Source organism: Monodon monoceros, unplaced genomic scaffold (assembly GCF_005190385.1).
Source record: "Monodon monoceros isolate NGI ecotype Baffin Bay Population unplaced genomic scaffold, NGI_Narwhal_1 Super_Scaffold_11, whole genome shotgun sequence".
Classification (NCBI taxonomy): Eukaryota; Metazoa; Chordata; class Mammalia; order Artiodactyla; family Monodontidae; genus Monodon; species Monodon monoceros.
This window is the reverse complement of record NW_021703767.1, coordinates 67,745,313-68,033,670: the sequence shown is the minus strand read 5'-3', so window position 1 is coordinate 68,033,670 and position 288,358 is coordinate 67,745,313. Positions and strand designations below refer to the sequence as shown.

The window sequence follows — 288,358 nt, the reverse complement described above, 5'->3', positions numbered from 1 at the left end:
CAGCCATTCATTCAAAAACTCTCAGCACTTCATGTCTCTAGTTCATTTTATGTGTATAAATCTTAGCTCCCAAAGTAATTATGATTTATAGGAGGGAGAGTACATGCAACATACCCATTCTGTAATCCACATCACTTTGTACAATGCAAGTCATAGGGAGGTTGTTCACAAAGCATTTATTGACTAGAAATGACTGTAGTTATGCAGGCCAACTAAATGGACCACATATTTTGCCCAGGTGGTTTAGCTGTCTGATTAGAATTTAGATTTGTTTGCTTCCAAAGTATTTAAAGGTAGTGTCTAGATCCAGAAAAAAAATTAAGTATGACCTAAAAATTCAGTTAGTCCAATGATCTATGGACATCTCTTGGGTTGCTAGCCTTAATCTGTTTAATTCTTGCATTATCATGGAACTTTTCAAACAATTAATATCATCTACTCTCCTGGACTCTAAGGACTTGCAGGGCAGGAATAATGGCCTCATATTAAATGCCTCTTGTTCCCCCATAATGCTGAGTCCAGAGGCTTACTCACAGCTGGTGTTCAGCAAACGTGAGCTGGTTGATGGACCCTCTGTGACCAAAGATGGTTCTGGTATTTCTGGTCTCAACCGTCTTACTCCTATGGGGATGTGCTGAGCCTTCAGCTGTATCTTATTCTGACATTCTCCTATTTGTAGGACCACAACTGTGCTTTTATATTATGTATTAAAATTTCTATGTTCATATGGAAGGAAATTCTATAGATTAGAAGAAGTTTAAGGGATATGTCAACTCCATTGCAATATTTGGGCCTTATTTGGATTCTGATTCAAACCAACAAGCTATAAAAACAAAATAAAATACTTATGAAACAGTTGGAAATGTGAACACTGACATGATAATTGATGAAATAAAGGAATGACTGCCAATTTCTTTTAGGTGTGAAATAGTATTGTACTTAGATTACTTTTGAAAAAGAATCCTAATGTCTAAAACAAATACTGAATTGTTTATGGGTAAAAGGTATATATGGGATCTGCTTCAAAAACAGTATGGGAGAAAGGGAAATAAATAGAGATAGAGATGAAACATACTGGGCATAGGCTGATAACTATGAAGCTGAACGATGGGTACAAGGGATTTCATTATACTATTTGGTTTACTTTTGCATATGTTTCAAATTTTTCTTAATAAGAAGTCAAATTTTTTTCTATATCCAAAAATGTGCTTGAAATTTGCCGTGCTGCAACTAGTCCACACTACTCTTTTACTTTCCTGTACGAAAATACATGAAAGAAACAACCTATCAGACCAAGAAGATACTTGAACATGTTAGGGCTCAGTTGCCAAAATAACGAGTAATGAGAAAGACTGTACCTGAATATTTCCATGATCACTTGGGTGCAACAGAAAGCAAACCTCTTGTAAAGTTGTGGGTTGATTCCTGCTACTGAATTTGAACACTTCTGAGGTGATTAATTCAGCAAAAATGTTTTTAGGAAACCCCAGATTTCCTGTTCCTATTGCTGGAAATGCAATTGAGTTTAAGGACAAACTCTCAGTGATTTCCAAACATTCTCTGATTATGTTTTCCATGATCTGAAAAGCACAAAGCACATTCTTATACATTTTGCCTGGAAATCAGAGTTCGAACAAAAAGAACAAGAATTTAGCAACTCTGTGATCTCTCTCTACTCCTTTTTCCTTTCAACAAAAGGCAGGTTAAGGGCAGTCAGAAGGGGAAAGGAAAACAGAGGAGTAAACAAGGAAAAGTAAAGAAGAATGTGTGAGACCCTCCAAAAAGATTCAAACTCACTCAGCAATGAAGGAAAGAAGCAAAGCAGCTACTGTTCTGTTCCTTCAGTCTCTTCCACTCTTCATGCCCTCACTTTTCCTTCCACACTAAAGAGTGCTATCTTCAATAATTCTTCCCCGAGTCCCAGCAATGGTTGAGAACTGTAATCAATTTCTATTATTAACTGGTCCTTGGGAGAAGTCAGCTACAGCTGAAAGAAATGGCTATGAGAATGTGCTGTTATTACAGAACAGACACAGCCAGGGTTCAAGCTACATTCTACTGAAAGGAGAGTCCAAAGGGCTACTTAATTTCCTGGAGAATTTAAAACCAGGTCCCACCTTGCGTGAAGATGTGCTGTCATTTGTCCAGTCCGGAGCCACCACGTGAAGCACACGGTGGCAGTGCAGATTGCAACCACTGGTTTGGATAACTGTGCCGACCTCAACAGCCACCCCTTGTCCAGCTGTCTTCAGCTCCTCCTGGAGCTTTTGCCCCGCTTTTTCCAAGAGGGCCTTGGAAAGGGGCCCTCTATTGAGCTCAAGATCCGACGAAATGGAGTTGACAACCACATCGGTCTTAAAGACAAAACCAACAATTTGTTTCAAATTGTAAGAAAAAGCATTCATCAAGGATTACTGATTGAGCCCCTGGGCTTGGCACAATGGGGGACAACTAAGATGATTAAGTTTTCAGAGATTGAAATACCACCCCAAAAGAGAGTGTTATTAGATACTTATTTAAATAACACTCTAGGACAAAAGAGAGCTGTCAAAGAGCAATACATAAATGGTATGGGATCACCAAAGGAGTCCAGAGGAAGTGCCTTCAGAGGCTAGTAAAGACACTATGAGCGATGTGGTGTCTGAGAAGTGGGAACAGTTGCAGCAGGCAGAGAGAGATGGGGAAGTCATTCGGGAGGGGCAACAGCATGGACAGAAGCATGGCAGGTTGTGAGCGGCAAGGAGATTAGTTTGACCTGATAGAGAGCTTCTGCAGCAAAATGGTGCCAGCCAGGCTAGAAATGTTACTCTGAGCACAGACTACAGAAGGCCTCAAATGCCAAGCCAACTGGACTTCCCAGCAGCAGTGAAGAGCCATGGGAGCTTTTTCAGCAGGACAGTTAATGTGAGCAGATTAATCAGGCTTGACTAAGACACCAAGAGAAGACAGGAGAGGGACTGTGATCAAGTGATTGTCAAATCTGCCCCACGTGGGTCACTGAGGAGTGATGCAGAGCAGGTCTTGGCTTCAGAGGGCACACACCTATGGGAGTGAAAGGCACGGAAGGAATGTCTTACTACTCAAGAGTTCAAGGTGAATGAGGATTGGAACTCACTCCAATTACTGACCCTTGGCCAAAAGAGATTTTTGTTTATTTGCTTGTTCTTTTCAATGAGAAACAAAATTATTTTTAATATTTTGAAATAGAGCAATGCACATTCCAACCCTAGCTCCATCAGTTGTTAAATGTGGGATTTGGGCAAATTATTTAACCCCTCTAAGTCTCATTCCTTCATCTGTGAAATGAGAATAATAATAGTCCTGGAATCTGCCTCATGGCACTGAATGAGAAGATGCATGTCAAGCACTTAGTAGAGTGCCTGGCTCATAGTAAATAGTCAGTGTTAGCTATTATTCTTGTAATTATGATTTAAGCTTACTGTAAGTAGAGATCTAATTTTTTACAATCTCTTTCCATATTTTAAACCAAATGAAAAATATTTTAAACCAAGTAACAACTTGAACAAAACAGGAGGATGACCCACAGGATAGGAGAAAATATTTGCAAATCATATATCTGTTAAAGGACCTGTATCCAGAATATATAAAGAACTCTTAAAATTCAATAATAAAAAGGTAACTCAATTTAAAAGTGAGCAAAGGATGTGAATAGACTTTTATCCAAATAAATATGCAAATGGCCTTCCCTAAGCATCCCTGCCCCAGGACTGCCCACATTCGCCCAGCTCAGGAAGTTAACACCTGGCACAGCAGGGGGCTTCCAGGACTGTTTGGATTAGTTAGAGCCTGTGTTGAAAAGGTTGCTAAGTACCTTTTTAAAGTATTTTTAAATACTTCAAATGCTAAGTATTTTTAAAAAACATGTCACCCCCTGGCAGAGCTATAAGAATTGTCCCCACATAATACCCAGACCTTCCCCAGGTCACTTTCTACCTTCCTCCCTACATTTTCTTAATGGTGTTGGGAGCTGATGGTCCCTCAAACTCAGAACCCTCTGGTTCAGTTCCGCTGATAAGATTACTGTCTTCCGTCCCCGTGTTATGCTCTAATTTTTCTGTATCTGCTATCAGTGAATGTGACAGGAAATTAACCTTAGATTTGCCAAAATATGACAGGTGTAAGGGCACTGAAAAAGTATAGAGAGCTTCGTAAATGTTAGGTATTATTGTGGATTTTCACACTTACTGGAAACTAGTGATTGGAACGTGCTATCAGCTCCCCCAGGTAATTGGCCAATCTCAATTAGTGAATGCCTTGGTGAAGTAGCCCAATTTTCTAAGGAAACCTGTTTCAAGGCAGGGATGGAGGGCATGGGATTCTCCCCTTGATCCTAATCTCCCTTTAGCAACAGGCTAACTGGAGTCCCAGCATGCTGGTGGGTGTTCTGAAAACAGGGGCACTCACTGTAGCGCTCTGCACATCTCCTTTCACCAACAGGATCCTCAGGCCTTCTGGGGACAACAGACTTGCTCCTTTTCCATGATCTTTTCTCAAGTTGGGCTGGACTGCTGCTGGTAAACTGGGCAGGGAAGCAACATCAGGCAGGGTGTCTTTAAATATAATTTTTGCACTTTCAGCAAAGGCCTCAACAGTCTTCTCAGCTATATCCACAAGGTAAACCTCTTTCAAGCTGCATCCATCCTGTTTACACTGGAACCATTCCTTGATCGCCAAAATAATGGTCTGCACACACTGGGGTAGGGGAAAGCCGAAGGCTCTGGAACTAATAGCAGGGATGGCTATGGATCGGTACTTGTGTTTTACAGCCAAATGGAGACTTCCTTTTACAGCAGTCTTTAACTGCCACACACATTTCTGGGCATCATCACTCTTCCACTGGGGTCCTACTGCGTGGATCACATGGTGGTACGGGAGCTTTCCTGCTTTCGAGATGACGGCACAGGCAGGTAAGATCCTGGCCTTTCTTGTCTTCATTATCCGGTCACAGTCTTCTTGGAGCTCAGGGCCAGCTGCTTTTAAAAGAGCAGCCGCCAAGCCCCCCTTGAGCTTGAGTTCCTCATTGGCCGCATTCACCACCACCTCGACGGGGAACTGTGTCAAGTCTCCTTGCTGCACCGTCAGCGAGACTCCAGGGGCTAAATCTGTCTGAAACAAGCACCTCTGCCCACCATCCTTCTGTAGTTCAATAAAACAACCAAATAACCTTCTGACCTCACTTTTATAATACCGTGCTTTATCCTGGAAGAACTGACTGGCTCCTGGCTTATCAATATGGAAGCTTTTAACGCAGACCAAATCCCGGGCTTGCGTGACAACGTTCATTCCCTCCAGGACTTTGGTCTTTGGGCCAGTTAGTAAAATGCCTTTTTGCTTGTTCTCAGGATTAAACATTACCTGAACATTCATCTTCTTTATCTTTTGCCACAGTAGCTTTTCTGCCCTTAAGTAATCAATAACTAAGGAAGGCTTTACTTCAATCAATTTCTCTATTTTTGTGTGTTTTTCCAGGAAGTCAAAAAGCAAGTCATAGATTTCATTTACTTCTCTCACACAGCCTGTGATGATGACCTGGGCTGTGGTTTCTGAAGTTACCACATGGATTATTACAGTCTTTGAGGAGGAATTGTGTTTCTTATGCAAACTGCAAATGAGCCATTTCCATTTCTTACTGTTAAGAACTTCCCTGTCTTCAATGTCAATGCACTTATAATTTAAGGCACTGACCATTCGCTTTGCAGCTTCTAATAGGACTTCAGAAAAAGCACCAGTTAAGAGAACAGTTGTGCCCTCTAGCTCATAAACTGCAAGAATGTTCTGTGCTATAAAGAGAGACTTAGAGAATTCTGCACAGTCAACCTGTTGCAGAAACTGAAAAACCTCTGGGGGAACCTGAATGTTTCTCTGAGCCATGGTGTATACCTTTTCCTGGATTTCACACTTTACTTTATACACATCTGCAGGGAGTCCTTTGAAGTACATGTGTTGAGAGGCTTCATCATAAAAAATCTCCACCTCTGGGCACTCCGTGTGGAGATACTCCTGTACACCGCTGTGCAACAGAAGTGAATACCTTCCTGGAGAAATGGCCAGTTTTTGCTTCAGACTTTGCTCTTCTCTTCTAATTTCTAGAATGGTGCTTTCTATTAAGTCCTTGATCTGTGGCTCAATGTTTTGTACATCCTCTGATTTCCCCACTAAGGTTGCAATCCCTGTTAGTGCATCAAACTCAATCAAAATCCTATCATCTTCTAAATTGTCTTTTATGATGTCCCATACTGTTGCATCCACTTTAAATGAGGTCACTGTATACTTAGACCGGATACCAGAGAATACTGTAGAAGCATCTTTTTGCCAGGTCTTGATTCTTGGTCTTCCTTGACTGACTAAGGTAGCTGCAGGTCTGATGATCACTTCACTGCCAAGCTGGCACAATGTTAGCTCACAGTGACAACGTCTCATTTCATCATTTATCTTGTCAATCAGGTGATTCTTCTTCTGCAAGAACTTCCATAAGGAAAGATCCAGTGATTCTCTGAATGGTGCTGGAAGCTTGATCAGAGGCTTCTCCTGTCCATACAGGGCTGTGCCCAAAGAAGTATAGTACGGGAACACAGAGAGTGGCATATTATTGAGGTCAAGTTTCTTGGTCATGATGGTGTCTAACACTTAAAGGAAAGAAATTAAGTAATCTCAGTGTAATATGTTTCAGATGAAAAAATAAGCAAACAAGCTTTCCTATTCTAGAGAAAAAAAAATCCTAATGTTTGTAGAACTTTGATGTTACATGCTATTAAAAAGCAGCACTACTCCCAGAGTGATCAAATATAAACTGATATGTATTAACACTGCACAGCGATTCCTTATTTCATGGAATAATTACTTTCCAGCCAAGAACACTCTATGTTGAAATTCTGTTAAATAAATTCTATTTTTCTGTTTTTCTGATAACACTGATATATCACCACCAGGTTAAGAAAGACAGAAGAGGGACTTCTCTGGTGGCGCAGTGGTTGAGAATCCGCCTGCCAATGCAGGGGACACGGGTTTGAGCCCTGGTCCGGGAAGATCCCACAGGCAGCAGAGCAACTAAGCCTGTGCGCTACAACTACTGAGCCTGCGCTCTAGAGCCCGCGAGCCACAACTACTGATCCCTTGTGCAACAACTACTGAAGCCCACGCGCCTAGAGCCCACGCTCCACGACAAGACAAGCCACTGCAATGAGAAGACCGCGCACGGCAACGAAGAGTAGCCCCTGCTCGCTGCAACTAGAGAAAGCCCATGTGCAGCAACAAAGACCTGATGCAGCCAAAAATAAATAAATAAATTTATTTATTTAGACATTTCTCCAAAGAAGATATACAAATTGCCAACAAACGCATGAAAGAATGCTCAACATCATTAATCATTAGAGAAATGCAAATTAAAACTACAATGAGATATCATCTCACACCGGTCAGAATGGCCATCATCAAAAAATCTAGAAACAGTAAACGCTGGAGAGGGTGTGGAGAAAAGGGAACACTCTTGCACTGCTGGTGGGAATGTGAATTGGTACAGCCACTATGGAGAACAATATGGAGGTTCCTTAAGAAACTACAAATAGAACTACCATATGACCCAGCAATCCCACTACTGGGCACATACCCTGAGAAAACCATGATTCAAAAAGAGTCATGTACCAAAATGTTCACTGCAGCTCTATTTACAATAGCCAGGAGATGGAAGCAACCTAAGTGTCCATCATTGGATGAATGGATAAAGAAGATGTGGCACATATATACAATGGAATATTACTCAGCCATAAAAAGAAATGAAACTGAGTTATTTGTAGTGAGGTGGATGGACCCAGAGTCTGTCATACAGAGCGAAGTAAGTCAGAAAGAGAAAGACAAATACCGTATGCTAACACATATATATGGAATCTAAGAAAAAAAAATGTCATGAAGAACCTAGGGGTAAGACGAGAATAAAGACACAGACCTACTAGAGAACGGACTTGAGGATATGGGGAGGGGGAAGGGTAAACTGTGACAAAGTGAGAGAGTGGCATGGACATATATACACTACCAAACGTAAAATAGATAGCTAGTGGGAAGCAGCCGCATAGCACAGGGAGATCAGCTCGGTGCTTTGTGACCACCTAGAAGGGTGGGATAGGGAGTGTGTGAGGGAGGTTCAAGAGGGAGGGGATATGGCGATATATGTATGTATGTGGCTGATTCACTTTGTTGTACAACAGAAACTAACACACCACTGTAAAGCAATTATACTCCAATAAAGATGTTAAAAATAAATAAATAAATAAATAAAATAAAAAATAAAAAAAAAAATAGTGGTGAAATGCAAAAAACAAAAAAAAAAAAAAAAGAGAAGAGTTTGGTCACCAGCAAGGGGATAATGTTTGCTCCAGTGTGAAGAATACTTTCCAGCTCAAAGCAAAGCTAATCTAAGAATCATGTTATTTATTTCTTCTTGTACAGTTGCACAGTTTTAGATTTCATAGATGACTTAGATTCTGTTAATACTTCTGAGAGGAGGAGCATAATAATAATTATAATAGTTTACTACGTGTCAGACAATATTCTAAGTGGTTTACATATATTTAATGCTCACAACAAACCTCTGAGGTAGAGACACGATTATTATCATCCCTTTTTACAACTGATAAAACTGAAGCTAGGAAATGTTAGGTAACTCGAATAGGGTCACACAGACTGTAAAGATCTGAGCTAAGATTCAAGCCAGTGTCTGTCTAACCCCAAAGCCCATGCTCTTGCCCCTGTTCCAAGGGTTCCAAACAAAGAGCATCCTCACAGTCATCAGACAGCCCAGCCCCAGAGACTCTGATTCAATAAGTCCTGTACATCCCTTGTCCCTGCTCTAATCCCCTTCCTGCCACATTTACTATGACAGTCCCTGTGTGTGTGTAGGGGTACTCTTCTCCCCCAAACCCCTCCTCACTTTGTGTTAGTTATTAGACAGCTACAAGGGGTCTAAGCAGGAAGGGAATTAGAATGAACTCCAGTAACAACTTGGATTAAAACAGCATCTTGTGAAAAGATGTTAAAAATAACTTCACCTTGTGCACGATTGGCTCCTAGGCCTGGAGCCAGACCTAATGAAAAAAAAGTGGCCTTCAGAGGCCCAGACTCATGGCTTCAACTTCCCACCATGGCCTGGGACAGATTCTGAGTACCAGTGAGTACCACCATGTGCCAAGCACTCTGCAGGTACAATTTAATTTGATCCTCACAACATTCCTCTGAGGTAAGTAGTAATGTGAGCCCTCTATTACAGATGGAAAACAGAGGCTTTGGTGGGTTAAAGTAACTTCCCCCAAGATCACAAAGTTCGTAAGCACCAAAGCCAGGCATTTGGACTCAGGTCTGACCCAAGAACCATCACAGATATCACCTTAAAGTGGCTTAAGCTCTCCATCCTGTTTTCCTCCTCTGTTAAAAAAAAAACAAAACACTATATAACTGTGCAGGTTCTTAGGAGGATTCAGTGATGAGATACCATGGCAGAAAACACAGCAAAAGATCTCATGTAGGGACTTCCCTGGTGGTCTAGTGGATAGGACACTGCACTCCCAATGCTCCCTGGTCAGGGAACGAGATCCCACATGCATGCCGCAACTAAGAGTTCACATGCCGCTACTCAAGATCCCGAATGACGCAACTAAGACCCAGCACAGCCAAATAAATAAATAAATAAAATATTTTTTTAAAAAAAGATCTCATGTACAACAAGCATTCAATAAGAGTTCCCTTCCTTAAGATTTTGTGAATTGGATTCTGTGAAGTTGAACAAAATAATTTCAGAGTAAATTGCCTAACTTATTCCTCTCAAATGATCTATATAAAGTACAATATTGCTAAATAAATTCTGTTTTTAATTCAGCTTTATCTACAGTTTGCCTCATTATTAACTCATTGTAAGTGGTGAAATATCCTACAAGCAAAATTAATGTTATAGATGTACAGGAGACTGGGGGAAAGTGGAGAAGTTAAGAGCACAGATTATGGGGCCAGACTACCCAGGTTCAAATCCTGGCTCTGTCACTTACTAGCTGTGTAACCTTGGTCAAGTTATTGGACCTTCCTGTGCCTCAGTTTCTTCATTTGTAAAACAGGGATTACAATAATAGCAACGCCCATAAAGCAGTGTCTGAGAATGCACTTGGTAGCACCCTGCAGAGCTGTGCAAGTGTAAGTCATATTTATAAGGAGACAAAGCCAGAGAGAGAAAGGGAAAATCAGTGTATCTCAGACACAGAGAACAGGGAATGAGTGAGTTTTGAGGAGAAGGTGTGGTCAACATAGTCAGATGGTGCAAAGAGGTCAGGGCAAAGAGCAACTTTTGAGGGTGCCCTACGAGTGTGGCTCTAGCATAAAATAAACCTGAATAAAATAGCTCCTATTATTATTCATACACATGTAACATAGATATTCTGAGGACACACCCAACTGCCCCATGCCCTCAAGATGATCGAAAGCCCCATAGTTGTCAACTCCCATCATAAGCTGGGAGGTTAACTTCTAGAGTAACAGTTCTATGTAGCTCTCTCCCTGGGCCCAAGGTAAATTTCCCTGAGAGAGATTTAAAGAACATGCAACAGAAGCTCATCTTTCATCCCTCTGCCCAAGGAACGCTAGGTCTCTCATTCCATTTTAATCCAAACCATACGTTCACCACAATTTCCCCAACTCATAACAGCTGAAAGGAGGTTCCTCCAAGTACCCCTATGGAACAGTTTACTTTAAGTGAGTGGCATTCCACATGATCCTATCTCATCCTCCCTCAGTTGATCCCAAGCACAACGTTCCTTCTTTCCCTAAGAAGTCCGGCTCCCTAATTCCTACTCCTCAGCCTTGACCTCTGAACATCAGTGAAATCTCCAAGCTGACCTTGCACATGCCTCAGAGAACTGGCAATCTATGTCTACGAATCCCTCAGAAACATTTCCCTAAGGTTCAGCTAGGCAAGGTTTTCACAGGGTCATTGCAAAGAACAATCCAGCAGGCGTCCACTGATCATGTGAAACCACCCCTATTAATTTCTGAATGATGACACTGACAAGTGAAGCGGGAAGTGAAGATACTATATAGGAACTGTGTGTTTCTGAGTATTTCTTTACCTAATCTTGTTGAAGTTAACTTGAGAATTTCTACCAAATGTATAGCTAAAACACAGATCACCTCTTTAAATACGGTATCTCAAAGGCTCTAAGAATTATATATTTTTCAGTCTGTCATAAGTACAGACCCATGAGAGAATCTCCTCATATCTTTCAAAAACTTGACATTGCTTCTCTAAAGTTTTGAATCACTGGATTCACTTAGCATGATATACCAGACGTACGGGACTGCTACTTGGATTTCCAAAAATATATATGGAGGGACTTCCCTGGTGGTCCAGTGGTTAAGAATCTGCCTTCCAGTGCAGGGGACATGGGTTCGATCCCTAGTCGGGGAACTAAGATCCCACATGCCACAGGGCAACTAAGCCCACGTGCTGCAACTACTGAGCACACGAGCCACAACTAGAGAGCCTGTGTGCCCCAACTACAGAGCCCACACACTCTGGAGCCCACTCGCCACAACTAGAGAGAAGCCCGCACGCCTCAACTACTGAGCCAGCGCACCACAACAAAGGTCCCGTGTGCCGCAACCAAGACCCGACACAGCCCAAAATAAAATAAATAAATGAATAAATAAATTTTAAAAACAAAAAAATATACAGATAAAAATAAAATACATCAGAATTCAACTGTTAACTGTTAAGATCTATTAAAATGGTTTTAATTATGCTAGGTAAGGTTTACAAAATTAGGCTAATAGGTATTACCTTTTCTGTCAAAAAATTCAATCAGTGCTGAACTCTCGTCAGGAAAACATTCAATGCTGGCCACTCTTCCCCCTCCATTACGAGGATTTTCAAATAAACATTTCAAATCATGGTCATCAACACCAGGTGGCAGGTTTTCAACTCGGATTGTTTTTGTCACTTCCAGAAGTCTTGCAGAAAGCTGAAGGTCTTTCACTGAATGGTGCTTGACACATTCATCAACAAATTTCAGGGCATCTACAAACCATAATCAATTAATCAAGCAATCAAAAATTATGATTATATCTTTATATTATATAGAAGAAACTGAATATTAATTGAGACAAAGGAGGGAGACTAAGCACTCAATCTTTAAATGCAAGATTTTAATTCCCACATGAGAATCTACATGCCTAAAGCTTCCAGCCTCTGAACAGCAATGCACATAGGAATATCTTACCTGGATTGCTGACACTGAGTCGTGTGCCTGCCTCTAGTCACAGCCCCTTCCACCCCTCCTTGACATCACCACCTGAATGCACTCTCTACAATACAAATCTCATTTCACTCCTTCCTCGGCTCCCCATTACCTGCAGGCATGAGTTCAAGCTCCTTGGCTAGGCTTACAATGCCCTTGGCTATCTGACTTCAAACTAATTTCTAAATGTCACCTCTTGTTATTACCGACCATTCATTTTATTTTCCACACTGCCACAAAACCCAGTGATTATTTTGAAAACTACATTCTCCTTTGCCTTTGTATATACAATTTCCTCTGTCTAAAGCGCCCTTCTCCAATTTTTTTACCCTGGTCCTGTTCCTCCTTCCAGACTCAGCCCAATTATCTCTTTCAAATTAATAAATATTGACGGTGAGCCCATGATGTAACAGGCTCCGGGCTAGGATCCGGGGATAGAGGGGATGGATATAACAGCTCCTTGAAAGTTCACGATCCAGGAGGGAGGAAGTCTTGAAAGCAAACAAATGGCCTATTTGGGGATCAAATGAGGTGGGAAGATTAATACTGGGAATCAGACAAGGATTCCCAGAGTAAGTAGTCACTGATCTGAGTTTTGAAGGATGAAGAAGAGTTTACCGGGTATTTAAGGGGAGGAAACATTTCAGGCAGAGGGACCAGCAGGGGTGTGTAGCAACACAGCATATCTGAGACCTGATAGCCTGGTACTGCTGGAGTATAAACTTCAAAGAAAAACCAAGCCACCATTCTTGTGTCCTCTTTCCTCCCATTCCCCACAGCCTGCTGTTCACAGCTGAGGGAAGCAGCTTCTCCTCTTGCATCTTCATTGTTCACTTATGAATGGATTTCCTCCCTGCTCCACACAAGTTCCTCAAGAGCAGGAACCAAAAAATTCATCTATGTACCTACAGCAAGACAAGTACCTGGCACATAGTAGGTATCAACATTTTTGATCAATGAACAAAAGCAAGTCAACTTAGTTTTACCTTTATAAGAAATAATCATAAATTTGAACTAATAATAGCTCCCTTTATTGAGTCCTTATCATGTCTCAGGTACTATGTTAAGAGCTTTTCAAACACCATCTTATTTGATCCTCACAGAAACTGTATTAGGTAAGTATTATTGTCCCCATTTTATACATGAGGAAAGTAAAGCACACAGAGGGTAGTAATGTGGTCAACCTCAGATAATTAGTTAAATGGTGGAACTAGAATTTTGACTTCATGACCTGTGCTGGTTGATTAAGATCAACCATTCCACTGCCATGGTCGTGGAATAGTGAGGGCTTGGAATTGGAAAATTTCCTTGACTTCCAGAGATGGCTCTTCCAATCTCAGAACCTGTCCACAGCCTCCTCACACAGACCTGAAAGAGCACTCACTTCTTGCGTCACATGCACTTACTCATCCCTGCATATGTGACAACCATGAAAGTATTTCTGTAAAATGTTACAAAAAACCCAAATGAACTTTTTAGCCAACCCCACTAAGGAAATATATGGTAAAGGGGTAGGAGAACAGGCTCTATAGAGGTGGGCTGCTTCAGTTCAAATCCAGTTCTTCCAGTTATTAGCATCTCTGTCTCTGATTATCACCTCTGTGTCTCTGTCTCCTCAACTGTAAGATGAGGAATAATAATAATCTCAAAAGGTTGTTGAAAGGAACAAATAAGTTAATACATGGAACAAACTTAGCATAGTACCTGACTTATAGTAACACTGTATGAGTATTTGCTGTTATTATTACTCTCCAAAAAGTCCAGTTTAGTAACACAGATCAATATTTACTCCTCCCAATGAGATAACACATGGGAAAACATTGAGTCCTTTGCTTGGAATCTCTTTAATAACCTGACTTTAGATTTCTGTTTCGGTGTGTTATTTCTGTCTCTCTGTCTGTCTGTCTGTCTCTCTCTCTCACACACACACAAACTCATACAATAAAGTTTGATTTATTAAACATATCAGAGGGACTTCCCTGGTGGTGCAGTGGTTAAGAGTCTGCCTGCCAATGCAGGGGACATGGGTTCGAGCCCTGGCCCGGGAAGATCCCACATGCGGCGGAGCAACTAAGCCCGTACACCACAACTACTGAGCCTGCACTCTAGAGCCTGCGAGCCACAACTACCGAGCCCTGTGCCACAACTACTGAAGCCTGCGTGCCTAGAGCCCATGCTCTGCAACAAGAGAAGCCACCACAATGAGAAGACCATGCACAGCAACAAAGAGCAGCCCCCGCTCGCCGCAGCTAGAGAAATCCTGCGCACAACAACAAAGACCCAACGCAGCCAAAAATAAATAAATAAAATAAACTTATTAAAAAAAAATCAGAATTTGGTTTCAGAATGAATTCGCTTCTCTTTCAAAATAAGAAAGCATCTGTATTAACTTGGAGTCCTCTCTTACTATTAGAAAGAGTGAAGCTTTCAGAAACGTTCCATAATCTAGGTGTCCCAAATCCCAAAGTGTAGTGCAAAGTAGGCTGACAAATGGAGCATCCTTTGATCTTACCAGTATATTTTTGAAAGGTAACTACAGCAACATTAAAATCTTGTATTAATTCCACTTTAAAGTCATCATTGGTCAGGCCACTTATGTTCTCCACTAAGAAGATTAGCATCATATCAGTCACATTTGCCTTCAGATTTTCAAATGCAACCAAAGAGGAAATATTTTCACATTCTTTTGGGGTGTCTTCCTTTTTTTCTGATCTTCTGTTGAGAGAGATATTTGCATCTAGTTCTTCTGATGCATCTGATTTTAGGGAGACAAAAAGGGTACAAGATGTTATATTTATCTACCATGTTCTTAGCAAAGTAAATTACCATAAGCTAATTACACTGCCCTGTTCCCTTCCTGGTCTCTTGGCTAACTCAAATAAAACATATCTTAGGGGACTTCCCTGGTGATCCAGTGATTAAGAATCCCCCTTCCAATGCAGGGGACATGGGTTCGATCCCTGGGCAGGGAAATAAGATCCCACATGCCGCAGGGACCGCAACTAGAGTGAAGACCCAACGCAGCCAAATAAAAAAATGTATTTTTTTAAAAAAACAGATCTTAGAGACTTTTAGCTTAATATAATTAAAATAAAAAATAGTACTTAATTGTCTATTAATATGATGATGATTATTAATTTTTTATTTTATTTTACTCTTTTCTGCCTTGTTTTATTACACTCTTTTTTATTTTATTTTTATTACACTCTTTTCTGCCTTGTTTCTCTAAGGAACTTGCCTTGTTTTTCATAGCACTTGACATATATTTCTATCACAGCACCAAATTACAGTTATTGAACCAAGCTACTCCAAAGCAAGGGACATATTTATTCATCTTTGTATGGATGGCATATGGTATATAGTTGAGGCTCAATAAATGTTTGAATTGGAGAATTACTGCTTAGGTCACTGCAGAAAAGCAAGACTATCCCATGCCCATATTTGGGCATCACCTAACACATTATGCTCTGAAAAGCAATAATTTCCTATCACTGGAGAGAAAAAGGATACTTAGGGTGAATGACTAAGGAATGCACATGGAAGATAAAATGGCCCAGAGAATTATGGGTATACCTCAAACTTACAGAAGAGCAACCACCCAAGCCAGCTTGTTCCGCTTCATCGTTGGCCATAAGTGAGTTACATATACAGTTGACCCTTGAACAACACGGGGAATAGGAGCATCAACCCCCTGCACGGCCAAGTAACTGCGTGTAACTTTGACTTCTCAAAACCTTAACTACTAATAACCCACTGTTGACCGGAAGCCTTACTGATAACATGAACAGTACAGTCGATTAACACATATTTTGTATGTTATATGTACATCTACATATATTTTATGCATTCATGACATAGCTAATGTTTTCTTAATTTGTTCAATATTTCTACGCTATGCAGTTCATCTGTGAGTTTTTTCAAATTTCCAGAAATTTTTCAAATATATTTATTGAAAAAAATCCACGTATAAGCGGAGCCACGCAGTTCAAACCCGTGTTGTTCGAGGGTCAACTGTATACAGAAGGTCAGTCTCACTCTATGATTGTGCAATGAAGCATGATGAGTATGTTATGATCTTTAGACATTCTGTGAGCAACTATTCAACTAGCACCCTTATGTTCAAGGCACTGGTTGTGTGGAGATGGGTGCATACAAAAAATGCTAGAAAAGGAAATTACCAGTTTTCTAATGGATGTATACAAAAATAAATAAATAAGAAATGGAACTGACATTTGTAAATGTTTATCATGGCAGAGTAAAATGCTATGTGCTCACCAAATCCATTTTGTTTTCTTCCTAGGCAACATTTCCCAGACTTCCTACAGTTGAGTTCCTACAGTAGAGTTCATGTGGCTAATGGAATATGGGTGGATCTGGTGAATTCCATTTTCCAGACCTGGCCAATCAAATCTCCTTTATGTGAATCTCCTTCTCCCTTGCAGTGACCTTGGAGGCCACATATCACAGATAACGGTGTCAAAAAGATGGAAGGAGCCTGGATTCCTGAATAATTGTGTGAAGCAGTCTAGACTCCCCCCACCACCCTAGCTGCCGACTACACTGAACTGTGATTTGGGGGGCTTGTTTGTTACAGCAGTTAGATGACCCTGACAAAAACTCCTGTTATGTGCTGGATGTGACACCACACAAACACACACTCATGCCAAATAAAAAATAGCTTAAGGATTCGATAACAACATAAATTAGCATTCAGTGAGACAGGCATGACAAACCGGCACGACTACCGGAGTCGGGGTGAGCTATATGAGTTCGACCCTTGACCCTGCCACTCTTTAGCCATGTGACCTTGGGCACATCTCTTAATTATAAAATGAGATGATTGGACTTAAGTGAATGGAAAGAGCCTTTCCACCAATATAGTTTATAACCCCATGACTATTAGAAGCTTCATCGCAAGAGTGGCTTGGTTGACTGCCAAATAAAGTCAACTTGATTGTGTCAACAATCAAGCCAAGAATCCAAACCAGGGAGATGAAGGAATTGGGCTGGGCTGGAATGGCTTCAGAGAAGAGGAAGAACCTGAGTAGATCTTGAAGACTATCCTAGAATTTAGGTAGAGAAAAGTGGAGTAGAATGTATTGTGAGCAACAGAAGTATAGGCAGAGTGCTGAGACTGCACAAAAACCATTTAGGAAATGGTGGCAATTTGACAAATGAAGCTTAAGGAGCACTTGTGCAGAGGTGTAAGAAATGAGGCCACGTATAAGTGATATCATATGGTATTTGTCTTTCTATGTGGAATCTAAAATACGACACAAATGAACATATCTACAAAACAGAAACAGACTCACAGACATAGAGAACAGATTGGTGGTTGGCAAGGGGGAGGAGGGGTAAGGGAAGGAAGGATTGGGAGTTTGGGATTAGCAGATGCAAACTATTATATATAGGATGGATAAACAACAAGGTCCTACTGTATAGCTACTAGGTTGCTGGCTGTTTCCTACAGCAGATGGGACGAGAAGAGCTGCCGCTGGTCTGGAGAGCTATACCCACATCCTGCACCCAGCGCTCAGAAAGCAACACTAACTGACTTAGCCACACACAGCACCCACTGTCACATCATGTCCTTGCTTCACAATGGCTGGATGGGCACAGGCAGACTCTGAAGGTCAGTTCATCCACCTCCCGGGTACCCCTTTATCCTCCCATCAATTGCAAGGTGTCTCCCAGCCCCCACAGAGAGAGCTGTTCCCATCCTTCTGACCTGAACCCTTAGGGCTCAAGAGGCAACCCTTGCACAGCTGGCTGGGAGGATGGAGATGATGCAGCCCAAAGCATCTCTCAGCTAACAAACCCTGCCTTGTGAAGTCAAGAAGAGAAGGATGACCTCCGCAACACATAGTGTTTAATATTGAAAGCAAAACTGCCTGGTGGATGAAAAGTTACCTGATTCTTTGACACGTTCTTTGGTCTTGGATTCCTGAAACCCAAACAATAAAGTAGCATTAATAAATTACTAATAATCTCTTTACATTAAGAAAGTGTCCCTAGGACCAGACTGGAGATGTAGGGTCTACAGAAATTATAACTAAAAGCGCAGGCAATGATGCTGTTTAATATACAGCACACAAATCACCTGCAAAAACGAGTCACAAATAAAAGAAACCCCAAAGGAGCACCAAGTGTCTGAGGTAAGACCTAAGTCAGAGAAATAATTTAGCTCATGTTCTTTTTCCCATTTAACATCTACTGAGTGTGTACTATTAACAAGCACTAGGCCATGTGCTTTACTAAGGCTGTCTCATTTAATCCTCACAACAACCCAATAATCCAAAGAGGTCAGTACTATTACTATCCCATTTTACACTTGAGGAAATACTTAGTACATTACAGTATAGATCGCTGGCCCCTCTAAACCATGTGAAAATGAAACAAATATAGCAAGTACCTGGGACAAACAGACCCAAGATTTTACATCTCAAACCACCATTATGGTAACCCCCCAATCTTGAATTTTCAAAAGCGTCAAAAATCAAACAAAAAGTGCTTCTTCTCCCATTATTTCATACCTACCCTATCACCACTCTCACTCCCTCCACACCTGTAAGTTGCTTTCCTCACCCCAGTTTGAGTCGTACTTCTCATTCCACTGTATTTCCTCATCGTGGTTCCCATCCCACACACCTTGGGAGAACACCCTACTTCCCTTGTAATCACCCCTTTACTTACCATTGTTGGAATTTTCCCCTCCTGGACTTCATCCGTGGCTCTGGGCAACTGGACAGTTAACTTGAATGTTCCTTTTCCGGGCCATACTAACTCGTGGTTCTCTCTCGCCAGAACTTGCTGCCGAACTGAAATTTTTTTAAAAAGGCAACTGTTAAAGCAATCTTTGTTCACAACATTATTCTGTGATTTCTGTAGGCTTCACCATCAGCAGTGAGCGGCTTGGTCAGTTCCTCAAGAGAGGCTATGTGTGGTGGAAAGGGGGACGTTAGCAAGCAGACACAGATTTGAATTCTATCTTTAAACTTACTTTTTTAACCCTGAGCATGTTCCTTAATAAGCCTTATTTACAAAATCTCAGTCTTCTTGTCTATTAATTAATGAAGACTGTCTTGTGTGGGTGTTACATGGATTAGATTCAAGAAACATTATAAAGAACTTAGGACAGTATGTGATGCCCAGTAGGCACTCAGAAAGGGAGCATTATTTATTCTACAGTGAAAGGAAATAATTAAAGCATCCCTCACTGTGAGCCAGGGATGCTAGGACATGACATTATGAAAGCCATGTTTTAGGAAAGTGACTCAGGTGAACATAAGCAGAATAGCGAGGAGCCTCATTAAAAAGGTATTTCAATCAATTCTTTAACCTGTGATGATAAGATGGGAGAGATTCTTACCAAAAAAAAAAAAAAATTAACACATTTGGCAGCTGGGCTGTAGTGGAAGAAAAAAATGAACAGTGGACATGAGTCCAAAGACCTGGATTCAAATTCCAACTCTGCCACCAACTAGCTGTGTCATTGATAAAATATCTTAACTTCTTGCGTCTCCGTTTCCATACTTGAAGCAGTGTCTGTGAATGAATTTTGTGACACCCATAAGAGCTGTGTAACTGTAAGTTTTGTACAATTATAAGAAGGAGCAGTCAGAGAGAGAAAAGGAAAATCGGTGTATCTGAGAAAAGGAAAATCGGTGTATTGTACAATTATAAGAAGGAGCAGTCAGAGAGAGAAAAGGAAAATCGGCGTATCTGAGACAGTGGAGAATAGGGAATGAGTGAGTTTAGAGGTGGAGGCCTGGCCAACGTAGTCAGGCGGTACAAAGAGGTCAGGGCGAAGGAGAATCCTGGAGAGTGCCCTGCATTCACAGGTGTGGCTCTGCTATGGATGTTGGGCTACTATGTTGTATTCTGATATGGTTGCCTGCTGAGGCTGAAGATACGGGTAGAATCTTTCATCAAAAGGGACTTGAGGCCTTCCCTGGTGGCGCAGTGGTTGGGAGTCCACCTGCTGATGCAGGAGACACGGGTTCGTGCCCCGGTCCGGGAAGATCCCACATGCTGTGGAGCCGCTGGGCCCGTGAGCCATGGCTGAGCCTGCGCGTCCGGAGCCTGTGCTCCGCAGTGGGAGTGGCCACAACAGTGAGAGGCCCGCGTACCGCAAAAAAAAAAAAAAAAAAAAAAAGAGGGACTTGAATAGCTTTCCCACCTCAACCATCCATGAAGAGGATGAGGGAGGTAATGACTTAATTGGATGCCATCTCAAAAACAGGCCTCAAAAACAGTATGAGAAGGAATGCCAGACTCTAATTTCATCCTTTGTGAGCAGGGTGGGTGTTTTTGCATGGACTCCTGATAAGCTGTCCTAAGCTGGAGTGAGGACTAAGGACTGGATAGGACCCCTGAGCCCAGAGAGCAGGCTAAGTTTTATAAGCCAAGCTATCTAGAGTCATGGACCTCTGTGTTACATTCCTTTTATTATTCCCTATACTTTGGTAGAGTCCTGTCCAGGTATCTAAATGTGCCAGCTTGTTCTGAGATTGTGTGTAATATGTATGGGCACAACTATTTTAAGAGAGCAAGTGGTAGCAGTAACAGTAAGTGATCCGCAACAAGGAGAAAGTGAATCTGGGAGGAAGAAGAGCTGAAATGCTGCCATCTAAACACCCTTACCCATGTGGACAGGCTCTCTTCTGCACCAATCTCAGACCGTCCATATTTAATTTAAGGAGAAGCTGACAATAATCAGGAGCAAAATTATGACCAGAAAAGATGATAAATGTACACATCTGAAACAGGATTTAAAATCGTTTTTTATATAAATTTTTTTTTTTTTTTTTTTTTTTTTTGGCTGAGTTGGGTCTTCGTTGCTGCACGCGGGCTTTCTCTAGTTGCAGCAAGCGGGGGCTACTCTTCGTTGCGGTGCACACGTTTCTCATTGCGGTGGCTTCTCTTGTTGCGGAGCATGGGCTCTAGGCGCGCAGGCTTCAGTAGTTGTGGATCACAGGCTCCAGAGCTCAGGCTCCGTAGTTGTGGCGCACGGGCTTAGTTGCTCCGCGGCATGTGGGATCTTCCCGGACCAGGGCTTGAACCCGTGTCCCCTGCATTGGCAGGCGGATTCTTAACCACTGCGCCACCAGGGAAGCCCAGGATTTAAAATCTGACAAGGCAATTTACACTCGACTTTTCGGAAATTCAGCCAATTATACAGAAGTACACAGCTTCCAAGTAGTTTCTGTTTGCTATCCACTCATTTCTACAGAGGAGTGCTTTTGGGCTCATTCTTATTATGTGAATGATAAGAATCAAGTTGTGTTACACTATGGGCCTGCACCTGTTGCGGCCACTTCCTTCCCTGGAGGGCAGAGGGTGTTCCTGTGGAAGAAGACCTTTGCCGGAGGGACAGTGCTGGGGTAGGTAATTTGATGTTAGCAAACTCCTGACCACTTGCTTCTGAGAAAGCCACTCCTCTGGGAGGAAACCAAAACTGAACAGGGACTTTCCACCCCTAAGAACTTTGACCATACAAAGAGCTGCACTAAGCTGTGAGTGTGGCTGGGTGGGTACTACTGCAAGAAGGGCATTAGAGCAGTCTAGAGGTGGGTGAAGGGAGGAAGCGGGCTGGGAGATGGGAAGGAAGAAACCTCGCAGGGAGACTGAAATCACTTCTGCTTTGAGGACTAGAACAGAATGATGTTATCACCACACAATTATATTTTTGCTGTTTGTATTTTTACGAGGTTTGTATTTTCTACAATTATTTCCCTTTTTGTTCATTCAGGGTCATCAACAAACAACAGGGATTCTCAGACTTTAGCGAATCAGTGTCACCTGGGGTGCGGTTAAACATGCAGATTCCCACCCACCCCACACTCAGGGTACCTGAGTCTCTAGGACAGAGCTGGGAATGTGCCTGTTTAACCTGTTGTGATTTGGATGCAGGGGGTCTGTTGCCGCAATGTGAGGACTACTCTTGAGGATAATGGGATTTTAAAGAAGAAAGAAGTGTCCCTAAGGGCCAGGCCCATGGTGATGTTGATAATCGGAATCAAAATGGTAAAATCCTTTGAGGAAAAGTGAAGCCCCGGGGAAATGGCTTACATTGCACAAATGCCCTTTTGAGCATTGCTTGGTGAAATTAACCCTTGGAAAACTTTTTGACATTGTTCTAAGGGCTCTGAGCCAGGCAGGTCTCCTGACCCCTGCCCACCTCGCTTCCTTCACACTGGTCTGTGCACCCCTCTCTTCTCTGGGTTTCATTCTTTCCTTCTTGCACCCCTGCCCTAGAGCATTCCAATTGCTCTGATGGCCTCGTAAGCCTCCTTGCTTCTCCTCTGACCCAAATGCTTCTCCAAATCCACCAACAGGAAGGCAGGGTCAGTGGTTGTCCACATCCTTGCCTTTGAGATCCTGATGGAAAAAGCTGTGCACTGGGAGAACAGCAGGTCATGTGCTTCCCAGTGCAGACCTGGTAGGTGTCTTGAGCAAGCAGATAACTGGTGGGTACTTGTCCTCCCACTTCCCTAATAGCAACAGCATGAGGAGAGGTTAACTCAGCTGCTCAATTGCCTATGGGGAGGGAACTTCCCCCTCAAAGTTCAAAACTCCTAACCCTCAATCAACTCAGAATGCCACCCCTGCTCCCAGCCTGAGGACCACCCTGAAACTGACTGGAGAGGTTCCAGCAGACCATCGACGAAGATACTGTGCACTGATCAACAGTACCTGCCTTTCCCCTCCAATAAACCTCTATATTTACATGCAGACAATGAGATTCTAGGCAGTGCTTCTGCCCCTCTCCCAAGTGATCCCAGAATCACTGGGAATCTCCACCATGCGGAAATCCCTGTGACTCCTCACATTGCTTAGCTCCCTCCATCCTTCCCCATCTAAAAAATAAGAGAAAGCACAGGGGCTCTCCCTCTCCCTCTCTCCCAAGCGGAGCATCCTGTAGAATCAGTTACCAAATCCAGACGGTACGCAAACATGCATCTTCCATCCCCATGCTGACTTTCCTTGTTCAAGGGCTCACTGGTCCTCACTTGGACATTGCATGACACTCTTCAAAGGTCTGATGTCCATGGTCTCTCCCAACAGAAATCACTGTGCTTATGTGCAACTAAATTTATCTCCCAAAAGTATATTTGGACATGGCTCTCCCCTGCCTCCCTGTGGGGGAAAGTTCATACTCCTTAGCGTGTCATGCAAGGTCCTCTTTTATCTCAACCCAATATTCTATTAGCCTTAATTTCCACCCCACTTCTTTTTAAAAAGGAAGTTTAATAAGAGAAGGCCTAAGATTTTTTAAAATACTAGCACCTCCTTTGTAATCTTATAAAATTTCCCAGATCCCACCTGTTCTTTTTAGTGCCAGTCTCCAGACCTCCCTTGTGCACAGAGATAAGGAGAGGGCTCATTCCTCAAACCAAAGCTGCCCAAGGGCGCCCAGCACTTCCCTGGAGACGCCTTTGCTCTCCCGTCCCCAGCACTGCAGCCAGCTCCCATCTGAAGAGCTCTCCCCAGTATCTCGCCTATCAAGAACTGAATTCACCCTCAGGAGTCAGTTTAGATGTGACTTTCCTGGAAACCTTCTCTTCCCTTCAAATTGTGTTCCCATAAACCTCTGGAGTTCCAGAACTGCGGCTTTCATAGGAAGAAGACAAAAATTGCAATGGCATTGCAACTCTGTCCCTAACACACGATGCCACTACACGATGTAGCCTCGTAAAATGAGGTGGGTGCACCAGCTCTCAGGCAGCTCCCTTCAGTCACACGGTGCTAAATGTTTATTTAAACCACCTGGGCTGTCTGCCACCAGCTCCGGGAGCGCCTGGAAGCGCCGCGCACGCAGCGCCCCCGACGCGCCTTGTCTATTCTGCGCGCCCCACGCTCTTTCCTACATCTGCTGCCGGAGCCGGTCCCGCCGCGCGCCCCAGCCCCAGGTTTCCCTGGAAGGAGAGCCCCCGCTGTCCCCTCTCCCCCGCACCCCTTGCCCCCCTCACCGTCGTCGGGGTAGAAGAGCACAAGGAAACGAGGCGGGCTCCCCGGCGCCTGGCGGACCTCACACTCCCCGCCTCCTGATCTCTTCTGGCTCTGGAAGTACATCTGCAACTTGGTGCTCAAGTTCTTCGGGGGATGGGGACCCCAGGACCCTTCGACCAGCAGCGGGAAGGGGCCGGGCGCAGCCATCCTCCCCTCCGCTGGTCTGGCTCCGACTGCAGGCCGCCCCAGATCCCGGTGGTTAAGCCTCTTTCGCTTTCGTTTCCCAGAACACTCCTCCCACCCTTAGTTCCTGCCTTTGGAACTTCCCCAGCTGCCCCAAGTTGGGACTAGAAACCACCGTCCTCCCGACGCCTCCTCCCCAATTCTTCACTTTCATCTCTGGACCACGGCAGAAGGTGGTACCGCCTTTGTGGCCTCCCTGCATCTGTATACGCGGGACCCTAAGCTCAGGGCACTGTCTGCCACTCACCCAAGCCACAGGTGAAAGCAGCAGCTCTGGTCACTAGACCTTGGCGGAAACACGAAGAAAGCTTAATTTTTGGCGCAGGCCGCCATTTTACAAACTCTGATTCTTTAGAATGTCTGGGGCCCATTTTCAGACTTCTTTGGACAGTCACCTAATTATCAGAATTTTACCTTGCTTCCCTCCTGACCTGTTAATATTCTGTGTCTAGAGATGTGGGGGAAACAGTACATTCACAGCTGTGTTTTTATGGAATATTGGCTAGGTGCCACGCACGCTGAATGGATTCAACAAACAGACACCGTCTGTGCCCTCGCTGCGCTCATGAAGCCGTGGGGATGCAGAGCAGTTAGGACACAGTGGAATAAGTGCTTTTGGAAGGAATATGCAGGTGTTCCTGGAACAAATTAGGAGGGGCTCCTAGCCCAGGTGTGGGAGCTCAGGGAGGGTTTATGGGGAGGCAACATGGAACCTGAAGCCAAGGGTGACTGGAGATAACCTTGGCGGGTGGGGAAGAGGGGAGTTCCGTGTGATTTACTTGTATGGGATCCCTTGAGCTGCTGGGCAGTAGCCAGAATAGAGGCAGGAGGCCAGCCAAGTGGCTACTGTAGTGTCGCAGGGGAGAGGTGAGGGTGACTGAGACCAGGGTACTGATCTAGGAGGACAGAGAAGGGGTGGGGTTCCGAATTGATCTTGGACTTGCGGAAGGATGTGGAAAGCGAGAGCAGACACTCAAGCGTGATTCCATGGTCATACATGCATGGCCTGAGCAGCTGGCTAGATAAAAGTGGCATGTACCCGATGGGAGCACTAAAGTGGGAGAGACGCTAGGAATGTGTGTATCCTTGACCATAGTAAGGGAGTGTTTCAAGTGAGAAGGAGGGATCATCATTCAAATACAACCAATACATCAGGTGAGAGAAATGTCTCTTGGACTCAGAGGACCTGGCAAGCGCTGTCTTCTGGTGAGGAGGAAGTAGAGGGCGGTGTACAGAGGTCCGAAAGGAAGGGAAGGGAGGCAGCAAGCGCTGTCAGCTCTTTCCAGAAGTGTGACTGTGAAAGGGAAGAAGTTAGGTAGCAGCTTCTGGGGTTATAGGATCGGGAGGTGTTGTTATTTTTGTTTTTTGGCTTTTAAAATATGTTTAAGCTGGAAGAAGCTTAGAAATGTTTAAATAGTGTTAGAAAAGTAAAAGGAAGGTTGAGGACACAGGTTGTGGGAGAAGGTGGGAGGGGATCCTGGGGGCATTGGCCCAAGGAAGGGACACTTTTCCCACTGCACCAGGAAGGAAGAGCTGGAGTACAGAAGTAGGTGATTTTGAATGACTGCCGATGGGAAGGTCTGTAAGTTCTCTCCTGATAGATTCTGTTTTCTCTTTGAAGAAGGTGATGAGGCCTCTTAGACACTGCCAAAATTAGAGCTGCTTCTCCCTGCAGGGCTGGACCTTATGTATTGTCTCTTAATCACAATGAAACAAAATTTCAGGAAGAAGAGAACCAGAGATGGGCCAAAGAGAAGTTACAGGGCTTTAATTTCTGGTGCATAATAATGCTAAACAATATTCAGCTATTTTCTCCTACCTGCAGCTTTCTTCCTGCAGGTGGCGCTCATCATCCAGTCCAAACCACCCTGGGCCCCTGCAGGGGGAAGTGGGGAAGATACAGAACGGCCAGCCAGGGCTCTCAGCCACAGTGGTGACTGTTTCTCTTCAGGGCATTGTCACCCTTTCCCTTCAAACCACAACTAAAATCAGCACTCTCCTTTAACCAGTTTGGGAGTCCAGAACTGGGCAGTTTATCTTTTTCCTCACACCATCATTTTACAAAAAATAAAATCAGAAATAAACTATAGTAGAAGTTGTGGCAGGCCATTTCTGGATTGCTTTCAAGGATTTATTTAATTATTAACAGTGTATTTTGTCACACATGGTCTGCTCATTATTCCTGGGTTGACTGGGAAGAATCTATCAGAGGATCAGGATGTCAGGTCTTGAAAGCCAAGGGAAAAAGAAAAAATTCTGGAAGGAGCAAATTGTTACCCATCATTAGCCCCTGAAGTACTTTGTCTTGTCTCGTCAGTCGTTTTGACCCTTTTCATTTGTTGAACCCATACCCTCCCCCCTCCCCCAGTGTGCTTATCCTCTCTCAATTCTCTGTCTCCATAGGGTGTTTGCCTCCTGAAACTCATTTCCTTCCAAGGAAGCAAGCATCCTCTCAGGGCCTGGGGGAGAGCAGATTCCAGCAGAGAGGTGGCCATGTTTACATGGCTGTTCCCTGTTTCTCTTTCCACCAAAAAGTCCCGGCTGATCTTAATAGAACAACCCACATCCGCATTTTGGGGCTGAACTTCCCTTTCTCTGCTTCATCTAAGTTTCCCCTTTCAGCTTCTCTACAAACTTCTATAACCTAGCATTAGACTCCTTTCAAGTTCTCCACAAGCCAGCATCAGGCCCCCCATTTCTCCCGCTGAAGTATATATTGGGGAAAGGGTTGGCTTTCCCATCTGTCCTGAATCAGTGAGTTGTGAGCACCTCATGCCGAACTCTCTGCCTCACTTTGCTCCTGCAACTGCTGGCCTGGTCCGCCAAAACAGGATGTGACCTCAGAAGTGAGGCAAGCTCCCCTGCCTGTTACCACTCCAAATTCAGTCCTCAGATGGAGTCACCTGATGGACACGCACCAGTTTGTGGACTTATTCCCTGTGCTCCAATCCCTTTTAGGAGTTTCATCTTCTTCACTCTTCCACAAGGAATGTCTCTGATGCCCCCACTCTCTAGTATGGTAATCCCTAATGGTATATTTTCCCAAATAAGAATCATTTAGGGGCTTCCCTGGTGGCGTAGTGGTTAAGAATCCGCTTGCCAACTCAGGGGACACGGGTTTGACCCCTGGCCCGGGAAGATCCCACATGCTGCAGAGCAACTAAGCCCTTGAGCCACAACTACTGAGCCCACATGCCACAACTACTGAAGCCCGTGTGCCTAAAGCCCATGCTGTGCAACAAGAGAAGCCACGACAGTGAGAAGCCCGCACACCACAACAAAGAGTAGCCCCCGTTCGCCTCAACTAGAGAAAGCTCATGCGCAGCAACGAAGACCCAACAGAGCCCAAAATAAAAACAAATAAATAAATGAATTTATTTTTTAAAAAATAAGGGGTGTTTCCAAGTGAAAAAAGGTCATTTAGGTTCATTAATACTATAGTTGGCTGGGAAGTGGAGGGAGACTTCTGCAGAAGAGTCCAGAGCCGACTTGATCTTTCCAAGTTCATGTGATGGGAAGAGTAAAGCAGAGTAAAGGTCCTTCTTGGCCATTCAGTAGGTACTGAATCAGACAGACATGCACGTGTCTCAAGACAGGCATTAACTATCAGAGAGAGTACAACCTAGATCATACTAAAAAAGAAAAGCATACAATATTTTATTCCTACACCATATCATGCATGATCACCAGTGATGTGCTGTTAAATATTGAACAACTTGCTCTCTGGAAAAAAAAAAGTTTACATTTATGTGTATGTTATTATAAATTTTACTGACATAAAGGTTGTATAGCACATAGTTTACAAATAATAAAATGTATAATATTCTTTATTGTAAATTTCAAATAGTTGATTCTCACTGAATGTTTCAAAGATGTTTGCCCAACTCTCATATTTGTAGCCAATCTATGGTTGCAATTGATGAATGAGGGTAGTTCTGATATAAACGTTGGTCGTTGGTCGATACTTTTGTCTACACTAAAAAGGGAGATGAAGGTGAAACAATGAAGACACGTGTCAGAACTTCTGTTATTTGTCAATGACATGGGCTCCTTCTTTGCTGAATGGGATAATAGTTTTCAACTACCAGAAGAATAATTCCTTTACAAGGTTATGGCTACAGACATGACATACTTTTAAATTTAGTCTGCCTTATTAACATATTCTCCATTACTTTCTTAAGTCTTAATCAACAAAACAATAAATTAAGCCCTGATTTGTAGTATTTTTCAATTCCATGGTGTAAATATTCTCACCATGGCTGATTTTAAGCTCCCGGTGTGATAGCACTGAATGCAGAGTTGGGAAGAGATGAACAGTAGCATACCATTGTTTAATACTTCTACCATACAGTAGACATAAATAACTCAAGAGTACAGATAATGGTAAAGTGTAGTGAAATAATTAGAAAGTGATGAATCTTTTAAAAATATAATCCATTTTATTATAAGTTTATACAGTGTAATTCTAAATAATGGTTTTTAATAACTGGCTCACAAAATTTTTGAAAATTGAAGAATCAGTTCTGGTGAGCCAGTATGACTTGTACCTCCAGCACAAAACCGTACTACTCTTTTCACATCAGAGGTAGTATTATCAGATAGGGCAGTTGGTATGCTCTCGCCCCTCCCAACTCCTCCCACACACACCTTAGTACAATTGTTATACTAATATTCTCCTAGTCGAATAGGCTTTAAAGCTGATTGCTTCCTTTCATTCCTATGGACAATTAGTCACCAAGACATTCATTAATCTGTTCATTACTTTTGAGAATTCTACCCTGGAAGAAATAAAAGGGTAATGAAAATCATAAAACAAGGACAAATGTGGTTTAAAATATTAAAGTGTAATAATTAATACAACAAACTTATGAGAAAATTAATAGTACCTCCATTTTACTAAGAGGAAACTGAGGCACAAAAAAGGTTAAATATCTTGCCCCAATGTCACACAACTAGTTAAAGGTTAAGCTGGGATACAAACCCAGGCAACCTTACCCTAGAGCTCAACATTACGATACCCTTGCACAGTGATGTTCTGCTCAGATCCCTTCTACAGGGTAATAAACCCACTCCCCAGCTGCTGGTCATATCAGCTGTTGACAGTTCACAGCAGGCTCTCTCACTCGCCTTACCTTTGCTTCATCTTTCCCATCAACAGTTTCCTCACGGCAGAGAATATTTATGTCTCCTACATTTGAGTCCAGTTCTACCCGCAGGCTAGGTTAACCATATCATACTTATGTGGCCCAAATAGCAAAGCTGTGGTAGTGAGGGTGTAGGGAAATGGGGTCTCTCATGTGGTGGGTGATTTGTTAATTTCCCCTTGTAATTTTGCCACTTTTTGCTTATCTGCTTATGCTTAATTTAAGGCTGTATTGGTTCAAGATTTTTATATCATCCAAGTGAATTGTTTCTTTTTGTCATTAGTGAGTGCTGTTCTTTCTCCTTTATTAATTCTCATTGTCTTAAAATCCATTTTGTCTTATATTAAAACCACTTTAATTTGGTTAGTCCTTGCTAAGTGTTACAGATATCTTGAGTAGGTTGGCCGCTTACTCAAAGGCAATCTCTCCTTCCTTGTTAGGAGCAAAGTGCTGAGGTAAAGGAAGTGCCCCTTCAGACACACACTTGACTCTTGGTTCCCTTCTCATGGAATTGGTTTAGGTACGACCTGTGATCCAGTTCTAGGCAAAGAGATACAAAGGGAGTCTACCATCCATTCCTTATATAGAGACACTTAACAAGAAATCTCTGTTCCCTCCTTTTTTGGGGATGTTATCGGGTGGGATATGCTGATGAGAGATACTGCAGCCAGAAACACTGAGAATGGCCAATTGAAGAGAGAGAAAGAGCCCAGGTCCTTGAGGGCATAATCGAGGTACAGAATCAGCTCTAAAACCACCTACCTCCAGATTTCTTATTGAGTCAGTAAACGTCCTTGTTGTTGAAGCCCCCTTTAGTTTTATATTCAGTTGCCTACAGCTGAAAACATCAGCCAGTCTTGGGGGAGGCAGTTCTCTGCAGGCTCAGATGAACTTCCAGTGAGGGATGAAGCTGTGACCTGTCAGCAGCGGATGTTTCGAGCAACTGAGAGAAACGCTAGTCATTCCTGAAATGAGGATACAAGAGGAGACACCCTTGTATCCTCTTCAAGGTATTAAGAGTTAGGCTAATATGATGGTTAAGGTCTGGGTCAGACAGACTTGGGTTCAAGAGTTATTCTGGATTTTACCAGCTATGTGACCTTGGGCAAATTAATCAAAATCTATAAATCTTGGTTTTCTCAACTTTAAAAAATAAGTTTAATAGTACTCGCCAGGAAAAGTTTTCAGGATTATATAAGACAAAAAGATAAGTATATAAAGAGTATCATATACTGTCTGACTTCACGTATTTCAATTATGCTGTTTTTTTCCTCTACTCTTTCTCTATTTTTGATTGCATTGTTTTCTGCTTTTATCTCTACTGTTGTCTTTCTTTGGTTTGTTTTGGGTTTAACTTGCTCTTCTTTTTCTAGTTTCTTAAGATAGAAATTTGTACCATTGACTTGGGACCTTTCTCTTTTTTTTGTAAGCATTAATGTTATGTTATAATTTTTCCACTAAGTACTGTTTGAGTGGCATCCCATCCTTTGTTTGAGGGGGAAGGTAGGGAGAGGGTGATGAGGAGTGATGAGGTGAAGGCTTCCTTCTGGGGTTCCTTAGAAAATGCAGAGGAGGGAATCCCCCAGTGGTCCACTGGTTGGGAGTCGGCGCTTTCGCCGCAGGGGCCCATGTTCGATCCCTGGTCAGGGAATTAAGATCCCGCAAGCTGCAAGATATGGCCAAAAGAAAGAAAGAAAAGAAGAAGAAGATGCTGCACTGGAAATCTTGGTTACCAGCTCTTGCTCCCAGATCATATCAGTTCTATGGAAATGGCTAATAGTGGATTTTAGCCCTTAAAATCTATACTTTGTCTTCTATATAAACCACAAAGTTTTCATTCACTTAACTTTATGAGTAAATATGACTACTTCTGGCTTTAATTAAGGAAAAATTGTAATTGAGAACTACAATTTACAGGTGTAGACCATCAGAGAGAAAAATATGATTTAATTACATGTACAACAATGACATTGTGTTGGGGGTCCCTATACCACCCCTTGGCTTCAGTAATTCTCTAGGAGGACTCAAAAGATTCAGAGTACAGAAACACTCAACAGTTGCGATTCATTATAGTGAAAGGATACAAAGCAAAGTTAGCAGTGGGGAACAGAGCATGAGGAGACTCTGGAGGAGAGATGGTCTTCTCCCAGTGGGGTCACATAAGACGCACTGAACTCCTCAAGCACTGAACTGTGACCACGCATGTGAAATGTCTACTAGGGGGCCTATTACAGACTCAGTGCCCAAGGTTTTTATTTGGGGCTGATCATGCAGGCAGCCTCTACCTAGCACATAACAAAATTCCCGACTCCTTAAAGGAAAGCAGGTATTCAGCACAAATCCCGCTGTTTGTACAGACAGGCACTCTGTGAGCCACTCTTTTTATCAGTTAGGGAATTGGGAGACCCCTCCCCAAATCAAAGATCAGACGCCAGCCAGGATCAACCTTACAAGCAGGCCTTTCCAAGGATAACTGTGTTAATTAACTCTCTCTGCACAAGCAAGTTCCTGTCAAATCAATTGGATTAAACCACATTCTTCAAAGCAGTAACTTGAAATATAATGTGGTCACCTGGAATTACAAGCTTTTTATAACTAAATAAGCCATAAGGTACAGGAAAAGTGACTTTTAACAATGCACTATCCAAATCTGTTTTTATTAAATCCTGTGTCTTTACTAATTTTACTTTAAAAATTTTCCTCAAGCCCAGTGAGCAGTGGTCAAATCCAAACTCAGCCAAAAAGAGAGTCATAAAAATGCAGTTCACAGCCAGAAACTAAAATATTCAATTCACAGACTGGAGTTGACACAACTTTGCCCACAATTTGGCCACATAGTCAGAAATTTCAGAATAATTCAGAGGTTCATAAAAATCATTCCCCAAACTCCAGGGAGACTATGTCATGTTCTTGAGTCTCCTCTCTTATAGCTCAGTCAGTTCCACTTGAAACTCATTGCTCTGGTGGGAACCCTGAGGTTTGCAGTCCAAAGTCACTCAGAAACAGAATGGATGATCCATACTCAGCCACAGTTTTAATCTCTTTTGAGGTGGTCACAGTGATGCACCACCCAGGGGCCACTTTAAGGAGGGACTTGTTGACTCAGCTGCAGGAAGTGCTATCAGCCAACAGCCTTCAGCTTTCGGCCCATTAGGGATTACAGCAGCGGCAGAGCTACCTTGCCCAGGGTCATGCCCTTCCTGGGGCAGCCCCCATCCAAAGACTGATTCAAGTGGGAATATAAAGACCCAGCCTTCCCAGCCAAACGTGGGACAACTCTGATGGGCCTTTTTTTTTTTTTTTTTTTTTTTTTGGTACGCGGGCCTCTCACTGTTGTGGCCTCTCCCGTTGCGGAGCACAGGCTCCGGACGCGCAGGCTCAGCGGCCGTGGCTCAAGGGCCCAGCCGCTCCGCGGCATGTGGGATCTTCTCGGACCGGGGCACGAACCCATGTCCCCTGCATTGGCAGGAGGACCCTCAACCACTGCGCCACCAGGGAAGCCTTGATGGGCCATTTTAATGCTCAAGCACCCCTTGGGGTCAACTGAGCCTGTCTTCAGGCCCGCATTGCAGCTTGACCTCTTTGCCCAATCCAGCTTTCTCTGTCTCTCTTCTACAGGTGCTGACCCCAAGGGCATTCCTTAGTAAACATCCTGTATGTTACATTTCATGTCAGCAGCTGACCCCTGGAGAAGCCAGCCCATAATGTAATTGGGTAGGACATTTTAAAGCATCTTTTCATTCCACTGAATGAAGGCAGATCAGCAACTGGGAACAAGGGCCATCTGCTCAATCCATGTGTCTTTCCCAGCCCAACCAGAGCACCTTCTGAAGAAATCAGCAGTGTCCTTCCTCCTCGCAGTCTCAAATTCAAGGTATTTGGATGTTATATTATCATCGGTCTGAAAGTACAATCTTGTGAGTTAGTCTACATACAAGAAGGTGCATATCTTACAACCCTTACATTCTAGAGGTCTTTGTTCTATGGAGGAGGTTTGGTAATTTTTTCTGTTTCCATAGGCCAGTCTTATACCTGAATTAAAAGAAATAAAATATCTATCCTACATATCAACTTCTTCCCTAATTGCCGTAATCTGTCAGTGAAATCAAGACATGAATGTAAAGAAATTTCAGTATAAATTACTCTCTTTCTATATCCAGCAATGAGCCTAACTTTTAAAAATTCTTGGCACACAGCAGGAGCTGAGTACATTATTCCAGTTATCTTTTGCTGTTTAACAACCCTCCCCCAAATATAGTGATATAAAACAATGACAATCACTTGTTACTACTATCTCTCCAGATTCTGGGCTCACATAGGCAATCTCCCTCAAGGTCTCTCGTGTGCCTGTGGTCAATCTGTGCGTGAGGCTTGAGTCGTCTCAAAGGCTGTTTTAGCCTCACACGTGTCTGGTGCCAAGATTGGGACAACTCAGACAGCTGGGGGCTGGAGCAGCTGGGGCTCCTCTGGCACCACCATCAATATGTGGGCTCATCACGTAGCCTCTCCAGCATGGCAGCTTCAGGGTAGCTGGACTTCTAACACGGCAGCTCAACTCCTAAGGCATGTCGAGAGGGACAGGGAGGGAAAGAGAAAGAGAGAAGAGAGAGACCAATGCTGTATCACTTTTTATGACTTAGCCCTCAAAAGTTATGCAGTGTCACTTCTCAGCATTCTGTTCATTAGAAGTGAGTCACTAAGGCCAGCTCATATTCAAGGAGAGAGAAATAGACTCCACTTCCTCACAGGAGGAGTATTTATAAGAATTTGCTGACTTTGGCCTCACCCGTTGCGGAGCACAGGCTCCGGACACGCAGGCTCAGCGGCCATGGCCCACAGGCCCAGCCGCTCTGCGGCATGTGGGATCCTCCCGGAGCGGGGCACGAACCCATGTCCCCTGCATCGGCAGGCGGACTCTCAACCACTGCGCCACCAGGGAAGCCCTGCTGACATGTTTTAAAGCTACCACATATGCCAAACCTTCTCCTTTTGAGCAGAAAAGCAGTTGAGCCTCCTTTGTTTCTTTCTTAGCTGGTGTTGCATTCTGACCACGTGATCCTGTTTCTGTGTACATTCCAGAAAACTTACAAGAAAAATGACAAGAGCCAACATTTATTTAGAGCTTATTTTGTGCTGGTAATCTAAGTTCCCAAGTTCTCGATCCTGTTTTGAATTATTCTTCACTTAGTATCCAAATAAAATATCTCAAGTCCCCATCCACTGCACTGCGGGACAGTCCCTCCCCAGTATAGCTCTTTCCAGGAGACTACATTTTCCAGAGAAAGTCCACATTGAAATCTGCTTCTTGGCTCCTGTTTCCACACTGCTCCTGTGCTAGAGACACCATCCCCTCTTTTTCCCCCAAATCATCACTAGCACATTCACCGAAGGTTTGGACTAATTACATCTTAGTGCAGGAATCAACTTCCAGGTCAACGTCACTCATAAATATTTCCAGGAATTCATCAGCCATTTCCTATCAACCATCTCCTCGCTCAGTGTTAACATGGAGAGGTCCTCTCCCACTCTCTAGATCAGCAGTTAAATGTTGGTAGCCACCCAACTGAAGCCTGCCCTGAGACCTGCTTTCGAAATTTGAATTAGATGATAACATTGTAACAGTGTGAGTTTCCATTAAACCTCAGATTTCCAGCTTCTCTCGGGAAAAGGCAGGACAGGTTACCAACGTTCGGTTTACCTCCTCGCATGTCAGCAATCAAGTAAGTGAAGCCAGTATCGTCGGATCCCTGGCTTCTGTTCACTGAAAGTTCCTTTGGCCCACTTCATTCATTACAGTAACCTCCAGCTCCTCTAGACACCTGGGTTTGCAACCCCTTGCCCTAAGATCCACTTCCTCCTCCACCCCTTCCCCATGTTCCCAGGCCCCTACCGCTCCTCTTTAGAACCCACACAAACCCAAAATTCCACTCACTTTATGATACTAAATAACTCAGCGTTTTCATTATCTTGCTCATACACCTGGTCAATTAGACCAGGGGTCAACAACCTTTTTCTATTAAGAGCCAGAGAGTAAATATTTTAGGCTTTGCAGGCCTTATGGTCTCTGCTACAACTATACAGTTCTTCTGTCATGGACCAAAAGCAACCGTTGGGGAAATATTAAAAAACGTATCTTCTGCCAACCCAGAAGACCTCTCCACAAAGTAGAAGAGAAAGAAAATAGTTTTATTATTGATTAAGTATTAAACCAGAGTGTGGTACTCATCACAGGCAATCCACTAAAGGAATTTAGAAGACAGACAGAAATCTCACCTTTATATATAGCCAGGCAGATACAGCCCGTTAACACGCATGGCCTCAAGAAAAATAACTAGTCCTCAAGTGAGAGGCCTTGACAACACCATTTGTTACACACAATTCATCCTAAATTCACCTGGTAATTGGGGTGTCCATCTGTGTTAGCTAATTGCCTTTATCCAAAAGAATAATACAACTTCTCACATCTCTATGACCGGTAGGTAGTTACAACTTGGAGCCAGTTGCTGGTGAAGTTAGGCTCCTACCCTCCCAGGGAAATTGGGAGATGGAGTTCCACATTCCTTGATGACTGCATTTCAAAGAGATGGTTCCTATATCTTTGAGAAAACACTCTTAGGTTGTAAACCTGACCAGAGGCTTTTTTAGCTTTCAAAAAGTTTTATGTACATCTCAAAGGGACAGAGAAAGCATTAACAATTGCAAGTTTTCTAAAGCTGAAATGGAAAGTGGAGGGGAGATTTCTTCCCTTTTCAACACCTGAGCAAGATAATTTTTAATTTTTAAATTCATCTTTGATCTTATACAGCCATAGAATGTATGTAAACAAAGGAGTATGGCTGTGTTTCAGTGAAACTACTGTGGACACAGAAACTTGAATTTCATTTAATTTTCACATGCCATGAAATATTATTCCTCTTTTGATTTTTTTTTTCTGAAACCATTTAACAATGTAAAAACCACTCTTGGCTTGCAAGCCGTGGGGTGGGTTTGTTCTGCGGACCATAGTTTACCAACCCCTGACCTAGACTCTGACAGTGATGGGGATTCCACAAAAGGTGCTTTCCTGAAAACAGTGAACCATGGATTTTGCCACTGCCTTGGAAGCCAGTAGTCAGCTGCTGTCAGTTTTTTGTTTTAATTAGTATTTCTACTAGACTGTACACATTTAGTCCCTGTATTAATTTCCTAGGGCCGCTGTAACAAAGTATCACAAACTGGGTAGCTTAAAAGGAAAGAAATTTATTCTCTCACAGTTCTAGAGCCAGAAGTCTGAAATCAGGGTGTCAGCAGGGTTGGTTCCTACTGCAGGCTCTGAGGAAGAAGGCTTTTCATGACTCTCCCCTAGCTTCTCATGGTTGCCCTCAGTCCTTGGCATCCTCTGGCTGGCAGCCTCACCACTCCATTCTCTGGCTCCATTGTCACATAGTGCCTTCCTGGCAACTGCCTGTGTCCAAACGCCTATCTTCTTGTAAGGACACTAGTCATCAGATTAGGCTTCACCCTGATGCAGTATGAGCCCCTTTCAGCTTGATTACCTATGCAAAGACCCTGTTTCCAAATGTTACAATTATGGGGTTGGGGTTAGGACTTCAACATACCTTTTGGGGACAAAATTCTACCCACTGCCATCCCACTTCTCAGATTACTTTGTGGCATGTGGCTAGGACCTAAGAGTTCCTTTCTGCTCATTTACTAGGAAACGTTCCTTTTTTGCTAACAGAGTCTTAGTTGAACTAAAGGGCAGCAGAATATGCCACCCCAAAATATGACTGTAGGAGTTCAAGGTGTGCCACCCCTAAAATATCCTGCTTTGGTATCTTGATTATTTTGAGCTGTAGGCACATATAAAACAGCGAATGCAGGGAGAGGCTTTCTCTGATTCCCCTTATCTGCCTAAAGACAGATCCTCCAAAAGGAACTCGGTTGTCATAAATCCGCCCACACCCAACCCACACCCCCCAGAAGTTTCATCAGCCAGGGGTGATCAACTCTTTTCGCAGGAGAGGGTACTGGAAGTTAACACCTCACCTAGACACACTTTGTCACAAACTATGATACCATTCATCTATCCTTCTAAGGGCCCTTCATTTTTCCTGAAATTCATTTACTCTCACCTCAGAGATCTACATCCCCCTCCTCTTTCCCTATTAAGATGGTATTTAAGTCTGGATTCTAAACCACCTCGGGTAGTTATTCATTCTCGCTGGGTATCTCCCACATATACATGAGGTATACATGCAATAAACTTCTGTTTGTCTGTCTGTTGTTAATCTGTCTTTTATTACATGGGTCTCAGCCAAGAACTCAGAAGGGTAGAAGGAAAGTTATTTCTCTTCCCCTGGACTAGGGTGAGCCACTCGATCATCATTTACCTGTGACCTTTAGCTGCAGTAAAGTTCACATAACCAAATGGAAACAACACCATCTTTCCATCTATCCAATCAAGAAGGCAGGAAATAACTGTATTTCTATAAGCCAGTTCAATGTCCTGCAAAGAAAATCTTGCTCTCATTAGAGCAATATTAAATTCTTCTGAAATGTAATTTTAGCAACTTTACAGAATAATTCACTCCAAGTCTGTTGATCTTAACCCGACTAGAAACATCCCCTCTATCTGTCCTTTTGCCCCCTTTACCTCTACATATTCATTGTTCTTTTACCATTATAATGGGTGTGTATACACAATTTGGTATTCTTCCTCTTATGTAATGTGATTTAACCAAATGTTTTCTATTTCCTGCATCATATTTATATTTATATTTTTAGTATATCACTAGAGTATATCATTTTGATATATCACAGTTAGCTTCTATATTTTGGCGTTGTTAGGATCTTAGCTTTCTTTCAGTGTTTCAATATCATAAAATAAACATTGTTTGTGTAGACTTTTGGTTTTTATTAAACATTATTTCCTCAGGATAAATTCTATTACTTAGTGGGGGGTTAGGCATATTTATGATTCCTTCAATAAAGTACCATTTTGCCCTTCAGAAAGACTGGCTCCATTTGCATTGCTATCATTAATGCATGATATCTACTTTCCTCAAGATTTGCAGGCTTTGGGTTTTATCACTTTTCAAAAGTTTTTCTAATTGTATTTTTAGGTACAAAATGAAACTTCCCAGTAGGTGAAGTATTACTAACAAGGTTGACTGAATGTTTTAAAAATCATGATTTAAAATCATGTTTCTCTTGTGGGACTATCTTTTAATCATTTGTTTAAGGGACAATTGGTATTTTTGCCCATTTATATGAGCTCTTTATACTTTTCAGTTACTGAACTTTTGTGTTTATGTGCAATTTCTCCATTCTTCTGAATTTTTAAAATCTTAGCTTTACTGATGTACTTTCCATCAAAGCTAAAACTATCTAAGTAATGAACCTGTCCAACTTTTTTCATTTCTATTCCATCAAAAGTCAAAAAGTGATTTCCTCTAGTGCTAGTCTGTTCACATACATGAGAGTGTATTTGTTTTGATTTTTAAGCATTTAACTTTCAATCCATCTGGAATTTTTTGGAGAGTATGGTGGAGGGTGTGGGTCTTTTTAATATTCTCATTATTGATATTCTTATATACCAAGGGTCTCAAATTGGTTACCAACAGATTTCAATGTCGCCTTTCTCGACCCCTGGCCATCTTGGCGGCTGCTCTTGGTTGGGGGTGTCCCGCACCCAAGGCAGGGAGATGGTGGCTGCAAAGAAGAAGAAAAAGTCACTGGAGTCAATCAACTCTGGGCTCCAACTCGTTATGAAAAGTGGAAAGTATGTGCTGGGGTACAAGCTGACTTTGAAAATGATCAGACGAGGCAAAGCGAAACTGGTCATCCTCGCCAACTGCCCAGCCTTGAAGAAATCTGAAATAGAGTATTATGCCATGTTGGCCAAAACTGGTGTTCATCACTACAGTGGTAATAATATTGAATTGGGTAGAGTGTGTGGAAAATACTACAGAGTATACACAATGGCTGTCATTGATCCAGGTGATTCTGATATTATTAAAAGCATGCCCGCACAGACTAGTGAAAGGTAAATCATGCACAATTTTTCTTTAATAAAACTGGCCAGAGCTTGTTTTTAAACAAACAAACAAATAAACAAACAAAAGATTTTAATGTCTGCTAGGAAAAATTCTTCTCATGACTCCTTTTGAACCTAGAATACTCTTTGATGTTCTTGCCCATTTATTTTTCCACATAAAATAAAAATTACGTGAATTCTATGAAGCATTTTATTTCTAGTCAGTGGCTGGTCACCTGAATCCAATAATGTCATGTCCTGTTCTGAGTTGAGGCTGAGTTGCAGCCCTGGTAAGTCTCAGTCTACCTCAGTTTTACTCCTGTCTCTTCAGGATTTTTGGCAGAAATCCCCCTGATGAGTCCAGAATTCTAATCCTTGTCTCACAAGATTTTGGAAGGCTCTGTTCTGCTTGCAGAAGTTTTCTGCTTCTGTTTTTAGAACTCTAGACTCGTGCATCCCCAGAATTTAACAGATGTTCTGAAGGGACCTCCCAAATCTCCTGCCATAGCTCTGCTGATCTGTCTCCCAGCTCTGCTGATCTGGTCTTCCCTGGGTGCGAGCCCTGGGATCATCAGCCTCGGGCCCACGCCCAGAATCAGCAACTAACACCTGGGTGAAGTGGCTGCAGAAGTCAGCCCTCCCTCTCCAAGATTCTCCCTTTCTGGAGTCTCAGCCCCTCCGGTTCTCTCTCGTTGACTCAGCAGCTCTCCTCTGCCTGAAAATAGATGATTTCTCTATTTTGTTTCAATTTTCTGGCTGTTTTAGGTATGAGGGCTGGTCTGTCACAGTCTAATCCAGCTCAGTTGGAAATAAGTTCATTTCATCTTAAACATTTTCATTGTATCTTCTTATATTTTAAAACCAAAAAAGTTTCTAATTGAGATATATATTAAAAAAAAACAACCCACCATGCCACTTCACACCTACCAGGATAACTAAATCAAAAAAGGCAGACAATAATAAGTGTTATCTAGGATGTGGAGAAAGTGCAACACTCATACGTTGCTGATGAGATATTAAATGATACAACCACTTAGTAAAACAGTTTTGCAGTCCCTCAGAAAGTTAGCATTTGCTACATGATCCACAAATTTCACTCCCAAGTAGGTACATATTCAAGAGTGAAACATACGTGCACACAAAAGCTTGTACACATATGCTATAGACAAAATCTTTGTGTCCCTCCAAAATTCATAAAGCCCTAATCTTCAATGTGATGGTATTTGAAGTTGGGGTCAGATGGGAGGTAATTAGGTTTAGATGACATAATGAGGATAGAGCCCCCGATGGGATTAGTGCCCTTATGTGAAGATGAAGAGAACAGATCTCTCTGTCTCTCTCTTTCTCTCTCTCCACTATGTGAGGAAATAGCAAGACGGGGTCATCTACAAATCAGGGAAAGGGCTCTCATGAAGAACCCAATCATGCTGGCATCCTGACCTCAGATTTCCAGCCTCCAGAACTGTAAGAAATTAATGTTGTTTTTTCAACCACTCAGTCCATGGTATTTGTTATAGCAGCCCAAGCTGACTGAGACAACAAATATTCATAGAAGCTTTATTCACAACAGTCAAAAATTAAACAATCCATAATCTCCAAAATATACAAATAGCTCATGCAGCTTAATATCAAAAAAACAAACAACCCAATCAAAAAATGGGTGGAAGACCTAAATAGATATTTCTCCAAAGAAGACATATAGATGGCCAAGAGGCACATGAAAAGATGCTCAACATCACTAATTATTAGAGAAATGCAAATCAAAACTACAATGAGGCATCACCTCACGCCGGTGAGAATGGCCATCATCAAAAAAATCTACAAACAATAAATGCTGGAGAGGGTGTGGAGAAAAGGGAACCCTCTTGCACTGTTGGTGGGAATGTAAATTGATATAGCCACTATGGAGAACAGTATGGAGGTTCCTTAAAAAACTAAAAATAGAATTACCATATGACCCAGCAATCCCACTACTGGGCATATACCCAGAGAAAACCATAATTCAAAAAGACACATGTACCCCAGTGTTCACTGAAGCACTATTTACAATAGCCAGGTCATAGAAGCAACCTAAATGCCCATCGACAGACGAATGGGTAAAGATGTGGTACATATATACAATGGAATATTACTCCACATAAAAAGGAACGAAACTGGGTCATTTGTAGAGACACGGATGGGCCTAGAGAGTGTCATACAGAGTGAAGTAAGTCAGAAAGAGAAAAACAAATATTGTATATTAACTCATATATGTGGAATCTAGAAAAATGGTACAGATGAACCTGTTTACAAGGCAGAAATAGAGACACAGACATAGCGAACAAACGTATGGACACCAAGGGGGGAAAGGGGAGGTGGGATGAACTGGGAGATTGGGATTGACATATATATGTATATATGTATAAAATAGATACACATATGTATAAAATAGATAACTAATGAGAACCTGCTGTATAGCACAGGGAACTCCACTGTACAGTAGAAACTAACACGATATTGTAAAACAACTATACCCCAACAATTGAAAAAATTAAACAATCCAAATGTCCATCATAAATGAATGGATAAATAAAATGTGGTATATCCATACAATAGAGTATTATTTGGCAATAAAAAGTAACAAAGTTCTGATACATTCTACAACATGAATGAACCTTATTTGATCACTGTGGTTCTACTTATATGACACTCTGAAACTATAGGGACCAAAATCTGACCAGTGTTTGCCAGGGGCTCACCTGGAGTGAAGAGGTTGATTACAAAGGGGCTGGTGGGAATCTGGGGGAGTGTTGAAGTTCTTTTATATCTTTGTATCTTGTGGTTGTTACACAATTGTATACACTTCTCAAAAGCCACAGAACTATATACTAAACAGTATGAATCTGCTGTATGTAAATTATACCTTAATTTTTAGAAATACAGGAAAAGTCAATTAGTTAAATAATTAGTTAAAAGATATAGTGAATGAGAAAAGCTCATTTACAACAGCAAGAAAAAAGATAAAATATATAGAAACAAACTTAAGAAATTTCTATGTAAAAAAGCATGAACACTCTTTAAAGACACAAAAGTAGATCTGAACAAACGAAATGGTGAGAACACCTCAACACCATCTCAAGATGTCAGCTCTCTGCAATTTAATATACAAGTTTAATGCAATTCAAATAAAAATCCCAGCGAGCTTTTTTTTTTGACATTGGTCATAAATCAGAAGCCTATCCTAAAGTTCATAAGGAAAGAAAAGTACACAAGAATATGGAGGAGAACATTGAGATGGAAGAGCTCTGTAGGGGGACTAGTCCTGACTTTAACGTATATACAAAGCGTCTCTAAAACGGATGAATAAACAGGTCAATGGAGCAGTCAGTGGAACAGAAGTTCCAGAACAGCCAAACTACACCTAAAACTCTAGTATATGATAAATAAAGGTGGTATCTCAAGTTACCGAGGCAGTGATAATCTTTTTAATAAATGCTGTTTGGATTTAAGTATTACCAGAGATAAAAATATGGATACCCATTCAGAAAAAAAGATAAAATTAGATCCATTTCTCAAAACATACACAGGAATACAGAGGAAACATACACAGGAAGTTTATTAAGGAATAAACTTCAAATGGATCAGAGATCTAAATGTAAGAAATAAAGCATTACGAATAGAAAAAAAAAGCATGGGGAGACTATAACCTACATGTGATGTAGGGGAAAGCTTTTAAAATGTGACTAAAACTCCAGATGCAATAAAATGAAAGAGTAAATTTTACTATATAAAAATAAAAAACGTTTGCCTGGCAAAAAAAAAGCCACAATAAGCAAACTCAAAAGACAAATGACAAAATGAGAGGAAATATTCATAGGATACATCACAAAAAATGACTAATATCCCTAACTTATAAGGAAAGTTTAAAATTTGAGGGGAAAGAGACCAAAAATGCTATGGAAGAGACTACGCACAACTCTCCTCTCCCAGGACAAGCCAGGGTGGTGAGCACCTACCCCAAGACAGGTGTAGAAGGACCGAGGCCTCTGCACGGCTTTGCCCACTGCGAGGCAGAGCGTCGCGCGTGCGCAGGACGCCTGGTGGGACAGCAGGATCTCCCCTTCCTCCCCGCCCCCCTGGAGCCCCTCACTATCCAACCTGAGGAAAAGCGCCAGGAAGAGGACGGGATCCCCGGCTCCTGGCGGAACTAGCTCATGGCCTTCAGTCTTTTTGGGCTGAGGAAGTACAACTTGGAGGTCAGTTCTTCAAAGGGTCGGGGGTCCCAGCACCCCAGGACGCTTAGACCAGAAGCGGCGGGGGCGCAGGCGCAGCCCTCCTCAGCTCTGCTCATCTGCCCGCACTGTCGGGCCCTGCCCCACCCAGCAGGCTGTGCCTTGATCTTCTTTCGCTTTCTTTTCTTTTTTTTTTCCCCGGTACGGAGGCCTCTCACTGTTGTGGCCTCTCCCGTTGCGGAGCACAGGCTCCGGACGCGCAGGCGCAACGGACATGGCTCACGGGCCCAGCCGCTCCGCGGCATGTGGGATCTTCCCTGCCCGGGGCACGAATCCGTGTCCCCTGCATCGGCAGGCGGACTCTCAACCACTGCGCCACCAGGGAAGCCCTCGCTTTCTTTTCTATGAAAATCGCTTATAGCTGTTTTACGATTATGTCACCTTTTTGGGACAGATGTTGCTGTTAGACAAATTCTGGGGTCAAAATCCTGGACTCTATAATTCATTAGTTGTGTAGACTCAGTCAACTGCATCTGTACGATGGCAGAGCTGTAACTACTTCATGATGTTGTCATGAGGTTTAAATGAGATAATGTCTGTAGAGTGCCTCGCATATTTTCTTTTAAAAAATCCATATTAGCTCCCATTTCTGCTGGGCAACCCATTTCTACCCCACCCCACTTTCCCTACACACTCATCCTCAGAAAAATACACTGGATCCTTTGCATGCCCCCTAAGACAGGGATAGAATCAGGTGTCCCTCCGGCCTGACATTATTTAATATCATTCAGCCAACATGTAGTGAAGGCCCTGGCATCGTGTTAAGATTATAAAGATGATTTAGACACGGATCCCTTCTCTCTGGGGTAAGTGTATTAGTAAGGGGAAAGAAAAGCAAAAAGAAAGAATACACATTTACTTGCTGTATCTTGAAAGGTCCTGGCAGGATGTAGATGGTATACTCAAAATGGGTAAGTGGATTTTGATATCGCATCTGCATTAATAGAGATATGTATAATATATTAGGAAACCAGAGAAAAGGTGGTTCATAATTTGGAGACAAATTAGAAAGAAAGTTTCTATACTAGTGGCATTTGAGTAAGAACTTGAGAGATGAAGAGGAGATTTGTAAGAGGAGAATGAGGTGCTAGGCCATGAGAGGGAGAGAGAGCAAGAGAGAGTGAGAGCACACCCTTGTGCGCAGAGCAAAGGCCAGAAGAATAAAAGTATAGACTGTGGTTTGGAAGAGTTGGTAGTCTGGTGTGAGTGGACCATTAGTGGCTTGGAGGGGAGGAAGGGACATGAGGTAAGCAAAGTAGAATGAAAAATACTTGACGGCCATGCTGTGGAGTTTGAACTTTATTTTCTAGGTCAGTGTCCTCAAAATGTGGTTCCCAGACCAGCAGTATTAGCATCATCTGGGACCTTGTTAGGAATAAAGATTTGGGGGCACAACCTCACATCTACTGGGTCAGAAACTCTGGGGGTGGGTCCTAGCAATCTGTGTTTTACTGAGCCCTCCAGGTGATCTGACACGAGATCAAGTTTGAGAAGCACTGCTCTAGACATCAGGGAGTCACTAAAGGCACTTCATCAGAGGAGTGATGCAATTGGAGCTGTTTTTTCAAAAAATAGTTTGAGGTGGGAGGAAGAAGGGGGAAGGGGACAGAGTCTTTAGGGGGCATTCCAGTGATTCTGGTGAGGGAACAAGGAAGATGCCAACTGGACAGTGAGCTTTGAAATGTGGGAGAGGCAGGACTGGTGACAATAGATTTGTGGGGTATGGGTGTGGACAAAGAATGTCACCTGCCATTTCAGTGAAGAAAGGATGTTTTGGCTCTGAAGCCATCAAACACTGCAGCTGTCTTCCCCCACCCCTGACCCCCACAGTGCACCCCAAGGGGAATTCAGGGTGGAGAAAAAGAGGATACTGGCTCTAGATAGTGAAGACGCATAGTTTAGTGCTTTTCTATGTATATGCCTTATTGAAATTATTCCTTTGATATGCATCTTAACTTGCAAAGCAGTGGCACAGGATGGGGTAAGGGGTGAGAACCCAAGGTATTGCATAGCATTTTATCTTAGTTTGTTTGTTCTCACCTTCACTGACCTGATGTGCACCTCCCCAACAAATTGTTAGCGTCTTACTCTTTGCCTAGGGCTCTGTGTTTTAGAGGCTGCAAGTCTCAATTAATAGAAAAGGAAATAGTACCCAACTCCCATATGGAAATCAAGGCAAAAACAGTACTAAACCAAAAGATAAGTGTAAGGAAGTCCAACAAAAGTTTGGTTTTTCTCCTAATGGCTGCTTTGATGCTATCCGTGATGTTATGATTTATAATAAGAATATATGTTTGGTCTTCATCCCCATTTCTGGCACTGAGCTCCTAAAACCCTTGAAATTTCCGCAGTGCCGAGAGTGAAAAGGGTTCTTTTGTTATGTTAATGAGGTGACTTTTGGGAAGCACCTAAGGTTGGGGGCTGGTTGCCAGAGAAACCAACCGTGATTAGAGGGTTGGAACTTTCAGTCCAGGGAGAGGAGAGGGACTGGAGATTGAGTCCAATCACCAATGACCAACGACTTAATCAGTCATGTCTATGTATTTAAGCCTACATAAAAATCCAAAAGGACGGGGTTTGAAGAGCTTCTGGATTTCAATTCACTTGGAGATTTGGGGAGAGTGGCTGTTGTCCAACTGAAGTTCGTGTGCCAGATGCACAGTGAGGCCAAACAAACTGAAATGTTGGAGTTTGGAATGGAGAAAGGTTTATTGCAGGGCCAAGAAAGGAGAATGGACGGCTCACGCTCAAAAGACCCAAATTCCCTGATGGTTTTTGGGGAAGAGTTTTTATAGGCAAAATTGGGTTGGGGAGAGAGCTGCAGGGTGTGTGACCTCCCTCTGATGGTTTGGTGGGGAGGTAACTGGGTGGTGTTCCTGGAATCTCGATCATCAGCTGTCTGGTTCCAACCAGTCTGAAGGCCACATGCTTGTTTTCAGCCTGAAGTTACCATCCTCCACCTGGGTGGGGACCTTAGTTCCTGTAGAAGAACTCAGAGATGATAAAAGAAATTTTCACATGTTGAGGTAAAGGGAAGTCATTCTGGTTTATGCATGAGTTAACTTGAATTTTATGCTAACTAGAATAGCCAGTTTGTGGCCTATCAAACATACACTGTACATTTGCTTTAATTATTAAAGAAAAGGGTGCATTGACCAGAAGTAAAGAATGTCCATGTTAAAAATAAAGATTAAATGCCTCCCTTCCTGGGATGCCAATGCTGGTACTCCTTTGATGATGAGAATACCTTCCCAGGTGTGAAGGCCATACTACTTGCTGTGTACGTCCTGATGTTTTTTGGGGTTTTTTTGTTTTTGTTTTTGAAACCTTGAAGGAATGTATCCCTGACTTGTTTGATGTTCTTTGTTCTGACAAGACATAAAACTGTGCTGAAAACCATGCTTCTCCAGAGCAGGTCTCAAGAGTTATCTGAGAGGCTGTCTTCTGGGCTATAGCCCTCAGTTTGGCTCAGATAAAACTCTTTTCTATTCCTATTATAAATTGTTTACTGATTATTTTTGTGGACAGAGATATGTATCAGATTGTTATGTATGCCCCTTGAGGAGGAACCAGGAGCCTGCCCATTGCTGCATTATTGCTTCTTGACTGCCTTTCCTTTGTTTCTGCATTCCCTCACTCCTCTAATTAGTAACTGTTTGAATCTGCCCTTTGGAACTCAGGGAAGGTCTAGGAGGCCGAAACCTTTTTCCTACAAACAAGAAATGGGGGACACGGAAATGCTTTCATACCCAGAAGAGCCCCACAGGGTTCTGCTCGGTTTCATGGCGCACCTGGAAAAGGCATGGAAGCTCCATGCCCTTTCCCCATATGCATCTCTTCCATCTGACTGTTCCTGAGTTATATCATTTTATAGTAAACCAGTAATCTAGTGAGTAACCTGGTTTCCTGAGTTCTGTGAGCTGCTCTAGCAAATTACTTGAACCCAAGGAGGGGGTCATGGGAACCTCTGATTTTATAGCCATTGGGTCAGAAGCACAAGAACAATCTGGACTTGCAATTGGCACCTGAACTGGAGGGCAGTCTTGTGGGGCTGAGCCCTTACCTCTGGAATCTGATGCTATCCCCAGGTAGAAAGTGTCAGAATTGAGTTGAATTGTAGGACACTCAGCTGGTGTTGGATTGCTTTGATGTATGGGGGAAAATCCCACACATTGAAATTGGATGCAGAAACTTACTATCTTTAGGGAGACATCAAATATCTCAATATTACTTGTAATTCTCTTTTTTTTTTTGGAGAAAAAGGTGCCCTAATTTGCTGGGGCCTAGTGAGCCATTTCAGTAATCCAGCACTAATGCTAGAAAGGTGAAACAAAAACTCTTGCAGCAAGGAGGGGCAAGTGTAGTTTGATGGGTTATAATGTAGAAGGAGAGAAGTGATGAAACCTGCAGCCTACCTTTACCTTTGTAGTAACCTATGTGTTAAGGAGGAAAAATACTAAGAAATGTGATTTTTACAGCTGAACGTGGCAGCAGTGAAGTCAACAGTAAAGTTCTATCGTGATACTATTTAGCAAAAGCTACACACAAAATCAAGCAAAGACATCTGCCCACACGGTATGTTGTACACTGTATGTATTGTAGGAAACACCCAGAATCTAAACCTAAGGAAGAAGAAGTGGGAAGGAGCGCAGTCTGTTCCTAAAATGGATATAACTTTATTTATAGCAGATATCGATGATAATACCTTCCACAGAGCAAAAGCAGTAATCCGAAGGCTCACCAACCACACCATGAAACTTGCGTACACGTTGCAATCAAGGATCCAGACCTTAGCAGGGACCAAACTTTTGCTTTTTTGAAGCAAATTTAGCTAAAATATCCATAGATAAAAAACAGTCATAACTCTAAGACTTTAATGAATCACCAAAAACTAAATGTCTAATCTGATTTTTTTTAAAAAGACATATCATTTACCTTAAACTCCCTCAACTCTCTGGACAAAGAAAAAGATTCTGGGTTTTTAAGTTCTTCAAACAGGAATTCCTCAGAGGATATCTGCTTTGAGCACTGTGCAGGAATCCATTTCTGAGAGAAGCTCAGAATAATGGGGAGTCCTCAGCCTCCTCCATGGAGGAAAAGACCCCTGTAGGAGACAGTACAGCTCTAGGGCACAGAAGCCTTGGAGCCAGACTAACTCCTTCGAATCCCAGAACTTCTGCTTATTAATTATGTGATCTTTGTCAAGGTACTTATCCTCTCTCTGCATGTTTTCTCAGTTATGAAACGGGGATGCCAATAGTATCAATCACACAGATATAAAGCTCTCATAAAGGGGACAAAATAAGTATACAATATTAACTATTACTGTCTGACCAAAAAAACTGTGTGTACACGTATCTTTAGGAAAAGAAAATGACATCTCTTTCATCATTTTTGGAGAGAGGCTGGGACATGGATAACGAGATAGTTTGCTATTAAAACTTTCTTCTGACTTGAGGAACCATTTAAAAGTAAATTTTGACATGTCTGTATTCTTTATGGTAGGCACGACTCTAGCCTTTTCTCTGTCCAGACAATTTTAGGGAGACATATTTTAAGGGAGAAAGCATGACGTGGTAGGACTTAGCAAAAGGGAGGAAAAGGGTTTTTTCTCATTTTTCTCATGAGAGTCTATGGAGATTCCTGTGATTTATCTGTTAAAACTGCAAGCGGGGTATACATAAAAGTACAATAGGGCTTCCCTGGTGGCACAGTGGTTGAGAGTCCGCCTGCCGATGCAGGGGACACGGGTTTGTGCCCCGGTCCGGGAAGATCCCACATGCTGTGGAGCCGCTGGGCCCATGAGCCATGGCCGCTGAGTCTTGCGCGTCCGGAGCCTGTGCTCCGCAACGGGAGAGGCCACAACAGTGAGAGGCCCGCGTACCGCAAAAAAAAAAAAAAGAAAAAGTACAGTTATATCCAGAGGGAAAAATGTTCAGAGATGGGTAGCATTACTAGGGCAGGGGAAGTGCACACCATATGGCAGGTTATAGGAATCAGCAGGGAGCAAGGACAAAGTTAGAGGCCGGTCAGAGTTCAGAGGTCATGAGTTCTGTAGTAAGAAACTCCGTTTCCCAAATAAGTGGTGAGGACTCCAGAGCTGTCTTCCTTACTCCTGCCTCTGCCAAAGATTTAGGGAACATGTTTCTCTGCAGGGTTACTAGCAACTTGAGTCAGGCAGCAAACATTTATTAAGCACCAACTGTTCACCAGGCTCTGTGTTGTCAAAAATAATAGCCTTATTCCCTTTATTACCAAGGTTGCTCAGTCTCTGTCCTGGCCACTCCTCTGGCCATGGTGCAGGGAGGTTAACGTAGGTCTCTAATTTTCCATAACCAAAGCCCTCCTCCCACCTGACCACCCTTCACATTAAGGTTTTACTTTTAGGGTAGGGATCAAAGAGCAAACAGACAAAACTGAGGGACTACCCGAGAGATGGCAATAAAAGGAGAATCCACTGACAGCTGGTACTTCAGCTGAACAACACAGAAGATGATTTCAGATCCACAGCACTCCACCCCTCTAGCCTCCACAAAGATGACACGAGAATGAGGCACACTACCTCTGCAGCAAGATTACACAGATCTTCCAGAAAATGTAACACTCCAGAAATGACAGACCAGCAGATTCTTACTCTTACACAAAGCACTTCTTTTTTCTTTTTTTCTGGCTGTGCAGCCAGGATTTTAGTTCCCGAACCGCAGGATCGAACCTGTGCCCCCTGCAGTGGAAGTGCTCGGAGTCCTAACCCCTGTACCGCCGGGGAATTCCCCACAAACCACTTCTTGAGATGAAACAATTTTAACGGTGTTTTTACATAAGGATTTAGATTAGAATTTACTCTGCTTCTTCAACTGTGCCTTTTGCAAGCTTGGCTCAACTTATCCTTCCAATACTCTTCTTACTCAATTCCTTTATCCTTCAGCTCCTGTTTGACGCGTTTCAGATAGCCAGGATCAGGGTAGCCATACCTGCAGAAGAAAAAGGCCCTTAGCTTCATCACAGATGGTTTTAAAGAATCTGTACAGTAGGTCCCTGGCATTAGCATTCAGTGTTGCAAGTATTCACAAGCAATCCTGAAGGCTGATTTGTAAGTGTGCTGCTGTGAGTCATTTCGCTAGTGAGCAGGCCTAGCTGTCTGCCCAGGATCTGCATTCCAACAAGACTTTAATTTTCAGCTCATGGTAAGCAATGACTCTTATAAAGTTATAATATACTATATTTTTAGGGATGGTAATCATTTTGCTACAGGAAGATTTTCAAATTTGGGAAATTAAGTCTTAAGATGTATTCCCTCTTGAATATTAAGGGTCTGAGGTATTCTATCTGAATTTCATAAACAGCAATTGGAATGCCCATAATACAACTTCCATCCCCATTAAGTAAGACTTTTTCTAGAGTTCTGTTAGCCAAGTGAATTTAGGATCTCTATGGACTCATGGGAGGGGAGGGTAGAAGAAAGGGTGATCTTAAAAGAAGACGAAGTAAATAACATTCCTAGGATCTACCCTTCAAATAGACATGAAACCCCAAATTAAATCACCTTAGATACCATTCATCTTGGATTCTGAAGATCTGCTGCCCACTGATGCAAAATTTATTAACTGTATGACACTTTGTGGTTGGGAGGGTAGAAGGTCATACGAAGCAATCTTTCTGTCTTTGAGATTATCACCCCAGATGAGCATCTGTCAAAACACTGCATCCAATCCCACTGCTAGAAACTGTCTCCTTGCAGTCACATCCTCAAATTGCCATGTTTTACGACCTCTAAATTCTGTTTAGCAGCCATTCTGTTTCAAAAGCTTCTCACCTTTCTGGTCCCCCAGACCTGGACGTTTTGTGGTGGATATCATTCCACGTAATGACATCTGAGACTCCTGATACTCGAGAGTCTCCCACTGTGAAAATCAGTTTTTGGTCAAAGGCCCTACGAAGCAGATGCAAAACCTCTTTTCCTTCCTCGTTATCAGGCAAGTATGCAGTTCGACATATTCCAGAAAATCTCTTTCCTGGGTTTGGGTGCTCTTTCTATATGAAGGCAAGAAAATGTCACATGAAAACATTGTGTCAGAATTTTACTAGATGTGTAGATGTGTTCATATGCATATAGAACAAACAAAAATCAACAAAAGTATTCAAGGTTTGCTCACGTTCCCCATATAATTCATATTTCTCCTCTTTCCCCAAGTTCATGCTGGGAACACTATCCACCTTCCTGACTTCCCCCACTCCAGCGCACAATCACCACCCACCCTTTCTCTGCCTTAATAGACACAAAAGATACCTAAATTATAAGTAAACATTGTTACCGTTATCAGCATTTAAAATCCTTGCATATGACCATGGAGGTAACTACCTGGGAAATCCACTGTCTAATTGGTAACAGAACAGTCCCTGTTGCTCTGGTAATCCCAGCACACCGGAAAGAAACCCATGGACCTCAGAAACACTTACTGTTTGTATGCCTCCTTCAATTCTGTAAGTAATCACAATGGTGCCATAGGATTCATAACCTGGAAGTGAGTCTCTTTTGAAAATGACATTCATGTTTCCATCTGGCTGATTCCCTCTCTGGACACCATAGGAAGTCTGGCACATAGGACAGACTGGCTTATATGACAAGGCTTTGTTGATACAAGGGCTGCAGAAATCATGCTTGCACTTTGGGAGCACTTGTCTGTTACTAATGGTGTTCAAACAGATGGTACATATGTCCTTTTCCTTGTCCACTTCTGACACCTCAGAACTGGTAGAGCGCTGCAATGTTGGTGAAGCTGTTTTTGAATCATTACTATCAGTGTCCATGGGTGTTTCATTCCATTTCTCTCTAGCTAATGGAGACATTCTCCCTCTGTTTAAGACATACTGTTTTGCCTTTGTAAGGTGATTTGGCAACCCAATCAAAGTCACTGACTCTTGATTTAGCACAAAGTCTATATCTGGATGCCTTTTTCGAAAGTCATCAGAGAACTTGGTCCCATGTAAGTGCTTTCTCTCCTTGCCCAAAAGTTTCAGCAAAAGAACTTCTCTCATAATCTGCCCTGAGACATGTTGATAGGCATCAATGAAACCTGAATAAGCATGCACAGATAGATCTAACTCCTTGGTTTTAGGTTCAAATAGAATGCAGGTTTTCTGACTTGTTCCCAAAACCTTACTTTGAGTGTCGTACTTCTTTTCTATCTGTGATATCTCCTGGAGTAACTCTGCTTCTAAAAGTTTATAGTGAGCAGTGTCAACCTCAATTCCACTCATCATGTGCTTGGGAGTCGATATTTTCACAGGTGCCGTGACAAGACTTTCAGAGATTTCTGAGGCAAGAAAATGTTTGGCAGCTGAAATGTCATATGCGGTCCCAAGGAGAGTTAATTCTCCTCCTTTCTCCTTTATAAGGAGCTTTGTAAACTGGTGATTTAATTCCTGTTTGATTTTGTGTGCCTGCTTACTGTCTGCCAGAGTAACACATTCCTGCTTCAGAGTCTCCACACTCTTCTGAAATTCTCTGACAAAAGACTCGCGAGCTGCTCTGAGGTTACCTGATTGACTTGAGGTGAAGTCTAAATAGACCACATTCGGAGAACTCTTCTGAGTTTTAATTTTTGTACCAAACGTTTTCTCTATTGAGTATATTTTATCAGGGCAGGTGTATGTGAAGTATTCAAAGAAAGCCAAGGGAACTTCAAAACGGTTGCTTTTTTCTTCCGACCTGGTTTTTGGTTCAGAGGGAGAAACACAGCTGTTCCCGTCCTGCTGATGGAGTGGCTCCCTCTCTGTTGTCAAAGGGGAAGATTCTCGTTTCTGCTCCTTTTCTAGGAGTTGTTCACTCAAGAAGCCATGTATTTTTTCAATATCTCTGAAGTCACCACACACTTTCTCAATTCCTTCATGGCCCTTCACTCGCTCGACACTGGGGCAGAGAATGGCAATGTGTTCCCTCTGCTCTTTAGAGAACAGGTGACAGTTCAGTTCAGCTGTGACAGTAAGAAAGATCTGAAATTTTAAAAGGGAACAAATAAAATCTATTAGACATCCAGGTCTACGTTCCTCTCAGGAGAATGTCTAGAGACTAGAGAAATAACCACTGTGACTTCTTTCCAATCCTTTTTGCAAAGCATGCAATGTATTACAACCCAGAGGCACCCAGCCCTGTCTGTACATTAGAATGGCCTGGGGAGAAAAAAAAAAAAAAACACCCAAGGCCCAAGCACATCTCCAGAGATTCTGATGTAAATGTAGAGCCCAGGCACTAACATTTTTAAAAGTTCCATGGACAGGAAGTCCGGATTCTAGAGCTGCCACTCTTGCTTTGACCTTGGGGAGTAGGGCAGAGGGAAGGCACTTCGTTCGACTTTCTGGGTAAATTGCTGTGTCTCTCACTGAAGAGTGTGAGCCTGGGAGGGAGCCATAAATCTGAGGATGATGTTTTTTCCTATTATTGTTTTTTCTCTTCTGCCCTCGTCCTTCTTTCTTTTTTTCTCTTTTTAAAAAACAAAACGAACCCCCTAACTGCATGCAATGTTGCTGGGCCCTCTAAACCCTGGCCTTTAGAGGCTCAAGTATAAGACAAACACCAGATTAGGTGAAAAAGGACAGAGGCAAATTGAATGTAATATAAAAGCAAGATTTCTAATGTTTTGTTCTCCCTCGAGGTCTTTGCACAAGCTATTTCCTCTGCATATAACATCCTTCCTCTAGATCTTCAAAATGTTTCCTGAATCCAGCCACTTCTCACACCTCCATCAGGACCACCAGAGTCCAAGCCATTGTCACCTTGCGCCTGGTTCACTGCAACCCCTCCTAACTGGACTCTGACCTTCCACTTCAGCCTCTTCCTAGATTCTGTTCTCCACACAGCAGCCAGAGTGATCCTGCAGAAATGTGAATCAGATCACTCTCTTCCCCTGCTTAAAACCATCTAAGGAATCTCCTAACATTTAAGTTAAAATCCAAAGTCCTAACCTTCATCCCTCAAAGACCTGACTTCTAGGTACCTCTCCAAGTTCCTCTCTCACTCTCTATCTTGCTCTCTGCCCTCCAGCCACGCTAGTCTCTCTCTTTGAAGCTCTTGGGCTCAGGATGTGAGCTCCTGTCTGGATGTGTGTGGGGAGGGGGGGAGGGGGGGTGTCAGCTTTACACTTGTTTTTTTCCCTCTGCCTAGAAACTTCTTCCCCTAGAAATCCACTTAACTAGCTCCCTTACTTCATTTGTGTCTCTACTCAGAGGTCACGTCATTTGAGAGGTTTTCCCTGACATCCTATTTAAAATAGTAGTTCTGTTACTATCATTTATCCTGCTTTATTCTTCTTCCTAGCAAATATTTATCACTGGCAGATATTTTATTCCATATCTATATGTTTACTATTATTGTCTGGTTCCCTCACTAGAATGTAAGGTCCCTGAGGGCAGGGTCTGCTGTGCTCCTGGCTGATCTCCAGCTCCTGTGACAGTGCCTGGCACACAGTAGGCAGTTGATTTGTCCAATGACTCTGCATGGCTGGCCCCTGCTCATCATTCAAGTCTCAGGCCAAATGTCACCTCCTCAGAGACTCTGACTTTTGGTCGGAAATAACACAGATTCCTTCTCCTTCCTTGCCCTGGCCCTGTCAAGCTCTAAGGCGAAACCCCATTATATTTTCTCCTTAGCACGTATCACTCTCTGAAATGGTTTTATTTATTTTGGTTTCTTGCTTATTGTCTTTCTGTGTACCTCTCCCCAGCAGGGACCTGTCTGTTGTGTTCACCTCTGTGTCCCAATGTCTACAACAGTGCCAGGCTCATAATAAATCCTCAGCAAATGGTCCTTGGACTGGAGAGTTAGCTGCAGGAACATACCTAGCTCCTTCAATACTCACCTTCTGGACACAGGAATCCACAGCGCTAGAAATGTCCTTTTCATTTGGATGCTTCTCACCAGGTCTTGCCCCTTTTCGTGACTGTGTCAAAGAAGACATCCTGGTGTCCTCTACTGCATTGTCATTGGGTTCCAGGAATATAGCCACAGGTTTGTTGTCAACCACAATTTGGTGCTTTCCTTTCTTCAACACTCCCTCTTTACCTTCAGTGGAGACATTAAATATATACATACACATAGAAATGGGAGCAATTTCAAATAATCCTCTTACTCATGCATCTGTACCTTGCCCCAACAACCCTCCCAGTAAGGGCTGCTCCCTGCATATCCTGGAATGGTGGGTTGGTGATAAGGTGAGGGAGCTATTCAAAACTCTAAAGTAGGCAGCTTAAGTTCTACTGTAGAAAGGAAAGCTTAATGATAATGGAATATCGTCCACTCATTAAAAGTCATGTTCCTGAAACTGTTGCCAGTTCCCCATTTCCCTGACACTCATTATGAGTTAAGTGAAAACAGCAGGAATCAGAAGTGTAGACTCAGTTTTAGAACTACTATGTGTTTGCTGACATTCAGAGGAAAAGGCTGGGAGGAAATATATCAAAATGTTCACATTGTTTCTCTCCAGGTGGTTTTCTTTATTCTTTTCTCCCTTTTCCATAGTGAGCATATATAACTTTTCGAATTCACAAAAACAAATCAGTGGAATAATTATGTAAAACATAAAAGTGAAATTCCTAAGTGACAAGGGCTGACAGGCGTCTGGGGGTGGCAAGCGTGTTCTGAGAGCTGAGACATAGGAGTCACGGCGAGGAGACTGCGAAGTATCAACTTTAAGGCACAGTCGGCCCAGGTCAGAGACTGGGCACTTGTGAGCTCTGTCCTACTCTCTGGGTTTGCGCCTCTTGCCAGCAGGACCCCCAGGTTCCTGTCCCCCACCAGACTTTCTCCCGCCCTCTCTCCTAGGTCAGCTTGAACTGGGTCTGCATGGAGCCCCCCACCCCTCCCCTCTTCCCAAGGACGGTGGTTGCCTCCCAGCCCGGGCCCGCAGCTCACTCGCCCTATGCACGAACTGCACCCGGAAGGTGTCCGCGTTGGGGTCGTTGCGGTCCTGGGCCTGCACGGTGCACTCCCCGCCGCCCGACTCCCGGCTCTGGAAGTACTTTTCCAGCTTCCATGGTAGGCGGGTGCCGGGATGCGACACCCGTACGAGCAGCGGGGACGGCGGGCAGAGGTTCGAAGCCATGGCTCTCCGCATGGGGATGACGCCGCGACTCGCGACGCCGCTGTGCCGGGCACTGGCAGGGGTGCGTGGGGCCCCGCCGCCCTGGAGCGCAAAGTTTCAGTTTCGCTTTCCCGGAGATATCTCTCGGTTCCCGGCAGAGCCGCACCCGCTCCTCTCTTCGCTGTCCTCCCTGCCGCAGACTGCTGGGTGAGTAGGTCCCGTCCCCTGCTCCCGGGGCGGTGGGGCGCCGAGGCGCCCGGGTCTCCTCTCCTGCGGACTCGGGCGGGGAACGGGCCGGGGAGAAGCGGTCGAGAGACGCGCCCAGGGCCAAGCCTCCCCTGGTGAGGATGGAGGCTGGGCAGATGCTCAAGTCAAAGAAAGTTTCTCCTGAGTTTTTGATTCCTTTTAACTCTTACTGTTGTTACTATTATTTGCAGCTGAAATGTAATTCATATTCTGAATTCAGGTTAAACTTACCTACATTTTTTAAAAATTTGAATTTGTTCACCTGCGTTGTGACACATCACATGTTACCTTCTCTAACGCTATGCTTTAGACTGGCTCTTGGGGCTTTTCTGCTCTCATTTCTCGATTCGGCCAATACTGAACAACTGCATGCTGTGCCCTGTGTACTAGGGAATAAAGGTGAAAGGGGAGGCACCTGACCTCACCTGCTGGTAAGGTGAGGTAGACTTGTGACTAAAAAACAAAATCTCTTGAAGGCCTTGATAGGAAGTTTGAAAAAGAATCTTAAAAGAGAGAAGGAGAGGGAGGGATGGGGAGCATCAAAAGCACAGAGACCACTGTATCTGAAGCACAGAGGGGACACTGAGGCCTTGGGAAGCCGTGATGAGTAAGGGAGATGACAGAGGAAGGGTCTAGACCAGTGCTGTCCAATAGAAATATAATGTGAGCTACATATTAATTTTAAAATTTTTGGTAGCTATAATTTTTAAATTACAAACAGATGAAATTAATTTTAATTTTATGTTATTTAGCTCACTATATCCTAAATTAACCATTTAGGCATGTAATCAATGTTAAAAACTTATTAATGACATATTTTACATTCTTTTTTGTCATCCTGAGTCGTTGCAATCCAGTGTTTATCTCACATTTACATCACCTTTCCGTTGTGATTAGCCACATTTCAAGTGCTCAAGAGCTACGTGTGGCTAATGACCCACACTGGACAGCACAGTTCTAGACAGTGAAAAGTCTTCAAGATCGGTTAACGAGATATGGAAGGCTCGTAGGCAGGGCAAGCAGGAGAGTGACATGTCAGATGTGCATTTTAGAAAGCTGGTGTTGACAATCATGTGAAGGACACATTTCCATGCAGGGATGAATGGAGGTGGAGAGGCCAGAGGTAAGGTTTTTTTGCACGTGGCTGGTAAGACTGGAAATGGGTGAGTCTTTATGAAGAGCAATTTGGCAGTGCTATCAGAATTATGACTGCATATACATCCCTATTCTGCAGTTCCACTTCTAGGAATTTGTCCCGTTTATTGATTAGCACCTCTGTGAAGTGACCTATGTACTAAGTTGTTCTTTACAGCCTTTTTTATAATAGTAAAAGATTAGAGGGCTTCCCTGGTGGCGCAGTGGTTGGGAGTCCACCTGCTGATGCCGGGGACGCGGGCTCGTGCCCCGGTCCGGGAGGATCCCACGTGCCGCGGAGCGGCTGGGCCCCCGTGAGCCATGGCCGCTGAGCCTGCGCGTCCGAAGCCTGTGCTCCGCGACGGGAGGGGCTGCGGCAGTGAGAGGCCCGCGTACCGCAAAAAAAAAAAAAAAAAAGATTAGAAACTCCTTGTGTCCATAAAAGAGGGTACTAGCAGCTGAATAACTTATAGTGCCTCTATGCAATGGAATGCAATGAGCAGTAGAAAGAAGGAAGACCCTCTCTATGTGCCAACATGGAAAGAGCTCTAGAATACATTAAATGGAAAAGGGAAGATGCAGAACAGTGTGTATAACATGCTACCTTTTGAGGATGGGCACAGGCTCTGAAGAGCACTCTGGCCAAGGTGAAGTCCCAGAGCTTCCTCCCCATGAGGGCAAAGACCCAGAGGTGAAGGAGAGTTTGGAGAACATCGAGTAGTGCATTTCGCAGCACTGTAGTTCCGCCGGAGCATTGGGTGTGTAAAGGGGAGGCTGGGAAACTGATATGGCAAAGAGACCCTTGAATGCCAGGCTGAAGAGCTTGATCTTTACCATAGGTGATGGAGTCTGCTGAAGGTTTTGAGCAGAGAGTGCTTTTCAAATAAATGCCTTCTTTGTGAGGAAAAAAAGATGCTTTTGTGTAAAAATGCTTCTGGAAGGACACAGGAGAAGCTAATAACAGTGATTGCCTCTGGGAAGGGAATTTAGTGAGGGGAGTAGGAGGGAGCCTTTTATACTTTCAAAATTTGAACAATTCAAACAATAAAACATAAAATTAAGTACATTTAAATGTTTAAAAAGAATGTATTGCCATAGCTCAGGCAAGGGGCCCTGAGGCCCTGAAGTGAAGTGGTAACAATGGGCAAGGAGGGTAGGGCCGTATCTGAAAGTGATTTAGGTGGACAAGACCCAGTGATGAGTTGAATATGGGACAGAAGAGAAGATTCTAGATTTCTGACTTGAGTGGATAAATGGTGTATCATTTACCAAGTTGTGGCATCTAGGAGATAAAGCATGGATTTTGGAGGGGGTTGGGTGAGGGTAGGTAGCGGTGCGGGGAGTGGAAATGAGGAGACTATGGGTCCAGTTTTGCAGAAGCTGAGTTTGAGGGGACTATGGGACGTTCGTGTAGTCTTGAAAAGTGAGGCTTAGGAGAGCCATAGCCTAGAGATACAGATGTGGGAGTCATATTTGCAGCTGGTGAGTTGAAGTCGTGAGAGTGGATGAGATCACCCTTTGAGGGTGTACAGAATGAGCTGAGATGTGCCTCTTGACAAAATCCTGGGACAGTTGACTGAGGCTGAATCCAGGGGAAAGGTCTGTAAAGGCAAAGTGAGAGGTAACAAAAGAACCAAGGGAAGATGGTATAGGAGAAGCCAAAAAGCAGAGGTTCAGGAATCAGAGAATGAAATGAAGAATGAAACTATAGAGAGAGGTCAAATAAAGATTAGGACAGAAGAGAGTCCACTGGGGTTAGCCACGTGGAAGACACTGCGAGCAGTTTCAGAGGAGGCTGGGGATGACCTGGGAGTCAGACTGCAGTGGGCTGAGCAGACAGGTGGATGGAGAGTCAGCTCCTTCATGCTGCCCATGAAGAGAAAGGAACATAGTAGGAACCAGTGATGGAAAGCTGGGAAGGCTTTTGTTGCTATTGTTGTTAAAATAAAAGAAGAGATTGAATGTTTTGGACAATACGCTCCTTGTTTTTAATTTCTTTGGGGTTAAAAGAGTGTCATCCGCCACTGTCAAGTCTATCCCAGAGCCCTTGAAGCCTGGTCTGAACGAGAGTATACCCAGAGAAAACCATAATTCAAAACAACACATGCACCCTATGTTCATATCAGCACTATTCACAATAGCCAGGACATGGAAGCAACCTAAATGTCCACCAACAGAGGAATGGAAAAGAAGATATGGTACCTATATACATTGGAATATTACTCAGCCATAAAAAGGAACAAAATTGGGCCATTTGTAGAGACGTGGATGGATCCAGAGAGTGTCATACAGAATGAATTAAGTCAGAAAGAGAAAAGCAAATATCGTATCGTAAAGCATATATGTGGAATCTAGAAAAATGGTACAGATGATCTTATTTGCAAAGCAGAAATAGAGACATAGACATAGAGAACAAATGTATGGATACCAAGGGGGAAAGGGGTGGGGAGGAAGGGCTTGGGAGACTGGGATTGACACATATACATTATTGATACCATGTATAAAATAGACGGTTTCTGGGAACATACTGTATAGCACAGGGAACCCTACCTAATATACTGTGGTAACCTAAATGGGAGGGAAGTACAAAAGGGAGGGGATATCTGTATGTGTGTGGCTGATTCATTCCGTTGTGCAGTGGAGGCTAACACAACATTGTAAAGCAACCATACTCCAATAAAAATTAATAATGAGAAAAAAAGAAAACAAGTGCAACATCATCTAAAGAAAAACCCACTGGAAGCCCACAGTGGGAGCAGATGCGGCAGTTTTCCTTCTTTTGTGAAAACAGCAGTGCCCTCTGGAGGCAAAAATGCGTCTTCTCCCTGCATTTTTGGATTATACTTGGACTTGCAGCTTTTCCTGACATGTAAGAATAATCCTCCTGCCAATGCAGGTCACACGGGTTCGAGCCCTGGTCCAGAAAGATCCCACATGCTGCGGAGCAACTAAGCCCGTGAGCCACAACTACTGAGCCTGCACTCTAGAGCCCATGAGCCACAACTACTGACCCCAGATGCCTAGAGCCCGTGCTCCGCAACAAGAGAAGCCACTGCATTGAGAAGCCCGCGCACCACAACGAAGAGTAGCCACTGCTGACCACAACGAAGAGTAGCCACTGCTGGCCGCAACTAGAGAGCCTGTGCGCAGCAATGAAGAACCAACAAAGCCAAAAATAAAATAAATAAATATTACCAAAAAAAAGAAAGAAAGAAAGAAAGAATGATGGTGCTCTGATGCTGTAGAGAGTCGCACAAAATTTTCCTATTGTAGAGGCATCAGAAATAATTTCAGAGGCCTAGAGGCAACTATGTGGAAACAAGTGTGGGCAACGGTGTCTTTAAGCATTTTTATTATTATTCTCCTCAAAATTCACAGTCTTTAATTCCTACCTGTTAGAAGGAAAAATTATTAAAATATGTTTTCCCACGGTCTCTGATTTTTATCCAGACAATCCCCTTTCTAATTCGATCAGAGATATTTATCACAAACTCAGTAACGTATGTCCTCCACAGGCGTAAGCACAGTTCCCTCTCTTTGGACACCCTCCAGGGGTCTTCACTCACCCATAGGCTGGTTTTTCCTCATTGCTCTTTGCATGCTGTGCTTAGTTTTACCATTTGGTATCATCATCCTCTTCTAAATATGTGAAAGCCTGCTTCGTCCTTTAAGGCCTGGCTCTAGCCTCACCTTCCTCATAAAGCTTTCCCTGCTGTAGCCCATACAGTTCTTTCCCTTCTTTGAATCTCTCTGTAAAGGATAGAGGGTAAACAGTAACAACAGCAGCAAAAGCAATGTGTGCATCTTCACCAAGTGAAATTAAAAATCACTCAAGGTCAGAAATCTTGTTTAGTCTTCCTGTTGTGTATTCTCACCAAATTCCCTAAGATGCTCATCATATTACATCCTTCTATTCATTCCTAGAAGGGGGCCACCACATTTGGGAAAGACAAAACAGAGTAAACATTGAAAGACCCCAGAGACCTGGAGGATGGACTTTTCCAAGGTAAAAAGCATAAATGTATATAAGTAATAAACTTTGATCAGCACGTGAATAGTTCTTCCTGTAACAGCAAAAAATCTGGGGTCTTCAGTTATAACTGGTATACTTATTTGGTTTTACTCTCCCAGTAAAAGTTTTCTCCTTGCCCCATGCGAGAGATGGGGACTCAAGAATATGCTAGTATAATCAACAGAGTCAACATGAGGATGGGTGATTTTTAAAAAAATGTCGCCTCAGTATCATTTTTATTCTCTCTACTCATTCAGCAATTCTGCTTTTGCAGCACGCGGGGAGGAGGAGGATGGAGGAGGAATACAAATAAGGGACTAGGGAAAAGGCACCTCATTTGTTTATCCTGAAAATTCCACATTCAGGCTTGTATCATGAAGTAAGCAATTGCAAGTGGTAGATGGGGAGGTGTAGCTAATGAGGATCATGTCCCCGTGTTGTTCTGTCTAGAGAAACCCCACAAACCTTTGGAGATTGGATCCTGTCTGAGAGTTTTGGGTCATTTTGGCCTGTGACCTTTGAGCCTTTTCAAGTGGTAATCTCCAGCCCTTCATCCCATCCAGAATTAAAAGTGCATTGGCCTCTAGGGAAGCGGGGTAGAGTCAGTGTTGGCTGGAACATTTAGTATTTCAGGTATTTCAGGCACACTGATTAAACAAACAAACGTGTTCCCCTTCCCCCTCAAACCCAGTGTTCTTAGGAAGGTTTCTGTTGCTTTGTGTTTATGAAACGGTATTTGTTATCAGTAATCTGTAAATCATTCGGTCTCAATTTTTTTTAAACCACTCTCACTTTTCACAGGGTGTTGGAGCAGCAGCTTACAATGAGAAATCAGGTAGGATCACCTCACTCCCACTCTTGTCTCAGAAAATCTTTGCTCATATCTTTCCTCAGTGGAGGAAGGGGAATACAGAGGAGATTATCTCCCCCCACAGATGCTCAGGTGCGTGACTGCAGGACCTTGTGGGGACCGGGCATATGCCTCAGAAGGGGGACTGCTTCGGAAGCAGTGTGGCACCAACAGATGTGTTCCCTTAGGGCTCCCGTTGATCTTATCCTTTGCCCACAAGATGTGAGACCCTTCTGACCACAGCCCTAGAACTGAAACTGTTGATAAGAGGTGACCCACTGATTGTCTCCTTGCTCAACAAGGCTTGTAAGAGCCAAAACGGGGGCTTCCCTGGTGGCGCAGTGGTTGAGAGTCCACCTGCCGATGCAGGGGACACGGGTTCCTGCCCCGGTCCGGGAAGATCCCACGTGCCGCAGAGCGGCTAGGCCCGTGAGCCATGGCCGCTGAGCCTGCGCGTCCGGAGCCTGTGCTCCGCAACGGGAGAGGCCACGGCAGTGAGAGGCCCACGTACTGCAAAAAAAATAAATAAATAAAGAGCCAAAACGGAACCTGCCTAAACTTGGGTGGCCCACTTGAGATTTTCAACCAAAGCACAAGCCGGTTGGCTCGGACTGCTCATGGGCTGCTGCTTTTAGGTGATGGTAATTGAGGTCACCAGAGGTCTTTCTAGGTGGCTCAGATTAGAAATGGGAATTGAAGTAAAAAGTAATTACTACACTATAATCTGTTTTAGGGCACACATTTTTTTCACATCTCTGAAGTAAGGCTACTCTCTACCCACTGATAAGTTTAGTTGGCATCGTTTTTCCTTTCTCGGTGGCATATAGTGATGATGCTTTAGACCCCATGAAATACACTGGCACAGGCTGGGTTCTCCAGGACGCGGAAACTGAGATGGAGTTAGGAATGCAGAAGGTAAAAGGAAAAGAGAAGAAACTGGATTGGGCAGGTGGAACCATCAGACTGTAATGTAAACCTGGCGAAGCTCTGCCAGTCCGGGCTTCCCTGGTGGTGCGGTGGTTGAGAATCCGCCTGCCAACCCGGGGGACACGGGTTCGAACCCTGGTCCGCAAAGATCCCACGTGCCGCGGAGCAGCTAAGCCTGTGCGCCACAACTACTGAGCCTGCGCTCTAGAGCCCGCGAGCCACAACTACTGAAGCCCGTGCGCCTAGAGCCCATGCTCTGCAACAAAAGAAGCCACTGCAGTGAGAAGCCTGCGTACCACAACGAAGCGTAACCCCTGCTCACCGCAACTAGAGAAAAGCCCACATGCAGCAACTAAGACCCAATGCAGCCAAAAATTAATTAATTTATTTATTAATTTAAAAAAAAAAAGCTCTGCCAGTCTGAGGTTGCTCATTGGCGGAGTCCCACATTGGACATCAATGGCCTTGTTCAGCCATTGATGGGAGCCACCCTGAGAATAGCGTGACCTGGGTTGGAAGGCTGAGATGGGCCCTGAGGGGCTAACAACTGGAGGCTGTCAGCTAACCATACTGCCCCCTTCACCGAAGGGGGATCTGAGCAGCACATCATCTTGCTGCCACATGCAGTAAATAATTTTTAGCCAATCAGTTTTTGGTTTTTTTTGGCAGTATGCGGGCCTCTCACTGTTGTGGCTTCTCTCGTTGTGGAGCACAGGCTCCGGACGCGCAGGCTCAGCGGCCATGGCTCACGGGCCCAGCCGCATCACGGCATGTGGGATCTTCCTGGACCGGGTCGCGAACCTGTGTCCCCTGCATTGGCAGGCGGACTCTCAACCACTGTGCCACCAGGGAAGCGCAGCCAATCAGTTTTAATTCCACCAAAATCGCGCTACAAAACTAGAGTATGGTGGAGAATTGTTTACTGTCATATTGTCAGTGCTCCGCCCATGTGCTGGACTATGTCCCCAGGAGCATCCTCGACCAATGACTGATAAAAACTGGACAAATATCCCAGCTCCTTTACCCCTCTGGTGATATAATTCTGAGACACATGGTCTAAACTGTCCCCCTGTGGAGTTAAAGCTTCATTTGCTTTGTAACACCCCCTTTATTCATTTCTTTCCTTTCCCTGTCTCACTTTCCCACTCTCCTCTTCCCATCCCACACCCCTGGTGTTTTCTGGGATAACCTCCCAAATAAACTTACACTCAAACCTCCGCCTCAGAATCAGCTCCTAGGAGAACCCAAGCCAAGACACGGACAAAGGCTAATGAGTTATGAATAAAGCCTCCACATATTTTTGACTCATAAGTAAGTCCTTTCTAATACTTGTGCCTTAAGCATGGGTCTTCCCACACTTGCCATTTTTATGTAGATTTTTAAAATCTATGAGCCCTGATACGCACAATTTTAAACCACCATCATTGTATCATAGTAGCTACCACTTATTGAATATTTACCGTATGCCAGGCACACGACTAAGCACTTTATGGTGACTTACCATTGAAAACTCTTGGGTATCTTTGGTCTAATGACAGGTCTAGGTGAGAGGGAGAATCAGGAAGGGGCCTAGAGGAAGCTTGTCTTTCCTCTTGCACAGAAGAAGCTCAGTCTCCTGGTGTGAAGTAGAATTACATCCTTTTCAAAGGGACGCTTGCTCATTTCTTTATTTTTTATCTTCTCTCCTTTTCCAGAGATTGATAATCTCAGAGAAAACTACAGTCGGCAAATTTCCATTAATCACAATGACTTCAAAATTTTAAAAGATAATGAGAGTCAGCTGTGGGAAGTCCTCCAGAAAAAATTTAGCTGTATCTTTACCCTAGTTTCTCCAGCCCAGGAAGGTAACAGTGAGTCTCTACAAGTCTTCAGAAAAATGCTGGTGCCCAGGCTAGAGTTATCTGTCTGGAAGGATGACCTCACCAGACATGTTGTTGACGTTGTGGTGAATGCAGCCAATGAAGACCTCATTCATGGGGGAGGCCTGGCCCAGGCCCTTGTGAAAGCTGGCGGCCTTGAAATCCAAGAGGAGAGCAGAAGATATGTTTCCTCATATGGCAAAATTCCAACTGGTGACATAGCTATCACAGGAGCAGGGAAGCTTCCCTGCAAACTCATTATCCATGCTGTTGGGCCTCAGTGGGGGTTAATGGATAGACAGGAATGTATCGATAAACTGCAAAGAGCCATTATAAATATTTTGAATTTTGTCAATATTAATGGGTGCACTGAGACAGTAGCTATTCCAGCCCTGAGCTCTGGGATTTTCCAGTTCCCTCTGGATTTGTGTACACTGGTCATTGTGGAAACTATCAAGTATTATTTCCAAAACATGCAACTAGCCAGTAATTTGAAAGAAATTCACCTGGTAAGCAATGAGGACCCTACTGTTGCTGCCTTTAAAACTGTTTCAGAAGTCATCCTAGGGAGGAACGAGCTGGGGTCCCGGGTGAGTCAAGAAGCCACCCACCTTTTCAATACTATGGTTGTGAACAACCTGACTCTCCAGATTGTCCAGGGCCACATTGAAATGCAGGAAGTAAGTCTTTGTTTTATTCTCTTGCACTCCCAAAGGGTATCCCTGAACTGTTTATTACCTATCAAGTATGTTTTGAGCATATACTATTTCAAACACGGTTTAGAAAGCATCTTGTTAAGTAAGGTTAAGAGTATGGATTTCATAGCCAGACCATTTGGATTTCAATACTAGCTTTGCCACTTACTAACTGGGTGACCTGAACCAAATTACTTTACCGTTTGATCCTCAGTTTCCTCATCCGTAAAATAAGGATAATAATAGCACTTATATCTTAGAGTTGGAATCAATACACATAAGCTGCTTAGAATAAAACTTGGCATGTGGTAAGTATTTATAATTATTATTGCCATTATTCTTAGACACCATGAGGAAATAGAACAATCTTTGATTCTGAGGAACTTAAAATCTATTTTATTCTTTTTATGTAAAAATATTCTCTATTTGAAAAATCTCGTTAGGGAGACAAACCATTGAACATTTCTAAAGCAACCTAGCAATAATAAACAAAAAAGTTTTAATACAAAGTGAATTCATATTTAAGAGTATATACATTTGTGACAAGAGTGGAGTGTAGTAGATCAAGAAGGATTACTTCAGAAGATGTGAGTTTTAAATCTGATCTCAAGTTATGATAGTTATGAATTGGCAGGAGAAGAGGCCTGGGTGGTTAGAATGATGGATCAGAGAGATACAGTGGAATTGACAGATCAAAAGTAGTAGGCTGGACCAGTCAGGAGACCTAAGCGGAGCTGTAAATCGTATTCTGAGTATATGGCTCTGTGCCAGGAGCTGTGGAGGATACAAAGTGTAACTTCGCGTTTAGCCAGGGATCATAGGGCACAAAGGTGAGGACCCTGACAGGGAGGGGAGAGAGTCAGGGTAACAGTGAACCTAGGTATTTCTGAATTAGTGCAGCTTCTCTGCCAGGCAGGGAGTACCTCGAAGGTGGAAATCGTGGCTTGTTCATCTCTGTAGCCGTGGGGCTGGTCTCTGGGCATGCAACTGGGTGTTCAACAAATTACTGATGAATAACTGAAGGGGGCAGCAGGGAGCAAGGGTTGCAACAGAGGAAGAGAGAGAAAGAATATAAGGCTATATTCTCTATTTTTCCCCTGGATCTGACTCTCCTATGGCCACAATCAAATAGACTTAATCACAAGTGAAAATATGCCATTTATTGCCTGCAAGACAATTAGAAAGAAGACTGCGGGGACCCCGTGAGATGAAATATTTATTTGATAAATCATTAATATGCCAATTTAAAATTAAAGTGGAAACATCCTGGTTGAGTAACTTATCCCTTTAACTAAAATTTTACTGTATTTAATTATTGCCAACACAAGGAACTTTAAAATTTGTAAAGGATGCCAATGCCCCCGACTTGCAAATTCTGATTTCACTTTCAAAGTGACACATTCATTAACATCCATGAGAAGTACCGAAGTTACCCCCAAAGGGAGCCAAAGCCATCGGGATGAATTAGGGGGATCTGGGGACCCCACCAAGAAGGAGGCCTATTTCCCACCAAAGACTTTTTTGTCCCATTTGTGCTTTCTTTCACCATGTACTACTTACCTTAAAAAACACAAACTATAAGGGATAGAAATTGCCTGAGAAATTTTATTTCCACTCTGTAAGACAAAATGAAAATTCCCATAGAAACAGCAAAAAGTGATGACAGTGGGGCAGAGAATGGAACCACTTATTGATAAAGCTTAAAACAAATCATAGAGAATGCTGTGAATCTGGGATATTGGGGGTATAAGCCAGCAAGGGGCTGACAGATGTTTGCAATAAAACTTGTATCATCTACATACTTTACCTAATTTCTGACTAGGACAGACAGATTCATGGCAGTCAAATGATCACGCTTTGGAAATTTTATATCCATTATTAAGTGATATTTCTGTGGATTTAGGATCTTCAAATGTATTTTTCAAAGCTCTTCAGGGAAATAAAGATTTAAATTAATCATTCAAGAAAAAGTCATTTAACACTGAATCTTGTTCATTTTTTCCCCTTTTCAGACGAATGTAATTGTTAATTCTGTATATACACATTGTGGTCTTAGAGCTACATCTGTGTCAAAATCAATTCTACAAGCAGCAGGAGATGAAATAGAAAGGGAATTTAGCCAAAATATGACTAAAACACCACTAGATTCCCAGTTGGTACTGGTCACAAAAGGATTTAAATTGCCCTGCAAATACGTATACCATGTGTTGTGGCCTTCAGGATATTCTGAACAAAAACTGGTAAGGTCAAAATAAATTTATCTTTCTGTATCTCCAGAGTCTATGTAGTCTGTTGATTTCCATCCTGTCATTACATTCATGAAATGTTATTGTCAAGTGGAATAATCCCCATTCTCTAGTACTCCTGTGAATACCTGAATACTAAACAGTTATTGCTGTCACAAGTTATCTTAAGAAGTTTAATTTAAAATATCACCTAACCCATGTCTAAATTTTAAGTGGACCTACCGCAAATAGACACAGAAACATCAGGGCTCCCTCAGTCTGCACACTTGTTCACCTCACCACACCCAGTGACCCTGTAGGCCTTTTACTAGTGGGCCTGGGATTCAGCCTCTCCATATCTCCTGCCATCTGTTAAATTCCAGGAGTACCCGGATCTCCCTTCCAATACCATTCCAGTCAAATCTATCGCCTGTGGTGTCTGTGCCTGTGGTGGAGCTTAGCTTTCTGCCTGACTCTACAACTGAGGGACGTAAATTACATGCATTAAAGAATAGGGGGAACCTACTGACAAGTGGAGAGAGGGAAACTTAATCCCCTTTTCTACCTTTGTCTATCTTTGTTTTGTCTCCATTTCTGGTCTTCTCTTGTTTAGAGAGCCCTCAAATCCCAAATTGGTCCGCCAGTCACTCTCTACCCCTCAGTTTTTACTACACTAGTAAAACCTTCCTACATTAGTATAACTAATGTATATTAGTATAATTAGTATATGTAATTAGTATAATATATATTAGTATAACGTAGGAAGGTTATTAGATAACCTTCCTACATCAGTATTCAGTTTGAATGTTGAAACATTGATGGAAGTGTAAATCTGCCAAAAATAAATTATGTAACAGATCTTAATGACATTAAATAAATGTTGCTTACTTACTTTAACCTTTACCTCCTTTTATTAAAGCTCTTTATGTTGACCCAGAAGTGGCAGGTAAGTGGGGATAAACTGAAGGTTGGCTCTCTAACCTGGGGAGAAGGCTACATAAACTGAGGGAAATCACGATGCTCAGACGTCCTGAATGGCACAAAATGGACCACTTTCTCAGCCCTTTCATTTCTCATCATCTAACCTTATAGCTATAATGGGTCCCCTATGGAGTGGTACCTTTCCTGTTCTCTGAGGAGGGATGGACATGGCCCTGAGGAATAGTGGAGGCTGGCATTGTAAAATACGGGCAGGATTAAGGGGTAAGTGAAGTCTTATTTTTGACTCAAGGCTGATGTTGAATTTGTGTTTTTCCTGCAGACATTGGAAACTGCAATGAAGAAATGCTTGGAAAAATGCCTTGAGCTAAATATAACTTCCATTTCCTTTCCTGCCCTTGGGACTGGAATCTCTGAAGCAGCAGAGATTATGTTTAATGAAGTTTTAATGTTTGCCAGACACCATTTGCAACAATTAACTGTAAAGTTTGTGATCTTCCCAAAAGAACAGCAGTTATATAAGGTAAGTTAATGTCTTAGAAATGTACTTCAGTTCGTTTGTTCATTCATTCACTCAACAACATCTGTTTAGTATCTCCAGAGTAAGGCACGGGGCCTGTTAAGTGCTGTACAGCACGGTGATGGTCTAACTTGGTGAAATTTAATTTTTATAAATTGCTCACTTCTGACCTAGTAAAGAATGTCATTGTACAAGCCATGTTAACCTCACTACCTAGCTTCTGTCTTGTCCTTTGTTGGCGTTTATTCTTCCCTCTGCTCCTTAAAGGTAAGCAACCTCCTAGTTTTATGGGGTCCTCTACTCCTACCCCTTCTCTTTCCCACCTCCCAGGCTGTCTCTGTGTGGGTGGTTGCCATTTTCTCTCTCCCTACAAGGAAACAGACTTGTTCTATCTTGTTATTTTCTGGAACAAGTGTAAAGGTTCTTATTCCTCTTGCTGCCTCACTAGACACAGGGAGGTTTGTAGTGTTTACTGATTTCCATGGCTGATGTCAAGCTATCCATGTTACATCACTGAAGAAGGAATTGGAAAGAGGTGTTCACAGTGGGGTCTCATGAGCCAGTGTAAGCCAGCTGCAGTACGCCACTGTCTCATCCACAGCTGACCTGAAAGATTGGTGAATTACCCAATGTAGTAGCTTACCTTCTTGACAAAATTAAACATCCTGTCATTCGAATGAAGTTCACCAGTCCCCCCCCCCGCCCCCAGCAGAGGACTGTTACTGGGCCCAGATAGGTGCCCTGAGTACATCTCTGGACTGTCCATAAAGCACCACATCCCTGTAAGAGGAATTAACCACAACTAGAAAAGAAGGCTCTCATTCTCTTCAACATACAAACAAAAATGTAAATGGCGGTTCAACAATACAGAAAAGATCAACCACAGTCTGAGGGCTCCCCCAGGGGCTAATAATAACAGTAGTTGCCATGAGTTGCATCAGCCAGGTACTGTGCCAAGAAGAAGCTGTCTCTCTTCATTCTCCCCTCAGTCCCATGATGAAGCCACTATTGTCATCTCCATTTTACAAATGGGACCAGAGGTTAATATGTACACACCAATCCAGTGGCTGAGCCAAGATACCAACCTGTGTCAGTTGGTCTGACCCCAAAGCCTGTGTTCTGAACCACTAAGCAAAAACACAGAAAAAATTACTTGAAAGATGATACAGCTTTCAGTTTTGTAACTCAAAGGAGAAGATTATCTTACAAAGTAATTTATGTTATACCCCGAACATTGACCATTCCTTCAGGCTTTTTTCAACGTTAACACTACATTATATCCATGTGGAAGTATGACGTGCACATACACATATGTGTACACCTCTGGTCTTCTGCTAAGCACATCTTTTCTTCCTAAATAAGTCTTTCAATGAGGGGTGTATGTTCAGAAAGATCAGAGGGCAACTTACACAGTTCTTCACAGGGGGCATTACCTTGGCAAGGTCCCTACATTCCAGAAAATGGATTTGTTAGGCATCTAGAGTGGACCTGACTCAGGAAGACCAACCCATACTGAGCTTACAATAAAGTGATATTTATGTTCACACACTCATGGATTTCCAGTTCATGGATGACAATGAGTAAATAACTCCCCAGCTGACTGAAATACTGTGTTCACTCGTATTTCATGATGATAAGGATCCTGGGTGCCACTGAGTATCTGTAAAAGGCCATGAACAGTCATTCATTTGGTTATTTAACAAATATGTATTGCATATTTACCTTGTGCCAGACATCACGTCTCAGAAAAAGGAACTCCTTACTAGGAACACTCCTCACATTCCTCACATGAGGTGTTAGTCATTCGTGGACAGAGCTGGAAAAACTGCCAAATTCTTGTCATTTGGATCTACTTTTCCAAACTACTTGCAGACTGTCTGCTTGTTATCCACACCCTCTATGTTATTCATACTGATTAAGTTACAGTTTTCTTTCACATTCAGTTCAAAAGCCTTGCCTAAATGATTTCTAACCCTGCGACACACACTGACTTTTAAGTGACTTTGTAAGAGAACTGATTTTTATCCATGTTGTGTTTGTCAGCTGTTATTAGTCTGTTTATCAGCAGGTAATGTTATGTCATTTGTTTTGGAGGGCAGGGAAGTCCCTCCCTGTTATGACCTCTCCAGGTACTGAATAAGCATGGTAAGATTGAGGGCTTTTTTGCTCTGTAAATAGCAGCTGCAAATATAATTTAGGAAGAAAAAGCACTACAGATTAAGAAACTTCATTATTAGAGTTCAGATGCAATGAAAAATGTAGTCTTTACTACATTATTTACCATCTTTTTCAATGAAGAATTACTGCCCCTTGCATCAACTTTAAACAAGGAAGACCCTGGGCATGGTGGTTCCAAACCCTAGGAGAGATGAGTTTTTTCAAATAGATACTATGTTAAAGGATCTACCTGGCAATATACGTAAATCTTTGTGTGTAGACTGTCACATACTAATAATTATAACAATAGCTAACATATTGAATATTTATAATATGCTGGGTACAATTATAAGCACTTTACAGGAATTGATCATTTATTTAATCTACAAACAAAGCATGGTGTGCGTATCACTGTTTAAAATGAATTTGTTTTATTGATTACAAGAGCATCTTCCTCTGTCTTCTTCAGTGACATATCCACAGCTTTAGTTCAGTGCCTAATGTGCAATTAGCAGGGCATTAATATCTATGAATGAATGAATGAATGAATAAATGATATTTTGCCGTGGGATGTACATTCTCCTTCGTATGCCAGATTTTAAGGTGTTTTTGTTTGTTTTTTCTTTTCCATTTTTCCTATACTTGTTTCCCCTACATGTTCTAATAGAGTACAGTGCTGCACTTGCTGTTCCTGAGGACTTTCCTAAAGGCTGCTTTAGATTTGTGGCAGTGGAAATGGGGGATGAAAGAGTGGATGAGGTCAAGTATGTGAGTGTAGGTAGAGAGAGGGATTTTGATGACAGTGGCTAAAAGCCCCACTTAGGACTCTCTGCTCTGTTTTGCTTCTCGTAGGTTTTCAGCACTGAAATGGAAAAGAATAAGTTGAAGCTGCAGGGTCTCAACAATTACCCTGGTGGTGAGTAAGAAACTCACGGATCTAGAAATAGAGTCTACCATCATAGGCTCATTTTATTCTTGATCACCCGAACTAATGGAGGGGAGAAGATGAATAAATAAGCCAAACATGTTTCATTGTGCTCCTGCCTGGATACCAATGTGCTCTATACCTGACCATGATTCTATTTTTGCTCAGTCTAGTTTCATGATATGAACAGAGAGGAGCTAAGTTGAAGTAGGTAATCCACAGTGTGGGTAACTCATTCACAAATAGATGTCTATATATTTTTTTCATAAGCTTACTAAGCCAGTTACGCTTTCTGATTTGAATGGAGTGCCATCTAAATGGGGTTACTTATTAGTTATCATAGAAAATACATCTCAGTAATACCAGATAATAATAAGTGGATTAAACCAATGCTACCCAAACCTGAGTAATCATTGGGATTGTGATGGAAACTTTAAAACAAACAAACAAAAATATGTATGGCCCAACTCTACAGATTCTGATTCAGGAACTTTGGGTCTGGGCCAAGCATGTATATTTTTCAATGCTTCCTGGTCAGTTTTGCTGCAGAACCAGGTCTGGGGATCACTGGACTAAACCAACCCTGGCAGTTGTTGGAGAAGGATTAACTTTGTCTTATAACTCCATTCCTGTAGAGGAGTTTGAGTGGACTGAGATGGAACTGTGTCATGACAACTAGGATGTGTACTTCTGAAATAGTCTTTTAATCCACAGTGTTCTATAGATGTTAGGAACACCAGACATTCAACCAGCAATAGAAACTATTAGGATATTTTCTATTAGGGTCGAAATGATTTGCTTATACCCTTTATTAGAAGAGTTCACTTTTGGGCATTCAGTGTCCAGCAGTGTTGGAAATGAAGAAGAGGGAACTTGAAGAGCTCTGGCCTGTGACTGCACCTCTTATGAGCCTATTTATCTATCTGTAAAATGGTGATAATGACAGAGTGTCGTGAGGATAACTGGAGATTATGTAAAAATGTTCTGTAAATTATGAAGCATTAAACAAATGCCAGGGGATAAATAATGAATGAGAGGATGGACAGACTCCCAAGGTGGCCTAGAAGAGGGAGAGATGCCCTTTGACTGGAAGGGAGCAAGAATGGCTTCATGGACAAGATGGTTCTGAGTTGGGCTTTGAGGATGGCAAGATTTTCAATGGCCAGAGTTGGTGGGGGTAGTGAAGAAAACTCACAGTGAAGAGTTGTGAAGAGTTGGTGAAGAGTTGGTGAAGAGTTTCTTCACCAAAGTGAAGAAAACTCACAGAAGCAAACAAATGCACTGCATGTTTGGGAAACCACAGTGACTCTAGGGAAGTTAGATAAGAGGAGTTTTAGGAGAGGATAATATGCAAGAGGAACATACAAATGTCCCTACATCATTAATCTGAAAAATGGGGCCAGGCATTGCCATTTACTTCAGTAATTTTTGAGGACATCGATAAAGGAATTATAGTACAGGACAGTAACAGACATTAATAATGATTAATGATGATGATCTCAGATTATTAAGGAAAAGTTAAACTATTTAGGACGGCAGGGAAGTATGTTTCTATTATAAGTATTTAACTAATAAATAGTTAAAGTGAATTATGTTTTGGTGCTAGAAGAGACTCCTTGAGTGATTTCAATAATTTAGTTACCTAGAAGAACAACTCTTCTTTCCTAATAATGATGGATAAATGAAATATCACCATGCATTGTTTTTATTTTCTCCTAAAAATAATATAAGCTCCCAGGCAGAACAAGCGTTGTTTTAAAAAGTATGTCATCAATATAAGAATCTCTGTCACCTCTTACTGTTGTCTAAAACTTTGGCTTTTATTGTTACCAGAGGGAGGCCATTCTCCCTCTCCTACTTTTAGGTATGTCCTGGTACTTTTTCATAGCTCCTGGTACCACCCAACTGCTGTATCAGGGGAAAAGATGCTAATGACCACTACTGTCCTGAGATCACTCACTGGGAAGCAGAATTGTATGAGCACTGGAGTCAGGTTGCCCACACACCTACCAGCTCCCTGGCCACCACTTACAAGTCCTATAACTATGGGCATGTTACTTAGTAACTATCTGAATCAGTTTCCTCATTTGTAATATGGGTCCTACTAATAGTACGTATTTCATAGGATTGTGAGAATTGAATAAAATAATACATGTAAAGCACTTAGAATAATGCCTAGAAATATTAAGTGTTCAACTTACTTTTTCCCCTCAAAATATGTTTCTGAGATTTATCCGTATAGTTAAAGTTTACTCCTTTTCATTGCTATAATATTCCATTGTTTAGCAGCACTGAACTCCAAATGTTGGTTGTGGAGGTGCAAGATGTCCTGTCATATACAGATAAGATATAAAAAGGAATCCCAGGTAGTGGAATTATGGGTATTTCTTTGTTTCATTATACTATGATAATTTCCAATTTTTCAAAAATTGGCTTTATCTATGGCTTTCAGAGATATTTGATTTTAAACCTGGTGGTAACAAGAGTTTACGGAAAATCCCATTCAGCAAGCAATAATAGTTGGTTAGCATCCAGGATGAGATTACAAGGTGAACTCCTCTGTAAATTGACAAATGCAACACAGCAGGGGCAAGACATGATAAGCTAAACTCTGTGTCCCCAAGGAGACATTTATATATACATTTAGATTTTCTTTGTACCCAGCAAAGCTCTCAGAGATAGGTACTTAATTGAGGCTGCTACTGCTAAGGACGCTCAGGGCAAACAGTGGCTATGGTGTTTTGTTCTGTACTGGTTTAAAACCCACCTGCCTTCTGTGGTTGCTTATGATAGTGTTTTCAGTCCCCCAGGGGACCAGAGAGAAGAGAGAAAATAGATTTCCTGTCCTCAATCTGGTGGGATCCACTCAGGAAAAGATAGATGAGGCCCAAGCATGGATCCAGAGGATACTGACCCTCCAGGACTACCACATCATTGAGGATATGCATATCCTCTACCTCGGGAAAAAGGAACATGACTATTTGTCTGAGCTTCAGAAAACCTCACAGGTTTCTATCTCAGAGATTATCAGCCCGGGAAAAGCACATTTAGAGATTAAAGGAGCCCAGGCTGACCTCTTTAAGGCAGTTATGAACATTGAACTTATGCTGTGTGAAGTTCAAGAGGAAATAGCAAGAAAAAAGGAGCGCATCCTTTGGAGCTTGTCAGGTGAGTAACTTTCAATTAAGTTGGAAAGTCAGCCCTTCCAACTTTTGGGCGTGAGCGTGCATGTGTGTAAGTGAGTGAGAGATAGAATGGAAGAGGAGAGAGAGCAAACCATGCTGGGTCTGTTAGGCCATAACTTTTATAACCGTTTTTTGGCTCTTTCCACCAGCAGGGTTAATTATTAGTAAATGAACACACACACACACACACACACGATTGGGTTTACTGATGATGACATGGATTGCCTAAGAGGCAATTATGAGGAAAGCCCAGGATAACCCAAGACCAGGCTCTAGGGAAAAAAAGTACATCCCTAATTCTGCAGATGGAGCATTCAAATGCAGACACATTCCACTTAATTCATTTCTTTAATTGAGTTTTATTGCAATTATTTATTGCTGACAGCGTTAGGAGCCCTAAAATTACTTTGAGCCTTCCCACCAGAGTAAATTTCATTGGTACTGTGAGGTCCACTCAAGTATCACTCATTCAATGGGGCAAAATCCATCGGGATGACTGTGGGAATTTGGGTCTGGAGAGATCCTTTTAACTTAGCCCTAGAGCTAATTGGGAGATCATACCATTGAAAATACTGTCTTGGGAAATGGAGGCTTATTTCTTTCATTTATTCAACTAATGTGTATTGCATCCGTGTTATGTGAAGCATTGTGCTAGGTGCTTGGGATACAGTGATAAGATGAACATTGTTCCCACTCAAAATCTAACTGGGGGGCTTCCCTGGTGGCGCAGTGGCTGAGAGTCCACCTGCCGATGCAGGGGACGTGGGTTCGTGCCCCAGTCCGGGAAGATCCCACATGCCGCGGAGCGGCTGGGCCCTTGAGCCATGGCCGCTGAGCCTGCGCGTCCGGAGCCTGTGTTCCGCAACGGGAGAGGCCACAACAGTGAGAGGCCCGCATACCGTGAAAAAAAAAAAAAAAAAATCTAACTGGGGAAACTGAGAGATAAGCAGGTTAGTTATGAACAGGAAGGTGAGAGTGCTCTGGAAACAACTAGGTGAGGCACCTAACCCAGACTTGGGAGGTAAGGGGAAAGCTTCTCAGGGGATGTGTCACAAATGGAGAAGTGAAGAATAGGTAGGAGTTAGTAAGGCAAAGAAAGAAACTTTCAAGAAATCAGACCATAGCTGGGCCTAGGTTATGCAAGACTTTATGAATCACATGAAAGTATTCAGAGTTTTTCTTGAAACAAATGGAGAGCCTTGAATGACTTTAAGCAAAGACAAGGTCAGACTTGTATTTTAGAAAGATCACTGGTTGTAACATGGAGAGTGACTTTAGTGCAAAAATTCAGATGTAAAACTTCAGAGAACATCTTATTTTCACCATGTATTTGTAAAAATAGTTCAGGCAGATATGGTCGAAGTGAGTGGGAGTTTGCAATAAATGTTGTATCCATAGTCCACAGAAAACCCAATGTCAAAAAACATGGACAAAAATAATACTCAAGAATGAGACCCAAGATTATGATTTCTACTTAGCTCTTAAAACATAGTGAATGTGGGTCTTTAAACTGACATTGACACTTCTCAAGAGAACAAGGTAGAAAATAACACTGATGTCCTGTAATGCTTGTGGCATTACTTTAACTGCATTCGTCAAGTTGGCCCATTCTCCTAGCTGTTGGCAATTTAGTCATGTTAAGTCCCTTGCTCTGCTGCAAGGTGGCATCTTTTGGCAGTTGATGACTAAGCATATTATTCTACAGCAGCGTTTCAGAGGTTCATAGAGACTCACCCCCTCTTAATCAGGTTAAGATCTACATTAACAAAATGAATAATTTTTTTTTTTTTTTTTTTGCGGTATGCGGGCCTCTCACTGTTGTGGCCTCTCCCGTCGCGGAGCACAGGCTCCGGATGCGCAGGCTCAGCGGCCATGGTTCACGGGCCTAGCCGCTCCGCGGCATGTGGGATCTTCCCGGACCGGGGCAGGAACCCGTATCCCCAGCATCGGCAGGCAGACTCTCAACCACTGCGCCACTGGGCAAACCCAAAATGGGTAATTTTGAAATGAGTTATTACTACAGGGAGCATCAGCTATCCACCAGAACAGTATGTTTTAAATAATAGAAGATAGGCATATGCTCCTCTTTTATGGTTCTCTTTTAATCCTTCCTGGTGAGTGTTTCTGATAGCAGGACTTCGTGGATCTTTGAGTTTCCGGTGCCCAGCTCAGTGCTTGGCATGTAGTAGGAGCTCAGTAAATGTTTGCTGAACTCAAGAGAACTGAACCCTTAAACTATACTTTATAAATGTGAGCTATTGCTCTCCAGATTTAATTTACAGTCTCTTTGAAATGTCTTGGCTTTGGTGTTCCTCTGCTATGGAGTTATGTTCCTCCCGCTTTCCTGCTTTCTGGATTTACAACTTGGCCCTCTATAAGTTTCTCTGAATTTAACATCTGCTTTTTGTGGTTGAATTGAGCCCACTCAATTAGATAATGTGCTAGGGATTAGGTCATTTTAGTATACTTGGTCTTAAGTCAAATGGAAAGTAAACTGAAAGAAAAGAAGCCTTTTTTGGTGTTTTCATATGTCCATCTGTGTATTTAGTCCAGTAAGGAGCTCCTTTGGGCAATAAAAGGTTGTCCCTTGAATGTAAAATAGGGAAGAAGTTAAGGAAGGAAAGAAGGAAGAAAGAGGGAAAAGGAAGGAAGGGAGGAAAGACATGACACCACAAACTATTAATCTCCAAATTTTGTTCTTCTTGGTTGGGTGGCCTATGAATAACATATATACTAAATATTCTGCCTCGCCCCTTACAGAAAGCACTGGTGAAAGCCAGGTTTATAATCTTGGATCTGTACTTATTAGCTTTGTGATATTGAGCAAGTCACTTAACTTCTCTGAGTTTCAATGTCCCTATTTGTAAAACTGTGTTAATTATTTCAGTGGTGGTTTGTAATACCCAAATGAGGTAGAGATACAAAACTGTTTCGAAAACTTTGAGGTATTACATAAATGTCATACCGTTTTCCATCACCCCTTAACATTTTCTTATGCTTATGTTTTTTGTTGATTGGCATCCTGGCTAGAAATACAAACATTTCCTATTAGCAATACAACTATATATCATCATTACAGCATTGATGGGGGGAGTATATATTAATGCTCTTTTTTCTCTTATCCCCTCAGCTTCGTAATCCAAATCATCTGAGGACAAATTTATTTATTTATTTATTCATTCATTCTGTGGGAGATTCTGCCTCCCATGGGATGTAACGTTTTTTCTTGAGCTCAATTATTTTATTTATTTATTTATTTATTTGCCCGCACCCCGCGGCATCTGGAACTTCCTGGACCAGGGATCAAACCTGAGCCCCCTGCAGTGGAAGTGTGGAGTCTTAACCACTGGACCACCAAGGAAGTCCTGAGGACAAATTTATTAACCCCCTATTTTATCCTATGACTTCTCATGGTATTATAGCTGTCCTTGCATGTCCTAAACATATGAGGCATACAAGTTAAACTGCTTATATATTCCTCCAAATTTTTATAATTTGTTTCATTTAATTTCTGTTTATTTATTTATTTACTTATTTGGCCATGGGGCACGGCTTGCAGGATCTTAGTTCCGCGACCAGGGATCGAACGCAGGCCCCGGCAGTGAAAGCACTGAGTCCTAACCACTGGACCGCCAGGGAATTCCCTCATTTAATTTCCTTACAAACCTTTCCCTCTCACGAGCACTGAGACAAAGTTTTATGTTACTCATTTTCAGGGCAGCAGATTGATCAGCAACCAGAAAACCAGAATCCAATGAAGGAAAATACATTTTTGAAATGCCTGAAGCTTTCAACTCGAGAAATTCAGGATCAAAAGAAACAGTTTGAAGACTGTGGTTTGTGGGTTATAAAGGTATACTTAATTAAGGGAGGAATTTGACTTATCTGCTCTCACTTGGTTCTACAGCCAAAAGAAGAACTCCCCTGCTAATGTCTCTAAGCTAGCTGCTCAACGACCTGGAATCCTAGGAATTAGTCTGAAAGGAGGGCAGGGATGGGCAGGTATGAGAGATATAATTGGAATCAAGTGGTAGAAATGATGTCAGGATGTACAGAAGCATAGACCCAAGACTCAGAGATAAGCTATCTGCCTGTCTTGAAGCAAAATAAAAGAAACGCAATAGCATTTATCACACTTATAATTATTTACCTATTTTTAGCTCTCACTAAACTATGAGCTTTAACAGGGCAAAGACTGTGTCTGCAGTTGACCATTTCATTACCAGCAATCACATAGTGATTGCTCAGGGAATTTTTATCGAAGTAGGGACAGGGAATTTTGAAGAGATAGAAGTCAAAATAGGAGAGGGTTGGGGCCAGGAGAGACTCTTAGCAACTTTATATGAAAAGCAAATCACATGCAAAGTAATATGCACATAAGTGCCTTTATTTTTGAAGCAGAGTAGCAGGCAATTTAAGTAGCAGTTCTCCAGTTTCTTTTTCAGTTTTTCATTTCCTTGGGCTGTAGGTGGAGAAGATAGACAATGCACTTCTCATGGCTGCCTTCCAAAGAAGGAAGAAAATGATGGAAGAGAGAACCCATGGGAAACCTGTGAGCCACAGGTTGTTTCAGCAAGTCCCACACCAGTTCTGCAAAATGGTATGCAGAGTCGGCTTTCACAGAACGTACTCCGTGCCCTGCGGTAGGTGTCAGTCCCTCATAATCGGGGTTACTCTATGCGGGAATTGGTGAGCAGACATCAGCAGATGACTCACCACTAACAGCATTTGTTGCTTTGGTAAGGGGCTCATTTACAACTGGGATTTAGTGGTAAAGTTATCTGGAAAGGGTCATATTTAAAATTTTTCCTTCACGTATACTGTGGCTGGTGGCTTTTATGTTGATGAAATTGTTTGCAGTAAGAGCTACAGTTCACACGGTTTTTCCCCTTTCTGTGTCTGTGTCCTATCTGCAGAGAGCACCCTGGAGCTTTTTTTTTTTCTTATCTCAACGAAATTATTATCAACGCTACCAAACAATCTTCCTCCCTTAATTAAAAGAGTATTTTCCTGAATATAATAAAGTTGGTCCTTTCTCTCTCTTTTTTTTTTTTGCGGTACGCGGGCCTCTCACTGTTGTGGCCTCTCCCGTTGCGGAGCACAGGCTCCGGACACGCAGGCTCAGCGGCCATGGCTCAAGGGCCCAGCCGCTCCGCGGCATGTGGGATCTTCCCGGACCGGGGCACGAACCCACATCCCCTGCATCGGCACACGGACTCTCAACCACTGCGCCACCAGGGAAGCTCTGGTCTTTTCTCTTCCATCCTCTTCATTTCCAGTAGCTGCCAGTGAATGAATTAGGCATCACCTTAGTTATGGGGGTTCTACGTGTAGTAGCTTCTATGTCTCAGTTGTACAAAAATATTTCATACTTTACTGCTATATTTTCTCTTCTAAATCTCTCCATAAGAAGCTAAGAAGTTTAGTAATCATCATGGAGGATACTAGCGAGGCAGCTTGATTTTGCCTGGTCCATTAAATATGTCACTTTTGATCTTCACCTTTCAAATACATAGCATGATCCTTCCTGCAGAGCCTACTCCAAGGCTTGATTTCTGGAAAGCAAAGGTTCTGGAAATGATCTCTTTGCCCCAGAGAAAACATAAGCAATACCCAGGGTAAAAATTGGACCTGAACAATTTTTCACCTGGGGGTAAAAATTGATAAATGAATCCCCACCAAGATGTCTTGGAGTGTAACCAGGAAAGTGATGATCAGTATGATCCTTTCACTGGCAAAATCTTAAAAATTCACGACTTCCATTTGCTCCTAAACCCATTGTAGCTGGCATCTCTGCACTCCACCCCTGCCCCTCCTATTTTGACTTAAACTACTCTAAGAACATCACAATCCTCATATTTTTCAAATCCAGCGAGTGCCCTCTTTTCAGTTCTGTGGTAGACACTGCTAATTGCCTACCCAACATCTGTGCACATTATTTCTTCCCCAAGTAGCTAAGACACACACCATCCTCCCAAGGAAGACTGTCACAAAGTCTCATCTTAGCTTATCATCAGCCTCAAGTCCAGACAGTACTTTCTTAAAGCTTAAAGGCAAGGTAATTTTCCTAATACATTCGTTACACAACGATATGAGAGGGAGCAGGAAAACCGCAATAAAAACTCCCAGTTCGAAAGGGGAGAAAGGAAAACACACAAGTCACTGGTCTATACCACTAACCATGTGCTGCTGGACCGGTATAGTATTCTATTCTGGGAGTGGAGTAAGACATTTGTTTTGCACTCTGGGAAAAATCTTCCTTACGTATTGCCGCCCTTGGTCATTTCTAGGTGAACTGCCTACCAGGGGTCTATGGATTGCCCTAGGGATCTAGAATGCTCCCAGGCTATGGATAGCTGGACTTACAGTTTTTTTCAGCCATACGATTCCTTTAAAAACTAAGCAGCATGAGGCCTGTTTGTTTCTGGTCAAGTTTGTGTCTTTTTAACCCAGCCAAATATCTTGTCTCCATCTAGTCTTTAAGCCTCAAAATTCTTCTGGTCTTTTACCTACTGGCCTCTGTGCTCTGCCCACTTCCCTAGCCATTAGCTCAACAGCTACTGCCTTGAGGGAATTCAGGCAATTCAGACTCAGTGGGGAGATAATACTCATAACGTGACCTGTGCCGATGTGTCTGGTGAGAACGTTTAACTGAACGTGACTGAGAAACCCTGGAGACATCAGTTTTGTCACCACTGAGCAACTCATTTTTTTTAACCTAGTTTTCATTTGGAGTGTAAAGGCTCCTGGCTTTTTCACACCTGCATGGTTCCAAATTATGGGACTCTCAGTAAACTTAGATGCCATGTGTTGGTAGAGGGGGCTTCTATTAACAAAGCTTTATTTATTTTTTTCTATCTTTCTTGCATTCTAGCCAGTTCTATTCTGAATTCATCTCTTGCTTGTAAGACTTGGATGAATGCAGCAAGAATGTTCCTGCGTGCTTGCAGTTTCTTTATTGGATTCATTCATTCATTCCATAAGTATTTATTGAAAACCATTCTAAGAGTCAGGCCCTGTGCTAGGTGGGAGGGATACAACGGTGAAACAAAATAGAGTTCCTGCCCTTATAATTTAAATCTAGTGAGTCCATCTGTTGTCCTTTTTTTAAATATTGGTATTTTCTGGAGTTCTGAAGGAACCTTCGCTCTTTTTCCTCTACAATGTCCCCCTGCGTGATTATACCTATTCCCATGACTTCAACTCCTACCTCTATGGTGATGACTTGCAAATTTGTAACTCTAACCCCCTACGTTTCTCCGGACCCGCAGGCCCATATTTCTGTCTTTTGGACATCTCTACCTAGATGTCCCATAGCCACCGCAAACTGAACGCTTTTCTTGGCTATACTTTTCCTTAAGAAAGGGGCTCCCCCCACCCCACCCCCCATACTCCCTAAACTGGCTAATACCCCCATCCATCTACCAGGTCTCCTAGGCTGGAAACTTTATCATCCTCCATTCCTTCCTTTCTCTCACTCTCATATTGAGGCAGTCATGCAGTTCTAGTGATTCTCAATAAAATTTTCAGTCCAGACTTACCTCTCTGTTCCTACTGCTTTAGTTCATCTTCCCCTAAGCCTAGACCATTACCTGGTCCTTTCCTTGCCTCAAAACCATCTGACCTGTCCTTTACTCTGCTACCAGAATTAGCATGCTAAAAAATTACACGCCCGTTTAACATCTACATTTTTAGTTGCCTACAAGGTAAAAAACCCAAACTCCTTAGCAGAGCATTTAGGGCCTTGGACCCATGTTATTTCACCAGCTTATCGCTTACTATATTCCTCAACACACTAGCTGTGAACTTCTTAGACCTTCCTAAATACGTGCTGTATGCTTTCATGCCTCTGTGCCTTTCCATGTGGAATGGCTTCTGTCCTCACCCTTTCTAGTCCTGCGAACTCCTCTTCCTTCTTCAAGATATAGTTCAAATGGCATCTCCTGTTTGACACCTTCTGCAGCTCCTGCAGGCCCAGCAAGTTGCTTCCCTGTGTGCTCCTGTACTTCATTGCTTTGTTACATCTGTAAATCTAACAAGTACAAAAATTTACAGTCCCACACATCTCAGGTGTGGGACTTGTTTTCTTTATGGTTCTATAACTGAACTTTAGCTTTCATGCGCCCATGTCCACAGATATGGAAAACTCCATCCTGACAGTTCAGGATGAACTCAGTCATTTTCAGAGTTTTCTTAGTCCATTTGGGTTGGCTTTTAAAAAATATTTATTTATTGAGCTGCATCAGGTCTTAGTTGCGACATGTGGGATCTTTTAGTTGCAGCATGCGAACTCTTAGTTGTGGCATGTGGGATCTAGTTCCCTGACCAGGGATTGAACCCAGGCCCCCTGCATTGGGAGCACGGAGTCCTAGCTGCTGGACCACCAGGGAAGTCCCCATTTGGTGTTTAAACTCAGTTCCTGCAAGGCTTTGCCCTTTCTTCTCCTAATATCCTTGAGATTGCTCTAGATGGTGGGCAGGCATTGTGGGGAGGGTGGTCTAGCTTATGGCCCCCCATCTGTCCTCTGCCCCCAGTGTCCTCTGGTAGGTAAGCCACCCTGGGCTTTGGTCATTAGCACCTTCCCAGACTTAAATTTCCAATGCCCTTTGCTCTTAAGTAGTGTCTACACAGGCTGCTCTGTTTTTCATGCCGGGGGAAATCGTTTCCCGGCCAGGTCTGTGGGCCTCCTGCAGCACAGGAAACTTTTGAGTGTGCTCATCCTCCAAGCTGAAATGCGGGTTCTTGCGGGGGGCTGTCCTCACCTGTTCTGGACATCTTCCCAGCCATTGCTACTTTCCACTCAAGTGCCAGGCTGGGTGAGGGGCTGCACTCAGCGGGGTCAGGCAATGGTCCCTTCTGCTGTGGAAGTCCCCCCAGTTTCTCTGAGATTTCTATTATTCTGCTCCATCTTGGCTCCCAGGGCTCTTTCAAGGGAGTGAGGCAGTAAAGTGAGCAAGTTCTCAGAGTCCGCAAGAGTTCTAGTCATGTCCTCTCTGATTCTTCTCTTACTACCAGGTAGAAGGAAAAACTTTTATCTTTCTTTTTTAAATTAACTTATTTATTTATTTAGTCTTGGCTGAGTTGGGTCTTTGTTGCTGCGTGCAGGCTTTCTCTAGTTGCAGCGAGCAGGGGCTACTCTTTGTTGTGGCGTGCAGGCTTCTCATTGCGGTGGCTTCTCTTGTTGCGGAGCACTGGCTCTAGGCGTGCGGGCTTCAGTAGTTGTGGCACGTGGGCTCAGTAGTTGTGGCTCGCGGGCTCTGGAGCACAGGCTCAGTAGTTGTGGTGCAGTCTTAGTTGCTCCACAGCATGTGGGATCGTCCCGGACCAGGGCTCGAACCCGTGTCCCCTGCACTGGCAGGCGGATTCTTAACCACTGCGCCACCAGGGAAGCCCAAAACTTTTATCTTGAAGTAAGAAGACTGCTTTAGAATATCTTGTATTATTTCCTCTCTCATATATGGTATAAACTCCATGCTCTAAATTCTTCAGGCTTTTAGCCTTTTGGTTCAAAAAAACCTCCTTTTTCTCTCTCAGAAAACCTAACTCTGAAAGCCAGACTTTTATGACTATATTCTCTGCTTGATTAAAAATAATTTTGTCATTTATGTATACATACATGTATATATCATATATATGTATATTCAATTGAATTTGTTCTAAATTTTATTCTTTTTGCCTCTGAGGTGATAAGTAGCAAGAACTCAATGGGTAGAGGAACGAGGAGCAAGAAGAAACCCCCAAAAAAGAAATCTTTGAATTTTATCTCAAAATATTTTCTTGCCACATAAAATTGTACTGTATTTTATCTGTTTACATGTGGGGAGTTCTCTTTGTGAACATGTCTTAGCCACTTTTGAAGCTCAAGTCCATCATGGTAGCCACTGGCCACATGTGGATATTGAGCACTTAAAATGTGGTTAATCTGAATTGAGATGTGCTGTAAGTGTCAAATACATACTGGATTTTAAAGACCACTGCCAAAGAAAAGAATGTAAAATATCTCAGTAATTTTTATGTTGATTACATGTTGAAATGATAACATTTTAGATATAATAGGTTAAAAAATATACTATTAATTTTACCTTTTTTAATGCAGTGACTAGAAAATTTAAAATTACATATGTGGCTTCCATTACATTTCTTTTTTTTTTTTTTTTTTTTTTTTTGCGGTACGTGGGCCTCTCACTGTTGTGGCCTCTCCCCTTGCGGAGCACAGGCTCCGGACGCGCAGGCTCAGCGGCCGTGGCTCACGGGCCCAGCCACTCCGCGGCATGTGGGATCTTCCCAGACCGGGGCATGAACCCATGTCCCCTGCATCGGCAGGCAGACTTTCAACCACTGCGCCACCAGGGAAGCCCTCCATTACACTTCTATTGTTCAGTGCTGCTCTAGAACCTGAAACAGTGTTTGGTTATGTCCCAAGTAAATGTAAAGAAAGAGAGAGGGAAGAATGGAAGGGAAGGAGGGAGAGAGAATATGGCTTCAAAGAAGTTTTCAGTTTTTTCCCCCTCTAAGTAGGGATAGAGAGGGCATTAAGCAGGGATTATTACCTTGAGGACCAGAGTTTGGTCCTCAGCTTCCTGAGAGTTCTTAATATTCCAGAGAAGAGAAGACAGATGACAAGCATATATATCAGTGTGGAGAATATTCATTTCCAGTGGTTGGAATAGGGCACATCCTCCTTGTATCACAGTATTAAGGATGCCTGATGAATGGAAAACTTCCTGGTGAGCATGGACCTAGATCAAAAGCATGTAGAAATTCTCTGTGGGCTATTTTGCCAGGCTCATGCTCTGGCCCCAGCCTTCATGCTGCTTCTCAGTGGTTCCCTGCACCCCACTGACCTGCTCTGGGACTGGCCCCAAGCCTGATAGCCATTCTCAGTGTCCATGGCCCCACTGATGCCACCCCCAAACCAGGACCTGTCTATGTGTATGGATGCAGAGTTCCCACGTTACAGGCCACTGTGGGCTGGGGTGTAGGGAGGGGAGAACATGGACCAGAGCCCAGACTGTTCTAGGCTCAGTCCAGCCTTAGGAGTCTTTCTGTGACAGGGTTCATTCAGTAACTGCCTCAGGGCTTGGTCTGAATTCAGGCTGAAGGGTTGGGATGTGACGGGGTCAGCCTCCAACTGTGGCTGAGGTTCAGGGAGCTGGACACACCTTTTCTTTCTCTAATATTCAGCCATGCTCTCTAACAGACGGGCAGGGTTTTAGCACCCCGCATTGTGCTCAGGACACTTGCTCATACCCAGTAAAGTGACTTCAAGCCTCAGATCTAGAGAGGTTTCTGTTCCTCGCTGGGGTGTGTCTCAAGGGCCAGAACTAATGGGGCAGGTGAATGATTATATGGAGTGATTTCAGGGACACCAGGGAAGCTGCTAGGACCCTCCAAATGCTCCTTCCATCTGTCTGGTCAATACTGACATCCCTCAGTTAGAGATTCATCTATTTGGATTAGCTTTTGGAACGGAAAAATCCCTAGACTAAGCGCCAGTAGATGAGGAACCAAGTCTCATCTTTGCCTCCTATTTGAGGTTGGTATTACCACACCTATCCCTGCCCCACAGTAGAGAATATCCCTCTAGTAACCAGATGTCTGTGTCCCCAAAATCCAGAGTGTCTCCTCCTGAACAATGTAGCCTGCACACTAACGTTACTTCATATGCTCAGCATTCCCCTTATTTTGACATATTTTTCGTGTAATGCTGTCCATGAATTTGGAAGACACTTTGCCTTTCTTACATGCTTTTTTCACTAGCTCTAAAGAGTTCTAGACATATCCTTATTTGTAGCTTGTAGATGTCAGGCCATGTTCTAATAGAAACAGAACCTTCCCTACATTATGCTGTCTTTATTAGCTGCTCAGCTGGTAAGTTGACTTAAGTCATACTCTCACTGAACCTCAGATTTTTCATGCTATATGGAGATCCTACCCAAATCACGTATTAATTGAAGATAATCAATGTAAAAATGCTTTGTAAATCATAGACTCCTCTATAAACTCTAATGGTATATTAAGATGTAAGCTATCATTATTTTCGTGATATTAGTGTTAATTTGCCCCAAGTGAACAACTTTGGGTGTCTTTGCTACAGACACAGGGACTTGAGAGCAGGAAGTGGTGATTATTTGGAGGACTAAGGAGTGAATACATTTTAGTACCCAAATAGGCAATGTGATTTGTCAGATCATAATAATCTTTAATTTTTTTTCTCTTATCAGACCCAAAATATGGAGCTGGAATATACTTCACCAAGAACCTCAAAAACATAGCACACCAGATCAAGAAAACATCTGCCACAGATAAGCTGATCTATGTGTTTGAGGCTGAAGTACTCACAGGCTCCTTCTGCAAGGGTCATCAGTTAAATATTGTTCCCCCACCATTGCATCCTGGAGCTGTAGATTGCCATGACAGTGTGGTTGACAATGTTTCCAGCCCTGAAACCTTTGTCATTTTTAGTGACACACAGGCTGTGCCCCAGTATTTGTGGACTTGCATCCAAAATCATGTACAGGATTACTCAGGACAAATGATGCTGTCTCCACAGCAGCCTTGGAGGAAACTCTCAAGTGGCAGCTCTGTTGATTAACTTCCACATCATTTTAACAACAGGTATGACCTTCCTTTGGAGGAACTAACCAAATAATGACCATCAGTGACTCAAAGAGTGGTTTGAATATGTCAAATAAACTATCATCTTAGTGCCTTCATCTTTGTCTTCCTCTCTTGGGGTTGGGGTGGGTAGATAACAACTATAACACTCTTAGGACCTCTCCCTCTCCTTCAAGTTGTCCTTTTATCTTCTTTACCATAGGCAATAGCAAAAATGTTTTACATGTAATGAAGAGATTTTCCAGTATACAATCCAATCCTTTTATTTTGTAAAATGATGATAGTGTAACATATTAAGACGGCAAGATGATTTTAGATTTTCCAGAGAATCTTATAAAGTGCTTTATATATCAAAATAAATCACCTTTGTCAAAGTAACTGGCTCTGAAAATTATGTGTAAAATGAACTTATTTGCAGTGGAAGGACACCAGACGGCCAATATTCTACTGCTACCCCTTTTGGATTCAGCTATTTCAAGTAATGCCACTCAGGCACCATGAGGCTAAATTATTAATTCACCAAATATATCTTGGTCACCAGATGTACGTATTTCAGTCACTTTCTCAGTGCTGGGGCTACGATGCTGGACAAGACAAATGTCTTCCTAAATCTTTCAGCCGAAATAATCAGAAAGGCAGCTATGGACAACTTAACAAGTGTGACTCGGTATAACAAAAGAGAAATTACAGATTCTTTGGAAAAATTTAAGGAGGAGAAGGATAAATTAATCTGGGGTTGGGAGGAAGTCCTTTAAAAAAAAAGTGAAATTCAAGTTGAGACCCGAAGAATTTTTAAGATAGGCGAATTAGGAACGCAGCACATTGGGAACACAGTTGGAAGAGTATTCTGTGCAGAGAGCTCTTAAAAAGGCTGAATCTACTGTGACTGTGGCCATATTTGACTTCAGATTTCTGCAATGTAGTGGCCAGCTAATCTCAGCTTGCATCTCTTTCCTATTCTGAAATCAATATCTCTCTATACTTCCAAACTTCCCTGACCTTCACATCCTCAACCTCTTGTCTAGAATACTTCCTTCTCCTCATCTTACCTTAGCCAGCATTCTTCATCTTAAAAGAAGCATGTTTATTGTCTCATATGTTACTGCCCTTGAATATGGGCAAGAGGAGTCCCGCCCTGGACTTCTGGTTTGAGAGGGTCTCACTCTCAACCTTCCTCTGGCCATGCCCATCTCCACAAGGTGAGGAATGCACAAGGTCAAGAGAATGTGTCCATTTGGAACCTGTGCACCTCACTTCTAAGCCACCCACTAGGTACCTGGAACTCTAACTTCCCACCTACACAGCTTCAAGTCTACTTCCAGGACTCTTCCTTGGGTCTCTCTCCCAAGGGTAGACTATGCCACAGTCTGCATCAAGAATGGCCACGGAGTAAGTGTTTTCAGGGATGGAGCTTGGACATGAGGGCTGAGGTGTTCACACGCCTGTGCATGAGGCTGTGGTATAGAGTTGAGGGTGAGAGGACTGATTTGAAAGATCTAGCATATGTTTAATAGAGATGTCAAAAGATAATGGAGGAGAGGCCGTGTTCACAAGGGTAAGAAAAGAAACAACCCATACCAAGAAACATAATGAAACTGTAGGCCACCAAAGAGGTGATCTTAAAAGCAGGCCGAGGGAACAGTCAAGCTATCTACAAAAGAATGACAATTAGACTGACAACATATTTCTTGTTGTAGGCAGTATAATGTCCTCTCTCTTCTCATTGCAAAGATGTCCACACCTTAACCTCCTGATCTGTGAATATATTACCTTACATGGCAAAAGGCATTTTGCAGATGTGATTAAAGGTACCCTTCAGGGTCAGGGGAAGGGATAGTTAGGGAGTTTGGGGTCGACATATACACACTGCTATATTTAAGATGGATAACCAACAAGGACGTACTGTATAGCACAGGGAATTCTGCTCAATGTTATGTGGCAGCTTGGATGGGAGGGGAGTTTGGGGGAGAATGGATACATGTATATGTATGGCTGAGTCACTTTGCTGTGCACCTGAAACTATCACAACATTGTTAATTGGCTATACTTCAATATAAAATAAAAATAAAGTTACCCTTCAGATTAACCAGGATTATCCAGGTCAGCCCAATCTAATCACATAAGAGATGGCAGCATGAGAAAAATTTGATGCCCTGTGCTTGTTCTGAGATGCAAGGACCAGTGAGAAGCTTCTAGGAGCTAAGGATAGCCTCTGACAACCAGTGAAGAAAGTGAGAAATCAGTTCTTTAACTGCATGGAACTGAATTCTACCAACACCTGGAGTGAATAAGGAAATGGACTCAAAAGCTTCCAGAAAGGAGTGAAGCCTGCCAACACTTTGATTTTAGCCCAGTGAGACCTATGCCTGACTTCTGACCTATAGAACTGTGAGACAGTATAGTTGTGCTTTTATAAGTCACTAAAGTTGTGGTAATTCGTTATGGCAGTAATAGAAAACTAATACTGAAGCCTGAAGGCATTTGCATAATATATTCAAAGGGCTGAGAAAAATGAACTGTTAAGCTAGAATTCTGTAATTAGCTAAGCTTTTATTTTGCCTTAATTCTTTTTTTTTCTTTCTTTTTTTTTTTTGCGGTACGCGGGCCTCTCACTGTTGTGGTCTCTCCTGTTGCGGAGCACAGGCTCCAGAGGCGCAGGCTCAGCAGCCATGGCTCACGGGCCCAGCCACTCCGCGGCATGTGGGATCTTCCTGGACTGGGGCATGAACCCGTGTCCCCTGCATTGGCAGGCGGACTCTCAACCACTGTGCCACCAGGGAAGCCCTTGCCTTAATTCTTGAATAAAGACACTCTCAGACCACTGAAGACTGAATTTACCAACAAAAGATAAACTCTTACTTAAGGAATTTAAAATTTAAAGGATATAATTCAGGGAGGAGGGAAAAAACAAAGAAAAATCTAAGCTTCAAGAAGTCATGGTAAACAAAAAAATGGTAAGTGTGTAAATGGTAAACAATCACTGTCTTTATAAACAACTAATAATTTGTGGAATAAAATAAGACTGAAATAAAATACTGAAAAAATGAACCATGTAAAATGTTGGATTAATGAATATAGTTAAATAGTTAAAGGGATTTAAAGTCCTTGTGTCATTCAAGAGATTAGCATTATTAAGGGAAGCCACTAAAAGAAGAGAAGTAAAGTACCTAACTTCTAAATAGTAGACCAAAAATTTAAAAATGAAAAAAAAAAAAAGAATTAAAAAATCCAAAAAAGGCAAATCAGGGAAGACGGAAAAAAAGAATCAGAGGGAAAAAAAGTGAGACAACACAAAATGGAAGAAATAGTTCCAAATACGTAAGTGATCATAATATGTGTAATTTGAACTAAACTTGCTAGTTGAGTCACAGATAGATTGGATTTTAAAAATCCAACTACAGAGCACCTAAATACATACAGCAAATACTAACAGACATAAAGGGAGAAATTGACAGTAGTACAATAACAGTAGGGGACTTTTAACACCCTACTTACATCACTGGACAGATCATCCAGACAGAAAATCAATAAGGAAACATTGGCCTTAATTGACACATTAGACAAAATGGAATTAATAGATATATATAGAACATTCCATCCAAAAGCAGCAGACTATACATTCTTTTCAAGTGTACATGGAACATTCTCCAGGATAGATCATGTGCTAGGCCATGAAACAAGTCTCAGTAAATTTAAGAAGATTGAAATCATACTGAGCACCTTTTCCAACCAAAATGGTATGAGACTAGAAGTCAATTACAAGGAAAAAACTGCCAAGAACACAAACATATCGAGGCTAAATAATAGGCTACTAAACAACCAGTAGGTCACTGAAGAAATCAAAGAGGAAATTTTAAAATGCCTGGAGACAGATGAAAATGAAAACGATCCAAAATCTATGGGACACAGCAAAAGCAGTTCTAAAAGGGAAGTTTATAGTGATACAAGCCTACCTCAGTAAACAAGAAAAATCTCAAACAATCTAAACTTACACCTAAAGGAATTAGAAAAATAAGAACAAACAAATCCCAAAGTTTAACCTTAAGTTAAAGAATGTTATTAGGGATAAATGACTACTCAATAACAAAAGATTCAATTAACTGGGGATAGATATAATGATAGGCATATAATGATGGTAATTGAGGTAATAACATAGCCTCACACTATATAAAGCAAAAACTGACAGAATTACTGGCAAAACTGACAAATCCACTATCTTAGAGATTTAACACAGCTCTCTCAGGACCTAGTAGACACTCAGTTAAAAAAAATAGCAAGACTATAGAGGATTTGAAGAACACAGTTTTAACCTAATGAACATATACAGAACCCTCCACCCAGCAATTAGAGAATATATATTCTTCTCAAGTATACACAGAACAATTATACATATTGACCATATTCTAAGTTCAACAGTTTTAAGATATTTTCTATTGGACTGTGTTCTCTGACCATAATCCATCATGTAATTAACTTAGAAATCAATAAAAAAAACAATAGCTTAAAAATAAATACATTTGGAAATAAGATATACACTTCAAAATAACATCTCATGGGTCATGAAAACTTAACAGAAATTGGAAAATATTTAGAACTGAACGTTAATGAAAATATTACTAATACAATTTTTGACATAAAACTAAAATAGTACTTAAGTTATAGAACCTTAAAGCTTATATTAAGAAAATCTATAGGCATAAATTAATCAGTTAAGTAACCAATTTAAGGTAAGAAAAGAAAATCAGGGGCTTCCCTCATGGCACAGTGGTTAAGAATCCACCTGCCAATGCAGGGGACATGGGTTTGAGCCCTGGTCTGGGAAGACCCCACATGCAGCAGAGCAACTAAGCCTGTGCACCACAACTACTGAGCCTGTGTGCCACAACTACTGAAGCCCATGTGCCTACAGCCTGTGCTCTGCAACAAGAGAAGCCTTGACAATGAGAAGCCTGTGCACTGCAACAAAGAGTAGCCCCCGCTCGCTGCAACTAGAGAAAGCCCACAAGCAGCAACAAAGACCCAACACAGCCAAAAATAAATAAATAAAATAAATAAATTTTTAAAAAATTAAAAAAAAAGAAAATCAAAATAAACTTGAATAAAAACAGAAAATAAATAAAAACATACAACAGAGAAAAGTAATAAAGTCAATAGCAGTTTCTTTGCAAAAATTTAAAAAAATAGACAAAACAATTTAATGCTAATACATTGAAAATTTAGACAAAATATAGATTTTCTTAGAAAAAACAACTTACCAAAATTGACTGAAGAACTAGAAATCCTGAATTTTCTAGTATCTATTAAATAAGTTGAATTAGTAATTAAAATTTTTCCTAACAAGTAAACAAGTAAATACAACAGGCTAAATGATTTAACTAGTGAGTTCTCCCAAATCTTCAAAGAACAGATAATTCCAATCTTCTGGAATTATAAACATAAAATCTTCTAGAGAACAGAAATAGGGAACCCTCCCCAACAAATTTTTCAGAGCTAGTTTAACTTTGATACCAAAAATAGACAACAGTACAAGATAGGAAAAGTACAGACTGCTTCATTTACGTTAATAGATGCACAAATTCTCATCAAAGTATTAATAAATGTAATTCAGCTCTTTATAAATAAATCATGGTCAAGTTGGGTTTATCTCAGAAGTGCAAAGATAGTTTAACTTTAGAAAACCTAAAATGTAACTTACCATAGAAATATAGTAAAGGGTATGCACATTTCAATATATAGAGAGAAATCATTTGGTAAAGAATTCATAAAAGGATATCTACCAAAAACCTAGAGCAAGGATCGTATTTCATGGTAAAACATTAGAGTGATTCCCTACAAAATCAGGAATGAGACACTGGATGCTTCCTATCACCTTCAGCAGTGCATTAGAGCTCCTGTCAAACACATTAAAGAACAAACAAAAAACACTAAAAATGGAGAAACAAAAATGTCATTAAATCACAGAAAATATGATTGTCTGTAGAAAATCCAAGAAAATCTGGAGACAAATTATTAGAATTAATAAAAGCACTCTGCAAGATTCTAAATAGAAATTTATATAAGTCAATTTCATTTCTATGCATGAAAAACAATAAATGTAAAGGCTTTTTTTTTAACCAATATAATAGCAACAGCAAAAAATAAGGTAACTAGAATTAAATTTAACAAAAGATGTACAAAAACTTCCTGAAAAAAATTACAAAACGTCATTGAAAAGTATTAGAGAAGACCTAAATAACTGGAGAGATATACTATATCCTCACTGAGAGGAAGACAATATAATAGCAATGTCTGTTCTCCAAAAATTAATCTTATCAATTCAATATAATTTCAATCAAAATCAGAGATTTTCTTCATAGAAACTGATGGAGTAATTATAAAACATATCAAACAAAAAGGCCCAAGAAGAACCAAAGCAATCTGAAGAAGAAAAACAAAGTGAAAGTGACTTGACCTACAACATATTATGACTTATTATACAATTACAGTAATTAAGATGTGTTATTGGTGTAGGGATAGACAAACAGACCAACTGAATAGAATAGAAAGCTCCAAAACAGACCTGTGCCTATATGGAAACTTGAGAATATATGTATCTCGAATATATATATCAAATATATATGTATTGAATACCCCCCAAAATACATAAATTTATATAATACATTTATATATTTGTATAGTTGCGATATATATCTCTCAAGTTTATATATTATATATACTATATAAATTTTATAAATATATAAAAAATTCTGCAAATTTATGATGCACTTTTTCACATTGCAGGTTTTACGGTGTCAATACTTTTATGATACATTAAAATATTTTCAGTAAATATTTGCAATTAGAAGCTAAGTACCATTTAGAAATCAGAATTTATGTGGTAAAGAATACAATTGATTTCTTATTCAAGTTTCCATGTTCAAGTCTAAACTATTTGTTTCTTGCATTTTTGCTCACTGGTTCTTTTTATTTTCTGAGTATCATGTGACTATAGGCATACTTTTCTCAATATGGAGCCCTGAGTGTGTATATGTATATGAATGACAGAGGTAAAATTGCAGATCACTGGGAAAACAATGGACCAACCTCAGCAAGTGGTCTTGGACAACTGATTAAGGAAATGGAAAACAGCACATTAGGATCATGGCCTAGGGAGGGTTCCCTAGATGCAGAGCCTGAGATGGGGATTCTTGTTCAAGTGACTTATTGGGAGAGTGCTCTCATGAATGTGGGAATAAAAGAAACAGTCTAAGGCAGGGGTGTCTTACAGTGCTGTCTCAGTTGAAGACTAGCTTTAGTCTGATTACATGGGGAGGCTCTAGAGCACACATAGTACCATTAGAGTAAGTTGAACACTGTAGCAATGGTTGGCCTTTTTTTACTCTGATGTCAGTTATTGGCTGAGGTTTGTCCCTGGGGAAAGGAGTGGGAACCTTCTAGCAAGCTGGCTCCTGTTAGCCCTGCAATTCGTCAGAGAAGGGGGCAGCTGAAAGTTATCAGCCAGCACTCACAGCAAGTAGGGGAATGGGTGTACTGGCCAGATGAATGGAATACATTTGACCAGTACAGGTGGGAAAGAGGGACAAACTGTTCTGATTTGCCTGACCTTCTGGGTTTTAGCACTGAAATTCCTACATCCTGGGAAACCTCCCAGGACACACAAAAAAATCCTGATCGGGCTTCCCTGGTGGCGCAGTGGTTGAGAGTCCGCCTGCCGATGCAGGGGACGCGGGTTTGTGCCCCTGTCCGGGAAGATCCCACATGCCACGGAGCGCCTGGGCCCGTGAGCCATGGCCGCTAAGCCTGCGCGTCCGGAGCCTGTGCTCCGCAAGGGGAGAGGCCACAACAGTGAGAGGCCCGCGTATGGCAAAAAACTAAAAAAAATAAAAACATCCTGATCTTTTATGATCGGTGTGGGAAGTTGGGGGAAAAGTACGAAACCATATATCCCCAAAAATAGAGGCTGAAAGCAACACTGCTTATTGTGTCAAATGGATACAGCACAGATTATTCGACTTCTATAGTCTCTGTCGTTGTTTTTTTCCCCCTGATTTACAGTTCACAGTAATGATCATCCATTGTTGCATCATTCTGAGGGATGCGACCAAAGTGTGCAGTTTAAGTGCACTGTAATCATAAACATTAGCAATACATCTTTGGCTTTGCCTATGGACTAACCATTGTGCCTCATACAAGTTAAATTTTTTAACATTATGAGTGTGATGATCATGTTTTATAAGAGAGTGATTATAATACCAGCAACAGCATGATGACATCACTGAAAGAAAGCTCAACGACTGTGTAAGAGTAATTACATATGGAAGGACAATGTAACTGATTATGAAGGTAAATAACAGAAACAGAGCATACTGTGCAATATGCAGAAAAGAGTTTGGGACGTGTATGGCGGAGAAGGGGATGTAAAAGCACATATGGAGACTGAAGTTTACAAGTCCAGGATGAGACAGATAGGTACTTCAAAATCAATCAAAAGTTTGTTTAATTTCTCCCAAAGACACCAACGCTCAGTTGAAAATAGTGGCTGCTGAATTAGCTTGGGCGTATCACATGAATCAATATGCATTATTGTATCGTGCCTTTCATTGCTCTACGGAACGGAGTAAGGTTTTATTTCCTGATTCAGAAAATGTCTCCCCTAGCTCTTAAGGTAATTTTACTTGAAAAATGGAGTTTCAAATTGTCTTCTTGATGTCTAAGATTTTAATGAAACCACAAACACATAAAACAAAGTGTGTTATATCTGTCCAAAGACAAAGTAGACTTGGCTTATTCATTTGCTTTCAGGGCAAATGTTAATTTTGACAAATTCTATTCAGTCTCTAAACTTTTTACCAAAGAGAATGAAACGATCTCATCGGCTAAACATCTTATACAGAACACTGTTTAAAGAGGGGTGTGGTTTGCTTACCTGCGATACAGAAGTTTTCATAATGAAAGTGTCTGGGCATTTCAGCTTCCTCAAAATGTGCGGAAGCATTTAACGACATTTTTGACTATAGAAACGGCAGGAGACAGCTTCCTTAAACATGTACCTACAAGATGGCGATCATTGTTGCCAGCCATAGAAAAGACGTTATAATGTCAGCCTGCCATAAAATCATATTTTCAAAGCGTGGAACAAGAAGAATGTCCTGCTCCAATTTGGCAATACATTGAGGATGAGAACGGAGAGAAGAATTACAGTGAAACAGAAATAAACATGCTGGTTCTCCAAAACTGTCTGATAATCCTTGAAGAGGTCATAAGAAGTCTAGAAAAGGATGAACCATCTGAATCTCAATTATTCAGTGTTATATGCAGGTTGCGACAAAAACTTCAAACAGAAAAAAAAAGACTAATTTTTGGAAATAAGACTTTCAGAACTTTAAAAAAAATGTCCCTAGAAAAAAGTAACCAAATTAAACAGGACTTTCTGAATTTCTTCACTAAAACTGTAAATTTATTTGAAATCTAACTTCAATTTCACAAGTTCAAATTACCTCTATGCTTTAAAACCATTTTTTCTGGGGAAGAGAGGTTTAACTTATGATAACATACAATGTGCTTCAGAATGTTTTAAAAACAATGGGAAAAAAAAAACAACAATGGGCATTTTAGATATAGAAATGGTTAATTTATAGATGCAAAGGACCTGATTGACAAACAGTTGGTTTACCAAAGCAAGTCTGTAGATACAAAATGGGTGGACATTTTGGAGAACCAGAAACAAATTCCTACAAGTTTAAAAACCTGCTGCACTAGTAATTAAAATCCTAACTGTTCTATGCTCAAACACTTTTGTAGAGGGAATGTTTAGCTTGATGTCATCTGTGCCAACAAGAATCAGTGCAATGCAGGCAGAGGAACAGAGCTGCAAGTCAAAACTAATTTTATATTTGGCTGTATTTGGTTTTACCATTACATAAAAGAAAAGATGTCCTAAAGGCTCCAGGCAGTTCAGAGAAATATTGATGAAAAAGGAAACAAAAAGAATAAAAAATATCCCACTCTATCACGGGACAGAAACACATCATTTCTTAAAACTGTAATAGGAGTAATATCTGTTTAACAAGTTCTACTGTATATATACTCTCCTTCATAAAATTCCTACATTTATGTATCTTAATATAGAATATAGAATAATATAGCCTACAAAATTTGGATATGTGATAAAGAGTTTAAGAAAGAGTTAAAATAAGTTGCTGAACCAGAGGACAGGAAGAAACATAAAAATATTATGCTGTATAGCACAGGGAGATCAGCTCGGTGCTTTGTGACCACCTAGAGGGGTGGGATAGGGAGAGTGGGAGGGAGACGCAAGAGGGAGGAGATATGGGGATGTATGTATATGTATAGCTGATTCACTTTGTTATACACAGAAACTAACATTGTAAAGCAATTATACTCCAATAAAGATGTTTAAAATATATATATATATTATGCTATAAAAGGTTGTATTTTCCTCACAAATTATTTTCTTAATTAGTCCTTCTATTAATTATTATTAGTTGCCACTTTTAATGAGTCCTATTGCTATTTTAAGTAATAGCATTTATGCAACAGAAAAAAATACAATGGAATATATCATTGCAAGTAAAAACTTATTTTTCGTGTGTTTATGTTAATATATGTGTCTAATTATTATGTATTTTCACACCCATCCATTTGGCAAAAATAAAAAAGACATTTCCAAATGTTAGCAAGGTTGTTTAGAAAAGAAAACCTTTTCAGCTGCTTGTGGAGCATAAGCTGGCACAACCACTCTGTGAAATAATCTGGCAATATCTAGCATATTACTTTTCCATCGCTGTGGAACAAAATACCAGAAACCTAGTGTCTTAAAACACATTTATTATCTCACAGTTTCTGTGGGCCAGGATTACGGGCACAGCTGAGCTGGTTCCTCTGCTCAGGGTCTCACAAAGCTGCAATCAAGGTGTAAGTCACGTTGTCTTCTCATCTGGAGGCTTCACTGGGGAAGAATCCACTTCCAAGCTGTCTCAGGTTGTTGGCAGAATTCATTTCCTTGTGGTTGTAGGGCTGAGGGCCCTGGCTTGCTTACTGGCTGTCAGCTGGAGGCTGCACCCAGGTGCTAGAAACCATCTGCAGTTCCCTGCCACGTGGCCCTCTCCATAGGCAGTTCTCAACATGAAAGCTCGCTTCTTCAAGGCCAGCAGGAGAGTGTCGAGCTCTGGTCTGCTAAGACAGAGACTTATAATGAAATGTAATCATCCTTGCCATATTCTATTGGCCAGAAGTAAGTCAAAGCTCCCACCCACACTCAAGAGGTAGGGTAACAGCAAGGGGCAAAGATCACGGGGGCCATCTGAGAATTCTGCCTGTCACATCTCGTAAGGTTAAAGATGCAATGTCTTAGGATCTAGCAGTTTCCCTGTACACACAAAGACATGTACAAGAATGTTCACAGCAGTGTTGTTTGTAATAGCAAAACTACTGTTCTATAATTTAAAATTAAAAATAAATTTTAATACAAAAAGATATAGTCAGAGAGACATTAGCTAACAAAACATCATGTATGGTATGATAACATTTTTGTAAAAGTAATGTATATATAGGAATTCTGCTTCAGCAATGGGCTACTGTTGTTGTCTTGAACAAATCCTCCCACCACAGAGAACAGCTGGACAAAATATAAAAAACATTAAGGCACTGAAGAGCTACCACAGCAGTGAGAATCTGTGGATCCAAGATCTGGAAGAAAAGAAAGGGAACCCATGAGAGGTGAGCCTGATGTTTGCTGTTACTTTTCCACTTGAAGTGATTGCTAATTCTGAAAGCAGTGGCTGAAAAACTGAGTAGAGCTTTTGACTGTCTCATGGGGCTGAAGAGGTTGGGTCAAGGAAGAGAGGCCCTCGTAAATACCCCAGACTTTTGGTCCAGACCCTCACGGGATACTCTAACTAGGAGTAAGAGTGAACTAGAAAGAAACTAGTTTTCACAAACACTAAAGTCCAGCTCTGAATAATATCAGCTCCTGATTGGAATAAAGTGATCTGTCCTCAGCTTAGCTGCGGTCACACACACTTGCCTCCAAGTCTCTCACTTAGAACACATTCCCTTTCCCCAGTGCCCTTGCTCAAACTCAGCTCATCCTAGAAAACACACCGTTAGTGGGGAATACTGACGTGGCAGAAAGAGATCCAGGACAAATGAACATCGCATAGCCTAGGATTCAGGCAGTAAGGTCCTCTCTCCCACACTTATGTTACAGAGCTACCCCATTTCTTTCACCTTGCTTCTCCGTGGGTGTTTAGATTGATTTGATAAACCAGGTCGCATGTGAGACTGTATTCTGTGACCTTTGCTTGGCTGGCTTCAGTCTTTCTTCTTTTGAAGCCACTGCTCAAAAACAATTCGATTAAGCTCAAAGAGAATTCCATCAGATTTAACAGTAACAACTATTTGTCCCAAATTTTCGTTTGAGAGCATTTATTGAGTAAAGCAAGCATTTGTGTTTCATTTAATTTCTTAATGATTTTTGATACTGCTTATATACATTATCAGGCAAGGGGGACGGGAGAGAACTAAAAAAGGAAATACCCATACGTTTCTCAAACATGCTGCATGTGAATGCCTTAAACATGAAGCGCGGACTTATAACTCTTTTCTAGTAATCCCTCAGGCTTCATTCATTCCATTATTTACTCAGTAAACGTGTATTAGGTAACAAGCCTGTCAGAGGCTATAGACAGAGGTGAGCAAGGATCGATCCGCCCTGGAAGAGCTTCGAAGACAAGTTTGTAGACATAACTTTGCAATTCAGCCTAAGTAGTACCATTTCATCGCCACTCCAGAATGACTCTCCAACGTTCGCCACTAACTGCGAACCTTGTCAACCAGACCTCCTTCCCGACTCCAGACTCTCCACTGGTTCCCGGCTAACCGCTGGCGCTTCGCGAGGACGGTTGGAAGACTACATCTCCCGGCAGCCTCTGCAGCAGGGTGGTGGAGAGGCGCGCGCAGGCGCGCGGGCCGGCCCCCGCGCGCAGGCGTACTGCGAACGCCGGCTGAGCTGGGTCTCGCTGTGCTGGGTGCGCGGCGGTGTCGGCGAGCGAGGCCTGGTGAGCACCGCCGAGGCGCGAGCTGGGTCTTCGAGGTTGTGTGCGGGAGAGGCACGGCAGGCGAGCGAGCGAGCCAGAGGCTCACCCCAGCAGTGGCACCGGGATCGGCTGCCTTGAGCTTGGTGAGTGCGGGGCCCAGGCGGCCCCCCGGCCCCTCCCCCTCCCGCCGGGGACTCCGGCGGATCCGGTTGTGTGCGGGGGAGGCCCCGCGGTGAGGGCGGGCCGCCGGCAGTGCTCGAGCTCGGGTTCCTGGGCCTGGGCGCTCGCTGCGCGTCCGTGCGTCACGGGCCAGGCAGTCCCAACGGCCGCGCGGCCCGCTGAGAGGACGGTGGGGGTGGGGAGCACTGGTTCGCCATCGGGAACGCCGGTGGAGGCGAGGCGAGGCGGGGCGAGGCGGCTCGGCAGCGGAGCTGGAAGCAGCGTCGGGGACTGCGGGGCGCCGAGGCAGCGGGACGGAGAGGAGCGAGTGCGGAGCCAGCGCCGCGGCCCGGCGCGAGCGAGCTGGGGGCGTGGGTGGGCCGCACGGAGTGCGGCGACTGAGGCAGGAAAGAGCAAGGGGTGGGGGGCGTGTAAAAATCATAATCGAGGCCGGAGGGGACCGTCTCGGGAATTCACAAGTTAGAGCCGGAGCCGGTGGTTTGGAAGCGGGGGGGGGGGGGGGGCGGGCGCGGTGCGGGTGGAGACAGACGGAGGACTGCAGTTTACAGATGTCATAACAACATGGGCCTGAAGCGTCTGACAGGGGTGTGGTAATTATAGGAATGACAGAACTTCGTCTGCACACAGCGTGTGTCAGTGGTGATGCAAGGGAAGCGGCGAGGTATTCGATTAAGCTCAAAATGGGAGGATGAAACTGAAGGATGACTGGAGTCTGGGAAGTCGTCATGAAGGAATGTTTTAGGTTTGAATGGAAGTTATATGTAATGTTCCACTTTTAAGCTCATGATGTCAAAATAGTTAATTTTTTAAGGTTTAAATTCAGAATAAACAGTTGGGAAGTATTTTTTTCTAAAACATACTATTAAATAACGTTTCTACCTTTTTCAAGCCTTTTTTCGTTTAGTGAGCACTGCCTTAAAAACCCCTATTTCTTCGCAGTAGATGAGTGATTCCCCCCCCCCCCCCCCCCCCCCCCCCCCCCGCACGTTGCTTCAAGGCTCATTCTTGACATTGTTTTTTTCTTAACTTGTTCTTGTGTTTGTGATATTTTGAAAGTAATTCACAAGCTAGTCCCCCTCCGTTTTAAAGATTGAAGAGATGAAATTTTAACTTTTCAAAGCAAATGGAGAATGAACTCTATTGTACTTTTACTGAAGCAATTTATTCTTGGAAGGCACTTTTATGTGTAATACCGGATTTTAAGGTGGAGAACATGAGGAAAGGTAAAGGAATTAACATTTATTGAGCTCCTTTCCAGATACTGTGCTAAATACTTTTTGTACAGTAAAACGTTAATGCTTACAGTAACTCTGAAGTATGTTATTTTTTCCTTTTCTGCAGATTAAAGCTTCGAGGGTCAGAGAAGTTAGGTAACTTACCTAAGGTATTCCAGCTCTTGTTAGAACCAGCCTTAGAACCAGAATCACTGCTAATTTAGGAGTTATTTCTCCTCTCCTTGCATACTTCTTGGTTGCGTTTTCTTTATTTGGTCCATTAATTCAGCGAATACTTGGAGTGTTCATAGGCCCTGAGACTGGGGATGTAGATATGATCAAGACACTGTTCTTTTTTTTTTAAACATCTTTATTGGAATATAATTGCTTTACAATGGTGTGTTAGTTTCTGCTGTATAACAAAGTGAATCAGCTATACATATACACATATCCCCACATCTCCTCCCTCTTGCATCTCTCTCCCACCCTCCCTATCCCACCCCTCTAGGTGGTCACAAAGCACAGAGCTGATCTCCCTGTGCTGTGCAGCTGCTTCCCACTAGCGATCGTTTTTACATTTGGTAGTGTATATATGTCCATGCCACTCTCTCACTTCGTCCCAGCTTACCCTTCCCCCCTCCCCGTGTCCTCAAGTCCATTCTCTAAGTCTGCGTCTTTATTCCTGTCCTGCCCCTAGAAGACACTGTTCTTGTGTCATGGAATTTATAGTGTTGCAGGGAAGACTAACAAATAATGAGTAAAAATATTGACTGCATGACATGTTATCAGTCAAAATTGAGCAGAAACTGTACTAAATAGCAAAGGAAGTTCAAATGGAATCAGACAACATAAGCCTTGAGGAGTTTACTGTTGAATTAATGATAAAGTCTTGATGATTTATGATTTAGTGTTTTTAAGTCTTGTCAGATTGTTTCTAGAAGTATGTATGCTTTGTATAAAATCAACTAAGACTTTTGGCCATGGAAGTAAAGGTGACTGACCTAGTGATGATAAAGATAATTCCCTGTTAATCTCTTTGTTTTAAGGTTTCTGTACTTTGCAAGGTATTCTGAATTCAGCCATAATAGTGGAAGAAAACATTGGAAATGGTAAACAATTCAATTAGCTGATTGGGGGCTGACTTGCCTCTATTCTTGCTGCAGTGAGCAGGAGGTGGCCCCAGGATAGTGAGGGACCAGATCGGACCTTCATTAGGAAATTTTAAGTCCTTGCAGTGAAAGAGCAGGGATGAAGACTCGTGGAACGTACAGGTTTTTTTGTTTTTGTTTTGCGGTACGCGGGCCTCTCACTGTTGTGGCCTCTCCCGCTGTGGAGCACAGGCTCCGGACGCACAGGCTCAGCGGCCATGGCTCACGGGCCCAGCCGCTCCGCGGCATGTGGGATCTTCCTGGACCGGGGCACGAACCCGTGTCCCTGGCATCAGCAGGTGGACTCTCAACCACTGCGCCACCAGGGAAGCCCCCATACAGTTGTTTGTTTGTTTGTTTGTTTTTAAAGATGATAACGACCCTACATGACAGACCTTAGTGACAAAATGGTTCTGATCTAGTGTAGTAGACTAATTGGGACAGTTCTTGAAAGCAGGCAATAATCCAAAATGTGGATAATGGGGATAATCTCCTTCACATAACAAGAATAATGCTGCTCTTCGTATACAAAGATAAGTCTGCTTACTCATCATGATTGATTTTTCAGCATGAGGAGGGATATGTGCTGAGTTGTCCATGAGTCTCTGTATTCTGTGACCAGCAAGGCAGCTTGGGGTCAAAATGGGGGTTTTTAGCTAGGGAGCAGAAAGACAAGCAAAAGGTACTAACATCTGTTGATGGCTCAAGCACTGCATCAGGTGTTTTCACTTAATTACCCTTGCAAAACCACTTTGAGAAGGTGGCTACAGGTACAGGATGGTTAGGTAACTTGCCCTACTTCACAGAATAAGTGATGGAGCTGGTATTCAATCACAGGGCTATTTGTACTATGTTCACATCAATCATTAAAGCTTGATTTTTGTCTTGGTTTGCAGTGCAGTCTCCAGCAGAACAAACTAGATGCAGTTTGTTTAACATCATGAAATGACATTGTGAAGATCTAATTTACTAAAAGCTGAAGGGCTATTGGAGTTCCTTGCTTTACTGCCATTAAAAAATACAGTTTTTGAATTAGAATATTCTCTGAAAACAACTGTCCCCTGTCCTAGCTTCTGCACTTTAGAGGCCACCAATTTCCTTCTTTTAGCTGTTTCCTCTTTCATATTTATAAATAACTTCTATTGCTATTTCTTGATACAGCAGTTTTAGACATTATCTATTGACTTTCCTCCACATTTACACACTGCCTCTCCCATCCTTCTAATATAGTTATCACAGGTGTTTATTAAGTCAACGTTCAGTTATAACTATGTAAATGTTTATAGCTGAACCATGTAGTATATTATGATATCATTTCTTCTCTTAACCAATTTTTGTTTTTCCAGGAGTAACACCTTTTTTTCCCACTTCCATTTCCATGAGATTGCTGTCCTGGAACCTTCTGTCCTTTTAATGCAATCTGGACTGGTTACTTTCTAGGTATACTTCACAGCTGTTATCCTGGAACTTTTCTTTATGTCGCCCTTAAAATTCTCTTTGCCCTTCTCCTGCATTGGATCTCCTGTTTCCCATATTTTCTTAACTTACAGAGAAAGCGTACCTGGGAAGCGAAAACTTTCTGAGATCTTGCATGATTGAAAAAAATCTATATTCTACCTTAGCATTTCATCAGTAATCTGGCTGGGTATAAAAACCTAGGCTTAAAAAGTTTGGAAGTCATAGCTCCATTGTTTTCTGCATTTTAATGTTGCTGTTGAAGTCCAAAGGCGTTCTTATTCTTCATTTGTATGTGACCTTCCCTGTCTTCTCCAATCTCCAGAAGCTTTTAGGGTATTATTTTTAACCCCTGAAATTCCATAATGTCCCTAGATTTGATTGTTTGTTTGTTTGTTTGTTTTTTCATTTAAGGGCACTTGATGGACCCTTACAAGCCTGGGATTTGTGTCCTTTAGTTTTGGGAAATTATTTATTATTTATTATTATTATTGGGGCCTTAGGTAAAAAGAGTTTGAGTTAATTATGCTTCCCAGTTCTTGACACTATCATCAAACTATACAAGGTCCTTTAAATTTTTCTTTCATTTCTGAGCCCTACTTCCATTACCCTTTCTAGTAGGCACCCACTGCATTGTGGCTGATACATTCCTTGATTGTATGTGAATCATTGTGAAATATGTAGTGCGTTTTGTGTATTTAGTTTATATATTGTGTTATAGACCTTGTTCTGTTTCTTACTCTTTTTACTCAGCATTGTTTGGAGACCTTTCTGTTTTGTTGTGTGTACATATAGTTGCGTATAATGTAGAATTCCATAATGTGCATCTACCACATTTTACTTTTTATTCCCTAATCACTGACATCTGAGTTGCCTCTCTGGCATCACAAGTACACTGTGGTAAATATACTCTTACTTGTACATCCTTGTGGACCTGTGTGAGAAGTTCTTTGGGATGTATGCCCAGGAGTGGGATTCCTGGGTCATAGAATAGGAGAACTAGTTTATGTGCCTGCTAGCAGTGAGGAGTTTTCTTATTTGCCCACATCTTTGACAGCACTTGGTTTTATCTAACTTCTTAATGTTTGCTAGTCGGGTATAAAGTGGTATCTCATTGTTTTAATTTACATTCTCTGATAATTAATGAATTCGAGCATCTCTTGTATCCATTCAGGTTTTCCCTTTTGTTAATTGTCTGTTTTGTACTTTGTCTATCTTTCCGGTCCCTGTCTTTTTTGTTTGTTTGTTTGTTTGTTTCGGCTGTGCTGTGCTGCGCAGCTTGCAGGATCTCAGTTCCCCGACCCAGGGATTGAACCCAGGCCACAACAGTGAAAGCCTGGAATTCTAACCACTAGGCCACCAGGGAACTCCTCCTGTCTTTTTATTTTGGTTTGCAGGAGTTCCTTGTGGAGGTCTGTTGGTTTTAGGATTGGAAAATATCTTTTATAGGCCTGTCATCTTTCTGTTAGTTTTGTCCATGGTGTCTTTCATTGAATGAATACTCTAAATTTGATGCATTGTTTCTTTGATAATCTTTCTCATTTGATTTTTTTGTCTTTCTTGGAATTGTATTATTTGGGTCTTAGAATTCTTAGGTGGTTCTTTTAATTTTCTTTTCCTTCCTGTTTTCCATCACTTAGTCTTTTTGTTCTGTTTCCTGAGAGATTTCTTTAATGTTATCTTACAGCCCTTCTATTGAATTGTTAATTCCTATCCATATTTTAATTTCTTAGAGCTCATTCTTATGGTATCTTTATATTATTTTATAGACACTATAGTCTTCTTGAGGACAGTATTAATGATGGTGTTTTGTTGTTTTTTTTTTAAAGTTTTGTACCCCTCATTGCTCTGTTTCTTCGAAGTTCCTTTGTTTCCATTGCAGTCTTTCTCTGTAGAGGCTCTCCCTGGATGTCTGGTAAACTTACGGTTGTCCATTCCTATTTAAGAGTGAAGTGCTAAAAACTGAATTGGAAACTATAGGTGTGGCTTGTTAAAGGGTGGACAGGGTAGCTGTGGCCATTTATAGGGGGAGGGGACTCTCATAGTTCTTTTCTCTCGGGCTTGTCAATTTCCTTGAGAAAGAGAGCCTCCAACTAACACAACATTGTAAATCAACTATACTTCAATAAAATTAAAAAAAAAAAAGTAAAAGAGAGCCTCCAGTCTTGCCTGGAGGATACACACCTGGATGCCAAATTCTGAGAACTTGTCTTAGAAAAGAAGCTGGCGTTCTCACTGTTAATTGTGTTCATGTAATCCTGTCTTTTGTATAGCACATCACCTACACTGGAGTCCCTCATTTTAGAGTCTCTCTAGTTTAGTTTCTTCAGAGTAATGCTCTCAACATCCATAGGGGCTTGGGGATGGACTGTTGCCTGGCTGTGCACAATGGAGGAGGAAGTCTGAATGTGATGGCTGTTTTGTAGACTTTCAGCTAACCTGCTAGTTTTTAGTCCTGTTCCTCACTCTACATTCAGAGATGCCTGGGGTGGGGGGGGCGGGGGCTCCTGTCTATGAAGCTTCCTGCTTGTGGGCAGTGTGAATCAGCTTCTTTACAGGTGCTTAGGCTTCAGAGTTCTCCACTTCGCTAGTAAAATATCATTAGACCATCTTTTTAAAAAATTTATTTATTTGGCTACGTCGGGTCTTAGTTGCGGCACATGGGATCTTCGTTGCAGCATGCGGGGATCTTTCCTTGCTGCAAGCGGGCTCCAGAACACACGGGCTCAGTAGTTGTGGCACGCGGGCTTAGTTTCCCGGCGGCATGGGGGATCTTAGTTCCCCAACCAGGGATCGAACCCATGTTCCCTGCATTGCAAGATGGATTTTTAACCACTGGACCACCAGGGAAGTCCCAGGGCCATCTGTTTCAAGGCTTCGAAAAAGTTTTTGACATCTCATCTGTCACCTCTGATTCTCTCCTTTTGTGTTCTATCTTTGTAGTTCATCCTTTTTTTAAAAAAGATAATTTTGGTATGGATTAATCTACCAAATCCATCATTTTATTTCTTTACGTGAACTCTTTATTTCTGGCCTGTTCATTCTTTCCATGGCATTTGAGTGTTGTACGCTCAGTACTTTGTTTAGTATTGAAGATTAAAATTAAATTTCTGAGCTTCGAGTTGTTAATATGTTTTGGGAGGAAAGCACATACATCCTGTAGGTGCTAAATCTTAATTTAAAACATTAAAACCGTTATAAGTGTACATGTAATAGATATATTAGATTCAGTAATGGATATGAATTGGATAAAGGCAAGTTTGCGCTTTTTCTTTCCCCCCCCATGAAGGAGTCCATTATGCCATTTTTGGGGAAAGATTTCTCTCTAAAAATATCCAGCTATAAGGGGGAAGTGGTTTTTCCCTTTCATAAAGACCTGAAGTATTCAATTAGAACTTTGATGAAATAACAGCATGTTGAGTTGATAAAATTCTAGCCAAAAGTAAAGAAATTTAATGTTTTAGTTAGGCTGGGAAGCCTCATTGTAGTAAATATAATACATGCTTCCAGCTTTACTTTTTGAAAGTTTTTCTTATTGTATAAGTAGTATATTGCTTACTGTAGAAAATTTGGAAGATAAAGAAGAATATTAATTTCCACTTAAGATTTTTGTATTCTAAGTTATAAAATGTTTAAAAAAGTATAGAGAATAGTATAAATTGGGGTTTTATTCCTACCACCCCGATTTGTCATGTGTTAATGTTCTGTTTTTCTTAATTCGCAGTATGTTATGATTATGTCCCATAGCCAAGCCCTCGTTTTGGAATTTTTAGGTTTACAGTTTTTCATTGTAAGTCATGCTGCTGTGAATATTCTTCTACATACTGCTGATTTTATTGCCTTTGTGTACATTCCAAAAGTGGAATTACTGAATCTTGGGGTGTGAATTCCCCAAATCTTTGGTAAATATTTTCCTTTAAATGTTTGGATATTGAGAATGTCTCTGGGGAACCTTACATGTTGGGAACCTGTAGATACTGGAAGTGAGGTCAGAATTCAGGGTCAAAGGTTTTTAGTAAACATCTCAGTTGAAGAAGGTCTGAAGCTGGGACATGAAAGAAAGTAGGGATTTCTATTAGGTTAATGGAGTTAGAGCTATGAGATGTAATCAGAGGTGAGCACCTACGAATCATATCTGTAGCATTGACTTCTCACAGAGGAGGGTTATTGCAGGGTTTTTCAAACCTTGCCTCCATTGAACGCAAGAATGTTGTCACTAAAATAAAGGTACTCTAATAATTTTACTGGGAAGAAATGGGTAGGGTATTTTAAATGTCATTTTTCTTTCCTAATTTTTATTAAAATATTTTAAAGGGACCCACTGCTACTTGACTAGAAGTTAACAACAGATGAGTAATTAATATTTACAAATGGGAGAGCATGTACTCTGGGGTGCAGGCTCACACCTCTCCATTCTCTAATGAAAAAATAGGTTCAAAAAATATTCGCAACTGAACTGAAAATTTTTTATACTTAAAATTCATTTATGCTTAAATTCATAAACCTGTAACTTGCTTTTTTTGTAGTCATACTTTCTTGTGGTCTTTGGTTTTTTTAGTATTAAATGCACATCATGTTTTCTAATAAAATTATACTCAATTTATATGATGGAATTAAGTATACTAACATTTTATAGTGTTGAACGAAGAATATTGTGAATGTTAAATATTCACAATGGTTAGGGGCTTACTGACTGCTTGGATTGACTCAGCACACTCAATATATATACCAGTATATATACTTGAATATAATAAAAACATAAAAAGATCTATACTCAGTGCGTTTTGGGAATAGATTGATGAGAAATGAAAAGAGTATCAAAGCCAAGGGAACTTGTAGGACAAAGAAGTTCGGATTTGATCTAAGTAGTGCTAAAAACTCATTTTAGGTCCTTAGGCATTGAAGTTATGTAGTGAAAAAGGTGTTGAGATAAATCTGAGAGCTGTGCGAAGGATGAATTGAAGAGCAAAGAGACTGAGGTTACGGAAGGGTGGTTAGAGCTGTTGCAGTTATCTAGCTGTAGGATGACAGGGACCTGGATCAGACTGGTGGCAGTGTGAATAGATAGGAATAGATAAAATCACTCTGGATGGAATAATAAGCAAAATTTGATAATTTTAACTAAATAGACATGAAGGGGAAATTGGGAGATTTCATTTTGGAAGAGTAGAGTACATTTCTATTTTACCACCAGCTTTGCATCTTGTTTTTAACTTTATTGCTTTTTTGGCTTTATTTCCCTAGAAAACAAGAGGAAAATGGGGCATAATGGCTTTAATTTTAAAGGCTTCTGCTTCCTGAGAGAGTGAAAAGTTATTGACAATAACTTAAGTTTTTCAATTAATCACTTAGGTGATAATATCCTAAAAATATTTGCTTAGGATAAATTAATTTTCCCATACTATTACATGTTTTTTTAAAATCATAAACCTCTATAGATTTTATTTCATTTGTTATCTAAGCTCTCTTCAATCCAACTGAAGCCTACATTTCAGCTGTATTTTGCATTATTTTCCAATAAAACTTTTGCTTTGCTATAGTGATTTTGAGTTGCATGCAGATGCAGATCAGAATTCACTTGGGAGTCTTTAAAAGAAAAAACAACACTAGAGACCTCGTGTTTGCCTCAGACCTATTAATCAAACTCTTTGGAAGGACAGTTGAGGCGTCTTGATTTTCAAAAAGCTCTCCCACTTGGCAAACATAATCTCTTTCCCCTGCTAAGAGGGGAACCCAGTCTCATTTATGAATATCAGAGAAGAAAGCTTCGATTTTTTTAAAAAATATTGACTTTATTTGTTTGAGCAATTTTAGGTTCACAGTAAAATTGAATGGAAACTACTGAATTCCCATCTACTCCCTACGCCTGTACACCCAGTGCCCCCACCATTGACATTTCCACCAGAGTGGTACATTTGTTATAATCCAACCAACACTGACACATCATTATCACCCAAAGCCCATAGTTTACATTTGGGTTCATTCTTGGAGTTGTACATTCATTCTGTGGGTTTTGACAAATGTCTACTGACATGTATCGGCCATTATAGTCCAACAGAATAGTTTCACTGCCTCCAAAATCCTCTGTGCTCTGCTATTCATCCCTTAACCCCCTGGCAACCGCTGATCTTTTAACTCTCCATAGTTTTGCCTCTTCCGAATGTCATAAAATTGGAATCATGTGACAAATACAATATCCACCCCTACCCCCAAAGAGGAGGGTATTTTATTAAATAATCAATCTTATGTGTGGATACTGATTTAGAAATTTTTAAGAAAACTAACAGAATTAAAAAGAATGATACACTGTGACTATTAAAAAAAAGTAAAGCCAGATAAGGACAACATAAGAAAAAAAATACAGGCCATTATCCTTGAGGAACACATATGCAAAAATCTCTACCATGATATATCACCTCACACCAGTCAGAATGGCCATCATCAAAAAATCTACAAACAATAAATGCTGAAGAGGGTGTGGAGAAAAGGGACCCCTCTTGCACTGTTGGTGGGAATGTAAATTGATACAGCCACTATGGAGAACACTATGGAGGTTCCTTAAAAAACTAAAAATAGAACTACCATACGACCCAACAATCCCACTACTAGGCATATACCCTGAGAAAACCATAATTCAAAAAGAGTCATGTACCACAGTGTTCATTGCAGCTATATTTACAATAGCCAGGACTTGGAAGCAGCCTAAGTGTCCATCGACAGATGAATGGATAAAGAAGATGTGGCACATATATACAATGGAATATTACTCAACCATAAAAAAGGAAATTGAGTTATTTGTAGTGAGGTGGATGGACCTAGAGTCTGTCATACAGAGTGAAGTAAGTCAGAAAGAGAAAAACAGGGGCTTCCCTGGTGGTGCAGTGGTTGAGAGTCCGCCTGCCGATGTAGGGGACACGGGTTCGTGCCCCGGTCCGGGAAGATCCCTCATGCCGCAGAGCGGCTGGGCCCGTGAGCCATGGCTGCTGAGCCTGCGCGTCCGGAGCCTGTGCTCCGCAATGGGAGAGGCCACAACAGTGAGAGGCCCGCGTACTGCAAAAAAAAGAAAAAAAAAAAAAGAGAAAAACAAATACCGTATGCTAACACATATATATGGAATCTAAAAAAAAAAAAATGGTCATGAAGAACCTAGGGGCAGGACAGGAATAAAGATACAGACCTACTAGAGAATGGACTTGAGGATACGGGGAGGGGGAAGAATAAGTTGGGACAAAGTGAGAGAGTGGCATGGACATACATACACTACCAAATGTAAAATAGATAGCTAGTGGGAAGCAGCCGCATAGCACAGGGAGATCAGCTCGGTGCTTTGTGACCACCTAGAGGGTTGGGATAGGGAGAGTGGGAGGGAAGGAGACGCAAGAGGGAAGAGATACAGGGATATATGTATATGTATAGCTGATTCACTTTGTTATAAAGTAGAAGCTAACACACCATTGTAAAGCAATTATATTCCAATAAAGATGTTGGAAAAAAAAAAGAGTCATACGCAATGAGGCAAATGGGATTTATCCTTGGGTTACAAGGATGGCTCAACATATTCAAATCAATTAATATGATACACTACATGAACAGAACGAAGGATAAATGTCATGATCATCTCAATAGATGCAGAAAAAGCATCTGACAAAAATTCAACATCCTTCCATGATAAAAACTCTCATCAAATTAGGTGTAGTAGGAATGTATGTTAACATAATAAAGGCCATATCTGAGAAGCCCACAGGTCTTTTATCAAAAAGACAGAAGATAATAAATGCTGACAAAGATATGAAGAAAAGGGATCTCTTGTGTACTGTTGGTGGGAATGTTAATTAGTGCAGCTTACTATGGAAAACAGTATGAACTTTTGTCACATAATTAAAATTAGAACTGCTGTATGATACAGCTCTTCCACTTTTGGCTATATATCCAAAGGAAATCAGTTATCTCGTAGAGAGAGTTGCACTCCCATGTCATTGCAACATTATTCGCGATATAACAAAGACAAGGAAATAATCTAAGTGTCTATAGATGGATGGAAGGGTAAAGAAAATGTGGCATAAATGTAAAATGGAATATTATTCAGCCATAGAAATATGAAAATCCTGCCTTTTTAAAAGTATAAATAGACCTTAAGGTCATTATGGTAGGTGATAAATCAGGCAGAGAAAAATACTGTATGATCTCACTTATATGTGGAACATAAAAGAGTTGAACTCACAGAAGCAAAGAGTAGAATGGTGGTTGCCAGAGACTGAGGGGGTAGGAAAACTGAGATGTGAGAGGGTACATGCTTTCAGTTATAAAATGAGTAAGTTCTGGGGGTCTAACGTGCATCGTGGAGACTATAGCAAATAATACCGTATTATATATTTGAAGTTTTCTAAGAGAATATATTTTAAGTGTTCACACCACAAAAAAGAGAAGACTATGTGATGTCATAGATAATTTAAATAGCTTGATTATGGTAATCATTTCACAATGTATACGTATATCAAATCATCACATTATATACCTTAAATATGTACAGCTTTTATTTGTCCATTGTATTTGAATAAAGCTGGGAAAAACACAACAAAAATGGTGTTGTTACACCTGAACATCCATATGCAAAAGACTGAAACTTGACCCAAACCTCACACCTTAAACAAAAATTAATTCAAAATAGATCATAGATGTACATATAAAATGTTAAGGCCGTAAAACTTTTAGAGGAAAATGTAGGAGAAAATATTGATGACCTGAGATAGAAAAGAGTTTGCAGATGTGACACCAAAAGCATAAAAGATAAATAAAAATAATAAATTGGACTTTATCAAAGTTAAAATATTTAATTTGTGAAAGATACTATGAAGAGAATGAAGAGGAAAGCTATAGGCTGCAAGAATATTTAAAAATCACTTATCTCACAATGTACTTATATTCAGAATATATAAGAGCTCTCAAAACTCACCAATAAGAAAACAATCAAAAAGTAGGCAAGGGCTTCCCTGGTGGCGCAGTGGTTGAGAGTCCGCCTGCTGATGCAGGGGACATGGGTTCGTGCCCCGGTCCGGGAAGATCCCACATGCCGCGGAGCGGCTGGGCCCGTGAGCCATGGCCGCTGAGCCTGCGCGTCCGGAGCCTGTGCTCCACAACGGGAGAGGCCACAGCAGTGAGAGGCCCGCGTACCGCAAAAAAAAAAAAAAGTAGGCAAAAGGATTGAACAAATGTTTAACCAAAGAAAATATATGGGTGACAAATAAGCACATAAAACGATGTTCATCATCATTAGCCGTCAGCGAAATGGAAATTAAAGCCGCAAGATACCATTATACAAGCTGTTAGTAGAATGGCTAAAATAAAAATATCAAATGCTGCTGAGGATGCAGAGAGACTGGAAATCCCATGCATTACTGGTAGAAATGCAAAAGAGTATAGACAATCTGAAAACAATTTGGCAGGTATTTTTAAAAAATCAGTTTAAAACATATATTTGCCATATGGCTCAGGCATGCCACTCCTGCTTAGGCTATGATAATTCATCTTCATACAGCAACCTGGACGTCAGTGTTTATATCTTCTCTACTTATGATCTCCTAAAAAAGGGAGTAACCTAATGTGATCAACAAACTGAGGTCCATCTCTACAATAGAAAACTATTTTGCAATAAAAGGGAATAGATTATTAACATGAGACAACTTGGCATTTTTCTGAGGGAAAGAAGTCAGTCTCAAAAAGTTATATAGTGTATGATTCCATTAGTATGATGATCTCAAAAAGACAAAGCTGTAGTGATGGAAAAAAGACCCATGGTTGCTGGGAGTTAAAGGTTGGGGAGAGTGTGACTACAAAATTATATCACAAGGGAGTTTTCTGAGGTGATGGAACCAAGTTGTATCTTGGTTGTGGTGATGGCTGAACAAATTTATACATGTGTTAAATTTATAGAACTGTATACAAAACAAGTCAATTTTAATGTATGTTAATTAAATAAAATTTAAATTAGTGTAAAAAAAAGATAACTAACAGATAGAATTAAAAAGAATGATACACTGTGACCAAGTGTGTTTATTCCAAGAGTCAAAAATCATTGACTATTAAGAAGTGTATTGGGGCTTCCCTGGTGGCACAGTGGTTGAGAGTCCGCCTGCCGATGCAGGGGACACGGGTTCGTGCCCCGGTCCAGGAAGATCCCACATGCCGCGGAGCGGCTGGGCCCATGAGCCATGGCCACTGAGCCTGCGTGTCTGGAGCCTGTGCTCCGCAACAGGAGAGGCCACAACAGCGAGAGGCCCGCATACCGGAAAAAAAAAGAAGTGTATTAATATATCACCATATTTAATATGTCAAAGGGGATAAACAGTGACCGTTTTAATAACTGCCAAAAGGCATTTGATCTAATTCAACACACATTTCAGGTTTTTAAAACTTCAATAAAATAGATATGGATGGGTGGTACTTAGATGTGATTTAAAAATATATATATATCTCAATACTATGACACGACTGGAGCTATAATAAATTGGTGATAGGAATGCATGATGTTACAGCCACTTTGGAAAACAGTTGGACAATTTCTTGTAAAGTTAAACATGTACTTACTATATGACCCAGCAGTTTCACTCTTAGGTTTTTACCCAAGAAAAATGAAATCATTTATCTAAACAAATGCCATATGTGAATGTTTATAGTAGCTTATTCATAATCACCCAAAACTGCAAACTAGATGTCCATCATCTGGTAAATAGATAAACAAATTGTGGAATACAATGGAATACAATTCAGCAATGAAAGGAATCAATTACTGATAAATGCAACAGTATGGAGGACTCTCAAATTAGTTAATACTGAGTAAAAGAAGCCACACACAGAAAGCTACCTGTTGTATGGCTCCATTTGTTTGACATTCTGGAGAATGCAAAATTATAGGGACCGATTGCCTGGGATTGGGGCAAGTGGATTTACTAGAAAGGGACCTGACAGAATTTTTTGTAGTGAGGAAAATGTCTATCTTAATTGTTGTGATATTTACTTAAATGGCAAATTTTACTCTATGTAAATTATACCCCAGTAAACATGACCCTTTGAAAAATCCCCAGTATAAAGAGTGTCAGCTAAAGTATCAGAAACAGAATTCAGTAGTTGATTTAATTCAGTGGCTGGCTTTAAAAAATTAGCATATAGTAATGAATAATTTTCCTATAAACAAACAGTAGCCAGTTAGAATATAGTGGAAGGAAGCATCACATTTATCATTGTAACAAAAGAGATAAATGGAAATACGTATTTAATTTCTGACCAAGAAGATAGAGTATTGTAAAGATGTTTCCTTAATCTGTGAATTGAATGCTATCTGAATATCAAAGGTTTTCTTTTTCCCCCCTCTTAAGACTGAAAGGATTATCTGGACCAAGGGTTCTCATTTTCTTTTGGTCTCAGAACTTTACATTTATTGAGGACCCTGAAAAACCTTTATGTTATTGTGTATCTGCAAAATTACTGCATTAGAAATAAAAACAATTTTAAAACACAGGAATACACAGCAAACATCCCATTAGGCACCAGACTGATGCCATCACATCACCACGCCTCTGAAAAACTTATGAGTGAAAATGAAAGAAGCATATAACTAAGAGTATTATGAAAATAGTGTTCATTGCAAGCATTTTTTTCGCATATCACATTGTCAAATGTCAAAAATTTTGATTCAGTCGTGGGTTAGTGATGGTGGTGGGGAACTGTTAACACTCATATTCACTGGTACATTGGTGCAATATTTTAGAGGGAACTTTTTGACAATATCAAAATTTTAAGTGAACATATATTTTTTTAAACATCTTTATTGGGGTATAATTGCTTTACAGTGGTGCATTAGTTTCCGCTTTATAACAAAGTGAATCAGAAGTGAACATATTTTTGACCTTGAGGTTCCACTGTTTAGAATTCATTCATGGATACAATTGCAAAATATGTACAAATACATGAAAAAGAATATTGGTTACAGCATTATTTTTGACAGAAAATTGGAGTCAAGCTTAATTGTCAGTTATGTGTAGGGTCTAGTTATTATGCTACAACAATTAATTACTATATTGTTAAAAATGATAAGGCTTTGTAGGCATTGGTATGGAAAGTTGTCAAAAGTTGAAGCAAAGTGCAGAACTGTGTATAGAATTGTTCTGTCAGTATACAGTAATAACCAAAAGGGTGTGTATGTGCTTGTATAACCACTTCTTGAAAGGATATACAGAGAACTTGATGGTGGTTACCTTTAGAAACAATGGGGGAGGTACACTTTCATTTTTCTTTTTATACCCTTCCATACTGTTTGCATTTCCTTTTTTGTTGAAATGTTTTGAAATTCAAAGGCACAAGTGCACTGTATGAATGGTAGGTAGAAATTATTAGAATGCTGGAGTCATTTGTGATTTCTTGGATACTGAAATCTAACCAAACAAGAAAGAAAAAGAAAACCAAGAGGCCTTTGCATTTCTCTTGTTACCTACCTCTTTTAAAGAACAGTTTCTCTAATCAAACATGACTTACTACTGTTCTCATCAGGTGTTCTTTCTAACGTCTGTGCCTTTATTTTGTACTCTTCCCTGTTTCGTGGGTCTTTCTCTTTTAGCCTCAACTGATGATTCCTATCTATCCCTCACAACCTAGCTGAAACACCATCTTCTCTATGAAGCCACCCCTGATCAGTTTTGTCAGACAGGATCTTTTTTTGAACCTTTAGAGCTATTTATAGCCATGTCTTCACTACACAAATATCAGGTATGATCTATATATGGGCCAGACAGTGGAAGTATGCTTTCATATGTTATTTCTCTTTACCTTATAAGGTATTATCTCCATAGTGCAAATAAGGGAAACCAAGATTCACAGAAGTTTAGTACCTTCCCTACATCTTGGTGCTAAGAAGTAAATTTGAAAATTGGGCTTCAAGGCCAGACATCTTCTCTGGACTTGCTTCTTACATCAATTTAATAAAAAGCAAATGAATAATTAATTTTTGTGTGACCATTTCTTTCCTTCTAGACTTTTTGTAGTTTAAAAAATTTTTTGAAATAATTTAAAGCTTACAGAAGAAATGTACAAAGCCCTCCTGTTTACCTTTCATCCACATTCCCCAATTGTTCATTTTACCTTTTGCTCCATTTGCTTTATCATTTCTTCTCTCTGTATATGTGTACTATGTTCCCAACATTGCCTTTCCTTAACTGCTTGCCCTTCCAGCTCCATGTTGAATCTAGGCTTCCAATTATTTAAGTCTGATTGGTTTTGGTCTTATTAAACTTTATCCAGGTCTTGCCCTGTTACTATACTACTATACCTTTAACCTGAAACTTCATTGCAACACTGTTACTGTTATGCTATATTGTGGTATTTCAGAACCAAAATGCTGCCTGCCTCAGGAATCCAACTCTTCTCTGTGTCATTTCTCAGCACCATTAGTTATGATTATCCTTCAGAATTATTTGCAAATTCTCATCTGCATTGCACCAATCTTTCAGTCCAATCTGACAAAATACCACTGGGTATATGTATTAGTCTGCTTGAGCTGCCATTAAAAAGTACCACAGATTGGGTGATTTAAACAACAGAAGTTCATTTTCTCATGGTTCTGGAGGCTTGAAGTCCAAGATCAAGGTTCCAGCAGGGTTGGCTTCCGGTGAGGCCTCTCTTCCTGACCTGCACATGACCACCTTCTGTTTCCTCACATGGCTTTTTCTCTGAGCACATGGTGGTGGGGCGGTGGGGGGCAGTGGGTGTAGATAGAGATCTCTGGTGTCTCTTCCTCTGATAAGGACACCAGTCCTGTGGGATTAGGGCCCCATCCTTATGACCTCATTTAACCTTAATTATCTGTGAGCCTCCTGAACCCTTACCTATGAGAATAATAATTCTTGCCCTGTAGGTTTTTTGTTTGTTTGTTTTTAAGAGATTCAGGTAAAATAGGTGATGTGACACAGCACAGTATAAATCAATGATTCTCAAACCAGGCTTGCATCAAAGTCATCTTCTTAAAAATAACTGTTTCTTTGACTTCCAGTCTGATAGCATAAGAGCCCTGCAGATCTGCTCCCTAGTATAACTGAGGAAAACTATTAAGAAACAGCTATTTAGAGCTTTGGAAATGGTCCTAGGGTATACAGTAAATGCAGAGCTTCCTGTTGGAGCAAAGGTTTTCTTTCCGGGAGAAGCAGGATCAGGATTTCTCATCCTGCCCCCAGCTGCCTGCTGTTATGGCTAAGTTTTGGGAAAATGTGTTGGAGAGGTAGGGGGCTACTGTCCAGTCGCCACTTGTGGAACAGAGGCTCTACCTTGGTAACAGAGTTGCTGAGCATACTAGAGAACAGATCACCTTTTCCCTGTCTTATAAGATGGTAGCTCCATGTCAGGAGAGACAAGCTGAGAAGACCTCAGGTTGCTACCTATCCCCCACAAAATACTCAGTTGCTAAATGTGTTGTCACTCAGAAGAGTGTGCTGTTGTCCACACCTTCATCTTGAGAGCCCTGGTTCAGAGATTTTGCTTGGGGGTAGGGGTGAGAAGCAAGTCATGAAACAGTTCCTAATCTCTTCCTCAAGGCACTGACTTCATTTGCAGTAGAGCTGGAGAAGTTCAAACCTAAGGCTACTTTCAGAAACAGTGGAGATTGTGGTGAAAGGCACTTGAGAGATTTGTAGATTCAAAAAGATCCAGGCTAAACTGCAGGCCATTGAGCTTGCAGCAAGAACTGGGATAAGAGACAGCTGGAAGGAGGCTTCCTGGGGACAGAGTTAATGTCAAACACTGACCTGAAACTGCTCCTTCTAAGGAGCCTGAATTTGATTGGATTCCTCTGCAGAGCAATTTATGCCTGAAGCTGTCGTTTAAATCAGTAGAGCAATCAACTGGCAGTTAGTGGAGGTTAATAGCTGGGAGTAGTCAGGGAAAGTGAGTCCTGAAAGATTACTGTATGGCAAGATGACTGCGGGCATATCCAGGTTATGTCCCCCTGAGGACCAGCATCAGAGGCTTAACAGTGCAGGGGGCTGGGTGTGGGGTGGGATAGTAGACTTCTTTAAAATAAAACAGCAAGTTACTAAACAAACAAGCAAATAAAAATATAAAACCTCATGGGTGGGGGAGTATACCTAGAGTTGCTACAGAGTATTATATAAGATGTTGAGTTCCCAATAAAAAGGTAAAAGATGTGCAAACAAAAACAAAACCCAGGAAAGTATGGCTAATACACTGGAAAAAGCAGACAACAGAAACTGCCTGTGAAAGAGAACAGATGTTGGATTTAACATAGACTTTGAAGTACCCATTATGAATATGTTCAAAGAACCAAAGGAAACCTTCATTAAAGAAGTAAAGGAAGGTATGATGACAACTGATATCAAATAGAGACAATCAAGAGACAGAAATTCTAAAGAAGAACCAAATGGAAATTCTGGAGTTGAAAAGTAACATAACTAATGAAAAATTAGTTATAGGGGCTCAATAGTAGATTTGAACTGGTGGAAGAATGAATTAGCAAACTTGCCAATAGATTGATAGAAATCCAAGGAAGGGAGAGAAAAAAATGAATAAAATTGAAAAGAGCTTCAGAGAAATGTGGGGTAACCTTTTTTTTTTTACATCTTTATTGGAGTATAATTGCTTTACAATGGTGTGTTAGTTTCTGCTTTATAACAGAGTGAATCAGTTATACATATACATGTGTTCCCATATCTCTTATGTCTTGCGTCTCCCTCCCTCCCACCCTCCCTATCCCAGCCCTCCAGGCAGTCACAAAGCACCGAGCTGATCTCCCTGTGCTATGCGGCTGCTTCCCACTAGCTATCTACCTTACGTTTGGTAGTGTATATATGTCCATGCCTCTCTCTCGCTTTGTCACAGCTTAATTAAGTGTACCACAGTATACATGAGAGTACTAGAGGAAGAGGGGAGAAGAAAAGCGGAAAAAGTATTCAAGGAGATAATGGCTGAAAATTTCTCAAATTTATTGAAAAACACTGACCTACGTATACATCAAAAGAGCCCAAAGAACTTCAAGTAGGATTAATGTAAGAAAATCTGCAAATGGACATATCAGTGTGAAAATGTTGAAAATCAAAGACAAGGAGAGAATCTTCAGAGCAGCAAGAGAGAAACAGCCGATTACTTACAGCCGACTTCTCATCAGAAACAATGGAGTCCAGAAGGTGGTAGAATGATATTGGGTTGGCCAAAAAGTTCCTTCTGTTTTTAAGTAAAAATAAAGGACACATTTTTCATTTTTACCAAGAGCTTTATTGAACAACGTATGCACCGTTTTGTCCCACTACCTTCTCCCATTTTTCAGGCAACTTCATAATTCCATCTTCCTAAAACTTTTTACCTTTTTGAGCAAAGAACTGTTCCAGGTGCCTTTTACAGTCTTCCAGGGATTGAAATTTTTTCCATTAAGACAGTTTTGTAAAGACGAAAATAAATGGAAATCCGAAGGTGCAGTGTCTGGTGAATACAGCAGATGAATCAAAACTTCCCAGCCAAGCTGTAACATTTTTTGCCTGGTCATCAAAGAAACATGTGGTCTTGCATTATCCTGATAGAAGATTATGAGTTTTCTGTTAACTAATTCTGGATGCTTTTCATCGAGTGCTGCTTTCAGTTGGTCTAACTGGGAGCAGTACTTGTTGGAATTAATCATTTGGTTTTCTGGAAGAAGCTCATAATAGAGGACTCCCTTCCAGTCCCACCATATACGTAACATCAGCTTCTTTGGATGAAGACTGGCCTTTGGTGTGGTTGTTGGTGGTTCATTTCGCTTGCCCCATGATCTCGTCCATTCCACATTATTGTAAATATCCACTTTTCATCACCTGTCACAATTTGTTTTAAAATAGTATGTTTTCGTTAAGTTTAAGTAGAGAATCACATGCAGAAATACTGTCAAGAAGGTCTTCTTCGCTTAACTTACTGGAACCCAAACATCAAAGCGATTAACAACCAAGCTGGTGCAAGTGATTTTTAACACTTGATTTGGATATTTTGAGTATGTCGGCTGTCTCCCGTGTGGTATAATGTTGATTGTTGTCAATTAGTGTCTTGTTTTGATCTCAACTTCAACTGGTCTACCTGACTGTGGAGCATCATCCAGCGAGAAATCTCCAGCACGAAACTTCACAAACCACTTTTGACACGTTCGATCAGTCACAGCACCTTCTCCATACACTGCACAAATCGTTTTTTCGCGTTTCAGTTGCGTTTTTACCTTTCTTGAAATAATAAAGCATAATATGCTGAAAATGTTGCTTTTTTTCCTCCATCTTCAGTATTAAAATGGCTACACAAAAATTCACCAACTTTGATAAGTTTTTTTTATGCACGCTGATATGACAGCTGTCACAATATAATCTTAACAAAATTGTTTCGAATGAAGTTAAAGACAACTAAGCGCTACTAGAGCCAGCATACGGAAAAAAACAATGAACCTTTTGGCCAGCCCAATATATTCCAAGAACTCAGAGACGAATACTGTTAACCCCAATTTTTTTATATCCAGCAAAGCTGTCCTTTATAAATGAAGGTAAAATACTTTGCAGATAACAAAAACTGAGAGACTTTGTTACTAGCAGACTTGCCTTGCAAGATGGCTAAGGGAAGTTCTTTAGGCTGAAAGCAAGTGACCGCAGATGGTAATTTCAATCCGCATGAACAAAGAGCACCAGTAAAGGTAATGATGTAATTTTAAAAGAGAGTGTATAACCACATATATTTTTCTCCTTTTTTCTTAAAACTGATTTAAAAAGCAGTTGTGTAAAATAATGTATATACAGTAAGTTCCCTACATACGAATGAGTTCTGTTCCAAGAGCATGTTCATAAGTCCAGTTTGTTCGTCGGTCCAACAAAGTTAGCCTAGGTACCCAACTAACAATCAGCTATATAGTACTGTACTGTAATAGGCTTATAATACTTTTCACACAAGTAATACATAAAAAAACAAAAAAAGAAAACATTTTTAATCTTACAGTACAGTACCTTGAAAAGTATCGTAGCACAATACCACAGCTGGCATACAGGGGCTGGCATTGAGTGAACAGGCAAGAAGAGTTACTGACTGGAGGAGGGAGAGGAGATGGGAAATGGTAGAGCTGAAGGATCATCAGCAATAGGGGAAGGAGGGCAAGCTGCAATTTCACTCACACCTGACGTTGATGGCACAAGTTCTGATTCCTTGCTGGATTCAATTCTATCTTCCCTCTTGAAAAAACGACCCAGTGATGTCTGGGTAGCTCTTTTTTTTCTCATCATAGGTGACGTGGTAGCACTGGATTGCATTCTGAACAGCTGCTGCAACCTTCGTGTACTGTTCTACATTTGGGTGATGTGCCTCAAAAACTGCCTCCTCAAATAAAGAAAATGCCCTTGCCGTTTCCTGCATCATGAATCTCTTCAGTTCTTCAGTTACTTTTTCTTCCTCTTGTTGCTCCACTCTCTCAATATTTTTACTTTTGTTTCCATTGTTATTGCTTGGCGCTTCTTAGCGGTACCAGCTACATCACTGCTGCTTTTATGCTTGCTTCTGGACATCCTGGGCTTGAAATAAAGATACCATACTACTGTACTCTATGCAGTACTGTACAGTAAAGTACACAAAAGCACAACCACTTGTAGAGGATGCATACACGTGACAATTTACACCAGACACCCACCTGTGGGGTGGGTCTGAGCATGTATATGTTTAAAAGATTGAGCTATTGAAGTAACAGAGCTCTTTATAGTCAGCTGAGCTCATCTGTTCCCTCCCTCCCTCTTATTTTTGTAGAAGTCATGACTACCCCAGGAAGAGAGAACTTTCGCCTGAAAAGTTACAAAAATAAGTCCCTGAATCCTGATGAGATGCGCAGAAGGAGAGAGGAAGAAGGACTGCAGTTACGTAAGCAGAAAAGAGAAGAGCAGGTAAGTCCTTTACCCTTAATTAATTTCTCTTAAAGAACTTAATGTTTCTTTTTAATCCTGACAGCACTGTCCTGTATTTTAATTTTAACGATGTTTAATATATATGTTTGTGTGGTGTATATCCCCCTCCCAACTATAAAATCAACATGTTTTAGGGGTAGGGGAGTGGAGGTAATGAAAAGCAGAATACAAGAATGAAGAAATCTCTCAGGTTCTCATGTTCCCAACTACTATTTAATATTTTGGGGCTTCCCTGGTGGCACAGTGGTTGAGAGTCCGCCTGCCTACGCAGGGGACACGGGTTCGTGCCCCGGTCTGGGAAGATCCCACATGCCGCGGAGCGGCTGGGCCCGTGAGCCATGGCCTCTGAGCCTGTGCGTCCGGAGCCTGTGCTCCGCGACGGGAGAGGCCACAACAGTGAGAGGCCCGCGTACCGCAAAAAAAAAAAAAAAAAAAAAATTTTGGCCTATTTGTTTTATTTTTCTAGAGCTCCAACTTCTTTAGGATTTTATGTGTTTATTAATGAATTCTCAAGTGACCAACAGAACATTGCTTTTCATTCTGAATTTTAATCTGAAAGTTTATAAACATGTACAAAAATAAAGAATGGATAATGAACCTCATAAACCCACCCTTTGGGTTCAGTAATTATCAACAGTTTGCTGTACTTGCTTTGTGTCTTTCTATCTTTATGTTTCTTTATTAGGTAGTATTTTAAACAAAATTTCAAGGAACAAGTCTTTTCACCCCTGAATTCTGTATTATTCATAAGGACATTTAGGACAAGGATTTTTGATCATTTTTAACCTGAGAATGTCTGCAGGGGAATCTGAGACTCAACTTCTCTTTACCTTTCTCTTAAAATGCTTAGGACAAATGGTCCATCCCTTTTGGCAAGAAAATTTAAAGGCAGAACACTTAGGTGACTTTTTTTGCTAAGGCTTGAGCTTGGAAGGACCATTTGACCCCCACACTATGAAAGCTCCATAAAAGGCAAGTGAATGAGTCAGAATCCTTCATACCTGAGAAATAAGGCAATTTGTTATAAATAGTTTACAGTTATAGTGAGTTATTCAACATACACTGTTCTTTTGGGTAACACTGCACTAGATAATCCAATTATTTGAAGTCCAGGAGTGCATTACAACCTCAGTGTTTTATTTGTTTGGGCTGTAGATGTTTGAATCACTTTATCATTATTACTATTGGCGGGAGGGCAATGAGTTTGTAATATTGTAATAGAGTTTATATTAAATGCAGCAAATTAAGTTACGAGTTCTTAACATTCTGCTATACTGTCTTTGAAAGCAATCACTTATTCATAAAAGGATGAGTTTCTCTTGGTTTCTTGTTGCATCTTTATTCATCTCTGTGTCTTATTCGAAGTGGAACCTTTTCTTTGCATGAGCTTTTATTTAGCTTCTATTTTGGGGGTAAATTTCAGGTATTACAACAGCATTATTTTATATTTACACGTAAATGTGAATACATGTATGTACGCACACAAGCACAAGTATAGGTCTGAATATAACCACTAGCTTATACATTATATTTGGCATAAAGGCATTTGAAGATGTAGTAATGACAGTCTGCCATTAACAGTGTTTATTTTATACTGTTTCTTCTTGGTGACAGGGAATTCATGTTATTAGACTTCATTGTAAAATTTATATAAACAAAAAGTAAGTTTTTCATATTCAGTTGCCTGAAGGCAGATGCTCTGTCAGGTCGCAAGTATGGCCCCACTTACCTGACTAAAAACATTTGTAGTTGAAATACTGTCATCTACATTGTATGAGTCTGAAACTGCTAGGGCTTTAATAGGTTTCTGTGATAAGTTTCTGGAATATTGCTCTATTTAAAATCTTAATTTTGTTGTTTCATATGTGCCATGTTATGTAAGGAGAACTGTAAAGCAAATCAGGCTTCTTAATATCACAGCAGTACTTGTTTCACACCTAATTTGTAAAATAGTAAACGTCAGTAATATACAGATTCATTTAGGTACTGTTTATCTTTCCGCAGTTGCTTAGTCATCTATCTGGAAAAGTCACAGGCTTAGGCCAGCTGTGCAGCTAGATTCGAGGGTAGTACAGGAATTGATGCTGCCAAGTACACAAAAGATAACTGCATCTTTTAGAGCTTTCCTTTCAGCAGACTAGCACTTAATATTTGTTATTTAGGCAGCACTGTATAAATGACCTTTATTTATTTGACACCAGCAGACCAAACTAAAATTTATTTTTTGGCAAAAATTTTACTAGTTGATGTCATTCTGATTGAGCCAGTTTAATAATTTTTTATGTATAAAAAGATGAAATTTGCATTTACTATTAAAATATTTTGAATTAAGCAGAGTCTTGCTAACTCAATGTGTGTAGGTAACATAATGATGCTAAGAAGTTTGTAAAAACCATAGTGATAAAGAATGGAGGCTTGTTTGATGTTTTTAGTTACAAGAAATATTTTGTGAAGTAAGCAAGTTGATAAAACTTGTGGACAGCCAACTTTTCCCACTGAATAACTTGTTTACAATTTCAGTCAACATGTAGTCTGTACATGGTATACAAATCATGATTATTTTGGCCGTTTTTGTCTTTTTTAAAATCTATTTTTTTGAGACAACAAGGATGGACTTTGAAGGCATTATGTGGAGTGAGATAAGCCAGACAGGGAAAGACACATGCTTATATGTGGAATCTAAAAACAAAAAACAGTAATACCCAAACTCATAGAAAAAGAGATCAGACTTGTTATCAGAGGTGGATGATTGGGGGAGGGAGAATTGGAGGAAGGTGGTCCAAAGGTACAAACTTCCAGTTATAAGATAAATAAGTATGAGGGAGGTAATGTACAACATGACTGTAGCTAACACTGGTGTATGATATATAGGAAAGATGAATAATTTTTTTCTTTCTTTCTATTGTATCTATATGAGAAGATGGATGTTAGCTGAACCTGTTGTGGTAGTCACTTCATAATATACGTAAATCACACCATCATGCTGTATACCTTGAACTTACATAGTGATGTATGTCAATTATTTCTTAATTAAACTGGTCAAAGAAGCAGATGAAAACAAACCAACCTACTTTTCTCTGAATAATACATGTACATAGTTGAAAAAATTAAATAGTCCTAAAATACTTGAAACCAAACCAGCAGTGTTCTTGGTCTCATTCCCAAGTAAACCACTTTCAACCTCTCAGCTATTCAACGTGGTTTATACTGCTACATTTCTGAGTAATATGTGTATGTTACTATCTTTATCAATTTAAAGTATTATCTATTGATGTTCTGTTATAGTAGGTGAGGATTTAAGCTCTTAAACCACTCTTTCCCTCACCTGTGTATCTTCCTAGTGTAGAGTTATATTACAATATGTAAGAATTCACTGCTGAGCTGAATAGTATACTGTGGTTACATTTCCTTTCTTTTTTTTTTGTGGTACACGGGCCTCTCACTGCTGTGGCCTCTCCCGTTGCGGAGCACAGGCTCCAGACGCGCAGGCTCAGCGGCCATGGCTCATGGGCCCAGCTGCTCCGCAGCATGTGGGATCTTCCCGGACTGGGGCACGAACCCGTGTCCCCTGCATCGGCAGGCGGACTCAACCACTGCGCCACCAGGGAAGCCCTACATTTCCTTTCTTAATACTTTGTTTTTTCCTGGGGTTAATTGTCTCATTTTTTAACTGCTTGGCTTTCTTCTAATTCCTGGCTGTCTTCTCTGTCCTACAGTTCTTTTAAATTATTTTTGTCTGATTTTCTACTTGGTTAAACTCTCAGATAATTTCAGTTCTATTTCTTTACTCTAGAGACCTTCATCTTATATTTGTTGTCCTCTTGCTCCAGTCGGTATTGTTTATCCTGTGGGCTTGTTGCATAGCTGTAGTCTTAGGTAATTTCTTAACTTCTTTTCTTGTCATCCTTGTGATGTAAATAGTATTGTGTTTTTGATTTTAAATTCCATCATACCATATTAAGGACCCTGCCTGTGAATATAAATTTTGCATTACCAGTAGATGTAATTTTAGTGATTAGGTTTGATTTTTGAGTCATGTAAATGTTTTAAGTAATTGTAAAACAAAACTAAATCAACATGAGGGAGGCTATCCTTAAAAATAAAAGTAATTAAAGGACGCTTACTGTGTATCATGCTTGTTGTGGTTAAACTACATAGAAAGGAGTTATTTAATAAACTTTAAAATATGGCAATATGGTTAATTATCTATACTGGGATATATCGTAAGGACAAAAAAGTATAAACAAATCTTTAACTGCTTTTTGTAATCATATAGGATTGATATTTATTCTGAAACTATATATTCTTATATATAAATAGAGCAAATAAGTATTTATGTATTTAATACTAGGAACCTGGATTCTTTTAGCTTAAAATATGGAAATGTAAAATCAAAGAAGTTATATAAATTTGAATTGGTAATATCACTAGGGATTCATTATATATAGTCCTAGCCACATCAGTCAGACAAGAAAAAGAAATAAAAGGTATCCGGATTGGACGGGAAGAGGTAAAACTGTCGTTATATGCAGATGATATATGATATACTCTATATAGAAAACCCTAAAAACTCCACACAAAAACTTTTAGAACTAATAAATGAATAAATGAATTCGGCAAGGTAGCAGAATACAGGATTAATATACAGAAATCTGTTCATTGCACTAACAACGCAATATCAGAAAGAGAGAGTAAAAAAACAACCTCTTTTAAAATAGTGTCCAAAAAAAACACAAACCTAGGAATAAACCTGACCAAGGAGGTGAAAGACGTACACCTTGAGAACTATAAAACATTGACGAAGGATAATTGACGATTCAATGAAATGGAAAGATATCCCATGCTCTTGGATTGGAAGAATTAGTATAGTTAAAATGGCCATACTACCCAAAGCAATCTACAGATTTAATGAGATCCGTATCAAATTACCCATGACATTTTTCACAGAACTAGAAATTTTAAATTTATATGGAACCATAAAAGACCCAGAATTGCCAAAGCAATCCTGAGGAAAAAAAACAAAGCTGGAGGCATAACCCTCCCAGACTTTACACAGTACTACAAAGCTAATCAAAGCAGTGTGGTATTGGCACAAAAATGGGCATGGATAAATAGAGAATAGAGAGCCCAGAAGTAAACCAACACACCTACGGTAAATTAATCTTCGACAAAGGAGGCAAGAATATACAATGGAGAAAAGAAATTCTGTTCAACAAGTGGTGTTGGGAAAGCTGGACAGCCTCATGTATTGATAAATCAGTGAAGTTAGAACAGTCCCTCACACCATATACAAAAATAAACTCACAATGGCTTAAAGACTTACATATAAGACATGATACCATAAAACTCCTAGAAGAGAACATAGACAAAACATTCTCTGATATAAATCATACCAGTATTTTCTTAGGTCAGTCTCCCAAAGCAAAAGAAAGAAAAGCAGAAATAAATGGGACCTAATCAAACTTATAAGCTTTTGCATGGCAAAGGAAACCATAAACAACAAAAAAAGACAGCCTACATAATGGGAGAAAATATTTGCAAACAACGTGACCAACAAGGGCTTAATTTCCAAAATATACAAACAGCTCATACAGCTCAACATCAAAAAAAAACCCAAAAAAACCCCAATCAAAAAATGGGCAGAACTTAAATATACATTTCTCTGAAGAAGACATACAGATGGCCACATACGCATGCACACACACACACACACACACACACACACACACACGCACAATGGAATATTACTCAGCCATAAAAAGAATGAAATATTGCCATTTGCAGGAACATGGATGGACCTGTAGAAAATCATAGTTAAGTGGAGTAAATCAGACAGAAAAGAAAGACAAATATATGATATTACTTATGTGAAATCTCAAATATAATCCAAATGAATCTATATACAAAAGAGAAATAGACTCAGACATAGAAAACAAACTTACGGTTACCAAAGGGGAAAGGGAGGTAGGGGAGGGATAAATTAGAAGTATCGGGTTCACAAACTACTATACATAAAATAGATAAGCAACAAGAATTTACTGTATAACACAAGGAACAACATTCAGTATCTTGTAATAACCTATAATGAAAAACGATCTATCTTTAAATCACTTCGCTATACACCTGAAAATAATACAATATTGTGAATCAGCTATACCTCAATTAAAAACAAAACAAAACAAAAAACCAGACATCAAGCATTCAATGACAGTAATCTCTAGAGATGGGAAACAAATGAGGTGAGCTCTACAACTTGCCTCAGCTTGCTGCCTGAGAGTTTCCAAGTTTCAACACAGGGAAGGGGAACTAAGGCAGAGCCCATAGATTGCCTGAGTTGAGACAGAGCTGAGTCCTGGGACACCAAAACAAATGGAGTTCATAGCATGGAATACCAGAAAGGACAGACCTTTATACATAGAGAACTGGAGATCTTCAAAGGATTTCCTTGAATATTCAGCATGTACTGATCACATATGTTTGAGGAAACTACCCAAGGCTGGAGAAATACCCAAATGGATTAGAGGGAACAGTGCCTGGCACTTATATAGGGCTAAGAATAGTGCCTGTTCCCCTAGCCAGACTGGAATAATACTTGGGGCATTAGGTATTCAAGAGAGTCTTGCCTCAGTAGTGGAGATTAATTAGCCATAGACTTAGTACTGCTTCAGACCTACCTAGTAAATCATAAAAGCAAGATCCAAGAAGATCAAACTGTTTCCATATTACTTAGCTACATATCAGAACAACGCCCAAGAAAATTTATAGGAATACAAAAATATCCAGTACCCAACTAAGTCAAATTGACAGTGTCTGGCATCCATACAAAGTTACCAGGTGTACAAAGAAGTAGGAGAACATGATCATTAATCAGGACAACAGTCAAGTAACTGTACTATGTTCAAAACGTTAAGTAGAGGCATAGAAGATAGAAAAATGACTCAAATTGAACTTCTAGAGAAAAACTACGATGTCAGAACAAAAATACACAGATAGGACCAGTGGTAGATTGGAAATTGCGGAAGAGAAGATTAATGAACTTCAAGGGTTAAGACTAGAAACTATCCAAAATGAAAAAGAGAGGTAGAAGAATACACGTGTGTGCACGCATGCACATGCGCACGCACACATGGAAGAGCAGACATCAGTGAGTGATGGGACAACTTATAAGAAACCTAATACATGGTTTGGGTCCCTGAAGCAGAGGGGAGAGGGTGGAAGAGAAAAAAATGTTTGAAGAAATAATGGCTAAAAACTTTTCATAATTATTGAAAACTATAAACCCACTGATCCAAGAAACTCAGTGAATTCCAACCACGAAAGACATGAAGAAAACTACATATAGCCAAACTACTTATAACCAGTCATAAAGAGAAAGTCTTAAGAACATCCAGAGAAAACAATCGTGTTATATAAAGAAGAACAAAGATAAAGTTGACATCAGATTTCTCATTGATAGTGTATAATGCAAGCCAGAAGACAGCAGAAAAACATCTTTAAATTACTCAAAGAAAGAAACTGTCAACTTTAAATTCTGTAGCTGGCAAAAATATTTTTCAAAAACTATGGTGAAACAAAGCTGTGTTCAGGCATACAAAAACTGAAAACATTCATCACCACCAGATCTGTACTACAAGCAATGTTGGAGGGTGTCCTTTAGACCAGGGGTCCCCAGCCCCTGGGCTGCAGACCGATACCGGTCCGTGGCCTGTTAGGAACCAGGCCACACAGGAGGTGAGCGGTGGGCGAGTGAGCGAGCGAGCGAGCGAAGCTTCATCTACCACTCCCTACCGCTCCCCGTTGCTTGCATTACCACCTGAACCATTGTCCCCCCGCCCCAGTCCATGGAAAAATTGTCTTCGGTCCCTGGTGCCGAAAAGGTTGGGGACTGCTGCCTTAGACAGAAGTTAAATAATGCCCTGAATTACTTTGAAGTAAATCCCAGACATCAAATTATTTCATTTATAAATACTTCAGTATGTATCTCTGAAAGATAAAGGCTTACCAGAGTAGTACAGGCATACCTTGTTTTATTGCACTTTGCTTTATCATGCTTCACAGATATTGTGTGTGTGTATGTGTTTAATAAATTGAAAGTTTGTGGCAGCCCTGCATCAAGTGTGTTGGCATCATTTTTCTAGCAGTCGCTCAGTTCGTTCCTCTATGTCACATTTTGGTAGTTTTCACGTTTCAAAGTTTTTCATTGTAATTGTATTTGTTATGGTGATCTGTAATCAGTGATGTTGCTTTTTTTTGATATTGGAAAAAGATTATGACTCGCTGAAGGCTCAAGTGATGGTTAACATTTTTTAGCAATAAAATTTTGTTTTGTTTCGGCCGCACTGCGCAGCATGCAGGATCTTTTAGTTCCCCTGACCAGGGACCGAACCCGTGCCCCGTGCATTGGAAGCACAGTCTTAACCACTGGACCGCCAGGGAAGCCCCAGCAATAAAGTATTTTTAAATTAAGATATACATTGTATTTTTTAGGCATAATGTTTTTGGGCACTTCCTATAATATACTGCAGTATAGTGTAAACATAACTTTTACATGCACTGGGAAACCAAAAAATTCATGTGACTCACTTCATTGTGGTGGTCTGGAACTCAACCTGCGATATCTCCAAGTCATGCCTGTATTATTATACCTGAAAAAGTTAACAGTTCCTTAATATCAAGCCTCTAGTCAACACCCATCAGTTTTTCACCTCAAGCTTAGTAACCTTTGATGGTCATTGCCTAGATCCATTACTTTACCAGGAGTTGCAGTGATTATTTTATCATCCCTTCTGCTTTTATTAACTAGCAGGTCACTCTAAAGAGGAGCTTTTCCTCAACAAGTTTTTTGTTTTCCTGAATTACTAATCATATAGGAAAGAGAAATACTTGATTCTCTCCCTTTGTTTTCAAAATAATGAGTTGGTTCCTTAGCATCCTCCAAGGGGAGCAATAAAGGGTGAGTGTGTATTAAGACATTATCAGGGGACTTCCCTGGTGGTCCAGTGATTAAGACGCCACGCTTCCACTGTAGGGGACATGGGTTCAATCCCTGGTCAGGGAACTAAGATCCCGCGTGACATGCCCTTGGCGCACCTAAAAATAAATAAATAATTTAAAAAATTATTAGAAACTCATAGTGTTTAACATAATAGAAGTATTTAAATTTACTTTCGCTATTACTCTTTTCTAACTAAAAAAAAATCTTTGTGGTATACAATATGTCATACGTTATTGACAGTGTCAATATGGCATTGATATATGTCAATGTAGTTGACATACAATAAAGTGCACAATATGATGAGTTTGAACATGTGTATATATCTGTGAAACTATCACCATAATTAAGATAGTGAATATGTTTATCTCCCCAGACTTTTCTGGTACACCTTTATGGTACCTTTTCTCTACCCGTCTCATCCTATCTCCAAGCCACTTCTGATCTGTTTCTGTCACCACTCGTTAGTTTGCATAAATGAAATTATACAATGTGCATTCTTGTTTGTCCGGCTTCTTCTTTTTTAATCTTTATTTTGAATGTTTTATAGAATTTATTTATTTATTTATTTTTGGCAGCATTGGGTCTTTGTTGCTGCACGCGGGCTTTCTCTAGTTGCGGTGAGCGGGGACTGCTCTTCATTGCCATGTGTGGGCTTCTCACTGCAGTGGCTTCTCTTGTTGAGGAGCACAGGCTCTAGGCGCACAGACTTCAGTGGTTGTGGCATGCAGGCTCAGTAGTTGTGGCTCGTGGGCTCTAGAGTGCAGGCTCAGTAGTTGTGGCGCATGGGCTTAGTTGCTCTACGGCATGTGAGATCTTCCCGGACCAGGGCTTGAACCCGTGTCCCCTGCGTTGACGGGTGGATTCTTAACCACTGTGCCACCAGGGAAGTCCAATTTCACTACCTTTTAACGATTTCTGGTGTTTGTCATTCCTTTTCTTTTTTTCTTTCTTTTAAACTTTATTTTTTAGGCTGTGCCTTGCGGCTTTTGGGATCTTAGTTCCCCGGCCAGGGATTGAACCCATGCCCTCAGCAGTGAAAACACAGAGTCCCAACCGCTGGATTGCCAGGGAATTCCTGGGTGTTTGTCATTCTTTTTTTAGATCTGTATTTCATCTGGTATCATTTTCCTTATGTCTGAAGAACATCCTTTAACATTTCCTCACAGAGCTGGTCTGTTAGTGATGAATTCTTTTGCATTGCTGAAAAAAGTATTTTACCTCCATTTTTAACAGTTTCTCTCCCCCCCTTTTTTTTTTTTATGGTACGCAGGCCTCTCACTGTTGTGGCCTCTCCCGTTGCGTAGCACAGGCTCCGGATGCACAGGCTCAGCGGCCGTGGCTCACGGGCCCAGCCACTCTGTGGTATGTGGGATCTTCCCGGACCGGGGCACAAACCCGTGTCCCCTGCATCGGCAGGCGGACTCTCAACCACTGTGCCACCAGGGAAGCCCCTCCCCTTTTTTTTTGGATTTCTTTTTTTTATAATAGTACTATGGTTGATTTACAGTATTATATTAGTTTCAGGTGTACAACATAGTGATTCAATATTTTTATAGATTATACTCCATTTAAAGTTATTATAAAATGATGGCTATGTTTCCCTGTACTGTACAATATATCCTTGTTGCTTATTTATTTTATATATACTATTGATAGTTTGTGTCTCTTAATCCCATACCCCTATCTCATCCCTCTCCCCTTCCATCTGCCTATTGATAAACACTAGTTTGTTCTCTATATCTGTGAGTCTGTTTCTCCTTTGTTATCTACAATTGTTTTATGTTTTAGATTTCACATGTAAGTGATAACACAGAGTATCTGTTGTTGTCTTTTTCTGTCTGACTTATTTCACTAAGCATAGTACTCTCTAGGTCCATCCACGTTGTTGCAAATGGCAGAATTTCATTCTTTTTTCGTTTTTTGAGGAACTTCTGTAGTGGCTATCCCAGCAGTCACTTGTGATACTTTAACTGTGTTTGATCCACACTCTCTGGTTTGCATTGTTTCTAGCAGCAAGTCTGCTGTCAGTCTTACCTTTGGTTTCCCTGCATGCATGTAAGATGTCTTTTTTTCTTTGGCTGCTTTATCTTTTATTTTATCTTTTTATTCCTGATTTTAAACATTGATATAATGTCCTATCATGTTTTCTTCATATTTCTTCCTGGAGTTCTTTGAGATTTTGGATTTGTGGTTTGTATTTTTCACAGATTTGGAAAAGTTTTGACCATTAATTTTCCAAATACATTTCCCTACCCCCATCCTTGGGGCTCCAATGCATGTATGTAGTAGGCCACTTGATGTCCCACAGCTGACTTATGTTTTGTACATATTTTCTCAGCCTTTTTTCCATCCCTTTTATTTTGTGATGTCCTTAAATTCACTAATCTTTTCTTCTACAATATCTAATCTGACCAGAATCACCTCCAGCATACTTTTCATTTGAAAAATTGTACTTTTTATATCTAGGTGTTTGATTTGCCTTTTTTTTTTTCATGTATTCCTATCTCCTTCTCATGGTTATACTTTCTTCTACTTTTGAATACATGGAATATATTTATAACAGCTATTTTAATTCCTTGTCCAGTTCTTCCATCTTTTCCGTTTATAGGTGATTTTGATTGATATGATTGTTTTTTCTTTTCCTCGTGGGTGGTCTTTTCTTACTTCTTTTGCATGCTTATTAGTTATTGATTGAATGCCGAGCATTGTAAATTTTACCTCCTTTGTCGGAGTTTTTTGTATTCTTTTAATATGTGTAATTCTGAATTTATCGTTGGATGTAGTTAAGTTACTTGAAACCAGTTTGCTTTTATGTTTCATTGGGCTGGACCAGAACAGTCTTTAATCTGGGACTAATTTATCTCACTACTGAGTCAATACCCTTCTGAGTATTCTCCTTAGTGCCCCATATATTGGGAGGTCTTTTCAATTAACAGCTAGGTGAAACGTGAATGATTGCTTGACCTGTGTGACCTTCAAAATTGTTCTGCATGCTCCTTGAAGGCAGTTTCTTTTCCAGCTTTGGACCTTTTCATCACACACCTGCGCTTGTAAGTACTAAGCCAGTAAAGACTTAAGGGGAACCTTTCACAGATTTTTGGAGTTCTGTGTTGATCGCTTGTCTTCAGTACTCTGCCTTGTAGATTCTAGTTGTCTCGGCCTCATCAGTTCTGAATGCTGTCTCCTCACTTGAGGGGGCCTCTAGACCCTGTTTAGGTTCACCCTACCTGCGCTGCAGGTTGGAAACTCCATCCAGGCAATTGTAGGACTAACCTTGTTTCTTTTCTTCTGAAGGATCACTGCCTCTGTTGTCTGTTGTCCGATGTCTGAAGCCTGTGATTTTAGGGATTTCGTCTGCTTTTTTTTAGTCATATAGGGTGAGAGGATAAGTTATTATTACTCTGTCATGGCTTAATGAATAAGTGTACTGCCTAGGATGTAACGGAAGGCATCTTAGTGAGTTGCCATTAGTGAGAACTATTCTCCTTTGCCTGCACAAATTAACGGGTGCTTTAAAAGTAGTGTTCAAGCAGAGGTCATTTGTCATCATTGGCTGTGGACAGGTTGGGAAGGTCAGGAAGCCTTGATCCACTGTCCTTTAGGGTTATGAGGGAGGTATTAAGTCATTCTAACAAGATTTTTATCCTATTTCCCCTGAGGTATTGGTAAGACTATCCTATCACCTACTTCAATAGTGAAGAGGGAAATGACCAAGCATGCCTCAGCTCCTTTTTCAACCTTATGTGTTTTTTTATATGTCATGTAGTGTCAGGCCTCTCTTAGTAAGTTTTACCTCATCAAGGGTTGGTGATAGTATGTTGTGATACTTAATTGCATTAGATTATAAGACTGGAGAATTCTGAAATAGTTCCTCATCAGGAAAGGTTGAAGGTGGCACAAACGTTAGAATTTTAAAAATGATTTTCAAAAAGCTCCATCCTTATTGCCTTTTTAAAAGTGGGGTGCCTAGTGTTTGGATGTTGAACTACCTTGTGTTAGAATTATTTTAGTAACAGACTTTTATTTTTCAGTTATTCAAGCGAAGAAATGTTGCTACAGCAGAAGAAGAAACAGAAGAAGAAGTTATGTCAGATGGAGGCTTCCATGAGGCTCAGATTAATAACATGGAGATGGCACCAGTAAGTGGGATAATGAAAGAACCTCTTTTTACTCTTTTTCTGATGAAGATATGAGGTTAGATCTTTTTTGGAGTTTAAAATAAAAAGGTTAGGGGAGTTCCCTGGTGGCCTAGTGATGAGGATTCTGGGCTTTCACTGCAGTGGCCCATGTTCAATCCCTGGCTGGGGAACTGAGAGCCTGCAAGTTGTGTGGTGCAGCCAAACAAAAAAAAAGGTTAGATGGCTACAAAAAGTACTTGGCATTTCAGTTTTAAAAGGAAACTGTATCTGTAAACTCGTGGTTCATAAAATGTTTATTATATTTTGAATAACATGCAGTTAAACAGAATTAACTAATTATGAGATCAATTCAGCTATTAAAACTTAAAAGGATAATTATAAAATTATTCCTTAAAAGTTGATAATAAGCAATACTTTAAAGGAAATCCCAATTTGTTACTCATTCCAAGTACAAAATTGGACATATTCATGTGATTTTAAAAACTGATTCCACATCACAACTATTGGAATTTTCTATTGTAACCCATTTTGTAACTTCCTTGAGGTTGCATAAACAGATAAAAATTATGCTTTATTTATATGGATCACACCTGTCTAGATTTCCAGTTTATTTTGATCAATTGTATATGTTTTAATAGATCATATATATACATGGTTTTCAAAAAAAGAAAAATCTTTTTCTGCTGCCTTAGTCACCCAGTTTCTTTCCCCACTGGCAATCACTGTTAGTAGATTCTTATTATTCCTTTTGAGAAAAACCCCTCTCTTTTTTTTGGCAAATAGTAGCATATTCACAGTATTTTATAGATTTTTTTCTCTTTTTTTACTTCATAGATAACCAGTTTTTATGGACGAGCTTTCTTTTGGAATTAGAGCAGTTTAAATTGCTTTGGAATCTATGTAGACGTTATTGCCAACACTATTATTTTGTGAACTGTTCTAGGCTCTTCAGGAAGTTGAAGAGTTCTCTCTCTCTCTCTTTTTTTTTTTTTAGTGGACGTTAAATGGTTATGAAGTATTTTGTGGACTGTATTACTCAAGGTTCTACAGAGGAAACAGAACCAATTTGGGGGTGGGGGGAGAGGAAGAGAGAGATAGATTGATCCACCAATTGTTTGATTTTAAGGAATTGGCTCATGCAATTATTGGAGCTGTTAAGTCTGAAATCTGTAGGGTAAGCCAGTAGGTTGGAAATTCAGGTAAGAGTTGATATTATAGGTTTGTTTTTGTTTTTTTTTTTTGCCACGCTGGGTCTTTGTTGTGGCACGCAGGTTCTTCTTCGCTGTAGTGTGCGGGCTTCTCGTTGTGGCATGCAGGCTTAGTTGCCCCGCAGCATTTGGGATCTTAGTTCCCCGACCAGGGATTGAATCTGCGTTCCCTGCATTGGAAGGCGGATTCTTAACCATTGGACCACCAGGGAAGTCCCGATATTGTAGTTTTGAGGTTGATTTCCTTCTTCAAGAAACTTCAGTCTTTGCTCTTCAACTGATTGAATGAGGCCTACCCATATTTTGGAGGATAATGTGCTTTACTCGGGTGTACTGATTTAAATGTTAATTACACCTAAAAAGTACTTTCACAGTAACATCTAGATTGGTGTTTGTCCAAACAACTGGGTACCATAACCTAACCAAGTTGACACATAAAATTAACTGTCCCAGTGTATTCCTTGTCATTGTGGCATGCATACCCAACTCCTTAAACCATACTGAGTCTCAGATAAAGACAATGACAAGGTCACACCTCCTTGTAACATGATACAGCTCTCCTGCATGCAGCTGAAAATGCACTAACCTTTTCCCCAGAAGGGGAAAAGTCCTTGGGTGATATTTACTTCTCTCTTGGATATCCTGTAACTTAAATACTCTGATGTGAAGTTAACAATATTTAAATACTATGAATGTAAAGTCAATACATCTTATGTTATATGATAAGGGGATAAGAGAGGGAAGAAAACAGATATATGTGGAAATATAATCATAGCAAAATCATACAGGTACTTTTGCTTATTCAGGAATCAGACTTATAAGTTTCAAAGTAGTTACTTTTCTGACTTGTAAGAGCAGAATGCTTCCTTCTCCCCATGGGTTATTCTTAAGTGTTAGGTATTGCTTACCAACCATCTTGCATGTACAGCTCAGTGCAGCTTTCTTCACAGTTTATCTTGTTGACTGTTACCCTTCATGAAATGATATGAACTTTATTTCATTGTGACAAATGATCCTGAGAAGAAAGTTTAACCACTAATGCTGAGGATGGCTTGTAGTGGGAAATGGGAAAGTGCTAGTAAAGCAAGAAACTAGTGGGAAACTGAAAAGTTTTAATAAGGCAAGAAAATAGAAATTTTAAATAAATTTAAGAGTCAGCTGTTGAATTTGACAGTGGCAAGAATCTGTGATTTATATAAGACTACTCTATACTCATTCAGTAAATATTTGTTGAGCGTCTAAAGTATGCCACCCATCAGGGATGTAGTGGTAAGATAGACAGGGTGTTTTGCTTTCATGGAGGTTACAGTATACTGGGGGAATCTAAGCAATAAACAGATAACTAAGAAGAATAACTGATAACTGAAAAGGGCTGGGCATAGGATTAAAATAAGAGTGATGTGATCACAGAGATAGAGTAGCTGCTTTAGATTTGAAGGTCAGGAAAAGCCTTCTTTTATAATTTAACATTTAATCTGAATGACAAGGAACAGCCAGCCATGTGATGAGCAGGAGAGGAAGAAGAATAAACACCTTGTCTTAGTGTTTACTACTAACATTACTTTCTCACGGTTGTGAGCTTTTTAATGATAGACAAAGATTTTTGGCTTCATCACATTATTAATCATCTCATACATTTATATATGCAAAGATTATCCTACCGTTGTGTAACGCTTGTAGATAAATATAATTAACTCAGTAACTTGGCCACAATTTGTACTATCTTTATTTTCCTTTGAATTTAAGTTAAAATTTTATTATATTTGTATTTTGTTTGTGATTCCAGGGTGGTGTTATTACTTCTGACATGATTGAAATGATATTTTCCAATAGCCCAGAGCAACAGCTTTCAGCAACACAGAAATTCAGAAAACTGCTTTCAAAAGGTGAGTTCTGAATATGTTAAGTATATTTTTCATTTATTTACAAAGTATTACTTTCCCATAATCTGTTTTTCACACTACAGATAACTTGCTTTGGAGTATCTCTATCAACAGAATAAAAGGACACATACAGACATAGGTATATTATGAGCCATGGCTAATTTTTGAATTTCCTTTTTTATTTGTGTGATCTTACCAGGACCAGAAGGCAGCATTATTTTCATTTCTGAGGTATCTTATAAAAGATCTTAAAGTGATAAGAACAGTAGCAATATTTCATGTTAATTCAAATTGAGAAATTCCACTCTTTTTTAAGAAAAACTTAAAATATCACTTGAAAGAGTAGTGATTGTTGATTCTAATGTTAGCAGTTTATCGCTGAAATTTAAGTATGGATTTATTGGTGGACAGGATAACTACCTTTTTGGTGTGTGTGTGTGTATAATTAGGGTAGAATGGGATATGATACTTCTTGTTATCTGGGCAAGTGAGAACTCTGGAACTCTGAGCCATATTAAAATGTTGATAGTAAATCAGCATTAAAACAGTTGACCACCCCCTCCCCCCCATAGTAAGTTATGGTTGTTTGGAGTCATTAGTGGTAAATTAATATATCCCTTGAGGTTAACTGGAAAGAAAACCTACTACCAGAGCAAAAAATAATTGCTTTTTGGATGACAACCTGTTAAAAATAGCTGAAGGCCATTATCATATTACCGTCCCCACCCTTCTAAAAATGTCTTATCTCTTTTCAGCATGCTGAGATGGGTTTCTCAGATAATGTGGTTTTCCAAGGTCTTTCAACACTCTGCTACTTTCCTGCATGTATTCTAGTTTGCCAGCCATTCCTCTTAAAATGTGATAATTAGAATACAGTACTCCAGATGCATTCTTATTACTCTAAGGTGTGGTGGGAGATTGCCTTCCCTGTCCTGAAACTATACATTCCAATAATGTACTCCAGGCTAGCATCATTTATTTTGGTTTATTTTGGTAGTCATGGCATAGTAATGCTTCATTGCATTTTCAGCGATCTATACTCCCTAGTACTTTTCTTTATGAACTATTTTTAGGTTTCCTCTGTGAAGTCATGTGGATTTTTAAAAATTGCTTTAAAAAAAATCTAAAAGCTGAATTTTGCTTTATCCCTGTTGTTTTATTGCCATTTTAGGCTTATTGTTATTCTTTCTATATGTTGTTTCTGTAATCTAGCACGTTAACTACTTCATTTTTATTGTCATCATCAAATTTATTTGTTGTGTTTATATGAATGGTTGATAAAAATGTTGAACCAGGCAAAGAACATGTCATTAGAGCTTGCTGCAAATTAACATTGAACCATTAGTCATCCCTTCCCAGTACAGGCCATTGACTTAGCTAAGAGTCCCTAGTAGTACTGTAATCCAGCTGCCATTTTCCTTGCGTAGCTACATGAATGTCATCAAAAACTTTGTCAAATGTCTTGCTGAAATTACAATGCTAATCGTTTAGGACATTTCTAATCTATTTGCCCAACAAGTTTCTATTGAATGACTTTATTTATAAGATACTCTATTGTCATAAATGAAAATGAGATTAATTTGGCAAGTCATTCTTAGTGAATTTCTGCTGACTCCTACTTATCACTACAACAGTAAAATTAGATCCTGCAAGCACAGAATCTCCTAATCCAGTTTTTTCAGACAATTTATGTTAAATAAAAAAGACTTAAAACCCATACACAGAAAAAGGGTTAGAAGGAAGTATACCAAAATAATAACAGTGGTTGTCTTTTGATGTTTTTCCCCATACTTTCTAAGTTTTCTAAAATAGTAGAGGCAGTAATTTTAAGAATTCTGCCCATCATATTTCCATATTAAGGCTTCCCTTATTATGAAATCTTTTAAGCTACCCTAGTCTCAAAGTGACTGAACTCAGTTTTACATTTTTTTTTTCTGTTTTGGATTTACAATATGAAAGAGATGCTGAAGATGGAGGGAGGGATATTATGAAGTAAGTTTGAGTTTTATAAAGTCCTTGCCTTGAAATCAAAGGATTATTTTTCTTCTTTCCTTTTATTTTTATGGGGAGACAGAACCTAATCCTCCTATTGATGAAGTCATCAGCACACCAGGAGTAGTGGCCAGGTTTGTGGAGTTCCTCAAACGAAAAGAGAATTGTACATTGCAGGTGCGGACCATTTTCATTTCTTGCCTCATATCTTAATTCCCTTTACAAAGTTACATTTTGTATACAGATTTGTTACTTATTTTAATCTATATGAAGGGTTAATTTTTTGATACTGATGTTCCTGACAACCACATTGCAAGCTGCTTTGATAGCTTTGTTAACATCCAGGCCCTTGGTTTTACTCTTCAGAATTCTTGTTACTTTTTATTTTATGATGACTATGGATCATACTTACCTGGTAGGGAATTGTTTGCAGTAGAGGAGCCATTATAAGGACCTAAGTGTGGACTATGTAAAATTTGGTCCTGAAGGATTTTTAGATTGTACTTGTTGGGTTTCTCAGGGCTCTGTAACATGGGCTAGATCAGACACTCACTGATCCCCAAACCTGGTACTAATTAATCCTTCCCCTCCACCCCCGGCCCCACCCCAAAAGAGCTGACAAGGATGTAGCCTTGTTGGGAATGTGTGTGCTTTCTCCTATGTTAATTTACTGTATTAGTACTGTTGTATAGGGGTTCCAAGAGAAAATTCTACAGCTTCTGGATTAGATAATTTTTACAGTAAAAAGAACCAACTATCAACTGACTCTCATCTTGGGAGTTATCTAGAAATTTAAAAATACTATATTGTTCCTGAATAAAGTTGGATCTTAAGTAAACTAGTAATTAAGTAATTCAGTAGCTAGACTTCCTTGGAGTAACCAACTGAATCAATTTCTGAGTTATTCTTTAACAAATACCTGTGATTCCTAAATTCTCACTTGTAGGATCTATTCTGAGTGGCTCAGGCCCTTTAGAAAGATTCTGCAACTATAAAGATTGGTTAGGTCCTACGTAGATTACAAAATGGGGTTATTTTTCCAAGTAAATATTTGCTAATAACAAGTTAATCATAAAGATAACTTTCACCCCCATGTTTACCTTTGCCTTACTCTAAGGGTATAATAAGGACTGGGGCACCTTTATAAGTATAGGTAACAGCTCCTCTCCCCAGGTTCCTTACTGTCCAGAGCATTATTGATAATTCATAAGACTTGATGCTTTGTCTTGATATTTTCTCTCCTTTCCTCCCATCCCATCCTTCTCTCTCTTTTACTCTCTTTGTTGCGGTGATGAGTTCCTTCCAGAGGAAAAACAGGAAGTCCAGAAAAGGTAGAGTACTTCAGTGTCCCATCAGTTTTTCTTCTCCAGTTTGACATTTACTAATCCCCAAGTTCATTTGAATTAAGATTCTGTTTTGTTGGCTGCTTCCTGGATTGTAATTCTGGTCCCCATCTAAGGCCAGGATCACCAGACACCTGGAAAATAATCAGGTTCACCTAGAGAGCAAAGAAAGAGGACTTTTCTCAGAAAAAAAGGAAATCCAGACAACCAATACTGCAGAGAACAGAGCCTGAGCGAGCCCCTTAAGCAACCTGTCAAGTGAACCAGAGGGACCAAATGAAGAGCCTTACTGCAGTTTTATCATTTGAAAAGCTTTGTAGGAAGAGGGAGGTAGGGAAAATTTATCATTTTGTTCATGTGGAAGTATGCTTCTATCCTGTCTCTGACAATGAGAGTAATTCAGAGATATTAAATTTACTTCTGGACTTAGCAGTTTTTAGTAGGTGGTTGCAGAGGTCCAGTTCCTTAATGTGTTAAAGGAAGATGGTATAACTTTCTAGTCCTAAAATGAAAAATGTCAGAGAATTTGGTCTTTCCCCATCCCCACCTTCTCCAGTATTCCCTAAAGAGCACAGTATATTCTCTCAGGCAGTGCCCTCTCCTGGCTAACACTTGTAAATTCTACATCATTTTTGATTTTGTAATCCTAGAGTTTGTATCTTAACACATCTGAAGATGAAAGCCTTCAGAAATCTCTAATTTGCTTCTATCAGAATTCTCAGATTCCACCCTTGTGCAGCCTAACTAATAATTAGGCTGAAAGATTGAGAAATGATTCCTCTGGAAGTGACCACCTCATGATTTTCACCTTAGCGATCCAAAGACTCTAGAGATAACGAACCTGTTTATTATATAAAGGTCATCATCCCCAGCTTTTCTTCTGTGTGCATTTAAGCACAATATGGTGTTCTTTCTCCAGTGTGACTAATGGGTACCCTTGACTACCCCAGAAGCAGGAGGAGCAAATATATTGATGGAGACCTTAGAGCCAGGAGACTTCATTGTTAAATAATTAGACATGCTCTGGGAAGCTTGGAGGGTATTCCTTCCTCTGTCTTCTTGGAGATCGCTAGGATGTGAGTTATCCATGATATTCCTACCTGCTTATTAGAAATTTGAATAGTGTGTCTTTGGAATGGGGTGTTTGCCATTTCTCTTCTAGAAAGAGAGTAATAATACGTAGTCATGATAGCTAAACTCAATAATAAATCACTGGACAAACTTATTCCCTTCATTCCGTACATAAAGAACTGTGAATCCTAGTGAAGGGTTTCTTCACTTTCTTTCTGGCTTTCCTTATCAGTGGGATACTGCAAACCAGGGAGATAAAAATGCCTGCTTTTGGCAGTGCTACCTAGATACTCACTTGCCCTCAAATGAGATGAATATGGTGGAATCTAGGACTTTGGAAGCCGACTCTGCCGTTTAACTAACAGCATTCTCAAACACAGTGACATGTAGGCCTCAGCCATACATGAGAGCCTTGACATGAGATTGGTCTGCCTTATGGTGTATTCCCTGGGCCCACTTGGTTTGTTTTTTTGAGTCCAGGTCCAACATCTTTGTACTGTCCTTTGCAGTGCTGAGATGGTATATTCCCAAACCTTCTTATAGAAGCTTATAAAAATAGCTAGAAATAAGTAAATTGCTTCCTAGTTCCAGTCATTAAACAGATACTCCTCTTAAAGTTGTAAATTTGAATTAAATTGGTTTAGTTTTCCCATTTCTACCTTTCTTGTCCACACTAAAAGCTTAATGTGGTAAACTGCAGTTAAGCCTTCATCTTCCTGTGTTTTTTCCCCATCTTCGTTGATCCCTCTACCTGTCTTAAAAGGTTGCTCAGATGACTCAGGCACTGTTCTCTGCAGAGTTTGGTATCTGGATTTATTTTTCTGATGTGAGCCTCTCTTTTCACTTGCTCTCCAGGTGAGCCTGGCATTTGCTAGGAACCAGAGTGGAACCGGCAAAGTGGCCAGCAACAGAGTCCTGATCCAAATGGAGAAAGGGAACCAGGCGTACTTCAACCTGGAGTGGGAAACTTGATAGGAGGTCAGAAGTACTTCAGTTTTGGATTCTCATTTTCCTTATTTTAAGGAACTGAGCACCAGAAGGTAGAGATTGAGAAAGGAAAAAGAGAACATACCAAAATCTTCAGCGTGCCCTTCAGATTTCAGTTGTAGCCTTATTTAGAAAGTTCTGGGCAGTGAAAAATAATAGTGGAATTACAATTTGTAAGCAATCACAGCTGCATGACAGGTTGTTTCCTTGCATGATGCCATTCTTGGAACACTAAGAATATAGTAGTTTAAAACAACAAAGAGGAGTAAAGATTATAATAGTTTTGGGTACTACTTCAGGTGATACCATTTCTTAAGTTTTTCTCATTTCATCTTGTTGCTGAGTTTTTCTTGAGTTGCATGGTTACTTAAATTACCTTTTCTGGCCATTTCTATTATAACTTTATGCAATTGCTTTTGGTATCAACTCTGGACATTCCCATTTCACAACTCTCTTTCATGTTAAAATCTAGTCTGGGACCTGAGACAGAAATGTTCACCCCACTCAAAAAAATAAAGACTGCGATACCCAGTGAAAGAGAAACTACATAGTTCAAAGTACAGCCAGTTTTTTTAAAACATACTTACATATTAAACACATTTGAAAGTTGCTTCTTCCAACACTTTAATAGGGGTCTATACTCATGAGGAATTCTCAGTCTCTCTTTCTCTCTGCCTCTCTCTCTGTTTCTCTGTTTCTGTCTCTCACTCTCTCTCCTCCCGCCTCCTTCTCATGTCACACATATACACATGGGTATAGAAAATTGCACAAATAGAGCTTGATAAGTTTTTACAAGGTAAACATCACAGTAATCAGTGCCGTGTGTGTGTGTGTGTGTGTGTGTGTGTGTGTGTGTGTGTGTGTGTTTCAATGCCTCATTAATCCATGAATATGATTTGAGTTTTCACTGGCCCTCTGGTTATAGTTATTCATCTACTTCTTTCCCCGGTAATGGCAAAACTACTTTCTGATTTCCATTCTTACCAAGAGAGACCTTGAATCTTGTTTGCATTCAGAGGTTATAATCATTATGTACTTCTTAGTGATAAACATAACTCTGGTACATTCTTCTTTTGTTGAGAAGTCCTAACTTCCGAGTTTCTTCCATTCATGTTCTGGCTGTTATTTACTTATTCTCCATTCTCCTAATCATTGTCACTCTATTCTGTTTTGCTTCTCCATTTTATTCATTTCAGTGGCATCTGGAAATCTCTCTTTTTCTGGGAGACCTTTGGGGCTAAGCCTCATCAGACAAACAGCAGTTTGACTTCTGTTAGCAATTATCATTCTAATTTCTTCTCATTGATAACTCTTTAATATATCCTTTATCTACTCAGTTTATTGTCACCATTTCTTTTGCATCAAAATCTCACTGCAAACCTTTTTCTCTTTGATATAGATTGCTATGTATGCTGATCTTATTCATTCTTCACAGGTTGCTTTTCCTCAAAGTTTTCATTTTTTTGACATGGTCTCAGATGCTGATGACTCTCTGTTGAACTTTGAGCCTTTCTTCTTGTAGGAAAGTTGGCTTTTGTACCCACTTCATAGTTCATTTTCCTAGTAAGCAAAAGAAGCTACATTTTAGGTGAACTGTGTTTTCCTTTTAGCATACCCTAAATAATAACCCTAAATAATCTGTCGTATCATTATTTGAATTTCTTGCCCTAGATACCAAAACTGCAAGCAATTGGAAGACTCTTGTCAGTGTTACAGGTGTGTTTCAGAGAGGAAACTATGGTTGGGGCCATAAGCCTACTAGATTAGGAGGCTGTAATCTAGCTCTCTGACTGGGATTACTCAAATGATTAGTGATCATTGGATCTTTTTCTGATAGTTTCCTCATTCATAAACTAGAAAAGCCAGGCTTCTCTGGGTTGTTGTAAGGAACACCTGAGAGTATGTGAATAATGCTTTGAAAGTGTAAAGTACTGTATAAATGTCAGGTTTCAATTCAGACAGACTGAAAAGGGTTTGTACATTGGTTTGAGTAGTAATTTAATTACAGAGGTGATATGAGTTTTTATTTTATGATACTCAGTGTTTAAAAGTCTCCTGAACTTCTCTTATAGCAAAGAGTTATCAGGCAAAAAAATGTTTAACTGTGGTGCTCCTAGTCTGGCCTCCATGCTGCTGTAATATCAGTGTCCTAACTAGATATCAGACCACTTTATTTCACTTCTGTATATCAAATTTTAGGTTTCTTTGAATATCCCTTCTTTAAGTGTCTTCTGCTATAAATTTACTATCATTCATGTAGCTTTGGACTGGGCTAATCAGATTGTCTTCCCATTTCTTTCATTTTCCTGTACCCCAAGTGATTGATGATTTAGTTTTCCATATGACACCTGCCTTTCAATTGACCCCAAAGCTTAAAGGAGTCACAGCTCCATCTTTTGATGACTTTTTATTGATTTCTCATTCAAGGGGCATGTCACTGAATTTTTTTTCTTCCCCATATGTGCTTCATTAAAGAATATTAAATAGAAGACAGAACAGGAGAAGGAAACAAAACTAAAGTTTAATTAAGAACTCTAAATAGAATTGTAATATAAGTTCATTCTTGGATTTTAAGGGGTCATTCTTGGATTTCATCATATTAGGCTAAAGAGTCAAGTTACTGTAGAGATGTGTAGAATTAATAACGTGCTGTATTTTTTGTTGGCCATAATTTCCTTCATACTGTTTACCAGTTTATCAACCTTTAAGAATGCTCTTTTTAAAAAAGTCTTACCTCTGTGCCTTGGTTTGGAGACTTCTCATTTATTGGAAGCTCTTATGCTCTGAAGTTGCCATTTCTGTTAGTTGTATGCCCGTTAACTCCTTTCGGACTACTTATCATTTCAGTTGTCTTCTACCTTTTTCACTCTGCCTGTATTTTACACATTTTACAGTTTTATTCTTTCGCCATTTCACTCTGCCCATTTTATAGAAATTATTTAATTTTATTTTTATTAGATAATAAACATGGTTTAAGGCCAAAAGGTACATAAAGGCTTTACTGTAAGTGCCTATCCTTCCCATACTTGTTTCCCATTCACCTCGAGCTCTCTATGTAAGTGACAAGTATTTACAGTTTATTGTGACTCCTTCAAGAGATATTCTGTGCAATAAGTAAATTGATGCATATATTCCTTCTTAACCCTTTTGGAAAATACAGTATGGTACCATATTGATGTACATTGTTTTTCTTTTTCCTCCATTTATGTCTTGGGAGATCATTCCATGTCAGTATATGAAGCACCCCCTCATTCTTCTTACGGTCTCATGTCAGCTCTGCCTTGATCTGAAATTTTAGACACCCTGAGTATTCCTCTAGGCTAAGGTTATTTCTTCAGGAATTCTTCATTTAAAATTAATATAGTATTTACCTGATAGATTATGTGTAAATAATGATCTCAGATTCTTTTCTTCATGCACAGAAAACCTTATTGTTATAAGTAAACAAGCTATTAAATTCTAATAAGATAATGAAATTATTTTTATCTTTATAGTTTGAGTCAGCTTGGGTACTGACAAATATTGCTTCAGGAAATTCTCTTCAGACCCGGATTGTGATTCAGGCAGGAGCTGTGCCTATCTTCATAGAGTTGCTCAGCTCAGAGTTTGAAGATGTCCAGGAGCAGGTAAAAATTGAAACAAGTAAAGAGAAGCAGGTCAAAGAATACAATTTTTCCCTTCAGTCTTATATTCAGAATCTCAGTTTTACCGCTTAGATATGACAATCCATGGTTCATCACAGGGAGTGTTCTAGAAATCTAAACTTAACCAAAATAGAAAATTTCATAGTGAATATAGGCAGAATTTCTCCTAGAAACATAAAACCATTTTTCCCTTCCAACCCTGAAATTCTTTTAAGTCCCATAGATACACATTTTAGACCATGTAAGCAGTTACTGAGTTTTTTCTTATAGTAATCTCTCGTGTTGATTGACATAGCAAGTCTTTGCCACTTTTGTGCAGAAAATCACTTAGAAAACATGAAATTTTAATTACCGCAAAGCTTGTCAAATTCATAAATATAAATCATTACTAAATGAATATGACTTTCTTCTACAGCTTTATTGAGGTATAATCAACCTACAGTAAACTGCATATGGTTAAAGTGTATAATATGATAAGTTTTGACATATGTATATATCCATGAAACTGTCATTACAGTCAAGATAATTAATATATCCATCATCCCCAAAAATTGAGTAAAGCTTTCTGCATTTTGGTTGCTCTTAAATTCTTGGCTCACTGTTTTCTTTTGTAAGTAAGCTTAAAATACATTTGTAATCAGCTGAGTAAGCCATTTGGATCTCTGCTATGTTCCAATGGCTGTATGGAATGTTACTTAAGGGTAGGGCCCCCTAAGATTAAGAATATGTATAAGGGGCTTCCCTGGTGGCGCAGTGGTTGAGAGTCCGCCTGCCAATGCAGGGGACGCGGGTTTGTGCCCTGGTCTGGGAGGATCCCACATGCCGCGGAGCGGCTGGGCCCGTGAGCCATGGCTACTGAGCCTGTGCGTCCGGAGCCTGTGCTCTGCAACGGGAGAGGCCACAACAGTGAGAGGCCCGTGTACCACAAAAAAAAAAAAAAAAAAAAAAGAATATGTATAAGAACTGGTACCTCCTTTTAATAAGTTTACTCCCATGAGTATTCACATGTATACTTATATAACAGTATTGATCTTCTTCCACCAATCCCACAACTATTTCATTTGACTCCCTGTTGAGTGAACTTAGGGGTTTTAATAGTTAATGTCCATGTATAATATGTTGATTAACTACTGTATAATTTTGTAAAGAGTTATTGTGATATGTTGGCATCTTTTTTGAAGGAATTATGAGAAAATTAAACTCTACAGCCTGTCATTAATGAATAATTCTTTCACAGGCAGTCTGGGCTCTTGGCAACATTGCTGGAGATAGTACCATGTGCAGGGACTATGTTTTAGACTGCAATATTCTTCCCCCTCTGCTGCAGTAAGTTTCTTTTTCTTTTTTTTTTTTTTTTGTGAGTAATAAAAATACGGGAAGTTCCTCAGAAAACAGTGCATCTTTGGAAATCATTTTGGATTTCCTAGTGTTACTTTTCATTACAGATATTTTCTTACTAACTTGTTCAGATCATTTCCTTGGGCATCCTATCTTATTCAAGTGCCAAAATTTTGAATTCCTTGTGTTAGAATTAATTAAGCTTTATTGTTGTAGAGAAGAGCTGTTTGAAGACATCTGTTTATCAATAGCATTAAGTGGTTAAATATTTATATTATGCCATCAGAGAATTAATGCCCATTATATCATTTACCATTGCATCATTATGCTTATAGGTTATTTTCAAAGCAAAACCGCCTGACCATGACCCGGAATGCAGTATGGGCTTTGTCTAATCTCTGTAGAGGAAAAAGTCCCCCTCCAGAATTTGCAAAGGTAAGGATTATGCTTGTGGGAAATTGGCAGAAAAAGTACAGTTAAAAGAGTCTAAGAGGGCTTCCCTGGTGGCGCAGTGATTGAGAGTCCGCCTGCGGATGCAGGGGACACGGGTTCGTGCCCCGGTCCGGGAAGATCCCACATGCCGCGGAGCTGCTGGGCCCGTGAGCCATGGCTGCTGAGCCTGCACGTCCGGAGCCTGTGCTCCGCAATGGGAAGAGTCTAAGAACCAATATTAATGTGAATAGAAAGAGAATAATTTGTTTCTAGAAAAATAGGTCTTTTTGTTTATTTTTGTTTGAATTTGAAATGAATTTTCACTGCCTTTAAAAAAGCTCTGAATTACTCTTAAAACATGGCATTTTTTGTTTGTAACAAAGTATCTAAAATGCAGAATTTCCTAGCTTTAACACTTAGGAAAATTCCTTTACCTCTCTGATCCACAAAGAGTGTTTTGACAAGGAATCTCACTCTGAGAACTGGTATATATTAAACTTTGCTCTTTGAAACTGTTTTCCTTGGGCTCTGACTACCTCATCAAATAAACTGCAGGGTTATTGACAGCATTCCCAAAGATGGAAATGTCACTTGGCCACTTACTGCTCCATCTTCAGAAGTATTAATCACACCAGAAGTCACCAGGTGTGTGCCTGGTTGCTTTCTGGAGTTTCCCCCCTCATTTCTTGCTTTTATTCTGTTGAATTTCATAATCATATCATCTTCCCTTTATAGGTTTCCCCCTGTCTGAATGTGCTTTCCTGGTTGCTGTTTGTCAGTGACACTGATGTACTGGCTGATGCCTGCTGGGCCCTCTCATATCTATCAGATGGACCCAATGATAAAATTCAAGCAGTCATTGATGCAGGAGTATGTAGGAGACTTGTGGAGCTGCTGATGTAAGATATCTTAAAGTGTGTCTGTTCTTTTGTCTCTCATATTAGTTTTCTAGTTGCTGATACTCAAATATTAATGCATTATACTGATTTATTGTGCTTTAGGCTACTGTCTTTTGTTACTTTTTTATACTCCTGTCAAATCTGTTTGTTTGATTGTTTTGAGGGTTATAAAGAACCCCTCACTCTTCTGCTGTAAGCAGCCCTTTAGCAGAAACATTTGGAAAACTTTGATCTGTGTAATTCTAGCTCATGATTAATGACCTGAGACCAACCACTGGATAGCAGAAGGCACACTGCCACTAAAAATGGTCATTTCTTCATCTTTTTGTCTCATTTAGAGCTTAAGCTAGACTGGTGTCAGACTTTGAATTTTATTTTGCTATATCTCTTTGTGATGCCTTTCATTTATGAAGTGGAAGATTTACTGATGGCATAAATAATTTGAGACTGTATTAATCAAAGTTTTAGAAAATAGTATCAAATAAAAAAATTAAGAGTGATAACATAATGGGGAAATAGTATAATTAAAAGCCATGTGAAATTTATTGGAGTAAGTACAAAGTAGATGCAAGGAAACATTGCCCCAAAGATGACATGTGGAATGAATTAGATAATATAATATATAGAATATAAAACTCTGGGGTTGTAAGACTTACTAGAGAATGGACTTGAGGATATGGGGAGCGGGAAGGGTAAGCTGTGACAAAGCGAGAGAGTGGTGTGGACATATATACACTACCAAACGTAAAATAGATAGCTAGTGGGAAGCAGCCGCATAGCACAGGGAGATCATCTCGGTGCTTTGTGACCACCTAGAGGGGTGGGATAGGGAGAGTGGGAGGGAGGGAGACGCAAGAGGGAAGAGATATGGGAACACATGTATATGTATAACTGATTCACTTTGTTATAAAGCAGAAACTAACACACCATTGTAAAGCAATTATACTCCAATAAAGATGTAAAACTGTACATTAAAAAAAAAAACTCTGGGGTTATAGACTGGGTACAGATCAGCGGCATAATGCTGTTGTGAATTAAAAGCAATATAATGCTGGAGGACTCAGAAGTACATCATTCAGAATCTGGGAGAGTAACCTTTTGTACTCTTTAGTCTCTAGATTACTAAATATTTTAACCATTTCTTTTTAGTCATCGGATCTTAAACGTGGAGAAACTGGTACAGTTTTGAGAAGAGTGATCAATCTCATTGTAAGGGGAGAGAAAATAAGATATTTAGGGCTTCCCTGGTGGCGCAGTGGTTGGGAGTCTGCCTGCCGATGCAGGGGACGCAGGTTCGTGCCCTGGTCTGGGAGGATCCCACATGCCGCAGAGCGGCTGGTCCCGTGGGCCATGGCCGCTGAGCCTGTGCGTCCAGAGCCTATGCTCCGCAACGGGAGAGGCCACAACAGTGAGAGAGAGGCCTGTGTACCGCAAAAAAAAAAAAAAAAAGATATTTAAGGAAAGTTAAAGGATATTAACTTACTTAGCCTAAAATCAAGACTTAATATCTGTCTTCAGATATATAAAAGATTTGTGGAGGGGTTTTTCAGACCAGTAAGTCAGCTGAGGTTTAGTAGAAAGAGTCTACTATTTGAAGTATGAGGCCTGGCTTTCATTTTCAAGTTAGCTCAACTGTTGATATATCTTTATTCCTGTGAAAATTAAGCGATTTGTAAAACCTAAAAGTGCTGTATAAATGTTACTATCTCTTTCCATTATCTCAGCAACCATAGAGACCAAGTAAAGAGGAAATGAAACCTGCATTAATGAATGAGAGGGAAAACTTGGACTCCAGGTGATTGAATACCTGGGAAGGGTTATTAGAACAGATTTGTAGTTTTTATCCAAAAGTACCAAACAAAAGGAAAGACAGCCTTTCTTGGGGACACCAAAAACATTTCCTCATCATGATAGGGTTCCTTTAATAACCACCATAGGTACCTTTCTGCTCCAAGAACCGATCACATGTTAATTTCTTTTGGGTTTCAGCCCTAAGGAAAAGAGATTAAAGATAGAACTGTTGGATATAACACATCTTTTTATGGTTGCAGGCATAATGATTATAAAGTGGTTTCTCCTGCTTTGCGAGCTGTGGGAAACATTGTCACAGGCGATGATATTCAGACACAGGTATGAATAAATGGTATCTCTTTCTTTTTTCTTTCAGAAATAGCAGATTGACCCCTCATGATTATGTTTCTGTTACAGTATTTAACTCACATAGGGAGAAATGATACCTTGTTTCATTAATGTTTGTTAAAAGTGTTGGCTTTGGCAACTACTTTCAATACCTTCACTATCTCTGTCTTGACCTATTGCTTTGTGGCAATTTTGGGTTCCCCTATGGTGTAACTTATCCTTTTGGTTTGGTTTATTTCCCACTACTTCTACTTGAAGGGGTTCTTGTGAACATCAGAAGCCTCTAGTAGCATCCTTTCTGTCATCTTCATCTTATCTTCCCTGATGGCTTCCTCCTTTTTGTACACAGTAAGTTTCCTATGTGAGAAGTATCTTCCCTCCTGGTTCTTAATGTCACCTTCTATTCCATTCAAATTTTATATCAAGATACATCACTCACAGTGGATTGTCCTAGCCATTTTTCTTCTTGATCTCTCAGATGCATTGGCATCATCTTTAAAATTATCTTCCTAGGCTTCTGTGGTGCTGAAGTATTTTGGGTCTTCTGCCTCATTGACCATTTATTTCTCCTTAGCAAGTTCCTTTACCTGTTCTTTTCTGTTTATGGGATTGTCCCCTGGAGGGGATTAGTTTTAGCCTTAGCTCTTTCTTAGCCAGCTCTGACTTTCAGCAAGACATTTAATGTCTTCACTTTTCTGATCTCTAAAATTAGGAGACTGAATTTGTTCTCAGGTGTCTTCCAACTCTTAATATTTAACTTTAAATTTATTCTGTCCGCAAGGGAACTGGTGTACCTGGACCTCTGCTTATTTATGTTCCTGTCTCAGTGAATGGCCCCAACAGTTACCCAAGCCAAAAACCTGGACATTAGTTTGATTATTCCCTTTATGCCACCTTTCTCATCAGTCACGAATGACTGCTATTTCTGCTCATTCCTTGCAGTGCTTAGTTCAGACATTTCTTGTGTCATTCCCATATCACTAGAAGGATGCTTGTAAAATGCAAATTTGATCATGTCATTCTCTTAAAATCTTCTTATGGCCCCCTATTGTCCTTGGACAGTGTTTAAGATCCTTTAAAATATGGCACCTGTATAATGAAATGCTGTGCAACAGAATGAAGAAGCTAATAGGCATGTATATGGAAAGGTTTCTAGGTTCTCTTGTTTAAAAAGAAAAACAAGGGGCAGAATAGTATGTAGGATATATTACTATTTGTGTAAAAAACAGGCAGGGAGGAGAGGAGAAGAAAACAATGTATGTTTTTGATTGTATTTGCATAAAATTTCTCAGGAAGCATACACAGGAAACTAATAACATTGGTTGTCTCTGTGGAGAACCAGGTAGCTGGGGTATAGGAATGGAAAGGAGGCTTTTAACTATATAGTCCTTTTTATTTTCTGAATTTTAAAACCATATTGGTATATTTGCTATTCAGAAAAAGTTTCTGTCTGCCCCCTCCCATGCCATACTCTGTGCTTTTGCCATGTTTGTTCCACTGTATTAGCTATGATCACGCTAACTTCTGAGATTTAACACATGGCTTGCTTCCCTCTGCATGGAACATATGCTTCCATCCCCATCCCTGTTCTGACCAGTCCCTCACACAAATCCTCACTCTGCCACTAATGCCTTTTCATTCTTCAAGTCTTGGTATTAACATTTTCTCCAAGAAGCTGACTCTTAAATTAGGTGCTCCTTGTTTTGTTTCATCCATCATAGCACTTACCACACTGTATTGTAACTGTCTACTAGATTGTAAGCTTGTAGAGGTGGAACTGTGTCATTCTTGTTCATTTTTGTTGCTTCTACAATAGTCCCTGGCACAATATATAGAGACTCAAAAAATATTTACTGAATAAATGAAGTTCTGAACATATACATCTAGTTCCAACCTCTCTCAAGTTTCAGTCCCATGTCTCCAGTACCTGTCTCGCCTTCTCGTCTTGGTTTTTCCCATTTCAGTTAATGGTACAACTGTTCACCCAGTCTTGAAACTTTGCAGTCATATTTGGTGTCTCCATCTCTCACACTTTGTATAGCAAGTCAGCAGGTCTTAACTGATTCTTAGTGTTTCTGGATCCACATCTGATTACCTTAGTTTGGGCCCTGTTTTCTCACATGCAGGGGTTGTTGCTGTACCTATCTTATTCATCCTCCTGCTCTCCCAGGCATTTACCCTTCCTAATAACAGCTTAATCTTTCCTAAAATAACTTTGTTCACATTATTTTCCTCCTGGAAACAATGAGCTTCTTTAATGCCTGTGAGATAAAGAACCATTTCAGCATTTTTTCATTTCTAACCCTTCTGTCTGCTGTGTCCTCCCTCTTCTTTGCTTATGAAATCCTGTCTGTGTTTCAAGGGGTTCCCCCCCCACCCCCTCCCGTGAAGTGTTTTTTTCCTTACTACTCCTCCCCAGGTATTCTTTAACTTCTGACATGCTTATTTTCCACACCACATCTTTGGCATTTAAAAATGCTTTGTGATGTCTTTCACACTGTTATTTGGAAAGACTGTACCTGTTAAACCACAAGTTTTGTTATTTTTTGAGTTAATTTAATAGGCAAAAATGGGCTTCATTGTAATTTGCATTTCTTTTGTTACTTTGTGAGGTAATTTTCTATTAAAAATGTAGTTTCTCTTACCAATTTACATATTAAAGACAGCAACGCTTTTTTCCATTACAAATACTTTTTCACATTGTGTGGTGTGCATTTTCATTTTCATATGAGTTTTTGACATGCAAAAATTTCTATTTGGTGAAATTTTAATTTTTCCCCTATAATTTCTTCTGTTGTTTTTATGCTTGGAAAGTCCTTCACTGTCCCCAAACCAGCTACTAACTAATATTTTCTTCTGCTTTATGGTTTCTTTTTTATATTTACTCTTTAAATAAGTTGCAGATTTATTTTACTGTTTGGGGTTAAGAATTGATTTTTAAAATATTTTCAACTAGTTGTCCCTTATTCTAATACCATCTATTAATAAATAAGACTACCAGTCATTGGAGGACGAAAGGATTAATTTTATTACATACTTATTCTTTATAAATACTTGTATTTATTTCTAGACTAGATATCCTATTCTTTTGTTCAGTGATTGATTCTTGAGCCTGTCACATATTATTTTAATCATTATAACTTTATGATTTTAGTTTGTGGTAGAGTAGATCTCCTTGTTCATGTATATTTGTCATGCATATCATCCTCACCTTTGTAAGCTGTTTGATAGCTGGGGGCATATACTTTTAATCTTTGTATCCTATAAAGCACCTGGTATACTTAACTAAGCATGTATTGATTCCTTGACTTCCAGGTAGAGAATTATCAGAAGACTTAAAAATCTGAGACCACTTTTGAATTTCTGGCCACTTGATACATTTACCCAAAAGACATTTTCATATGCTATAGGCATAGGAAAGTGAATAAGGCATATTGTGCCATATTAAATATGTTTAGCAGTTGTGAGTATATATAGTGAAACTGCTTTGATAATCTTAGAAATGAATTCTTATTAGCAGTGAGTACTTTTATACATATATAAAGTTATTTCTAAAATTTCAAGGAGAGATGTTATTTCTTTGTATTTTCCGAAAATAAAGTCTTTGAGTTAAAGGTTTAGTTCAGTTTGGATTAATACAATAAGTAAAATTTTCAAACTTTTTTCTTTAGGTAATTTTGAATTGCTCAGCTCTGCAGAGTTTATTGCATTTGCTGAGTAGCCCAAAGGAGTCTATCAAAAAGGAAGCATGTTGGACAATATCTAACATCACAGCTGGAAATAGGGCACAGATCCAGGTAATCTCATAGCACCTGTCTTTTGTTCTGTATTTTTATTAGTTAAGGTTTTTTTTCAGTCAGCCTTTAAAGTATGTATAATTTTTCATTATTGCCTTGGAGAACACTAATTTCCAATGTTGTCTTATTAGTCTATTTCTTACTTTTTTTATCCAACATTATAGAGGTTAAATCTTTTGAAACTTACACTTAGGCCTTGGTTTTTTCTCTTTGCCTTTAATATTTGATGATTTGTCAAGATCTGAGAAATAGTATCTTGTATTTTCAAAATGTTTTGATGGACTTTACACTAAACAGATTGGCTTTACTCTTGCCAAATAAAATATTTCTTTTCTGGGCTTCCCTGGTGGTGCAGTGGTTGAGAGTCTGCCTGCTGATGCAGGGGACACAGGTTCGTGTCCCGGTCCGGGAAGATCCCACATGCCGCGGAGCAGCTGGGCCCGTGAGCCATGGCCGCTGAGCCTGCGCATCCGGAGCCTGTGCTCCGCAACAGGAGAGGCCACAACAGTGAGAAGTCCGTGTACTGCAAAAAAAAAAATTTCTAGTGGACCCATGTGTTGGATTGCTTCAATTTTTCATGACTCTTTGGGGACCCAGTTTTCTCTAAATGGTTATCTGCCCTTTACTTTTGTCCTTGTATTAGTGGGAGAGTAATCCAAGTGAAAGGCTAAGCCATAGGCCAAATGGTTCAGAATAAGCCATGAGAAAGGCTGGAATAATGAGTTGGAAAAGATATACCACAGACTTATGGGACTTTGAGCTGAGTGGAATCATAGAGGTCATCTAACCCAACATTCTCAATTAAAGATGAAACTGAGGCTCAGAGAAATAAAATGATTTGCTCAAGGATACCTCTAGTAAATGACAGGACCAAGATGAAGCACCTTTCCACTAAATTTTACTGACTTCCTTCAGTGGTGTAATAGAAAGAGTTCTTGACCAGGAAAGCATGGTTAGTCATCCCCAGGAGGCTGTCAGGGACTGAGATTGATAACTGTGGCATTTTATAGCATGCATCAGGGTGATTTCAGCTGCACTTTATTGTCTGCTACCACCAGGCTCTCATATAGAATTCCTCAGTTTTTTGATAAATGAAATGATATGAACCCATTTTAGGTTCTTGAGCTAAGGAGAAACATGAAGAAAGCAATTTGAGGAAGACTGCTTTAGTATATGAGAGGGATTGAGTAAAAGTACTCTGTCTAAAGGCTATTCTGGTAATCTGTGTGGGAGGTGGTGGCTTGGAATAGAATGGTGGCAGTGCTAAAGGAAAGGAAAAGATGGACTCAGGACGTTCTGAATTGAGAATGTAAAGGAGACTTGGTGACTGATTGAATTTAGAATGAATGAATAAATAAATAAATATAAAAACAGCCTTTGTAAACTAGAGAGGTTTGAAAGGAGACCTGATACAAAGAGCAGATAATATGTTTAAGGTGGTTAGCAGATGTTAAGTCAGCTGTCAGCCACCTTGGGCTGGGGCCCCAGTGAGAAATGTGGACTGGAGAGGTAGAGCACACATGTGAGAGTGGATGCTATGAGAGAAATGAGAATGGCAGAGGAAAAGAAAGAAAATTGAACTTTTATAATTTGTTATGGTGAGTGGAACAAGAGAGAAAAATAAAAGAGAAAAGAACCCAGGTAGAAAACTAGGAGATTACAAGGTCACAAACTCCAGGGAGGATGTTGTTAGTGATACTAAGTATAGCCAAAAGGTTAAGGATAATGAGGAGTTAAACTCCTTCCAGTTTATTTATTTATTTATTTATTTATTGCGGTATGCGGGCCTCTCACTGCTGTGGCCTCTCCTGTTGCGGAGCGCAGGCTCCAGACGCGCAGGCTCAGCGGCCATGGCTCATGGGCCCAGCCGCTCCGCGGCATGTGGGATCTTCCCGGACTGGGTCACGAACCCATGTCCCCTGCATCGGCAGGCGGACTCTCAACCACTGCGCCACCAGGGAAGCCCCTAGTTTATTTTTAACAGGGGAAGGGTGTCATTAGTGAAGCTAGCTGAAAAGTTATTAGTGTCATGAACAGTTTTACAACTCTTGTAATTTCCCTTTCCGTTTAATTTTTTCATTCCAGACTGTGATAGATGCCAACATTTTCCCAGCCCTCATTAGTATATTACAAACTGCTGAGTTTCGGACAAGGAAAGAAGCAGCTTGGGCCATCACAAATGCAACTTCTGGAGGATCAGCTGAACAGATCAAGTAAGTACTAGCCAAGTAGTGTCTTGTAAATTAAAGGAAAATTACTGTCTCCCAATTAAGAATGCTCAACTCTAGCCTCTTGGAAGATTGTTCTCAGTTTCATAATTAGACTCAAGCGTATATTTGATTCCTTATATCACTCCCATTCTCTATTGCTGAAGATAATTCTGGGATGTAAGAGGGAAGGCATAGTTTGAGGTTTGAGGCGATCGAAATACTTATAGGGGTGGCTTGAGCCTGCTCTCAAGCTGCTTGATCAAAAACATCTTGGGTAGTCTAGAAGGTTACTTGTAGAATTCTTAGAGTCTAACTTTAATAGCTGACTCTTGCTATTTCTAGTTTAGATGTCTTAATAGTAGAATTGGACAGACTTGAAAGAGATGTATTGATATGCCTTAAAATAAAGTGCCAAATTCAGTAGAGGCAAGTCTCCTAAAGGACTATGTTATTCAGTAAAGGGAGAGGTCTGTGTATTAGCTTGAGACTTAAATGGCCCCTAGGGCAGCAACTTATCATCTTAATGGCTAGAGTAGGCATAAATATGGATAGGAATCAATTCCTCAAAGGAACATCATATAATCAGATGGTTAATTATGGAAATATACAGTATTTCAGATAGAAAAAAAAAGAAGAATGGAACCTAGACTCTTAGCCTGCCTTAAGATTCTTCGGGGAATTCAAATGAGGAGAGAATATGGTTACCAATGAGTGTTAAAGCATTTAACCCCTTCTATATATGTAGTAATATGGGGGAAACATAGCTACTTCTGATATTGTCGCTTTGTGGGTTAAATGTAGGTGCTCAACCAGTGCTGATTCTTTAGTGCTCTGTTGGGAATTTCAACATGAGAAGGTAAAGTAGTCCTAAGATTTCAGAAACTGATCAGAAAATAAGATTACAGAAAATAAGTATGTACGTGAAATAATACAACTTAAATAGATTAACACATGCAGTAGCTATTTCGGTGAAGTTCATCATGGATAGGTTAGCCAAGGAGGACTTCAAGTGGTCTTCAGAGCATATTTGTAGGGGATTGGGTCTTTTTTAACCTCCAGAGTTCTGTCTGGGGTACTATGATTTTTAAGTATGCCACCACCAGATGGCAGTAATATGAAGTAATATAGAAGTTATTAGAACAGTTGATGGTTGTCTTATGTTCAAATTCAGATTTATAATTATTGTCACTATATTTTATACCAAATATGTTTTCTTAATTGAAATAGTGAAACTGTACAGGTACATATTTTAAAGACATTTTAAAATACTATGGTATCTTTCATCAGAAAGTATTCAGGGGTATTTTGCTCTGTTAGAGAGGAATGGAATGCCTACTATCCCTTTTTACAATTCAGCATAGCTATTTATAATAATAGAGTTAATTATCAGTCTCCTAGCAGTTTTTTATTAACTGGGTAAAGAGTTATCTTGAAAGATTATCATAAAACTGTTACAGTCCAAATTATAGAAAATAAGCTGTCTTTATTACTGATAAAAGATATCTGTGTGGCTTCTGCTTATTGTTGAGAAGACAAGATTTAGATGCAAGAACCAGTTAGAGTAACTTAGGAAGTACTCATAATTTTAGGTTAAATATAATCAAATGCTAATACATACTACAGTTCTTAAAAATGAAGGATAAAGAATGTTGCCTGGAGTTAAAGTTTCATGAAAGAGATGAAACTTGACATTTGGGTAGAGATGTGGCAATTTTGGAGGAGAGAGAATAGCATGAGGGAATATGCACAGTAAATGTTATTGGAAGAGGCAAATCAATCTTGCTATAGGTTATTCTGTGCAGGGATGAAGAATTAAGGAATTGATGGACTTTGAAAACTGGGATGAAGGCCTTAATATTGGGAAGCAGTGAAGTCCCAAGAACATAGTGTTTTGAGGAGAGGAAAGAGAGCAATTAAGATGCCATTGCAGTAGTTTAGTATACTGTGATGGCCAGAATTAAGGTAATAGCTGTAGGGACTTCCCTGGTGGTTAGTGGTTAAGACTCCATGCTTCCACTGCAGAGGGCACGGGTTTGATTCCTGGTCGGGCAACTAAGATCCTGCATGCTGCCAGGTGTGGCAAAAAAAAAGTGTTGTAGCATGAGGTATAGGTCTAGATATGGGAAATAACGATCTGTAGGACTTGGTGGCAGGTTAACAGATTGCAAAGGAAAGGAAAGAGCCAAAGATGACCGGAGAAAAAGCTTGTTCTGTTGATAAAAATTAGGACACAGAAGAAGCAAAATCCTGTTTGAGAGGGATGGCTTTATTTATTTATTTTTGGCTGCGTTGGGTCTTTGTTGCTGCGTGCAGGCTTTCTCTAGTCGTGGTGAGCCGGGGCTACTCTTTGTTGTGGTGCGAGGGCTTCTCATTGTGGTGGCCTCTCTTGTTGTGGAGCATGGGCTCTAGGCGCGTGGGCTTTGGTAGTTGTGGCATGTGGGCTCAGTAGTTGTGGCTTGCGGGCTCTAGAGTGCAGGCTCAGCAGTTGTGGCGCACGGGCTTAGTTGCTCCACAGCATGTGGGATCTTCCCGGACCAGGGCTTGAACCTGTGTCCTCTGCATTGGCAGGCGGATTCTTAACCACTGCGCCACCAGGGAAGTTCCGAGAGAGATGGTTTAAGACACACTGAGTTTGTTTTTCATCAGAAGAAATATTTGAGAAATATAATTCACTTTTCCAGATAGTAAATTCTAGTGGACTAAATTTCCTTACCCAGAAAATTTTCTTAATGGAAGCCTTTTCTGCCACAAAAGCCAGCTAGCGTCAGTGACCAGTGATTGCTTTATCCAAGTGTTTGAAATACACCACCCATTGGAGCCAGTTCCAGACTTTAACCATAGAATTGTGCCAGTTTTCCAGTCATCTTTTCAAGTCTTCAGACTTTCCCGAGGACATACTTCTTACAGTGCTTTTCTCAAAGTAATATGACTTTCCAACTCCTATACAGCCCAGGTCCTCTGGTGACCTGTTTTGCTTTTTGGTGCAAATTACTATCTTTGGAGAAACTTGCATCAGTAGTGAAATACCACTATGGTGGTCTTAAATCTCCAAAGATGAGTGGTTGCATCAGAAAACAGCACCTTGAATTCCTCTGATCTTGTAAGGAGGTATAATTTAAGTGGCTAGAATTGGGAACCCAAAACTCATTTAATGAACTGTGCCATAATAATAATAATACCATATTTTTGCAAATATAAAACCTCACATCTTCAAAACTCTGGATTTACTTATTAGCACTTTTTTTTTTTTTTTTTTTTTGCGGTATGCGGGCCTCTCACTGTTGTGGCCTCTCCCGTTGCGGAGTTCAGGCTCCGGACGCGCAGGCTCAGCGGCCATGGCTCATGGGCCCAGCCGCTCCGCGGCACGTGGGATCTTCCCGGACCGGGGCACGAACCCGTGTCCCCTGCATCGGCAGGCGGACTCTCAACCACTGCACCACCAGGGAAGCCCTTATTAGCACATTTTTGGGTAGAGTTTTTCAATAAGAAAGTTTTAGTATTTATTCATTTAATTATATACTAGTTCTAGAAGCTTTCTAGAACTTAAAATTTGTTTTTAATTCTGAATCAAGTTTTCAGAACACTGGTTTTCATAATAAAAGGTTTCACAACCAGACAGTATTACAAAAGTAAATGAGGTTTTTAAAGGCGATGTAAGGATTATAGGTTACTGAGCCAAGCTTCTAGATGGGAGAGAAAATCATATCAAGCATAGACCAGGATCAAGTTTGCAGACAATTTGGAGATTCTGAACAAATCTCTGAAATCCAGTTGGTGTTCTATAGACTTGCCTGTATAGGCCAGTGAAGTTTAAGTGCAGACATGTAAGTCATCTGTTTAGTTAACTACTCTAAAATTTTGCTGGGGTTTAGTGACAGACTTAAGTCTTTGATTCCCAGACTTTTCCAGTTCAGGAAACTGAGGCACAGAGAGATCAGATAACTTGTCCAAAGTCATCCAGCTTGTATGTAGCACAGCTGGGATGTTGTAGTGGTGGTTATCTCTGGGTACTTTTTATTTTTCTTTATGCTTTTCTATATTTTTCAAATTTGCAGCAACTAACATTTATAATCTAAAGAGGCTTGGTTTTGTTTTTTTTAAGAAAAACTGAGAATTATGTAAATATGTTGAAGGAATGGTTAACAGTTTTTAGTGACTAAAAACTGGTGTAAAGGAAGGGGAAATGGTCAGAAATGGCTTCATGCCTTACCTAGTCTCTTTATGACTGACTTAGTCTATTCCTAGGACATATCATCTAAATTGTCAGTAAATATTTAAATAAAATTACACACAATACTATTAAATTCATTCCTTTGTAAATAATAAAGCTAAATATTACATAAAACTTTTTAAAAAATTAAGCCTTTTTAAAGAACATTTTTAGATTTACAGAAAAATTTAGATAATACAGAGTTCCTGTATACTTCCCTCCCTTCTAAGTTTCTTCTAGTAAAATCTTGCTTTAGTGTGGTTACATTTGTTATAGTTAATGAACCAGTACTGATACATTATTAGCTTAAGTTCGTATTTTATATTAAGGATTATTCTTTGTGTTATACAATTATAGGTTTTGATGAATGTTTCCACCATTGTAGTATTATTCACTGCTCTAAAAATCCCCTCTGCTTCACCTATTCATCACTACTCCCTTACTTCCATCCCTCAAATCCCTGGCAACCACTATGCTATTGCCTTTATAAAAGTTTTCTGTTTTCCAGAATGTCATATAGTATGGAGTCTTTTCAGACTAGCTTCTTTCACTTAGCAATATGCATTTAAGGTTCCTTCACATCTTTTCATGGCTTGATAGCTCATTTTATTTCTTTTTATCACTGAATAATATTCCATTGTCTGAGTGCACTACAGTTTATTCAGTCACCTATTGAAGGACATTTTGGTTGCTTCTAGTTTTTGGCAGTTAGGAATAAAGCTCCTGTAAATAATTCTTGTACAGGTTTTTGTGTGGACATAAATTTTCATCTCAGTTGGGTAAATGTCTAGGAGTGTGATTGCTGGATCATATGGAAAGCTGTTAAAAAAACAAAAACAAAAACCTACCAAGCTGTCTTTCCAAGTGGTTATCGTATTTTGCATTCCCACCAGCAAAAAAAATGAGAGTTGTTTCTCCACATCCTTACCAGTGTTTGGTATTGTCAGTGTTTTGGATTTTAGCCATTTTAATAGATGTGTAGGGGCATCATTGTTTTGATTTGCAGTTCCTGAATGACATATGATGTTGTGTCTTTTCATATGCTTTTTTGCCATCAGTATATCTTTGTTGAGATCTTTTGCCCATTCTTAAATTCTGTTTTTTTATCTTTGAGTTTTAAGAGTTCTTTGTACACAGTAGAATTGGCTTGTTGGGCTTGTGCTGGCTTTAGCACCAAGTGTGTCCTGTTTCAGAGGTGTGGTTACCTATAGAAACAAAAATGAAATTAATCAAAAGTATACTATTTTGAAGAATCACTCACAGTCAAAGTAAGAGAGTATTCCAGTTTCTTCGAGTCTAATAATTGTGGAGGGAAAAAAAATGGTGATGGTGCCAGAGAACTTTTTTTTTTTTTAATTTATTTGTAGCTTTTTTTTTTGACAAGGTGTGGGTTGTATGGTTGAATGGGTGCCTACTTTTATTTATACAGTGAATTTGAGGATTTCCCTCCTACCAATTTCATAAAAGTTTTATGAAATGAAAAGCTTTGTTTGACTAAATTGTTCTTTGTATTAATTTAGGTACCTCGTAGAACTGGGCTGTATCAAGCCACTCTGTGATCTCCTCACAGTCATGGACTCTAAGATTGTACAGGTTGCCCTAAATGGCTTGGAAAATATCCTGAGGCTTGGAGAACAAGAAGCCAAAAGGAATGGCACTGGCATTAATCCTTACTGTGCTTTGATTGAAGAAGCTTATGGTAAGATAGATTGTTTAATAGATGTCCTGAAATTATTTTTTTCCTTTTTCTCCATGCTTTTCTGGCTTGTCCACACCTGTCATTAGCAAACTCATACAAAAAAGTTGTTCTCTTATGAGTAATATTTAGTATGCAGAATTGGAAACGAAGATGCATTGTAGATGTGAAAAGAAGCAAGTACCCTTTTAAGTTGAGCCCTTTTTACACTGGGCTGTTAGGATCTTCCATTCCCTGACTCTGCTTGCCATTGTGGGTACTTTTGTATTCTTACTAGTCCATCTGAGCCTCAAGAGCATCCATATCTACTGTAGACAATGCCCGACTCCACTCCTTTTCTCTTGTAAGATTTTAGAGTTCTGATTTTGAGTTGCATCCCCCAATTCCTGTGTTCCTGAAGTGTTCTTGACTGTAAACTCTTTCTGAGAGTTTCATTAGAAACAGTAGAGTCGCTATCTTCTGTTTGGTTTCCTCATCCTTCCAATCTCAGTTCTAACTGTACTCTTCATCACTGGTTCACCACTCACTGTGCTTTAAAACTTCTAAGTTCCCTAAGCGATTTTAATGCACAGCAGGATTGAAAACCACGGCTCTAGGGTTTGTTTATTCCTAAAATTGGAATTAGGGATCATAGGGCACATTCATCTTCAAATTCATCAGATAATGCAGAATTGTTTTCCAAAATGACTTTAACAGTTTACCATTTTTTAAAGGCCTGATTATAAAAACTATATTCCTGCTTAGTGTAAGAAATTTTGAAATGTATGAAAAGACAAATGTTCCTCTACCCAGATCTTTTGCCATAGGAGAGAACTTTTGTTAATTTTTGGATGTGTGTATATATATATATATATATATATATATATATTAATATGGATACATATATGAGTATGTATTTTTTTCTTCTGAGCAGTGTTAACATTTATTTCCAGTATCGCTGTAGCAGTTAGATTGCTTATGGCTATAGGTAAAAGAAAGCCTAGCTCAGATGTGCTTAAACTTAATAAAGGGAGGAGTATGTGTTGGCTAATTGTTCTGGTTAGACTTCTTAGTTTAAGCAATAGAAATTGATTCTGATTGATTTAAGGATATTACACATGTGTTGAAATGATATTGGATAGCTCAGGGCCTAGGTAGATAGAACCAGAGCAAAGAATAAATTAGGCCACAGACACAGTCCAATAGGAAAACTTCTGTTCCTGGCCTCGGGCACAGGATGCTGTGACTGTTATGGAAACTGCTGCTTCTGGGGACGGGCTGTTTCTTGCACACATGTTTAAGATGTCAGTTTGCAATAGTATTATTCAGATGTAATCCCAGCAATGTTTTCTATGTTGCTGCAAGATGCTTATGAGATATAGCGAATCTTCCTTTTATGTCAAGGAAAGAGACATGGCAAAATATAGTTTTATTAGAATTTCCAACAGATATACAACAGATTTTTTTTTTTTAATTCTTCATTCTAGGTCTGGATAAAATTGAATTCTTACAGAGTCATGAAAACCAAGAGATCTACCAGAAGGCCTTTGATCTCATTGAGCATTACTTCGGGACCGAGGATGAAGACAGCAGCATTGCACCCCAGGTTGACCTTAGCCAGCAGCAGTACATCTTCCAGCAGTGTGAGGCACCTATGGAAGGTTTCCAGCTTTGAAGCAATACTCTGCTTTCATGTCCCCGTGTCAGACCAGGCTACCCAGTCAAGTCCTCTTGTGGAGCCCACAGTCCTCATGGAGCTAACTTCTCAAATGTTTTCCATAATACTGTTTGCGCTCATTTGCTTGCCTTGCGCACCTGCTCTCTTACACACATCTGGAAAACCTCTGGCTCTCTGTGGTGGAATACCCTTCTAATAAAAGGGTAACCAGAACGGCCCGCTCTCTTATGGAAAACCCCTAGGCTGTGGAGATCCGCACTTACATATTATAGAGTCATGGGAATATACACATAATAATGTGGCTCCCTTTTTTTTTTTTTCTGGGGGAAAAAAGAGGACTCCTCATTCCCTTTAATGTGGGAAAAAATACATTAAAAGATGAGACTAAACCTTTATCTTGAATTTCACACAACTACTTGCAACAAGGGAGATGTTTAGACCTGTTGTGTACTTCAGAGTACTTTTCATGAGTTCTTCCACAGTGAACCCTTGGATTACCTGGTGGCTTTTTCTAGCCAAATTTGCATTAATCCTTACTGAGATTGGATGGTTTTCTTTCCTCTGTTGGCACCATTCTCCACAGATATTCAACCATCCGCTCCCTCACCTTCAGCCTTCAGTGAATGTGCTTTCTAGTTGTCAGGAATGCTGAAGAATTAACACTTTGACTCTTAAATGTGATACTGGTTTGAAGATTCCCTTAGAGCAAAAAGGAGAGGGGCACATATTAATTTGTATGGCTACTGCTTCTCTTTGGTCTTATGTGTCTTAGGATTTGGAAGTGGTTCAATTCTAATGCTGGTATGGAGATTTAGAATCCTTAGTGATCGAAACCGTATCCTGTAATTCAATAAACAAGTTAAAAACAAACAGAAAAAAAAAAGCCCTCTGATTTTCCCAAACTTAACCAGTGTGACTAGAGGCTGTGTTTATGCATTAAAACAAATGTTTCAGGCTTTGTGGTCCTGATCAAGGTCCTCATTAAATTGGAGTTCACCCTAGGTGCTTTTCCCCTCTGTGACTGGCAAGTAACACATGCTTTTAAAGGTTACTTAGGGAATTCTTTTTTTTTCCCTTAGTTGGGTGCAGCTGGATTCTAATGTATTCATGCTGCACATAAGTAGCATCTTTATCTTAAATAACCATCTTCTGGACATGACCTGTTTAACCCAAATAAGGGCAGTGATCTTTTTCTTATAACCTCATTGTTCCCTAATCATTTCATTTCATCTCCTACTAGTACTACCCAGTCAAGTCCCCTCCATAAAATAAAAACAGTTCTACCTTCTGGCTCATTTAATGATGACTGCAATCTCTACCTGCAAATGGCGCTTCCAGTACTGTCTTCAGTGATCCACATTTGTGCTCAGACTGGAATGAAAAAATAAGCTTAATTGCCAAGAGAACTGCAACTGAGTTCAATACGACTTCTTGGTGCTAGTTGGCCATCTTGACTCAATGTTGGGATATATTATCAGAGAAGATTTTTTGTTGATGTGCTGTTCAAAAATGAATTCTGAAGGAAAAGTTGCTCACTTTTTCAGAGAATATCCTTTTATTAAACCTCTTTAATTTTGTCCTCTTCTAGAATTCATTATAAGCCCAAAGCATAACTATTTGGAAGTTCCCCTGGCAAGCTGTTATGTCTCTGGTAAATCCTGCTGAACTTTAGGGACATTCAGAGCTTTCATACCTCATCATGTTATTTAAGCAGCCAACTTACGTGATCTGATTTAAACTTTAAAAAATCCACTTCATTCAAAGTAGAAAGATACAAAGACAGAGGACATTTATCAGCCAAGCGTGTGATGCATTTTTTGCATCTAGTCTGTAACTGTGTCTGTGCTCTGGATGGATACCGTCTGATGTCTGTCTGTTATTGATGGAGCAGCCACGCAAAACTAGTCAACTCCCATCTATAACTGTTACTTTTTCTAGTGCTGCTTTGTGCTGAAAGAACATTTTAGTTTACTGCACTTGACCTGTAAAAGACTTTGATTCTTTGTAATTTTAGGGACAAATTAGGTGGTTAATTTAAAGAAAAACTTTCAATGTTGCCTTTACATCACATTAAAATATAACTTCTTTCAGAAGGGTAATATAAACACTGATTCATAGTAAAAATTTTGTTTTTAGCTTTGACTTTTTCGTGGCTGAGTTTTTTAAAATTGTAAATTACTGGTAACACATTTCTCTAGGATGTTTTAAATCACGTACCTTCTATTGGATAATTTAAAAAATTTCAGCTCGTTTTGATAAACCAATTTGAATGGAAAAAATATAAGACAAAATTATTTCCCCAAGTTAGCAAGAAGAGCATACATTGGGAATTTTTGCTAGCAATTGCAGGTGTCTCAATGAATGAATTAAAACAAAGTCCATTTAACTAATGTGGTCTATTTTCTGTCTAAAACAAGAGGAATTTATCTTGCTCCTGTCCTAGAAGTTCATGAGCCATGAGATAACGAGCTAATTTTTTGCAATGAATTTTTTTTAATACAAAAGTTGGAATTGATTAAAAGTTAAATCCCAGCATAATTGTTGTAACTGATAAAGCAGCCTTTTTGGTAATAGGATGACATTTAGGAGGTAGCTGTTAAGTCCTATTTTTAGTTCTCTACCTGGCAGATTGTATCAATTTATTGTATAATCTTATCATTAAGATGTTACTTATTACAAAAGCATGCTAATTTCAACACAGGAAAACTCTTCTGTAGTTTAATATACTGATGGGGTGGGGGTGGGAAGTGGCTTGATTTTACTTTCCTCTCCTTTTCTTCCTCCTCCAAACTTTCAAAGTGTATTCTTTGAAATGAGAACTTTAGTGGGAAGAAAAAGCATTGATAACATTTGGGATGTAAAGGCACTTTGTATCTGAAGGACCAGGAGGTAGATAACGGCCAGATTGAGAGACACCAAAAAAGGTAAAGATGATAGATACGAAGAATGGTGAGAATTAGGAGACAGAGTTCTCCATGGAACACTTTTAATTCATGTTGTCACTAAGTAATTAGAACCCTTTTAAACTTAATTTATATCAGCTGTACTGTTTTCGAAAATTCTATTGCCCTAGGATCGTTCCTTCCATCTGCCAGATAAAGCTGAATGGGCTCTGGGTCATTTTTCATCGTTATTGTTACAGATATAAACTTTAACAGTTATCCCATAATAAATCTGAATTATTCCAGATTGTTGCTGACTTTGCATAAGGGAAAATATGTAGTATATTTTATTAATCAAACTTTGTCAACCATCCTTTGTTGTACATGGCCACCCACGGGCAACTATGAATTTACTTCTCTAGTGCTAAATAAATATTTCAGTTATTTAATACCCCAATTTGGGGTTGCATTATGAAAGAGTTTTCCTCAGGTTGAAGAATTTTTCTTTCTCGCTAATGAATTTTGTGAACATTTTTATATCAATAGGCAAGTCATTATAGCTGTTTAAGGGCTTGGGGCTTTTTATATATATTAGAAATTGTGATGTCTAAGGGTGATTTTCACTAAAGAAAAGGGATCCACTTTTAGAAAGAGGTATTATTTGCTTTTCATATTTATTTACTATGTTCTACCTCCTACATTCCAAAATTTGCTCATTTGCAGAGACAGGTATACATATATATGGAAGTCTCAAATCTGAATTTTTTGCCATCTGAAGTTAACAGAACCATTTTCTTCTGTTGTGAGGTGAGCAGAGTAAATATATATCTACCCCGCTGGGAGATATTCTTGGCTATCTTTTTCTATCATCAAAAGTTAAAGTTACATATATATCTTTAAGAAGCTAAAGTAATTGAAGGCAGATGTAGTACTACTAGTACAGTTAGTCTGCTCTAACTTGGAGAATATTCTATAACATGCTTTATTGTCAGAAAAGGACAGGTAGTAACAATGGGTACCAGAGCATCAGAAGAATGTGATAAAGTAAAATAAATATCATTATATGCTGATTCTAAAAATACCAGATTGCTACTGGACATAAAATTCATCTGGAAGTCTGGGGTAATAAGAAAGGATTAAGGGTAGATGAAGTTCCATTCTGTTTTCAGCTAGGGGTAGACAAGGAGGTCCCAGTCTGTTTTCCTGCAGGTCAGATAAAGGCAACTAGTCGTTATTTGAACCACTGTTGTGTTCCAGGTGCCTGGCTAAGTAAGGGCTTTGACTTTTTCTCATTTAATCCTTCAACTGCTCTTTGAGGTGGATAATTGTCATTATGTTATAGTGACAAAATCAACACTTAGGAGAATTTACTTTGCCTCAAGGTCACACCTTGGACACTGTCTAAAGGTGGGGAAAAGCCCTGCAGGTTGTGTGTCTTGAAGAAAGCAGCAGTCACCGTGAGGTGTTCTGTGCCAAGAATTCCCAGAACAAGACACAGCAACCATAGCGGGGCCAACTCGTTTTGTTGGGCCATTCTTTCTCGTTCTTCCTTATCAGTCCCCTTGAAATGACTAAATCAGGTATGAATTGCTTTTAGGTTACATAATCTGGAGTGTAGACCCTCTCAGTCCAAACATCTTTCCCCTTCTGTGGTGCTAAAATTCTGTATGACCTGACAAGTTAAAAATAATATATAAATGCTTGATTTTGAGTTTAGAAGCATAATGGCTAAACTCAGAAACATGTTTCCATTCAAGAAACTCAAATGTAGGAAGTACTGACACAGAGGGAAAGGCTTTGGAACAAAGAATGCTGCCATAGAAAGCAGTGCCATCCATGGATGTGAATTTAACACAGCTTCCTAAAGGAGTGTCAACACAAGGAGTGTCCAAAGTTTAAAAAAATGACCTTTTAATGTATGTTGTTGAGTATGTTCTGCTTACCTCGTCATTTTGACCACTCTATGTCCTTTTTCAAAGTGTTCTTACACTTTGATTTGGAATGGTTCTAATGATTCTTTGTACTTGAATGTGGTTGGTCAGGCCATGGATGAGTGCCTTGCACACAGTAGACATTCAATAAATATTAAATGACTGAAGGAATGTGCATCTATGTGATATTAGTAAAGGGTACTTGGTTACCAAAGAAAGCTCAAAGGAATTCCTTTATGCTGCTGTTTGAAACAAGGATTAGCAACTCTTTAGTGTCTCAAAATTTAAGTGTTTTATATGGAATATAAAACTCTTTAGTGTCAAAATTTAAGTGTTTTATATGTTTTATGTCTCCTTTCAGGAGACATAATTTGACCCGAAGTTTACAAAAGCAAACGCTGTCATAACACAGGTTTGTTGTATTAAAACAAACAAAAAAACCCCAAAAAACCCTATGCCTTCTGAGAAAAGTTAATGGGTATATTTTACAGGGTAACTAATATATAATCAACACCATGTTTATATATACACCAGAAATAGCTCATCAGTCTCTTCTGGCATACTCTAAGAAGAAAACATTTTTTTGCCAATTATATCCAACCAATGTGGAAGTGGTGGTTGCCTTATTAGGCTATTAAATAGAGATTTTTCATTTTTACACATTATATGTATTGCTGCATGAGAGTACTTTCTTTATACATTCTTCCAATTTAAGTGACAAATCAGTAGAAACAGAAAGATGTATTTATTCATTCTGTGATTGCTTCTCTACCATTTTTGACATTCCACTGACCAGGTATTTTTTCTGAAAACAAAAAATCTTAAAACAGTCTTAGTTCCTGCAGACTACACTGTCATCCATAGTACACAATTGTAGGGTTTACAAGTTTATTAAAGCTAGCTTAGATGACTGTTGCCCCTATTTCATTTGCCATTTTGAAAAAAAGTATTTTTTTAAAACATCTTTATTGGAGTATAATTGCCTTGCAATGGTGTGTTAGTTTCTGCTTTACAACGAAGTGAATCAGTTATACATATACATATGTTCCCGTATCTCTTCCCTCTTGCATCTCCCTCCCTTCCACCCTCCCTATCCCGCCCCTCTAGGTGGTCACAAAACACCGAGCTGATCTCCCTGTGCTATGCGGCTGCTTCCCACTAGCTAGCTATTTTACATTTGGTAGTGTATATATGTCCATGCCACTCTCTCACTTCGTCCCAGCTTACCCTTCCCCCTCCCCGTGTCCTCAAGTCCATTCTATAGTAGGTCTGTGTCTTTATTCCCGTCTTAACCCCTAGGTTCTTCATGACCTTTTTTTTTTAAAAAAAGTATTTTTCTAATTTTAAAATCAATAATGGTCATTTCTGTGATCTTGAATGTTTTTCCAAAGAATGAAATTACTCTCTAAATTCCTTTATCTATACCCACTTAACCTGAGGAAGCCAAAGGAGCCCAGCGGGTGTCCACAATATGGATCACTGCCCTATCTAAAACACTTGGCCCCAGCATTATTTATGGGTAAGGAGAAAATAGAAACCCAGAAGACCACAGTGGTGGGGAGAGATCTGCGAAGGCTGGAGTGCAAATTAGCATACAAAGAGTGTAGAATCTTCCAAGATTAACTTCTGACAATGAGGAGAGCCCTCTTGGGAAGTCCACACTTACTGTTCTGATTTGCTGGGGGCAGTCCCAGTTTTTAAATCAACACCTGTTAATTATTTTAGTGCCCCGTTTCACTTTAAAGAAGTCTCAGTTTAGATAAGTTGCATGGCCACCCCATATTTAGCCCAAAGAGACGCTTGTATATTTAAATTGCTAGTGGTCTTAGGCAACTGGGTATGTATAGAGTTCTATCATGCTTGATTTTTGAGGTCTGGATTTGGTAATCAGTTGCTACGAAAGTTGTTCCTTAGTATAGGAATCACTCCCAGGCCGTGTTTAAGGTCTGACACACATACCCACCCCCCACCCCCAATTTTTTTAGAATTAAAAAAAAAATGACCCATTTGTGGCAATATTTCTGCTTAGAATTGCAACTTTACTGGGTGGCAAGGAGAATAAACCTTTCAACCACAGATGAGACTTTCAGTTCTAAAACTTCTGTGGGAAATTTAAAGAAACTTTAATAGGAGAGAAACTTCCAAATCACCTATCTGGTGAAGATTAAAAGTAGCAAAAATAGAAATGATTAAAAACGGGACCGAGTAAGGAATTTTGCTTAAGAGCCCCAAATGCAAATCTCTAGTTATGGTTTCAGCCACTTTGGATTTACTTGTATCAGTATTCCCTATTCCTACACACTCCACAGTTGCTGATGCTCCCCTCTTCCCAAGGAAGTAAACTAATTCTTTGTCCTAATCCATACGGACTACAATATTAGGACTACATGTTAGTATTAGAACATGACTAATGAATAAAGATTTAACTAGTTATGTTCATAGCTTTTTCTTTACACGAGTTCCTGATGCTATTCATAAAAACACTGCAGACACCAAGAAATGAATTTTAATACTGAAATCTCTCACTCAAATTTCGGGAAAATCTGACGCAAAATCATTTCTGGATATTCCTGTCAACACATTCTTAATTGTGTGCCCCCTCTCTCCCTCATGCTTGTGGTATTTCTAGTGGGCTAAATATACTCCAGTACGAACACCCATCTTAGCCCTCAGACCATGTGTTTACCTTGTCTAATTGCCTTTCTTTACTCTGTGTTGGAAAAATACAGATTTACTTATATTCTTTGAAACAAAACCTATGTTCTGTGAAGTGCTTTTAAATTTATTTTTTAATGAGTTACTTAGAGTGTTTCTAAGCTTCCCAGTAAAAATCACTCTAACCCTGGCAAATGGGAGGAGGAAAGGAGAGGGAGGAGGTGGAGTTTAATCAGATTAAGATAATGTATAAAAATGGATGCTTCAAACCATTTTAAAGATGCTCTTCCCATTCTCAGCACCACATTGTGTTTATACTGTTAATTTGCACTAGCTAAGTCAATTCCTGTCTACATTCCAAACTAGAGTAGTAGGGTCTTTAAGGAATGAGGTTTTTACTAGTTTATTCTAGGTGATCTAATTATGCTGTTGTGCCTTATAAAAGCAAGACTTTAAATTATCCCCAGTATGTATAGGACAGGAGACCCTTTATTTCCAAATGCTTTAATTGGTGACTGACAGAAAACATCATGAGACACATTTGCCTCTTCACTTCAACTGGCTACCAGGAAAACCTTTCAAACAACACTAACAGCCTCTCTTGGGCACTCTTTATTGAGCAATTACGATCGACTCTCCCTATATGTGGGTTACACATCCTTACATTCAACCAACCACAGATCAAAAATCTTCCCCCCCAAATCCTGAAAGTTCCAAAAAGCAAAACTTGAATTTGCTTCATCCTGACAACTATGTACATAGCATTTGTATTAGGTATTGTAAGTAATCTAGAGATGATTTTAAAGTATAGGGAAGGATGTGAGTAGGTTATATGAAAATACTCCAGCATTTTATACAAAAGACTTGAGCGTCCAGTGGATTTTGGTATGATGTGTGGCGGGGCGGGGGGCAGGGTGTCGTGGAACCAATTCCCTGTAGATACCAAGGGACAGACTATACAGGATTGGAGAAAATAGGCTTCCATTTTTGGTAAACTTATTCTTGTTTAAAGAGTAATTTACACCTGAAAAGCATCTATCCTTCACCTACTTCACAGCCACTAATCATTTCTTAAAAGTAGGGAGGGCTGGCTAAAGCCTAGTTACGAGTAACCTTACACATTTCTTACCCCATTCCACCTTTTCCGTTCCAAACACCTATGCAGATCTGAACTTTCCTTGTCTTTGGAAAATTTAAACCATAAGGAAGTGCTAAGACAAACGTCTGCTCATTTCCCCCGGCACTACCATGTCGGGCTACCTGAGCACTGGCCTTTAAAGGCCCCTAACACATATTCTTTATCCTTCCCGAAACGTTTAGGGAACACTTTTTAAATCAGAAGTCTTACAATCTGGGCGTAAATTTAGCTACGTCCCCCTCGCCTACTTGCAGCCTTTCGTACCCCCCACCAGGCTCTACACCACAGCAGGTGGAGAACAGAATGAAAGCCACCTGTGCAGACGGAGCTTACGCAGAGTCATCGGCGCTGGGTGGGCCCCGGTCTGCTAAGAAACGCGCGGTCTGAGCGCCTTACATCCAAATGGGGGCTTAACCCTGCAGCTACGGGCATCGCAAAATTCAGTCCGTTCTCGTCACACGGTTTCCAAAAAGTAATGAATATTCTTCGAAATACTCACTGCTTCCCACGCTAGCCAGTGAGGTCTGGAAGAAGGCTTGTTCACTTTCCCTCTCGCCCAAGAACGCAGCAAACTGCTCGCGCCTGGAGGGCGAGGGTGCAGAATGCCGGAAGAAAACCTCAGGACTTTCTTTTGCGCAAGCGCAAGCGGGCTTCCCCCACAAGTCACCTCGGTTCGGAAGTGGTGGTGGAAGGGCACCCTCTGCGCATGCGCCCGGCTGTGCTGCCCTCGCGTTAGTTCGCTACGGAGCGGTGTGGAGAGTGAGACGCAGGCCTGGACCTCAGGGAACCGAGCCCACGCAGGTTTTCACTTAGCTTCTGAAATCTGTTTAAAGCGGTGATTCATTCATGCTCAAGTAGAGTACCTAAAGTCTGGCGGGTAGGGGTGCTCAGTAGTCTCAAACATTTCAGAGCTGGGGGGAGGAGCGGTGAGAAATACTTTCTGTAGATTCCCACCCCCCCTCGCCCCACCCCCCTCGCCCCACCCCTCCGCGTGCAGCTTTGGACCGCTTTATACATTCGCAGAATACCCAGCAGTAATACCTTACTTGCGGACAGCGCACAGGACCCTTTTAATAGTATTTCTCAAGTATTTGTTTACAGAGGAAGAAGCGAGGAAAAACTGAAGCGGTCCAAGCCGTGCTGTTGTATCAGTGTATATTGCAGTTTAAAAACGATCCAGAAATTGTCACTAAAAGACCGTTTTTTAGTTTGTTGATTTTTTGTTTTTTTGAGTCCGATGTTTTTTATCTTCATTTTACTGGACAGAAGGGCCAAAATACTGGCTGCCTGGTTCAGGACCGGACATCTAGCCAGCCTACAGACTTGGAGCTTCAGAGTCATGACTACAAAGGAGTCAGGAGGTGCCAAAGCAGAGTCGGCTCTCTCCTCATCAGCCAATCCGAGCAATTGTGTGTCTGAAAAACCAAACTATGCTCTGAAATTTACTCTGGTGGGACATACGGAAGCAGTATCATCAGTTAAGTTTAGTCCTAATGGAGAATGGCTGGCAAGTTCTTCTGCTGATAAAGTAATTATAATTTGGGGAGCCTATGATGGAAAAAATGAGAAAACACTTAAAGGACACAATCTGGAAATATCAGATGTTGCCTGGTCATCAGATTCCGGTCGTCTTGTTTCTGCCTCAGATGATAAAACTCTAAAGATTTGGGATGTGAGATCTGGAAAATGTTTGAAAACGCTTACGGGGCACAGTGATTATGTTTTTTGCTGTAATTTCAATCCACCATCTAACCTCATCATTTCAGGATCTTTTGATGAGAGCATGAAAATATGGGAGGAGAAAACAGGAAAGTGCCTTAAGACTTTGTCTGCTCATTCTGACCCAGTTTCTGCTGTTCATTTTAATTGTAGCGGGTCCTTGATAGTGTCAGGTAGCTATGATGGTGTCTGTCGAATCTGGGATGCTGCATCAGGTCAGTGTTTAAAAACACTTGTTGATGATGATAACCCTCCTGTCTCTTTTGTAAAATTTTCTCCAAATGGTAAATATATTCTCATTGCAACTTTGGACAATACTCTTAAACTATGGGATTATAGCAGAGGCAGATGCCTGAAGACATATACTGGTCACAAGAACGAGAAATACTGCATATTTGCCAGTTTTTCAGTTACTGGTGGAAAGTGGATTGTGTCTGGTTCAGAGGATAACCTGGTTTATATTTGGAACCTTCAGACTAAAGAGATTGTACAGAAATTACAAGGCCATACAGATGTCGTAATCTCAGCAGCTTGTCATCCTACAGAAAACATCATTGCATCAGCAGCATTAGGAAATGACAAAACAGTTAAATTGTGGATGAGTAATTACTAAACCCTTTAGAAATCAAGTAGTAGAGTCAGATTGGCCAAAAAAAAAAAAAAAAAAAGGTTAGGTATTTTAAAAGATGGTTTCCTCTCAATTCTGGCATGGTTTTGTATTTTTTAAAAAACATTGCCTTGAATTACAAGATTCTAAGACCTATAACCTCAATTTGCAAAGCAACACCGTTGGAAAAGCAAGTCTAGATCCCAGGGCTTCTGACTTTAATCTTAAGGTCTGTTATTAATCTCTTGTGTCTGTCCTTGAGCAGATTCTCATTCTGTTCCTCTCAGTGACTATTCTAGAGGATCACTGTATTTGACAAAAATTTAGAAGTAAGGCTCACAAGACAGGATGACTGATTAAATGAGGGGAGCAAGGGAGTCTGGAATAACTCCAAGGTATTTGGTTTGGGCGATCAGGTGAATTAAGAGAATAAGCCTAGGATGGTGGTGGATTGGAGATTTATGTCAGATGCCACTCATACACTTTAAGTGATAGCCTACACGATGGGACGTGAAATGGTCCATGGAATCAAGTTTGTAAATTGGGAAAAATAAGCAATGGTTGTGTTTGTTCTGAGGATCTAAAAGTTTTAAGTTTTTATCAAAATAAAAATTAAAAATAAACCAGAACAAAATTATAAAGGCATTTTACTGAAGGACCTCTCACTACCTCGTCAGACTGCCCTCTCCTGATTCTCAGGGCAAGCTCAATGTCTGAATGAGGCTGCTCTCTTTCATTAGGTCTGACCTAAACCTACCCATGCTACAGACTCAGTTCAGAAAATCACCACTTTGTGTAACCATCACTGGCTGCCTGCCTCCAGCCACAGCTGACAGCTGAATTCGGTTTTCTTGCTTCTTGCTATAGCTTCTGTTATAAAATTCAAAATATATCATTTACCAATTTGTGTTGTAATGGTTTCATGGGCCATGTGTCTGGTAAACTATGAGCTCTGCAGAGTCAAGTATGTTTTATTTATCTTTGTATTCTCACTTTTTGTATATAGGAGAGACTCAAGTAATGTTTGATGAATGACAATGAATTATACCACCATCACAACTTCATTCCTTGCGTGCTTTCAATAAGTTTCTGGAGTCAATTCCCTATACTATTATTTTTGTTGATTAAAAGTATCTAACCATAGCCTCACATGTTAACTTTATTCAAATAGGGCTTACAGGAAATATGAAGTGGAAAATGTTTTCTGCCCATTTTACCTATAGAGACATGATAAACATGAAAAAATAATCTAGGAATTAAGCAAAACATAGTACAATGATCACTTAATTGAAAGTGTGTATTATAGAATACAAAAGAAGAGTTTCGCCCTTGTTGCTTTTAATAGTGCTCGTGAAATATCTGCTTGACAAGTTGGAAGCGTATAAGATACTAGAGTTACTAGTTAATAAGTGAGGGTACTGGGAGAAGTGGGATTAGATAGGGGCAGGTCGTAAATACTGGTCATGAAATTTATATTTAACCCAAAAAGAGGTAGTCACTATAAGTTACTGAATATGAATTGACACAAAATGAGAAACGATTATATAAATTCTTGCTGCATGGTAGCATTTTTGAGCTTTGACTTAATCATACATTTTATTACAATATATCTCCAAGATACAACACTTTAAAATGCTTCTTTAGAAGTTAAAAATGGTATTGTTCTATGAAGAAAGATGATACACTTTTAAAAAGAAGTACATTAGATTTTACCCATATTTAAAACCCATATTTAGATAAGACGTTAACATAAATGTTCCAAAATAATCAAGAAAAACTAATCTGCTAAAATGTATACAAAGCAATGCTTTTTGATGATAAATTTGCACGTGATAAAAATCAAAGAGCTTGATATCTAAAATGAAGCTAAGGTTAAAGTACTGTAAAGTATATAGACAGACACAATTAACATCATCAGATAGATTATGAAGCTGTAGAGTGGTGCATTACATTTTACTGAGTATTTTATTAAACCAAATTCCCAAACAGCTGCATATATTACTTTTTAATCTGCTATAACCCTCTGAAGAGAACCAGCAGGTTGGGGTGTTTATGCGGACCTGCCATCCGTTAATACTATTGAAGCACATAAGAATAAATGAAATACTTAAGTAGAAACCAGCATCCATACCTAAATGTGAGACAACCTGGCACCCTCGTCGAACTGTAAGTAAGACACATACCAGATGCAAATGCTTATTTTTTAACACTAATAAGAAAATGCATTTGATAGATATTCATAACTGAGAAATTTAGTGTAAAGGCAGAAGAAAAAGGACCGGTTGGGAATTGTAAGCCATGGAGCAGAAGAGGTGACTGTGCTGGCCCCAAGCGACTCCACAGTGCTGGGATTTCAAAATCCTCAGAAACTTGTGGCCAGACCTCCATCATCACCTTGCCGGGACTTTTTCAAAGACTTCTCCTAAAAGCCTCTGTCTTCCAGCACGCCTGACAAAGGCATAGTGTGGTCTGGCTGCTTCCCAGGGCTCTCGAGAAACACCAGGGTATTTGGGGAGGTTTGCTCTCCAACGTGCACCTGGGCAGTGTGCTCAGCTGGCCCTCCTTATTATCTCTTCAGAAATGAGGACACTGAAGAGAGAGAAATGCAGAACTAGAAACCATTTGGCTTCTGGGGAGATGTCACTTTGGTAATGGGAATTAAAGTAAGGTACAGGACCTGACTCTCTAAAGAAGAGTTAATATTAAAGTTCAAGTAAGTTGTCTCACTTTTCATTCTTTCATTTTCTCAAAAAAGCTGAGGCTGCATTTAACCTGGATCAAAGCCGTAAAATATAGACAAGTCATTTCTTTAAGAAAATTTATTTGTAGCTCTAGAGCAGAATTAGGGAACTCATACCACATTCATTTTAATAAGGCCTGTTACTGCAACATTGTTTCTAGATTTTCAAAATCCAGCCAACATGGATATCTCCGCTACTCTGTTTTGGCCTTCACAGCAGCTTCTTCTCTCAGACGAGCTTTCTTTTCTAGGTTCAGGCTTGTTAAAGACTCGTGTCTTTTGGCACCCTAAAGTGAAACCAATTTGAACAAGTGATTATTTATGCTGGTCTGGGGAGGATGTCACTGCATTGACGCCAGCAGGCTGACACGGGAAGTACAGGCATGGAAGGGTTGGCTGCTTGTGCTCCGGGCACAGCAGCCCCTCCACGTGCCTTCTGCCTCCTCTGATCCTTCCTAGAACAGCAGCTCACCCATTCAAGCACCAGAGAGAAATGCCACACCTCTACCTTCTCCTTTCTGGCCTCCTTTCTTCAAATCTTCCAGCCTCTCTTCTCCCTTTATAATGTATTCCCTTGTCTTTCTCTTTTCCTCTCTTTAGTATTAAATACCTTCTTGTTTCCATTTCTATCCCTTTTTTCCCTCCTCTCACTTTTCTTTGTTGCTACCATTTCTCCTTCCCCAACTCATTTGTATATTTTCACACCCTTCTAGTTCCTTACTCCTCTTGTACCAAAAACATTCAGCTTTGGGAATCCCAGACTTCACCAAATACTACCACTGATGACTCCCAGCAGTGTCTACCCTGCTTTTCCGTCCTTTGAGAGCAAACAGGAGTGGAGGAGAAACAACCATCCTCTTCCCTTATTTCCCTCCCTGTGACTTGTTACATCTCTTTGAAGCTTACATAAACAGACCAGTCTCAAATTTTTTATACCATATGAGTGAAGACAGCACCCTATAAGGTGGTATTTTCTTCTATCTGTGTGATTTCACATGTAAAGAATTAAGTATGGGGAGGGGAGGAGAATCGGACTGGTAAGTTGATGGAGAGGACAAAACACAATGGCTAATTTCTGTCTTCTAAATCACATTAAGTTCAAAAGTTCTTCATTCCAATAACATTTACCAATTAGAAACGGATAGTTCCATAAAAGAGAAAAAATTTTATGGTATAGAACAGGAGAGGAACTCTTTAAAGTATACAGCGTATACCCTTGGATGAGGCTAGGGAAGACCTCAGAAGTGATTTGTTTCTGGAGTATTTAAACTCAGCTAGTAGGACTTCCCTGGGGGCACAGTGGTTAAGAATCCGCCTGCCAATGCAGGGGACACGGGTTCGAGCCCTGGTCCGGGAAGATCCCACATGCCACGGAGCAACTAAGCCCATGTGCCACAACTACTGAGTCTGTGCTCTAGAGCCCACGAGCCACAACTACTGAAGCCCGTACACCTAGAGCCCATGATCCGCAACAAGAGAAGCCACCGCAATGAGAAGCCCACACACCACATGAAGAGTAGGCCCCACTCGCCGCAACTAGAGAAAGCCCGTGCACAGCAACGAAGACCCAATGCAGCCAAAAACAAATAAATTTATTAAAAAATAAATAAACTCAGTATAATCAAGTAGACAAAAGCAATGCAGATTTCTCAGAATTCTAGAAAGCCCTATGTCCCGTCTACATGCTTCTGCAGGTTCAGTCTGAGAGCTAAGCATGAAAAGTCAAAGAGGGAGACAGAAAAAATACTGAAGTGGGGCAGGAACAGAGTAGTCAAGAGAAATTCACCCAGGCCTCCACACTTGCCCTTCGTGCTCCCATAACATCAGCCTAAATGGTCAGTATCTTCTATTCCAAGACTCTAAAGAGAGCCAGAAGTTCATTTCTTTTACTCTGGACTCACTGGGGATAAGGATGTCAGTTACCACTGGGTTTGCAGAAGAACCCTTTAAATATCTGACAATAGATATGAGACATCTCTTTCCACATGGAAGCTGTGATATATAGAATTATGCATGGTGTTAAAGTAACGCCTTGGCCAGTACTGCTGCATATAAAAATAAATATTTTAATCACAAGACAGTATATATGCAGTTTGGTACCTGGCAAACTTGGCTCCACTTTTTTGTCTTGCCACTTATTAGCTATGTGACATTGGGAAAATTATTTAACATCTTTAAGCTTCAGGTTCCTCTTTTACAAAACATGGATAATAAGAGAACCTACCTCTTAGGTTCTTAGAATTATTGTGGTCATTAAATAAGTTTAACAATACCTGTTACATAATGAGCAATCAATAACTGGGAGCACTTTTACCATCACCTCAATTAGACAGGTCTAGGTTCAAACTGTGGCTCTGCCATTAGGGAGATGTGTGTGAACTTGGGTAAGTTACTAAAGGTTTCTAAGCTATGTTTCCTCATCTATAAATGAGGTCCTAATCAAATTATCTATCTTGCAGTGGTGTTGTGAGGTTTAAATAAGATAACCGCAAGGTACTTGGAAGACAGTAACATAGATGTTAACAATGAGTGGATTTCTGGACCTGAATTCCTATGTACCACTTAGGAGCTTAGATGTATGGCCCAGTTTGAACATCAAGTAAAGAACAGTGATAAGAACACTCACCAAGAGCAGAGTGAGGATCAATAAAAAAATGAGAGTGCTTTACAGACATGCAAGGAGCTATTAGTAAGTATGCCAGTGTCATACTACTTGTTTTACATTACTTATGACATCTGTGATAACTAAACACTTTTTTTTACTTAACCAAAACTAATTTAGTCCTTCACCTTGCCAAAGTTAGGATTTGCTATTTATCTCCAGGCATCATATCTCAGGTTTGTTCCTACTATGTTTTATTTTGTTTCTTATCATTTCTCATGTAGGAAGTAGCCTCCCCATCACAGAAAATAAATACAAGGGCCAACCCCTGACTTCCGCTAGGTTTTTTTGTGGAAAATACACAAAGATAGACGGGAAGTCCACTCTCACCTTCTTGCCCTCAATAACCATGAAGATGCATCCTGCCACTGTCAAGGCAATCATTACATAGCTGATCTTCACCCGGACCTTGTTCTTTGCAGCATCGAGCATCTCAAACCTAGTAATACAATGGGATCGTGAGAGAAAGTTAAAATTTCCCTTTCTGAAGTTGTCAGAAGGATATAAATCTGTGTCTCACAAATCAGGAGTAGAGTAGTGCCTATACATATAAAAAAGGAGATGGGGCCTAGAGATCATACAGGACTTTGGGGAGGATGGAGCATTTTCACAATTCACTTTGTATATGAAACACAATAACGGGGTGTAGATGAAGATAGAAGGATGTATTATAGAACTCACATCCTCCCATAGAGACATCAAAAATACATCTACATTTGGAATAATTCTCACAGAACACCCACCGAACACTGGCAGAAGATCTCATACAACTAAAGCTGCAAGAAAGATCACCAAATAACTGGGTAGGACAAAAGAAAGAAAAAAAAAAAGGGAATTGGGACAGGACCTGCACCCTCGGGAGGGAGCCGTGAAAGCGGAAAAGGTCCCTCACACTGGGAGGCCCCTTAGCTGACTGGTAGGTCCACTGGGACACCCAGTAAGCCTCAGAGGAGAGTGAAGCAGCCGGCTTACAGTAGGCAGGACAGAGAGAGACCAGCACAGGTGGCCCTGGCCACCTTGCTGCACTTCCCAGCCCAAGACGCGCGCCTCTTGGTGTGTGTGCAGCAGCTCAGGGTTGAAACTTGGGCTTCAGCAGACAAACCCGGGGAGAAGACTCAGTTTGTGTGGAGGCAGCCCGAAGGGCCTCAGGTGTAGTCCAGGCTGCAACTGGAAGTGTGTGGAGGACACAGCCCACGCCCATCACCGGAGCCCCACTGTCAGCACGCTAAGGTAGGGGCAGGGACTTGCCACAGCAGCCTCATTCTTGGTGAGCTCACAGTGGGTGTGGCTCAGCCGCTATGAGTTCTGGGAGTGTGCAAGTGCTGGGTGGTTGCCCGCATACAGAGGTAGGGCTGAAATCTGAGGCGATTCCCTGCGGGTGTGCAACTTCGGCGAATTTATGCCTGTGGCAGCGCCTGGGGATAATCTGAGCTGATTACTGGCTCTCCTGTAGCTGAAACGGGTCCTGTGCCAGGAGCAACAGGCTTCGTGGGTGCGCACACACAGAAGCGGGGCTGAAATCAGAGCCAATACCGGTGTCTCCACAGCAGAGGCAGGGCTGAGGGCCACGCCAACAACAGTGTACTTGTGAGCCTGCACAGTGGGTGGCAGGCGACGTCACAGAGCACATGTCTGGGTAGTCAGCTCCTGGTAGGCAGCTCCTTTCCCAGCCGGAGCACTCCACTCCTGCCTACCTCACATCATAGCTTAGAACCGGATCTGGGGGCTTCTCTTCCAACAGCTGGGGAACAGACCCTGCCCATGACAGGGCTGTGACAACAACAGAGCAAAGAGAAGGTCCCACTCAACACAAGATCCAGTGCAGACTCTGCTTACCACAACAAAAATCACACCACTATGAAGGAGATAACAGCCAACACACATTGAGGAAAGATGTGGCAGACATCCATACCAAAAACAGCCCTCACACCAAAAATACTGGACTCACACAGGCTACACAGGGTCATTCCCACATAAAAATAGCCCTTCAAGACCACAGTAGATAACTGTTTCCCTTAAATTCATAGAGTCAGAGAAATATAAGTAAAATGAAAAAACATAGGAACCATTCCCAATTAAAAGATCAAGAGAAATCTCCTGAAAGAACAAACAAGTTGGTTTGTTTCTCTAGACTGAAGAAACAGACCTCTCCAGTCTAACAACCCGAGTTCAAAAGTGAGGTAATAAAAATGCTGGAGGAATTAAGAAAGGCAGTCACTAGAAATGCAGATCACTGTAACAAGGACTTAGAAACTATAAAGAGGAGCCAATCAAAATTAGACAACTCAACTGCTGAGGTGAAACCAGGCTAAAGTCAATAAAGAGCAAACTAAATAATGCAGAAGAACGAATAAGTGATCTGGAAGATAAAATAATGGAGATCACCCAAACAGAACAGCAGACAGAAAGACAAATGAAAGTAGCAGGACTTCCCCGGTGGCACAGTGGTTAAGAATCCACCTGCCAATGCAGGGGACATGGGTTCGAGCCCTGGTCCAGGAAGATCTCACATGCCACGGAGCAGCTAAGCCTATGTGCCACAACTACTGAGCCTGCGCTCTAGAGCCCACGAGCCACAACTACTGAGCCCGCATACCACAACTACTGAAGCCCATGTGCCTAGAGCCTGTGCTCCGCAACAAGAGAAGCCACTGCAATGAGAAACCCGTGCACTGCAATGAAGAGTAGCCCCTGCTCGCCACAACTAGAGAAAGCCCACACACAGCAACGAAGACCCAACGCAGCCAAAAATAAATTAATTAATTAATTAAAAAAATTTAATATCAGTTTATGATAAAAACTCTCCAGAAACTGGGCATAAAGGGAACATACCTCAAAATAATAAAGGCAATATATGAAAAACCCACAGCTAACATCATACTCAACAGTGAAAAGCTGAAAACATTCCCTCTAAGGTCAGGAACAAGATAAGAATGCCTACTCTTGCCACTTTTATTCAACATAGTTTTAGAAGTCCTAGCCAAAGCAATGAGAGAAGAAAAAGAAATAAGAGGAATCCAAATTGGAAAGGAAGAAGTAAAACTGTCACTGTTTGCAGATGACATGATAACTATACATAGAAAATCCTAAAGATGCCACCAGAAAACTACTAGAGCTCATCAGTGAACTCAGTAAAGTTGCAGGATACAAAATTAATATGCAGAAATCGGTTGCATTTCTATACACTAACAATGAAATGTAAGAAAGAAAAACTAATTTAGTCACTTTCTGTAGCTAGGAGAGGATATCAAATCAGCTGACTTCAGAGTATCTAACAGCTCTTCACTAGGCACTACATAAGGTATCAATGATAACACACAGATTTCCCAGCACTGTTATTATTCCAGGTACTTGCCAAAGAGGAAACATTTAGAGAAGTGGAAACTGTTTTAAAATTTGGTTGAAAGGTTTTAAGTAGTCAGACTCAGAGGAACTGCTTTTCCCTTAAAATAGACTACTGAAAAATAAAAGCTGCTTACAACCCTAAATTCAGCACTCACGAGACAGTCTCTGGGATTTCATCTTCCTTTTTGAAGCGACCTGACCATATTAGGATCTTCTTCTCCCAATCCGTAGGCTTATGCAATGGCACTCTGTGGCTGTAAATGTCTATGAGGAAAACAAGAGAAGATATCTTACTTATATGAGACTGACTCTCAAATTTAGCAACATTAAAATGCTTTTTGTGCTTTTAGCTATTCGCTAAACAGAATCATTGAGAAATCTCAAGCTAATTAGAGCTTTGTTTGGATGGAATTTCTTAGGTTGTTCATTTCTTAAATGAGATTCAAAAATTCTGTGAGGACTGAAGTAAAATAAAAGCATTATTTCCCAATATAAGCCATAGCCATTGAAAGCTGAAAGAACACCATGAACAAAGTTATAAAGGTGAGAAGGATGAACTAAAAAGAGAACAGTGAGGAGCCTGTTTGACTTCAGTAGAATTAAAAAAAAAGTTTGTAGGTAAAATCAGATTATAAAAGAACTTGAATGGCAGGCTAAGCTTTTTAGACCTGATTCAAGAACTACTGTACACTTTGAAGCAAGGAAGAAGTTAACATTTTAGAAAATTTAATCTGCATAATGGATGGAAAGCAAAAGGATAGGACAGAGTGGGTAACAAGTCCAAACAGAAGATTATAATACAAGGTATTACAATACAAGGGTGAGGTGATATAGTCAGAACTAGAGTTATAACAGCAGGAAGAGAGACAACAAAGTCAATATGATGATGACTGAAAGAATCTGGAGATGAAGACAAAGAAGGATTCATGAAGAACCTCAAACTTGGATGAGTAAGACAATAACAGTATTGTTAACCAAAATAAGGAGATTGTGAAAAGAACCAGTCAGGAGAGGAAAAAGCATGAATGCCATTTTAGATCTACTGACTTAAATTCATGCCATCTGAGTAGGTTTCATTAATAAGTTGGGAGTGGAGATAACCACTAGTGCAAAGGGAGAACCAGTGAGGATGATAGAGAAACATAGAAGACCAGGGGCTGAGCCTTGGGGCATGACCCAGAAAGGAGACAGGGGAAAGAGGCAGCAGAGGAAAACAGAGCAGCCAAAGGTGAAAATGAACAAGAAAGGTAGAACCATAGACTATAAGAGAGCCTTTCAAAGGAAGGGGAAGTCACTGAAGGCAAGGAGCAGAAAAATCTAGGGAATCGCAGAATGTCAGGGTTAGAAAGGACCTTGGAGATAATCTCATCCAACTTCCATATAATGCCTACATCTCTCTTGCAGACAGACCATCTCCTTGACTACATACACATCACCTTTGCTTAAGCTGCACCTTTCACTTAACCAGAAGGCAACAGCAAAAGGAACAGGAAGGTCACTTGGAAAAAAATCCATAAAGAACCAAAGTCAAGAAAAGAGGTTTAGAAGTACAGAAATAGAACTGCTGTGATTTTTATCTTTTAACAATTCCAGTGCTTGGCACAACTTTCTCTAGAGTTTTTTAAATTTTTTTTCCATTTTATGTACTATATACTCATTAAAGACAATTCAGAAAGTATAGATGTGAAAAAAGAAAAATTTAAAAACCACCCCTAATTCTCCTGTCATAGCATGATCACTATATTTTTATTTTGGTGTGTTTCCTAAGTCTTATCCCCATACATATGTATATATACGTAATTTCTATATGTACCATGCTTGTGCTTACGCACAATATAAAATTTTGTATCCTGCTTTGTTCATTAACATGATGACAAACACTTTCCATGCCAGTATGCAGTATTTATAAGCCCTATTTCCAACAGCTGCACAACCTCATCAAGTAGATCTAACATATATAATTAATCATTCCCAGATTACTTAACATTTAGACTAATTTCTCATTTTCCATATATATATATATAAATAGGAACATCTTTACATTCAAAGCTTTTTCCACATACAGGGATTATTCCTTAGGATAGATTTCCAGAAGTGAAATACCAAGTCAAAGGGTATAAACATTCTGAAGCTCTTGATAAATATTCTTTGAGAATAATTCCTTTCCACTCACCAATACCTGCCTAGCCCTAGTGCACTGCCATGAAGAAGGAACAAGCAAATAGTTCCTGGGACCCTACAGTTTATATATTATGCTCCTTCTTCCACAGTGGTGACAATGACAGGGTTTGGAGTTAGGGATAGGACTAAACATGGCTAAAGTCAATGTACAAGCCAGTGTGTAGCCCTAATTATATTTTACCCAAAACATCATTTTTTGATTTGGTTCATCTTTGAGGTTCCTTAAAAGATGATTTCTAGACCACTATTTACTTTGGTGCATCTATAGTCCTATAAAAAGCTCCAGTCAAATCCCTGAGGCAAGAGATGAAAATGACAAACGAGAAAAATGAAGAAATCACTGCCACATGTAAGCACAGCTAATATAAGCACAATTTGGGAGGCCTGAACTACATGATAGGGTATGATATAGGGACCCCTGTGACCACCTCTCTTTTAGGTTCTTTTTTTTCTTTTCTTTAATAAATTTATTTATTTATTTTTGGCTGGGTTGGGTCTTCATTTCTGTGAGAGGGCTTTCTGTAGTTGTGGCGAGCAGGGGCTACTCTTCGTTGCGGTGCACGGGCTTCTTATTGCGGTGGGTTCTCTTGTTGTGGAGCACAGGCTCTAGGCACGCGGACTTCAGCAGTTGTGGCGCACGGGCTTAGTTGCTCTGCAGCATGTGGGATCTTCCCAGACCAAGGCTCGAACCCGTGTCCCCTGCATTGGCAGGTGGATTCTTAACCACTGTGCCACGAGTGAAGCCCCTAGGTTCTTTTCATTCCAAGTTATTCTAGTCTTTGGGAGCTGCCTAGTCCATAACTGGAAAGACTAATAAAAACTTACGGGTTGGAGGCTTTGGACTTTCCTGGGGTTTGTTGCAAAATCCATTTATTCTCTTCAAATCAGAGTTTCTGGTAAGCCTTAAAGATGAGAAAGCATCTCTTTCACAGAACCTAAAATAACTTCCTAGAAAAGAGAGAAAAATGTTTCAGAGAAAGGAAATCGATGTCTCAAAATGAGAAATACCTGCAAGATACAATTTCATTTATAAAGATTAACTCACTTAAAAATGAATATCCTACTCTATATGTAAGATACATGTACTATATTTAAGGTGCTATGCTTAGTGCTATCTTAAAATATGCATGTTTTGCTGACTAGGAAATTACGAATTTACAACATAAACACTTTATCAGCTGTAAGTTTTATAAAAGCACTTCTCACGTGTCTTATCATAACAATAATGATTCTGGTGGGAATATTATGGATTATGACCCTTGGCCATTGAGGTAAAGATCAGCAACCTCCCAGAAGTGCTAAAACAAGATGCCAAGTTGCCAATACTGTTCTGATAAACTCTGGGTAGGGGGCTGCAATGGCCAGCAAGGGGCTCTTTAGAAAGCCTTGTTCCTTCCAAGACATAATTCTCCAATTAGAAATCAACTTTAGATACAGTCACAATTTATGTATAATGTAAAAACTATATATATATTTATATACATACAAATGTATAAAACTATGTTATCATATACAGTATATGTATGCAGTTAATTTTTAAAGTCTAAACTCTAAGCACCTATAGAGAATGGTATTACAAATCACTATGTATTCACCACCCAGTTTCAGCAATTATCAATACATGGCCAATATTGTGTCCTCTGAATCCCACCCACTCCCTCCCACCAACCGGATTATTTTAAAGCAAATCCCCAACAACCTATTAGTTCATCGATAAACACTTCAGTACTTATCTCAAAACAATAATAACTTCAAAATCATATCCAGAATACCATTAACATAACTAAAAAATATTCCTTTGATATCAGCACATTATGATCAAATGACATTATGATTCAATTTCTCCAACAGACTCACAATTTTTTTTACAGTGGATTTATTCTAAATAGGTGCACACACTGAATACGGTTGATGCATGCTGTATAGGTCTCTCCCTCCTTTTTTTCCTGTCATTTATTTGTTGAAGAAACTAGATCATTAGTTCGAATTTCCCTCGCTTTAGGTTTTGCTGATTGCCTCCCCATGGTGTTATTTAACATATTCTTCTAATTCCCCTATTTCTTGTAAACAGATTTTTGAGGTTTCATCAGATTCAGGTTAGAATTTTTAGCAAGAAAATGTCATAGGCGGTACTGTGTACACCCTACCGTATGACATCCTAAGGTATACATCGATTTTGTCTTTTTGTGATATTAAGATTGAGCAGTAGATACTATCAGTGTGACTCATCCTTATAAAGTTCTCCATCACCTTTCATCTAATGTTTTATGCAGACATTGGTGACTATTTCATTAGGGGTTGCAAGATGGTAGTATTTTTTTCTGTTTTACTTATTTGGTTTTCCTGAGGTAAAAGTCATATAAGAAATGTAGAATAAATCCTTGGGTCTTTCCCTTTATTTGCCAGTTTTCAAATTAATGAATTGGTTTCCTTGCAACCTCCACAGGTAACCTTTCGTTTATAAGTAACATAAGGAACTCTTGCATTTAACACATGTGATGTGCTCCAGTCCATTCCAGTTATTTTTCTTTTTAATGCCCAGATGTTCCTATCTTTAGTCACTGGGGACCTTTCTAATTGGCTCCTGGGTCCTTTCAACATGCGCCCAGTAATCATTTAGAGCTGCCTTACTTTCTAACATGTTCTGTACTGATTTTAAATGCTTCCTGCCCCAGATTTGGAATCAGACATTCCTCCAAAGTGCTCTGGTTCCTTTAAGTAGAAAATGTTCTTAGAGATGCCTGAGGGAGGTTCATTGTTACTGAGTTTGTCACTGTTTCCAGACCTTTTCAGTGAACAAACCTAAGAAACACATTCCTTCTTAAAACGAATGCATGCTTAAGAACTTAGAAATTTTCACCTTCAGCGTTAACATGAACATTTTTAATGTCAATAATTAATCAGAATTCAAAGCAGAGACAGCCATAAACAGTTCTGATGAGGGTAAAACGGGATAATTCTAACTATGGGGGTGTCGTGGTATAAGAGAGAGGAGGACTGGTATAGGATTCAGTCAGAAGATCACAAAAGAGCCCTAGGGTCCTAGGACATGGAAGAAAGGGAGCACTGCAGTAGAATGAAACAGAAAAGAAAGCTGGAAAGGCACCAATGATAAATCTGACCAGGGTCCTGACCCTCCATGATGCTCTGGGTGACAAAGAAAAACATGCCCAAGACTTGCCTTTAATGCGACAAGAGTGTGCCCTCACAGCTTTGTGCTTAAAACATCACAGGAAGGCTTCCCTGGTGGCGAAGTGGTTGAGAGTCCGCCTGCCGATGCAGGGGACACGGATTCGTGCCCCGGTCCGGGAAGATCCCACATGCCGCCGAGCGGCGGGGCACGTGAGCCATGGCCGCTGAGCCTGCGCCTCCGGAGCCTGTGCTCCGCAACGGGAGAGGCCACAACAGTGAGAGGCCCGCGTACCGCAAAAAAAAAAAACCATCACAGGAGAATTCAAGCAGTTTTAAAAATCTATTTGTTAGTGGACAGTGTGTACCTTTGAAATTCCAAACTCCTAATTGAGTGTCATTGTACCTTCAGAGTTTGAAGCAATAAGGAGATGCAAGAGAGCAACAAAGAGTAAAATGTGATTATAGCACTGGACCTCCCATAGTTGGTGAGAAACATAATTCCCTTGCTTTTTTTTTCTCTTGCTGTTAAGAAAACTTTTAAACATAGCAATCTAAGAGATATCACTGTGGACTTCTCATAGGCATATGTTTATATATGTCTAAAGATGTTTAAAACAACACTTATTGATACAAAATTCCACATCAAAAATTCATCCTTTTAAAGTGTAAAATTCAGAATCATCTCCTGCTTCAATGTGCTGCTAGACAGGAACCAATCAGAGAGAAAGAGGTGAAAGATGGAGAAGGGAGTCCAGGGCTTTCTCAATCACAAATCTCACCTCCACTCCAACTCTCTTTATACCTTTCTTGCAAAAATAATAATAGAAATAAGGAGGCGGTAGGGTTTCCAAAAACAAAAATTGTAAGCTTCAACCATCTGGGGAAGGCAAAAAGCTCATCCACCACAACTCTCAGTTTGAAGGTAAAGGAGGATTGGAGACATGGCGGCAGAGTAGAAGGAGTTGAGCTTACCTCCTCTCACAAAAACACTAAAATCACAAATAACTGCTGAACAACCATCGACAAAAAAGACTGGAAACTACCAAAAAAGATATTCTACATCCAAAGACAAAGAAGAAGCTCCACAAGATGGTAGGAGGAATGCATCTGCGATACAATCATATCCAATACCCACCAGGTGGGTTACCCACAAACTGGAAATTGTAACGCAGAGGTTCTCCCTCAGGAGTGAGAGTTCTGAGCCCCGGGCCAGGCTCCCCAGCCTGGGGGTCTGGCATTGGAAGGAGGAGCCCCTACAGCATTTGGCTTTGAAGGCCAGCAGGGCTTGATCGCAGGAACTCCACAGGACTGGTGGAAACAGAAATGCTACTCTTAGAGGATGCACACAGGTCTCGTGCACACCAGGACCCAGGAAAAGGCAGTAACTTCATAGGAGCCTGGTCCAGACCTACCTGCTGGTCTTGGAGGGTCTCCTGTGGAGGTGGGGGGCAGCTGTGGCTTACTGTGGGGATAAGGACACTGGTGGCAGAGATACCAGGGAGTACTCATTAGTGTGAGCTCTCCTGGAGGCCACCATTTAGACAACAAGACCTGGCCCAACCCAACAGTCGGTAGGTGCAAGTGCTGGGATGCCCCGGGCCAAACAACTAACAGGGTGGGAACACAGCCCCGCCCATTGGTAGACAGGCTGTCTAAAATCTTCCTGAGCCCATGGCCACCTCTAAACACACCTCTTGACACAGGCCTGCCCAACAAGGGACAAGACTCAGCTCCACCCACCAGTAGGCAGGCGTCAGTCCCTCCCACCAGAAAGCCTGCACAAGCCTCTTAGACCAGCCTCACCCACCAGAGGCAGACACCAGAAGCAAGAGGAAGTACAACCCTGCAGCCTGTGGAAACCGCAATCACAGAAAGTTAGATAAAATGAGACAACAAAGGAGTATATTCCAGATGAAGGAACAAGGTAAAACCCTAGAAAAACAATGAAATTAAGTGGAGATAGGCAACCTTCCAGAAAAAGAATTCAGGGTAATGATAGCAAAGATGATCCAAGATCTCAGAAAAAGAATGGAGGCACAGACTGAGAAGATATAAGAGATGTTTAACAAAGAGTTAGAAGATACAAAGAACAAACAGAGATGAACAATACAATAACTGAAATGAAAAATACACTAAAAGAAATCAATAGCAGAATAAATGAGGCAGAAGAACGGATAAGTGAGCTGGAAGACAGAAATGTGGAAATCACTGCTGCTGAACAGAATAAAGAAAAAAACAATGAAAAGAAATGAGGACAGTTTAAGAGACCTCTGGGACAACATTTAACGCACCAACATTTGCATTATAGGAGTCCAAGAAGAAGAGAGAAAGGGCCTGAGAAAATATTTGAAGAGATAATAGCTGAAAAATTCCCTAACATGGGAAAGGAAACAGTCATCGAAGTCCAGTAAGTGCAGAGAATCCCATACAGGATTAAACCCAAGGAGGAACATGCTGAGAAACACAGTAAGGAAACTGACAAAAATTAAAGACAAAGAGAAAATATTAAAAGCAATGAGGGAAAGGCAACAAATAATATACAAGGGAACTCCTGTAAGGATATCAACTGATTTTTCAGCAGAAACTCTGCAGGCCAGAAGGGAGTGATGATATATTTAAGGTGATGAAAGGGGAAAAACCTACAACCAAGAATAATCTACCTATCAAGGCTCTCATTCAGATTTGATGGAGAAATCAAAAGCTTTACAGACAAGCAAAATCTAAAAGAATTCAGCACCAACAGACCAGCTTTATGACAAATGCTAAAGGAACTTCTCGGCAGAAAAGCCCACATCTAGTAGCAAGAAAATTACCAATGGGAAACCTCACCAGTAGAGGCAAACATACAGTAAAGGTAGGAAATCATCCACACACAAATATGATATCAAAACCAACAATCGGGGCTTCCCTGGTGGTGCAGTGGTTGAGAGTCCGCCTGCTGATGCAGGGGACACGGGTTCGTGCCCCGGTCCGGGAAGATCCCACATGCCGCGGAGCGGCTGGGCCCGTAAGCCATGGCCGCTGAGCCTGCGCGTCCGGAGCCTGTGCTCCGCAACGGGAGAGGCCACAGCAGTGAGAGGCCCGCATACTGCAAAAAACAAAAACAAAACCCAACAATTGATAGAAGAGGAGAGTACAAAAAATGCAGGATATTGGAAATGCATTTGAAATTCAGAGACCAGCAACTTAAAACAATCATATATATATATATATGGGTGTGTGTGTGTGTGTGTGTATATATATATATATATATGTATGTATGTATATATAGAGAGAGAGAGATAGAGGAGAGCAGAGGGAGAGAGAGAGAGACTGCTACATCAAAACCTCATGGTAACTGCAAACTGAAAATCTACAATAGATACACACAAAAAAGAAAAGGAATCCAAACACAACACTAACATTAGTCATCAAATCACTAGAGAACAGAACAAAAGAGAAAGGGAAGAGAAAACACCTACAAAAACAAACCCAAAACAATTTACAAAATGGCAATAAGAACATATATATTGACAATTATCTTAAATGTAAACAAATTAAATGATCCAAACAAAAGACATAGACTGGCTGAATGGATACAAAAACAAGACCTGTATATATGCTGTCTACAAGAGACCCACTTCAGATCTAGGGACACATACATACTGAAAGTGAGGGGATGGAAAAAGGTATTCCATGCAAATCAAAAGAAAGCTGGAGTAGCAATATTCATATCAGACAGAATAGACTTTAAAATAAAGACTGTTACAAGAGACAAAGAAGGACACTATATAATAATCAAGGGATCAATCCAAGAAGAAGATATAACAATTGTAAATATATATGCACACAACATAGAAGTACCTTAATATACAAGGTGAATATTAACAGATATAAAAGGAGAAATCAACAGTAACACAATAACAGTAAGGGACTTTAACACCCCACTTACATCACTGGACAGATCATCCAGACAGAAAATCAATAAGGAAACACAGATCTTAAATGACACATTAGACCAAATGGAATTACTTGTTACATATAGAGCATTCCATCTGAAGCCAGCAGAATACACTCTTCTCAAGTGGACATGAAACAGAAGTTACTACTGAATCCACAGAAATACAAAGGATCATAAGAGACTACTACAAGCAACTATATGCCAATAAAATGGACAAACTAGAAGAAATGGACAAATTCTTAGAAAGTACAGTCTCCTAAGACTAAACCAGGAAGAAATAGAAAATATGAACAGGCCAATCACAAGTACTGAAATTGAAACTGTGATTTAAAAATTCCAACAAACGAAAAGTCCAGGACCAGATGGCTTCACAGGCGAATTCTATCAAACATTTAGAGAAGAGTTAACACCTATTCTTCTGAAACTGTTCCAAAAAATTGCAGAGGAAGGAACACTCCCAAACTCATTCTATAAGGCCACCATCACCCTGATACCAAAAACAGACAAAGATATCACACAAAAAAGAAAATTACAGGCCAATATCCCTGATGAACATACATGCAAAAATCCTCAACAAAATACCACCAAACCAAATCCAACAATACATTAAAAGGATCATATGTCATGTTCAAATGGGATTTATCCCTGGGATGCAAGCATTTTTCAATATCCACAAATCAACCAGTGTGATACACCACATTAACAAACTGAAGAATAAAAACCATATGATCATCTCTATAGATGCAGAAAAAGCTTTCGACAAAATTCAACACCAGTTTACGATAAAAACTCTCCAGAAAGTGGGGATAGAGGGAACCTACCTCAACATAATAAAGGCCATATACGACAAACCCACAGCAAACATCATACCCAACAGTGAAAAGCTGCAGGCATTCCCTCTAAGATCAGGAACAAGGCAAGGATGTCCACTCTAGCCACTATTATTCAACATAGTTTTGGAAGTCCTAGCCACAGCAATCAGAGAAGAAAAAGAAATAAAAGGAATCCAAATTGGAAGGAAGAAATAAAATTGTCACTGTTTGCAGATGATAAGACACTATACACAGAAAATCCTAAAGATGCTACCAGAAAACTACTAGAGCTCATCAATGAATTTGGTAAAGTTGCAGGATACAAAATTAATACGCAGAAATCTGCTGCATTTCTATAGACTAACAATGAAAGAGAAATTAAGGAAACAATCTCATTTACCACTGCATCAAAAAGAATAAAATACCTAGGAATAAACCTACCTAAGGAGACAAAAGACCTATACTCCAAAAATTATAAGGCACCCTTGAAAAAAATCAAAGATGACACAAACAGATGGAAAGATATACCATGTTCTTGGATTGGAAGAATCAACGTTGTCAAAATGTCTATCGTATCCAAGGCAATCTAAAGATTCAGTGCAATCTGTTTCAAATTACCAGTGTCACTTTTCACAGAACTAGAACAAAAAATTTTTAAATTTGTATGGAAACACAAAAGACCCCAAATAGCCAAAGCAATCTTAAGAAAGAAAAATGGAGCTGGAGGAATCAGGTTCCTTGACTTCAGACTATACTACAAAGTTACAGTAATTAAAACAATATGGTACTGGCATAAAAACAGAAATATAGATCAAGGAACAGGACAGAAAGCCCAGAAATAAACCCACGCACCTATGGTCAATTAATCTATGACAGAGGAGGCAAGAATATACAACAGAGAAAAGACAGTCTCTTCAATAAGTGGTGCTGGGACAGCTACATGTAAAAGAATGAAATTAGAACATTCCCTAACACCATACACAAAAATAAACTCAAAATCGATTAAAGACCTAAATGTAAAACTGGATACTATAGAACTCTTAGAGGAAAACATAGGCAGAACACTCTTTGACATAAATCGCAGTAATACCTTTTTGGATTCACCTCCTAGAGTAATGAAAATAAAAACAATAATAGGGCTTCCCTGGTGGCGCAGTGGTTGAGAATCTGCCTGTTAATGCAGGGGACACGGGTTCGAGCCCTGGTCTGGGAAGATCCCACATGCCACAGAGCAACTAGGCCCGTGAGCCACAACTACTGAGCCTGCGCGTCTGGAGACCGTGCTCCTCAACAAGAGAAGCCACAATAGTGAAAGGCCTGTGCACAGACATGAAGAGTGGCCCCCGCACAGAAACGAAGACCCAACACAGCAAAAATAAATAATTAATAAACTCCTACCCCAAACACTTTAAAAAATAATAATAATAATAAACAAATGGGACCTAATTAAACTTATAAGCTTTGCACAGCAAAGAAAACCATAAGCAAAATAAAAAGACAACCCACAGAACAGGAGAAAATATCTGCAAACAATGCAACCGACAAGGGATTAATCTCCAAAATATACAAACAGCTCATGCAGCTCAGTGTAAGTTCCCTACATACGAACGAGTTCCATTCCAAGAGTGCATTCGTAAGTCCAATTTGTTTGTAAGTCCAACAAAGTTAGCCTAGATACCCAACTAACACAATTGGCTATATAGTACTGTACTGTAAAAGGTTTATAATACTTTTCATACAAATAATACATAAAAAACAAACACAAAAAATAAAGAAATCATTTTTAATCTCACAGTACAGTACCTTGAAAAGTAGAGTAGTACAGCACAACAGCTGGCGTACACGGGCTGGCATCAAGAGAAAAGGCAAGAAGACTTACTGACTAGAGGAGGGAGAGGAGGTGGGAAATGGTAGAGCTGAAGGGTCATCAGCAATAGGAGACAGGGCAAGCTGCAATTTCACTCATGCCTGACATTGATGGCACAGGTTCTGGTTCCTTGCTGGATTCAATTCTATCTACACTCTTGAAAAAACGATCCAGTGATGTCTGGGTAGTAGCTCTTCTTTTCTTGTCATAGATGACACAGTAGCACTGGACTGCATTCTGAACAGCTGCTGCAACCTTTCTGTACCATTCTACGTTCGGGTCCTGTGCCTCCTCAAATAAAGAAAATCCCCTTGTCATTTCCTGCATCATGAATCTCTTCAGTTCTTCAGTTACTTCTTCTTCCTCTTGTCTCTCTTCGTACTTTCTCTCGGCCTCCAATTCCATCAGGTCCTCATTAGTAAGCTCCTCGTGTTGCATAGCAAGGAGTTCAATGAAGTCATTCTCTTGCAGATCTAGCTTGAAATAAAGATACTGTACTACTGTACTCTGTATAGTACTGTACAGTACATAAAAGCACAACCACTTGTACAGGATGCACGCACGTGACAATGAACGCCAGACACGTGAACCAACTTACGTGACTGTACATGCGAATGCACGTTTGTATCTTTGAAAGCTCGCAACTTGAAGTTTCGTATGTAGGGGACTTACTGTACCAGAAAAACAAACAACTCAATCAAAAACTGGGCAGAAGACCTAAATAGACGTTTCTCCAAGAAGACATACAGATGGCCAAAAAGCACATAAAAATATGCTCAACATCGCTAATTATTAGAGAAATGCAAATCCAAACTCCAGTGAGGTATCACCTCACACCAGTCAGAATGGCCACCATCAAAAAGTCTACAAACAATAAATGCTGGAGAGGGTGTGGAGAAAAGGGAAGCCTCCTACACTGTTGGTGGGAATGTAAATTGGTACAGCCACTATGGAGAAAGGTATGGAGTTTCCTTTAAAAAGTAAAAATAGAGCTACTGTGTGATCCACATATCCCACTTCTGGGCATATACAGAGAAAAACCACAATTTGAAGATACATGCATCCCAATGTTCAATGCAGCACCATTTACAATAGCCAACACATGGAAGCAACCTAAATGTCCAATGACAGATGAATGGATAAAGAAGTGGTAGGGCTTCCCTGGTGGCTCTGTGGTTGAGAGTCCACCTGCCAATGCAGGGGACACGGGTTCGTGCCCCGGTCCGGGAAGATCCCACGTGTTGCGGAGCAGCTGGGCCGGTGAGCCATGGCCGCTGAGCCTGCGCGTCTGGAGCCTGTGCTCCGCAACGGGAGAGGCCACAACAGTGAGAGGCCTGTGTACCGCAAAAAAAAAAAAAAAAGAAGTGGTATATATAAATGATGGAATACTAGCCATAAAAAAAAAATGAAATAATGCCGTTTGCTACAACATGGCTGGACCTAAAGATTATCATACTATGTGAAGTAAGTCAGACAGAGAAAGACAAATATCATATATCACTTAGATGTGGAATGTAAAGAAATGATACAAACGAACTTATTTACGAAACAGGAATAGCATCACAGACTTAGAAAACAAACTTATGGTTACGAAAGGGGAAAGGTGGAGGGGAGGGATAAATTAGGAGTTTGGGATTAATATATACACACTACTATATATAAAATAGATAATCAACAAGGACCTACTGTATAGCACAAGGAACTCTCCTCAATATTCTATAATGACCTAAATGGGAAAAAAATCTGATAAAGAACAGAGGTATGTATAACTGAATCATTTTGTTGTATACCTGAAACTAACACAACATTGTAAATCAACTATACTCCAATATAAAGTAAAAAAATTTTAAATATATATACTAAATAAAAAATAAAGTGTACAATTCAGTAGTTTTTTCTATATACACAAAGTTATGTACTTATCACTACTACAGTATTTAATTATATAAATGAAATCACACAATATGTGGTCTTTTTAACTGGCTTCTTTCACTTAGCATGTTTTCAAAGTTTGTCCATGTTGTAGCATTTATCAGTACTTGATTTTTTGAAAATATTTATTTATTTATTTATTTATTCATTTATTTGGCTGTGTCTGGTCTTAGTTGCCGCACATGGGGTCTTCATTGCAGCATGCAGAATCTTTCATTGTGGCGCACGTGCTTCTCTCTAGTTGTGGCACACAGGCTCTAGAGCACACAGGCTCAGTAGTTGCAGGGCCTGGGCTTAGTTGCCCCACGGCATATGGGATCTTAGTTCCCTGACCAGGGATTGAACCTGCGTTCCCTGCATCAGAAGGCGGATTCTTAACCACTGGACCACCAGGGAAGTACTCAGTACTTGATTTTTTTAACTGATAAATTTTATCCCATTTCATGGATATCCAAAATTTTGTTTATACATTAGTCAGTTGATGGACATTTAAGTGGTTTTCACTTTTTGGTTATTATGAATAATGCTGATATGGACATTTGTGTACAAGCTTTTGAGTAAACATCTATTTTAATTTCTTTGGGGCATATAGTAAGAGGTGAAAGTACTGGGTCATATGGCAACTCCACAGAATTACTTGTTTGAGAAACTTCAAGACTCTTTTCCAAGTGTTTACATTTTACATTTCCATCAGCAATGTATGAGGGGTTCAATCTCTCTACATCCTGCCTTGTTTTTTTGTTGTTGTTAAAAAGCCATCCTAGTGGGTGTGACATGGTAGCTCACTGTGGTCGTAGAGAAGCGAAATTTGCCACCCCAAAATGTCTTCTTTGGCATGTGGATTATTTTAGCTGAAAACAATCAAGGCCCAGAAGACTCAGGAAGAAACTTTAGCCTTCCCCTAATTTCCTAAAAAAAATGTAGATAGAGGGTCTATTCCAGGAAGAGAGCTATCATCAGAGATATCTGTAAAGAATATGGGCTAAGTGTGGTGGTGGAAACAGCCTGGACATCAGAGTCCATCCTGTTTCCCATTGTCTCTGCATGGTCCAGCAAACATTTATTTACCAAACATTTGCTATTCCATCTCCATGTCAATTGCCTTCCTCCCCTTTGAAGTTTCAAACCCCTACTTCCAACATCCTCTTTGTCTTTACCTGAAGATGGTATTTAAGGTGAGGGTTTCAGCCATTTCAGCAAATTATTCAGTTTTCCAGGGTCTCTCTCATGTATACATGTTAGTTAATGTCAACTCATTATGTCTCATGTCAACTTAATTCTTAGACCAGCCACAAGAACCAAGAAGGGTAGAGGAAAATTTCTTCCTTCCCAACATAGTCTTGATTTGCATTTCCCTACTGGGTAAAGAGGATGAGGATATTTTCACATGTTTATTGGCTCTTTGTATATCTTCTCTGGAGAAATGTTCATTCAGCTTCTTTGTTCATTTCTTAACTTGGTTGTCTTTTTGTTATCGGGTTATAAGCATTCTTATATATTCTAGATACAAGTTCCTTGTCTGATATACAATTTGTAAATATTTTCTCCACTTCGCAGGTTGTCTTTTCATGATGTTGATGACATCCTTTATTTTTATTTTTTTTTGCGGTAGGTGGGCCTCTCACTGCTGTGGCCTCTCCCATTGTGGAGCATTGGCTCTGGAGGCCCAGGCTCAGTGGCCATGGCTCATGGGCCCAGCCGCTCCGCAGCATGTGGGATCCTCCCAGACTGGGGCACGAACCCGCGTCCCCTGCATCAGCAAGCGGACTCTCAACCACTGCGCCACCAGGGAAGCCCTATTTATTTATTTTTGACTGTGCTGGTTCTTGTTGCAGCACGTGGGCTTAGTTGCAGCACATGGGTTTCTTAGTTGTGGCGTGCATGTGGGATCTAGTTCCCTGACCAGGCATGGAACCTGGGCCCCCTGCATTGGGAGCGTGGAGTCTTACCCACTGGACCACCAGGGAAGTCCTGATGATGTCCTTTATTTATTTATTTTTATAAATTTATTTTTTTATTTTTGGCTGCGTTGGGTCTTCGTTGCTGCGTGCAGGCTTTCCTAGTTGTGACGAGCAGGGGTTACTCTTCATTGCGGTGTGCAGGCTTCTCGTTGTGGTGGCTTCTCTTGTTGCAAAGCATGGGCTCTAGGTATGTGGGCTTCAGTAGTTGCGGCACGCAGGCTCAGTAGTTGTGGCTCACGGGCTCTAGAGCACAGGCTCAGTAGTTGTGGTGCATGGGCTTAGTTGCTCCATGTGGGATCTCCCCGGACCAAGGCTTGAACCCATGTCCCCTGCATTGGCAGGCGGATTCTTAACCACTGTGCCACTAGGGAAGTCCCTGATGATGTCCTTTAAATATATAAATTTTTAATTTTGATGAAGTCCAGCTTATCCATTTTTTCTTCTGTTGCTTGAGCTTTTGGTGTCATATACAAGGTTACAAAGGTTTACTCCTATGTTATCTTCTAAGAACGTTACAGTTTTAGCTTTAACATTTAGATCTGTATGTGTGGAAGGAATCCAACTTCATTTTTTTGCATATGGATATCCAATTCTCCCAGCACCATTTGTTGAAAAGACTATTCTTTCCCCTGTTGAATTGTTTTGACACACTATAGAAAATCATTTGTCCATAAATATGAGGGTTTATTTCCAGACTCTCAATTCTATTTCCAATGCTCTGTATTCCCCAATATTCTGTTGTGTTTTGTGCTCTATGTCAGCTTAGGAGTCCACTAATAACTGGACAGAGACTTCCTTAAAGGCCTTTTGCACCAATAAGTTTGCCAGCCTTTGCTGGAGGGCTATGTGTGCATTTGGGGGCATGCTCTGGGGTGGGTGAGAAAGAAGATGTTCGAATTGTATTAGCTCTGAGTCAGGTTAATAAAAAAAAAAGGCAAGCCCTGTGAGTGAGCACTTCCATGGAACTGCCACACAGGCCAAATAGTAACAGTCCTCTGGGGCTAGGGGTTTGGGGGAGCTCCAAATCCATTCTGCCTTCTTCAGTGTCTGCTAGGTTTTTAGAGCTACTGCAATTTTGAGGTATTAGTTTTCAAGGCTACTGTGAAGCCAAGAGGAGACAGGAATCAGTTAAAACTCCATTAGCCTTGTTGCTCTTACCATGAAGTCATTTTCTTCGACAAATGCCACACAGACTGTCACAAGCCTCTGGTTATTTCCTAGAGTTCTGAAAAAGTTGATTTTAAGACTTTATGGTAATGTTTTCATTGCTTTTTATAGGAGTGACTTTTCAGAGGTCCTAACTCTGACATACCTTAAGTTAGAACCTCTACTTGTATCAAGATCTGTGGTTGTCTGCAGTCTGATTTCTTTCATAAAAGGCCTCATTTATTTCAGTTTTCTAGGCAGGTAGTCCCAGAAAGCTTTGCCTGGGTCTGAGTAACCACACCACCAGTGCCACCTAGTGACAGTAAGTATACACTGTAAGAAAAGTAGATAAATTATAACTGATCTCGGCTTGTTTTAAATGTATAATAGGTAATGTAGTATTTACTTCACCAGGGCTGATTTGAGGGTTAAATGGAAAACAAGTGTGAGAGCATTTGGCAAGATGCTTGAAACACAGCAGGCACTCTAAGCGTTAAGTTTGTTTCTTGAAACGTTACTTAAAGCACTAATCCTCAAAACGTTTCCAGAGCACTTCAATTTTACCCCTAAGGTGGTCAGAATTTCTGATCAAGGTAATTTTATACAGTTATCAGGGCATGAAGAAATTCTATGAACCTCTTCAAAAGTTTTCCATAGCTCTAAGGATTAAAACAAGTATTCAATGCTGTGACTCTCAAACTTCAGTATGCATCAGAACCACCAGAATGGCTTGTTAAAATGCAAATCACTAGGCACACCTACCTCCAGTTTTGGAATCAACAATTCTGGGTTGAAGCTGCTACTGCTGGTTTGAAACTACACTTTGAGAACCACTGTGTTTTGGGTTGTTTTTTTTTTTAAAAACTGTGGTAAAATACATATAACACAAAATTTACCATTCTAACCATTTTTAAGTGTACAGGGCTGTGGCATTAAGTACATTCACATCGTTGTGCCACCATCACCACCATCCATCTCGACTTTTTCATCTTCCCCAGAGAACCACTGGTTTAATGTGACCTATAAATCCCCATCTCACACCATCCTGTCCCATTGCCTTCTGGCAGGTGCTGAGACAGAAAGCAACAAAGTTAACTGGCAGTGAGCTCTACTGTCTAAAGAGGAAACAGAAAAAGAATCAATATTTATCTCCTTAGGTACTGTCCTTCCCCATCCCTCTTAATTAGAACAGAGGCAGTTTAGGAGAATAAAAGACAAGCTGCCTCTCAGCTCAGTTTGGGTAATAATGATAAAGCAAAAATGTTACCATGTACACCTACTTACTGTCAGTCACACAAATGCACGTTTGGAGATATTTATTCATTCAACAAATACTACTTGTCAGCTATTGTTCCAGGCAGTATAAAAAACAGATAAAAATCTATGCCAGCTGAACTTACATTCTACTAGAGGAAGGGGGAAAAATATACATATATACGTATATATATGTATATATATAGTTAGATAGTAAATTCCAGAGAGAAAAAATAAACAATGGGGAGTGACAGTGTTTCTGTGCTTAGAATGTGGTGTGTGTGTGAAATTTTAGATGGGGAAGTAGAAGTTCTCTTTGAGAATGCTACTTTTGAAGGAAGTGAGGGGGCTAGTATGCAGGTATCTGGTGGAAGGGTATTTCAATCAGAAACAACAGTAAGTGCAAAGGCCCTAAGGGACACAAAGAGGAGGCCAGCATGGCTAGGACAGAGGAATAATGAAAAGAGAAGTAGTACTTGAGGTCACAGACATACCTGGGGGTGGAGGTGAAGAATAGGGACTTAAAGGCATGAGAGGTTTACCTAGATCAGAAAATATCTCCCAACTTTTCTTACTACAACTTCATACTGGAGGCCAGGAATTTGTACCTCCTTAAGGTATAAATGGTTATTAAAACATAAACAAACATGATATTATACACATTAGAAATAACCATTGTAAAAAATAATTTAAAAACTCGACATCACTAAAAATATATATACGAAGTCTTGATGTGATTTCGGTCTTTATTTTGCAATTACAAAAAATTAAAGCATAAAAAAGTTTTAGTATCATTATTTTTTTTAACATCTTTATTGGAGTATAATTGCTCTACAATGGTGTGTTAGTTTCTGCTTTATAACAAAGTGAATCAGTTATACATATACATATGTTCCCATATCTCTTCCCTCTTGCATCTCCCTCCCTCCCACCCTCCCTATCCCACCCCTCTAGGTGGTCACAAACCACCGAGCTGATCTCCCTGTGCCATGCGGCTGCTTCCCACTAGCTATCTATTTTACGTTTGGGAGTGTATATATGTCCATGCCACTCTCTCACTTTGTCACAGCTTACCCTTCCCCCTCCCCTAGTATCATTATTAAGACCACTTTTCTAACTCAAAGAGATAGAATATATTGCCCCAGACATCCAAGCCCCAAATTTTCCATCCTCTGGTGGATCACAATTAAAAACAAACAAAAAAACCAAAAGAAAACCAGCCCTTAAAGGGCTGTTAAACCCAGAGGGTTAAACCATCTGGCTACACTTGCAGCCTGTCCCTGGCTGACCAGTTCTGTGTCCCCAAAGCCTTAGCAAGAAGTCAAGATGAAGCCTCACTGTGCCCGTAAGGCTCTGACTGGCAAATGGCTAGTTAATCTTAAGAGTAGAAGTCCTTAAGCTCTAGTATGCAACAGAATCACCCAAAGGACTCGTAACACACACTAGTGGACCCCATTTGCAGAGTTTCTGATTCAGTAAGTATAGGTGGAGCCTGAGAATTTGCACTTCCAACAATTTCCCAGGTGATGCCAGTACTGTTGGTCTGGGGGCTCACAATTTGTAAATCTGTGCCTTAGAGTTATTACTGCTGGCTGGAGGCTCTAGTGGGTCAGTCTCGAGGCTGATTCAAGTACTGCCTTCTGCCCTGTTGTCCCTTCCTTCCCATTCTTTCCAACCCATGATGGACAGTGCAGAGTGGTGGGGATGCTTTTTTTCTCAGAATCATTCAAGACTCTCCTGGAGATAACCATCAGTGATGTTACCTGGAACGTGACCAATCTCTGGGAACCAGTGATGATAAATGAAGGTTCAACGAATGCTGGTGAGGAGGTTTTTAGAAGATTATCTAAGTTACTGTTTCTTAACCTGTGTGAAGATCAGCTGCCAGGTTTGTTGCACGTATGTTGCTAGTTATGAAGTCTGCCAATGATCTGCTTAAAAATAAAATCATGGCATTTGTCAAAACCCCTAAAACTACATCACAGAGAGCTTTAATATATGCAAATTTTATAATATCAACCAGGGTGTTGGATCATTCCCAGGATGGAAAGCAGACTGTGACAAATGTATCTAATTGTATTAGAAATAATGTGTGATCTAACCTTATAAACTTCAAGGTGGGAAAAAAGGAGCTGACCTAAGTAACTTTGGAAAATATTGTTTTGACTGGAAACTGTAAGACTAAAGACAAAGAGAAATGTACTTTAGTTGGCAAATTTGTTTCTTACAGGAGTACTGGTTAACAATTCTGAAACTACTTTATAAGTATATACTAGGATTGAACAAGGAAGTAACTAAATGGTAGATAATGAGAGCCAGGTTTCTCATTGTCAAAGAAAGAAGTTCCAAAAGCAAGGGTGGAAGGCTAGAATGAATGTGGTGCTGGGTCAAAGTCAGAAAACTCAGTGTGTGCACCTTTAGTTTTCTATATATACATGTGTGTATACATGTGTGTATACATGTGTGTATACATGTGTGTATACATATAGAAAGATGATATATGGCATATAAGGCAGAGACATAATTATGTGTATACACATGGTTTAGTATACACACATGTATTTTCCAGCTCTACCCACTGGGAAGGCCTGGAATCAGTGACACTTGAGTAGCAACAAGCACACTCATTGCCAGATCCTGGTGTCTAAATACGATTATCCAATGAAAGGAACCAGGGCTCCTTGGAGAAAACTGGCTGATTCTATGTTGGGGCAGAGAAAATACAAGATGAGTCTGGAATATCCATCCTGTAGTGCCAGAAAGTAAGGAAGTGTCCAAAAAACAAAATGATGAGGGCCTGTAAAGGGACACAGAAGCTGATCTGATAAAGCCTAAACTGGCATAATCTGAACAACAAAATAAATAAGAGTAATAGATTATAACAAGGTAAAAAATATGAGTCCATCAATAAAAAATAAAATGAGTCCAGTATAAATCATGTGAATATTATATACTGTCTAATATGACATGATGAGAAGGGCACTTTACCTCTGTGCTATTTATTCTTCCCCCAAACCCATAACCCTAGTCTTACCATGAGAAAGCATCAAACAAAACCTAATTGAGGGACAACCTACAAAATATCTGACCAGTATTCCTCAAAATTGTCAAGATCATGAAAATCAAAGAATATGAAACCATCACAGATCAGCAAAGACTAAGGAGACATGACAACTAAATGCAATGTGGTATCCTGGATTGGATCCTGGAACACAAAATGGACAACAGTAGAATAACTGGAGAGAACTAAATGAAGTTTGTCCTTTAGTTGATAGCAAGGTATCATTGTTAATTTCTTAGTATTGACAAATGTACTGTGGGTTATGTAAGATGATGACATTAGGGTTAACTGGGTGAGGGGTACACAGAACTCTGTACTATCTTTGCGACTTTTCTGTAAATTAAAATTATTCTATATAAGAATATTTTTAAACATGTGTATTAATTACATCTTATTGTTTTTTACTTTATACATAGTTTATGATATTTTTATATTTACTTGATATTTAATATTTTAAAAATCGGAGAGGATTTGATGTTATCTCTATAAAAATGTCACTCTCACTCATTTGTACTCCAATATGTTTTTGTAATGAGATAGAAAAGGAAAGAAATGGGGTATAGTAGGAAATGTGCCCAATTCAGGGTAGACCAAAGATGTCCAGGTGAAGGTCATCTGCCTAGTGCACCTTGGTGGAAATGAGATGAGAAAATTACACACGATACATATCTTGTTACACCTTGCTGTTCTCAAATGTTGTTGCCATCACCTGTGAGCTTGTTAGAAATGCAGACTTTCAGCTCCCACCCCAGACCTACAGAATTTGAATCTGTATTTTTAATGATATCCAACCGATTCATATGAACATTAAATTTCAAGAATCAAATAGCTGCATTCAGTCAATAGCTGATGAGTACGCACGGCGTGCCAGACACAGGAAAACCAATACCACACACTCTGAAGTCTAGAACAGGGCTATTCGGCCTCAGCCGGGAGCTTCCTGGAAATGCGAATTCTCAGACCCCACCCCAAACCTTCAGAATCTAGAAAAATGTCTTTACAAGCCCTTCACATGATGCTTATGCATACTAAAGTTTGAGAAGCACTACTCTAAAAAGAGGGACTTCGAACTCTGTATACTGGAATCACCACAGAAAAACAAAAACCCAACACACACGGCCATCCCACACCAATTAAATCCCAATTTCTGTGACAAGGACTCTGGCATTAGTATTTTTTAGAAAGATTTTCTAAGTGATTCTAATGTGCTGCCATGTTTGAGAATTGCTGCTTTTTAGCACAACCAGCTAGAGTCCCTGTTGAACATAGGCTACATGAATGACCAGGGCACACCTGCAGAGCTAAATACCTATGTCTCTGGCTGCATTCAAAATCCCTCTTTTTGATGAAATAATGCCACTTGCAGCAATGTTGATCGACTTAGAGATTTTCATATTAAGTGAAGTAAATCAAACAAAGACAGACAAATATCATATTACATCACTTATATGTGGAATCTAAAAAATGATACAAATGAATTTATTTACAAAACAGAAACAGACTCACAGACATAGAAAACAAACTTATGGTTACCAAAGGAAAAAGGGTGGAGAAGGGATAAATCAGGAGTTTGGGATTAACAGATACACACTATCATATATAAAATAGAGAAATAGCAAGGACCTACTGTATAGCACAGGGAAGTATATTCCATATCTTGTAATAACCTAAAATGGAAAACAATATGAAAAAGAATATAAATATGTACAATTGAATCACTTTGCTGTGTACCTGAAACTAACACACTGTAAATCAACCATAAACCAATCTTAAAAAATGCTCTTATAAAAGATGTTATTAAAATTTCAGGGCTTCCCTGGTGGCACAGTGGTTGAGAGTCCGCCTGCCGATGCAGGGGACGCGGGTTCGTGCCCCGGTCCAGGAAGATCCCATATGCCGCAGAGCGGCTGGGCCCGTGAGCCATGGCCGCTGAGCCTGCGCGTCTGGAGCCTGTGCTCCGCAACGGGAGAAGCCACAGCAGTGAGAGGCCAGCGTACCGAAAAACACAAAACAAAAAACAAACAAAATTTCATTGTGGAAATAAACATGTTCTTATTCCAAAATTAGGTTACTTCCTGCAAAATATTACTCCCTACCTTATGTATTTTCTAAACAATTTTTCAGTACTTTATTTTAAATATGACATGTTTTGCTATAAAGGTCAGATGCACTGGTCTATTCCTATAATCTACCCTATAAATAAGATTCTAATGAGATTTAAGAAGATCTGCTTTTGTCTGTATTTAAGGTTATATTTTACTGTCTCATTTCTTGAATAAATAGTCTACCTACAGAAAAAAAAATCGCTCTTTTCAACAGCAATTCACTGAAAAGGAGCTCTGCTTTATTTCTAACTTCTGCATATCAATATGTAACTCATTACACTAAAAGTTTGGAATCCCTGTGGAGTATTAAAATATCCCCAGCTTCCAGATTTTACAGAGCATGCAGTCTCTAATACACTTCTCAGTTACTTGATGACATGCAGTGTGAACTGTTCTACAGCTCATCCTCCATGTTCTCCTCCTCATCCTCCGTGGAAAAGGCTTTACTTCACATCCCTCCTCTGCAGCAGCTGGAGGCCCCCATGGGTAAACAGCCACTGTCTCATTATCTCACGATGAATGACCGGAGCTACAGAGCTGACCGGAGAACACTGCTGTGAGACTCTCAGCCCAACCACCTTACTCTTTTCCTAGTGTTCCAGAAGGCCAGGAGCTACCATGATCCTGGCTGGGAGAAGCACCTTGTTTATGGGGCAACAATATTCCTTTTTCATGTCCCATGGAAAGATTTCTTGATCTAAATACTTAGGCGGTATTCATGCTAGCCCAGAAATGCCTATTTAATCCTTCTAGAATTGAAATAGGATACTGCTTGTCCTGAAATGTTCGCTGTGATAGGAAAAAGCAAGTCTGAATAAGGAACTTTGAAAGTCTGTTTTGTGAATCGGAGTCAATTTTAAGTCTCAGGAGGAAAAAACTAAATGTATGCTTCTCCTGAGGATGGCAAGGTTCTTACACATAGGCTATCTAGTCAATACTGTATTTTATAGTTATGATGAAATCATATGTCAAATGTTTGTAGCTGCTCAGTAAACCTACTAGAAAGAAGAATAAGTTAGGGCAATTATGTCACTTCTGGAAGCTGGAGCTCTTATTCCCACCCAGAGCTCATTTAGAATAGAAAACCACTGATTTACTTTCTACATTAGAAGAAGCTGGGTGGGAATGCCCTAAAGGCTGACCACAACAAAACAAATGAACAAACCTGAAACATTAACTTGCTCTGAGCTTTTTCAGCGATGAGACCTGAACAGCTTGACTGCAACTGCAGACTCCTGTCTGTAACTATTCTGAAAAGGGATGGATTTCTTCTGGCTTCAAACAATGATTTGCACAGAGAATTCTCCAGCTGCCTGCCAGGCAACCAGTGCTCACAAGCCTAACTGCCTTGCTAACACCCTTGCTGATGCTCTAGGGTTGAGAATTTAAGTGATGATACTGGCCTAATGCACTCTGGCTATGAGAGTTGTGCCTATGCATGCTCTCCCACAGTGAGAGCCTTTTGTCTGCCATACCCCAAAAAGATTTTGGGAAACAGGCAGAGCAGTTTTGAGCAGGAAAGTAACACTAACCATGGTGACTACGGCAGATAAATCTGGGTGCAGAATGCAGGGAAGGCTAGGGGTGGGGGAGAAGTAGGGTAAAGGGAGCAGAAGTGGGTAGACATAAATGTGGAAACCTTTTAAGTGGTGTCACAACACTGTAGTTCAAGTGGGTTGTGCAAAGGAAAGAGGACAGTTATAGGTCTTAATGCAGAGGAACTAACAGATGTGGAAAATTCTAGGAAGGAAAAATGGGCAAGACACACTGACATTATGAGCTTTTGTGGGCTGGCTAGAACCCTAACTACCATTTGTAACATTGTTTCTATGGGGAAAAAATCTTAAGAGTTCTAAAAAACAGATTTATAAATAAACCTTTGGAATCTGGCCAGTTTTTTTAAGTTGGGGTGGGGGAGTGGGCCTATGGAAAGCAAAGTATCCATGTCTCTGGTGGCCAAATTTCAGTGATATGGGGCCACTCCTTGGTGATCTTTTTTCCGCCCATCATTCCAGCCCACTCCCAACAGTGGCTATTTGAAACCCTCTCTGCCTTAGCTGTTGACCTAAATAGGTTTTGTGACAGAAGGAGATTCCCTACCTCTCCATCTGTTTTCTCATCCATCCCTGCAGGCTTGGAAGAACACTAGCCTTCCTTCACTCTGAACCACTCCAACTGTGGCCCTTCTTGCTGAGAGATGTTGTACCAAAATTCTCAAAAACTCTAGATCCTTCCTTTCCACTGCCTTTTTCCTGCCAAACATTGCCTCTCCACTCTTAAAACAAACGAAAAACCTTTTAACTTATAAAAGTAACACTTGCTCATAACAGAAAATTTGGGAAACTAAAAAAACATATGAAGGAAAACAAAAGCATCCATAATCACACCATCTGGGGATAACAATTTGGTCTATTTCTTCCCAGACTTTTTCCTATACTTATACACAACATATACATTTTCCAAAATCAGATAATTCCATATCTTGCTTATGTCACACTTTTCCGAGATTAATTAAAAAATACATTTGAGGGATTCCCTGGTGGTGCAGTGGTTGAGAGTCCGCCTGCCGATGCAGGGGACACGGGTTCATGCCCCGGTCCGGGGGGATCCCACATGCCGCGGAGCGGCTAGGCCCGTGAGCCACGGCCGCTGAGCCTGCGCGTCGGGAGCCTGTGCTCCGCAACGGGAGAGGCCACAACAGTGAGAGGCCCGCGTACCGCAAAAAACCCCCCCCCCAAAAAAAAAAAACTTTTTGATACCTGTATAACATCAAATGGATATAACCTGAATTTAATCATTCCCTATGGCTGGATTTATTTCCCATTTTTCACTACTACAAATAATATTTCAATGAATAGTTTTCTACATAAATCTTTAATGGCATTTCTGGTTATTTTCTTATATAGAATCCTGGTAGTGGAGGGCTAAAGGATATGATGGTTAAAGGACATGAACCCTTTTAAGATTCATTTTTCTTCTTTAATATTTTAATTTTATTGGAGTATAGTTGATTTACAATGTTGTGTTAGTTTCAGGTGTACAGCAAAATGATTCAGTTATACATATACAAATATATATTCTTTTTTAGATTCTTTTCTCATATAGGTTATCACAGAATATTGGGTAGAGTTCTCTGTGCTATACAGTAGGTCTTTGCTGGTTATCTATCTTATATATAGCAATTGTGTTCATCCCAAGCTCCTGATTTATCCCTCCCCACCATATTTCCCTTTGGTCATCATAAGTTTGTTGTCAATATCTGTAAGTCTGCTTCTGTTTTGTAAATAAGTTCATTTGTATCTTTTACAAATTAGTTTCCACGTATGAGTGATATCATATGATATTTGCCTTTCTCTCTCTGACTTACTTCACTTAGTATGATAATCTCTAGGTCCAATCTTAAGATTCTTAAAATATATAAAAAACTGCTTTCCAGAAAGGCTGAATCAATTTCTACATCTACGGGTAGTTGATGAGAATTCCTGAGTTATTACACCACAGTGGTACTGAGGGTCCACTATCTCAAACAAAACATTCACTTGCTCTCAACAGCTCCTATAAATAAAATACTACCTCCTTCCTTTCAGAGTGGAAGTGACTGAATAAGTGGCATGTATTTACTACCTTGACCCCATCACCCACACGATAACTACAATGTTTCTTCCCCCACTCATTTTACTAAAATTGCTGTAAATTAGTGATCTCTTTCTAGTCATATGAATATGTCTTTTAGAATCTTTTCATTAGCTCATCTGACTCTCCTCTTCCCATCTTTGTGGCCATTTGACTCTAATGATCTCATCCTTCTACAAGGACTCAGTCCTCCCTTACATTACACCACCACGTTTTCTCCCTTCATCTCCGACCTCTGTGATCTACCTTCTTTAATATCCTCTGCCACTTCCTATTGCTTACACTACGTCAGGCCTCCAAGGTTCAGTTTTTGCCTCTGTCCCGCACTGCTCTCAGGGAGGACTCCTCCATTCTGTTTTAATAATCAGCTCTACACTGATGGCTCCCATATATTTCCCTAACTTTACCCCTCCTTTGTCCTCAGGTCTGGGACTGAGGTTCCATCCTCACCTATAACTCAATGCCACCTCCCACTCAATAGTGCACCATCCTCTCTGCCAAATCAGTAAGCCTTCCCAACTTTCTTATTTCTGACAACGGAGTAGCACTCCTTCAGTCCTCCATGCTCAAAAACTTCAGTCTTTATGTCTTCCTTAAATTACTCTGTCTGAAAGTCATACTAACAGTTTCTTCAAAATACTTCCTAGATACATTCTCTTTTCGTCATTCTCATCATCACTTCACCTACGGATTACTGTAATATTTTCACAGGTAGCAGGTATTCATGCTGTATGCAGCGACCATGTTAATTTTCCAAAAATATTTTTTAATGACTTCTTCTTGAAGGTTTCCTTTTTGTCCAAATTCATCTGGTTCAAACCCTCAAAGGCCAAACTGCATCTCCTATTAGTACCTCCTGAAATCCAAGATAATCCTCTCTCCCTACTGCCCTTTCTCCCCCCACACCCTCTGCAGACTCATTACTGCCCCCACCTTTGCTCGTGTCACTCTCCCATCCCTTCTGTTTCAATGGAACCTTCAGTAGATAATCCTAACTTACACTACTTTTCCTTTCTCTGAATTCTTTTTTTTTTCCAAGGGAAAAATGCATTTTATTTAATGACCAAGTACACCAATACAGACACATACATTTATATATACGTATACCTATGTGTGTGTACATATATATGACTAAAACAATATTTACTCTTACCATTTGGGATGAATTGTAAAATTTTCTGTTCTATGTACTTTCATTAAAAAAAATGGGGGTTACAACTTGAGTCAACACTAAGAAAATGAGGATGAAGTGGTAAAAATATTTAAGGTCAGATTATGCTCTCAGAGGCTACATAGTTTAGGGAAAAGAACCCTCAATCTCTGAATTCTTAAAACCAGTGGTATGCTGGCTCTTGGGAGGGGGGTGGTGGGTAAAAGCCCTGATTTGTAGTGTTTGCCAATAACCCTCACCATGGCAGATCTCAAGCTACCAGTGTAACATGACTACCTGTGAAACTGGAAAGAGATATGCACAAAGCCAGAAGGAACCAGCTTCAGGACACCAGAGCAGCATTTAAAATCTGTTCTGCAGGGCTTCCCTGGTGGCACAGTGGTTGAGAGTCCGCCTGCCGATGTAGGGGACACGGGTTCGTGCCCCAGTCTGGGAAGATCCCACATGCCGCGGAGCCGCTGGGCCCGTGAGCCATGGCCGCTGAGCCTGCGCGTCTGGAGCCTGTGCTCCGCAACGGGAGAAGCCACAGCAGTGAGAGGCCAGCGTACCGAAAAAAAAAAAAAATCTGTTCTGCAATCTAGAACTTTATACTGTCTTGTATAAGCTCTCCAGGTATATTATATAGGTCTGCTTATTCATTGCAATAAACTTTAGCCCTAGGAAGAGTGGCAGTCCACTCATTCCAGAGGTTTCATAGTGAACAGGGCACACAGTGTTTGCTTAGTAAAAACCTGTTGGCAAGACCTGGAGGGAGTGATAAGCAAAGCCAAAGACTGGAGGCATAAAATGGTAAAAATGGGCATGTACTCATTTAGGGCTGATTAGTAAGAACAAACAAAAAGTACAATGAAGGAGCAGAACGTAGTAGAAATAAAATCAGAATGGGAACCAGGAGATATTCCCAGCTTTGTAATTGTGTGACCCTTAGCAAGTCAATTTCCTTCCTGGGCCTTAAGTTTCCTCATCTGTAAACTTAGGGTACTACATGACTACATGACTTTTAAGTTATCCATTGATTCTAATGCTCTAGGATGTGGGTAAAACTGACAAGGAGAATGCCCATGGCCCACTGCATTGATAAAATAACAATAATAAATTCATTTTAAAATCTGCTGTTAAGTCAAAGGAGTTTAGGGCAGTAAATCTTTTCTGAAGGTGTGAAGAAACATTCTTATAAGACCATTCCATTCCTTTGATCTAATAATTATTATATAGAAAGTAATAATTATAAAAAACAATTATTTTATTAAAAATAATAAAATATTAAAAACAATTATTCCAAAAAGTATCTATTGCCTATCTATTATGAGCTGGACACTGGTAAGTGCTGAAGATTTAGTAAAAACAAAACAGACCCCATCTTTACCCTCATAGAACCCACAGTAGTGTGGGTCAATAGCCATTTAGTTCCAAATCATCATAAAAGTGCTTTTTAGCTTAGCACAGATTGCTCTGAGTAATGGATGGAAGCTATGGATCCTCTCTTCCCCAAACAGGCATATAATCATAAAAATGTGAATGCAATTTCAGAGGTTCACAGAACCTCTCATCTATGAAGAACCAAAGAACCAAGAACCAAGAACCAAAAGTTAACAACCCTGACCTATTTCTACAGGTACATCTACGAAACAGTAAACAAATTCAAGATCAAAAAAGCCTACATCCTGTTTGTTAAGGGAGTATAGCAAAGATTTCCAACAGAAACAATTAAAAATAAGGGTCCATCATTTAAAGGATTAAGCCTTGGCTTTTTGAAATTTCATTCACCTAAAGTATCTTCTTCCAATAATATTCTGGATAAATGCGGTATGCCTAGATTATGTTTCTATCTGATCTACCATTCCTTTAGTAAAGTTGCCAGTTAAATCGTTCTTACTTGAAAACTATTTGCATATGAATGACTGCTTCCATTTCACAAGTAAATCTGCATTTCATGACTCTTCCATTTCACACCAAAGAGACCCTATTAGCTATGACAAATACATGTACACATATATCTGAACAAGCAGTCTGAACAAAGCAAAGAGTACAGTTCCAGAATTAGAGGGCACTGACTCATCTCCTGACTCTAACGTTAATTTTATGGCGGATCAACCTGGGACAAGTCATCTAACTCTCGGACCCATGTTTATTCATCTGTAAAATGGAGAGGAGACAATAAGACTTACCTAAGAGGGCTACTATGAGAAATCAATCAAGTAAAACAATGTAGGTCAAAGTATTTAGAAATAAAATGGGCAAAAGTGGGTGAAGGAGCAAATTGCTTGAAGTTGCTCACAAAACATCAGACATTCAGAGATCCTTTGGGAAGAGGTGCTCATATAACATCCTTAGTGGATCTAACTGGAGTAAAATAAATTGTTCTTAAATTGCTCAAGGAATTTTGTTTTGACTGACTGCCCAATGGTAAAGTTCTTAAACGTCAGAAGTTTGGAGAGAGGCTTTGGAATCCTTATAGTACATAAATATATTCTCAAGGCAAGAAGATGAATTACTTACAAACACTCAGTCTTGGTTCTGTAGTCAAAGTCCCTTTTACAGGGTTTTTTTTTTTTACAGAGCAATGATTCTTTCACTCACCTTGCTGAAAAGGTTAACAGGATGTGTACAAAAGATTTTAGGGGAATTAGTTCATCTAAGCTGAACAAATCAATGAAATCAATCTCTTTTAGCAGAAAGGGTATTTGTTTTAAAGGAAGTAAATAATATTCAGCATGAGACATGTTTTCCAGTCCATTCTCCACTGAAATGCAAAATAAGAAATGTCAAGGATAACTTTTTTTTTACATTATTTCAATTACATTTACAATGTACATTTGCATTATCTCAATAGTCAAATTTAGGGCGATTCTTCTTGTAAAATCTGAATTAAACAACGTTTTGGTACTAAGGAATCAATCATTACACCTTATCAAAGTTCATAAAGGTAACCAAAAGTGTGATTTGCCCTGGTGCCTAGAAAACGGCCAAGAGGCAAACACTGATTTCTCAGCCCCTACTAAGCAAAGGCTCTACTAGTTCCCCAAGAAGGCAAATTAAACCCCGACTCCAAATAGTCATTACACAAATGCCTACAAGGGAAACAAACCACAGATCCTGCATTTACATAACACTTTCCTCCAAGAAATTTAAAGCACTTTATTGTAGAATTATTTAAAAGAAATGTACCCCCCCCCATTTTAGGAAAACAATTACTGTTATTCTGGGAGACCATACATCCCTTGCCTAATCAGATAACAAATAGGTAGGAAACCCTAGACTCAAAATTTTCTCTGAGAGATAAACTCTAGAGATGGTGGGGGTGGGAGTGGCGGGGAGGGGGAGGCTCGAGACTCGTGGAAAGCTGAATGAATCAGGCAATGGGGTAGTTTTAGGGATGGGAAGTGCATTAAGAACTGAGCTCACAGGGGCTGGGGGTCGGAAAAGTGATCCGGGAGCAAAAGGGTTCGTTAAGTTGGTGGCAGCTGGTTGGATGCAGAGGGTCACTCTCGGCTAGCCCGCAGTGTCTTGCTTACCAGTTGCTCGCTCATCCCTTGCTCTCTCCCCCTATTACTACCCTGCGGTTGGATTCCGAACTACCTGAGGGGAAAGCGTAATGGAACAGAGCAACCCCCATGCCTGAGGAGGCTGCAGGCTTCCTCCACCCACAGCGGCCGAGCTGGCTTCCCGCCCACCCCCTGCCCGGCCCGCGTCTCACCAGCCGCCAGGCGCAGGCCGCGGAGGCTCCCCATGGCCGCCTACTCCGCCGACCAACACAGTGCTGCAAGGCCGGTGGCGCGGATAAGCTCAAGGTCGCCAAGCGCAGAGAACTGAGAGACCCGAGCAGGACTCTGGGGCGGGGCTTGTGGGAGGTGAGGGCAGAGCGAACGGGTCATGAGTGACGTCCGGGCGATGGGCGGGGCCTACTAGAAGCGTGGAGCGTGTGGGTCGTGCTTGGCGCTCAGACTGTGCGGGCAGCGTGCCCTGCCCAGCCACGCCTCTGTTGGCGCCGCGTCTTGGAAGCGGCCCTAAAACTGCTGTCTTGGAGTCTTGGTTTCGAGGGCCTTTGCAATGGCCTTCTCTGCACCTAAGAAAGTATCCGTTTAAAATAGAAGAAAAGTGGGGCTTCCCTGGTGGCGCAGTGGTTGAGAGTCCGCCTGTTGATGCAGGGGACCCGAGTTCGTGCCCCGGTCCGCGAAAATCCCACGTACCGCGGAGCGGCTAGGCCCGTGAGCCATGGCCGCTGAGCCTGCGCGTCCGGAGCCTGTGCTCCGCAACGAAAAAGGCCACAACAGTGAGAGGCCCGTGTACCGCAAAAAAGGAGAAAAGTAATATGCTTACTAAGTAGGACTTTTGTGACCTGTAGACCCCGAAATCACACTGCCTAGATAAATCAGTATTCCAGTACACTTTTTTCAGTATTTTCAATGAATGTGTACATGCCTTTTTCAAAACTGCGTAATTGGGTTCTTAGTGACCAGTGGCCTTCATCTCTTGGTTGGCTTTAGGGAGTATCTCTCAGGCTACCTGAGAAATTCACATGTATGCTTCCTATGTTGTTTTCTATTTGCCTATTTTTATAAAACTAAACATTTCATTATTTCCACACCTGAACACCTTATTCAACCCTTACCCCCCACTGCCATCAATGTCTTTTCTTGACATTTCTTGGTGGGCGCAAATTCTTAAAGAACAAAAGCCCCTCTGCTCAAGGGTTGGGACGGGAGGGTTAAGAAAAACCTCACTTCTACTTGAGAGTTCCTTCTCAAACCACCTTGTTGGTGCGACCAGGAAACTGTTTCCCTTTTTGTTAAGTAAATGGGATTGGAGGAAAACGATCCCTTCAAGTTCTGACATTCTTCGATCTATGCACCTGGGCCAGTTCCAGGAGGACATGTTAAAAGCACAGGAGTGAAAAGAAGGATAGCAGCGTTACGGGTTTTCATGTGGGCGAGGCTAAGGGGAAAAGACAAACCTCGAGCTCAGCTTTCTTGCTGAGATTCCTCTCAATATTTTTTGTTAGGCGGTGCCGCGGACACCTTTGCTTCGCGATGATTGGCTCGCGGCGGGGGCCTCGTGTGTGTCCAATATGGCGGCGCCCAGTGGCGGTGTGAGCTGTGAGTTCGCCGAGTTCCAGGTGACGGGGTTTTCCTCACGCGGCAGGCGTGACCTTCCTTTTGTCCCCGGACCCTGTTCCCTATTCTGGCCTGGGAGGGAGTGCGGACCAGTTGTGGCAAAAGCGGAGATTTCAAAACTCCTTTTTCGAGACATTGGAGGTCATGGGGGCGCGGGCTTGGCCTTAGGGAGCGAGGCTGCTGCCTTGGGCTCTTGGCTCTCCCAGGCCTTGAGTAACTGCACCCAGAAACTCCAGTGGTTCCTCGGTGGCAAAGCCGAGTCCGGCCGGGTGGGTAAGGATTGCAACAACCATTTAGCCATTGTCTGAACTCAGTTCTTAGTCTCTGTCATTCCCCTCCTGTTTAAAGCTGAGTATTTATAGGAGAGAAGAAAGTGAAGGAAAGCTTATTTACTTGATAGAACAAAACAAAAAAATTGTACGAGTTTCACTATTTTGATGGGTCAGAACGTTTGGAGGTTTGAAGGGTCGATTAATCTTAGTACCTGCGCTGGTTCTCTGCCTTCCCAACCATTAGAGAAAATGTAAGATTTAAGAAAAAGGTTATGTCTTTTATATATTCAAACACCAGAGGTCTGGGGCTGATTATTAACCCACGAATTAAAGAACAGGGGGTCTGGATTTTGACGAAGTTGCAATGAAAGTTATCTGTTCCAATGTAAGCATAAGTGCTGCTGTCTTGATAAGAGTGTGGAATTTAAAAATAATGAAAAATGTATTTTTAACTAAAGATAATGAAAAATCATTTCACGTATCACTGACCTCTGTAGTAAGCTGTGTGCTTGCATCCGTTTTTAGGGAGTGATATTCTTGAAGATAATCTCAACAGATTGAATTATTTGACAAACGTCATTTGGTCAAAGAAGTTTCTGTGGAGTCTTTCCAGCATTATATACACCCTTTTCACCACTTCAGCTGCGCAGATTAGATCAGCACACCAGCAGCAGACTTCAAATGTGATCATGTGATCAAAGTGCCTAACAAATACAAATATTTGTAAAAATCTTAAATAAGGTAGAAAAAAGACTGTTGGATTCTAAGGTTAACCAGCCCATTTGTGGCCTTGGTCTTGTCACGTTAGTCCTGTGATTTAACTTGGGTTAATGAGCTCAGATAATTGAGCTATGATAGCCTTAAAGTTTATCTGAAAGAACCCTGGTTAGGGAGTTGGATGTTCTGGGTTCTAGTACTACTTCTGCCATTAACAGCTTTGGGACCTTGAGCTAATCACCTGACCCCTTCCATAATTAACTTCTGAATCTGTAAAATAAGATTATGTTAAATAACATTTAAAATGGCTTCCATCTCTATAATTATTTAAATCTCTAAAACCAAATTTCAAAGGATCTCTTTGAGCTGTTGAAACATTCAACAGTGCTTAAAGAACACTTTCATTTTCTTTTGGAAGTTCAGATGAGATGTTGTAAGTGGGCAAAAGCTAAACTGTCTTGCAGAACCATTTTATTCACAGAGATAATGTAAATTAAAAAGTCATAAAATGAATCTCATTAGTGAAACCTGGAGAAGTTTTTAGATTGTTTCTCTAGGACTTTTCCAAATGTGTGGTTTATAATGGAGAATACCCTGGGTTAAAAGTCAGAAGATCAGGTTTTCCAGAGCTGGCCTTGGCATATCATTTAACCTCATTGTGAATGAGTATAAGAACATTTGCCCCTACTGCTTCAGAGGCATACAAATGTAAAAAAATGTATCTGAAAATAAAATTTTAGTATAACATTTACATTTAAATGAATTTTGTAAAATTATAAACTGTAGTTAACTGGCACACTCACAAATTATTAATCAAAGTTTATGTTTTTTAGAGCTGTGAAACCATTACATTTTGTATGTAGGTACCTTATATGTGAAAAGCACTGCACTGAATACTGTGGAAGAGAAACAGAAAATTGTGTACTTTTTATTATAAAGATTTAGTTACTTTTTCCCCAGAATTTTATTATGAAGATGTTGAAACACTGTAGAAAGTTCAAAGAATTTTACAATGAATACTCATGTACCCACTGTGTAGGTTCTACAGTGATTCACTATATTTACTAGATCACATACCATCCCTCAATCAGTCCATCAATCCACCTTTTTTATTTTTAATTTTTGATGCATTTCAAAGTAAGTTGCTACCTCATCACTGTATCCTCGTATGACCTCTGTGTGCACACAGAGGAAGAGAGATCTCTGGTGTCTCTTCCTCTTACAATGACACCAGTTCTATGGGATTAGTGTCCCACCCTTATGACCTCATTTAACCTTAATTACCTCCCTAAAGGCCCTGTCTCCAAAAACAGTCACACTGGGTGTTAGGGCTTCAACATACGAAATTGGGGGCAGGAGGGGGGCCGAGGGGGGACACTGTTCAGTCCATAACAGAACCTGCTAGGTATCAGGCACTTGGAGAGACTGAGTGGGCAGGATATAAAACAAGGAACTCAAGCAGAGATATAAAACGTGTAGAGGATATTTAGAATATGAACACAATGCTGTAACAGTTCAGAGAGAATTAAGTCAATAGATGGTAATTGAGTTGTACCAGAGGTGGACAGAACCAGGAGAATTCTAGGTAGAAGGAATAGTATATAGGCAGAAAGTTTTATATATTGGGGGGGAAATAGCAAATTGCTGGAATTCAGAATTTGCACAGGAGCACATTGGGATTACACAAAAGATTGGAACCAGGTTATGAAAGGCCTTGAATGCCAAGTGTGAGGTTAGGGAGTCAGTGAGCAGAGGGGGTGAATTGATCAAAAATGTTTTAGGAAGATTTATTACCACGCCCACAGTCTTTGTTAGCGCCCTATCATTTTTGCGATTAGCTTTGCTGTAGCTCTTCTTATCTCCAGTCATTCCTTTCTCTAATATATCTCCCCTTCAAAATGCTATGGCTTCATACTGTTATCTTTTAAATTTTAGGATCTGAACCATACATCTAATTTCAGGATTATACGACTAAGTCTAAACTACTTAACATGACATACAAGTCCTTTTAAAATCCAATCCCAAAGTGCCTCTGCTTAGTTAACTCTCACCACTGCCCGTATTCATACATACTTCTCTCTCCCCAACCCCTGCCACTTCCAATGTACATTTGAACCCTGCTGTCCAGCCACATAGGCCTACTTTTCCCTGAACACGTGATGTTTTGTCATTTCTGTGTGCTTTTTTCCACTTAACACTCTGAAATCCCTTCTTCCTGACTCTATCTGAGACCCAGTTCATATATCACCTGAGCAAAATCAACTAAGTATTCCTAGAATGTTTAAGTCTTGGTATTTCTGGTAAGAATATTTATTTATTTACACACAATTGATTCTGAGTTGTTTGGTAATTAGGTACAGACTAAATAGACTATTTTCTAGCATCAGTGATGGTATCTTTTGCAGCATACCTAGCTGCTCCCTGTTCCCTTGCCTGGGAGCGCAGAGGACTGCACAGGACTCTGGCAGTTGTAGGCAAGTCTGTATTTCTGGCTTGGGGGAAGCACAGTGTGAGCATTGTTATGAAAATGGAGTTTGAGGAGCCAGAAAGAGCACCATGTGAATGGGATCTACTTCTGGGTACCTTCAGGCAGAGAGTGAGGAGAAGAAAGGTTTAGAAATTTCAAATCATTCTGTGGAGTACATTTTAATTTTACTGTTAAGTAGTAGATCTTTTACCACCCCCCGTGTACTCTAAAAGCGTCCCAAAATAATAAAAAGAATTTATCTAAGGAGTAACCTTAGGAATAGAGTACAGTATAATTGTAGGGGCAGTAGAACATTTTCTCCACCCCTCCCTGCTGCTAGATATGGTCAGTCCTTCAGTACTGAAATTGCCTTCCAAGAGGGTGAGATTTTCACCCCACAGTTAAAGGTAATACATAAAATGCAATTCCAAGGTAAGTGCCTGAATAACTTTAAAGGGTTAGCCTAAAGTTAGAGATTCATGATATATCAGAATTTCTTGTTGTTTTGAGGAGAAAGAAAGGAGAAGCTGGAGGCACTACAAAGTTTGGAGAGTTACCTTCTGCTGTTCTTTGACACTTAGAAGCTGATTAGGGTTCCAGCTCCTATACAAAGATGTAGTCTTCAGAGAGCCACTGAACTGTGTATATTTCTGTATTATCTCTGTGGACTTGTGTTGCAGTTTGTTGTATGCTATCTGCTCAGGGGTGTCTTCTTTATATTTTCTTGGTGAATTTGTGAGAGAGAGGGTATGCCATTGGAACTAAGTATCAGGTAGGTAGGTAGTAATTCCTTATGAATGATACATATAGTTTAATGGCAGCACTTATGTGCCTGTATTAACCTTCATCTGCTCTCAGTCTGTGAGGGTACCCAAGCTTTTCTCTAGACCCCCTTGGAGTCGCCTTAAGAGCTCTGGCACCTTTTGTACTGTAAAGAAATTTGTGCCTAGTGAGGTAGTTTATAGTTCTTTTCCTTCTCCTTTTGCAATTTTGAAAGAAATTCCTTCCTGAGCCTTACCCCTTTTCCCCCCTTATCTTTAGCTTTCCTAGTATCTTTTCTGTGATAGTTAAAAGTAGCTTACAGTTCTCAGCAATTCCTGAACAAGTGCACTATCAGTTTGTCATATTATCTCGAATTCAACACTGTCCAGTAGAGCTTTCTGTGATGGGGGAAACTTGTGCTGTCCAATATGGTAGCCACTAGCAGTATGTGGCTCTTGAGCACTTGAAATGTAGCTCGTGCAATTGAACAATTTTGATTAAAATAACCTCATTTTATTTAGAGGTTAGATTAGATAGAGGTTATTTAGATAGCTGATGTCTTTCATATTAAAAGCCAAGCTCTAGATCATATATTGATGATTCTTTAGCACACAGAGAACACATATATTTGAAAATTCACATTTGTAAGACTGAAATTGTTTGATTTATTACCTAGTTAATGCCAATAAATTCCCGTTGCTGTAAGGAACTTAACGGTATGTCCAAATTGTTTTATTGGAGGGAAAATTGGCTGTATTGCTAATGATCAGACTCAAAACTAGTTAAAGTTCAAAGTAAATCAAAACTCTAGGAAATGATAAAATCTTTCACCTGCATCAGTCTTCTAACTAACCTCTTTCTCTCTAATCCATTTTCCACACTTTAATTCTTTAACTTTAACTTAGGCAATCATTTCAGAATACAAATCAGATCATGTAACTCCACTGTATTTAAACACTTCATTGGTTCCCTATTGCTTTCAGGAAAAAGACTAAAATCCTATAACATGGTCTGTAATGGTGGACCTCATTTTACACCATGCTTTCTCTTATTCTCTGTACTTAAGCCACATTAACTTTTCAGTCCATTAAACACTCTATTTAAATGACTCTCGTGAAATCACTCATAGTTTCCATCCTGCTAAATCTAAAAAGTTAATTTCTGTCCACATCTTTATTGACTTCCTAGTAACATTCAACACAGTTGACCATTTCCTTCTTGAAACCTTTCTTCTTCTGACTTCTGTGACATCTCAGTCTTTCTCCGGTAGTTTTAGATGCTAGAGTTCCTTCTTGATCGTTAACCCCCTTTATTCCCTACAGTCCCCCTCAGTGATCTCTTCTTGTTTCATGGCTTTAAAAACATTAATTTGGGGAATTCCCTGGCAGTCCAGTTGTTAGGACTCCAAGCTATCACTGCTGAGGGTCCAGGTTCAATCCCTGGTCAGGGAACTAAGATCCCGCGAGCCGTGCAGCATGCATGCATGCATAAATAAATAAATAAAATTTGTTAATATAAGTTCAGCCCAGTTCAGTGTCAGACTGGTATATTCAACTTTCTGCTTAACTTTTTTACTCATATCTAACAGGCATCTCAAACTTCACATGTCCAAAACAGAATTTTTTTAAAAAACTTTTTATTATGCAAAATTTCAAATTTCACAAAAGGAGAGAGAGTACCATGAATCCCTGTGTACTCATCTTTCAGTTCCAACAATCAGTTCATGGCCACTCTTGTTTCATTTATATACTACCATTTTCCCCATCCTAACCAGATTATTTTGAAGCACATCCCAGGTAGATCTTTTGTTCTGTAAATATTTCAGTCTTTATTTCTAAAAGATTACAATTTTAAACAATACCAGTGTCGCAAACAATTAACAATAATCCTAAATGTAAAATATCCTCTGAGTCAGAATAGGATCTTGATCTTCCCACTCCTTCCAAATCTTTTCCTCTCCCAGACTCTACCATCCATTCGGTTGCTCAGGTCTCAATCCTAAGCATCATTCTGTTTTCTTTTCTTATCCCCCAACACCAATTCATCAGCAAGTCCTATCAGCTCTCTCTTCAAAATATATCCTGAATCCAACTTCTTCTCCCTGATTCCACTGCTACCTCTTTGTCTCTTGCCTAGACCACCAGAGTAGTCTGCTGAATGATCACCCTGTTTCCATTCTCCACATAGCAGTCGAAGTTATCTTTTAAAAAATTAATCGTTATATCATTCCCTTGCCTAAAACCCTGTTTCCTTTAGGAAAAAACCCTTAATTGTTTCTGTTGTCTCTACTGTCCTTTATTTTCTCCTCAACTCTGATCTCACCTAATACCACTCTTTCCCTTATTCACTTCCAGCCCACTTGCCGCCTTTTAGTTCTTCAAACATCCCCAAGTTTGTTCTTGCCTCTTAATTTTTGACTTGTTCCCCCAGGTGTCCTTTTAGTTGGCTTATTTATATCACTCAGATCTCAGCTCAAATGTTATGTCCTGGAGAGGCCTTCCTTGATCTCCCTATCTAAAGTATTAGCCCCTCAGCCCCACCTAGTCATTCTTCATCCCATTACCAGTTTTCTTTTTTGTAGTACTTTTCAGTACTAAAATTATCTCATTTATTGGGGTACTTGTTTATTGTCTCTCTCCCCCTCTGAGAATTTTGCTCCATAAGCGCAAGGGCTTTTTCTATTTTATTCACCATTATAGCCCTGGTGTTTAGAATGGTGCCTAACCATTAGACATTAGTAAGTATTTTTTGAATGAAGAGTGAGTTAATGAATCAACTCTGTGGTCTCTCTAATTGCTGCATATGTTTAAAGAAGAAAGATTGCTGAGGACTCTCAGTCAAGGAAAGCTTTGTCTAAAAGGTATAATGTAAACCTTGGCCTCAGGATCAGTTCGATTTAGAGAGAGGGAAAGACGAGAGGGATTTTAAAGGTTTTTTTTTGGGTTTGTTTTAATAGGCAAGTTGTAGGAGGTAAAGTTGGCAAGGAAGGTCCCTGTTTGCTACTTAGCTATTTTTTGACTCTAAATAGTACTGCCGCTGTTTGTTTGAAATTTGCCACTTACTGACATTATATATCCTCTACTGTACATAAAACATTATTTAAAATTGTGGTTGCTTAGTGAATATGTTAAGATTATCCCCTAAGAATTCCAGTTTACAGAGAATCTTGATACTATTGACAAAAATAGAAAGATACGAGAAGAGGGGATAAGATAGTGAAGTTGGTTTTAGATCTGATGTTTGCCTGTTTTTATTGGTCTAAATTATGAGCCTTCTACAAGCTGTTTTGCTTCTAGATTGGGTTCTAGAAAAGGGCATTAAATTACTAATTAAAGATTAATAGCCTGGTAGGAATAGAATCTAGGCTGCAGACAGACTGAATGGCCTAAATGGTTATTATAATTGGAAACGCCTAGCTGTTAATTATGAGGGAAATGGTCAAATAAGTTGTGATACCTCTACAGAACAGAATATTTATGCACCTATTAAAAATGTCTTCAAGGTAACAAGGGCAGAATGCTCATAATTCCATAAAGTAAAACTTTTAAATGTTATACAGTACCTCAATTTGATAAAAATATTTGCAGATATGTATAGAAAAAACTGAACACAACATTGTAAAGCAACCATACTCCAATAAAAATTAATTTAAAAATATGGATGATTCTATTTTCTTTAAATTTTTTCCTAATTTTTCCAAAATGATTGTGTAATACTTTAATCATAATAAAAGTTTATTTTAACAAATGGATGATACAGCATAGGGAATATAGCCAATATTTTTTAATAACTTTAAATTTAGTATAATCTATAAAAATACTGAATCATTACATTGTATGTTTGAAATTAATATAATATTGTAAATCAACTATAATTCAATAAAAAAGAACGGTAACTATAATTCACAATCATATGATTAAATAATGTATGCAAATCACACTCCTGCCAATTTTCAGATTAAAATCTGTCTTTTTTTTTTTTTTTTTTTTTTTTTTCTTTTTGTGGTACGCGGGCCTCTCACTGCTGTGGCCTCTCCCGTTGCGGAGCACAGGCTCCGGATGCACAGTCCCAGCGGCCATGGCTCACGGGCCCAGCTGCTCCGTGGCATGTGGGATCTTCCCGGACCGGGGCACGAACCCGTGTCCCCTGCATCGGCAGGTGGACTCTCAACCACTGCACCACCAGGGAAGCCCAAAATCTGTCATTTTTAATATGACCAAAAAAAAATGGATGAAAGGAATGAAGAAGCTGATCTCAGTGATGGATTTAAGTTTGGCAAAGAAATAGGTTCATATGTTGAATGAAGTAGAGGATCAAGCAAAGATGCTTTTAATACACATTAATATTAAATGTAAACTTCCTGGATGTTTTCATTAAGTATAGTCCTAGTATTATACACTTCTGTTTTCTTAATGATTTTTCTGTGATTGCGTTTCGTTTTGTTTTGTGGGGCCAGGGTGAAGTAAGGGTGGATTAAAAGAGAAAGAAAGGGGTATACTACTAGAAACCTTTTCTAGAGTTTATATCATCTGCAGACAGAAGGTAGCTGATGCCCAGCCTTTGTCTAGTGACAAGTGAAAAGAAGTACCCTAATCAGAATGTGCGGAGAAGGGACTATGCTGTGTTGGTATACTCATCAGGGTCTTTCTAAGTTCCCTGCCCTTTTGGTATTATTTTTATTTTGATTGGGTTTTGAGAGTTGGAGCCTCTTTTAGAGGAGAGAGATCCTTGGGAAATGTGAACTTGGGTAACTGAGAAAAGGTAAAACTACTTGTTCTATGAACAAGAAAGCCACAAAGAGATTTGATTTCTTTTCTAGCAGTATACTTTATTTTTGTTACAAAAATAATACACAATTGTAGTAAAAAACTAAGAAAGCCTGAAAGGAAAAAAAGCTTGAAAGGATATAGATTAACGTCTGCACGTTAATCACTGCTGATAGTTTCTTGTGTATCTTTCTAGAAAATTTCTGTCTAGCACCACATTTTAGAATGATAGACAAAGAGGGAACAGAGCAAGCAATGATGCTGGGTTGTTTTGGACAAGTTGAGGTAATCAAATTCAGTAGAATCCTTTATTGGCTGTATGCTGGAGATGGAAAGAACACAGTGTTTGCTAAGCACCGTGCCGGAACATGGGGTTTACAAATGAATGAAACCATCTTTACACTTAAGATGATCACAGTGGGACCAAGGAAAGAGTTGTGCCAATTGTTAGAATTACTGTCACATAACCTACCTCTCATTCTTGTAAAAAAGATTTTTCTGTGGTTGCACTATATATAGTGTGGTTTCCCCACTCCTAATTCACAGGGTTGTAACATATCCAAGAGCTTTATTTATTTAGTTAGTTTTGCTTAAATGGTCTTTTTTTAACCACTTAACATTCCATTCAAGTTACTATTCTTTTATTTTAAATATATATAGGAATTACTCAAGGTGATGAGGACGATTGATGACAGAATAGTACATGAATTAAACACTACGGTTCCAACAGCTTCCTTTGCAGGGAAAATTGATGCCAGCCAAACCTGTAAACAACTTTATGAGTCTGTAAGTGTATCTTTTGAGTCTTTTCTTTTGTGCTTCCTTTATGCCTTTCTCTGTAGGCAAAATAAGAAAACAATTGACATAATTAAACTGTGGATACAAGAATGGAATCTTCATGTTTTCTTGCCTACACCTGAGGGTATATATAAGTTTTGATCTGGTTTCTACAAACTAAAGAAAATGTGTGATCTTAAGTACAAGTCTGGGAAGAGACAGTTCTAAGGAATGAAAGCAGCCTTTTTTTGACCCCCTCCTGAGCAGCCTTTAACTTAAGGAAAGCTTATGCTTCAAGGAATGAAGGAGAAAGTGAAACAGTCAAGTACAATAAAACAGTGAAACAAGAGCAGGGTCTTTGAATGAATCAATCTTAAGAAGCTAGACACCTGATTTAAGGAAGAATTAAAACCCTTCACACTTTTTATCAATATATCTTCTATCTTCCCTGACTCATCAGGAAAGGGAAAAGAAGCATTTGGCAGGAGAGAAGGAAAAGCCACAGATAAATTGTCCTTTTCTGAGGCTTTGGTTTCTCAAGTATATATTTTTTCATTGCCTCTTAAAGATCCCCTTTATTTCTCTTTTTTAATTTCTAAAAGTGAAAGGAAATAACGATGTAGCTAAGTATTTTTTATAGCTTACTTATATTTTTTTCATTAATTTGGAAGCTGATATATGGCATTTGCTTTTTTAGGCTCTACCAGAAGATTACTGTATTACTTAAAATCTAAAGTCAATTTCTCAATTATGGAAAAAAAATCAGTTTTGGATAAACTTATTCATATCACTTAAATTCAAAGCATTAACTGCTGATTTTTTTTCTGCTTTTATGTGAAAGTATGTTACTTTGTTGAGTGGTCAGGTAATTCTTGTGGCTTCATAAAATTGTAGGGACGGGGGCTTTAAGGAGTAGACTCCAGTATTGGGAGTAGAGAGCATGGGTCCAAGGCCTAATTTATTATGAGGTTATTCGACAGTTCACTTAGTTTCTTTGGGTAGCTCTGTCTAAAGAACTATTGGTAGAAGTTTGTAATGGCTTTAGTGATCCACCTCACTACCCATATATATCTAATCGCTATAATCTATTCAATTGTTTCCATTTAGAATCTTTTTATTAACCTAGAGGTTTATAGTATAGCGATTAACAACATGGATTCCAGATCTAGATTAAATCTCACCTCTGCTACTTCCTAGCTGGGTGACCTTGAAATAACCTCTGAGTCAGTTTCCTTATTTGTAAAATAGTATCAGAAAAGTATCCGGTCAATTGTTAGAGGATTAAATGAGTTAATATAAAGTGCTTACTGTACTAAATGTTTTACATATAAATGCTTGCTGCTTTTCTTATTGTTGTTATTATTTCTTATTCCTTTGTTGAACCAGGATAAACTGGCATGCTAAATTTGGAACCTTTCTGTTTTAGATATTCTTGTGTATGTGTTTGGGTTTTTCTCCATCTGTATTCTAGAGGGATCCAGCAACATGAATGTATGTAAAGGATTATTTATCAAGCAGCTCTGTTCCAGGGGTCAAGCCTGCAATAGAGTACCCATGCTAACAAGTACCACTGAGTTCCCTTAGATATTGTCTCAGTTAAGAAGTGGAACTCTGTGACATGTCCAAGTTGTTTACGGTCACCCTGACTGTCTTTAGTCCCTGACCCTTCCTTTTATAGTCGATGAAGGAATATTTGCGCACTCTAATGATAATACTTCTTCATAGGAGAAGATAAGCAAAGTTATTATAAAGCACTGATTTTAGAGATTCCAAATTTTAAAAGTATAATCTTAGTAAAAATGAAATAATTTCAGTAAGATTCCCTTATTAGAGCATATTCCCTCAATATATGAAGTTTTCCTTTATTGTTTAGTTTCAAGGTAAACATAAAAATCAATACTGAACAGTTAAAGAATCTATGAACTTGGAACAGTGCTTTACAAATGCAAAACTGTTACCAGTGTCATAATGATTGATTTAGAGTAATTCTTAAAGCTATCTCTTTAATATAATGAACTTTTGGACTATGTTTAAAAAGTATGCTTCTTACATCCTTTTGTCAGAAGTTCTGGAGGAAGATTTAAAACACACAAAAAATGCCGTGACAAGAACTTATTAACTTTTTTTGCAATTGAGGTATAGTTGATGCACAATATTATGTAAGTTTCAGGTGTACAACATACTGGTTCACAATATTTAAGTGTTTTGCTTTTAATGATAGTTAAACTAAGGGTCGTTGTTAGGATTCTAAAATGATGTTTGGGAAATTTAGAATCAACCTTTGTTCTAGAAAGAAAAACACCAAAAAACTATAATCAGGAAAATGACATTGTTTCCCTTAAAGGCAAAAAGCATTATTTTAAAATAATGATTAAAAGGTAGTAGGTGAAAATTTCAGACTAAAAGAAGTTCTCAAAGTTGTGGTAAAATAAAACTGGGAAGTCCTAGGTATACCCCCTTTAGACTAGTTTTGAATCATTCTCCTGCCCCACCCCAAGTGTCTTCATTTCAGAATTGCTTACCCCAAATCAAAGGAAGTATGGTTATGATATGGTTATATTTCTCCTCTAACCAAAGTTTTACTTTACTGAGTTTCTTAATTTTATCTCAGTTCATTTATAAGCACTTTAGGTATCAGAAATAATTCTCTTATGACCAAATCCTCAAGCATCTGATACTAATGAGCTAATAAGCCTGGATTCATGTTATTTTTTCTCTAGTAGGCTTATGTCACCCCATCTGTTACTAGTTATCAAGCGTCCTCATTTCTTTGACATATATGTACAGAAAGAAGTCCATGCATATTCCTCTTGCATATGCTCTTAGTTTTGAATTTTATTGAAGGATGGTCATGAAAACAGACCACAATAATTGATAATACTGAGTAAAAGGTGATTTGCCCAGTAATTCCTGTTCACATAGGAGTGGGTTCACAGTGGGGCTAATCTGAAGGAAATGTAAGCAGGTGAGGGTAGGAGGGTAGTCTGCATCTAGAAGTGTATCCACAGGTAAGGGGCCAAGCTAACGAGGGGAATAATGGAGGAAAGCCCAGCCAAGGAAGGAAACTGTGTGGAGAGAGACCAAAAGAAAGATACTGAACATTTAAATAAAATGTACAAAATTTGAAATTGATTTTAAAATGCAGACAGAAAAATGAGAATATTGTGATAGACTTCTAGTTGGTACTAATGCTGTTTCACTAATTGCTGGGGGGTTAGACAAAATATCAAAGTAATTAAATAGCATCTGGTATCTGAGCAATGTACTGAGTCATGTTGCCTCTAAATTTTAGAGGTGGAAAGGATATTAGTGATTATTTACTCATAATCCATAATTTTCCAAAAGAAGAAACTGAAGCCTGTAACAGAAGCAGCATATTAGCTAATAAATATGGGCCTTGAGGCTGTCCTTGTGAACCCTAAATGTTACACTGAAAAAAATTAGCTTATTAGAGAAATATACTATAGGTGGGATTAACGTCTGTTATGAAATTCCCTCCCTTCATGTGGGTACAACTTTTAACTAATGCACTTTTAGTATTCCCCTCTAGAAATATAAAGGTTTATTCTTTCCTGGTGTGTATTAGACCAGTAGTTCTCAACCACGGGGTCCCAATATGACCATTTAAGAGCTGTATTTCAAATAACTTATGAGGAATGCTTATAGAATGGTTGTTAGTCCCATATTTTATATAAAATATATATAATGGATTATTTCTATACAGCCATCACTAGCATAGCATTGGGATATTCCCCCTTCAGAGGGGAGAAGGAATGATATAACGTGATTAAATGGAGCAAGCCAACACTTAAATTTTAGTTGGAGGTGAACCACTGTTATTATGCACCATTAATTATAATGACGATTGCATATTATTTTAGTATTTTGCTCTGCCTCCACCCCAAGTTTTTGGGGTATCTTCAGAATTTGGCTATGATCATGGGAGTATGTTTGAATTGAAACATGACTATCATAATTAATGAAACAAGGCAGAAAATAGATGCAAATTATTGTATTGGATTTGTTACATTAAGATGAAGGCTAATAATTGCTCTGTTGGTCATCCTTTACTCTCCATCAGCACACACAATTGATGGAATCAGTGCCCTCCACTTCATGTACAATTTTTCCTTGTTAGTACTTAAAGTTTAAAATCTTGAAAAGGGTTCTGTCTGACATAGGTAAATGTAGCATTCTTTGTTTTTCTTTATTGTAACTAAGAGCTTCTCTATATCACTTACTTTATAATTTTTTGCACTGTTGACAACATGAGTCTGAAAAAAACAATGAAAGAACAAAAAGAGAACAGCAATAGGAAGTGGCCCAGAAGGTGTGTGAGGGTGGGTGTAGGGTAGAGGAACACACAGGTGCAAGAATGGGAGAGAAAGGAGTGTAGGAAGGAGACTGAGATGAATCAAAGCGCAGCGCAAGGAGTGCAGGAAGAGGAGCAGGAAGGCCTGGGAGCTTAGTGAGGAAGAGGACGGCCCAACCTCTTCACTTTCACCCTCACAGCTGCTGCCTTTGAGCTGGCTCATTCAGCACAATCTTCTCTTCCACAGATTCAGTTTTTAAAAACTGTTTTAGAAAGTATTACATTTCTGTAGCCTAAAAACGTTTTTTTAAAACACTGAAATGTGACAAACTGGTGTGATTTTTTTTTCTCATTTCCTTCTTTTGTTCTTTTAGTTGATGGCGGCTCATGCCAGTAGGGACCGAGTCATAAAAAACTGTATAGCTCAGACCTCATCAGTAGTAAAACAGCTCCGAGAAGAGAGAGAAAAGAATTTGGACAATTTAACATTATTAAAGCAACTTAGAAAAGAACAGACAAAGGTAAGTTGAACAGGGTTTACATTTTCTGAGGCAAGGTTTCCAAACTTAGCCTTCAAAATAAAGCCAGTTTTTAATATGAAAAACTCAGAGTAAGAGATGGTTATTACTTAAAACAAAATGATTAGGAGATTAGTACTTCATTTTTAATGGGCTTTATTTTATTACATTTCAATACTAATTGGTAAATTAATGTGCATTTCATGAACGTATGGAGTGTAGCAAGTTTTAGCTAAAAGAAGCATGTAATCATGTTATTTCCATTCCTTTATATATTCCACAAAGATACAAGGATTAATATAGACCAACACCACATCAAAAAGTCTAGGGAAATCACATCTGTATCTATGTTTTGAAGCTTGACTTGAGAAGAAACGTTTTTTAAATATATTTACATTTTGAAAATATTTACCTCTGGTTTCAGCTGTAGTAATCTGCTGAAATGTAATATAGATATTTAACTTCAGGATATTACCCCCTTCCGCCATAAAAGTATAGTACTATTTAAATATAACCAGGGCCACCAGAGCCTCATTATGTTTATTTCTTTGCTGTGGAGAGGGTGGTATGGGTCTTTGACTCTTTATAGACTCTCCTTTGTTTCCACTTCATCTCCCATGCCTGCCATTTTCCCTTTTAGGAGAACACCAAGTGTCCACTGAGTTCTATGTCAGAGCAAGCTTTATTTTCCCAAAGTCAGCCGTCATGTAGATGGGGTGTGGACCTCAGAGTAGAGTTAATGAAGCAGAGCTATTTCTTTATAGCCCTTAAACGTGACACGTCAAGAAAACAGTTGAAATGTATGCCATCTTTTATTTTGTGGACTGCATTGCTGTCTTTTGAGGAGGGTGGGGGTGGGAGGGGGCCTTCAGGGGTAACTTTCTATTCTGATACAATTTCAAACTTACAGAAAAGTTGCATGAACAGTACAAGGAAGTCCCATATACCCTTTACCTATATTCACCTATTTACATTTTGCTCCACCTGCTTTACAGTTCATTCTCTCTACTCTTCTTTCCCCCTCCATCCTTCCCTCCCTCTTTCCCTGTCTTCCTCCCCCTCCCCCATATACATTTTTTTTCCTTTACCATTTTGAGAATATGCTGGGCACATTATACTCCTTTACCCCTACATATGTTGGTTATTTCCTAAGAACAAGGGCTTTTTCTTACATGACCACTGTATAATTATCAAAATCATGTCTGTATTTTAAGATGGTGTAACAGGTGACTTACTGATTCTTACATGTCAGGTGACTGAAAATGCAGTGTGAGATGGAATCATGTTTTCATACTGAACAATTTGTGAAGTTTGCTCTTTGTTTAGTAGATGTAGCCAAACTTTGAAAAAGGGATCTTGCTGTCTCTCTCAAGCTTTTGTTCTTTTGCTGCACACAGGTGTGCACTTTCTTAGTCATCCCATTGATGCAGTGTGTTTCACTGGATACAGGATTCATCCACTGTCTTTGCTGTTCTCTTTGTTCATGACAACTGCTTCAGCCCTGTGTTCCACACCTGCTCATTCATCAGCCAGTGGTGGGTTCTTCAGACAGTGAACTTAGGCTATAATGGTCATCTTAGCCTACCCTCCATGTTGATGAAGGCTTATAGATAAATTATAGAAAGCTGGTTAAGATCTAGTATTTTTGGATTTTGTATTTTAACAGGCTCTTGAAGTATTGACAAAGGAAAGTGGCTGTTAAATTAGAAACTGAAAAATGATTATTTGCAAATTAAGTCAGACAAAGAATAGAGTGACTCTTGTCAGCAGAGTGCAAAGTTCACAAACCAGTGTGAGTGTTTGTGAGTGATATGTCACACAATTTTGTCTGCCCTGTGTTCTGCCCATATGCCTTTAGAGCCCAGCACAATCACTGCAAGGAGGAGTTTTAGAAACCAGCCAGTGAGTTATGAAAGGTAGTTTTCTGGCCTGTGATATTGCATAGGACTAGAGTAGAAGTTAACCATGAGTAGTAGTATTTAAGCAAATAAGGAAACTTGACTTTCTTTTTCAAGTTTGCTATGGAGATTATAGAATCAGAAAGAGTCAGCTCTTGGAGATGTTCCAGCTCTACCTCTTCATTTTCTATATATGGAAACAGACTTAGAGATACTGACATCCCCAGAGTCACAAGCTAGTACGTGGTAGAACTGGGACCTTATAACCCATCTCATCTTACTCTAAATTCAGTCAGTGTTTTTACCTTAAGTTGTGACTAAGAGTCAAATTCTGATTACTTTAGTGAACAATTTATTTACATACAGTGATGCCCGTCTGAAAGTTCCCAGTTCTTTACCTGAATCCTTACCTCAGAAAAAGCACATTCCTTGCTGGAACTATATACCTGCTGTCACCTCTTAGTAGCCTTTGAGATGAAGTTTACCTGTTTAAGACCCAGAGCCTCAAAAACAACCATCTCGGGACTTCCCTGGTGGTGCAGGGGTTAAGAATCCGCCTGCCAATGCAGGGAACTCGGGTTTGAGCCCTGGTCCGGGAAGATCCCACATGCCGCGGAGCAGCTAAGCCCGTGTCAATGAAGACCCAACACAGCCAAAAATAAATAAATAAAATAAATACATTTATTAAAAAAAAACAAACAACCATCTCAAAGGTAGCATTTTGTTGTTGGCACTGAAATTGCATTAGAAGCTGGCTGTAATATCTGCGGTGTTCAAGAATAGAAAAAACATGGATTGTAAAGGCAGACAGCTCTAAAGAAATAATCCCATCTACCATTTGGAGGTTTTGTAACCTTGTAAATTAATTGTTCTGAAACTTCTGATTTTCAGTTTGTAAAATGGAATTGATACATAGTAACTTCTTATATTTTCTTTTTTTGGTGAGGATTAAATTGTATAATATATGTAAGAGCTTGCATATTGACTGATAATGAAGTAGCGGTTTCTTTCCTTTTTGAGTCGCTGGGACTCCATATTTGTTATATTAATCCTCTTTACAATATCCCCCCCAACCAGTGGTTTCCACCTTTTGTTTAACCAGTATTAAGGGGGTTGAGGGGATACACAGTCTTATGTGGCAGTGCATTCTCTTTTTGGACAGTTGTAATTGTTCAGAGATTTTCTTACTTAGTGTGAAAATCTGTCTCCTTGTAGCATGTAATTACTGTTCCTTAATCTTCCCTCTGGATAAATCTAAACCCATTTCTACACAACATCCCTTTAAATATTTGAGAGCAATTATGAATACTGTCTTAGTGGCCTGTTGTAACACTGTTCTTTAAAGTTGTTACTTCTTTGGCAGAAAGTCCAGGCTCTGACAGAGCAGTGAAGCTTTAATGATTTCTGGGTCGATATAACTGATTAAAATCTGAAACCAAGGTTGCTGTGATGTAAGCAGGCGGGCTTCCTCAGGCTTGTTACTACTCCACAGCACATTAGAAATGCAGTCCTTCCCCTTGTTCATGGTTTCAATCCTATATACTGGCCCATACTCTGACAGCAGTTTTGAGTCTACGAAGGGAGTTTACAAGGAGCGTTGGATCAGTACCACATCCAGTCTTATTAGTGTTATATGCATATTTCTCAAACCTCCTGCCTGAGTTGTACTCCTAATTTATGGTTAGGTTCTTTGGTCTGGGTGCCTAACTCATGGTTGCCCAGAATCCCTCTGGCATTTTGTTCCCAAATCTCCTGGCCTGGGTCTTGACTTTGGCCTGAAGAAATCATCCTCCTTTTAACCTCTTGGCTGCCTCAACCTGTACTGCTTTTTTTCTCCTAATTTTCCTGAATATTTTCAGGTTCTCCTCCTGGAATTGGTTAGCTTCTTTCCTTTCAGGTCTCTCTGACCAGAGGCGACTAGGAGATGATGGACCTGCCATCTGGACCTGGCAATAGAATTGGCTACGTTTTTGATGGAGTGATTAGGTTGGCAGTTAAAAAGAAAGTTAGAAAGACTAGCATTTTTAGCCTCACACCTCTGGCTGTACGGTTAAGGTATGGAAAACTCATCCCTTTCTCAATTACTTGAGCTTTATATATTATTCTTCTCTGTTTTTCTTCCTGTTTCTTTTTTCTTTTATTCAAATCAGGTTGCCACTTCCTTGTCCCTTTTTTTGTTCGTCTGTGCTATCTTTGCAAATCTATGTGGTAGGATCAATAACTAGAACTGGAGTTATTGAGTTAAAGGACATGTGAATTTACATTTTTGGTAAGTCTTACCAAATTGCTCTCCATAGAAGTTGAAACAATTTGTACTCCTACTAAAAATATATGTGAGTGTATCTTTCCCCATACCGTCACTAATACTAGGTTTTATCAGACATCAGATTTCTTGTATTAAAAATTTTTTTGTCATATTATGGCTTAATTTACATTTCTTCATACATGAATAAAATTGTACATTTTAAAAATAGGTTTATTGGCCATTTGTTTTCTTTCTGTGAACTACCTGGACATTTGAGATTTTTTTTTTTAAAAGCTCTCAAGGTGATTATAACATGCAGCAAAGCTTGAGAACTACGGCTTTATACGATTTAGCAACTGATTAAATATGAGGAGAACAGCTATGTCAAAGAAGGTTTTGAAATCTGGCCTAAGTATTACCATTAATAAGGAATGCAGGAGCAGCAGCTGGTTTTGTTAGGAAAACATAGAGTTTGGTTTTAGTTCTTTAATTAAAATTTTTGTAACTTCATTTTTGTTTTCCTTTCTTGCAGTTGAAATGGATGCAGTCAGAACTGAATGTTGAAGAAGTGGTAAATGACAGGAGCTGGAAGGTATAAAATAATTTTGGTTCTTGGAGAGAACTAGGAGGGGAAGCAGAACTAGCAAAGGGAAACCAAGGGAGGGGGGAGGCAAAGAGTGCCTTGGGCAGTTAAGAATAATAAAGATCCTTCATTTACAAGCAATTGAAGGCTTTAACTTTTTTGGGGGGGGGGCGGTGCAGGTTGTGTTTAGAATCCAAGTTAGAGCCATCTTACAAAAAGTAGCTTTACAGTCATATGGTAGAGTTGCATAATCGTCATGGGAACAGAATTGGAGACATTCGGTATGCTTCCTAATACTAATTATGGGCTATTTGATATTTAGAGTTATTAGTTGTTAACTTAGAACCTTCAACCAGGTTATTTGTTCAAGTTAGCTTTTCTGAGCTCAGTTACTTTCCATAAATTTTCATATCATTATCCTTCACAGTTGTTTGTTTTCTAACATATCTGATCGTGAAACTTTGTTTGTATGTAGTTTTACTGGTATTTGATAATAGGGCTTTTTATGGCTTCTAGATTCACATGCTCCTTATTACCACCTACGTGGTTCTAATTAGGAATTAGATTGGGGGACCAGGATCCCAGGACTTTACATGTAGTTAAAAATCACAAAATTCTACACTATTGATACTATGTATAAAATAGATAACTAATGAGAACATACTGTATAGCACAGGGAACTCTATTCAGTGCTCTGTGGTGACCTAAATAGGAAGGAAATCCAAAAAAGTGGGGATGTATGTATGTATATGTATAGCTGATTCACTTTGCTGTACAGTAGAAATTAACACAACTTTGTAAAGCAACTATAGTCCAATAAAACTTTAAAAAAATTACAAAATTCCTACTTTAGTTTTCTGAAAACGTATGTCTGCACGTCCTCTCTAAAACTTCAAAGATTTCCAAAGGGCAAAATCTATTAAATCTGAAAGAATGAACTGAAAATTGTTTTACCCTTTGAAATTAACCAGTGGAATGGGGCTGGATCCAGAGAGAGGTTAACTGAACCAAAAACTGGAGTGTACTGGACTTCCCTGGTGGCGCAGTGGTTGAGAGTCCGCCTGCCGATGCAGGGGATGCAGGTTCGTGCCCCGGTCCGGGAAGATCCCACATGCCGCGGAGCGGCTGGGCCCGTGAGCCATGGCCTCTGAGCCTGCGCGTCCGGAGCCTGTGCTCCACAACGGGAGAGGCCACAACAGTGAGAGGCCCGCGTACCACAAAAAAAACAAAACAAAACTGGAGTGTACCAACTTGCAGAGCCATGAATAAACTGTGAAATACAAATCGATTTCCTTTGCTTTATCACATTTCTTTATCCTATCCTCTTTGCCAAGATTTCTTATTTCTGCCCTTTCCACCTACGTGATAAGGTGTTTGCTCCTGGAAAGCACACACATTTCCCCCTTTATCAGACAAATGGAAGTATGTTGTCTACACTTTTTTTTTTTCCCTTAATATATCTTGGAGATCTTTTCAAATCATAACATAAAGAACTTCCTTATTTTTTATGCTTGCTTATATCCCATTGAATGGATGTACCAAAATTGTTATTTGACATAGTCCCACATGACACGTAATAATAGAATGTTCTTTTAACATTATGATACATTATTTGTTTAGTTTTTAGGAAGCAAGATAAATAGAATAAAACATTATATAAATTTATACAGTTTAGCAAAAGACTGGACTCCCTTCAAGTATATCTCCATGTGAGAAGGATCTGGCCCTCATTTAGAAAAGCATGACAGATATCTAAATAAAATCTACATTATAAAAGGATTTTTAAAAAGCTTTATCTTAAAGTTAATTTAGATATTTTTGTCTAACTGTCCAAAATATGTCCAGAATATGGAACTAGCATATTTGTTAGTTTACCAAATAAGCTAGCTTGTGATGATTTTTTCCTTGAATAATTTAAATTTTATTAAAATATTAAAATTATCATATAAATGAATATCAAGGCCTTCTTAGCTCTTAGCACCTAGTAAGTCAGTTTGAACCAGTGAGGAAACACCTCTGTTTCCTAAACCTGTTGACCTGGGACAAGAAAAGGTTATATCCACCTGACCCATGCCAAATTTAATTGAATTCCAGGCCTGATTTATACAGGATGACTCAGTGACCTTTGTTTCTGTTCACATATCTTAGGTGTTTAATGAACGCTGCCGAATTCACTTCAAGCCTCCAAAGAATGAATAAAAAGATACTTTTTTTAAAAAAGGACCGGGTCATCTCATAAGAGTTAAGCATGACAGACATCAACATGGTGGGCTTCCCAGGAAGATTTCTGAGCCAACAGTCCAAGACCTTTTGTTGATTTCAGCCCCACTTACCCAAGACCTCAAGTATAAATAATTCTGATAATTATGGAGAAATCAACTGCTATTTTATACTGATTCTGTAAAAAAAAAACAAAAAAACAAAAAAAAGATATTTTGTAACTATTAAAATAATTTTCTGACTCAGTGTACATAATTATTTGATTGTTTTCCAAGTTGAGGCAGTAAGTTCTTGTAAGAGAATTTAAATACAATTTCAATATCTGATTTGATTTATATTGTACCTTTTTGAATTTTACAAATTTATTGGCATGAGCATAGACCTTTTTGGTCATTGATAGTTTTATCTCTTTAGGTTTATTGCTCTTAAGTTAAAGGGCAGTAATATAGGCTGGATACTGTCCAAAGAAATTCTCTTAGTACCTTAACTTATCTCGTTTTCATATGCAAAAACTAATATTGGGTGGAAATATTTTCCTGGATAATGTTTCCGTGGACCATGAAAAGGAAAGCAAAGTAAAACAAATTCAGAAAATGGAAAAGTAGAGGAGGGCTTGCATAATGGTATTCTAGTACAGGATGATTGTATTCGTTTTCTGTTGCTGCTTAACAAGTTTAGCAGCTTAAAATCACCCCTGTTTATTATTTTAGAGTTCTGTAGGTCAGAAGGCTAGGAAGCCTTGACTGAGTTCTCTGCCTGGGGTCTCACAGGCTGAAATCAAGTTGTGGCCCAGACTGGGCTCTTGTCTGGAGTCTCCAGGGGAAGAATCTGCTTCCAGGCTCATTCAGATCCTTTCGGTTGTAAGAAGAGAAGTCCCTGTTTCCTTGCTGCCTGTCATGGGCCACTCTAAGCTCCTGAAAGCCACCCATATTTCTTGACACCATAGTCCTCTCCCTTTTCAAGCTAGCAACAGTGCATTGAATCCTCATTCTTGGAATCTGACTTCCTTTTCTGCTGTAGACAGACTGCTTTTAAAGGGTTTGTGTGTTTATATTAGTTTTACCATAATAATCTTCCTTTTTATTACCTAAGAGTCAACTGATTACAACTTTAATCATACCTGCAAATCCCTTTTGCTGGGAAATGTGACATCACAGATGTAATGTCTCGTAGTCACAGTCTGAGGGATTAGAGTGGGACATTTTGGAGAGTCATTCTAGGACTCTGCTTACCACGATTTAAACAGAAGCTTCCTGGCTCTGGCACAGTTGGATTGAGCCAGCGGGGTTGTGGATAGTCTTGTGTGTTCAGTATGTTGACTCTCATCAGATTCTGCACTTGGAAGTGAGCAATAAATGTATAAAGTGCTCACCATTCTTTCAAAAACAGCTTTTGAGCATCTCCTGTGGCTCAGATACTGTTGTAGTTGTTGCGGATATTGATAAACAAGACCTACTTTTGTTAAGATTATAATGTAGTCTTTTCAACAGAAAAATTTCCTGGTGCCAGCAGTGAAAAAGATTTTCTGTAGGACTTACCTATTAATGAATGGTACATGACAGAAAGTTGATGTTTAATAATTTTTGGATGGATGAGTGAATTGAAAGGATACATGTGAGGATAAAAATAAAACTCAACAAAGATGCTCAACAGGGAATTCAGAAACAGAATCCTTGGAAAGGATTCATAAGAGCCTTTCCAGAATTTCACGTCTGCTAAAGTATTATCTAGGCAATCCAATTTTAGCAGGATGCTTGACTCATTCCAATGTACCATATTATGAAAATGTGCAATTATGATAGTATGGAGTGACTTTTAGTATAAATGAATAATAGTATGTTTAGTTGTGATGAATGGCATTTTAAGCCTTCAACTTTTTTTTTGCGTTACGCCGGCCTCTCGTTGTGGCCTCTCCCGTTGTGGAGCACAGGCTCCGGACGCGCAGGCTCAGCGGCCATGGCTCACGGGCCCAGCCGCTCCGCGGCATGTGGGATCCTCCCGGACCGGGGCACGAACCCGCATCCCCTGCATCGGCAGGCGGACTCTCAACCACTGCGCCATCAGGGAAGCCCTAAGCCTCCAACTTTTAAGAAAGGGATGGTGCATGGCTTTTGAAAGTTGATTTGCCTGCTGAAACAGTGTCTTGCATGTAATTGCTGCCTTAAAACAATTTGTTGATTTTGTTGCTTGAAGGATAGGTAGGATTTAGCCAAAAAGAGAAGAAACAGAAGGTGCAAAAGTTGAGATGAGTTTGGCCTTTCCTCAGCAGAACAGAAGATAACCATAGAGGAAACACTGATGATAATCCATTTGCAAATTCTTTTAACAAGTATTGGGTTGGCCAAAAAGTTTGTTTGGTTTTCTGTAAGATGTTATGGGAAAACCCAAACGAAATTTTTGGCCAACCCCGTATTTGAGTACCTTCCAAATCCAAATTCTAGGCACTATTAGCCACTGCTAACACATCAGTGAACAAAACAGAAAAAAATACCTGCTCTGAAAAAGCTTACATGTAGTGAGGGGAGACAAACAATAGAAAGTAATTATATAGCATGCTAGGAAGTGTTAAAGTTCCATTCTGCCCCCGCTCTCCCCCCCGACCCCCCCACAGCCCCCAAAGCAAGGAACCAGGAATGGGGAGTAAAGAGTGGGTTTCAAATGACTGTTCAGTCAGTCTCTTTCAGGTTGTGCTCCAAAGATACCAGTTTGGGAAACAGCAATAATGTACCCAGTGCTACTGCAGTAGACTGTGCTTCTGTGCCACACCACCTATTTGACCGTCCAGGAATAACTTGGAAGCTGGGAGATTAGTCAAACGTGTGGTCTCATTTCAAATCAAGAAAAAAATATTCCGCCTGGAGATGGATGATCTAATCAAATACATCAGAGATCACTTAGGGTACTCATGATTTCTGTCTATACTTAACCTTTTAGGTAAGCCTTAATTGTTTCTTTTTAAAAAAATACTTAGTTGAGCATGAACACTGCAGAGTAAAGAAAATAGTCAAAAAGTGATCACTTCTGGGACTTCCCTGGTGGCGCAGTGGTTAAGAATCCACCTGCCAATGCAGGGGACACGGGTTCGAGCCCTGGTCCGGGAAGATCCCACATGCTGTGGAGCAACTAAGCCTGTGCACCACAACTACTGAGCCTGCACTCTAGAGCCTGCGAGCCACAACTACTGAAGCCCACGCGCCTAGAGCCCATGCTCCACAAGAGAAGCCACCACAATGAGAAGCCCATGCACCACATGAAGAGTAGCCCCGACTCGCCACAACTAGAGAAAGCCCACGCGCAGCAGCGAAGACCCAATGCAGCCAAAAATAAATAGTAAATTAATATATTAAAAAAACTCCAATGTTTAAAAAAAAAAAAGTGATCACTTCTGATAGGGACGGCATTTCCAGAAAAAGCCTAATTTACCCACAGCATTATGTTAGGGAGGAAGGCCAAAATGTTAGTAACTTTAAACAAAGATAGCTCCCAGCTTCTGAATGCAGTGGCCAGCTGAGGGCATCCCTGTAAAAGGGGAGAGGGCTTGGCCAAGTGAATTTGTGCATCTCCTGGCTGCGTTAAAAAGGGACAGCAGATCCACTGGCATTTAGAAATAATTGCTATAGACAATGATTTTTCCATTCCAGTTTTTAAAACTAGCAAGAAAATCTGTCTCCTGCTTGAAATTCCTCACTGGCTTCTTAGTACCTTGAAGATAAGTACCAATTCTTCAAAACAGTTTGTGAGGTCCTTACCTCCAACATCACCCCTCTCTATAGCACACTCTTTTGCCCACCAATAGGGAGCTACTTTCTGTTCCCAGAAAAGACCTGGTCTCAATTCTGAACTTCTGAACACACTCTCTTCTCTGGCCAGCTCCTACTTGTCTCAGTTATCACTTCCTTCAGCAAGCCTTTCCTGATCTTTGAAATACAAATTAGGTGTCTCTTTTATGTGCTCCCATGATAAACACCTCTATTGTGATCTTTTTATTTATTTATTTATCTATCTATCTATCTATCTATTTATTTATTTATTTATTTTGACTGTGTTGGGTCTTCATTTCTGTGCCAGGGCTTTCTCTAGTTGCGGCCAGCGGGGGCCGCGCTTCATCGCAGTGCGCGGGCCTCTCACTGTCGTGGCCTCTCTTGTTGCGGAGCACAGGCTCCAGAAGCCCCTATTTTGATCTTTGTCACACTGTTCAATTACTGGTTTACCTCTACCCCACCAGCTTTCAAGGTTCTCGGTGCCTGGATGGATGAACCTGAGCAACTACTAGTTTTCTACCCTATATCCATTTTCCCCTTCCTGATTTTGTCTAGAGTAGCAGTGTGCCCAGCTTCTCTGGCAGCCCCAGAAAAGAGTGAGACAACTTAAGCCAATGAGATATAAGCAGAAGACTGCTGGGACATTTATGAGAAACTTACCTTCCTAATAAAGGCATTATCCCTTCCTCCTCCTTTCTACCGGAGTGTGGTTAGAGTGCCAAGGATGAGGACTATTTGCCTATGTGATAACAAACACAAAGATGAAAACCACATGTTAAGGATGGCTGAACAGAAACATAGAAGGCGACTGGATCCTTGATGGCATTGTGGGCTGCCAATTCCAGCCGGGCTATCTGTGTCTCCAAATTTGTTACAATGTGAGGGCAGGGATTTTTTTATCTGTTCATTCAAGGGATGTAACAGGAGTGGTTAACCTGTTTGGTTAAGCTTCTATATTTAGGATTTTGTTATATTTAGCCAAATGCAGCCCACCGTCCAAATATTTGTTCAATGAATGAAAAGTATGCTACTAATAATAGTTCATTTGCTCTGTGTGTACTGCAAATTAGGCACATTTTAAGTACTTCTGAAACCAAGCGGGGCCCTGTGGGGCTCCCGGGCATGGGGGCCCTTTTTTCCCCCATTTCTTGTAGGCAAGACTACAGCCTCCATGACCTACCCTGAGTTCCAAAGGGTGGAACAGTTGCTAATCAAGGGAGGAGTAGCCAAGAAACCACCTGAGGCAAGATTAAAGGCACTAGAGAAGTTCATCAAGATTAGGAGACCCACCACCTGAGATGAGATTAAGGGAGGGCAGGCCCTGCATACACCCTGATCTTGTCAGAGACCCCACCTGTGAACCACTGCTATAAAACCCCTCACCAAATCCTCCCTGGTTAGGAGATACAGTTTTGTTTTTTTGTTTTCTTGGTTTTTTTTGTGGTACGCGGGCCTCTCACTGTTGTGGCTTCTCCCATTGCGGAGCACAGGCTCCGGACGCGCAGGCTCAGCAGCCATGGCTCACGGGCCCAGCCGCTCCGCGGCATGTGGGATCTTCCTGGACTGGGGCACGAACCCGTGTGCCCTGCATCGGCAGGCGGACTCTCAACCACTGCACCACCAGAGAAGCCCAGGAGATACAGTTTTTTGAGGCAGAAGCCCAGTGTGTCTTTCTTTGCCTGGCAAAGCAATAAAGCTATCCTTTTCTACTTCACCCAAACCCTTTGTTTCTGAGATTCGACCTGTGTACAGAGCTTTCGGTAACATTTTACATGATTGCCCCATTTAGAGGATGAACTTTGGGGGAATTCCCAGGTGGTCCAGCGGTTAAGACTCTGTGCTTTCACTGCCACAGGCCGGGGTTCGATCCCAGTTCAGGGAGCTAAAATCCTGAAAGCTGCATGGTGGTGGGCGGGGAGGTAGGACGGGGAAGCTGGGGAGGGAGGGGAATGAACTTTGGGAGAAACTAATAACTAGGGAAAGGCTGGTGAAGTCCAGGCCCTACATGAAGGAACAGCCAGAAGTGTGTGAAGCAGCTGGGGGGAAATCTGTCTCATTTCCCTAAGAAGGGAGACTTGGCATTAATAGCCAGTCCAGCCAGGATCAGTGCATTACTTAGTTCCTAAGGGCTGGAGTCAGATCTCATTCAAACATATCAATGTGCAAATACAATTCTCTCTTTGCTCAGCTGTTCAACCCACATTCAGTTTCTGTCTCCCTAATCAATCGTGCCTTACTTCTCTGAGGACAAATTGTTCCTGTCCGTCTGTCCATCCATCCATCTACCCGTCTATATACTTGTCATGTGATACCATACAAGAGCCCTTTCTAGGGAATACTCTCTGGTTCACAGCTCCTACTTAGAGAGCACTCCTTGGTAGCCCATTTTATACTATGTTGATTGGACCAGGACTGGCAAGAACTGCCAAACCTTAAGTTAGCCAGTGTTTTGTGACAAGTCCTGGAGCAAACAGGTGATCAGGACAATACTGTGAAAATGATGTACTTAGCAGTGGGAGGTGAAGCTTGAAGAAGAGTGATGATGAGGTGCAACAGGGACCAAGACAGTGAGTCCAGTGTTCCGAGAAAGCAGGAGCTGTGAGGATGCACGCCATGAGGCAGAGAAAGGTATATAGAATAGTAAAGAGAATGCCAGTTGGAGCTGGCTTAAAGGTGGACAGAGAGAGAGATGCAGACAGCTTCTTGGGGAATAGCTGAGACCCATTAATGACGGGCCCCTAGAGCAAAAACATACCATCACAGCTCCTCGGTTTCTTAGAGCTGCCTTGGATCCTGGTTCTGGCTGTGAGATCCAGTTCTGTGTGGGTCCCTCTTTTCCATGAGACCTAGTTGTTTGGAATGAATTCAGATTCCTCAGCGGATACATCTTTATGATAAATCCCTGCATTACATAAAATAAAGTTCTCTTGAACAGAAGGAGCCTATCAAGAACATTCCCAGTGACTCAGGTGGCCAAGCAGTATCTCCCTGTTTAAATAAAACATTGACGGGGCTTCCCTGGTGCCGCAGTGGTTAAGAATCCGCCTGCCAATGCAGGGTACATGGGTTCGAGCCCTGGTCCAGGAAGATCCCGCATGCTGCGGAGCAACTAAGCCCGTGTGCCACAGCTACTGAGCCTGCGCTCTAGAGCCCCGCGAGCCACAACTACTGAAGTCTGCGTGCCTAGAGACCGTGCTCTGCAACAAGAGAAGCCACTGCAATGAGAAGCCCACACACCGCGACGAGTAGCCCCCGCTTGCGGCAACCAGAGAAAGCCTGCGTGCAGCAACAAAGACCCAATGCAGCCAAAAATAAATAAATTAAATAAAAAAAAATCCACTGACATTAGGACATTTTTTCTTCATCCAATACTTTCTCATATTGTCATTTAGAGCACAATGGATGTGTTTGGATACCTTGGAAGAAACTCCCCATGGTGTCTGAACTTCAATTCCAGCAAGGGAAGAGTCAGACCAGCATCCAAGATGAGTTTTGGCCTTCTAAGTGAGAAACACGCCAGAAATTGATCAATTCACTCCCTTAGGTAAGTGGAAAAAACCTGTTTCCCAAGAAAGAACAGAGTAGGCATTGCCTACAACCCTGGGCAGAATCATGCCCTCTGAATCTTCAGTTGACCCAATGCACAGTCATTTAACCATGGTCTTTGGCAGAGAATTCTGGAAGTGCCTGACAGATATCTGGGGTTGAGTCCCTCAGCTTTGCAAGGCAAGAGTGCATTCTGTCAGTCTTTCCTTTGGGGTTAGGGAAAATAACTTTTGCAGTAGAGAACAGATTCTTGCTCCCAGATTCCACTTCAAATTTGGTGGGGGAAATGTTTCAGAAATGTAATTTTTTCCTTTGATTGCTGTGGTTTTGCTAAGAGAAGGCAGATCTTTTGGGGAAAATCCTGCTCCTTTATTTGGATAAGTCCTAAATGGCCAACCAACTTTTGAACACCCTTTCCATCAACAGTTTATCCAGTTGTAGGTCTATTTTCTTTTTTGTTACTCTGGGAATCCCAACAATTTGGGGGGAATACATCTACTTTTTCACATACCACTTCCTTAGCCTTTAAGTAAGCCACTCCCTTTTAAAAAAAATCATCTATCTTAAAACTGTTTTTAAAATATTCCAGTTTTCAAATTTAAACCAATTTGCAAACTATTATGATACATACAAAATATGGATCCAAATGATTATCTCCCCCCAAATGTATTTTTCAACAAAACTTAGTAAATAAAAAATTATTTTCATACTATTTTTATTTTACCTGGTTTAAACAGATTTGGGTCACACTTTCCTACATTTTTTTTTCTGTTCCCATTGTCTATTCTGTTTTTAACCTACTACCAGAAAAATGAAATATTTTAAACTTTGAAATATATTTTCAGTTCCATTAGGGCAAGCATTTCCATTAAACCATTTTCTCTTTTCCTTTATATCATAGAGGTATTCAACCCTAGCTAACATTAGAATCACCTGGACTGTTTCCCAGAGATTTTTATTTAATTGGTCTGTAGTGGGGTCCCAATCTAGGTTTTTTTTTAATTTATAAATTAATTGGTTCTAATATGTAGGCAAGATTGAGGATCACTACACATATTACTTGATCTTCTTTCCTATTTATTCCTATTTATTATTATGTTTTCTTTAACATGAAGTCTACCTAACCAGCAACAGGATATGTTTATCCATTTATTCAAGTTTTTAATTTCTGACAGTGAGGTGCTGTAATTGTCTTTGCATAGGTTCTGTGTGTTCCTCATTAGACTAATTCTTTTTTTTTTTTTATAAATGTATTTATTTATTTATGGCTGCGTTGGGTCTTCGTTGCTGCACGCAGGCTTTCTCTAGTCGCGGCGAGCAGGGGCTACTCTTCGTTGTGGTGCGCGGGCTTCTCATTGCAGTGGCTTCTCTTGATGTGGGACACGGGATCTAGGCATGCGAGCTTCAGTAGTTGTGGCACGTGGGCTCAGTAGTTGTGGTGCACGGGCTTAGTTGCTCCGCGGCATGTGGGATCTTCCCGGACCAGGGCTCAGACCCGTGTCCCCTGCATTGGCAGGCGGATTCTTTTTTTTTTTTTTTTTTGCGGTACGCGGGCCTCTCACTGTTGTGGCCTCTCCCGCTGTGGAGCACAGGCTCCGGACACACAGGCTCAGCGGCCATGGCTCACGGGCCTAGCCGCTCCGCGGCATGTGGGATCTTCCCGGACCGGGGCACGAACCCGTGTCCCCTGCTTCAGCAGGTGGACTCTCAACCACTGTGCCACCAGGGAAGCCCGGCAGGCGGATTCTTAACCACTGCGCCACCAGGGAAGTCCCCTCATTAGACTAATTCTTAAACATGTGGTATATTCAGACTTTCTATATCAAAATCAGGATAAAGTAAAAATAAATCTAATCAATCTGATTATGGAGTTTCATATATCTTTGTCTAGCTCCTCTGTGTATACAGCTATAGATATTTGTGTCCGTGTTTGCATTGTTCAGAAAAAGATTCTTATTAGGCCAGTGCTATCATGTGGCAGTCCCTGTTACCTAAAAGCCCTATGACATTAATACTAGCCAGCCAGTGGAGATCTTTTAGATCATTTATTGAACTAAATCTCTATGTGCTAAGAGCTGAAGGCAGATGAATAGAACAGTTTCCTTATTAAGAAACATTTAGAGTTGTCAGTGGTTACAAAAAAAAAAAATCACTATTTCAAGCTCTCACTTACCTCCTTCAGGGGTCAGAATAGCTGAGTAAATGAATTCTGAGCTTGTGTTTGTGAAGTGTATGGATCAAGAGCATTTGTCCTGGAGGCAAACAGCCTGGGATCATATCCTTACTTTACTAACTAGCCATGAGGCCTTGGACAAGTAACTTAACCTCTCTACAGCTCAGTCTTTTGTAAAGAGGAGATAATAGTTACCTCATGAAGTTGTTATGAGGATTAAATGAGTTATATGTGTAAAGTCTTTAGAACTCTACCTGACACATAATAAGCACTTAATATATACTATATTATTATTTGGGGGTGGCGGATTGGCAACTGGCACTAGCAGGGTAGTGAGCAGAGTGCAGAACACAGAGGGAGACATTATTTAGGGCATCTTTAAAACAAATTTCCTCTTCTCTTTCCCCATCCTCCTTTCCCTCCTTTCTCCCTTCCCACCTCTCCCTCTTCTTTCCCTCTCCTTCCTAAACAATTCAGTCCAAAATCCATTAGGTAAGGCCAAGGAAGGATTACTGTGAACAATTATATGCCAATAAAATAGAATATACAGATGAAATGGAAAAATATCTAGAAAGACACACTACTAAAACCAACTTAAGAAGAAATAGTCAATCTAAATAGACCTATAACAAATGGAGAGATTAAATTAGTAGTCAAAAACTTCCCACAAAGAAAAGCCCAGGCCCAGATGGCTTCACTGCTGAATTCTACCAAACATTTAAAGAAGAACTGATAGCAATCCTACACAACCTCTTATGAAAAATAGAAGAGGGAGGAATGTTTCTCAATTCATTCTATATGAGGCCAGTATTATCTAGATACTAAACCAAAGGCATCAGAAGAAAACTACTGACCAATACCTTTTAAGAATATGGATGCAAAAACCCTCAACAAAATACTAGCAAACCAAATGTAGCACATAAAAAAGAATTATACTCCATGACCACATGAGATTCATTTTAGGAATGCAAAGCTGACTTAATATTCCTAAATCAATTAATGTAATACACTGTATCAATAAAATAAAAAAACAAAACCACATGATCATCTCAATAGATGCAGGAAAAAAGGCATTTGACAAAATCCAATGTCCTTTCATGATAAAAAACACAACATATTACAGAATTTCCTCAGCTTGATAAAGGGCATCTACAAAAACCCCACAGATACCATCATACTTAATGGTGAAAGACTGAATGCTTTCCCCCTAAGGTCAGGAACAAGACAAGTCTATCTACTCTCACCACTTCTACTCAACTTTGTACTGGAGGTTCTAGCAAGTGCAATTAGGTATTTAATTAAAATAAAACGTATCCAGTTTGGAAAGGAAGAAGTAAAACTATCTCTTTGTAAATGAGCTGATTTGTAGTGTATGAAAATTCTAAGGAATATACCAATAAACAAGTTCAGCAAGTTTGAAGAATTCAAGAAAAATCGCATTTTTTAATATACATACAATTAACAAAAATGAAAGTAAGAAAACAGTTCCATTTACAAGAACATCTATAGAATAAATTTAACAAAAGTGCAAAATATATACTCTGAAAGCTATAAAACATTCTCAAAAGAAATTAAAGAACGTGTAAATAATTGGGAAAACATCCTTGTTTATGGATTGGTAGGTTTAATATTGTTTAGATGGCTCTACTCCCCAAATTGATCTATAGATTCAACACAATTCCTATCAGAGTCCTAGCTGAAATTTTAGCTAAAATTGTAGAAATTTATAAGCAGATTCTATAATTCATACAGAAATTCAAAGGATCCAGGAGAACCAAAACATTCTTGAAAAAGGACAAAGTTGGAGGACTCACCACTTGTTGATTTCAAAACTTACTACAAAGCAACAGTAATCAAGAAAGTGTGGTACCGGCATGAGATAGACATGTAAATTAATGGAATGGAATTGAGAGTCCAGAAATGAACTCATGTGCCTATGGTCAACTGATTTTCAACAAGTGTGCCAAGACCAATGTGGAAAAGAATAGTCTTTTCAACAAATCGTGCTGGAACAACTAGATAGCCACATTCAAAAGAATGAAATTGGATCCTTACCTCATACTACTTACAGAATTAACTCAAAAGTTATCAAAAACCTAAATGTAAAAGCTAAAACAACACAACTCTTAGAAGAAAACAGGAGTAAATTATCATGAGCTTGAGTTTGGCAGAGAATGCTTAGATCTGACACCAAATGCAAGAGCAACAAAAGAAAAAACAGATAATTTGGATTTCATTAAAATTAAAATCTTTTGTGTTTTAAAGAACACTGTTGGGGACTTCTCTGGTGATGCAGTGGTTAAAAATCCGCTTGCCAATGCAGGGACCCTGGTTAGAGCCCTGGTCCGGGAAGATCCCACATGCCATGGAGCAACTAAGCCCGTGTGCCATAACTACTGAAGCCCGTGCGCCTAGAGCCCGTGCTCCACAACAAAGAGAAGCCACTGCAATGAGAAGCCCGTGCACTGCAACGAAGAGTAGCCTCTGCTCGCGGCAACTAGAGAAAGCCCGCGTGCAGCAACAAAGACCCAAAGCAGCCAAAAAATTAATTAATTAATTAATTTTTAAAAAAGAACACTCTCAAGAAGTGCAAAGACAACCACAAAATGGGAGAAAATATTTGCAAATCATATATCTGATAAGTTACGTGTATTCAGAATATGCAAAAACTACAACTCAATAATAAAAAGACAAATAACCCAATTTAAAAATAGACAAAGGATCTGAATAGCCATTTCTCCAAGGAAGGTCTGCAAATGGATGATAAGTTCATGAAAAGATGCTTGATGTCATTAGTCATCAGGGAAATGCAAATAAACACCATGATAAGATACTACTTCACACTCACTAGGATGGCTAGACTCAAAAAGTCAGGTAATAACAAGCAGTAATGAAGAAGTTGGAGAAATCCAAACCCTCATATACTGCTGGTGGGAATGTAAAATAAGGCAGCTGCTTTGGAAAACAGTTTGTAAGTTCTTTGAACATTTAAACATGGAGTTACCTTATGAACCACCAATTTTACTCTTAGGTATATGCCCAAGAGAAAAGAAAACATTTGTATACACAAAAACATATACACAAATGTTTATAGCAGCATTGTTCATAATAGTCAAAAGGTGAAAGCAACTCAAATATCCATCAAATGATGAATGAATAAACAAAATGTAGTATGTCCATAAAATGGAGTATTATTTGGTTATAAAATGGAATAAAATATTGGTATATGCAACAACATGGATGAACCTTGAAAATATTCATTAAGCGAAAAAAGCCCATTACAAAAGATCATATATAATATGATTCCATATATATGAAATGTCTAGAATAGGCAAATCCATAGAGACAGAAAGTAAGTAAATTAGTATTTGCTTAGGAGTGGGGGTGTGGAGAAGGATGGGGGCTGACAGTTCATGGAGTTTCTTTTTGAGGTGATGAAAATGTTCTAAAATTCGTGGGACTTCCTTGGTGGTCCAGTGGTTAAGACTTCGCCTTCCAATGCAGGGCGTGCAGGTTCGATCTCTGGTCAGGTAGCTAAGATGCCACGTGCATTGTGGCCAAAAAAACAAAACACAAAACAGAAGCAATATTGTAACAAATTCAATAAAGACTTTTAAAAAATGGTCCACATCAAAAACAAAAATCTTTTAAAAAAAAGTTCAAAAATTTGCTGTGGTAAGGGTTTCACATATTTTTGAATATACTAAAAACCACTGAATTGTATACTTTGGGTGAATTGTATGGTATATAAATTATATCTCAATAAAAGTGTTAAATAAGAAAGAGAAAAATGGCAATTAAGTGGAACACAAAGTTTTGGACTGGATCTTTTTGCAATAAAGGACATTTTTGTGGTAACTGGGGAAATTTGAATGTTGTCTGGAAGATTAGGTGTTAACAAATGTTTTGATGCCGAAACCCGGCCTCTATGCACCAGCACCAAATTGAATCTCATAGACAGAATTTTGGATGAAGTAGAACAGAATAGCTTTATTGCCTTGCCAGGCAAAGGGGCCCACAGTGGGCTAATGCCTTCAAAACTGTGTAGCCCAACCCAGGGGGCTTGTGAGGAGTCTTATAGTCAAGGGGTGGGGTTGCTGATAAGGATCAGGGTGCCTGCAGGACCTGCATTCCTTCAATCTAGAGATCATCTGGCATCAGGTGGTATTGAACTGTGATCTTCTCTCTGGAGGAAGAATGCTTCACCAAGTAGTTAACGTCTTCAGTCTGGTGTGGGTTTTAGTTCTGCAGAAGAGCTCAAAGATATTGTTATGTATATCCCTTGAGGAGGAACCAGGACCCTGCCCAAAGGCTGCACTATTGTTTCTTTTTAAAAAATTAATTAATTAATATTTTTGGCTGCGTTGGGTCTTTGTTTTTGCGCACAGGCTCTCTCTAGTTGTGGTGAGCTGGGGCTACCCTTCGTTGCAGTGCACGGGCTTCTCCTTGATGTGGCTTCTCTTGTTGCAGAGCATGGGCTCTAGGCACGCGGGCTTCAGTAGTTGTGGCACTCGGGCTCAGTAGTTGTGGCTTGTAGGCTCTAGAGCACAGGCTCAGTAGTTGTGGCGCGCGGGCTTAGTTGCTCCGCGGCATGTGGGATCTTCCCAGACCAGGGCACAAACCTGTGTCCCTTGCATTGGCAAGTGGATTCTTAAGCAGTGTGCCACCAGGGAAGCCCTGCACTATTGTTTCTTGACTCCTCCTCCCTGTCTTCACATCCCCCTCCCTTCCCAGATTAGCAATAGTTTGAACCTGCCCTTTGGAACTCAGGGAAGGTCATGGAGGCTGAATGAAGCCTATTTCCTACAAACAAGAAACAGGGGACACAGAAAGGCTTTGGTGCCCAGGAGCCCCATGGGGTCTTGCTTGGTTCCAGGTTCAGTGTTAATTTCCTGATTTTAGTGGTTATATTTCAGTTTTTCAGGAGAATGTACTTATTTGTAGGAGGTGCAAAATGCAAAATTTGTTGGTGATGGAACATCACTGTAGATAACTTACTCTCAAATGTCCAGGAAAAAAGTTTTGGGGGGGCAACTTATCTGTAAGTTTGAGATTGTTTTAAAATATAAATATGCTTAATAAAATACTCGATTTAATTTTAAAATGTGAGGGTAAAGGTGGAGCGTTGAATTCTGAGCAGCCCCAGGGCACTGATAACCCAAGATCTGGCCTGCCAATGGTGGGAGTGGTGGTGGTTTTATCCTTTAGCTAGTTGCATTAGGCCTCCGTAATTTTTCTAAGATTTCCAACTGACATCAGTTTGTATGGAATTTCTACTCTCAAGCTATAGCATTGATTTTGAGAAAGAAAAAGTAATTTTACTCTTATATAAAATACACAAGAGGGCTTCCCTGGTGGCGCAGTGGTTGAGAATCTGCCTGCTAATGCAGGGGACACGGGTTCGAGCCCTGGTCTGGGAGGATCCCACATGCCGCGGAGCAACTAGGCCTGTGAGCCACAACTACTGAGCCTGCGCGTCTGGAGCCTGTGCTCCGCAACAAGAGAGGCCGCGATAGTGAGAGGCCCGTGCACCGCGATGAAGAGTGGCCCCCGCTTGCCACAACTAGAGAAAGCCCTCGCACAGAAATGAAGACCCAACACAGCAAAAATAAATAAATTAATTAATAAACTCCTACCCCCAACATCTTTTTTTTTTTTGCGGTACGTGGGCCTCTCACTACTGTGGCCTCTCCCATTGCGGAGCACAGGACGCGCAGGCTCAGCGGCCATGGCTCACGGGCCCAGCCGCTCTGCGGCATGTGGGATCTTCCCGGACCGGGGCACGAACCCGTGTCCCCTGCATCGGCAGGCGGACTCTCAACCACTGCGCCACCAGGGAAGCTCCCCACAACATCTTAAAAAAAAAAAAAAAAAAAACAGACGAGAGCTAGTAGAAGAGATTAATTTATTTGAAAAGGAATACTTCTTTATTGATAGTTACATTTATTAGCAGGGGCCATTAATCAGGAGACAGTGGAAAGAATCGACTGCTTTCAGAACATGTCGCTAGAAGCCGGTGAGCTCGTCATCCTTGCTTTTGTCAGCCTGGTAGCCAGTAAGTGCCAAAGACTGATTTTGTTGAGGAAGGCTCTTGAATACTTTTATGTGAATATAACGATCATTACCTACTCGTATCTGGAAGTTAAAAAAAAGAAAAAAAGAAAAAGGAGATTCATTCACACGGATCCATGTCAAATGAAAGATCTACAGACCTATAAAGATTTAGCTGCAATAAGCTCTTTTGGAATAGCATTCCTAGACCACCATTCTTAGACCCTTAGTTTACATAAAACTTCCATCTTCTTTTATGAGAGAAAGGGCAGGCTAAAGGCATGGCAAGAGACATAGGTCCTAGGTTTATTTTATGTTATAGTTTACTATATTCTGTGCATAAATGAAAGTCCAGAGTTGCATTTCATTTTCAAAGATGCACAGATCAAGAAAACAAGTGACAGTCTTTTTGATGTTTCCATTTTCCGACTCCCAAATTGGGATACTTTGTCTCATGGTTTGAGCAAGGAGAAGAAAATTGGAATTGCCCTAGAGAATTTGGGATGTGTGGTTCCCATATCTATATTAGAACCTGCTTTATAAATGCCCATAGGTAAAACTGAGCAGGGCGCAGGGGTGTAGAGTCTAGTTTCCCTTCTGAAGTAAAGGGATCTTGCTGGGAAATCATTGGTATGAAGATTGAAATGGTAATCTGGGCATGAATCTGGGACCTAGAAAACTATGGTAAGAATTCCAACTTTTGTTCTTGGTTCAGACAGTAAAAGTTTTGTCTTTGAATAATATTTATTGTGCTCTGATGTCCCTTCCTAACCTAATTTTATTTTATTTAAAAAAATTATTATAGAAGGATGGCTTTATTTCCCTGTGCTGTACAATATATCCTTGTAGCATATTTATTTTATACTTAGTAGTTTGTACCTCTTAATCTCCTACCCCTATCTTGCCCCTCCCACATTCCCTCTCCCCACAGATAACCACTAGTTCATTCTTTATATATAAATCTAACTAAACTAATTTTAATAAATGTCATTTATCAAATGTTTACCATGAGTCAGACACTATGATGACCATCTTATATACTTGATTATATTTACATTTTGTTCCAGGCAAGAAGAAAGGTGGAACAAGGACCATTTTACAGATGCAGAGCAGATTAAGAGAGATTAAGTAATTTTTCATAAATCTGTCAGCTAATAAGTGACAAAGCCAAACTTCAACATCTGTGTTAGTTTCACTCTATGGGGTAACATTTCAAAAACATTTATTCTGTACTTGGAACAGGGCACCAGCTTTTGCATACATTATTAGAGGCAGCACAGCTAATAGCTAAGTATCAGACTACTTGGGTTCAAATTCTGTCTGTGCTCTCATAGTATTGTGACCTTTGTTAGTTAGTTCACCTCCCCAGGGGGCAATTTTCTTATCAGCAACAGGAAGGAAATGATCATACTTATAGACATGTTGAGAGGATTAAATGAGATAATACATGCCCAGCTCTTAGGACAGTGCCTGGCACATTGTGAGTGCTTAGTAAACTTCTTTTCTTTTTTAAAAAAATTTTTATTTATTTATTTGGCTGTGCCGGGGTCTTAGTTGTGGCACACTGGATCTTCGTGGCAGCATGTGTGATCTTTAGTTGTGGCATGTGAACTTTTAGTTCCCTGACCAGGGATCAAACCTGGGCCGCCTGAAATGGGAGCATGGAGCTTTATCCACTGGACCACCAGGGAAGTCCCCATAAGTGCTTAGTAAATTTCTAGTTCATTTATTCCACACAACACCCTGCAAAGTAGGTTATTATTACTCATGTTGTGAAGCTAAAGGAATTAAGGCTCAGAGAAGATGAGGGGCTGTGGATCGCACAGGTTTTAACCAGTCAAACAAGCCGAGTAAGTGTTCAAACCCAGGACTGTCTGACACCAAAGCCTACAATCCTTCCATTTTACCACCTGCCTCTTGACAGGTACTTGAGAAAAACAAGAGGAAGTCACATCACCAGCCAGATCTGAAATCCAGAGAGTGAGTGTCTCAGATCAAAGAGGTCAACAGCTAGATGGCCAGGAAGTAAGGAGGAAACTGTGGTCAGTGACTTTAATCCCATAGGAGAAATTTGATAGCAGATGGAGGGTGAGGTAGGGAGGGAAGGGGACTGTGGTCTTAAGGGAAGAAATTTCCAAGATAGTTTTCTGATGGGCCTTTTAAGAAATGTATGAGCTGGTTAGTATGTGAAATTTTTGTACTTGGATTAATCATAAATTATTAAAATAATGATCCCAATTTTGATGGAATGTTTCTTATCTTTGAACAAAACCACTTTTAACTAGAAACCATTCTTTTCTAGCTGTGAAGAAAGCAGGAAGGGAGGAAACAAGACCATTGCTTTCTGAGGACAAGGCAGGATCTTACCCCTGTGTAGCACCCCAGCACCTGGCATGTACCAGGACCTCAAATGTGGTAGGACTGGGCTGATTTTTGTGTGTGTGTGTGTGTGAATTCTGTTTTATTTATTTTTTTGTACAGCAGTTCTTATTAGTTATCTATTTTATACATATTAGTGTATATATGTCAATCCCAATCTCCCAATTTGGGCTGATCTTTTCACGTGACCCAGTCTTGTAATTTTTTCATGCAGAGCTGCTTAACAACACATTTTATTTTTTTTGCTGAAAACATTTAAAAAAATTTTATATCTTAAGTGGTTAATTGTTTGTTAAAGAGAAATAAGCCGGATTGTGCCCTCGTCAAGTAGGTTAGTAAAGATTAAGTAAATACATTTGAATGTCTGTTGTAATTATTTACTAAGTGAGAATTATCATCTTCTCAATACAAAAGGTTGAAAATGGCTTCCAAATATCCATGGTTGATTTGTTGGATTGGTTCCCTCTCAATAACTTCACAAAAGTTTTCTTCATTTAGAACTGGATCAGTGCCTCACTTAATTTTCTGATATAACTATAAAATTAATTTTTAAAATACTTTTAATACTCCACTGCTTCAAACTACACCTATAGTGCCACAAGTTGAAACTAGTTATTTGAGTTACAAAAATAATATATTTAAATTATATTAATCAAAATGCTTATCTAAAGGGCAAAAGTTGTTTTAAATTATTTTCCCAGCTAATGATTCAAATCATTCCTTAAACCCATTTAATTTAGACACATAGAATCACAAAGCTTTGAGATGGAATAAACTTCAAGATAGCATCTGGTCCAGCCCCACATCTTTAGGATCCTAGGATCCCACATGAAGATGCCATGGCCACAAGCTAAGCATGCTCTGAATTCTGAAGTCTTTTTCTATACATTTACTGGAAATTAAGTTAAGAATTAATATAAGAAAGCTTTCTAAATTCACAAGAAAAAGATGATATAAATATACCATCATCTGCCAAGTTTGAGAGTTTACCACTTGGGCAGTACCATGCTAGGTAGGCATCTTGATTTAGGACAAGGAGAAAGAACAAATTATAAGGTAGGGGCGACAGGGAGCGTTGCATAAAGTGAAAGATACAACAATATCTTTTAGTGCTAAAGCGAATGTTGAACTCTAACCTTAATGTAGTAATTAATTCCAGCAACCACTTGAGTTTTATATTCCACAGCTTTGAATTCTTCATAAGTCTCATTTGTTTTTTCTTCAAGCTGTGGTTTAACCTTAAGAAAAGAGTATGAAATAAAAGTCATATTTTTATGGCAAGACAAGAGAAATTTAAACAACAACAACAAAATCTCTCTGCCCTTTGGCCTCCCTTCTCCCCCCACTTTGCATTTTGTATCTGCATTATGCATCGGCCAAACCACTCCCATCAGCAGGAATACCTGTTCAACCATAAAGAGTAACATGCTCCTAGCATCGACAAGACAATTCCTTAAAAGATAACATCCCTCCTCTATCTTGTAAGGAATCACATGACCCACCACCATGCTGCTTAGATCTGGATTAAATAAACTGTCAACTATACATCATTTGATGTACAGCCCTCAGTCTCGAAAAACTTATATATCTGCCTTGACTTCTAATGGGTAGAACAGTTCTCAGAGCTTTCTGAGATGTTGTTCTTCCTGAGTTATAATCCATAATTTGGCTCGAAAAAATTTCCCATTTCTTTCTTAAATCAACTGATTAATTTTTTGTTGACTAGAGGAAACAAATTACCAAGGCTATATCGAACTCCATTTATGTGATTTACAAATCTGTTAAATATGTATTTACAAATAGGTAAAGATGTCTTTGATTAATAAAAATGGGAGACCGTAATTACTATTTCATTACAAATTTTTTTTTATTTTGAAATAATTTCAGACTCAAAGTTGCAAAAATAGTATAGCATATCTCAAGGCCCTTACTTTAATCACACCCACAAGTCCCTTTGCTGTGCAAGGTAACATATTTAAGGGATTCAGGGATTAGGACGTGGACATCCTTTTTTTTTTTTTTTAGAAGATGTTGGGGGTAGGAGTTTATTAATTTAGTTATTTATTTTTGCTGCGTTGGGTCTTCATTTCTGTGCGAGGGCTTTCTCTAGTTGTGGCAAGCGGGGGCCACTCTTCATCGCGGTGCACGGGCCTCTCACTATCGCAGCCTCTCTTGTTGTGGAGCACAGGCTCCAGACGTGCAGGCTCAGTAGTTGTGGCTCATGCGCCTAGTTGCTCCGCGGTATGTGGGATCTTCCCGGCCCAGGGCTTGAACCCGTGTCCCCTGCATTGGCAAGCGGATTCTTAACACTGTGCTACCAGGGAAGCCGCAGCCCATAACATTTTATGTGCATATACAGCTTTAGTCAGGCCTCCAGTGCATCTAGGGTTCTCCCAAGGCCACACAGTCTTTCCCATCAGTGGGCAAGCATTTTGAAACCTTTTCTATTTGTGCCTCGGCTTGGGTACCAGATTGCTTTCAAAGATCTAGACATTTGCAAACTCTTTGAGTTCTCAGACCATTTTTGAAGGGCAAACACTTCTCGGACCACTACCCATTTCTCCTGTAACATTCAGAATAGATGGGAGGAATGTGATTGCTTTCTTGAGATGGAAAGTGAGGTTGAAAAGTGGAGAAAGGAAGGAAAAAAATAGTGAAGAAAAAAAAGAAAGAAAGAAATGGGAGGAGGTAGGGCGCAGGAGAGAGAAGAGAAAAGTGGACAAGCATGCAGAGAGAATGAGTAAGGGAAGAGTTCAGTGTCTTATTGTTCCCCCCTACCTAATCCTTTTGAGCCTTTTGAGCCACTGGGTACCAGTCAAGTTAGGAGCTGAGCTGGGAAGGGTTAATCTCTACACAAAACCCCAAATTATCTATTTAAGCCTCATTTTGCAGGTGAGGAACGTAAGGCTGTGAGAACATGACTGCTAATGGCTGAAAAATTACTGATTATAGTTACTTGGCATTTTAAATGCCTTGAATAGTGAGTATCTGATTTATCTTTTTTTTTAAACTATGTATCAGACATTTTTATTTCTATCTGTCCTAGAAACACATCCAAATCTGTAACCTTTCCATTGTATCTATGCAGTCCACAAATCCAGAATTTTCCATCAGAGAGTTGATTTCAAATGTCCTGGTTTGTTTCTATAAGTGCTCTGGCACCTATCAGACTGTGTGCCTTGATTGCAGGTTCACTGTACTTATAACCCGTAGCCCTGCTCCCCCTTTCCAGTAAAACAGATTTGTATTGCTCTATTGTTGGATGCTATGAACCTGGGATGATGAGATTTCAGGTGAGCAGGAGGAAAAGGGGCAGAGTTGGAAGGAGCTGATCAGTGAAACCTTATTCAGAAGGCAGGTTGTTGTTGAAAGACCTCCCAGGACGGGTGCTAGGAGGGTGAAGGGCACCTGGGAATGGTGGTCCAGAGTCTGGTGGTAAACAGACAGACATCGAGCTGAACACAGTTGGCATTCACCTTCCTCCACCTGCCATGCATGGTGGTGGTTGAGGTGTTGAAGGGAACAGTGTAGGTTTGTTACTTGGGTCCCAAGCAGGGGAAGGATGCTTCCAGGGAGGAGCGCCTGGTAAAATGCAGTTACCCCAGAGCTGTTCAAGCATTTCTTGTTGCTGCAGAGCATGAATCTCGGTAAGCTGCTAGTTCTCCAGGATCTGAGGATTTAAGCCACACTGAACCCAAGACCCAGGCTACCTGTAATCATTCTGCAGAAACACTTGGACTATGCATAATTTAGGAAAATATGCATAGAAAGATAATGGTGGCAGCATGGATAGGTCATATTTGGGAAGTTTTAGAGAGTAACAAAGGAGAGTTTGGGTAGCAACATGAGAGTACAGTAGGGTTGGTGAGAGGTGATTTGTGGACATTTGTCACCTATGTTTTGAGGGCAGGGGATGTATGGGGCAAGGCACCCAGTATGCAAGAAATGATGGCACCTGGCTTAAGGAGTTCAAAGTCTTAGATTGGAGAGAGGAATGAGATCAACAGGGGATAAATAATTCAGGGCATTCTCGAACAAGATAGTTGCAATCTTTTTTTCTTTTTTTTTTTTTTTTGCGGTACATGGGCCTCTCACTGTTGTGGCCTCTCCCGTTGTGGAGCACAGGCCCGGACGCGCAGGCTCCGTGGCATGTGGGATCCTCCCAGACTGGGGCACAAACCCGTGTCCCCGGCATCGGCAGGCGGACTCTCAACCACTGCGCCACCAGAGAAGCCCAGCTGCAATCTTTTAAGAGAAAGAACTGAGACGCCATCTGGTTGGGCCATGGGGATGGGACGGATTGAGAAACTGAGGAGAGAGAAGGTCCAGATCCACCTCTGTGGGGTTTCTAGAAAAGGATCAACAGGATATGACTGAAAGGATGTCCTGGCAGCCCTAGGGTCCTGCTGTGGTTGTTCACTGGCATGAATCTGTAGATGTGTAATGGGTGAGTTTTCTGTGTTTCTACATCTTCCTTGAGCAAAGTTCTCTGAACCTGGAGTAGAAGCTGAGGAGGAAGTTGTGGCAGTGGGAGTGACCTCTAATTAAGGACTGGAATGCCAGAGCTCATGAAGCCATGGAAATCAGGGGTAGAGGAGAGTATGAAACCACCCATCATGCGATCCAGCTGGGTGAGTGCTAGAGTGGGCCTAGGCATGCTCTGATGAAGATGGGAGGTGAGTGTCTGAAGGATTCTGGTGTGGATGAATGGCAGGTTCTCTGGACGTGAGGACAATGGGAGAGGTGACTGATGAGGGGGCTGTAGTCAGAGAGGAGAACACAGGTTTGTGGGTAAGAACCATGACATGCTAAGCTCCTGGATGTGTCCATAATTGTATAAAGATGGGGTGTTTGTGTGGTGTCCTGGCAGACAAAAAGCATGATCTGTGTGTATGCCAGGAATGGTATTCAGCAGTCACGTTTGACTTAGGGGTATGTGTGTGTGTGTGTGTGTATGTTTTGTGTGTATGCATCTGTGCATGTGTAATAATAGCCCTTATTTCTAAAACTAATTATTGAAATAACATTTCCTTCCTGCACATAAACATACTGAGAATTCTCATCCAATGGTCTTTTACATATGGCATAAGATAATGGATCAGCCATAATGATCCAGAGGCTTTGGCCAGTGGGCCATTCATTTGCTCCTTAATTATGGCTTTTTATGGATGGGGCCATGTTTGGCTCTTTATTTCCTTGTGTGTATCCCTTTTCTCCAATCTATTTTATAAATTTCTCTGAGGGTAGGGACATTTTTTATGTCCCTTCTCTCCCTATAGCAATTCACACAGTACTGTGTACATAATCAGTGTTTTCTTTCTTTCTTTTTTTTCTTTTTATTTTGGCCACACTGCACGGCTTGTAGAGTCTTAGTAGTTCCCGGACTAGGGACTGAACCTGTGTCTTCAGCAGTGAAAGCACAGAGTCCTAACCATTGGACCTCCAGCTAATTCCCAAATCAATGTTTTCTGAATGAAGAAACCAGGCTTGTTTTCCTTCGTGACAACTTGTCTCCCCAAATAGGAAAGAGGAAAGAAGAGGGGCATAGAGAATCTTTGGAAGAGGGGGTTTTTTCCACGTGTACTCTGGACCCAAGTACTACTAACAGCCTTTAGTACCTGATACCAGCATTACCTTCCAGTCTCTGTTATCTTCAGAATGGAGAAACTCCTTTCTTCTGCCTTCAAAAATGTTCAAGTCTTCTCAACCCCAAGCCTTTTGTTTGATTTTCTTCTCTTTCTGAACTGATCCAACCTCTCTCTTTCATTATGATGTCAAATCCCTTGAACATGCAGTCATCATTTTTCTGATGCTTTCCCCTCTCTATGGGATGACCTTCCCCTCCTTCAGGCAAAAATCTGAAGTAAACAATTGTAATGCCTCACCTATGCACATTGCTTTCTCGTTTCCAAGTCACGGCCTGCGGGATCTTAGTTCCCGACCAGGGATTAAACCCATGCCCCCTGCACTGGGAGCTCAGAGTCCTAACCACTGGACCACCAGGGAATTCCCTCCAAGTCATTTTTATGCAGGTGCTCTCATTAGTCCTTACGGCTCTGAGGTCGAAGGGCAAGAGGTGTTATTTTCATTTCACAGATGAAATTGAGATTCTTTGCCCACCCTCTGATTTTAGAAAGCCCATCTCCCATAGGCCTCTCAGAATACCTTGTATCTGTAGTACTGTAGGCAAGTGAGGTCATGGACAGCCTGGGCATCACCAGAGCTGGTTAGAAATGCAGAACCTCAGGCCCACCCCAGACCTACTGAGTCAAAATCTGGTCTTTTTTTTTTTTTTTTTTTAATTGTGGTACGCGGGCCTCTCACTGTTGTGGCCTCTCCTGTTGCGGAGCACAGGCTCTGGACACACAGGCTCAGCGGCCATGGCTCACGGGCCCAGCCGCTCCGCGGCATGTGGGATCTTCCCAGACCGGGGCACGAACCCGTGTCCCCTGCACCGGCCGGCGGACTCTCAACCACTGCGCCACCAGGGAAGCCCCAAAATCTGGTCTTTTAACAAGACCTCCAGGTGACCTGTGTGCACATTCAAGTTTGAAAACACTGACAATACAGGGATTTGAATGAAGGCATTAATAACTTAATATTACCTTCTTCAAGAAAGAAAAAGTGACAAGGTATTTACTTTTTTTTTTTTTTTACTCTTAACATGGGTGAATCATCTAATTTATTATTAGCTATTTCCTTTGAAAACTTGCATCTGGATTACCATATCCTTTGGAATGTGCACTTTCTAAGACACCTTGTATTTTGGTGTCTAATTGAAACTTTTGATCTAATATTCTTTCACATATATTTATTCACATTATTGTAAAGTAACTACTTTTTTAAAAGAACTCTTGAAAGGGAAATACTTAGCCCCACAGAATGAGTGGTAGAATTTCAGGCATCTGCTCTCTTAGAGAGCTTCTCAGTGCCCTAACATAGAGAATCCCATCTCTTCCACTTACACAAGAAGCTAATCTTTGCCAAACAGTGTCACAGAATGAAGTTTCAGTGAGAAAAAGCAAGAAGGAATGATACAAGAAAATAGGGCGACAATTTACAAACCTAAAATAGAAATTTATATACTTTTTCTTTTCATAAAATATGCAATACAATAAATTTTTATTATATAGGTAATGGCTAACCAGACAACACTTAGACAAATGTATTAACCTGCTAAACACATTGAATTCTATTTTCACCATAATGAATCTTGGAATCACCATAGACTGTGCCACTTCTCTACTAGTTTAATCATCTTCCAAATACTAAAACATTGTCCGTTGAGTCAGATTTGTAGGAAGTTTGTATGTGGATCATCTTTATGATATTGCTCTTCATTCAATCTATTAAAATTTTTTTCCTGTAGTGCGTTTGATGTCTAGTTCATCAATTGTTTTTTTTTTTTTAACCATAAGCAGGTTCTTTTTTTTTTTCTTAATTAATTAATTTATTTATGGCTGCATTGGGTCTTCATTGCTGTGCACAGGCTTTCTCTAGTTGCGTCGAGCGGGAGCTACTCTTCGTTGTGGTGCGCAGGCTTCTTATTGTGGTGGCTTCTCTTGTTGCAGACCACAGGCTCTAGGTGCGTGGGCTTCAGTAGTTGTGGCACGCAGGCTCAGTAGTTGTGGCGCACGGGCTTAGTTGCTCCAAGGCACGTGGGATCTTCCTGGACCAGGGCTCAAACCTGTGTCCCCTTCATTGGCAGGCGGATTCCTAACCACTGTGCCACCAGGGAAGTCCCTAGTTCATCAATTGTTAACAACCTCAGACTTTAATTACATGTTGGCTCCACTTGGTGAGAATAGAAAAGTTTCATTAGAAACTGAATTAGTAATCCTAGAACCATACATTGTAAGAGCCTTAGAGATGATCCAATAAAAATTCTTCTTTTACAAATGGGGAACCTGAGGCTCAGAGAAGAGATATGACTTGCTCAATATCACTCTCACATTTAGAATTATCAGAGGTTTCATCTGAAAAACTTTTCAGTTGTAAGGAAACCTGAACAAAACCACACATTTCCCCATATTCTGGTTTTGATGTTCACCCACACATTTAACACAGGGCCAACCTAAACCAAGATTTGGGATCAAACCTTTTCATGAGCTGCATCCACTCACCGTGTTAGCGATCTCCTGGACTTCTGGAGTGGCAGGTTGGGCTTCAGGTAAGCCTCCACATATCATTTTGGCTAACTGCGTCTTTTCTGGGCAGGATGCTGGCGCTGAAGTGGTCAGGTAAGGGTGGAGGCTCTGGTGTTTAAAGAAGGTGTTGTTCACAAGCTCCGCCTGTAGAATGTTTTATTTTCCTCAAAGAACAAAAGACAAAGGGAAAATACGTCTTGAAGGGACAAAGGGAGTATGTCTTGAAGTAAGTCTTCTTGCTTCCTCAGCAGAATATGCTAACAAGAGCTGGCAAGAAGGAGGGGCTGTGGCGGAACAAGTGGGTGTATACAAGGCGTAGTGCTGGAACAAGAGTCAAACTTCCCTGCGTTCTCTTTGACCTTGGTTCCATCCTGTTGCATCTGAAGTATGAAATCCGAAACCACAACCAGAGAGTTTCCCAATGTTTAACTTCTAACAAAAACTTTATTTTTTAAAGGAATATTTTTTTAATAATGTCAAGGCTGATTGTTTAAAGTGGACTAGACTTTATAAAGAAAGTAAAGATCTATCTGGAGAATCTTGGCTGGATGTTTGTATTTTACTTTTATTTACATTTCTAGAACTGTTTAAAATACAGAAAAACACAAAGGATAAAACAATAAATACCTATATTCCTATCGTCCAGAATGAAAACTTTTAACATTTGGTCATATTTGTTTCCTTTTTTCTTTCCTGGTAGTTGTTTTCAAGAAATAAACTTGATATCACAAGTTCCCCACTCCTCAACCCCCAATCTTGCTCTCCACACTTGTAAGCTACATTGTGAGTTTGGTATCCTTCTAGCCCATTTTTTATACTTTTATTTAGTGTGTTTTTAAAAATCTACTTAAATTTTATGCTAAACATATACTCTATATTATGCTTTTTTTCTACTTAATATATTTTTCAGTCATTCCGTGTTGATACACAGAGAGATCAATCTCGTTCATTTCCTTTAAGTGTTATTCTATGATAGATCTATTTATCTATCTACTTATCTCTATCTATTTATCTATCTACCGTTTATCCATTCCCTCTAAGTGCTATATACTATTCCATATTTTACATACTTATTCCCCTACTGATGAAGACTTTGGTTGTTTCCAGTTTTTTACCCTTATAAACAAGAGGCATTTTTTTTTCCCTTTGTACTTGTGTGAGGGCTTTTGCAGGCAAATTATCTAGAAGTAAAACTTGTTTTGTGTGAATATTTATTTGTATTATTTTATTCAATTTTTGGAATGTGTAACACGTACACATGATAAAAATGTTCAAAAGGAACAAAAGAGTTTCCAATATAAGAGTGTTCCCTGCATTGGCAGGTGGATTCTTAACCACTGTGCCACCAAGGAAGTCCCTGGAATGCCTTTATCTATGTATTTAGAAAAATAGCAAATGTGGATGACATGATGCTCACTCAAGAGGCCACAAGTCATCTTAAGATTTTGGCTCAGCTCTGGCCACACATAATCCAGACAAGGTGGAGGCGCCAGCCATCCTGGAGTCCAGGTGGTGACACCAATGACATCAGTGACACCAGAAGCAGCAAGGCACCAGAAAACCTGGAGGCACAAGCAGCTATAATGAGGGTACGTGGTGACATCTTTGGCAGAGGCAGTGAGAGTGGAAAGTGCCAATTCTCAAGTATTGGGTTGGCCAAAAAATTCGTTTGGGTTTTTCCATAAGGTTTCTGGAAAAACACGAACGAACTTTTTGGCCAACCCAATATAATGAGAGGCAGCTCAGGTAAAAGAAACCAGAAATGTGTTATAGTTCCACCTACTGAAAAACAAAAGAAAGCCTCCTAATTACTAATCTGGTGAATTGTTTAGAATCAAGTAAAAAAAAAAAGCTTTACCTAAAGAAGAAAGGTGTTTGCCACTTCAAATGCACTGGCAGAGGAAAACTCATCAAGCACCGTGAAAAACCATGGTAAGATGGTATCACAAAAAGAAATGGACAATTCTCCAGAAACCAAACAAAAAGCCATGGAATATTGCAACCTAACTGAGCGAGAATTCAAAACAGCTGTCATGAAGAAACTCAACGAGCTACAAGAAAACTCAGAAAGGCAGTTCAGTGAGCTCAGGAATAAATTTAATGAACAGAAGGAGTATTTTACCAAAGAGATTGAAATTCTAAAAAGGACCAAACAGAAATTCTGGAGCTTAAGAACTCAATAAATTAGAGGAAGAATGCATCAGAAAGCACTGGAAATAGAGCAGACCACATGGAAGAGAGAAAGAGTGATCAGGAAGATAGAAATGTACAAATGATACAGGTAAATGGGGAGAGAATTAAGAAATTCTCTGAGAATTGTTTGACTCTATTAGGAAGGGCAGTATTAGGATAATGGATATCCCAGAAGGAGAAGAGAGGGAAAAGGGAACAGAGAGTTTATTTAAGTTTATTTATGGAAATAATAGCTGCGAACTTCCCAAGCCTGGGGAAGGAACTGGATATATAGATACAAGTCCATTAAGCTAAGAGAACATCTAATTACCTCAGTGCAAAAAGACCTCCTCCAAGACACATTATATTCAAACTGTCAAAATTGAATGATGAAGATGGAATTTTAAAGGTAGCCAGGGAAAGAAGGATGGTAACCTACAAAGGAACCTCCATTAGGCAATCAGCAGATTTCTCAGCAGAAACTTTACCTGACAGGAGAGCATGGAACGATATACTCAAATATTGAAAGATAAAAACTGTCAGCCAAGAATATGCAGATATGAAGGAGAAATAAAGGCTTTCCTAGACAAACAAAAGCCAAGAGCGTTCTTCACCATTAGACCTGCCTTACAAGAAATATTGAAAGGAACTCTTCTACCTGAAACAAAAAGGCAAAAGTACACAAAACTTTGAGTAAAGTAGTAAATAGAATCAGAAAATCACAACTCTATATCAGAATAGGGTTTTTTTTTTCTTGTTTGTTTGTATTCAAATAGTCTGAATTATATTTTAGAGCAGATTAGGGTTCAGAGCAAAATTGAGCAGAGAGGACAGAGAGTTCCCTTATGTCCCCTGCTCCTCCCTGCCTGCCCCACGCCCTCCAGGCGCTCAGAGCCTGGCACTCTTCAACTATTCTATGAACATCCTGCACCAGAGCAACGTTTGGTCACAACGGATGAACCTACGTGGACACCTCATGATCACCCAGAGTCCAGAGTTTACCCTAGGGTTCATTCTTGGTGTTGTACATTCTATAGGTTTGTTTTTATTTTTAAAGAATTTTTTAAAAAACTTATTTATTTTTGACTGCATTGAATCTTCATTGCTGCATGCGGGCTTTTCTCTAGTTGTGGTGAGCGGGGGCTACTTTTTGTTGCGCTGTGCTGCCTTCTCATTGCAGTAGCTTCTCTTGTTGCGGAGCACGGGCTCTAGGCACACAGGCTTCAGTAGTTTTGGCTCGCGGGCTCTAGAGTGCGGGCTCTAGAACGCAGGCTCAGTAGTTGTGGCGCATGGGCTTAGTTGCTCCGCGGCATGTGGGATCTTCCCAGACCAGGGCTCGAACCCGTGTCCCCTGCATTGGCAGGTGGATTCTTAACCACTGCACCACCAGCGAAGTCCCCATTCTATAGGTTTTGACAAGTGTATCTCATAGTGACAAGTGTATCGATAGTGAGGAAGAGCCTTTCCTCTGCTTTTCTAGGTTCTTCTGGCTGATCTAAGAATTAAATTGACGCAAGACAGCAGATGAACAGGAGAAAGTCAAAGTTGAATAACACGTGAGAGAGTCCCAGGAAAACTGACTCACTCGTCAAAGTGGCTGAAGCCCTCATCTTCAATACCATTCTCAGCTAAAGACAAACGAGGATGTCAAGGGTGGAGAGAGTCAATTTGGGGAGGTGACCAGGGAAAACACAGTGGACAAGGGTGATTGTGATGCACATTTAAGTCCGTGCCTTCCCCTCTCTGGCCGTCCTTGTCCTCAATAAGATTTTTTAGAGAATGGGTGATCCTCCTCTTCCAGGTCCTGAGAGGGAGTCACGCTTACAAATGGAAAATTTCCTTATGAAAGGGCAACTCCTACTTGGTTTCCAGAGCCCTTTCCACAACTCAAGAAATAACCAGCTTCAAACAATATGCCAAAGAGACATAGGTGAGGGTGGCAAATTCTGCTCCCCTACACATGCATCCACGGGAGAAACCCTGCTGGGAGAACCGAGTCACTTGCCAAAATGGCCAAAGCCCTCCTCTGAAAAACACCTTTGGCTCCTAAAGACCAAAGAGGGTGTGGAGGGTAGTGGTTTGGGACTTCAAAGGGGAGGAAGGTCACTCACCTGGAGATGGAAAAGCAAAGGTTTGGTAAACCAGTGTTTGCCTCACTATGCAGAGATGATGGGACATAGCAGCGTGGACTCAGATCTCTAGGAGTTTCTCCCACCACACCCAGCCCCATATTCTTTGGCGACCTCTCTGGTGATCACTTACCAGTCCCCCCTGCCCCCATGGAGTGGGGATGACCATGAGGAGGCAGCACCTGGCCCTGCAAGGGGGACAGGTGTGCCTCCCTTTCTGTCTCCACCCCCCAAGAGCTAACCCGAGGGGCTAGCTGGGAAAGGGAAACGACTCATCGCTTAGCCTCAGGCACCTGAGGGGAGACCTGGAGTGCTCCATGGGCACCACAGGGGGCCAGGTGAGACATGTTCACATGCTGACGGATGGGAGTGCAGTGCAGCGGCAGGATGGCCCTCCCCACCACGGGGAGGAGTTGAAGCGACGGTGTCTGCTGTATCAGAGAGCTCCAGCACCGCCAGCTGGATGCTGCACCCCTGCCTTCCACACACCACCGACGGGCAGGGAGGAGAGGCAAGGGGCCCCACGGACAGAACGAGAAGAGTGGCCCATTTGCCATGAACATCTGTCCTTTGTCTGGTGTGGCTTTGGCCTGGCCCAGGAGAGTGTGACATCACCACATCAATCCAGAATAGGTTGTTAAACACTTAATTAGAGTACACAGGTTAAAGGGGGGAAATCAATAAAAATAACTATAGCTACTTCAACTTGGTAACAAAATCACAACCTTAAAAGGGATAGAGACAACAATAACAAATAATAATAATAATAAGGGAAAAGGAAAAGGACAGAACTCGTATAGGTAAATGAAGATAAGATGCTATCACAGAAAAAGGACTATTTTATCTATGAGCTGTTTTATATAAACCTCATGGTAACCACACAACATAAATCTAGAGTAGAGATGCAAAACATAAAAAAAGGAGCAACAGAGAAAAAAAATCATAGAAAACCACCAACCAAGTGGCAGACAGAAACATAAGGAAAAAGAAATAATGGAGATATAGAACAACCAGACAACAAAAGATAAAATGGCAGTACTAAGTCCTCATTTATCAATAAACATCCTAAATATAAATGGATTGTATTCAACAACCAAAAGAGACAGAGTGGCTGTGTGGATTAAAAAAACAAGACCCAACTATATGTTGCCTCCAGGAGAATCATCTCAGCTCTAAAAACAAACATAGGCTCAAAACGAAGGGGTAGAAGATGATACTCCAAGCAACTGGAAGCCAAAAGAAAACAGTTGTAGCCATATCTCATCAGATAAAATAGACTTCAAGCTAAAAAATGTAACAGGAGACAAAGATGGACCTTATATAATGATAAAGGGGACAATTCATCAAGAAGACATAACAGTTATTAATACACATACACTGAACATAGGAGCACAAAATATATAAATTAACAGACTTAATGGGAAAAATTGACAGCAGAACAATAATAGTAGGGACTTTAACACATCACTTACATCAATGGATAAGTCATCCAGACAGAAAGTCAAAAAAGAAATAGTGACCTGAAATGAAACATTAGACCAGAAGGACTTAATAGATTTTTACATAACATTCTATCCAAATGCAGCAGAATACAAATTCTTCTCAAGGGCATACGGAACATTCTGAAGGATAGACTGTATATCGGGACACAAAACAAATCTCAGCATATTTAAGAAGATTAAAATCATATCAAGCATCTTTTTGACCACAACAGTATGAAACTAGAAATCAACTACAAGAAAAAAGCTGGAAAAAACCACAACTATTGGGTCAATGAAGAAATCAAAGGAGAAATAAAAAAATACCTGAAGACAAATGAAAACCAAAATCTATGGGATGTAGCAAAAGCGGTACTAAGAGGGAAGTTTATAGCAATAAAGGCCTATCTCAAGAAACAAGAAAAATCTCACTGAACAATCTAACCTTACACCTAAAGTAACTAGAAAAAGAACAAATGAAGCCCAAAGTCAGGACAAGGAAATAATAAAGATCAGAGTGGAAATAAATGAAGTAGAGACTAAAAAGACAACAGAGAAGATCAATGAAACTAAGAGCTCGTTCTCTGAAAAAATAAACAAGATTGACAAACCTTTAACTAGACTCACTAAAAAAAAAAAAGGAGAAAAGGCTCAGGTAAATAATATCAGAAATGAAAGCGGATAAATTACAATGGCTGCCACAGAAATACAAAGGATTATAAGAAAATATTATGAACAGCCATATGGCAACAAATTGGACAACCTAGAAGAAATGGACAAATTCTTAGAATCATACAGTCTTCTAAGAGTAAATCATGAAGAAATAGAAAATCTCTAAAATAATAGAGCCAGCCTCTGAGGAGGGGTTGGAAGATGCTGGGACTGAGGGAGCCCACATCAGTCCTGTCACTAACATCTAAGCAGGGCCAGGCCTGCAGGAGGGGCTGTGACAGTGAGAGGAAGAAGAAGGAAGAAGGTGAGGAGGCCTCAGTGGAGGGAAAGGGGAGTTCATGGGCCAGTGGCCTCTTCCAGTGGATGTTTGCATGTTAGAAATGCACATGGACTGTTGAGGCAGTTAGAGGGTGGCTGCCTGTGACCATAGCAGATCCCAAAGCACCCGGTGCCAACACTCGTGTAACTAGATTCTCACCTCCAGCCACTCCCTACTCCAGCTCTTTAGACACATGGCTAATGCCCTCTTTTTTAAACTGCATTTTTTGTCACAGTTCTTTCCTTTCCTAAAGTTTAGTGCAGTGTTTTTCAAATTGTCCTCAAGGGACTCTAAAGTTTTCTCAGAGCTCTCCCAGCACCTGGAAGTGAAGGGGAAGGGGAAGCATGGAAGGAGAAATAGCAGTTAGCTTCCCCTAGAGGCTTTGCCTCTGCTCTTTGCTTCAACCAGAGTGGCATGGCTACGCACAGAGGAGAGAGGAGAATTCTGTATTTTCCAGAATTCCTTTTAGAAGGAGTGCTCTATTCTTACAAAAGAATTTTCTTCTTCAGCCCCATTTAGGGAGGAAGCTGAGACCCTGTGGCCTGGGTGTTGGCTGGCTTCCTGGCTTGAGAAAAGCAATTTTTGTTCTGCCTTCAGAAGGAGGGGGAACAGTTCAGCCCACCAGGTGGCAGGGGGCCAGCCTGTGCTCCATGATGAGACCCCGCCCTGTGACTTCAAGCCGGCAGAAAGGTGACTAAACTTGCAAAATGCTTGGCATGAGACGATTTTTTTTGAGGGGGAGTGTGCTGTCTCAGTTTCATGCCTGTATTGCTGTGGAGGAAAGCAGAGTGAACAGAAGAGAATCGGGAGACCTTAGGGCTCAGTAAACTCTTGGGGAGTCATAGGGTTTCCCCCAGCTCCAGAGTAGGGGCGTGGTAACCCTACCTAGATCTCTTTTCACGGGGGCTCCCAATTCCCATCTAGGCTACACGTACTTTGAGGTTCCAGGTGGGATTTCTTTCCCCCATTTAAAAAATTGAAGCATAATTTATGTGTGGCAAAATGCACACATTCAAGTGCACAGCCCAGTAATACATGCCTACATGTTTGCAGTTGTATACACCCATATAGTAAATTATATCCTATTTCCATCATCCCCCCAATTTTCCTCATGCCTTTTCCCAGCCGCTACCGTTCGCTCAACCACCAGTTTTGCCCATTTTAAGCTTCATATAAGTGGAATCATATAATAGATGTTCTTTTGTGTTTGGCTTCTTTTCTGATGTTTTTGAGATTCACCCATGTTGTCGCTTTTATCAATAGTTTGTTCTTTTTTTGTTTTCTTTTTTTATTGTGGTGCACTATTCCATTGTAAGAATGTACCACATTTGTTTATCCAGTCTCCTGCTGATGGGCATTTGGGTTGTTTCTAGTTTTTGCCTATTTTGAATAAATCTGCTGTGAACAAGTCATTTCTCTTGGGTATATACCTAGGAGTGGAAATCCTGGGATATAGGGAAAGTGTATGTTTAACTTTATTAAAAACTTCCAAATAATTTTCAGTGTGGTTGTACCATTTAAACTCCGTTGACAGTTCATGAGAGTTCTAAATGCTCCATCCACTTTCACACTTGGTTTTGTCAGTCTTTTAAATTTTAGCCATTCTTGTGGTTATATAGTGTATCTCACTGTGGTTTAATTTGCATTTCCCTAATGAGTAACAATTTTTGGGAACTTTTCATGTGCTTATTGATTATTTGGATGTTTTCTTTCATGAAGTGCCTATTTTAGTCTTGCCCCATGCTCCCTACTTTTTTTTTTTTCTTCTGTTCTGGAAATTTCTGCTAGACTGCTAGTTGCTCCATACTACTTACTGGAAAAAACAAAACAAAACAAAAAGCCTTCTTTCACCACTGAATTTAATCAATGCAGTTGTTGAAAATAAATTGACTATATAAGTGTAGATCTATACACTTACTATTAAGTGTCTCTTTCCCATCCGGTCCTGATAAGTCAAGAGAAAGGGGAAAAGGGACTTCCCTGGTGGTGCAGTGGTTAAGAATCTGCCTGCCAATGCAGGGGACACTGGTTCAATTCCTCGTCCGGGAAGATCCCACATGCCGCGGAGCAACTAAGCCCATGCACCACAACTACTCAGCCCGTGCGCCACAACTATTGAAGCTCGTGCGGTCTAGGGCCCGTATGCCACAACTACTGAATCCCAGGCGCCTAGAGCCTGTGCTCCGCAGCAAGAGAAGCCACCACAATAGGAAGCCCGTGCACCGCAACGAAGAGTGGCCCCTGTTCGCTGCAGCTAGAGGAAGCCTGCGCGCAGCAACGAAGACCCAACGCAGCCAAAAATAATAAATAGATACATAAATAAAATTTTTAAAAAAGAGAGAGAGAGAAAGGGGAAAAGACAGCAAATTTCAGGTATCTTTCCAAGGAAATCTAGATCTATAGAGTAAGGCACGTGGAAGGAAATGGTGCACGTTTGTTAAGTTTGTTCTACCCTGTCCCTAAGAACTATATTCCTATAATGCATATAGTTCTTCTGTTGGTAAAGGCATTAATTAAATGCCAGGTTTGTAACCAGGTTATGTGAATTTAGGGAGTGACCTAGGCTGTGACCGAGGCTCTCAGATTTTCATCCTTTCCCCAATCCCCTTTGCTGTTACTATACTCACCTACTTTCCCTGTCCCATCTATTAAAATTTACTCTTAGGAAAGAATCTGCAAATCTGTCACAAAAAGGTACAAATGACTAACAAAAACCTTTCATGGATGTTGACATTCTGGCTGGAGTAAGTGCTTTGAGATGAAGAAATACGATGGTGAAATTTTATATGTGAGATGAGCAAATACATTTTGGGAAGTATTTATAGCCTATTAATCTATTAATCACACCAGTTAGGTGATCACCTCCCCTTTGTACAGGTAAAGCAGTGTTTCCTTGATTCAAAAACTTGTTCTGACTTTGCTAAACCACAAATGCCTCTTCTACCTCCATCCTTCTCCAGGGACCCACCTTTATTCATTCCAACAATCTAAAGTTGGCAGAAGTTGCTCACAAGAGAGGACGTAGCTTTATAATATGGGAAAAACATGTTGGATTGAACAATTCTAGAGAAGAGCTGCAAACTTCGAAAAAAAGTATCTAGTTGTCCCCATGTGTTTACATTTTCTTAAATTTTCACTAGATTTTAAACTCTGTTTAAATATACAATTTAGTGATTGGTGTCTGTATTAAATCTTCTTTAATATTTTTTTCATCGCTTTCTTGAGGTATAACTAGTGAATAAAATTGTAAGGTATTTAAAGTGTACATTGTGATGATTTGATATATATGTACATTGTGAAAGGATTCCAGCGTTGAGTTAATTAACACCTCCATCACCTCAAATATTTACCTTTTTTGGGTGGGGGTAGTGAAAAACTTCAGTCTACTCTCTTAAAAAATTCAATTATTCAATACAGAATTATCAACAATAGTCACCATATTTCTCATTAGATCTTCATACCTAATCATCTCATAACTGACAGTCTGTACCCTTTTACCAGCCTCTCCTTATTTCTCCCATCCCCAGCTTCTAGAAACCACCATTCCACTCTCTGTTACTATGAGTTCAATTGCTTTTTTTCCCCTTAGATTCCACATATAAGTGATACCATGTAGTATTTACCCAGTAATAAGCCAGATACCATGTCTGACTTATTTCATTTAGTAAAATGCCTTCTACGTTCATCCATGTTGTTACAAATGGCAGAATTTCCTTCTTTTTAAAGACCAGATAATGTTCCATATATCTTTATCTATTCAATATATCATCTATCTCACATTTTCTTTATCTGTTCATTTGTTGATGAACACTTAGGTTGTTTCCATACCTTGAATGCTGTGAATAATACTGCAATAAATATGGGAGTATTCTTCAAGATAGTGATTTCATTTCCTTTGGCTATATACCCAGAAGTGGGATCGCTGGATCATATGGTCACTTTATTTTTTTTAAAGACACCAATTGTACTTGAACATTTGTTACTTTTTTAAAAAATTAATTAATTAATTTATTTATTTTTGGCTGTGTTGGGTCTTCATTTCTGTGTGAGGTCTTTCTCTAGCTGCGGCGAGTGGGGGCCACTCTTCATCGCGGTGCGTGGGCTTCTCACTGTCGCGGCCTCTCTTGTTGTGGAGCACAGGCTCCAGACGTGCAGGCTTATTAGTTGTGGCTCACGGGCCTAGTTGCTCCGCGGCATGTGGGATCTTCCCAGACCAGGGCTTGAACCGGTGTCCCCTGCATTAGCAGGCAGATTCTCAACCACTGCACCACCAGGGAAGCCCTATTTTTAACTTTTTGAGGAACCTCCATACTGCTTTCCATAGTGTTTATACCAGTTTACATTCCCACCAGCAGTGTACAAGGGCTCCCTTTTCTCCACATTCTCCCCAGTATTTGTTATCTCTTGTCTTTTTCTCCCAGCTTTATTGAGAAATTATTGGCATATAACACTGGGTAAATTTAAGGTATACAAGGTGATGATTTGATGTATGTACATATTGTGAAATGATTACCATACAATAAGGTTTGTTAACACAACCATCACTTGACATAGTTGCCTTGTTGTGTGTGTGCTGAGAACATTTAATATGTATTCTCTTAACAACTTTCAAGTATACAATTACAGTATTGTTAACTATAATCACCGTGCTGTACATTACATCCCCAGAACTTATTCATCTTATAATTGGAAGTTTGTACCCTTTGACCACCTTCATCCATTTCACGCATGCTTGCCCCTGGAAATGGCTGATTTACTCATTGACTCTCTGTTTCTATGAGTTTGTTTTTTTTTAAATTTTGTTCTTTTTTTTTGTTTTTTTAGCTAGCATATATAAGTGAGGCCATACAGTGCTTGCTTTTGTTTGCCTGACTTATTTCACCTAGCATAATGCCCTTGAGGCCCATCCACCTTGTCTCAAATAGCAGGTTTTCCTTCTTTTTTAAATGGCTGAATAACACACACACACACACACACACACACACGCATACATGCATATATATATATATATATATATATATATGCTTTATACATACATAATGCTGTAATAAACATGGGGGTGCAGATATCTTTTCAAGATAGTGATTTTGTTTTCTTCAGAAAAACCCGGAAGTGGAACTGCTGGATCATATGAATTAGAATTTAAGAATAAATTTTTCAGCAACCTGCAGCTTTTCTCACTTCAAAAGGGAGTGTAGCATCGATCACCTTCTCCTTCTCTGCAGGACAAAGGAAATGTGATTTCAGCAAACCCAATGGCTTTTGGGAACTCTCAGAACAATGTAGAAAAGCTTGTATGACCTTTGCCCAGTAGCTTAGTTTCTGAGTTACATTGCGTTATTGCCCTTTGAGGGGACAGGGAAGGGAATTATAGGGGTTTACACACCCTGGATACTCATCAAGTGACCTGGCAGAATTGGAGTTGGCTCAGTCAATTTTTATGACTGATAAATGCCAGGGTGGAGTAGTATTATGCAATCAATGTTACTACGCCTCTCCCTAGGGAGAAAATTCTGTCCTGCTGCATACTGTAGGATCATAGGTATCTCCCAGCATGGCTTCGTGTCAGCTTACACCCTGGGAAAAATGGACTCATACATAAACTTAAGGCTGTGCTCTCAAAGCTTTCTTGTTATATGTTAATTTATGTTTGGCTTGGCATGGGCTAATTGTGCTGCCGGTTCAACTTAGTAGTGCTTTCCAACATATGATCTGGGGGCCACTTACACCAGAATCCCCTGGGATGCTTGTTCAATGCAGATTCTGAGCCCCATCCCACACTTATTAAATTACAGTCTCTAGGGTGAGGCTTCGAATCTGCATTTTAAAAAAGCTCCCCAGGCAAGTCTTGTGTGCATTAAATTTAGAGACCTAGCAAATAACAATGTTGGTGTCCTAAGCTTACAGATGTAGTAGGGCAGTGAAAAGGAGGAAATCTGGAAGACCAGTCCATTGCTACTTGGAAGCCATTTTTACAAAGAGAAAACAAATGAACACAGCTCAAGGAAAGAGCTAAAGCGGATGTTGGTAATGTGTCGTTCATGTCAAGTTAAAGGCAAGTCGATTCTGGGTTTCACATTGTAGCACATTCAGCTGGGGTCATGTAATGAGCCAGTCCTTAAAAGCGCTTGTCCTAGTCCAATGGCCATGGCCCCAATCCTAGCTGAGGATTCTGTGACCGGGCAGGTTAATTTATTTTTGGCTGTGTTGGGTCTTCATTGCTGCACGCGAGCTTTCTCTAGTTGCAGTGAGCAGGGGCTACTCTTCGTTGAGGTGCGCGGGCTTCTCATTGTGGTGGCTTCTCTTGTTGCGGAGCACGGGCTCTAGGTGCCCGGGCTTCAGTAGTTGTGGCACGTGGCCTCAGTAGTTGTGGCTCGCGGGCTCTAGAGTGAAGGCTCAGTAGCTGTGGCTCACGGGCTTAGTTGCTCCGCGGCATGTGGGATCTTCCAGGACCAGGGCTCGAACCCATGTCCCCTGCACTGGCAAGCGGATTCTTAACCACTGCGCAACCAGGGAAGTCCCAGGTGGAGCTATTTAATCAGCAGAGGACAGAAGATGATCATACCCTCACCACATTGTTAATCAAAACTCAAACTGATCAATATTTCTCTGCAATCTGTGGAATCCCTTTGCCTACTGTGTCATTTCCATTTTAACCTTTCTAGTGTTCCCTTTCCCCTGCACTGACTCAGCCACCCTGGGAAAGAAGGTAAGACAGAGTTAAACATTAAACCACCTCTTATTTTACATCCATTGATATTTAGAAATACTGTATTCTTTTTTTTTTTTTTTTTTTTGCGGTACACGGGCCTCTCACTGCTATTGCCTCTCCCGTTGCAGAGCACAGGCTCCGGACGCGCAGGCTCAGCGGCCATGGCTCACGGGCCCAGCCGCTCCATGGCATGTGGGATCTTCCCGGACCGGGGCACGAACCCGCGTCCCCTGCATCGGCAGGCGGACTCTCAACCACTGTGCCACCAGGGAAGCCCCGAAATACTGTATTCTTATAGAGGGCTTTCTAAAGACTGAAATGGAGCATTAGCAACCCAAACCTAGCATTAAACTGAATAAATGAGGTCTGGGCATCATATTATTGAGATCCTGGGAAGCTAACTTAAAGGCTCAATTGCACAGAAACCCAGGGGCAATATTGCCAGGAATTACTGAAATACACTGGCGGTTTATGACTTTACAAGGTCTCTCAAATTCACCCTTCCTTGATTTCACAGGTATCAGTCCATCAAAACTGTCCTCCTCCCCTTACTGGATTATTGCTGACGCTTCCTAGCTGGGTCTCGCCCTTCTAGTCCCTCCTGAAAATCAAACTCTTTCTCATTCACCATCAAAAATGTTGCTCCATAACCTGGGAATTTCCTGTCATCGATCAAATCCACCCTCAATTCTTAAGAATCACACTCAAGTACTCAAGATCCTTCTTGAGCCAGCCTCCTCCCTCGGAACTCCCCTCCAGGTGAGTCCTAGTGTCTCTCACGCCCTTCCTCATTCTCATCTTTGCCTCCACGTTCTTGCTCATACAATGCCCCTTCATATGGATGTTATCCTCCCTCTTCTCCATCAGTTTATGTTCAGTACTGCTTTCAAAAACCACACCACCCAGAGCTTTCTGTTTCCCCTTAGCTTTTGGTTTGCACTATATATTCCTGTTCTCGCAGGTATTACACTTCTATTTTGTTTATTTTCTCCACAATCTGATTGTAATCTCTTCCGTGGCAGACCCTGTTGTCTTGGCTGCTACCCGTTGTATTTCCGAGGTTATCAAACACAGCATCTGCCCAGCAAATGTGTGAGAAAATTCATAAGTCTCACCACTTTCATTTCGGGAGAAGGGGTCAACCATCCACCATAGACCTCTGGAGTCCTTGAAGGTCATTTGCTGAACATGTTTTGGTCAAGTTCTCCATTTTTCAGTTGAGGAAACTGAAGATCAGTTGGGGTTCACGGTGCTTGTTAATCATAGGACTGGGACTGGACTTAACTACCAGTTTAAATGATTTTAAAAACCACAAAGAGAGAGAAATCCAGTCAATCACTTTGCCGGCAGGCTGTAACACCTTCGGGTGTCTGTCTGCTTATTTGTGTCTCTCTCATGATAAAACATAGTTTCACATATATAAGAATGATAAGGGTCACATTCTTCTTCTTTTCTTGTTTTGCTTTCTTTCTTCTCTTCATACAGAGAAGCTGGGCTTACATTTTACAGATAAGCTGAAAAATATTTTCTGTATTTTCATACAGAAAATGGTTGGGCTCTAGAGAGACTGACAACTTAATGGCAAGAAAAGCAGGACACCCCTGGAAACTGTGGGTAGCCAGAGCCTTGGCGATCTCTGTCTTGGGCAACAACTGAGGGCTAGCCAGGAAGCAGGTCAGAACTGATAAACCTGTGGAACAACTGAAGCAGGTTTCAAAACTGCAAAGGGAACCCTTGTTTGGCCCTGGTTATCATTCCTTACACATCTGGGTTTAAACAACATTCATCAACATTCATACAACAGCCTTCAATTTTCCATCTTGAACTGATGATCTATTCCACCCTGCAATATTCTAAAAAGGATTCCAATCTGCCTGCCCAGGTGCTTAAAACACATCAACAAGATAAACATGTACCATATGTAATTAAAGAAATAGGGAATGGAGGAGGGAAGAAAAATAAGGGTAAGAAGAAAAAAAAAATGAAGCCAAGGTGAGGTTATTACACTAAATGCTGGCATATCTAAGGTAGGGTTAGTTGTTGGAGACAAACTACAAATATGGCTTTTAAGGTCCTTGGAGCCAAAGTGAAGAAGGAAACAGGATTACTTACATGATTCATGGAGATGAGAAAATAAGCTGAGAAAACCATAACTCAGAAAGACACATGTACCCCAATGTTCATTGCAGCACTATTTACAATAGCCAGGACATGGAAACAATCTAAATGCCCATTGACAGATGAATGGATAAAGGAGATGTGGTACATATATATAATGGAATATTACTCAGCCATAAAAAGAAATGAAATTGGGTCATTTGTAGAGATGTGGATGGACCTAGAGTTTGTCATACAGAATGAAGTAAGTCAGAAAGAGAAAAACAAATGTCGTATATTAACGCATATATTTGGAATCTAGAAAAATGGTACAGATGAATCTATTTGCAGGGCAGGAATAGAAACACAGATGTAGAGAACAGTTGTGTGGACACAGTGGGGGAAGGGGAGGATGGGATGAACTGGGAGATTAGGTTTGACGTAAATACACTACCATGTGTAAAATAGATGGCTAGTGGGAACCTGCTGTATAGCACAGGGAGCTCAGCTCAGTGCTCTGTAGTGACCTAGATGGGTGGGATGGGGTGGGGAGGGAGGTCCAAAAGGGAGGGGATATATGTATACACATAGCTGATTCACTTCATTGTACAGCAGAAACTAACACAACATTGTAAAGCAGTTATACTCCAATAATAACAACAAAAAAGAGTTTCTAATGATAAGCATATCTGTTTCCTGATAGCAAGGCCTGATGGACTTTTCTCCCATGGGCCTAGAAAGAGAAGTTATATAAAGCAATGAGGGCTGTCTTCAACACATCCTTACGGTAATTGCAAGCTCCACAAGGCTTACGAATTCTGTTTCTTGTATACGGATGGAAGGGCAATGCAGAAAAAGCAACTTTGGACTTCCCTGGTGGTCCAGTGGTTAAGACTATGTGCTCCCAATGCAGAGGACATGGGTTCAATTCCTGGTCGGGGAAAATCCTGCATGCTGCATGGCGAGGCCAAAAAAAAAGAAAAAATAATCAGTGTAAAAATCCCTTGAGTTAGTTTAATCCAAAGATAAAATCTAAAGAATCTAGAAAAATAGATCCATTGGATCTCCCCCTGAAATAACAGCAATAGCTCCCCCCGGTCTCCCCCTTCAACCATGCTCCTCTTTTTTTTTTCTTTTTTTTTTTTCCTGCCATGCCATGCTCAGCATGGGGGATCTTAGTTCCCTGACCAGGGATTGAACCCATGCCCCCTACACTGGAAACATGGAGTCTTAACCACTGGACCTCCAGGGAAGTCCCAACCATGCTCCTCTTTAATCCATTCTTCACACAACAGCCAAATATGAAACAGCAAATCTGATCATATTGTTTCCTTAATTAAAACCCTTCAATAGCGTTCCATTGTCCTTAGGATACAATTCTCCCTCTTTAACATGGCTCACAAGCACTTTCTGATTTGGTTCCTGCTAAATTCTCCTAGAGTGCCTTTCTTGCTGCCTCTACTCATGCTGGAAACCTCTCCCAGTGTTTCCATGTGGCTGGCTGATACTTCTTTATCCTTCAGGCCTGTTATGGGCTGAAGTGTGTCCCCCCCTAAATTCATGTGGTGAAGTCCTAGCCCCCAGTACCTCAGAATGCAACTGTATTTGGAGACAGGGTCTTTAAAGAGGTAATTAAGTTAAAATGAGGTCATTAGGGTGGGCCTTAATCCAATATGGCTGGTGTCCTTATAAGAAGAGGAAATTAGGACACAAATAAATAGAGGGAAAACCGTGTGAAGAAAAGGGAGAAGATGGACATCTAGATGCCAAGGAGAGAAAACAAATTTCTGTTGTTTAAGCCATCTGGTCTGTAGTACTTTGTATGGTAGCCCTAGCAAACTAACACAAGACCTGAGCCCTGGGGACACTATCTCCCCCAACTCCCCCTCCCTCAACTTCCCCTCCCCTCACCGCCAGCTGTATGCGTCTGCTAGGTACTCCTATGGCACTTTGTGATGGTAATTTCTCTATCAGAGCTTTTACCACAGTGTATTGGAATTGCCTGTTTTGCTTTTTTTAGATTGTTTATTTTGCTTTTTTTTTTTTTTGAATTGTTTATTTTGCTTTTGTTTTTTGGTCTGCACTTCTATCTAAACCATAGCTTCACAGGCAGGGACCATGTCTCTTTTGTTCCCTACATCATCCCCAGTGCCTAGCATAGTGTCTTACACATTCCAGGCATTCAATAAATAGTTGAATGAATGAATGAATTGAGGATGGTTAAAGTCCTACAAGTTAAACTAATGTTAATTAAAAGTCACCTAGACCTAGAGGCTCAGGATGTAATTTTGAGGCTTTCTCTGAATATTCAGTGTCAGAGATCAGTTAAAAGAACATTAACCAGCACAAGTCATAGAAATCAACACTCTTCTACAATTCTGGTTACACAATAACCTTGAAACCAAGCAGAAGACACTAGAGGATGACATTGTTGATTGAAACAAACCACCTGATATCTCCAAATGGAGCTAACTGATTCAGATAGAAGAAAAAAAATAATAAAGTGCTTATAGGTGAAGTCAGGCCCAGATTCAGCAATGGCAAGCTGGTTCTTGTCCTTCATATCCATCATTCTGCACTAGACATGCCTCAGCCAAGCGCCATTCCTCCTTCTGAATATCATTGTTTGGCCTCATCTGCTCTGCAAGCCTGTGCAAGAGGGTGGGGATGTCAAACAGCCAGAGCAGAGCTCTGAGGATGGAGTCAGGAGCTAGGAAGTCCAGGACAAGTAGTCAGACCAGATTTACCCACCAGGTTCTCGATGACTCATTTAACCTGTGATCCAGGACATTCATAACCTGTATGACATACTCTGATTAGTTCCTGGTTCTGCAGTCAGCTGTGGGGAGACTGCAGTACAATCTCCTCTTTGGATCAGTAATTAGTATACATATTGTTTGCAAAATACTTTTCTTAGGCACAGTAGTATATGAGAATTTTAAAAAATGAGCACATTTTCCATGGGATAGCCAAGAAATTTAATTAGTACAAAAGATTTCTTTGGTGAACAAGGAAGCCCAGTCAGGGCTGAGATCATCTCAGGAGATGTTTCTTTTCTTTCTTATTCTCCTTGTTAAAGATCTCTGCTCTTTTTTATTTTTAAAAATCTTTTTATTGAGGTATAGCATGTACGTGGTACACAAATCGTAAGCTCAATAAATGCTTAGTTTTTCAAATAACATTATTTCTCTGATTATGAAAACAACATATGTGCATTGTAGAAATATTTAAAAATATGGAAAGGAAATAATTATCATTAATAATCCCATCAC

The 288,358-nt window shown here is 40.3% G+C and overlaps 8 protein-coding genes, 1 long non-coding RNA gene and 1 pseudogene across 15 annotated transcripts in view; 5 read left to right on the top strand and 5 right to left on the bottom strand.

Moving 5' to 3' along the window:
* The window catches only part of PARP14 (poly(ADP-ribose) polymerase family member 14), a 46,166-nt gene extending 21,682 nt beyond the window's left edge, over positions 1-24,484 (bottom strand). Inside the window, exons 1-8 of one of the 2 annotated variants that reach the window (XM_029213942.1) lie at positions 24,263-24,484; positions 18,984-19,108; positions 18,201-18,234; positions 14,803-15,045; positions 11,834-12,070; positions 4,426-6,647; positions 2,118-2,354; positions 1,359-1,580 (exon numbers count right to left, since the gene is read on the bottom strand). In XM_029213942.1, coding sequence (XP_029069775.1) covers positions 1,359-1,580; positions 2,118-2,354; positions 4,426-6,647; positions 11,834-12,070; positions 14,803-15,045; positions 18,201-18,234; positions 18,984-19,108; positions 24,263-24,449 — 3,507 coding nt within the window. In that variant the 5' untranslated portion in view covers positions 24,450-24,484. Of the gene's footprint in view, positions 1-1,358; positions 1,581-1,797; positions 2,000-2,117; positions 2,355-4,425; positions 6,648-11,833; positions 12,071-14,802; positions 15,046-18,200; positions 18,235-18,983; positions 19,109-24,262 lie in introns of those variants that run through there. The other variant, XM_029213943.1, reaches the window with a different exon arrangement.
* A 14,831-nt stretch (positions 24,485-39,315) lies between these two features.
* Positions 39,316-39,660, top strand: LOC114891306 (annotated as a pseudogene).
* A 10,888-nt stretch (positions 39,661-50,548) lies between these two features.
* Positions 50,549-57,027, bottom strand: DTX3L (deltex E3 ubiquitin ligase 3L). Its single transcript, XM_029214362.1, has 5 exons — positions 56,826-57,027; positions 55,774-55,976; positions 52,376-53,911; positions 51,732-51,949; positions 50,549-50,889 (listed from the first exon to the last, which is right to left on the bottom strand). The coding sequence occupies exons 1-5, from the start codon at positions 57,025-57,027 to the stop codon at positions 50,820-50,822; spliced, it is 2,229 nt and encodes a 742-aa protein (XP_029070195.1). The 3' UTR covers positions 50,549-50,819.
* Positions 56,997-89,659, top strand: PARP9 (poly(ADP-ribose) polymerase family member 9). 3 transcript variants are annotated; one of them, XM_029214359.1, is made up of 11 exons: positions 56,997-57,201; positions 62,299-62,380; positions 63,188-63,221; positions 65,858-66,702; positions 68,730-68,957; positions 70,204-70,404; positions 73,411-73,474; positions 76,286-76,651; positions 80,385-80,521; positions 81,137-81,311; positions 88,893-89,659. In XM_029214359.1, exons 2-11 carry the CDS (start codon positions 62,366-62,368, stop codon positions 89,261-89,263), a joined length of 2,436 nt encoding a protein of 811 aa, XP_029070192.1. In that variant the 5' UTR covers positions 56,997-57,201; positions 62,299-62,365; the 3' UTR covers positions 89,264-89,659. The 3 variants fall into 3 exon arrangements, with proteins under 3 accessions (XP_029070192.1, XP_029070193.1, XP_029070194.1); XM_029214360.1 differs by lacking the exon at positions 76,286-76,651; XM_029214361.1 differs by lacking the exon at positions 56,997-57,201 and having other exon boundaries at positions 60,977-62,380; positions 63,188-63,329.
* Positions 89,660-102,300: 12,641 nt separating this feature from the next.
* Positions 102,301-170,224, top strand: KPNA1 (karyopherin subunit alpha 1). 2 transcript variants are annotated; one of them, XM_029214010.1, is made up of 14 exons: positions 102,301-102,487; positions 125,131-125,264; positions 138,312-138,419; positions 141,414-141,513; positions 143,585-143,679; positions 150,398-150,529; positions 151,785-151,873; positions 152,221-152,320; positions 153,053-153,216; positions 155,268-155,346; positions 159,027-159,152; positions 161,238-161,365; positions 167,093-167,271; positions 168,735-169,911. In XM_029214010.1, exons 2-14 carry the CDS (start codon positions 125,136-125,138, stop codon positions 168,920-168,922), a joined length of 1,617 nt encoding a protein of 538 aa, XP_029069843.1. In that variant the 5' UTR covers positions 102,301-102,487; positions 125,131-125,135; the 3' UTR covers positions 168,923-169,911. The 2 variants fall into 2 exon arrangements, with proteins under 2 accessions (XP_029069843.1, XP_029069844.1); XM_029214011.1 differs by having other exon boundaries at positions 102,307-102,365; positions 168,735-170,224.
* LOC114890496 lies at positions 168,175-178,134 on the bottom strand. Its single transcript, XR_003792297.1, has 2 exons — positions 178,031-178,134; positions 168,175-170,296 (listed from the first exon to the last, which is right to left on the bottom strand). It is a non-coding gene; the product is annotated as an uncharacterized LOC114890496 (long non-coding RNA).
* A 162-nt stretch (positions 178,135-178,296) lies between these two features.
* Positions 178,297-180,194, top strand: WDR5B (WD repeat domain 5B). The gene is made up of 2 exons (XM_029215553.1): positions 178,297-178,408; positions 178,798-180,194. Exon 2 carries the CDS (start codon positions 178,871-178,873, stop codon positions 179,861-179,863), a length of 993 nt encoding a protein of 330 aa, XP_029071386.1. The 5' UTR covers positions 178,297-178,408; positions 178,798-178,870; the 3' UTR covers positions 179,864-180,194.
* Positions 180,195-182,658: 2,464 nt separating this feature from the next.
* Positions 182,659-220,668, bottom strand: FAM162A (family with sequence similarity 162 member A). The gene is made up of 5 exons (XM_029215247.1): positions 220,497-220,668; positions 191,611-191,733; positions 188,760-188,868; positions 185,590-185,698; positions 182,659-182,884 (listed from the first exon to the last, which is right to left on the bottom strand). The coding sequence occupies exons 1-5, from the start codon at positions 220,528-220,530 to the stop codon at positions 182,792-182,794; spliced, it is 468 nt and encodes a 155-aa protein (XP_029071080.1). The 5' UTR covers positions 220,531-220,668; the 3' UTR covers positions 182,659-182,791.
* Positions 220,669-221,864: 1,196 nt separating this feature from the next.
* On the top strand, positions 221,865-243,700 carry CCDC58 (coiled-coil domain containing 58). 3 transcript variants are annotated; one of them, XM_029213768.1, is made up of 6 exons: positions 221,896-221,915; positions 222,711-222,926; positions 231,558-231,683; positions 236,361-236,507; positions 241,180-241,239; positions 243,379-243,700. In XM_029213768.1, exons 3-6 carry the CDS (start codon positions 231,573-231,575, stop codon positions 243,427-243,429), a joined length of 369 nt encoding a protein of 122 aa, XP_029069601.1. In that variant the 5' UTR covers positions 221,896-221,915; positions 222,711-222,926; positions 231,558-231,572; the 3' UTR covers positions 243,430-243,700. The 3 variants fall into 3 exon arrangements, with proteins under 3 accessions (XP_029069600.1, XP_029069601.1, XP_029069602.1); XM_029213767.1 differs by lacking the exon at positions 222,711-222,926 and having other exon boundaries at positions 221,865-221,915; XM_029213769.1 differs by lacking the exons at positions 221,896-221,915; positions 222,711-222,926 and adding an exon at positions 222,082-222,186.
* Positions 243,701-258,818: 15,118 nt separating this feature from the next.
* On the bottom strand, positions 258,819-269,990 carry CSTA (cystatin A). The gene is made up of 3 exons (XM_029214269.1): positions 269,484-269,990; positions 262,497-262,598; positions 258,819-259,065 (listed from the first exon to the last, which is right to left on the bottom strand). The coding sequence occupies exons 1-3, from the start codon at positions 269,547-269,549 to the stop codon at positions 258,937-258,939; spliced, it is 297 nt and encodes a 98-aa protein (XP_029070102.1). The 5' UTR covers positions 269,550-269,990; the 3' UTR covers positions 258,819-258,936.
* Positions 269,991-288,358: the final 18,368 nt, after the last annotated feature.

What these genes read in the sequence shown, in the direction of transcription:
- DTX3L (XM_029214362.1), bottom strand. Translation starts at nt 57,027, where the DNA reads ATGCGGAGAGCCATGGCTTCGAACCTCTGCCCGCCGTCCCCGCTGCTC. An exon ending in TGGATTCCTGTGTCCAGAAG is followed by an intron (nt 53,912 to 55,773) that starts GTGAGTATTGAA and finishes TTAAAATTTCAG; the next exon opens with ATCTTTCTTACTGTCACAGC. An exon ending in TTGAAGGAGGCATACAAACA is followed by an intron (nt 51,950 to 52,375) that starts GTAAGTGTTTCT and finishes GCCTTCATATAG; the next exon opens with AAAGAGCACCCAAACCCAGG.
- PARP9 (XM_029214361.1), top strand. An exon ending in CTCCCCCCACAGATGCTCAG is followed by an intron (nt 63,330 to 65,857) that starts GTGCGTGACTGC and finishes CTCCTTTTCCAG; the next exon opens with AGATTGATAATCTCAGAGAA. An exon ending in CATCCTTTGGAGCTTGTCAG is followed by an intron (nt 76,652 to 80,384) that starts GTGAGTAACTTT and finishes ACTCATTTTCAG; the next exon opens with GGCAGCAGATTGATCAGCAA.
- KPNA1 (XM_029214011.1), top strand. Translation starts at nt 125,136, where the DNA reads ATGACTACCCCAGGAAGAGAGAACTTTCGCCTGAAAAGTTACAAAAAT. An exon ending in CAGAAAACTGCTTTCAAAAG is followed by an intron (nt 141,514 to 143,584) that starts GTGAGTTCTGAA and finishes ATGGGGAGACAG; the next exon opens with AACCTAATCCTCCTATTGAT. An exon ending in GAAATAGGGCACAGATCCAG is followed by an intron (nt 159,153 to 161,237) that starts GTAATCTCATAG and finishes TTTTCATTCCAG; the next exon opens with ACTGTGATAGATGCCAACAT.
- WDR5B (XM_029215553.1), top strand. Translation starts at nt 178,871, where the DNA reads ATGACTACAAAGGAGTCAGGAGGTGCCAAAGCAGAGTCGGCTCTCTCC.
- FAM162A (XM_029215247.1), bottom strand. Translation starts at nt 220,530, where the DNA reads ATGGGGAGCCTCCGCGGCCTGCGCCTGGCGGCTG. An exon ending in CGGCCTGCGCCTGGCGGCTG is followed by an intron (nt 191,734 to 220,496) that starts GTGAGACGCGGG and finishes TCTCTTTTCTAG; the next exon opens with GAAGTTATTTTAGGTTCTGT. An exon ending in GAAATCCCAGAGACTGTCTC is followed by an intron (nt 185,699 to 188,759) that starts GTGAGTGCTGAA and finishes TTGTATTACTAG; the next exon opens with GTTTGAGATGCTCGATGCTG.
- CCDC58 (XM_029213767.1), top strand. Translation starts at nt 221,868, where the DNA reads ATGGCGGCGCCCAGTGGCGGTGTGAGCTGTGAGTTCGCCGAGTTCCAG. An exon ending in GTAAACAACTTTATGAGTCT is followed by an intron (nt 231,684 to 236,360) that starts GTAAGTGTATCT and finishes TTGTTCTTTTAG; the next exon opens with TTGATGGCGGCTCATGCCAG. An exon ending in TAAATGACAGGAGCTGGAAG is followed by an intron (nt 241,240 to 243,378) that starts GTATAAAATAAT and finishes CACATATCTTAG; the next exon opens with GTGTTTAATGAACGCTGCCG.
- CSTA (XM_029214269.1), bottom strand. Translation starts at nt 269,549, where the DNA reads ATGATATGTGGAGGCTTACCTGAAGCCCAACCTGCCACTCCAGAAGTC. An exon ending in TCCAGGAGATCGCTAACACG is followed by an intron (nt 262,599 to 269,483) that starts GTGAGTGGATGC and finishes TCTTTTCTTAAG; the next exon opens with GTTAAACCACAGCTTGAAGA. An exon ending in GAATTAATTACTACATTAAG is followed by an intron (nt 259,066 to 262,496) that starts GTTAGAGTTCAA and finishes TTTAACTTCCAG; the next exon opens with ATACGAGTAGGTAATGATCG.